The sequence below is a fragment of the Carcharhinus amblyrhynchos genome, chromosome 11 (assembly GCF_965287045.1).
Source record: "Carcharhinus amblyrhynchos chromosome 11, sCarAmb.v2.hapA, whole genome shotgun sequence".
NCBI lineage: Eukaryota > Metazoa > Chordata > Chondrichthyes > Carcharhiniformes > Carcharhinidae > Carcharhinus > Carcharhinus amblyrhynchos.
In genome coordinates this window covers 931,742-1,220,099 of record NC_137334.1, presented here as the reverse complement: position 1 = coordinate 1,220,099, position 288,358 = coordinate 931,742, and the positions used below count along the sequence as shown (strand labels likewise).

Below are 288,358 nucleotides of genomic sequence, written 5' to 3'. Positions count from 1 at the left end.
AGAAAGTAGAGGCGTTGCTGGGTTTTCTTAATTATAGTGTCGGCATTTGGTGGGGAGGAGGGACCAAGACAGTTTGTTGGTGATCTGAACACCTAGAAACGTGAAGCTCTTGGTCATTTCTATTTTGTCCCCATTGATGTAGACAGGGGCATGTTCTCCACTATGATTCCTGAAGTTGATCGCAATATCTTTCATTTTGTCGACATTGAGGGAGAGATTATTGTTGTTGCACCAGTTCACCAGATTCTCTCTCCCATTCCTGTACTCTGTCTCATCATTGTTTGCGATCTGACCCACTGCGGTGGTGTCGTCAGCAAACTTAAATCAAATTGATGCTTTCCGGAAGCTATGTTTGGTGGTCAGGTGATATTGAAAGATTGGTGAAATACTGCAACCAGCAACAGTTACATTAGGAACCATTTGCTAACACCCCATTTGTACCATTGGAAATGGCCAGATCAACCATGGGTGCAAATCCACACAGACCATGTGGGACCATTTTTGGCCACCATGTTTCTACTACTGGTGGAAGCCTACTCCAACTGGATGGAGGTAATTTAGATGAGATCGTCACCCACACATGCCACAGTTAACAAGTTTCCTGAAATATCTGAAGTTTCCGAGAATACCTGAAGTATCTTCTTAGATAACAGAATGGATTTCACCAATGCTGAATTTCAAAGTCTCATGTCTTTTGATGGGGTAAACACAGTAAGAAGTCTCGCAACATCAGGTTGAAGTCCAACAGGTTTATTTGGTAGCACAAAAAATATTTGCTGCCAAATAAATCTGTGGGACTTTAATCTGGTGTTGTGAGACTTCTTACTGTGTTTACCCCAGTCCAACACCAGCATCTCCACATCAATGGAATAAAGCAGATAAGGACTGCACTGTATCATCTTTCATCCAATGGACTGGCTGAGTGAGCAGTCCTGACTTTCAAGGCCAGCGTAAAGAAACAATCAGCTGTATCTTTCAAAACAAAAATAACTCAGTTCCTTTTCGCTTACAGGATCACCCTTCATTCAGCCACTGGTATATCTCCAGCAGAACTACCAATGGCTCACTGCCTAAAGACTAGGCTAAGCCTAGTGTTCCCAAATCTGGTGGGAAGGGTAGAGGCAAAACAATTCAATCAAAAGAGGAAACATGATTCGACAAAAGGTGCAAGATCATTTGAAATCTATTTCATGAGCCTGTCTATGTGAAAAACTTTGAAAGTGGCCCAAACTGAGTTCTAAGGCTGGTTGTGGTCAAGACAGAACCATGGTCTTATGAAGTCTGTGAGCAATATAGGATTTTGAGGAAACATGTGGACTGTGGGTGGTGTGGTGGCACAGTGGTTAGCACTGTTGCCTCACAGCACCAAGGACCCAGGTTCAACTCCTGGCTTAGGTCACTGTCTGTGTGGAGTTTACACATTCTCTCAGTGTCTGTGTTGGTTTCCGCCAGTTTCCTCCCACACTCCAAAGATGTATGGGTTAGGTGGATTGACCATGTTAAGTTAACCCTTAATATCAGGGGTCTAGCCAAGGTAAATGCATGGGGTTATGGGAATAGGACCTGGGTGGGATTGTGGTCAGTGCAGACTCAATGGGCCAGATGGCCTCCATCTGCACTGTAGGGTTACTATGATTCATTTGTGTGTTTGTGAGTCATCCCAAGGGCCAGGGTCACAGCCTGATTTGTTGGTGCCAGCTGGAAGGGTGAAGTGAAACGTCCAATCAGCCCGTGAGAGGTGAGAGTATTGTTCCGACTGAAACAGGAGGTTGAAGAATCAGCACCAGGAGAGAGACCAAGTGTGACCTTCGTGACGGGAATACCTCAGAGACACCCAAATCAGGGGATTGTAAACAGAAGCCACCCGAGGGATTGACTTTTTGATGAACTGATTAAAAGTTTTCATTGTTGTAAATTATGGGAAACTGTATAAGTTAACTATTACTTTGTGTATGAAGGAACTTAGAGGAAAATAGATTTGGTGTCTGGCCCCTTTAAGGGGTGAGAGTCTGAAAGAGTCACATGACCCAGACTAACCAATTGGGAACTGAATTGGGGCTTCACTCCAACTTGTCAGCATGCTGCTGTGCAGAGGGACCTGGGTGTCCTTGTGCAGGAATTTCAAGGAGTTGGTTTGTAGGTGATTAAGAAGGTAAATGGAATTTTGTCCTTTATTGCTAGAGGGATGGAGTTTAAAAACAGTGAGGTTATGTTGCAGCTGTATAAGGTGCTGGTGAGGCCACACCTGGAGTACTGTGTACAGTTTTGGTCTCCTTACTTGAGAAAGGATATCCTGGCACTGGAGGGGGTGCAGAGGAGATTCACTGGGGTGATTCTGGAGTTGAGAGGGTTGGTTTATGAGGAGAGGCTGAGTAGACAGGGGCTATACTCATTGGAATTCAGAAGAATGAAGGGAGATCTTATAGAAACATATAAGATTATGAAGGGAATAGATAAGATAGAAGTAGGGAAGTTGTTTCCACTGGCGGGTGAAACTAGAACTAGGGGGCATAGCCTCAAAATAAAGGGAAGCCGATTTAGGACTGAGTTGAGGAGGAACTTCACCACACAAAGGGTTGTGAATCTGTGGAATTCTCTGCCCAGTGAAGCAGCTGAGGCTCCCTCATTGAATGCGTTTAAAGCAAGGATAATAAGTTTTTGAACAGTAAAGGAATTAAGGATTATGGTGAGTGGGTGGATAAGTGGAGCTGAGTCCACAAAAAGTTCAGCCATGATCTTACTGAATGGTGGAGCAGGCTCGTGGGGCCAGATGGCCGACTCCTGCTCCTAGTTCTTATGTTCTTATTATGCCAGGGCTTGTTCCAGCGGTCAGATCCTAGGATCATCTCTGGAAGCATTGAATCTGCAATGCCCTACAAATATTTGTTAATAAATATCTAAGTTTTTTTTTAACTGGTGAATCTGTGGAACTGTTTGCTGCAGAAGGCTGTGGAGGTCAGCTTATTGAGTATTTTTTAAGACAGAGGTTGATACGTTCTTGATAAAAGAATAGAGGTAATGGGGAAGAGGCAGGAGAATGGGGATAAGAAAAATGCCATGATTGAATGGCAGAGCAGACTTGATGGGCTGAGTGGCCTAATTCTGCTCCTATATCTTATGGTCTTACGTGAGTACAATAAATAGCTCCAAGTACTTGTGAGAAGCCTGAAATCTGGGTGAACCCCAAGGCTCTCGTGTCCTGGATTTGTTGGTCCTAGTTGAAGTTGATGTAGTTGTAGCCCTTGTGAAGAGGGTGTCCGTCACCTCCTTGATGTATTTATGACAGGAGGGGTCTGCGAGATGCTGCAAAGCTCAGCAATGGATACCTGGAAGGAGCCATACATAGTGTGACTTTCAAAGCCACAGGCGATGGATGCTATCCAAGTCCTCCAATCCATGTGGTACCAACTCCTGGAGAAGGTGGCAGAAATAAGCTATGACCCTGGACAAGCAAAGTTTTCTCCAACACTGGCTCTCGTGCATCTCTAAGGTCAGGTGCCAGGTCAGTAGACCTGAGACCCTGGTCTATAGAAAATGCCTCCAAGTGGCTGCTCCCTGAGGCAGGTGAGCAGGCCCTACCAACCCCTTCCTCCTCAGGGTTCTGCTCCTGCCTCTGGGAAGCCAGACACCTCCATTGACACCTTGTCTCTTCTTGAAATGCTAGAAAAATGGAAGCCAGTTCCACTGGCTCCATCTTTCATGCTACTGACTGCAATGGAAGAAAGGAAGAGTACACGTTGAGGAATTTATTGTTTACACACCCGCCTGAGGTAACAGTAACTCAATGGTCACTGCTTTCTATGCTGGCCATCACATTGAGGACTTTTCCCTTACTCTCTCCCAGATCATATAAGACCACACACTACGCTTCCTCCACTCAGCCTGACTGAGTGGCCACTGATCTAGAAACCCATCTGTCTCCTGAACTTTGATGTGAAGTACAAGTGTCTGTCACTTCATTAGTGTAGGGCCCTGTGGAACCCTGTCAAGGAAAGGGAAGGCTCTGTTCAGGCTGTTCCCCCTCCTTTTGGGGAGCTGCCCCTTTATACTTTGTCCCTGAGTTAATTTGAGTTAGTTTATTTGTTTGGCCCTAAAATAGGGAGAGGGAGGGCACACTGAGCACTTACAGCACCCACACCTGATGGGGCTGAGCTTTGTACCCTTGTTTTGGAGAGTGTCTGTACTCACCCTCTCAATGAAGGTTATAGGGAAACTGTGGCACTCAGACAGGGGAGGTCAGTCTGCAAATAGTTAATTGCTGATTGGTAATCAGTCTTACAGACATCAATGTTAAATAAGTGACCATAATTGGCTCAGTGTCAAAGGAATGTTTATAGACCAATGGCTCAATAGTAAGAAAATGATCTGATAGGCGGGTTTCATCATCAACACTGGTAATCATATTTTAATTAAATGTTTTAAGTTTCATTTTGTGATTTGCTCCTCACTTAAGGTACTATCCTTTAAAGTAGCTGCCTCTTTAATATGTCCCTCATCTTATTGGATTTAGTTTAATTGGTTACTTGATTTCTTCAAAATAGACAGATAGATGCTGATTGATCTAATTTATGCCTCTCGATTAGAGTTACCTGCTCAGTCATGAACTCACGGGCACCCCTCCCACATCAGCCCATCTCATTGGAGCCTTCAGACCCCCTCTAATAGATACCCACCACCCAGTCCAGGATCTCCATCCCAACATCAGGCTCTTCCAAGAAGACAGAGGCCCATCAGCTAAAGATTCTGACCTCCGGTGGGTGAGCTTTAAAAGTGGCTTCATCTGGAAACATAGTTTCCCTCCTCCAGAATAGGCTGTTGAAACTCTATCCTGCAGTTCCCCCTCCCTCCCTCCCTCAGAGTACAGTCCTGATGCCTCGGTACCTCCCCCATATCTTTGCTGATGCACTTCTCGCCTCGTGCAGCCCCAGGTGACCCCTACAGCGCTAGTGCACCACCCCAAACCTTGAGTCCTTAGCCAACTCCCACCATTTGCCCAAACAGCAGGGCCTTGTGAAACCTTGAACACATCTGTAACCAAAACAGCTGTCCTTTCTCCTCCTGATAATAGTCATTGTGGTGAAGCTCGTGCTTACCTCGAGGTAACTCTGATGGGTGGGGAGATAATTGCTCCATTAAATCTCACCATGGAGTTTAAAAACAGTGAGATTATGTTGCAGTTGTATAAGGTGCTGGTGAGCCCACACCTGGAGTTACTGTGTACAGTTTTGGTCTCCTTACTTGGGAAAGGATATACTGGCACGGGAGGGGGTGCAGAGGAGATTCACTAGGTTGATTCTGGAGTTGAGAGGATTGGATTATGAGGAGAGACTGAGTAAACTGGGGCGTTACTCATTGGAATTCAGAAGAATGAGGGGAGATCTTATAGAAACATATAAGATTATGAAGGGAATAGATAAGATAGAAACAGGGAAGTTGTTTCCACTGGCGGGTGAAACTAGAACTAGGGGGCATAGCCTCAAAATAAGGGGTTTTCTGTATCTCGGGATATTTTGCCATTTGGAGCAAAAATAGGGGTGCAAAATCCCAGCCTCTTTTTCGTGTCCAGAGCAACAGCGAAATAAAGGGAGTCTCTTTAAGCGTTTGCTGCTGGGATATTTTGAGCTGAATTTCTCACTCCATGTTAAATACAGACACACACGCATGTTGTTCGAGTGACTTTGGGAGACTTTTTATAAAAGCATTTGTGACACTGCCATGAGTTTATCACTTTTGTAATTTTATTGGTCCTCCATTTCATCAGCAAAGGATGAGCTGCCCAGGTTTTTTAACATTGGCACCCAGGAAAATCACAATCACCAGTAAAGTGGTTTTGAGCAAATTGTTGGGTCTGTGGGCTGACAAATCCAAGTATCAGGATGGATTTCACCCTAAGATCTTGAATGAAATGAGTAATGAAAAAAAGATGATGCCTTGGTCTTAATTTTCCAAAAATTAAGAACTCCTTTTGGAATTGATTGGAAGATGTAACTGATTTATTCAGAAATGGAGGGAGACATGGGCCATTTAGCCTCACACCTGTCATAAGGAAAATGTTAGCCATTATTAAAGATGTTATAGCAGCGTACTTGGAAAGGAAAAATTCAAGAAAATCAGGCAGTGGGTTTTGTGAAAGGGAAATCATTCTTAACCAATTATTGGAGTTCTTTTGAAGGATTAACGTGCTGAGAATAAAGGGGGACCAGTGGATGTGCTGTATTTAGATTTCCAAAAGGCATTTGATAAGGTGCCACATTGAACATTATTGTGTAAAATAAAAGCTTATGATGTAGGGCTAACATTGGCATGGACTGAAGATTGGCTAGCAACAAACAGTTGGTATAAATGGGTCTTTTTCTAATTGGATGTGGAGTGCCACAGGGATTGGTGCTGAAGCCTCAACTTTTTATAATTTGTGAATGACTTGAATGAAGGGACTAAAGTTATTGTTACTAAATTTGCTGACAACATAAAGATTGGCGTGAGAGTAAATTATGAAGTGGATGTAAGGAAGCTACAAAGGGACATGGGTTGTGTGTGGGTAAAAATCTGGCAAATGGAGCATAATGTGGGCAAATGTGTAATTATCCATCTTGATTGGAAAATAAAAAGTTTAACTAAATGGTGAGAGGGTGCAGAGCTCTGAAATGCAGAGGAATCTGTGTTTTTGTACATAAATCACAAAAGGCTAGGAGACAGGTACTTCAAGGAAGTAGGAAAGCTAATAGAATGTTTTTTATTATGAAGGGAATTGCTTACAAAAGTAAAGAGCTGTGCTTGCATTGTACAGGGCATTGGTGAGACTGTATCACTGTATCTAACTGTAGTGTTGGCTGCCTTATTTAAGGAAAGATGTAAATGTGTTAGAAACGGCTTAGGGAAAGTTTACTCGACTTGCAACAGGAAGGGACGGTGTACTATTTGAGTGATTGGTGACCACTAATATTAAACAACTACAAGCTATTTCATTAGAACAACTATACTTATACACAGTGTGTTAGAATGTGTTACTGGTTTTTACAGCTCCAGGATCAATCCTGCCTGGGGAAAGTCCACTGTTGAGCCCAATATGCTAATCAGGTCACATGACTCTTCCCAACTTCACCCACTACATCCCTCCCTCTTCACATTCCTTACTGAAATACACCCACAAAAAGTTAAACTAATTACAAGGCAATAGCAATAACACACACCTTAACACAGTTCACCATAAACTGTGTATCTGGGGGCTTTCTCTTCCTCTGTGTTTGAACAGTTGAGGTAGTCTCAATTGGATTCTGACTTTCTTCTTGCAAGGGTGTATCTGTGCTCATTACTACTTCCCACTGGAACAGTTCTTGGCCCTTCAGGCTGATTTGCCTCTTCAATTCCTTGATGAACAGCCACATTACCAGAAAGTACAATCGGAGCAAACTGCTCCGCTGGTTTTCAAACTGACTCCTATCTTCTCAAATGATCCATGTGCTTTTTTTGGAATTTGTCCTGTACCTACATCTCCTCCAATTTGATGACGTGAAGAGTTGGAGCTCAGCACTGGTAAATACCATCCCATTATTGGGCGGCGCAGTGGGTTGGCACTGCTGCCTCACAGCTCCAAAGACCTGGCTTCGATTCCTGGCTTGGGTCACTGACTGCACATTCTCCCCATGTCTGCATGGGTTTCCTCCCACACTCCAAAGATGTCCTGGGATGGGTAGGTTGGAGGGATTAATGGGGCAAATGTGTGGAGTAGTGGGGGCAAGACCTAGGTGGGATTGTTGTTGGTGCAGACATAAGGAACTGAATGGCTCCTTCTGCACTTTAGGGATTCTATGATTTGAGACTAATACCTCTGATAGGCTGTGGAGGGCAAAGTAGTGATATAGCTGCTCCACTGTGAAATTGGCAGTTACAGATTTCATCTCAAGTTTATTTAACCACTCCGAATGCAGGAATGTTGTATCCATGAATGGGCTTACACTTATTAGCCAAGAAATGTATTTTCTAGGAACATTAATGCTGTTGCACACCTTCATCCTCACCCTCTCTCTCAATTTCCATCCAATCATTCTCACAAAATATGAGCAGTGTTGCTGTTTGGGGGGGAACGTAAGATGCAATTTTAAAGTGTAGCCCATAAAACTGTATAGTTCACATCATAGGTCATTTTAATTTGATTTGATTATTGTCAGATGTATTGGTATACAATGAAAAGTGTTTTTTTTTTTGGTGTGCTAGACTGACAAAGCATACCTTTGATAGAAAAGGAGAGGGTGCAGAATGTAGTGCCACAGTCAGAGGGCGTAGAGAAAGATTAACTTTAACGCAAATAAGGTCCATTCAAAAGTCTGGCAGCAGGAAGGAGGCTGTTCTTGAGTCGTTTGGTAAATGTACTCAGACACTTGTATCTTTTATCCCGAAGGAAGAAAATGGAAGAGAGCATATGCGTGGGGTCTTTGATTATTCTAGCTGCTTTTGTGAGGCAGTGGGAAGTGTAGATAATTTCAGTGGATGGGAGGCTGGTTTATATAATGGACTAGGTTTCGTTCACAACCCTTTGTAGTTTCTTGTGGCCTTGGTTAGAGCAGCAGCCATACCATAGCTGTGATACATCCAGAAAGGATGCTTTCTATGGTACCTCTAAAAATTGGTGGGAGTTTTATAGTGGATGTGCTGGATTTCCTTAGTCTCTAGTGTTGGTGGAGGGTTTTCTTAATTACAATGTCAGTGTAGAGGGACCAGGGCAGGTTGTTGGTAGTCTGAATACCTAGAAACTTGGAGCTCTCCATCATTTCCACTTCATCCCTGTTGATGTCGACAGTGGAATGTCCTCCACGATGCTTCCTGAAATCAATGGCTATCTCCTTTGTTTTACTGACATTGAGGGAGAGATTATTGAATCAATGTTTATGGCCAGATCAAAGTTATATTCTGTCAGTGATGAATCTAACCCTGAATCTGTGGTGTAATAATACTGTGTAGCTCACTATGCTGTTCAGACAGTCTGTGAATGATATCCATTGGTTTGTTCAGTTTTTTTGTAAGTAAGGATGTGTATTTGTGCTGTTGTCTCCTCTGTGAATTACCCTAACTTGGGGCAAGATTCAGACTGACACCCAGAGACGCTCAGCTTGATAGGAACATTCAACTTTTTCCATAAGGCTGTATGTGATACACAGCTCAATCCATAACATTATTTTGTTTAATTTCAGCGAGATAGAAAACTATATTTGAAAACTTATTAAGTTTGTTATATTATAGACACTTGCAGAAACCAATGGATTTGAGAAACTATCTATGCACCCCCTGCTGGCAGGACTGGATGTTGACATGCTGAGGCCCTAAACGATATAATATTTGAGAGCATTGCTATAAAAAAAGTATTATTCTAATAGGACAAAAACAATCGAAATATTAAAGCTTTATATTTACATTAACAGCAACAGTACCTTTTAAGCCTTTTTAATTTTTTTATTAGAAAGATCTGCCTAGCACTTTTAAAAATAATTTGAAAGGCCTAAAAGATAGAAATCTGACTAGCGATAGTAATAGTGTTTCCCAAGGCAGATGAGCTCAAAGTGATCAGAGCATTTCTAAAGGCATGGCAGCATCTAAAGATGATCAGGTATGAATTTTTCTAGCAGTAGAAACAGGTTACTTAGAAGACTGCTATAGAAATGGTAATTTCCCCAAGTAGAAGCTGTTTACTTACATGACTGGGTGATTCAGGGCTATAGAAATGGTAAGCTCCACAAAAGGAAATAATCTGAGATGTGTAGCCAGGAGGCCTGAGTTCGCAATAATCAAAAAAGGGGAAACAGTATAGCACCATTTAAATTAACTTTTGACCTTTAAAGATTTCCCAATCCTCTCGTTTCCCACTAATCTTTGCCACTTTGTATGCATTTTTTTTTCCAATTTGATACCCTCCTTTATTTCCTTTGATATCCATGGCTGATTATGTCTCTTCACAGTCCTTTCTTTTCAATGGTATATCCTTTTGCTGAGTAGTGTGAAAGATAATTTTGAAAGTCATCCACTATCCTCATTTGTCCCACCATAAAACTTTTGCTCCCAGTCTACCTTGGCCAACTCTTCCCTCATCCCATTGTAGTCTCCATTGTTTAAGCACAAGACACCCGTATTAGATTTTACCTTCTCACCCTTATTTGTATTTTAAATTCAACCATACTGTGATCGCTTCTTTCAAGAGGATCCCTAACTGTCAGATCATTAATTATTCCCATCTCATTACACTGGACCAGATCTAGAATAGATTACTCCCTCAGGTTCTGTTACATACTGTTTGAGGAAACTATCATGGATATATCCTATGAACTCCTCAGGACTGCCTAGACCAACCTGATTTGATCAATAAATCCCCCATGATAATTACTGTACCATTTTTACACGCATCAGTTATGTCTTTGTTTATTTCCCACCCCACCGTGATGTTATTATTTGGCCTATAGACTATGCATCAACAGCAGAATCATTTATCAGAAAGTTTTACACCTTCACAGCTGTTTTCCAGAGGCATCTAAATCAGCCAAAAATGAAAGTTGTCTGTAGTATTCCGGAATATGATTGCTCATTTGGTTTCAGTGCATCCATCGTAGGAATGAAGGATTTCACCCGAGACTTCTCTCCCTGAGATAACGCTTCTTCAGCATTTATATATCACCATTGTGGACTTACTTTTCTCTCATTCTTTTCCTTTTATTCGCACTTGTAGTTGCTATTGTTTCTTTTGCTTTGAATTCAATTTCATCAAAACTTTCTCGGGCTTTTTTCAGTAAGTGAGAGGGTGATGTGTCAAAACTCTTCATGTGTATGAAGGGACCATCTGTGGATCCTGTCTGGTTTTGCTGAATCAGTCAAACAAACAATTCCAAAGTTCCAACATGAACACAAACTCTAATCCTTCCATTTTCTCCTGCAGAATGCAAGCTTTTCTCCTTTTTTTTCATTGTCATGAGGAAGGCAATTTAGAATATCAATAATTGAATGATAACTAGCAGTTCTAGCTGAAGTAGCCTTTGTTTCTTGATATTTTTGTATCCAGAAAGAATTGGAACGTCCAGTGTTTTGTAGAAGCGGGGAAGAACTTGTATACTTGTTCTACAATAGCAAAAACTTACTACATGTAGGCAGCCACCAGGAATCTTGTGGCACAGTGGCTAGCTTCCCTGTCTTTGAGACAGATGTCCTGGATTTGAGTCAGGCACATTAGCAGCATTTAATAGGCATCTAGATGGGTACATGAATAGAAGGATAAGAACTGAGTATGGGCAGAATGTTTCTTTTTTTTGGTTTAGTTAGGGCATCATGATAGCCATGGGCTTGGAGGGCATGTTCTTGTGCTGTACTGTTCTTTGTTCTGGAATCCCGCCCCACTTCTTGAAAGCCAAGGCAGGTACATTCGTAATGCAGCCAAACAGGTTGAGTCAACCTGCAAACCCTTCCAAGCATACCAGTGACTGATGGTATGAACAAAAGAGGCTCCTGGTCAACCACGCTTGATGTGGAGTGGTGACCTTCAAGCTATGAGCTCCTGGTGACAGACTAGTGACTTGTTCCAGGAATTACTAGCTATGGAAACAGACAAAAATCTGCCTTAGTGCATCATTAAGTGCAAGTAGAGAATTGGAATTGGAAGCAGCAATCAACTGCAACATGGCCAACAATGTCCAGCACATGGAAAATACATTGCATGTTTATTTTTCTCTAGAGGCTTTTGCTGCATGCTATTATACCTTCCTGCCATGTTAAGCTGCATTGTTTCTGTACTTAGTGAAATTAACTTTGTAGTCACTGCCTAGATAATCTATACCATATTGGCCATACTTTCAGCATGACACTTTACTAATTCAAGGAAAATTGGAAGGTGTTCAATGGAAAAATATCATTGGATGATATGCATCTTACAATAACAATTAGCTGATCACCATATGAAAGATCTGGTGTAGTCAGAAGACAAACTAAAGTACTTTGCTTCTTTCAAGTCGTCCAAAATTAACCCTGTTACTACGTCAGCCATAACTGGATGAGGTTATCACAATGTGTATTAGATAAGTATGAAGACTCCCGGATCCTCTGCTTCCATGTTGAGGGTGATTTTATGACCCTGCTATACCTGGCACACATCGCTCTGATCCCGGAAAATAGTGTACAGGCGTAAAAATCTTTTTCATGTCTGGCACCAAACAGTTTGCAATTGTTCCTCGTGGCTGATACAGAAGGTGAATCACAGGATCTCTGATGAGCTGGTAAGATGGATACAAAACTGGTTTGGTTATAGAAGACAGAGTAGTGGCAGAAGGAGCTCTGTGACCAGTGGTATTCCATGGGGATCAGTGCTGTTGTTTGTAATATAAATATATATAATTAAATTGGAGGAGAATGTAGGGGTTTTGATTAGTAAATGTGCAAATGATTGGCAGAGCTGTGAATAGTGAGAAGGATACGGCAGGATATAGACTGGAGACTTGGGTGGAGAAATAGCAGCATGGTGACACAATGGTTAGCATTGCTGCTTCTCAGTACCAGAGATCCGGGTTCAATTCTGGTCTTGGGGCATTGTCTGTGGAGTTTTGCATGTTCTCTCCTTGTCTGTGTGAGTTTCCTCTGGGTGTTCCAGTTTCTTCACTCATTCCAAAGATGTGCAGAATAGGGTGACTGGCCATGCTGAATTGCCTTTTAGTGTCAAGGGGACTAGCTGGGTAAATATGTGATGTTACGGCGATATAGCCTGGGAGGGAACGCGGTCAGTGCAGACTTGATGGGCTGAATGGCCGCCCCCTACATTGTAGGGATTCTATTATCTCTATAGAATCTGGACAAATGCGAGGTGATGTGTTTTAGAAAGTCTAATGCAGGAGGGAACTTATGATTAAATGACAGAACCCATGGAAGCATTAAACTAGAGGGATCTAGGCGTACAGTTACCTGAAGGTGGCAACACAACCTGGATAAGGTGATCAAGAAGACAAATGGCATATTTGCCTTCCTCAGTTGGGGTAAATCATGTTGCAGTTGCATAGAACTTTAGTTAGGTTATGTTTGGAACATTGCATACAGTTCTGGTTGCCACACTACCAGAAGGATGTGGAGATTTTGGAGAGAGTACAGAAAAAGCTTACCAGGATGTTTGGAAGGTATTAGCCATGAGGAGAGATTGGACAAACCTTGGTGCTTTTATTTGAACGCTGGAGGCTGAGGGGGCAATCTGATAGAAGTTTACATCATTATAAGAGGCGTGGATAGTTGGAGCCTTTTTCCAAGGGTCGAAGTACCAATTACTTGGGAATATGGGTTTAAAGTAAAAGGAGGAAAAGATTAAAGGAGATGTGAGAAGCAGGTTTTTTACACAGGGCGGTAAGTGTCTGGACTGCACTGCCAGAGGAGGTGGTAGAAGCCAATCCAATAACATCATAATAGATACATGAATAGGCAGGGAAGAGAGGGATGCAGACTGCCAAGAGGCAAAAGATCTTTAGTTTAGAAAGGGATCATGTGTCAGCACAGGCTTGTTGGGCCAAAGGGCCTCTTCTTTGTCCTGGTCTTTCTCTCTAACGGCACAAACCAGATTGCACCCAGAAAGATCAAGAGGCTGATTAGTATTTTTAAGGTATCATAGCCTGTTCAACACCAGATTCTCCCAACTCCCCAGATCTTCTGAGTTTCAGGCACAGCGCTAAACCAGTGAGAATCACTGCTGGTCTCCACCAGCGGAAACTAGGTGTGATGGCCATGCTGGAGGATTGAGGCCATTTTAGCTTTTGGTTGGCTGGGGCGGGCGGTGGCTGGGCTGTGTTCGCCTGGGGACAATGTGAAACATGAAGGGTGACCCATTTGGAGTGTTCCCTTTGGGGGGGGTGGGGTGTTTCCAGTCAGCCCAGCTGTATTCTCAACCCCAATGTATTCATAAGGTTTTGATTTGAAGTTGCTGAGGCTTTGTTAATTCAAAGCTGGTCAGGGTGGACTGAGATGTGAGAAGTGTAATAGGTAAGGCAGGTGAATTCTGAGCTTGGATTACTTGGAACTATGATGTTGTTGCCATTACAGGGACTTGTTTAAGGAAAGGACAGGATTGGCAGCTTAACATTCCAGGTGGGATAGAGGGGGGTGTAAAAGGGGTGGGGGAGTTACACTACTGGTTAAGGAGAATATCACAGCTGTACTGCGGGAGGACACCTCGGAGGGTTCATACAGCGAGGCAATATGGGTAGAGCTCAGGAATAGGAAGGGTTTTGTCACAGTGTTGGGGGTTTACTATAGGCCACCCAACAGCCAGCCAGAGATAGAACAGATATGTAGGCAGATTTTGGCAATGTGTAACAGTAACAGGGTTGTTGTGGTGGGAGATTTTAACTTCCTCCTGTATTGAACATAGAACATTCCAGCGCAGTACAGGCCCTTCGGCCCTCGATGTTGCACCAACCAGTGGAACCAATCTGATGACCCTCTAACCTAAACTATTCCAATGTTATCCATATGCCTATCCACTGACCGTTTGAACGCCCTTAAAGTTGGCGAGTCCACAACTGCTGCAGGCAGGGCATTCCACACCCTTACTACCCTCTGAGTAAAGAACCTACCTCTGACATCCGTCCTATAATTACAACCCCTTAATTTAAAGCTATGTCCCCTTGTGTTAGCCATCACCATCCGAGGAAAAAGGCTCTCACTGTCCACCCTATCTAACCCTCTGATCATCTTGTATGCCTCAATTAGGTCATCTCGTAACCTTCTTCTCTCCAATGAAAATAACCTCAAGTCCCTCAGCCTTTCCTCATAAGACCTTCCCTCCATACCAGGCAACATCCTGGTAAACCTCCTCTGCATCCTTTCCAATGCCTCCACATCTTTCTTTTAATGTAATGTTTTCAACGTTGGAAGTTGTAAAATGCATCACACTCTTTTCTAAACAAAGAAAGAAGCTCGAATATATACTCTGATGAAAGCTCATAAGACCAAAACTCGGTTTCTCCCTCCACAGATTCAACCTGGGTGTTTTCTAACATTTTCCATCATTATTCCAAAGGGATAATCATAACCCAAGGAAAGATGCACTTTGATATTTTGTGTGAGGACTGGGACTCACTTAGTGCTCGGGGCATGGATGGGGCAGAGTTTGTAAGGAGCATCCAGGAGGGCTTCTTGAAACAGTATGTAGATGGTCCAACTAGGGAAGGGACCGTACTGGACCTGGTATTGGGGAATGAGCCCGGCCAGGTGGTCAATGTTTCAGTAGGGGAGCAGTTCGGGAACAGTGACCACAATTCAGTAAGATTTAAGGTGCTGATGGATAAAGATAAGTGTCGTCCTCAAGTGAAAGTGTTAAATTGGAGGAATGCTAATTACAACAATATTAGGCAGGAACTGAAAAATATAGATTGGGTGCAGATGTTTGAGGACAAATCAACATCTGGCATGTGGGAGGCTATCAAGTGTAAATTGATTGGGATACAGGATCAGCACATTCCTGTGAGATGAAGGATAAGTATGGCAAGTTTTAGAACACTGGACAATGAGTGATATTGTGAGCCTAGTCAGAGGAAAAGGAAGCTTGTGACAAGACAAGCAGGCTGGGAACACATGGAGCAAGTGTGGAATAGAAAAATTAGAAAGAAACTTAAGCAAGGAGTAAGGAGAGCTAAAAGGAGTCAAGAAAAGTCATTGGCCAGCAGGATGAAGGAAAATCCCAAGGCTCTTTATACATATACAAAGAGCAAATGAGTTAGCCCACTCAAGGACCAGGGAGGGAATCTACGCATGGAACCAGAGGAAATGGGTGAGGTATTAAATGAGTACTTTGCGTCAATATTCATTAAAGCGAAGGACTTGGTGGATGATGAGTCTGGGAAAGGATGTGTAGATAGTTTGGGTCATGTTGAGATCAAAATGGAAGAGGTATTGGGGTTCTTGAGAAATATTAAAGTAGACAAGTCCCCAGGGCCTGATGGGATATACCCCAGAATACTGAGAGAGACAAGGGAGGAAATTGCTGGGGCCTTGAGAGAAATCTTTGTATCCTCACTGGCCACAGGGGAGGTCCCAGAGGATTGGAGAATAGCCAACGTTGTTCCTTTTGCTTAAAAAGGGTAGCAAGAATAATCCCGGTGGAAGGGAAATTATTGGAGAGGATCCTTTGAGACAGGACTGACTCCCACTTGGAAATAAGTGGACGTATTAGTGAGAGGCAACATGGTTTTGTGAAGGGGAGGTCGTGTCTCACTAACTTGATCAAGATTTTTGAGGATATGGCAATGGCTGCCGTCTAAGGCCTTTGACAAGGTCCCTCATGACAGAGTGGTGCAGAGGGTGAAGTTGCATGGGATCAGAGGTGAGCTGGCAAGGTGGATACAAAACTAGGCATAGAAGACACAATAGCGATGGAAGGGTGTGTTTCTGAATGGAGGGCTGTGACAAGTGGTATTCCTCAGGGATCAGTGCTGAGACCTCTTGTTGTTTGCAATATACGTGGACTTTAGCAAGGCCTTTGACAAGTACCACAAGGTAGGGTGTTGCATATAGTTAAATCTCGCGGGATCCAGGGTGATGTATTTAAATGGATACAAAATTGGCTTCTTGACAGAAGCCAGAGGGTGGTTGTAGAGGGTTGTTTTTCAAACTGGAGACCTGTGACCAGCCTCAGGGATCAGTGCTGGGTTCACTGTTATTTGTAATTTATATTAATGATTTGGATGAGAATATAGGAGGCAGGGTTAGTAAGTTTGTAGATGACAACAAGATTAGTGACATAGTAGACAGTGAAGAAAATTATCTCCAATTGTAACAGGATCTTGATCAATTGGGCCAGTGGGCTGACGAATGGCAGATGGAGTTTAATTTAGACAAATGCAAGGTGATGCATTTTTGGTAGATTGAACGAGGGCAGGACTTACTCAGTTAATGGTGTGGCGTTGGGGAGAGTTACAGAACAAAGAGATCTAGAGATACATGTTCATAGCTCCTTGAAAATGGAGTCACAGGTGGACAGAGTGGTGAAGAAGGCATTCGGCATGCTTGGTTTCATCGGTCAGGAGTTGGGACTTCTTGTTGAAGTTGTACAAGACATTGGTAAGGCCACACTTGGAATACTGTGTACAGTTCTGGTCACCCTATTATAGAAAGGATGTTGTTGAACTAGAAAGGATGCATGAAAAGATTTACTAGGATGTTACCGGGACTTGATGGATTGAGTTACAAGGAAAGGCTAAATAGACTGGGACTTTTTTCTCTGGAGCGTAGGAGGCTGAGGGGTGAGTTTATAAAGGTCTATAAAATAATGAGGGTCATAGACAAGGTAGATAGTTAATATCTTTTCCCAAAGGTAGGGGAGTCTAAAACTCAAGGGCATAGGTTTAAGGTGAGAGGGGAGAGATACAAAAGTGTCCAGAGGGACAATTTTTTCAGAGGGTGGTGAGTGTCTGGAACAATCTGCCAGAGGTAGTAGTAGAGGCGGGTACAATTTTGTCTTTTAAAAGCATTTAGATAGTTACATGGGTGTGATGGGTATAGAGGGATTTGGGCCAAATGCGGGCAGTTCGGATTAGCTTTAGAGGATTTTTAAAAAAATGACATGGACAACTTGGGCCAAAGGGCCTGTTTCCATGCTGTAAGCCTCAATGACTCTATATAAATGATTTGGGGGGGAAAATGTAACTGGATTGATTAGTAATTTTGCAGATGACACAGACTGGTGGATTTGGGGATAACGATTAGAGGATACAGCAGGATATAAATTGGTTGGAGACTTGGGTGGAGAGATGGTAGATGGAGTTTAATCCAGACAAATGCGAGGTAATGCATTTTGGAAGGTCAAATACAGATAGAAAATGTACAGCAAATGGCAGAACCCTTAAGAGTATTGATAGGCAGAGGGATCTGGGTATACAGATACACTGGTCACTGAAAGTGGCAACACAGGTGGCGAAGGTACTCGAAGGCATACAGCATACTTGCCTTCATTGGCCAGGGCACTGAGTTTAAAAATTGGCAAGTCATGTTGTAACTCTATAGGATCTTAGGCCAGTGTTCAATGATGGTCGCCACACTACCAGAAGGATTTGGAGGCTTTGGTGAGGGTATTGAAAAGATTTACCAGGATGTTGCCTGGTATGGAAGGCATCAGTTATAAGGAGAGGTTGGAGAAACTTGGTTCACTTTCACTGCAGCAACGGAGATTGAAGGGGCAACCTGATAAAAGTCTACAAGGTTGAAGGGCATGGACAGAGTGGATAGTCAGAAGATTTTTCCCAGGGTCAATTACCAGGGGGCATCAGTTTAAGGGGCAAGGTTTAAAGGAGATGTACAAGGTGTTTTTTTTAAACAGAGGGTGGTGGGAGCCTGGAACTCACTGCCAAGGGAGGTAGTGGAAGCAGATACGATAGTGAGTTTTAAGGGGCATCTTGACAAATCCATGAATAGGATGGGAATGGAGTGATATGGTCCCCGGAAAGGTAGGGGTTTTAGTTCAGTCGAGCAGCATGGTCGGTGCAGGCTTGGAGGGGCCAAAGGGCCTGTTACTGTGCTGGAATTTTCTTTGTTCTTTGTTAATTACTTCCCAGCAAGTTGAAATCATTGAAACCCTCTTCCTTGCACTTGAAGGCTTTGATCTGTATCAAGTTCAACATGCAGTGCCTCTTATAAGGTACAACTGTCAGATCAAAGGATTTCTACCATCTTCCCACCACTCCATTTTTTTTTAAATTCCCTTCACAGTTGAATGCACCAAGTACCCCAGGGATCGTGATTGCAATGTTGACAGAGTCTAATTCTGATTGACAGCCTGTGGTTTCACTTCCTCTTTTGCAAACCACTTCATAGAGGTCCACTTCAAAACCACCAAATGTATTTAAGAAGGAAACAGATTGCTGGACTCTAAAGGTAAAGAGAATGGGGAGAGTGCTGGAGTATGGTGTTGAGATAGATGATCAGATATGATCATGTTGAAAAGGGGAATAGCCTCGGGGGGCCAAATGGCTCACCGACTGTGCCCCTATTTTCTACTTTTCGTAAGCCACTAAAGCCAACACTAGATAGTGCTGTTGAGATGACGTTGAGAAGAATTTTCAGACAAAACTGTATTAGCAACAGGTTGTTGAAGAATACGCCAGCCACTCTTTTTGTATTTTTCTGGATTAACATCAGCTGAATGAACTAGACCCTTTAAACAAGATATAATTTGGCTTTTGAAAGACCGCTTTGGTTTCCCAAGTAGGCCATGTCGGAAAGTCTAGGAGACAGTGTCTCAGGGTGGCTTGCAGACTTCCAGGGGCAGGGCTGATCATTTAAAGCGCTCAGTGCTTGATTGAGCAACCCTGCATTGGGAAGGGGCTGTGCAGGAGGGGGAGGTGCTGAGAATCTTGCCCCCGCCATTGATGCCCTTACGCCCTCCCATAATCCCCCTGCTGCCATCACTAAGCTGTGCCAGGTCCCAGAGTGATCCTGGGCTTTGGTGGGTGCTTTATTGGCAGCAGTCACCACCTTCACAGTGGCACTGCTGAACAATGTGCAGATGCCAGCATCTGGCTGGCATCTCTTGGCCTGCCACAGCCCAGTGAAGTGCTTGATTGACAATTAATATAGCAGGCCTGTCCAAAATGAAATGATGTGGGGCTCTCCCCAGTGTTAGTTTTGCTTTATTGCTGCCTAATAGTAGACAGTATTTATTGATGGTGCACCAGAGCTAACTGGTTTAAAAAAATCCAACACTTCAGTAAAGTATGAAAAGATTGTTGCACAGTCAGAGTTTTCAGGCCAGATTATAGATTGTCGGCAGGGTCTGGAATGAATTTAAAAGTTTTATATTTCTGGGAGGAAATGTTTAGAACTGCCAATCAAGTGACTAACTTAGTTGTGGAGCCAATTGAAAGGCCTCACCGCTTCCTTTGGGATTCTCAATCTGCAGGGAACACTTGAGAGTAAATTTTACCATCCCGCCTGCCACGGGAATTGGAGTGGGTGAGGGTTAGGAAATGTCTGGCGGGATTTTCCAGTTTCAGGGTGAGCAAGGCCGCAAAATCCCACCCATAATGCCTGGGGTATGTCAGGATGAACCTGGCAGCACAAATGGTGATCCAATGGAGGCATCGTTCAACCTCTATAAAAGACTGCCAACCCTGCCCAGCTGCTTAACCAGAGGCACAGATTTGCCATTGGTCTAGGTGCTGGCTGGGGGGGTGCATTACTCACTGGTGAGAGGGTGGAGTCCTGACATAGTGTCAGGATGCTTGGTTTACCTGGGTGTTAGATGTTGATACAGAAGCCTAGCTGCACAAAGAATTACAACTTAAGAATTTGCAATGGGAAGAAGCTACTCTGACATTGAGATATATCCTCTCGGTCAAAAGGAGGCCAGAGGAGTACAGAGAGGGGCTGTGAGGAGAAGGTGCTATTTGTAACAGTTGTACCACATACAAATCAGTCTCCTCCAGTGGCAGTGTCTGTGCTGTTGGAGACTCTAGCTGTCAAGGCCAATAGTGTAGGAGATTTTCTCTCAACCTCTGATAAAAGGTCATCCAGACTTAAAACATTAGCACTGTTTTTCTCCACAGGTGCTCTGAGATTTTCCAGCATTTTCTGTTCTTGTTTTAGATTCCAACATCCACAGTATTTTGCTTTTATCTTGGAGATTTTCTCACTGCTCAACACTGACCTACCTTATAGACCCAATGGCAATCCCCAACAGCAGTCATCAATGTTACCTTCACCTTAAACATCTATACATTAAGGTCTTGAGAAGTTAGCTGAGGATCTGGGTGGCATTTTTCAGTTGGCAGCTCATCGTACCCTCAGGCATTGATGGATGTTTTATTCCAGAGGTTGGGCAGAATTCAGCAATGTTGACACAGCTGGCTGATTGCAGGCAGAGGTCAATGGGTTTGACCACCATTGCTGGAATTCCCAATCTCCTTGATTGTACTCACTCAACCTTCAAAGACCAGCCAGATTTCTCAACAGAAACTGGTTCCACTCCTGACCACAGGAAACGTTTCTTGCTTCCTGGGCAGCTGTCATGATGTGCAAAACCTAGGTGGCCTTTTCAGGTCCACCTCCAAGCTCCATGGGTGCTACTGAAGGATAATTCCCTGAATTTGACAAGGTCTCACATGGCAGACTGGTACAAAAACTATAATCTCATGGGATTCAGGATGGGCTGACCGGATGGACACAGAATTGGCTTGATCAGAGAGAGTGGCGGTAAAAGAATGCTCTTCAAAATGGAGATCTGCAGCTCGTGGTGTTCCACAGGGATCAGTGCTGGGACCTGTTTGCAGTATATATAAATAGTGTGGGTGGTCTGATTAGTAAGTTTGTAGTTGATAGTGCTGGGGCTTGTCAGAGGATTCAACAGGATATGGGTAGATTGGAGACTTGGGCACAGAATTGGCAAATGGTGTTTTATTCAGGCAAATGTGAGGTGATGAATTTTGGAGGATCAAATTTAGATGTGAATTTGTTGTAAATGGCAGAAGCCTTAAACATTAATACACAGAGGGATCTGGGTGTACAGGTCCACAGTTCCCTAAAAGTGGCAGCACAGGTGGCCAAGGTGATTAAGAAGACGTATTGCATGCTTGCCTTTACTAGCTGGGGGCATTGAGTGCAAGAGTTGGGAAATTCTGTTGCCGCAATATAAAATCTTGGTTAGCCAGCATTTGGAGTGTTGTGTGCAGTTCTGGTCACTACACCATCAGAAGGGTGTGGAAGCTTTGTCGAGAGTGCAATGAAGGTTCATCAGGATGTTGGCCTAGCCTTGAAGATGCCAGGTATGAGGAAAGGTTGAATAAACTAAATTGTTTTTACTGGAAAGGCCAGTTTGAGGGGATGTCTGATAGAGGTCCACAAAATTGAGAGGCACAGACAGAGTGGATAGTCAGAAGCTTTTTCCCAGGGTGGAAGTGTCAGTTACAGAGGGGCACAGGTTCAAGGTTCAAGGGGAAAGTTTATGAGAACTATGTTGGGGAAGTTTCTCACGCAGAGAGCAATGGGTGCCTGGAACATGCTACCAAAGGAGGTGATGGAAGCAGGCACATTAACAATAGTTTAAAAGGCATTTTAATAAGGAGAGAATAGAAGAATATGGACTGAGTAAGAGCAGATGGTTTTTTAAGTTTAGTTCGGGCATTATGATCGGCGTGGGCTTGGAGGGCTGAAGGGCCTGTTTCTGTGCTGCACTTTGTTCTTTGGGGTGTCTCCTGATTACCATCCAATACCCAGACATGGAAACGGAGGGGTTAGAATGAGAGCCATCAATTTACATAAGGTTATTGCTGAGCAGATCATCTGCATGTTGAAGATGTACATCCCTGAATGATGCCGTCCAATATGAGCTAACCAGGGTACCCAACATTGTGGTTGTCTGTGCACCCTCCACTCATGCCCAGAGGAACTAAAGTTTGAGCGATTTATGGACTTCTCTGTTCCTAAAACCAAAGAAGAAATATTCTGATTTCTTGGAATGTGTAGATTTTATGTGGATTTTGTCCTGAATTTCAGCACAAGGGCATCTTATTGAGGAATAAAGTCAAATATAACTAGACAGAGGCTTATATCATTGTGCCTTTGGTTGTTTAAAGACTAACTTTGTAAGTGAGCCTGTGTTAGCTGTTCTGAATTTCAACAATCCATTCAAGACAGCAATTGGTGCTCATTTTGTGGGTGCGGGAACTATGTTATTACAGGATGGTGAAGTTAACATAAAGCGCCCAGTCAGTTATTTCTTGAGCAAATTTAATCATTGTTAATAAAAGTACTTGACGGTTGAAAGGGAAGGATTAAGCCTTTCTTTAGCCATTTCAGCAGTTTGAAATATACATTTCCAGAAATGCCAGAGAGACTGTGATTTACATGAACCATAATCACGAGTATTAAAAGAGTCTCCGTTTGTTTCTCTGGAGTTTGCTGCTGCTGCAACCATTTAGCTTTAAAAAATGATTCATATTGCAAGAAGGAACAACATTATTGCAGATGATTTGTCTAGAGTTGGGCTATTTATTTAAATGACTCATAACTGCCTAAAACAAATTTTTTTCAAAATTCTAAGTATCAAACAGATGAGAAAATTGTAGGCTTTCTTGTCCTTTTTTAGCGAGGCAAGTAATGATAATTTATTGTACTTTGGTGCTTCTAGCGCTGCTATGTACAGTGTACAGGGAGACCTGTCACCCCCTCTCTCCCAGGGACATTAACCTGCCCCAGCCTATTCACCTTCCTGGCTGATTGTACCCAACCCCCCCACAAATTCTTCCCTTTGTTCCCCTCCTGTGGGCCTCCCACATTAAGCCTTGGCACTGCCAGTGTGCCAGGCTGGCACTACCCCATGGGCACTGCTGAGCCCTGACCACCCAGGAGCTTCATTGGCATCCGATACCACCATGGAGGCCACCATGTCAGGTCCCTGTTTGTGTGGAACGTCTGTAAACCTCGCTGGCGACAATCTCGACCAGCAAGGAGATTAAAGTAAATGAGCCTGGATGATTGAGTTTGGGGCTCGTTAACATGTCATTAATATTTAAATCAGCCCCACGTCCTTCCAGCAAAAGAGGGCCAGCACGATCGTGAAGATGAGAAACCAGGCACAAACCTGAATGCTTTATCTTACCGGCTCGCCACATCGGTAGGTTGGTCAATCTTACTGCCAATAAGATAATGCCCTAAGGCCATATTGATTTACTGTATGATCATCATTGGCATTTAAATGCAGCTCCCCTGCTTAGTGCTGCACAGTTGCAGCCACTTTGGGAGAGTCACGTGCTTGTGGCGGGGTGGATCACAAGGAGGCTCTTTCATTGCATTAAGTGTTGAAAGACTGTAGCGCGCGGTGCACTGAAAAGACAGGCGCAATTAACTCCAGTTTTCACACTGTTCTGTCACTTAGAACTTGTTTGCGAAGATTATCATCGATTCCCTACAGGGCAGGAAAGGCCATTTGGCCCATCAAGTCTGCACCAACTCTGAATTAGTATCTCACCCAGGTTCGCTTTCCCTCCCCTACCCCACCACATCCCTGTAACCCCACAAATTAGCTTGACTAATCCACCTAACCCACACTATGGACTGTGGGGAGCAACCAGAGGAAACCCAAGCAGATGGGAGAATGTGCAAACTCGAGACACTCTCAGAAGGCTGGAATTGAATCTGGGCCCCTGGAACTGAGGCAGCAGTGCTAACCACTAGGCCACTGTGCCTCTCATAAATATTTATATGCCAAAATATTTGGACATAATCCCACCATCTGTTTTCAATGTGCTTTTGATCAAAGGCCTGGGATCGTAAGATGTTGGGCATTTGAATTTTGAGCTATGGGAAGGGATTATACGCAATAAAATAGTTGCTAAAATGTTTATAATAAGATGTGTAGTACTTTAAGGGGTTGTGAAAAATCATTGTTTCAACAAGGCTTTTTTTCTCTTTTGAGAGAGGACGGGTAATGCCAATGTTTATTTATGGAGCTGCTTAATTTAATGTCACAAGTAGGCTTCCATTAACACTTCAATGAAGTTACTGTGAAAATCCCCCAGTTGCCATGCTTGGGTGCACTGAGGGAGAATTCAACACAGCCAATGCATTAACCAGCACGTCTTTCAGACTGTGGGAAGAAGCTGGAACACCCGAAGGAAACCTACACACAAACAGGGAGAACATGCAAACTCCACACGGTGATCCAAGCAAGGAATCGAACCCGTGCTACAGCAGTGTTAACTACACTGCTACTGTGCTACCATGTACTCTTGAAGGGAAAAGTATTACATTTTATGTTGGGGTGATGGTCCCTTGTAGAACTTGATTTCTCTGGATGATTTCTTATAAAAAGCAACTTATTCCAGGAACCTGATCATGTGATCAGCTGCCTGGAAGATAAACCATTGAAAAGCAAAGACCAAACAAGAAATTTATTCCATGGTAAAGCTCTTTCAAGTAGTTTAGATTAGAGCAAGTTGGCTGCATGAAACATGTTTGTCAGCAGAATTCAGCGGCAATTCTTCGTACTGACTAAAATGGTCTAAAAATTTTGAAAACTGAAGGAATCTAAGAGTGAACTAGACTTCTGGGATAACCTATCAAGTCTTATGTTGGAATCTATAAGTGTGGAGTTATTGGAACAGCTTTTGAAGGGAAACCTTGCCAGATATAAGTTTCCTAAGGTTTAAAAATAATACAAATTGAAAGGTTAATATAAACAAAAAAATGATGGCCATAATTAATCAAAACATATTCAAGATGCCATTGTTATCCAGGGTAAACATATCTGCAGTAACTACATGGCTTGAACTTCAGCTCGAGAGTCATTAAGTTGAAGGTTGAGCTGCAGACACTAACAAATCAGGAAGGTACAAGTTCAGTTACTGTGTGCCAGGAGGTAGTCACACCACTTAGGGATAGGGTCTTCCGATTTTCTTATTGTTCAGGATAAATGGATGTGACTGGGGCAGGTAAGGGAACCCAAAGGGTGTCATAGAATCCCCACAAAGCAGAGACAAGCCATTTGGTCTATCCGGTCAAAAGAGCATCTTATCCAGGGCCACACACTCTGACCTATTCCAGTAACTCTGCACGTTTGCCACTAATTCACCTAATCTATGCATCCTTAGACACTAAGGGGCAATTTAGCATGGCCAATCCAGCTAACCTGTACATCTTTGGACTGTGGGGGGAAATCGGAGCACACAGGGAGAATGTGCAAACTCCACACAGACAGTCACTCAAAGGCAGAATCCCTGGCACTGAGGCAGCAGTACTAGCCACTGTGCTGTTACCCCTCTGTCATCTTGTGCTTCATTCTCTTAGTTAAATATCTGGATTTTTGGATTTCAAAATGTTACTGCTGTCTACTGAGATCATAATACTGATTTATCTCTATAAGGTATGTGCCCTCAAACATTTAACATGGTGCTTGAATGTAATAATCTGACATGAGTGGTGAATGGAGAAATGTGATTGAGTTTATTGGTACTATAATTCTGGGCAGCAAACCAGAGTTGGGTTGAGTTGATTGTCTTCTCCTTTCTTCCTCCTCCTGTTCTGTTGTTTGCCATATAACCTGGGCTGTGCCCTCAGGATGTGAGATTGTACAGCCTGCAACACACCACCTCAACTTGATTGAGGCACATTTTGAAACAGCTGCAGTAACTCATTGTGAAGGTTTGGCTCTGGTGTGTCAGCAACAGTTGAGTGCCAATTTATCAAATTTAACCTGTGTAGCTCGAGGTTGATTCCTCTAGAGTCTCATTTTCATTTTGCTAAGTCTGCAATCAAGAAATGTCATGATGTGGAGACCCTGGCATTAGACTGGGGTAAACACAGTAAGAAGTCTCACACCAGGTTAAAGCCCAACCAATTTATTTGATAGTAAAATCTATTTTAGACATGGGTTCATCTGTAAGCCCCATGACTTGCCTGAACTTGCAACATCTCACTTACTGTCCTGTCTGAAGACAATACACGTCTCTTTAACCTATGCTTAGTGCTATCTCCTCTGATCAGAACTTTCCACACACCTGACAAAAGAACAGCGTTTCCAAAAGCTTGTGGGTTTACTATCAAATAAACTGGCTGGACTTTAACCTGGGGTTGTGAGACTTCTTACTGTATGAACCCCACTAGACTGCAAATCAGAAAAAAACTCAGTGATGCCAACTCTTTGCTTTCTATCCATCTCAAGACGTTACCTGCATTCCCATGTGCTTTAGCTTTGTGTAGTAATCTGCCATGTGGTTGTTGAAAATCTGAATAAACCACATCCACATCCAAATGTGAGATGATGCATTCTGGAAGGTCTAATACAGACTGGAACAATCCCCCAGATGTAAGTAAGGAGGATTTTGCAGGGTCAAAAGGGCTGAGTTTGCTATTGTTGTATCTGGGCTGACACTGGCGGAGTGACCAATTCTGTACTTATTGACTTTCTATTAGTTTGATACAACTGAGTGATTTGTCTGAACTTCTTGGATGGCGATCAAGGCTGGCCATCTGGGGGTCAAGACTGTCAAGGAGGGGAGGTAGGGTAACGCGGGGACTTGCCCAGAAACATCTGGGAGGCCGGCAGTTTGCAGCTACTGCGCATGTGCCAAACTTGGCGCTGACTGTGGTGCGTGTGCAGTGGTGCACCCAGCTATGCTGGTGGCCTTTCTGGCGAGAATAGGCACACTACCCTGATTTTTCAATACACAGCATTCAGCGTGGGAGATTCACTTTGAAATTCCTGTTAAAAGAAGCAACAGAGTTACTTCAGTTTTTACATGAATTTGGCACTTTGAATTTCTTCTGGGAGAATCAAACCCCAGCCCCTACTCCCCACCCCACCCCGTTGATGTTTATTGAGAAATGTATATTGATCAAGAATGAAAAGCATATGGACTACAAAATAACTAGAATGGGGAATGGAAATGGTGAAAAGTCAAATGCAGACAAAGGGTATTACAGGAAGAGCAGTGTAAAGACTCCTTTTGCCATCATCCTAAATGGAATTTTGAATTATTGCAAGTGTGGGTGTGGAACGTCAATAGAACACTCTCTCTTGGCACAAGTATGAAGATTTGGTGCCAATTTGTCAAATATAAACAAGGTTGATCTTTTTTGGAATCTCCTGGCTTTTCCTTTGCTGGCTCTTGGATCAAGATGAGGGCTTTTTTGCCACTAAGCAACAGAACTACAGCATTGTTTTCTCAAAAAATGGGTAGGGTATGAATTCAAAGAACTTACTATTATATCCACATAATGTAACACAGTGTCGTATGAACTCAATGATCCCATGTCTGTTATTTAAAACAAGTAATTTTAACAGCAATGATTTCTTTCTTGGTCTGAAAGCAAACAAAACAAGTGTTATCAATATATCAAATAGACAGTTTCTTCAAATATTTAGTTCTGAGCACAAAGCAGATAGTCATCTAAAGATGAGCCAAATTCCTCCTTGCCATTCTCTTTCTGTGATCAGTTCCCTTGCTAAGGTAGTTCTTCCATGATCAGCTGTGTTGCCTCTTTATTGGCTGCGATCCTTCTCAACTGTGGTCAGAACCACTTCCACTTGATAGTAATTACAGTCAAAACTGTCCCACCAGGTTCCTACCCTGTCAACCTCCCCCAACAATGGTGCAGATCTGTTCATTACGTTACCACCAAACTGTGATAGACACTTATTATACTCACAGCTGGATTTGTAAGATTAGAGAATATCCCATTCCATACTTTTGAAATCACACAACCAATCACATACAAACTATTCAGCAATCAGATCACTTTCTCCCTCCTAATAATCTCCTCATGTGGCTTGCTGTTGAATTTTGGTTTAGTGCTGCTATGAAGAACATAGAACATAAGAAATAGGAGCAGGAGTAGGCCATCTGGCCCTTCGAGCCTGCCCCGCCATTCAATAAGATCTGTCGTGGCTCAGTTCCACATTCCCGCCCTCTCCCCATAACCCTTAATCCCCTCTCTTATCAAGAACCCATCACCCCGCGTCTTAAAAATATTTAGCGAGGCAGCCTCCACCACGTCAACGGGCAGAGAATTCCAGAGATTCACCACCCTTTGAGTGAAGAAGTTCTTCCTCAACTCCGTTCTAAACCGCCCCCCCTTTATCTTGAGGCCGTGCCCCCGAGTCCTACTGTCCTTTCTGAGCGGGAAGAGTCTTTCCACCTCTATCCTATCCATCCCATTCATCATCTTATACGTCTCAATGAGATCTCCCCTCATTCTTCTAAACTCTAACGAGTACAAGCCTAGTTTATTCAGCCTCTCCTCATAGCTCAACCCCCTCAACTCCGGCATCAGCCTAGTAAACCTCCTCTGCACTCCCTCCAGGGCCAAAATATCCTTGCGCAGGTACGGCGCCCAAAACTGCACACAGTACTCCAGCTGCGGCCTCACCAATGCCCTATACAGCCGCAACAAGACCTCCCTACTTTTATATTCAATCCCCCTCGCTATGAAGGCCAGCATCCCATTCGCCTTCCTGACCACCTGCTGCACCTGCAGGCTGGGTTTTTGCGACTCATGCACAAGGACCCCGAGGTCCCTCTGCACCGTCGCCTGCTGCAGTTTTTCTCCACGTAAGTAATATAAGAGTGTTGCAATGTTTTGTTCTGTTAAAGGTGTTCTATAAATTATTTTGCTGGTGCTGTGTTTCAATCCACATACTGGACAAAGACAGGTTTATAATGAATCAAATAGCTTGCTTTTAGGTTTCACATCAAGAATGAGAAATACTACTGAGAAGCCAGTACTTTTGGAACTGTACTTCAGCATAAATCTATAAAAAGGTAGCATAATGGTTAGCGCTGCTGCCTGACAGCTCCAGAGACCTGGGTTCAATTCCAGCCTGTGACTGTGGAATTTGCACCTTTTGAATGTGTGTTTGTGTGTGAATGCCTGTGTCTGTTGACCCCAGAAGTAGAGTATAGGCAATCACAGTGATGGGTGACTGCCAGGTGGACTGGTTGGAAGATTGTCTCGATTCCCTGAACTTCATCCCAAATGTTTAGAAGTTGTTAGGCCCTATAACGCTTAACCCTCTCTACCAAGCCTCCATGCCAACTCCATAGCAACTCATCAATTATCAATGGAAACTATGTGGAAATTAAAATAACTTTTTAACATTAACTTCCAATAGCTCTCAACCCTACACACTTGATAATGAAAAGTTCCCATTCATAATGCTCATTCAGAACTTTTAAATCTCCTAGTGATTAATCTTCTAATCCTCTATTCAGACCCCAAATTAAAAGTCAGCTAATCCTTTAGTACACACTTTAAATTGTCAATCAAATCGTGAAGCCCAAACACTCGAGCTGAGCCAATTGTAGCGTTCTTAGAACTTCCTCCTAATTACATAATCATTGAACAGGTCAAAAATGCACTCTGAAGTTGCACAGACATACAACGTTTATCTAAACTGAAATAGATCGTGTCATTCAAAGCAATCCAGCAGTAGGTTTTCTCTAACACTCCACGACAGCTGTATTTTTTAAAATTCTGTCATGAAATGTGGGTGTTACTGACGAGGCAAGTATTTGTTATCAATCCCTAATTGCCCTTGAACGAAGTGACCATTCGGAGGGTCGTTAAGAGTCAAGCACGTTTGTGTCGTTCTGGAATCACATTCGGCAGACGAGGTTAGACTAGCGGGTTTCCTTCCACCAGGGACATTAGTGAACCAGATGGGTTTTTAAGACGATCAATGAGAATTGCCTCAGTTTTACATTCCAGATTTTATTAGTGAATTTAAGTTCCACCAGCTGCCATAGTGGGTTATGAACCCATGTCCCCAGACCATTAGCCTGGGTCTCTGCTCCGTTACCACCATGCTACTGTTCTTTTTAAAGAGCAAAGGATTTAAACACTTCTGATAATTACAGCTGTACTGACATTATCCAGCCTTCAAAATTGTTTACATCTACTCCACCAATTTGTGACTCCCACACCGCAGGTTATGGCTTTTGGTCCAACTGAAGTGATGTCTGTTTGAACTCAGCACTGATTTCAAATAGTCCTGCTGAGCTCAAGTTTCTTCCCTGTGTGAATCATGGCCACCTGTTATCTCACGGATCCAGGGACCTGGATTCGATTCTGGCCTTGGGTGATGGTGTGGACAAAAAAACAAAGAAAATTACGGCACAGGAACAGGCCCTTCAGCCCTCCAAGCCTGCACCGACCATGCTGCCAGACTTAAATAAAACCCCCTACCTTTCTGGGGACGATATTCCCCTTTCCCATCCTATTCACGTTATTTGTTAAGATGCCTCTTAAAAGTACATCTGCCCCATACATCTCCTTTAAACTTTACCCCTCGCACCTTTAAACCTGTGCCCCCTAGTAATTCACTCTTCCACCCTGGGAAAAAGCTTCTGACTATCCACTCTGTCCGTGCCCCTCGTAATCTTGTAGACTTCTATCAGGTCTCCCCTCAACCTCCGTCGCTCCAGTGAGAACAAACCAAGTTTCTCCAACCTCTCCTCATAGCTAATGCCCTCCAAACCAGGCAACATCCTGGTAAATCTTTTTTGTACCCTCTCCGAAGTCGCCACATCCTTCTGGTAGTGTGGTGACCAGAATTGAACTCTATATTCCAAGTGCGGCCTCACTAAGGTTCTGTAAAGCTGCAACATGACTTGTGAATTTATAACCCGGCCAATGAAGGTGAGCAGGCCACGCGCCTTCTTGACTACCTTCTCCACCTGCACTGCCACTTTGTGACCTGTGTACCTGAACACCTAAGTTCCTCTGCCTACCAATACTCTTGAGGATTCTGCCATTTACTATATATTTCCTATCTGTATTAGACCTTCCAAAATGCATTACCTCACATTTGTCCACATTAAACTCCATCTGCCATCTTTCTGCCCAAGTCTCTAACTGATCTTCATCCTGCTGTATCCTCTGATGGTCCTCATCGCTATCCACAAATCCACCAACCTTTGTGTCGTTCGCAAACTTACTAATCAAACCAATTACATTTTCCTCCGAATCGTATATATACAAACAGCAGGGGTTCCAGCACTCAACCCTGAGAAACACTACTTGTCACATCCTCCATTCAGAAACGCACCCTTCCACTGCTACCCTCTGTTTTCGTTGAGCCAGTTCTATATCCACCTTGTCAGCTCACCTCTGATCCCATGCAATTTCACCTTCTGCACCAGTCTGCCATGAGGGACCTTGTCAAAGGCCTTACTGAAGTCTATGTAGACAATATCCACTGCCCTACCCTCATCCATCATCTTCGTAACTTCCTCGAAAAACTCAAGTGCATGAGACACAACCTCCCTTTGTTGTCTCTCACTAATACATCCACTAATTTCCAAGTGGGAGTAAATCCTGTCTTGAAGAATCCTCTCCAATAATTTTCCTACCAATGATGTAAAGCTCACAGGCCTGTAATTACCTGGATTATTCTTGCTACCCTTAACCAACAGAACAACATTGGCTATTCTCCAGTCCTCTGGGACCTTCCCTGTAGGCAGTGGGGATACAAAGATTTCTTTCAAGGCCCCAGCAATTTCCTCCCTTGCCTTTCTCAGTATTCTGGGGTATATCCCAGCAGGCCCTAGGAATTGTCTACCTTTAATAAACCCTAATATCACCTTTTTGATCTCAGCATGACTCAAACTATCTACACACCATTTCCCAGACTCAACATCTACCAAGTCCTTCTCTTTGAACACTGACACAAAGCACTCATTTAATATTGGAGCTTGCACATTCTCCTTGTGTCTGTGTGGGTTTCCTCTGGGTGCTCCAGTTTCTTCCCACAATCCAAAGATGTGCAGGTTAGGTTGATTGGCCATGCTAAAGATGACCCTTATTGAGTCCCAAGATGTATATGTTAGGGGATTAGCAACGTAAATATGTGGGGGTGAGGGTAAGCCTGGGCAAGGATCAGTTCAGACTCGAAGGGCCAAATGGCCTCCTGCGCTGTACGGATTCTATGATTCTACGCACTACGATACGTGAAACAAGTTTTGAGTAAATGTCCTGAAATTGCTCTCCCTCCCTTGTGGGTTGATATGACTCCGACAAGCACTTCAGCCGGAGGAATCTGATACAGAATCATCAAATATGGATGTGTTCCCTTTCCACAAACTCCCAAATACTGCAGAGCAGACATAAGGAATTAATTTTATTACCTTGGGTAAATAACTTTAGTTTCTTTGTTAACTAAAGGAAACTCAATGGTTGTCCTCCACTTACACTGCAGTCTTTTAAAAACAAACACACACGCGTGCACACACAGCCATCTTAAGTTCCTGGTATGGGATTCTTCTAGTTTTCATCATTAGAATTCTTTTCCCCAGAGTGTACTGATTGCAATCTAAAATTCTTAACTTTAAAGAATTAGCATAGAATTCTAGACAATTATTTCAGCAATGTTACTTTTTAATGAGCTTAAAGTTTTGCAATTTATTCCACAAAAATTACAAGTATCAGATTCTATTCAATGACTCATATTATGGGCTGTTCTACATTTATTTTATGGGAACCCTGCCACTGGCTACCCTACTTTAGCCCAATTTCTTTAAAAATTCTACATTCCATAATAAGTCATAAAGTACTTGTAGAATGCCAAACCAATGCTACTGCTCGCTGCTACTGGATTTGACACAAATGGCTCTCTCTTGCATTATTCTGTTCTATTTAATTAATTGATTGAATTTTTGTGACATAGTGGCTGCCTCCAAATTCTCATGGGCAGGATTAGCTTCTTTTCTGGATAAAAACAAATTAGTGCGAATGCTGGAATCTGAAACCAAAAGAGAAAATGCTGGAAAATCTCAGCAGGTCTGTCAGCCTCTCAGGAGAGAAAAGAGCTGACGTTTCAAGTCCAGATGACCATTTGTCAAATTGACAAAGGTGGGGGGCGGGGGGGGGGGGGTGACTCTCAAATCTCTCTGCTTTGTTGCACAGAACACACAGATCTACGCATGAGGCAATGGCACACACAGATGTCAACAGCCAGTTTTGAGTGAGCTTAGGACCCACCCCCTACCTCTACTGGCAGGAAACAGATCTAGCAGTATTTTTTAGCACAGAGTGGCATAAGATTGGACTTGTGGCCTTGCTGAAAAAACATCTGAAACTCTCCTGTTTTCTCTCTCATTTTGGCACAGTGGTTAGCGCTGCAGCCTCACAGCGCCATGGACCAGGGTTCGATTCCCGGCTTGGGTCAATGTCTGTGTGGAGTCTGCGTGTTCTCCTCATGTCTGCGTGGGTTTGCTATGGTTTCCTCCCACAGTGTGAAAGAAATGCTGGTTAGGTGCTTTGCCCATGTTAAATTTTCCCTCTGTACCTGAATAGGTGCTGGAGTGTGGCGACTAGGGAATTTTCACTTCATTGCAGTGTTAATGTAAACCTACTTGTGACACAAATAAATAAAAGAAACTCATTTGGGACTTCAAATTTGTTTTGGTAAGATTACCCTGCCTCCGTCCATTCAAAGTGAATGTCCCAATGTAAATAAATCCAGCAGCAGGTTTAGAAGGAAGGTTATTTATTACCCTACATTTTTCCTGAAGGTTAAAAAGTGTGAAGTCTCGCTCACTTTACTTGGGCACATGTGCACCATCACCCACATAAAGGTGAGATGCAGATGAAGAAAACATGTAGCAACATCTACTAAAAAGTGGGAAGCAGAAGATCTGGTGTCAAGGAGCAGTAAGCCTGAAACACGACATTAATGGTTCCCTCCGTCCCTCTAACTGCTAAGATCAGGTGTAGTATCGACATGCTGTGTTTGGTTGAAGTCATTAGATTACATTTCGGCTTCATTTGAAGCAATTTTTAAAAGCGGCATCTCGGCCTTTTGGCTAAGATACAAATGACATCAAGCCTTGGAGCAGGAGCTACACCTCCTCCAATCAGCTCGGATTATGTAGATCAAGCCCAAGACGGGAGGTGAGAGCCCTGTCTTGTCAGCTTGGATCGGGAATGTCTCAACTTGTTGAGACTCTGAATTGGACTTGATTGGATTGAATTGGAATAAAAAGGCCACTGTGGGAAGGTAAAAGTGAAGGTCAAAGTTTTATAAATGTTCTTAAATAATTTAATTGGTGCTCAAAATGTCAGTCAGTGAGGGTAAATGCTGCACTTGTGAGATGTGGGAGATCTGTGACATTTCCAACATCTGATGACTGTATCTGCTGGGAGTGCACTGAACTGCAGCTCCCTACAGCCCGTGTGGATAGGGTGGAACAGCAGCTGGATGCACTCAGGTACCAGAAAGCATCGTAGGTGATTTAGAGACACGGTCACACCCAAGGTGCAGGCAGATGGGTGACCGCCAGAAGGAGCAGGCAGTCAGTGCAGGAATCTCCTGTGGTCGTCCCCCTCTCTAACAAGTATATCATTTTGGATAGTATTGAGGAGAGGGGTGGGGGCTGATCGGGGATAATGGCAGCAGCGGCACCACAGCTGGCTCTGTTGTTAAGCAGGGAGGGACAAAGAGCAATAGTTATAGGGGACGCTATAGTTAGGGGTACAGATGGGTGCTTCTGTGGACGTGAAAGAGACTCCAGGGTGGTATGTTGCCTCCCTGGTACCAGGATCCAGGATGTCTCTGAACGGGCAGAAAGCATTCTGAAGGGAGAGGGTGAACAGCCAGTGGTTGTGGTACATATTGGTACTAATGACATAGGTAGGAAGAGTGATGAGGTCCTGCAGCAGCAGTTTAGGGAGTTAGGTAGAAAGTTGAAAAGTAGGATCTCTCGGGTTGTAATCTCAGGATTACTCCCTGTGCCACGTGTCAGTGAGGCTAGGAATAGGAAGATACTACAGCTCAACACGTGGCTAAACAACTGGTGTAGGAGGGAGGGTTTCAGATATCTGGATCACTGGGGTCTCTTCCGGGGCAGGTGGGACCTGCACAAGGAGATTGGGTTGCATCTAAACTGGAAAGGCGTAAATATCGTGGCCAGGAGATTTGCTAGTGTCACACGGAAGGATTTAAATAGTTTGGCAGAGGTTGGAAACGAAACCTAAGGCCAATTAACTAAAGAACCTGAGAGTAGAGCTAGTAAGACTCAGGAAGAGCAGATAGGGTGTGGTTGTTAATCAAAGAGGGTCTGGTGGACTGAAGCCCATTTGTTTAAATGGGAGAAGTGTAACAGGTAAGGCAGATGAACTTAAAGCTTGGATTAGTACTAGGAACTACGATGTTGTTGCCGTTACAGAGACTTGGTTAAGGGAAGGACAGGATTGGCAGCTTAACATTCCAAGATACAGATGTTTCAGTCAGGATAACGGGGGATGTAAAAAGCGTGGGGGAATTGCACTACTGGTTAAAGAGAATATTAAGAAATCTCACAACACCGGGTTAAAGTCCAACAGGTTGATTTGGCAGCACGAGCTTTCGGAATCTCCATCATCAGGTGAATGAGGAGTTGTGTTCACAAACAGCTCATATACAGACACCAGCTCAATTTACATGATAATGTTTGGAATACGAGTCTTTACAGGTAATCAAGTCTTATAGGTACAGACAATGTGAGTGGAGAGAGGGTTAAGCACAGGTTAAAGAGATGTGTATTGTCTCCAGACAGGACAGTTAGTGAGATTTTGCAAACCCAGGCAAGTCGTGGGGGTTACAGAAAGTGTGACATGAACCCAAGATCTTGTTTGAGGCCATCCTCATGTGCGGAACTTGGCTATCAGTCTCTGCTCAGTGATTTTTGCATTGTCGTGTGTTGTGAGGGCTGCCTTGGAGAACGCTTACCCGAAGATTAGAGGCTGAATGCCCATGACCGCTGAAGTGTTCTCTGACTGGAAGTGAACATTCCTGATTGTTGAGCGGTGTTCATTCATCCGTTGTCATAGCGTCTGCATGGTCTCCCCAGTGTATCACGCCTTGGGACATCCTTCCCTGCAGCGTATCAGGTAGACAATGTTGGTCGAGTTGCAAGAGTATGTACCGTGTACCTGGTGGATGGTGTTCTCATGTGAGATGATGGCATCCATGTCGATGATCCGGCATGTCTTGCAGAGGTTGCTGTGGCAGGGTTGTGTGGTGTCGTGGTTGCTGTTATCCTAAAGGATGGGATCATGGGAGATCCCAGAGGATTTTCAAGATTGTTGTTCCTTTGTTTGAAAGGATAGCAAGAATGATCCAGGTAATTACAGGACAGTGAGCCTCACATCAGTAGTAGGAATGTTACTGGAGAGGATCCTTCGAGATGGATAGGATTTACTCCCACTTGGAAATAACTGGATGTGTCAGTGAGAGGCAACATAGTTTTGTGAAGGGGAGATCGTGTCTCACTAACTTGTTCAAGTTTTTCGAGGAAGGGGTGAAGATGATTGATGAGGGTAGGGCAGTGAATGTTGTCTACATGGACTTCGGTAAGGCCTTTGGAAGGTCCCTCATGGTAGACTGGTGCAGAAGGTGAAGTCGCCTGGGATCAGAGGTGAGCTGGCAAGGTGGATACAGAACTGGTTCGGTCAAAGAACACAGAGGGTAGCAGTGAAAGGGTGCGTTTCTGAATGGAGGGCTCTGACAAGTGGTGTTCCTCAAGGATCAGTACTGGGACCATTGTTGTTTGTAATAGATATAAATGATTTGGGGGAAAATGTAACTTGATTAGTAAGTTTGTGGATGACACAAAGGTTGGTGGAGTTACGGATAGCGATGAGGACCATCAGAGGATACAGCAGGATATAGATCTGTTGGAGACTTGGGCGGAGAGATGGCAGATGGAGTTTAATCTGGACAAATGTGAGGTGATGCATTTTGGAAGGTCTAATACAGATAGGAAATATACAGTAAATGGCAGAACCCTGAAGAGTATTGATAGGCAGAGGGATCTGGGTGTACAGGTACACAGGTCACAAAGTGGCAACGCAAGTGGAGAAGGTAGTCAGGAAATTTATACTAGCCTTCATCAGCCAGGACATTGAGTTTAAAACTTGATGAGTCATGTTGTAGTTTTATTGAACTTTAATTAGGCTGCGATTGGAATATAGTGTTCAATTCTGGTCACCCACTACCAGAAGGATGTGGAGACTTTGGAGAGGGTACAGAAAAGATTTACCAGGATGTTGCCCTGGTATGGAGGGCATTAACTTTAAGGAGAGGTTGGAGAAACTTGGTTTGTTCTCACTGGAATGACAGAAATTTAGGGGCGACTTGATAGAAGCCTACAAGATTGAGGGGCATGGACAGAGTGAATAGTCAGAAGCTTTTTCCTAGGGTGGAAGAGTCAATTACAAAGGGGCACAGGCTTGAGGGGCAAGGTTTAAAGGAAATGTAAGAGGCAGATTTTTTTTACACGGGGTGGTGGATGCCTGGAACTCACGGCCGGGGTGGGGGGGTGCGGTGGGTATAGTGGAAACAGATACAATAGTGACTATTAAGGGGTATCTTGATAAATACATGAATAGCTTGGGAATGGAGGGATATGGCCCTCAGAAGGGTCGAGGGTTTTAATTCGGTCGGGCAGTATGGTTGGTGCAGGCTTGGTGGGCTGAAGGGCCTGTTCCTGTGCTGTAATTTTCTTTGTTCTTTTTTATTTATTCTGAAAGAATATGATTATAAGATACGTTCGTCTCAATCTCCGTTGTGGTAGGTCTGTAGTTTCTTAGATGTGTTGATGGTTTGGCTGGAGTGAAGGTCCTGAAAATCAAAGGGTTGTGAGTAATCTATGAGGCTTCTTATTGTTGACTTGCCATGAGGTTCATTCTGAGGAGAACCTGAAGTTGTAAAATGTTGGGGGGGGGGGGTCCTTTTCCCCTAAAGCTTTTGCTGTTTTAGACAGACAGAACAACATGGCTGCACTGATGATGCGGCTTGTACAAGTTCAAAAGTTCTTGGTTGAAAGAAAGGTGATATTTTGATTTCACACCCTGTGTTGTCATTCAACATTTCAAAATTCATCCTGTTCAGTTTGGATGAGGGGCCATCTTAAGACAAGGAAAGACTGGAGGGATCCATTCCATGTCCCTCCAATCAACAGGTTCCAATAAACAAAAAATGAAAAGCTGAAATTTTGACTTCCCTCTTCTATGAACTGCCAAACCAACAGCTATTGTCCTTTTTAGTTACTTCTGCCTTCAATCATTTTTATGAAATTATATTGAAAAATATTTTTTAAAGTTCACGTCCTTCATTTCTGAGAATTTCAGTTGAGGAGTATTGGCCAGGTGGAAGGAAACAAATTATTTCCTTCCACCATTCATATCCTGACTTCAATTTCTTCCTCACTCACTTTTAAAAATAAGTTCACTCGTCTCCTCAAACTTTGATTATCCCCTTAAGGATTTAATTAAAACAGAGAAACTGGTTATAATGTTTGCTCCTGCTAATCACATCTGCATGAGGGTACACATCAATCCAGACCCTTATGATTTTAGCCGTGCCCATTCACTGCTTCCGTCTGTCAGTGTAGTTGGTCAATTATAGCACTGTGCATTTAATTATTATGATAAGGATGTATATTAATGTGCCTAGGTCTAATTTTCTCGGATTTCAAGGTGTCACCTGTCATCCAAAGGATCCCCATCAACTTCCTGGGCACCAGGGGGTAAACATCTTTGGGGAGATGCTATGGGGAGGGAGTGGGAATCCAGAGGCCACTGAATCTTCAGTTTCCTTAATAATGAAAGTCCTCCTGCCCAAGACCTAACTCCTGATTTAAGGCCTTCCCCACATGACTTCAATTCTCCCACCAGCCTATAAATTGAGGGTGGGCAAGAGACAGCCCTTTATTGGCCACCTAAGGGCCTCAACTGGGGCAAGGATAGATTTCCTGTCTGAGGCCTTGCTCGTCCTGGTGGTACAATAGTGGGCAATATGGCGTTTAGCACTGTTGCCTTTGCAGCACCAGGGATGTGGGTTTGATTCCACCCTTGGGTGACTGCCTGCCTGTGGGGAGTTTGCACAACTTCCCTGTGTCTGTGCGTGTTTCCTCCGGGTGCTCTGGTTTTCTTCCACAGTCCAAAGTTGTGCAGGTTAGGTGGATTGGCCGTGTTACATTGTTCCTTGGTGCCCAAGGTGTGTAAGTTAGGGGGGATAATGGGGTAAAAGCATGGGGTTGTATAGAGAGAGCCTGGATAAGATGAAGAGATGGGCCTGTGCAGATCTGATGAGCTGAATGGCCACATCTTGCACTGTAAGGATTCTAAGAAATTCAGTGTGGTCAAGGCAGGCAGGAACAGAGGGAATCCCATATCTTCAATTCCACACTAACCACGCCCGGCCAAATCTCAGCATGAAGAAGTGTAAATTCTGACCCTAATCTCCTGCTGACTTTGTTACTTAGTTTGCCACATCGCCTGGAATATAGATCTGATGGGATTAACAAGTCTGTGTGAAGAAGGTGTTTTCTCCTTTAGATAGCAATATCTTTGAAAATCTCGGTGAATCAGTTCTTTGAGGAAAGGAGAGGCGAGAATGGAAGGAAAAATATATATAAAAATGCTCCGCTTGTTTCAATGTCTTTACGTGACACATTAAAACCGATTACTCATAAATCCCAGCACCAGGTTTATGCTCACGCTGCCATTTCCACAGCAACTGCACTCAAAACAGTCATAACCAAGGACTGGGTTAGGTTTCATAATCACAATTGTAAAAGCCACAAACATACACAAAGAACTTAAATTCAACCAATCATTTTCAGACATCTATCCGCAAATAAATGGAGGTTTGCAAGACATCTCTCAGGAATCCTGAGAGGGGCCACTGTTTGTTCAGTATCTTCACACACTACTTTTTTCCCCCTATGGGGATAGAGAGGAAGTGTTGGAAAGATTAGCAGACTGATTAATGGCCTGTTGGACGACATCACGAACCCTGCAGTGCCCAGAGCCTTGAACTCCGAGCTTCCAGCTCAGAGACAGGGGCACGATATACCGAACTTTCCCCTGAAGCCAGTGTACAAATAGCTGAAATAGCTGTGGAATACAGATAACCAGGCCTGAAATAAATAACACACAGAGCAACAGCCCCATGGAGAGCTAGCTGCAGAGTAATCTGCAAATGTGTTACGATATCAGGAGCATTGAAGAATAAACACTCCGACTCGAGCTACACAAAAATCAAGAGCTTCCGTGTAGAATCATGAATAATTCATGTAAAATTTCTTGAAACAGTTTGATCAATCTTTCATGACATAAATGTAATTATTTATTACCTATGCTTTTAAATAAATAACAATAAAGAACGAAGCAGCAACACTTGAGAAACATAAATCACCAGGAATTCCACAAACACAATGCTCGTTATCTGATCTGCATTTTTTCCACTGGAAATGATACAAGCTTTCCCTAATCAAGGGAATAATGATGCAGCTTGACATTAGGGTTGACACTATATAAATCAGTAATTTGATTTATTATCTCAATTACTAGCTGCAAAATACTGTGGCAAATATAAAATTTATAAGATGGCTATGTTTTAGGATGGTCTCTTTAATGAAAGGTGAAGGTTACACTGGAGATTGCTTTTGTACAATACAGGACCACATGTGAACTAAACAGCACAAACAGCAAGTGAGAGAAAGAGCAAAGCAATTCCATAACCAATGCATCAGCTGTAAGTGCCACAGAGCTGCGTTGATCAGTTGTGAATGACTGTGGACAATTAACTGGAAGAGGATGGTCCATAAATAGCCCCATCCGCAACGATGGGGGACCCCAGCACGCCTATGCGATTGATAAAGCTGAAGAATTTACAAGAATCTTCAGCTAGAAGTGCCGTGTGGATGATCCATCTTGGATTTCACCAGTGGTCTCCAACAGCACAGATGTCTCCAACTAATTCGATTCACTCCACACGATATCAGGAAATATCTGAAGGTATTGGATAAAGCAAAGGTTATGGACCCTGACAATATTCCAGCAATAGTACAAAAGACTTGTGTTCCAGCACTAGCTATGCCCTTTGCCAAATTGTCCCAGTACAGCTACAATATTGGTATCTACCCGGCAATGTGGAAAATTGCCCAGGTATGTCCTTACACAAGAAACAGGGCAATTCCAACACCACCAGTTACTGTCCCACCAGTAAATTACTTGACTATCAGTAAAGTTATGGAAGGGATAAGTAACAGCACTATCAAGTGGCATTTACTTAGTAATAACTTGCTCAGTTTGGGTTCCAACAGGACCACTCAGCTTCTAACCTCATTACAAACTTATTCAAACATGTACAACAGAGCTGAACAAGAAGTGAGGTGAGAGTGACTGCCCTTGAGATCAATCCTGCATTTGACCAAATATTGCGTCAAGGATCCTAGTAAAACTGAAATCAGTGGGAATCAGGGAAAACTCTCTATTGGAATCATACCTAGCATAAAGGAAGATGGCTATAGTTATTGGAGGTCAATCAACTTATTCCCAGGACATACTACAGAAGTTACCTAGGCTCAAGTATGTTCAGCTGATTTGTCAATTAGCTTTCTTTCCATCATAAGATCAGAAGTTCACTGATTATTGCACAATGTCCATTGACCATTTACCACTTCTCAGGTACTGATGCAGTCTATGTCCAAATTCAACAAGATATGTACAATATCCAGGCTTGGGCTGACAAGTGGAGAGTTATATTTGCGTGGTACAAGTGCCAGGCAATCTTCAACAAGAAAGAATCCAACCATTGTCTCTTGACATACAATGGCATTGTCATTGCTAAATCCCCCAGTATCAATATCTTGGGGGTGGTTACTATTAACCAGAAACTCAACAGGATCAGCCATATTAATACTGTGGCTACAAGAGCAGGTGAGAATGAGGAGTCTTGCGATGAGTAACTCGCCTCCTAACTCCCAAAGGCTGTCTGCCATTACAAGGCACAAGTCAGGCATGTGATGGGATGCTCTCCACTTGCCTGGATGAGTACAGCTCCAACAACACTCAAAAAGCTCAACACCATCCAAGACAAAGACTTGTGTAAGAGACTAGTTAGGTATCATCTGGAGAAATGCATCCAGTTCTGGGCCATACCTGGAAAGAATGCAAAGGTTCACCATGGTAGGCTTCTGCACAAAATGCAGATGTATGGGATTGGGGATGATCTAGGGAACTGGATTAGGAATTGGCTAGCGGATAGGAGACAGAGGGTAGTGGTTGACGGTAAATATTCATCATGGAGTTCGGTTACAAGTGGTGTGCCTCAGGGATCTGTGTTGGGGCCACTGCTGTTTGTGATTTTTATTAATGTTCTGGATGAGGGTATAGTTGGGTGGATTAGTAAGTTTGCTGATGACACCAAAGTCGGAGGTGTGGTAGATAGTGAGGAAGGGTGTCATAGTTTGCAGGAAGACTTAGACAGGTTGCAGAGCTGGGCCGAGAGGTGGCGGATGGAGTTTAATGCAGAGAAATGTGAGGTAATTCACTTTGGTAGGAATAACAGATGTGTTGAGTATAGGGCTAACGGGAAGACTTTGAATAGTGTGGAGGACCAGAGGGATCTAGGTGTATGTGTACATAGATCCCTGAAAGTTGGGAATCAAGTAGATAAGGTTGTTAAGAAGGCATACAGTGTCTTGGCGTTTATTGGTAGGGGGATTGAATTTAGAAGTCGTAGCGTTATGTTGCAACTGTACACAACTCTGGTGCGGCCGCACTTGGAGTATTGTGTGCAGTTCTGGTCCCCACATTACAGGAAGGATGTGGAGGCTTTGGAGAGGGTGCAGAGGAGGTTTACCAGGATGTTGCCTGGTATGGAGGGGAGATCCTATGAGGAGAGGCTGAGGGATTTGGGGTTGTTTTCGCTGGAAAGAAGGCGGCTAAGAGGGGATCTTATTGAAACATATAAGATGATTAGAGGTTTAGATAGGGTGGATAGTGATAGCCTTTTTCCTCTGATGGAAAAATCTAGCATGAGGGGGCATGGCTTTAAACTAAGGGGGGGTAGTTGTAGGACAGATGTCAGGGGTAGGTTCTTTACCCAGAGGGTGGTGAGGGATTGGAATGCCCTGCCTGCTGCAGTTGTAAATGCGCCTAGTTTGGGGGCGTTTAAGGGGTCTGTGGACAGGTTTATGGACGAAAAGGGATTGGTTTAGGTTAGTGGGTCATTGTTGTTTTTTTTTAACTGGTCGGCGCAACATCGTGGGCCGAAGGGCCTGTTCTGCGCTGTTATGTTCTATGTTCTATGTATTGGAGAGAGTGCAGAGGACAGTCACAAGAATGACTCCAGGAATTTTAAAAAAACTAGTTATGAGGGTAGATTGGAGAAGTTGGGACTACTTTCCTTGGAGAAAAGAAAGCTGAGAGGAGGCTTGATACAGTTATTCAAAATCCTGAGAGGTATAGACAGGATAAATAGTGAGAAACTGTTCCCACACTAGAGCATCAGGAACTAGAGAGCAAAGATTCATAATAATAATGGAGCACTACTTTTGAGTTTAGCAACAACATTCACTACTCACAACCCCTCCTCTTCATCAGGGTGTCTAATGGCAGATTGGAAACAGAGTCCTTCCTTCAGTAAGAATAAACTCGAGTTCCTGATTTTCTGTTTTCTTTTGGTTTTCACTCTCACTCTGTCCTGGGCCTCCTGTCTTGGTCCAATGGAGCTCAGTCTAACCGTGAGGAACAATGGCTCATCTTTCAATTGGTTCCTTGTAGCCTCCTGGAACCAATGCCCGATTCAACAATTTTGGATCACAACCTTAGCTCCTGGTTTGTTTAATTTGATTTTGTCTATTTCCCCATTGTCACCTCCTCCAGACCGTCTTACACACCTATCCCTCTCCAAAATGATGTGAGTGATTTGGAGTTTGGAACAACCTGTGTGGTCAAGTCAGGTTTGATCGAGGTGAAAAGAAAGAATGCACAAGGTTACAGGGATAAGGTGGGAGAATGGGACTGGGTAGAATGCTCTTTCAGAGAGCTAGTGGAGACTCGATGGGCTGAATGGCTTCTTCTACTTTGTAAAGGTTTGGTGATTACCTTCCTTTGAGAGCCTCACATTTATGTGATGTGTAGCTGAGTCGTGATAGTTGACTGTTTTGTTATGTCAGGGAGATGAGTCACCCCTTAATGGATGCATCTGCTAACTCTTTAATCCAAGTGTCTGCTAAATGTATAAGTAATATATAGTCCTCACAAGCCACAGAGAGTGAACTGTAATTGTTTCTCACACTGAGAATGTTGCTGTTATTGGTTGTGTTGAAGCAGAAGCCCCTACGGCTATGATGGTCCTTCCAACCAGCGCTCATCTCAGTGTCCACTAAAAGTTATGTTTAGGTGGCGACGGCAACATCAAGTCCTTTTGATGCAGCATCACTTCCTAAAGTGCATGAATACAGAATACGTCACTGTCCTTTCCAAAGGTTAGCACCTGGTGTAGCAGGAGGCTTGATGGTGCAAGTCTGAATGCTGAACTTGATTCCAATGTTGCTGGTTATAGAACATATAACATTACAGCGCAGAACAGGCCCTTCGGCCCACGATTATAAATATTATAAATTATAAATAAATATTATAAATATAAATAAATAGTTATAAAGGTCTTCAGTGCACTGACATGGCACCAAGGCATGTGGCCACGTCTCAGTGCCTGCACCTTATTCTCCTGAAACCTTGTGGCATTCTGTGTGGTGTGGGCATTTTTTCCTCTTCTGTAACATCCTCACCTGGAAGCAGACTCTCATCTCCTCTTCAGCTTCCTGCCCTCCCTGTTCATCTGAGGAACTCTCAGCCTCTTCCATGCCTCTCTCTGGATACCCCCTTTTGAAGTGCCAGGTTGTGAAGATCACAGTGAGGTGGGACACCCTCTGCTGAGAGTATTGCAGAGCTCCACCTGAACAATTCACACATCGGAAATATCTCCTCAGGGTGCAAATGATCTGCCCAGTGATGGATTGTTTCAAACTTGGAGCCACATTATACCTCTCTAAAGGATGTTATATGGGTGTGATGAGGCATTGTTTGAGGAATTATCCTTCATCCCCAGCAGCTGGCCCTGTGATCGCTGAGCCCTTTGAACATGTGAGGTACCTGAGAGTGACTCAGCATGTACGAATCATGGGCATTCCCCCCAATACCTGGCACAAACATGCATGATGTGCTTCTGGTGATCACACACCAGTTTAATATTCCAGAAATGAACCTTTGCTGTTAATGAACATCAAGCTAAAGACGCGGGTTGATGGGTTTTTGATAAGAGAGGGGATTAAGGGTTATGGGGAGAGGGCGGGAAAGTGGAACTGAGACACGACAGATCAGCCATGATCTTATTGAATGGCGGGGCAGGCTCGAAGGGCTAGATGGCCGACTCCTGCTCCTATTTCTTATGTTCTTATGTTATGTTCTTAAGAGCTGCTGCCACGGAGCTCTCAAAGTCACCATGCTGCAGTTGATTGCTCCCTGTGCTCTAGGGAATCTTGAGATAGCTGCAAACCACAGAAATTTAATTAACTTTAATGAACTTCACATAATGATGAGCATTACTGCCGAGAGCACCTGAGTCCTCCTTGATACATTTATATGGTGAGGACAATGAGATGCCACAAAGGTTTCCTGTGGTCCTCTATAATTCACTGGCATAAAGATTAAGTGCAGTGGTGATGTTCAGGGGCACCGTTCTCCCAGTCCATGGAGCATGAAACCCTCCCGCAAAATGTGGCAGATGTGATCCACCACGTTCCTTGACAAGCACGGACAGGTACGGCATTGTCTGTCGCTCATCTCCAGATAGGAAAGTCTTCTCCAGCAGACACCTGGATGTGTGTGAGTTGCCTCTATGGATGGGTCTAACCTCCTCATTCTCTGGGCATTGTGGGGGCTGCCCTGGACCGTAGACCTCTGGTGGTGCCTCTTCTGGAAGATGGGCTAGACGGTCCCAGGCCTTTCTCCTCCTCCTCAATCAATCATTGCCATCAAGAAGGCAACATTGATCACAGACTACCTTATACAATCCTCCTCCTCCCTGGAGAATGATGGATACAACAGATTAATGGAAATTGGGAAAATATGACCCATTTTCCACTCGCAAACAGAAAGTGAGTGTCACGTCCTATAGCTGTGTCTACTCCACTAGCTATTGGCTGTATCGCCTTGCAGCTGAGGTGCCCATGTATCTAGGTGACCACACTGCCAACCTTGATATTTGACATCTCAATCCCACAGAGCTTGAAAAAGGTTTGGACCCATTCATGAAATGTACCACCTTTCCAAAGGCACTCTTGAAATCTGTGATCCATCTCAATATGCACGTCAGCAGTGATGAGATGCCCTTTGGCCTGTTATCCATGTTAATTTGAGACTTCCATTGCTGATTTGGCAAATGTGCAGCAGCCTTAATGGCTGTCGGCATTCTCCATTCTCACAGACCTCTCTGTTAAAACCCAAATCGAGCAGTCATGTTGAGAAGCCAATGACTCTTACTGTCTCTTGTTACATTGCACCAAAAAGCCAACGGTTCCAGTTGTACTTTCTCAAGGAAGTCATCTCTTTCTTCTCAGCACTGACTCTATTTCAGTGTTGTGACTCTAAGCAGATTGAGGGCACCTCTGGAAAAGGCGAATGAGTCCAGTTCCTGCACCTCCCACACTGCCTCAGACTGTTCCAGATATTTTTTCTAGTTTCTATTTCAAACTGTGCAACAATTTTGAAGATTCAAGATGGTGGTGCTGCCTGTTTAATTTGAGATCAGCTTCAACCACCCCATCCACCTCATTCGGATCCATCCAATCTTCCTATAACCTCACAGGGTGCAGTCTCTCTAGTGAAGTATCAGCCTCCCCAGTAACTGTGGGTCTCATTGTTATTGTGGTATACATTCCAGTCCTCCCACCTGAATTTATCAATGCTGATGTCCCCATGTGGACCACACCCTTCTCTGCCTCGGCTGTGTGTATGGTGCCATGCAGAGGAATATCTCCCCAGGAGAGCTTTGAATATCTGCCTTTATTATATTTTCCCCATTTACAGGCTGCAACGTTTCCCTTAACTATGACCATCTCATCTGTACCCCAGGACAAAGACACACTCCCATAGCCACTGGCAGTAAGACTATGGTCACACACTGCATACAAAGCTCTGCCTTATCCTAGCTTAGCACACAAGCCTTGCCCCTCCCTGGAGTGAGACTGTGACACGTGCCTAGCATGGTCTACAAAGCCCCCGGACGACCTTTAATCTCTCACCCTTGACCCTTGGTTCCAGGGCAGGGACTATGACTATCATTACTGAGCTCTCCCCTTCCTTTCTGACTGCTGGCAACACATTGTCCCCCGTGTCTGTCTTCCTCCCCACCCACTCTCAAATCCCACCATTGCCTGTTACTCCCCCTGTGCCCCCCCCCACCCCCCCACCATCTCTTTGTATTCCTTTCCCACCATCTCCCCAAACTCCATCACAACTCGTCGTTCCCCCGTGTCTCTGTCTCCCATCCTTGCAGCCCAATCCCAATGCTGGTCACTGACAGCCTTGCCTGAGGCCTGCAGAAGAATCCCTGCTGGATTACGGAGGACCCTAAGTGAGGAGGTCAATCCTACATATCCACTACTGAGGCATCTCACTGGCATTGGTCAGAACATGAAGCAGTGCTACTGCAGACGGGCTTAAAGTGTTTCACTCGCCTCAATCATGAAGGAAGAAGTGTGGGTGGACAGCGAAATGCTATTAATTTATAAACCTGATTTAGATCACTCTAATTTCCCACTAGCATGATGCAAGATTCGGAAGGAAAATGTGATTCCAGTGAATCACGTTAATAATGAACATTCACAGCACGGCAATACATGTAAAGTGCCTTCCTGACTCAGATCATAATCCGACTGGCTGTCAGCCCACCATGAAAGTGGCAAGGGGAAAATTCCAAACTTTTTTCCAATTTTTGCCCTCTCTGAATTTTCCACTCCACCCACCACAAAGCCCAATCCTGTGGAATTTTACAATTGTATATAGATTCCTAGCGCAGATTTCAGATTTGTGTGACTGTACATTGAGCAGTAGGATTACTTGATGAAAATTATACTGGGAATGTTTGAAGAAAAAGACATGACTATCTGCAATTTTGTTCTGTCGTTAGTAATTTTGTACGAGTTGAAAACCTTTAAGTTGAAACTTTGCTGAGTTCTGAGTTTTCTGGATCTTGGCATTACTGATGGTAATGCTAACTGAATTTGTACTCTAGAGACGCAACTCCTTCTGGTTAACAATTCTATGTAGAATTATTGCCAACTTTATTGTAAAGATGTTGCTCAAGGAAATTACTTGGCACTATTGACCAGTGGTATTGCCAATTGAAACTATAATTGCAGGTGATGAATTCTAACACCGGCAGGGATTTGTCCCAGTTAAAATTGGCCACTGTGCCAGAGGTCTGCAAAAGACATAGAGGATGAGCAGTTATCAGATGCTAAGATTTTTTTCCTTATTTCCTTACAGGATGTATAACGGAGAGTCAACAGTATCTCATTAATATGGTAGCTGTCTTTGACATACGGTGAGACTTGTTCCCTCTGAAAAGATAAGGGATGGAGTGATTCTCAGTACCTGGCTAAGGCATTGGCGATTCTCTCAGATAGCCAACTTGGAATCCTGGGATGAACCAGCCATTCAGCCCTTTTAGCAAGAAATGCTACCTAGGTAAGGCAAGTGAAGCCTGTACAAGTAAGAACCATCTGGAGATTTATTAAACATTTGTTAAAGTTCTTGTTGGTGCTCAGGGAAAGAGGTTTGCACCGGGCATTTTGGTGGCTCATGCTTGCCCTAATGCCCTCTCCTAACAGCAGCCATCTGTTTGCAAGTAATCATAACATTAATATTGATTTTAACTGCTACTCCAAAAGGTACCAACATTTACTTCTGGACCTGTGAAGAGAATCTGAAATATGTTAGGAGATTTTCTGGGGCAGACTTCACCAACACCCTAGCAATATTTAATAGAACATAGAACACTACAGCGCAAACAGGCCCTTCGGCCCACAAGTTGCACTGATCCTATCCCTACCTACCAGGCCTATCTATAACCCTCAATCCCATTAAATCCCATGTACTCATCTAGAAGTCTCTCAAAAGACCCCAACGAGTTCACCTCTACCACCAACGGCAGCCGATTCCACTCACTCACCACCCTCCGAGTGAAAACCTTACCCCTGACATCTAGCCAGCATTCGAGCATCAAAGAAAACACTGCAAAAGACACTCTGTGAGACTCTGCAGCAGTGACATTAAAGACCAGGGAGTGGTTGCTACAAACCTTTCAAAATGGTGTTGACTTGTCCATCAAACTGCATCACACTTTCAGCCACAACATCCTAATAATGAGGCAGAGCAGCCACTGAGGAAGCAAACCCTGTACTCCAAACCCCACTACCTCTTGGCACATTTTGCCCAGAACTCTGTAGGTTGAGAATCGAACTGGTGAGTCACATGAAGATGGCAGAAAATTGCAACATTGAATAGATGTCATCCTCGGATTGAGGTACAGGAGGACAGTTTCTTTCCTGCAAGTACAGTACACCCTCTCCCTGTCCACCAGGACCTCCAGTGCTATATCTATTAACCAGTGTGTATGCCTCCCTAGCTCCCTGAGACATCCTATAAGTGTGCTGTTACCAGCAAGACAGAACATTCCCGTTTTCAGTGAAAGTTGGTGTGAGCAGTCACATAATCCAGAAAAATCAGGCCTAATCAGCACTTGAGTACTAAACCTGCAGATATCTAATTCAACACTGCACTGCCAAGTGAGGTGGTTGAGGCAGACGTGTTAGCAACATTTAAGACTTTATCTGGATAGACATATGAACAGACGGGGAATCGAGGATACGAGCAGTTGGTTGAGATAGCACAATGTGATTAATGCAGGCTTGGAGGGCCAAAGGGCCTGTTCCTGTGTTGTACTGTTCTTTGTTCTAACAACCTCAGGCAAGTTCAAGTTATGTTAATCAGCAAATAGGAGGTGACTTTCAAATTGGCTTTTCTTACTAACACAGCACCTATAGCCTGCTGTAGTTATTTTAGTCAAAATAACCCAAGAAATCTTGAGGAAAATAGAAATATTTGTCATGAGAAAGATTCTTAAAGGCAGCTTTAGCAAAGATTGGAAATAACAGTCTACTTTCAATTCACGATAAGAAATCAGCATTGGCGGGGGTGGTCATGGGACAAAGGCTTGAGCCAACCTGCTGATGGGACCTGGAATATTTTATCTCCTGTGTCTCATTATCAAGTTACTACCACAGAGTCAGGTAAACAATGAAATTTACAGCACAGGAGGCCATTTGATCTATTGTTCCTCTGCTAGCCCTTTGAAAGTACGGTCATGCAATTCCCACATCTTGTTTCTTGTGTCCAAATTCTCATTCTTGAGTATCTGTTCAATTCCCTTTTCAAGTTATTGATGGAATCCACTCCCACCATATTTTCATGTATAGCATTCCAGACAGATCCTTGAGAAAAGAATTCTCCTTATCTCTCCTCACTTCCTTTTCCAATGGTTTTGATTCCATGACTTCTTGTTATTGACCAGAAGTGATAGACTTTCACTACTTATTCTACAAAGCCTTTCATGAAAATCTCAATTGGATCACATCCTGTGTTCCAAGCAGACAAATCATAACTTGTGCAATGGAGACTGAAATGCTGAAAATGGTCAGTAATTCGAGCAGTATCTGTAGAGAGAAACACAGTCTCAACAAATGGAATTTTCCATTCTTTGAGAAAGGACTGGGAGGTGGAAATTCATGCAAAATGGCAGAGGAAGGTGTTGCTGGGGACTGCATGTACCCTCTTCTATCATGTCATTGGACCAGTAATGGGAAAGTTAGTACAGTCACCCATCAAGAAACCAATTGAACTACTGCATGGATAATTAAGGTCAAATTAGCTGTGTCAGGTGGGGTGGGGCCTGTCAAATGTGGGGAGCCTGCCAGATGAAACTTAAGGGGGCTCCCAGTTGGTTTATTTGATTTGATTTATTATTATCACCTGCATAATAATAAATCAAATCACAATGATATACAGTGAAAAGTATTGTTTCTTGCATACTCTTCAGACAAAACATACCATTCATAGAGTACATAGGGGAGAAGGAAAGGATAGGGTGTAGAATATTGTGTTGAAGAGAAAGGTCAGATTAATATATGGTAGGTCCATTCAAAAGTCTGATGGAAGCATGGAAGAATGTTAATAGTGAAGCTATTTTGAGTCAGTTGGTACATGTTTTCAGACTTTTGTATCTTTTTTCTGATGGAAAAAGGTCCATGGAGTCCTTGATTATGCTGACTGCTTTTCTGAGGCAACGTTGAGTGTAGACAGTGTCAATGGATGGGAGACTGGTTTGCGTGATGGACTGGGCTACATTCACAGCCATTTGTAGTTTCTTGCGGTCTTGGACAGAGCAGGAGCCATACCAAGCTGTGATACATCCAGAAATAGAACATAGAACATTACAGCGCAGAACAGGCCCTTCGGCCCACGATGTTGCGCCAACCAGTTACAAAACAATGACCCACTAACCTAAACCAATCCCTTTTCGTCCATAAACCTATCCACGTATCTCTTAAACGCCCCCAAACTAGGCGCATTTACAACTGCAGCAGGCAGGGCATTCCAATCCCTCACCACCCTCTGGGTAAAGAACCTACCCCTGACATCTGTCCTATAACTACCACCCCTTAATTTAAAGCCATGCCCCCTCGTGCTAGCTTTCTCCATCAGAGGAAAAAGGAAAAAGAAATGGCAAAGGGGAGGCCCTTTAATGACTCTCCATTATCCTTCTGACCATGCTAAAGTGTCTCTTAGTGTCGGGGGACCAGCTGGGGTAAGTGCGTGGGGCCTGGGTGGGATTGTGGTTGGTGCGGCTTGATGGGCCAAATGGCCTCCTTTTGTGCTGTCGAGATTCCACTTGATTCTTCAGTGTAGAGAATGGAAAGCAATGGCAGAGTGGTGTTGTCATGGGACTAGTAATCCAGTGATCCAGGGTAATGCTCCAACATTCCCATCCCCATCGTGGCAGGTGATGAAATTTGAATTCAATAAAAGTCTGGAATTAATGAAATGATCGTTGTGAAAACCCAGGTCTGGCCTACATGTGGTTGACTCTTGGAGAATGGGTAATAAATGCTGACCCAGCCAATGATACCCAAGTCCCTATGAACAAAAGAAAGGGGAGCTATAAAGCTTTAAATGCGACTTGTATAAAATACATGTACAAGCTCCTGAACTCTGTCATATTGTTGGTGTATTTACACCACGCAGACTGAGCAGTTCAAGAACACAGCTACCACCTTCTCAGTTAGAGACGGACACTAAAAGTGCATTGACTTGCCAGCATGCAAAATTGAATAAATGAAGCAGGTAATCATATATATCAAAGGAAATAATAGCGATAAGTAGCTTGGAAGTATTTACTTATTTGAATACACTGTTCTCATAGGTGAATGGGAATTCTGCACACAACAGCAATAGATATATTTCTACTATACTTACATGTTAAGGGTGCTGAACTTTATTTGAATTCTGTGATGTTCAAACTAAAACAAAGTAGCGGCTGGATATTTTTGGAATATGATATAATCCTTGGGGATAACTTCAATCTCCATCTCGGGTCTCTCCCTCTCAGTCTGTCTTTAATCATTCAGGCTCACGGTACCTTCTCTAGATCACACTGCACCTCTTTGTTTCCTCCTACTTTCATTTTGGTCCTTTTCTCCTTCCAATCTCCTTTACTCATTTCCCTCTCTATCATATATTACTTTCTTCTCTCTCTAGCTCTGCATTTCCCTTTCTGGATCTCCTGTCTTTACTGTGTCTCTCATTCACTTTCTGGCTCCACAGTAATGGTATGAATAGCTCCTTTGTCTGATGGTTTGGCATCACACAGGAATGACTAAGGGAGAAAGAAGGGATAGAACACCAAAACTTGGCCCTATTTAAGAATCTGTTACTCATTATTCTAAGAAGTGGGTGTTGGAATGTCAGATTAATTGAATCCCAATGCAGGATTGTCAACATAATGGAGACAGTATCATTTATATTTTTGTAAATGTAATCAGATAATTAGTTTTCATGGATCCAATTTATTGACAGAATAACTGATAACTGTACAATAAGCAGGTGCTTGTACCATTGGATTGAACTGAAATGATGGCAGCATATTTATTTTGTTGCTCTACGTTTCTCCCTTCCTATCTGAAAAAGTATTGGCCGTGATTTTGCGGCCCAATTCATCATGAACACAAACAGCTACGTGGGTGCGAAATACCGCAAGACCCAAAAAATGTTAATCTCACCATGTGCTCATGCTATCCTCGTGTCTCCCAGTCTCTCCGCCCCTGTCTGCCAGGAGCTTTCTACCCAGAAAAGTTGGAAACCTCATTTAAATAAATATCATCTCATTAAAGGGCTTCCCCACTATATCATCCCCCTGGATTGGGATTTCCCCTCTCCGTCCTCCGCCCCCGTGTCCCCACCTGACGTAGCGTCACATTGGCGAGGTTTACAACAGGCTTTAACAATGGGAATAAGGCAAAGAGAACCTGTCAGATGTGTACAGGAGTGCAGGGAGAGGGGAATTGGTGGAAGGGCAGGCCTTAACAGTATCCTAACACTGTCCACTGGCACCCAAGCACTGCCCCTGGCACTGTCCACTGGCACCCAAGCACTGCCCCTGGCACTGTCCACTGGCACCCAAGCACTGCCCCTGGCACTGTCCACTGGCACCCAAGCACTGCCCCTGGCACTGTCCACTGGCACCCAAGCACTGCCCCTGGCACTGTCCACTGGCACCCAAGCACTGCCCCTGGCACTGTCCACTGGCACCCAAGCACTGCCCCTGGCACTGTCCACTGGCACCCAAGCACTGCCCCTGGCACTGTCCACTGGCACCCAAGCACTGCCCACTGGCACTGTCCACTGGCAGTGCTCCATGAATCCTCACTAAACATCCGCTCATCAGTATCTTGTCAGGCTTTTCAATCCAGTGGGGAATCACGTAAGCCTCAAACATCTCCCCCTCACTCTCCGAGCCATCCACTGTCATCTCAGGGCAAAGCCCAACCATTGCTAAGAGAACAAGTCCTGCATTCACACTTGTGTGTTCTGACCTCAGCACTCAGGACAGCATCTCAGCTTTGGTCAATGGTGACCTGCTAATGCCTTCACTTCAAGTTCACTGAGGAACTGCAGCACTGTGAGAGAAGGCTTGAGGCTTTCAATGCCATCTAATAGTGCAAACACTGTCACAAATGAGTTATGAACCAGCCTTGGGCTCTCATCCTAACGTAAGTCTTGGTTTCAGACATTAAAATTGAGGAAACCCAGATGCTGCTACAATGTCACTGCCGATGATCTGCCTCAACCATTGCTGGCTCTTAAGGAATAAGGATTCAAAACTTTCCTGTCATATGTTTCTAATAAATAATGAAACACATCTTCCTGACAACACTTGAGGATCTGGACAATGGTTGCGTTGAGGTAAACACAGTAAGAAGTCTCACAACACCAGGTTAAAGTCCAACAGGTTTATTTGGTAGCAAAAGCCACTAGCTTTCAGAGCGCTGCCCCTTCATCAGGTGAGTGGGAGTTCTGTTCACAAACAGGGCAAATAAAAACACAAACTCAATTTACAGAATAATGGTTGGAATGTGAATCTTTACAGGTAATCAAGTCTTAAAGGTACAGACAATGTGAGCGGAGAGAGGGCTAAATGCAGGTTAAAGAGATGTGAATTGTCTTCAGAGTTAGTGAGATTTTGCAAGTCCAGGCAAGTTGTTGGGGTTACAGATAGTGTGACCTGAACCCAAGATCCCGGTTGAGACCGTCCTCGTGTGTGTGGAACTTGGCTATCAGTCTCTGCTCAGCGACTCTGCGCTGTCGTGTGTTGTGAAGGCCACCATGGAGAACACTTACCTGAAGATCAGAGGCCGAATACCCGTGACCACTGAAGTGTTTGCCAACAGGAAGAGAACAGTCTTGCCTGGTGATTGTTGAGCGATGTTCATTCATCCATTATTGTAGCTTCTGCATGGTCTCCTCAGTGTATCACGCCTTGGGACATCCTTTCCTACAGCATATCAGGTAGACAACATTGGCTGAGTTGCAAGAGTATGTACCGTGTACCTGGTGGATGGTATTCTCACGTATGATGATGGCATCCATGTTGATGATGCAGAATTTCCACTCACCTGAGAAAAGGGCAGCTAGTAGCCTTTGTGACCAAATAAACCTGTTGGACTTTAACCTGGTGTTGTGAGACTTCTTACTGTGTTTACCCCAGTCCAACACCAGCATCTCCATGTCCTGCATTGAGGTTGACGTCACGTGCATGTTCACCTTACATCGGGGCATACACTGAGTGAAAAGGGTGGCTAAACCTCGTGATAAGAGGATTCCAAGTACAAAATCACAAAACCTTCAACTGACCAGAACATTCACGTACCCTTCCAATGATTTTTCATGAAGTGCAGTTTATTGACAGTGATAACACAACCGTGAACCAGAAATGACATCAACATTTTTAACTTTTCCCAACCCACTTACTCCAATCGATACGCTAGGCCTCTGATTTTCCAGGCCCACTATTAGACCTCCTGGCCTTCTCCCACTGGGGCTTCCAATCTACCAGAACGTGTGCAAATTCACACACACACACACACACACACGCCCACACACGCCTTTGGAGGGTGGGGGGAAACCCACACAGACATGGGGAGAATGTGCAAACTGCATGCGTGCAGTCAACTGAGGCTGGAATTGAACCTGGTCACTGGCGCTGTGAGCCACTATGTCACACTATGGGATTTAAATGCCCAGCTAGTGGGGAAACCCTGGCCTTTGTGTCCCCAGGTCTCTGCAGGCTTCCATCTCCTGCTCTCAATATTTCAGAGAAGTTAAACTCCAGCCCACCTAACTCTATTTCTCGCTTTACCTACTTATTCCTGTTTTATTCCTGAAATCCAGTATCCCAAGTAAAGAGAAAAGTAAAGAGAATTAAAAAGATTTAAAGGGAACATTATTAGTAAGTTTAAACAAGTTGGAGTTAAGTTTTAAGAGCGCAGGACAAGAGTTAAAGGTAGAATTACAGGATATATTGGGGAATATCGGCACTATCTTGAATTTGATGTGATGTTGGTGAAATGGAGCAGCATGTGTGTCCAATAATAAATGACACAGAGAACTGGGACTTTTCACAACAACACTTGCATTTATATATTTCTTCACCACTTCAAACATCTCAAGAAACCTCATGAGGAATTACTTTGGTAATGCAGTGAAGGTTTTAATAAAGTTAACTCTGAAATCATCATTTATGATTTCTTCTGGTATGAGATCAGAATAAAACTTAACATCTGGTTTGCATATCAATCAGATTACTATTACGCTGTTTCTGGCTGATAATTCTTTCAATGTGAGAACAATAAAGAAGATTTCAGTAACTGCAGTGTTAATAAGCTTCTCAGAAACTTCTATTGCAGCAGTGACAATGAAAGTCCCTGATATATTACACACATGGCTGAATAAACATTAAAACAAATCTTCCAACAGTTCCACATAGACAGCCTTCTATTTCATCAGCTGTTCACTGGTGGGGGATTTTGAGAGGTTTTTTATAATGGATAAAACCTCATTTCTATAACATGTAAAAACCTAATTTCCCTTCTAGGAAATGTCTGCAATTTGGAATGAATTTATAAAAAATGCTGCAGATTTAGAACTGTATGCATGAAGTTCAGTGAGCAAATAAATAAGTGAATATTGTCTCCGATAACTGGTAGTTTGCTAATATTCTGTTTGGGCTGTGAGTCACTGGACAGCTAAAATAATTGTACAGAATTCATCTCAAAATCAGAACTGGTGCTTGTGCAAGTCTGGCAATATATAAGTCATTTGTGGGACGTGTGTAAGTTTATCTACTAATGATTCTTGAGTCTGGCTAAACCATTCCAGTGTGTTTAAGTCGAAACAGATACACCAAAGGTAAGTGGGTTAACAGTTAAAGTACGCCAGGTCAATGTGATCTTCTGGATTGGTTTTAATAGCCTGAGAGGTTGGTGAGGAATTTTCCAGTTGTCTCTTTGCTCTAGTTTGACTTTGGGATTTTTTTACATCCCTCAGGAGACGAAATGGATGGAGACGTTAAGTTAGTACCCATCATGAAGCTCCTGATATGGAAAGAGTGGAGCAAGCTTGATAGACCTGTTTACCGCCTCCTGCCTTTCCTCTATCTAAACAGCGGGGCAGATTTTAGTGTAGAAAAACCAAGTCAGGAAATTTCCATTAAAAATCTTCTTTATTGCATTCCCATTCTGGGAAGGCTGAGTTCAGGAAGGCATCAGGCCCATCGTCTCCAGAGGCAGGCCTGATGTGCCAACTGAGATAGATGGATGGCGAATCCTGGCAGGTTGAAATGCCCACCTCCATTTACAGGGACATTAGACAACTGTAAATATAGAGACATAGAAAGTAGGAGCAGAATGTAAACCATGCCACTCCTCAAGCCTGCTCTGCCATTCAATATGATCTCAACTGATCATAGTCTGGAAATCTATCTAAGTATATTCAATGATTTGGCCTCTGCAATTTTCTGTGGTAGAGAATTTTGTAGGTTCACCATCTTCTTCATCTCAGCCTGAAATTGTCTACCCCAGGTCATAAAATCAGAGAATCCTACTGCACAGTAGAAGCCCATCGACTCCGCACCAACGTATTAGAAATACCCGAACTCCCACCTAATCCCATCTGCCAGCATTTGGCCCATTGCCCTGAATGCTATGATGTGCCAAGTGCTTATCCAGATACTTTGTAAAGGATGTGAGGCAACCCATCACCACCACCACCCTCCTAGGCAGCGCATTCCAGACCATCACATCCCCCTAACCCTCCTTGCCCCTCACCTTGAACCCTTCATGACTGACCCTTCAACAATGGGGAATAGCTGCTCCTTACTCGTTCTGCCTGTGTGCCTCATAATTTTGTATGCCTCATAATTTTGTACGCCTCATAATTTTGTACGCCTCAATCAGGCCGCCTCATAGTCTTCTCTGCTTCAATAAAACAACCCCAAGCCATCCAACCTCTCTTCGTAACTTAAATGCTCCATCCCAGGCAGCATCCTGGTGAATCTCCTCTGCACCCCCTCCAGTGTAATCACATCCTTCCGATAATGTGGTGACCAGACCTGCAGACACTCTAACCGTGGTCTTACCAAATTTCTAAACAATTCCAGCATGACTTCCCTGCTTTTGTAATCTATGCCCCGATTGATAAAGGTAAGTGTCCCATATGCCTTTTTCACCACCCTACCAACATGTCCTTCTGCTTTCAAAGATCTATGGACAAATGCGCTAAGGTCCCTTTGTTCCATAGAACTTCCTAGTGTCCCACTATCATTGCATGCTTTCTTATCAATTTACTCCTTCCAAAGTGTAACAGCTCACACTTTTCAGGGTTAAATTCCATCTGCCACGTTTCTGCTCATTTAGACAATTCCATCTATTTCTTGTTGTGCAGGACACTCCATCTCACTGTTAACCACCCATCCAATCTTTGTGTCATCCGTAAGCTTACTAATCCTTTCCCCACATAGTCATCAATGTCATCTATATAAATGGTGAATAATAGGGGACCCAGCACAGATCCCTGTGGTACACCACTGGACGCTGGCTTCTAATCACTAAAGCAGATTTCTGTCATTACCTTCTATCTCCTACAACTGAGCCAATTTTAAATCCACTTTACCAAATTATATCAATTTGATTAATTACTTTATCAACAAGTCATCAGACCTTTGAATGGACCTACCTTGCATTAAATTGACCTTTCTTTACACCCTAGCTATGACTAACATTACATTCTGCACTCTCTCCTTTCTGAACGCTTTGCCTGTATAGCCTGCAAGAAACAATGCTTTTTACCGTATACTGATACATAATACATGGGGCAGCACGTTGGCACAGTGGTTAGCACTGCTACCTCACAGTGCCAGGGACCTGGGTTCAATTCCTGGCTTGGGTCACTGTCTGTGTGGAGTTTGCACATTCTTCCCAAGCCTGCATGGATTTCCTCTGGGTGCTCCGGTTTCCCCCCACTGTCCAAAGATGTGCGAAGAACATAAGAATTAGGAGCAGGAGTAGGCCATCTAGCTCTTTGATCCTGCCCCACCCTTCAATAAGATCATGGCTGATCTGAAGCGGATCAGTTCCACTTGCCCGCTTTCTCCCCATAACACTTAATTCCCTTGTCTATCAGAAACCCATCTACCCGTGACTTAAATATATTCAGCGAGGCAGCCTCCACCATTTCAATGGGCAGAGAATTCCAGAGATTCACCACCCTTTGAGTGAAGAAGTTCCTCCTCAACTCTGATCTAAACTGCCCTGCCCCTTGCCCTTATCTTGAGGCTGTGCCCTCTAGTCCTGCTGTCCTTTCTAAGCGATAGCAGGACTACAGGATTAGTCCTCTAGAGGATTAGGTAAATTGGCCTTGCTAAATTCTCCCTCAGTGTATCCGAACAGGTGTTGAAGTGTGGCGACTCGGGGATTTTCACAGTAACTTCATTGCTTTGTGAATATAAGCCCACTTGTGACTAATAAATAAATCAACTTAAAATTATGTGACAATAATAAATCAAATCAAATCTAGCTATAACTGTAACACTACATTCTGCGCTTCTTCTTCCCTTGCCTATGTATGTATACTTTGTCTGTATAGTGGGCAAGAAACGATATTTTTCACTGCATACTAATACATGTGACAATAATGAGTCAAATTAACTACTTTTTGCAGCTTGTATATGTCCTTACCCATAACAAGTTTACATTGTTGTGATCACTGTCACTAAAATGTAAAATGCTCTCTGTCCGGTTTCATTCCCCAGAATTAGATCCAGCACAGTTCCTTCCCTTGTTAGACACTCTACATATTGATTTTAAAAATTCTCCTGGACACATTTCAAGAGATCTACTCCATCCAAGCCCTGAACAATAAATATATCCCAATTAATGTTGGGGAAGTTGAAATCAGCTAATATAACAATCCTATTGTTATTGATTTACACATATCCACAAACTGAGCACATATTTGTTCCTCAATATCCCTCTGACTGTCTGAGAGTCTATAAAGAGGACCTAACAATGTGACTGCCCCAGAGGTCTGAGACTCTAATCCCTTGTATAGATCTCCAGCCAGAAGAAACAATATCCCTGCACCCAGTTTGTCCAGCCAAAAGTTTGTACATTTCGATTAGAACTCCTCTCACTCTTCTAAGTTTTACTGGATAGAATCATAGGATCCTACAGTGCAGAAGAACACCATTCGGCCCATCGAGTCTGCACCGACCACAATCCCACCCAGGCCCTATCCCCATAACCCCATGCACTTACCCTATCTAGTCCCCCTGACACTAAAGGACAATTTACCATAGCCAATCCACCTAATCCACACATCTTTGGACTGTGGGAGGAAACTGGAGCACCCAGATGAAACCTACACAGACATGGGGAGAATATGCAAAATCCATACAAACAGTGAGCCAAGCCAGGAATCAAACCTGGGTCCCTGGTGCTGTGAGGCGGCCTGCCAACCACTGTGCCACCATGCTGCTCCCAATGTGCCACATGCCATCCCAGGCCCAGTTGTTCCAATCTACTCATACGCCAATCTGCCGTTCCAGAAATCAGTCTGGTGCACTTCCCTCTATGGCGAGTATGTCCTTCTTTAGATAAAAGGACCAAAATTGCACACAATACTCCAGGTATGGGTTCATCAAGGTCCTGTACAGCTGGAGGAAGACACCCTTGCTCTTGTACTCAAGTCTTCTTGTAATCAAGGCCAACATACCATTTGCCTTCCTGTATCAGCATAGTTGTTTGCAATGAATGGTATATGAGAACACCCAAGTCCCTTTGTCAGTCAACATTTCCCAATCTATCACCATTTAAATAATACTCTGCCATTCTATCTCACCATCTGAATTGGAGAACTTCACATTAATCCACGTTCTACTGCATGGGCTATGTATAACTCACTCACTCAACTTGTCTAAGATTTCTTAAAACACCTTAACATAGAACATAGAAAAACTACAGCATAAACAGGCCCTTCAGCCCACAAGCTGCGCTGATGATATCCATACCTACTAAGCTTACCTATAATCCTCAATTCTATTAAGTTCCATGTACTCATCCAGAAGTCTCTTGAAAGACCCTATCGAATTTGCTTCCACCACCACTGACGGCAGCCGATTCCACTCACCCACCACCCTCTGAGTGAAAAACTTATCTCTGACATCTCCTCTGTACCTACTCCCCAGCACCTTAATCCTGTGTCCTCTCATAGCGACCATTCCAGCCCTGGGAAATAGCCTCTGAGAATCCACTCGATCAATACCTTTCAACATCTTATACACCTCTATCAGGTCACCTCTCATCCTTCGCTTCTCTAAGGAGAAAAGACCGAGCTCCCTCAACCTATCCTCATAAGGCATGCCACCCAATCCAGGCAACATCCTTGTAAATCTCCTCTGCACCCTTTCAATAGCTTCCATATCCTTCCTGTAATGAGGCGACCAGAACTGAGCAAGTACTCCAAGTGGGGTTGGACCAGGGTCACGTAAAGCTGCAATGTTATCTCCCAACTCCTAAACTTAATTTCTTGATTAATGAAGACCAGTACACCATACACCTTCTTAACCACATCCTCCACCTGCAAGGAATTCTTCATCAAGGAACCAGGGCAGGATGAATGAATTTTTCATCATCCTCACCACTTGCATTCCAATCTAGTTTTACATCATTGGCAAACTTGAAACTATTACTTTTTGTTCCTTCATCCAAATCATTGATGTCACATTGATGTAGTGACTTTTAAGGGGCATCTTGACAAGTACGTGAATGAGATGGGAATAGTGGAATATGGTCCTCGGAAGTGTCGGGGTTTTAGTTAAATCGGGTAACTTAATAATATCCTTTCTATAATAGGGTGACCAGAACTATACACAGTATCCCAAGTGTGGCCTTACCAATGTCTTGCACAACTTCAACAAGACGTCCCAACTCCTGTATTCAATGTTCTGACCGATGAAACCAAGCATGCTGAATGCCTTCTTCACCACTCTGTCCACCTGTAACTCCACTTTCGAGGAGCTATGAACACGTACGCCTAGATCTCTTTGTTCTGTAACTCTCTCCAATGCCCTACCATTAACTGAGTAAGTCCTGCCCTGGTTCAATCTACCAAAACGCATCACCTCACGTTTGTTTAAATTAAACTCCATCTGCCATTCGTCAGCCCACTGGCCCAATTGATTAAGATCCCGGTGCAATCTGAGATAACTTTCTTCATTGTCCACTAATCCACCAAATAACAATGGACCCAGCACTGATCCCCGAGGCACACCGTTTGTCGCAAGCCTCCAGTTTGAAAAACAACCCTCTACGACTTCCCTCTTGTATCCATTTAGATACCTCACCCTGGATCCTGTGAGATTTAATCTTATGCAACAATCTACCATTCGGTACCTTGTCAAAGGTCTTGCTAAAGTCCATGTAGACAACATCAACTGCACTGCCCTCATCTACCTTCTTGGTTACCCCTTCAAAAACTCAATCCAATTTGTGATTTTCCACTCACAAAGCCATGCTGACTGTCCCTAATCAGTCCTTGTGTCTCTAAATGCCTAAATTTCAAATCATGTCAGTGATAAACATTGCTGGGCACAGCTCAGGAGCCCCACTCTGGCAATAGCAGTCTCTCTTGCAGTTGTTGCAAGGAAAACAGTAGGCTGAGAAGGTGGAGGACTTGCTGGTCTCTTCTCTGGGCCTCCGCCTTCATTTCTGCTCACCTCTTCCAATGCTGTTTCCAATTAGTCAGCTTCCAGAGGTCATGGCCATCGGAGATGGTCTCCCAGTTGCCCATGTTAGGTCTGCTGTCTTCATATTTCACTTGCAGGTGTCATTGTACCAGAGTAATGTGGATCTTGCAGATTGTGACTCAATGGTCAATTCACCATTCAATACCACCATTCGGGGTGACATGGTGCCACGGTGGTTAGCACTGCTGCTTCACAGCGTCAAGGACCTGGGTTCAATTCCGGCCTCGGGTCACCCTCTGTGTGGAGTTTGCACATTCTCTCTGTGTCTGCGTGGGTTTCCTCCGGGTGCTCCGGTTTCCTCCCACAGTCCAAAGGTGTGCGGGTTAGGTTGATTGGCCCTTAGTGTAAACAGTGTAGATATTTAGTGTAGTGCAGGGTATAAATGTGGATAGGGTCTGGGGTAATTACTATCGGTGCAGCATCAGTGAACCTCGCAACATAATTACAGCCTTCATCCATCTAATCAATATGGACATGAAGCCAGCACAAATGTCAACAGCTCAGTTCTGGACTGTCAATGGTATTGTACACAGTTCTGCTTTCTTGAGTGACTTACTAAGTCATCCTTAACTATGGTTAATTGAGGGTGAAACATTTGAGCACTAAAATAGAACTCCAAAAGTTACTTGTTTTACATTACCTTAATGTAATTTTTATTAATCTATAAGATCACTGCTTAATAAAGTTTAAACAAACTGAAGTCCGTATAACAGTGTATTTATTTCTGAAAATTGAACAGCCAGTCCATAAATTCAAAACACTGAAATATCTGCTTTTTATTAAGACAACAGAAAATAAGCCCTTTAATTTATAGAATAAGGCAATTCTGCTTTACATCAGTGTTTGGAGAATAATGCCAAACTGTCTAAAACTTCAGATAGATTTAACCTGCAATTGATTAGAGACTGAAACTTAATTGGACTTACCACATATGTGATGCTGCATAAATTCAATGGACCGAGAACATTTTCCAAGCAGATCTATATCCATCATCTTATAAATCGTATATTCAAAATTTAAACTATGATTATATTGAGAAGGATAAACTTGAAATGTCTAATGAAGGCTAATCCTTGGTCATTTCCTGAAAGCTCTGCAGTTAGTAAGTGTTTGAAGTCAAGTCAAACCATTGAAGTAATTTTGAGTTTCTGGCTGCGTAAGATTGAAATCCTGTAAAGTTAGTGCAGAAATTTCCTACAAAATAACTATTAATTTAGTCAGTAATTAGTGCTCTCAAACACAATTATTTATTTATATGATTTTTATTGCCAGCTTTGTGCTTTCTGTACCTGAGTACACAATACAATTCAATGGGACAGAACACTAAGTTAGTTGTGAACTAATTATCAATTTGCTATTGCCCCTTGTCCATGGTCAAGTTCACTCTCAGTAACTGTTGTTAGGTTTCAATTCTTCTTTTGCTGACCACCCAGTCACTAATGTTTCCCCATACAGTCACTGTATAATAATCAGAAGCAGGAAGTATAATTGATTTTTCCTCTCGCTAGCATGGGTTCCAGATGACTCACTACAGACTGGGAATCAAGCCTAGGATTATACAGACCATAGGCACTTCTCAACAGAAGCATGTGGATGATTTTATTTTTCCCAGTATTTTTGGTCTCCCCAGAGAACATTTGTTATATTTGATAGAACAGACATCAGACATTTACGCAACAGTTGGCAATGTTGCTTTGAACCTGGAATGAGCTGTCAGAGAAGTGGGAGAAGCAGATACAATTGCAATGTTTAAGAGACATCTTGACCAAACATGAATAGGGAGGGATAAGGACCGGGTAGAGGTAAATGGTCTTGAGTTAGAAAGGTGTCATGTGTCACAAGCTTGCTAGGATGATGGTCCTGTTCCCGTTTTGTACTGTGCTTCAATCTGTATTTTAAGAATCTGAGAATGTCCAAAAGATGATTCTACTTCCATTTCTCCTTTCTGCTTTGAGGACTCCTTGGTCCATCATGAAGATCATTTTCAAATACAGCACTTGAGTAGCAATCTGATAGAATGAATTGCCCACCATAAACATTATTGGCTGGATTTTTGTTCCACTACAATCGATAGGACAAAAGTCAGATCGGGCCTACAGTGGGTGAGGCAGCAATGGTGAAACTTTCCTCTACTTCGCACAGTCAAAGGCAGCACAGGAAAATTAATCCTAACCCTAACCCTCATCCCATCTATTATAATTCCGTTCTAAATATTGTCAAATATCCATAATCAACAGGGTGATTATCTAATAGTTTAAAAGAAAACTATTTTTCTATCTATAACAATTATTCTGTGCTACCTGACCAGCTGATAGGATGCAAAACATTTTAAATGTAAACAAAAATTTATCTGGAAGAAATTTGTATCTGGAGCCACTTATGTGATTTATTTCCTTACTGCAATAAATCAAAAACATTCTTTCTGTCTTCTATTCCAATTTATTCTTGGTCAGGATTTGGAAACAGCAGCAGCCTGAACTGAAAGTGTCTTTTAACACAATAAAGATATGTCCCAATGTGTCTTGTGGAAGCATTATTCAATGAACTGCAGAAGTTGTTTAAGATGGTATGGAAACAGGTGAGCAGAATTTAACTCAGAAGTATGAACCAATACATTTTGGCAGGAACAATAATTTTAAATGAAGTGCAGGAACAGAGAGACTTGGGAATGAATATGCAAAGCTTTGGAGTTGGCAGTACAAGGTAAAAAGGCTATAAAGAAACTTACAGAATTGTTACAGCATTATTAATAGAGACAGAGATTACAAAAGCAAAGAAGTTATGCTAAACATCTATAAAACAGTGATTCCGCCTTTGCTGTAGTACTGTACTCAATTCTAGGCACCACACTTCAGGAAGGATGATGAGGTCTTGTAGAGGATTTACTAGAATGATATCCAGGATGAGGATCATCTGAATTTTTGAGATACTGGAGAATCTGGCTGGTGTGTGGAGAGACTGGAGAAGATAAACGGTGTGTGGAAGGACTGGAAAAGATGGCTGATGGATGCAGAGCTTAGAAAAGATGGATGTTGTGTGGAGAGACTGGAGAAGATGGCTGGTGATTGAAGATAGTGACAATACTGTGCCTATAAGAAATGTATTTATCTCAAGTTTCTTGGGAGGGGAATGTTTAAAATTCAACTCCGGTTTATCTGGTGCCAATTCAACTGCAAATCAGGCAGCTCCATACTGAGAATGCAGGAGAATAATTCATCCGAGATAATGGGGTGTTTGTTTTAACCTGAGCTAATGAACCTTTGATTATTATTGGTTTTGCCCCTGAGTTTCAGAATAGGTTATAATTAGATTGGTTGACAAGAAAAGCTAACAATGAAAAATGGAAAGTTTCTGATTGATCCTGAAAGAACAAGATGTGTTTTTTCTCTCCCCCTGGAGGGTGCTGTTTCAGAAGACAAAAACCACTCTGTCTTTCTACCTCCAGGAGTGTACAGAGGCTCAAAGACTTGCAGTCCATGTACCCTCATGTAAGCCGTATAGTTTGCAAACTGATTTTTAAAGAGGAGTTTAAATCTACGAGAAATATTGCTTAAATTGGAATGAGTAGAGATAGATTAGCAGTTAAGAATTGTACCTTGTCATGTTTAAGTATTTCAAGTGGTAAAAGTTAAGCTAATTCGTTCATTGTAGTGAATGATTGTAGTATTCATTCAGTATTGTTAAAATAAAGTTTGTTTTGGTAACAGCTTCTTTGTAGTATGTCAGTAGAATCACACTTTATCCTCACACTAATGCCAAAATAAAAAAAATAGTTGGGGTCTAGTTGAACTTCCTAATGTGTCTTAGTATTTCTGACCTGGTCCTGCACAAAACTGGGGGCTCTTGCAGGATTAGGAACTACAATTGCTTGTTTGGTTTAGGATTATTGAACTTAAAGTGTTCAGTACTGGTATTTTCTTTTCAGGTGTTGCATTCAGTTGGTTTAAATAAGGAGTGTCTTGTGGGAAAAATGGCTCTTTCCAGGGCTGTAGTTTCCCCAGATGTGGAAGAAATCACTCAGGTGGTTCCAAACAAGCTGCCATTGACATTACCTGAAGGGGTGAGGAAGGCAGAGATAATTGCAGAGAGAACTCAGCATTTAAAATAGCCAGAAACACTGTTGGAAGCATTGGAGTTGTGCAAAATTTAATTATAAATGTAACAGCTTGGAATCATAGAATCCCATGGTGCAGTAGGAGGCCATTTGGCCCATCAGGTCTGCACCTACCACACTCCCACCGAGGTCCTAGCCCCATAACCCCATGCATTTGCCCTAGCTAGTCTCTCTGACACTAAGGGGCAACTTAGCATGGCCAATCCACTAACCTGCACATCTTTGGACTGTGGGCGGAAACCGGAGCACCCGAGGGAAACCCACGTAGACACAGGGAGAATATGCAAACTCCACACAGACAGTGACCCAAGCTGGGAATTGAACTCGTGTCCCTGGTGCTGTGAGGCAGCAGTGCCAACCACTGTGCCACCGTGCTGCCCTGTAATTCTATAACAAAGAAAGACTAGCAATTGCAGAACACAAAACAAGAGAGGGAAAGGAAAGGGAGAGTTTTAGAACTTCAGAAGCTGGAAAGACAATTTGAATTTGAAATGTTAGAAGTGTAAATGCATAAAACTGCGAGAGTGGCAGCAAAAAAAATGATGATTTTGCATTGGTTTATGAATTAAGGTTTGGTTTTCAACATCAGTTTCAGTCTGCGAGGGTTAGAAACTGGGGAAAAGAGAAATCCTCGGGTGGTAAAGGCAAAGAAGATCTCATTGAAGATAGTAAAGATCATTTGCCTCAGGGTGAAAAAGGAGCCATATGTGGTTGGAAGAGAAATAAAAAGCCTCAGATGTTTTCACTGTAGTAATGTTGGACATGGCATGTCACAAAGTCACAGTTTTTGTGGCTTAAGGAAAGCACTGGGAAATCCGACATGGTAAAAACAGGATAAACACAGTAAGAAGTCTGACAAAACCAGGTTTAAATCCAACCAATTTATTTGATAGTAAACTCACAAGCTTTCGAGGTTTCCCTCTTCGTCAGGTGAATGGAGAGTTCTGGCCTCAGACAGAGCATATAAAGCACAGACAGTTTAGAGATTACTGATTAGAATGCGAATCTTTACGCCTAACCTGCTGTTCAAGTCTTGAAGTGGCTGACAGTGTGAGTGGAAGGAGCACTGATCACAGGTTAAAGAGATGTGTATTGTCTCCAGACAGCACAGTGAGTGAGATTTTACAAACCCAGGCAAGTCACGGGGGTTACAGATAGTGTGACATGAACCCAAGATCCCGGTTTAGACCGTACTCGTGTGCTTCTTACTGTGTTTACCCCAGTCCAACGCCAGCATCTCCATATCAAAACAGGATAAGCCAGTGAAATTTATTAAAGTGATAAAAGAAACCATGGTTGAAGTTAAAGAGATATAAAATAATGTACAGTCTGGTCAGGGTTGGTTGATAAGCAAGTGCCAGAGTTTGTTTATTTGGCTAAGGTTTACTCGTGTATCTGGAGGAGTAGATAAAGAGGTTAAGATTTTTAAGAGCTTAAGTCAATCTTTAATGTTGAGAGATGAGGACATACATAGTTTGGAAAGAGTATTACCAGAAAAGATGATGATCTGTGAAATTAATGGTAAAAAGATTAGTTATCCACTATATAAGGTAAAGTTGGAGAACCCGGTGAAAAATGGTGCAGTGGTGGTTGGAGTAATATGGAAATGATCTTTTCCAGGAATACAGTCTATCCTGGGTAAAGATGTAATGAGATCACAGGTGGGAGTGATGCATTCAGTGGTTGAAAACCTAGTGGTAAATCAAACAACTGGGATGTTGCTGGAAATATATTGTGGGATATTTCCTGACTATGTGGTATCAAGATCATAAAGTTGAGACAGGAGGAGAAATCAAAGACTAAAGATAAAAAGGATGAAGTTCAGTTATCAGAAACATTTTTTGACCAGATGATTGTGAAAGAACAAGAACAGGTGGAGGATGAAGCAGATGTCTTTAGTTCAGGAATGTTGGCAGAATTACAGCAGGAAAATATAGAGATGAGGCATATCAGAATGTAAACACAGAAGAAGAATCTGAGTGTATACCAGAGCGCTATTACATTAAAACTGTTGTCTTAATGAGGAAGTGGAAATCTTTGTTTATTCAGGTGGATGAAAAATGGGCAGATTTTCGTCAAGTTATATTGCCAGTGAATTGTAGAAAGGAGATGTTGTGAGAAGCGCATGAGATACCAGTCGAAGGTCATTTAGGAGTGAGGAAAACTCGAGGGAAAATACAGAAACATTTTTATTGGTCTGGACTGCATAAGGATGTAGTTCAATTTTGCCAGACGTGTCATATGTGTCCGGCAATCAAACTAGCACGCTTAATACCCATTCTGATATTTGAGGAAACTTTTATGAGTATCTTAATTGATTGTGTGGGAACTCTCCCTGAAACAAAAAGTGGGAATCGATATTTATTGATCATAATGGATATCATAGAATCAAAGAGTCCCCACAGTGCACAAGGAGACCATTCAGCCCATCAAGCCTGAACTGACAACAATCCCACCCAGACCCTATCCACATAACCTCGCATATTTGCCCTGCTAATCCCTCTGACATTAAGGGGCAATTTAGCATGGCCAGTCCACCTAACCCGCACATCTTTGGATTGTGGAAGGAAACTGGAACCCCCAGAGGAAAGCTGAGGTGTTAAAATGGCTTTTGAGATAGTTACTTCCATGGAACTGGCTGCAAATGAAGCAACACAATTGGGTGTTGGTGCCCGAATACACAAAGTAGCCAAAGCGGAACAAAATGTAATTTCAACAATAAAATGCTGCCGCTGTGACAGGTCCAACTGCAGAGTCCACATGTTGGAGTCGAGAAACACAAAACCACTGGTGTAAGCAGGTGAGGCATATTACTGAAATTATAGGCACAATCAAAAGAAGAAAAGGGAAGTCGGAGAGAAACAAAACTGAAAACTAGCACAAGGTGCATTCTGTCGAACAGGAAGGGGGCAGGGAGTCTACCGATTCTGCCAAGGAGACAGAAGAACCCAAATCGACAGAATTTTGGTTGATTATTTGATTAGTTGGAAGAGAAGCTGATAAATTCTGGATCCTTCCAAAAGTGGAAGGGAACATAATTAAAATGGAAGTGGATACAGGGGCAGCAGAATCACTGGTCTCAGCCTCAGTAAAATAGACCCTAGAATCCTTATAGTGCAGAAGGAAGCCATACAACCCAGTATACACAGACAAAATGGCTATGACCACCATCCTTGGACCAAAGAGAAGCATGCTTTAACGACTAATGGTGGCCACTCTCACCTCATGAGTTCAATACTTTTGTCGATATATTTGAACCAAGACTGTAACAAGGTCAACAGCTGAGTGACCCTGGTGGAACTGAGGTTCAGACAACAGGTTATTACTGAATAAGTGCAGCTTGACAAATGGCAGATGGAGTTTAATTTAGATAAATGTGGTGATGCATTTTGGTAGATTGAAGCATGGTAGGTAAATCCCTGGGAACTGATGAGGTATATCCCAGGACACTCTGGGAGGCTAGGGAGGAAATTGCGTGTCCCCTAGCCAAGATATTTGAATCATCGATAGTCACAGGTGAAGTGCCTGAAGATTGGAGAGTGGTAAATGTTGTGCCTTTGTTTACAAAGGGCTGCAGGGAAAAGCCTGGGAACTACAGGCCAGTGAGCCTCACATCTGTGGTGGGTAAATTGTTGGAAGGTATTCTGAGAGACAGGATCTACAGGCATTTAGATATGCAAGGACTGATTAGGGACAGTCAGCATGGTTTTGTGAGTGGAAAATCATGTCATACAAATTTGATTGAGCTTTTTGAAGGGGTAACCAAGAAGGTAGGTGAGGGCAGTGCAGTTGATGTCTACATGGACTTTAGCAAGGCCTTTGATAAGGTACCGCATGGTATATTGTTGCATAAAGTTAAATCTCACTGGATCCAGGGTGAGGTATCTAAATGGATACAAAATTGGCTTGATGACAGAAGCCAGAGTGTGGTTGTCGAGAATTGTTTTTCAAACTGGAGGCCTGTGACCAGTGGTGTGCCTCAGGGATCAGTGCTGGGTCCACTGTTGTTTGTCATTTATATTAATGATTTGGATGAGAATATAGGAGGCAGAGTTAGTAAGTTTGCAGATGACACCAAGATTAGTGGCATAGTGGATAGTGAAGGTTATCTCGATTGCAATGGGATCTTAATCAATTAGACCAGTGGGCTGACGAATGGCAGATGGAATTTAATATAGACAATGCGAGGTGATGCATTTTGGTAGATTGAACCAGGGCAGGACTTACTCAGTTAATGGTGGGGCATTGGGGAGAGTTACAGAACAAAGGTACATGTTCATAACTCCTTGAAAGTGGAGTCACAGGCGGACAGAGTGGTGAAGAAGGCAGTCAGCATGCTTGATTCATTGATCAGAACATTGAATACAGGAGGTGGAATGTCTTGTTGAAGTTGTACAAGACATTGGTAAGGCCGCACTTGGAATACTGTGTACAGTTCTGGTCACCCTTTTATAGAAAGGATATTATTAAACTAGAAAGAGCGCAGGAAAGATTTACTAGGATACTATTGGGACCTGATGGTTTGAGTTATAAGGAGAGGCTGGAGAGACTGGAATTTTTTTCTCTGGAGTGTAGAAGGCTGAGGGGTGATCTTATAGAGGTCTGTAAAATAACCAGGGTGCATAGATCAGCTAGATAGTCAATATCTTTTCCCAAAGATAGGGGAGTCTAAAACTAGAGGACATAGGTTTAAGGTGAGAGGGGAGAGATACAAAAGTGTCCAGAGGGGCAATTTTTTTCACACAGAGGGTGGTGATTGTAGCTTCACCAGGTTGACGCCCCATTTTTAGGTATGCCTAAAGGTTACATGAGGTTACAGATTGTGACTTAATATAATGTTGCTGCTGCTGTGGTCACTGAGTCACCTGGATGCCCTGTTTTGGGTTCCTAAGTCTGTTTGAAATCTGTGCCATCTAGCATGCTGGTCGTGTAACACAGAACAATGGAGGGCATCCTTAATATAAAGGTGGGGCTTCTTTCCATCATTACTGTGCAGTGGTCACTTATACAAATACTGCCTTGGACAGGTGAGTCTGTAACTAGTAGATTGGAGAGGATGAGATCAAGTAGGGCAGCAGTGCTTAGCACTGCTGCCTCACAGCACCAGGGACCTAGGTTCGATTCCAGGTTTGGGTCACTGTCTGTGTGGAACATCCACATTCTTCCTGTGTCTGAGTGGGTTTCCTCTGGGTGCTCCAGCTTCCTCCTACAATCCAAAAGATGTGCTGATTAGGTGCATTGGCCATGCTAAATGCATGTACCCGAACAGGTGCCAGAGTATGACAACTTGGGGATTTTCACAGAAACTGATTGTAGTGTTAATGTAAGCCTACTTATGACACTAATAAATAAATATGTTATTTCATGACTGTGAAACTATTGTCAATTGTTATAAAATCCTATCTGGTTTGCTAATGGCCATTAGGAAGGAAATCTGACCTCCTTACATGTGACTCCAGATCAATGGCAATGTGGTTGACTCTTAAAGGCCTCTGGAATTGCCTAGGAAGCCACTCAGTTCAGAGACAATTGGGATTGGGTAATAAATGCTGGCCCAGCAATCCACAGCCATGAATGAAAAAACAAATTGGGCCAAATGGCCTCCTTCTGCACCATAACGATTCTGTCATTCTTTAAAGTAAAAGATAGGTCAGATTCACTCACAAGCTCCATCAATGCTGCCCCAACAATGTACTTCTGATTTCCATATATGTGGCCTCAAATCTATTAGAAACTGGTTTAAGCTTTCCAACCTCATGTACAAACAGCTGACAGATAATGGTGACTTCTAAGATGGGCTGAACTTAAGTGAGGTTCTAAATTGAAACACTATGGCCGGAATGTTACTGTCCTGCCTGCCATGGGAATCAGGGCTGATGACAGGTGGACTGTGGAAAGGTTTGTGTTGACCTCAGGTGGGATTTCACAATTTCAGGAGGAGTGAGAGTATAAAATCCTGCTTTATAGTTTATCTACTGCTGAGAATTTCAAATGCGACATTTTTATCTGATAGAGGCTTAATGACCTGCATATTTAGTGTTCCTCTGTTTATTCCTGTTTGGGATCCAACAATCTAAATGATCATCCCTGAAAGGCAATTCAATCCAAGCATTATGTCCCACATTGTTATCAAACTAACATCTAATCTGCTCAGATCAAACTGCTGACTATTTAAATGGGGACATAATAATTTCCAGGATCCCCTTATTCAATTTAAACTACTTGATCAATGAAGGAATTTGAATCAATCCAATGGACAAAATTGTCCCTTTTTCTAGCATTTTGAAAGCAGAACTCTTACCGATGACACAAAAGTTGGAGGTGTTGTGGATAGTCTGGAGGGATGTCAAAAGTTGCAGAGAGACATTGATAGGATGCAAGACTGGGTGGCGAAGTGGCAGATGGACTTCAACCCAGATAAGTGTGTGGTGGTTCATTTTGGCAGGTCAAATAGGATGGCAGAATATAATATTAAGGGTAAGACTCTTAGCAGTGTGGAAGATCAGAAGGACCTTGGTGTCTGGGTTCATAGGACTCTCAAATCAGCCTCACAGGTAGGAGATGTGGTTAAGAAGGTGTATGGTGTACTGGCCTTCATCAGTCGAATTAAGTTTAGGAGTCGGGAGATAATGCTGCTGCTGTATAGGACCCTGGTCAGACCCCACTTGGAGTACTGTGCGCAGTTCTGGTCGCCTCATTACAGGAAGGATGTGGAAGCCATAGAAACGGTGCAAAGGAGATTTACAAGGATGTTGCCTGGATTGGGTGGCATGCCTTATGAGGATAGGTTGAGAGAGCTCAGTCTTTTCTCCTTGGAAGGACAAAGGATGAGAGGGGACCTGATAGAGGTGTGTAGGATGATGAGAGGTATTGATCGAGTGGATTCTCAGAGGCTTTTTCCCAGGGCTGAAATGGCTGCCACAAAAGGACACAGGTTTAAGGTGCTAGGGAGTAGGGACAGAGGAGATATCAAGGATGAGTTTTTCACTCAGAGGGTGGTGGGTGCGTGGAATCGGCTGGTGGTGGTGGAGGAGGATTCGATAGGGTCTTTCAAGAGACTTCTGGATGAGTACATGGGACTTAGTAAGATTGAGGTTTATAGGTAAGACTAGTAGGTAGAAATGTTCAGCGCAACTTGTGGGCCGAAGGCCTGTTTGTGCTGTAGTTTTTCAATGTTCTATGCATTCTCAATGCTTAACATGGCAGAAGGGAAAATACAATTTGGAAACATTCTGTAATTATTTCCATCCAATGTTGAAAGCCAAAGAAAGCAGTCAGCTCAATGAAAGTGAGTGGGAAAATATATTTAATGATATGGAAACCTTTTGGCTGTACATACCGCAGTACTTTCCATTTTTATCCCTTCTACATTGCCTTGTTCATAAATTAGCCTGTTACCAAACATGACAGATTCCTAATGCCAATAAGTCATTATGTTTGTTCTATTATAAGGTTTACATAGCAACCGCATTCCTGTCCACTTCCAACAATCTGAAGGTATTTCAATTTAAGAATATCCTGCATATTCTGTTATAAAATTTACAAAGTAAGATTTCTTTTGTAGAGAAAAAACTCAAGAAAGTGAGAACTCGTAGAGAAAATTAGCACACACAATGAACAATTGTATAATATTAGACTAACACTGATTGCAGTCCAAGGCTAGATTAAACTATTATCTGAAAGGGTAAATTTTCTTCTTGTCCACTCCAACAAGGAACATACATCTGGAAATTTTGTATTCATTGTTCACGATTTTCCATCTGTTAAACTGAGTGAATGGAAGTTTATAGACTCCATATGTTATTTCCTAACATATGTTACCAGATGATACACCTTGATCAGCTGCAGACGTATTCAAGCATATGTTAAAATCGTGCATGCTTCAAACCAATCTATCAGCCTCCAGCATAAGGGATTACTCTTCGTTTACAACTTTGGGAGTGAATGATTAATACAGTACCTTATAACCTGACAACTGATAAACTTACAGTAACTTGACTTGAATAAGCATTCTTTATAAGTAAGGCTTTAACAAGGATGATAACTGTAATGTCACCCTGGAAACTATGTGAAGATTTTGATCTATGCAAGATCTTTCAAATGTGTGAAGAAACTAGAGAAGGAGCAGAGAAGATGAAGGAAGCAATGTTCAAAATTATGAAGGGATTTGATACAATAATAAGCTGTGGGATGGACAGTAGCCACAGAACACACATTTAAGAGATGAGATCAAGCAGAAATTTATTTATGTAGTTTGTGATTTGGAATACATTATTAAAGGTTGCATTTGCTGTAGCCACAACTGCTGGGGTTCCATTCAGCAGATAAGCAGTCTCTGTTCCTGCAACAACATTGTCAGCCACAGATAGCTGCCTGCATCAAATAATACGACCATTCATACTATTGAACAACGTAAAGGACTGGTTCTGGGGAAGGTGGGAGCAGTACAAACTAAGACAGGTTACACCTGAGCAGGACCAGCGTTGATGTTCTAGGGGAGTATTTGCTAGAGTGCTTTGGGAGAATTTAAACTAATATAGCCAGGGAATGGGAAACTATGCAAGAAATCAGAGGAGGAGGAAATAGACAAGAGGAAAGACAGGAATGGAGATAAGAAAAGTGATGGGCAGAGAAATCAAGGACCAGAATCAAATTGGGCCACAATGAAAAATAATGGGACAGGAATGTTAAAAAGGCAAGCTTTGAGTCTTAATGCACAGAGCGATCAAAATAAAGTCGATGAATTAATTATACAACCAGATCATATCCATTTACAGTTATTTATGGAGACATGGCTGCACAGTGACCAGGGATGAGAGCTGAACCTTCAGCATTCAGGGGTATTCAGTATTCAGGATGGACGAATGAAAAGGAAAAGGCGATGGGGTTTCATTACTGGTTAAAGAAGAAATTAATGCAACAGTGTGGAATGATATTAGGCCCAATGATGTGAAATCTGGATGGAAAGATGAAGGGACAAAAAAAACATTAGTGAGTTTTGTGTATAGACCCCCCAGATGTTGAGAATGGTATTAAATAGGTCATTAGAGATGCATGCAATAAAGGCACATCAATAATTATGGGTGATTTTAATCTGCGTATTGATTTAGCAAATCAAATTAGTCACATTACTGTGGAAGAGGAATTCCTGGAATGTATATGGGATAGTTTTCTGGACCAATACATGAGAAACCAAGACCTCTCGAGGATGAGCAACCATAATATGATAGAATTCTTCATCAAGGTGGAGAGTGACATGAGACTAGAATCATTAATCTAAGTGAAGGAAATATGATGATAGGAGGTCTGAGTTGGCTATGATGATTTGGGGAACGTTACTTAAAAGGATGACTGTGATTAGGCAATGACAAACATTTAAACAGCACATGGGTGAACTGCAACGATTATTTATTCATGTCTGACACAAAAATAAACTGGGAGAGTGGTCAAACCATGACTTTTAAAGGAAATTAGATCCAAGGAAGAAGCAAACCAACTGACCAGAATAAAACCAGTGGACCTGAGAATTGGGAGCACCTTAGAATTGAGCAGAAGAGGTCGAAGAGATTGATTAAGAAGGGAAAATAGAGCATGAGAATAATCTTGAGGGGAATAGAAAAACTGACTAAAAGCTTCAGTAGGTATGTGAGGAGAAAAAGAAGACAAACATCGGTCCCTTATAGTCAGGAACAGGGGAATTTATACTGGGGAATAAAAAAAGGCAAATCAGTTAAAGATGTGGAGATGCTGGCGTTGGACTACGGTAAACACAGTAAGGAGTCTCACAACACCAGGTTAGAGTCCAACAGGTTTATTTGATAGTAAACCCACAAGTTTTTGGAAACGGTGTTCCTGCTTCCGAAAGCTTGTGAGTTTACTATCAAATAAACTGGTTGGACTCTAACCTGAAGTTGTGAGACTTCTTACCATGTTTACCAATTAAATACATACCTCGGCTTTTGTCTCCACAAAGGAGGATAGAAATAACGTACCAGAAATGTCGGGGAAGTCAGAGTTTGGTGAGAGAGAGGAACTGAAGGAGATCTGTATGAGTAAAGAAATGGTGTTGAGGAAATTCATGGAATTGAAGGCAGATAAATCCCCAGGATCTGGTAATCTATATTCCCAAGTACTTAAGGAAGTGATCCCCAAATAATGGATTCACTAGCAGTCACCTTCCAAGATTCTATAAATTCTGGAACAGTTCCCACAGATTGGACGGTAGTTAATGTAACCCTAAAATTTAAAAAGGGAGGTAGAGAGAAAACAGGGACTTATAGACCAGTCAGTCTGATATCGGTAGTGGGGAAAATGAGAGAGTTGATCTAAAAGATTTAATAGCAGAGCACTTAAAAACAGTGGCAAGACTTGACAGAGTCTTCATGGATTTATGAAAGGGAAATCATGCTTGACAAATCTACTGGAATTCTTCAAGGATGTAAGAGTTGATGAGGAGGAGCCACTGGATGTGGTTCATTTGGACTTTCAGAAAGCTTTCAACAAAATCCCATTTAAGAGATTAGTGTATAAAATTAAAGTGCATGGGCCTGGGTGTAATGTATTGAGATGGATAAAAAACTGGTCAGCAGACAGGAAACAAAAAGTAGCAATGAACAGGTCATTTTCTGAATGGCAGGCAGTGACTAGTGGGGTACTCAGGGATCAGTGCTAGGGCCCCAGCTATTCACAAAGTATAATAATGATTTGGAAGAGGGAACTAAATGTAACATCCCCAAATGTGCAGATTACACAAAGCTGGGTGAGAGGGTGAGCTGTGAGGAGAATGCAGAGATATGTCTGTGTGAATTGGACAAATTGAGTGAGGGGCAAATGCACGGTAGATGCAGTAGTATAAGATGGATAAATATAAAACTATCCACTATGGGAGCAAAAACAAGAAGGCAGATTATTCTCTGGATGGCTATAAATTAAGGGAGGGGAATATGCAATGAGACCTGGGTGTCTTTGTACGCCAGTCATTGAAGGTAAACATACAGTTGCAGCAGGCAATAACACAAATGATATGTGGGCTTTCATAGTGAGAGGATTTGAGTACAAGAGCAAGGATATCTTGCTGCAATTATATAGCGCCTTGGTGGGGCCATACCTGGGGTATTCAGTGCAGTTTTGGATCCCTTATGTGAGGAAAGATGTTTTTCCTATGGAGGGAGAGCAGTGAAGGTTTACCAGACTAATTCCTGAGATAGTTGGAACGACATATGAAGAGAGATTGAGTCGGTTAGAACTATATTCAGTAGAGTTTAGAAGAATGAGTGGGGAGCTCATTGAACCTATAGAATTCTAACAGGACTAAACAAGGTGAAAGCAGGAAGGATGCTCCTGATGCCAGGGGAGTCTAGAGCCAGGAATCACAGTCTAAGAATACAGCATAAACCATTTAGGATGGAAATGAGGAGGAATTTCTTCACCCAGAGAGTGGAAGCCTGTGGAATTCATGATCACAGAAAGCAGTTGCAAACAAAACATTGTGGGGGCGATTCTCCCAAAAAATTTCTAAGTGCTGAATGAGAAAAATGGTGTAATCGCGATTGTTTTTCCACTGGGAGTTCAGACTCGAACCTCCTGCACTTTATGCAATGCAGAGGTCGCAATTGTGATGATCAGTAAAAGCTGGGGGCAGGGACTATTCACATCAGAGTTTGATATTTCCAGAATGCACACTGACCTCGAGCTGTCAGCCTGCAGTTTGCTGGCCAGCTCAATCTCTGACCAGCCCGGGACATCTGCAGTGCTGTCCCCCCCCCCCCCATTCCCCCAGAACCCCATGATTGAGGTCCCCATGACCGTTCCCAGGCCAGCCTGACCACCCCCCGCCCTCTCTGTCACAGGGCCCCGATCACCAGCTGCCCTCCTAACAAAGATGATCCCCACCCCACCCGCTCCCCCCCCCCCCTCCCCAAACCCCAGCAGACTCTCTACTAACCAACCCTGATTGTTGCCTCCCTCCAGCCCTGACTGATCCTATCAGCAGAGTGGTAGCAGGCCCCCCACCAATCAACCCTAACCTCTGCCCACAATAAGCCCTGTCTACTTGGCACTGCCTCTTTGGCACTGCCTGATGCCTGGTGGGCTTTGCCAATGTTCCCACTGGGCATGGGCACTTTGCCCCTTGGGCAGTGTTGGAGGCACAGGCTGTCACTTCCAGAGAGCCCATGCGTTCCTCTGCCGTTTTACTTTTATATTATTACCGTCATTACCAGTGCAATTAGATGGGACTTGGGTGAAGTGAGTGCCGGGGGGGGCACCAGGGGCTTGTCCCCTGGCCATGGGGAGCCCTGTGCCCAGTCGTGTTGGAATGTACGTGCGAGCATTGTGTGTATCTGTGTTTGTTTGTTATGTAAAATATAAGAACATTTTCAATAAACGTATCAAAAAAATGCTGAAGAAAGCAATGAGACTGAAATCTGATAAACCCCCAGGGCCCAATAACCTACATCTGAGGATACTAAAGGACGTGGCTATGGAAATAGTGGATGCATTGACTGTCATCTTCCAAAGTCCTGTAGAGTCTGGAAAAATCCCAGCAGACTGGTGGGTGGAAGATATAACGCCACTATTGAAAAAGTTAGCCTGCTACCCAGTCGTAGGGATAATATTAGAGACTATTGTAAAAGATGTGATGACAGGACACTTAGAAAACACTAACAGGATTAGACAAGGTCAACGTTGATTTATGAAAGTGAAATTGTGTTTGAACAGATAAGGATGAACCAATGGATATGGTGTATTTGGATTTTCAAAAAGCTTTTTAAAATGTTCCACATAAGAGGTTAGTATGAAAAATTAAAGAACATGGAACTCGGTGTAATATATTGGCATGGATTGAAAATTCTTTAGCAGACAGGAAACAGAGAGTAGGAATAAATGGGTGTTTTTTGAAGTGGAAGACAGTGACTCGTGTCCCACAGTAATCAGTGCTTAGACTCGAACTATTCACTAAATACATCAATGATTTGGATGAGGGAATCAAATGTAATATTTCCAACTTTGCTGATGACTCAAAACTTGATAGGAGGGTGAGTGGTGAGGAGGATATTAAGGGACTTCAGTGTGATTTGGACAAGTTGAGTGAGTGGGTAAATACTTGGCAGATGCAGTATAACATGGATGAATGTGAAGTTCTCCAATTCAGAGGGAGAAACAGAATGGCAGAGTATTATTGAAATGGTGATAGATTGGGAAACGTTGATGAACTAAGATTGTCCTCGTACATCAATCACTGAAAACAAGCATACAGCTGCACCAGGAATTAGGAAGGCAAGTGGCATGTTGGTCTTCATTGCAAGAGAACTTGAGTACAGAAGCAAAGATGTCTTACTGCAGCTATACATGGCCTTGGTGAGACCATACCTGGAATATTGTGTGTGCAGTTTTGGTCTCTACATAAGAAATAATTCAAGGACGAGCTGTGTAAGTACCAGAGTAGGTCAAAGGTGAGAAATCCTGCAACAAGTAACTTACTTTCTGACACCCCCAGATCCTGTCCAACTTCTACAAGGCACTAGTCAGGACTGTAATAGAATGTTCTCCACTTGCCTAGATGAGTTCACCTCCAAAATACTCGAGAAGTACGATACCTCCCAGGACAAAGTAGCCCCTTGCTTGCTATCCCTTTGACAAACATTCACTCCTTTCAACCACCGATGTACAGTGGTAGCCATCTGTACCATCCACCAGTTGCACTGCAGGAACTCACCTAAGGTTCCTTAGGCAGCACCTTCCAAACCCATGACCACTACCAGCTAGAAGAACGACAGCAGATTCCTGGGAACGCCACCACCTGGAGGTTCCCGTCCAACTCACTCACCATCCTGACTTGGAAATGTATCGCCATTCCTTCACTGTCGCTAGGTCAAAATCCTGGAACTCTCTCCCTAACAGCACTGTGGGTGTACTTACACCTCAGAGACAACAATGGTTCAAAAAGACAGCTTACCGTCAACTTCTGAAGGGCACCAAAGGATAGGCAATAAATGTTGACCTAGCCAACAACACCCAAAAACTGATCTTTTTTAAATTGTCAGAGACAGAGAGAGCACAGCAAAGGTTCACCAGATTGGTTCTGGGATGGCTGGATTTACACCTGAGGAGAAGTGGGATCAATTGGGCCTGTATCCACTGGAATTAATAGATTACACGGGATCTAATTGAAACATAGAATTTTGACAGGGATGAATAGACTGGATGGAGGGATGATGTTTTCTCTGAACGGGAGTGTTTTGAACAAGGGGTCACAGAATCAGCATATGGGAGTGAGCCAAAGCTGTGCAGTTTAGGTGGATTGGCCATGCTAAATTGCCCTTTATTGTCCCGAGATGTGTAAATTAGGGGGATCAATGGGGTAAACATGTAGGGTTACAGGAATAGGACCTGGGTATGATGATCTGTCAGAGAGTTGATCATAGAATCCCTACAGTACAGAAGGAAGCCATTTGGTCCATAGAGTCTATATTTACCACAATCCCATCCAGGCTCTATTCCCGTAATCCCACACAATCATCCTGCTAATTCCCCTGACACCAAGGTCAATTTAACATGGCCAATCAACCTAACCCGCAGATCTTTGGACTGTGGAAGGAAACCAGAGCACCCGGAGAAAACCCAAACAGACCAGAATTGGGGATAAAGCGCACAATCCACACAGACCAGAGCTGGGTCTCTGGCACTGTGAGGTAGCAGTGCTAAACACTGTGACACTGTGCTGACTCGATGGGCTGAATGGCCTCCCTCTGTAGAGATTCTATGATCCTTCTATGATTCTAATTAGGGTTGAGAAAAGGAGAAATTTCTTCACACAGAATGCGGTGAATCTGTGGAATACTTGGGACACTAAGGGGGCAAACTAGCATGGTTACTCAACCTAGTTTACACATCTTTATACAATGGGAGGAAACTGGAGCACCTGGAGGAAACTCGCGTGGATGCAGGGAGAACGGATATACTCCACACAGTGGGTGGAAGTCTGGAATTGAACCTGGGTGCCCGGTGTGTGAGGCAGCAGTGCTAACCACCATGCTATCCTCAGTGAAATTCAGGTAATTGAATGTTCCCTATAGACTCTGGGTGGATGTGGCCTGTGTCAAGAACCTCCTACAGCTTCCTGGCTCTCTTTGTACTCCGAGCCATGTTTAATTCCAAGAGACCTTTCCAAGAGGGGAATCTTGGCTCAGTTGGCTGCAGAGCAACCCCAACAACACAGATTCGATTCCCGTCCTGGCTGAGGTTATTATGAAGGTCTGCCGTTTCAATCTTGTTGGTCACCTAAGGTACGGTGATCCTCAGGTTAAATCACCACTAGTAAGCATACCATTCAAAAGGCTCCTGAGACTATAGATATAAGGTATGGAAATCACATCCATTGCTGGCAAGTAACTGGAGATACCCCCTGCTGAGGCAGGAAATGACCAGAAACGGGTGGTCTTTGCATAGCCAAGGTGGGACTGATAACCCAATCAGATTTGATTTAAAACATTAATTTATATGCGGTGGGATCAGGATCGGAAAAGGGTTGAGAGTCAGAGATCTCATGGATATTGCTGCTGCAGCTAGGACGTGGTCAGTCACAGGAGATCATGGGGAAGAATTCATTTTAGCAGTCTGACATCAAGGGGATGGGCATTCCGATCTTACTACACACTGCCATTATACGTATATACTATTGCTTAGTGAGTTCATAAGAACATAAGAACATAAGAAATAGGAGCAGGAGTAGGCCATCTGGCCCTTCGAGCCTGCCCCGCCATTCAATAAGATCATGGCTGATCTGTCGTGGCTCAGTTCCACTTTCCCGCCCTCTCCCCATAACCCTTAATCCCCTCTCTTATCAAAAACCCATCAACCCGCTTCTTAAAAATATTTAGCGAGGCAGCCTCCACCACTTCAACGGGCAGAGAATTCCAGAGATTCACCACCCTTTGAGTGAAGAAGTTCCTCCTCAACTCCGTTCTGAACCGCCCCCCCTTTATCTTGAGGCTGTGCCCCCTAGTCCTACTGTCTTTTTTGAGCGGGAAGAGTCTTTCCACCTCTATCCTATCCATCCCATTCATCATCTTATACGTCTCAATGAGATCTCCCCTCATTCTTCTAAACTCTAACGAGTACAAGCCTAGTTTATTCAGCCTCTCCTCATAGCTCAACCCCCTCAACTCCGGTATCAGCCTAGTAAACCTCCTCTGCACTCCCTCCAAGGCCAAAATATCCTTGCGCAGGTGCGGCGCCCAAAACTGCACACAGTACTCCAGCTGCGGCCTCACCAATGCCCTATACAGCTGCAGCAAGACCTCCCTACTTTTATATTCAATCCCCCTCGCTATGAAGGCCAGCATCCCATTCGCCTTCCTGACCACCTGCTGCACCTGCAGGCTGGGTTTTTGCGACTCATGCACAAGGACCCCGAGGTCCCTCTGCACCGTCGCCTGCTGCAGTTTTTCGCCACGTAAGTAATAGTCCTTCCTACCATTCTTCCTACCAAAGTGGACCACCTCACACTTGCCAACATTAAATTCCATTTGCCATTTCCTGGCCCATTCGCCCAGCCTATCTAGATCCTTCTGCAGACTCTCCACACCCTCCACACAATTTGCCTTTCCCCCAATCTTGGTGTCATCAGCAAATTTCGACACCCTACACTCGGTTCCCTCCTCCAGATCATCTATATAAATGGTAAATAGCTGAGGCCCCAGCACCGACCCCTGGGGCACCCCACTAGTCACCAACCGCCAATCCGAATAGCACCCATTGACCCCCACTCTCTGCCTCCTATTTGACAACCAATCCTCTATCCACGCTAACACCCTACCCCCAACTCCATGTCCTCTGACCTTCTGCAGTAACCTCTTGTGAGGTACCTTATCAAACGCCTTCTGAAAATCCAGAAAGACCACATCCACCGGCTCTCCTCTATCCACCGCCCTAGACACATCCTCATAGAACTCCAGTAAATTTGTCAGACACGACTTCCCTTTAATGAAACCGTGTTGCGTCTGCCCTATCAAGCAATTCCCTTCAAGATGCCTCGCAATTTCCTCCTTAATGACGGATTCTAACATTTTACCTACCACAGACGTTAAACTAACCGGCCTGTAATTCCCCGCCTTTTGCCTGGCACCCTTCTTAAACAACGGCGTAACATTAGCCGTTTTCCAATCCTCCGGCACTTCCCCGGAATCCAGCGACGTCTGGAAAATAACCACCAAGGCATCCACTATCACCTCCGCCATTTCTTTCAGAACCCTCGGATGCATTCCATCCGGTCCTGGGGACTTGTCCACAATCAGCCCCTCCAGTCTGTCGCGCACCACCTCTCTAGTAACAGTAATGTCATTAAGACCCTCCAGTCCTACCACCTTTCCATAAACGTAAAAGTGAAAGTTGTATTCATAATTTGTTTCATGTTGTTGATACCAAAGTATGTGGTGAAGGAATGAGAAGATGAGAGATTCCTGTTTCAGAGTCTTCTTACAACCTTTGCTTCTGTAAAGGAATTGTGACTGAAATCTACCAACTGTTTACATCTACAATTACAACCTCAAAACAGAACAACAATCACATTGCCCGTCACTATCCAGTTAATCTTTATGCAGCAGATTCTTTGTTCTGAAAATTGCCTCCCAAATTATTGGATTTCTTATTTTGTGAAAAACATTTATTTTCTTCTTCATCAACTACAGATTCCCGACAAAACCCTGTCCAAGACTTAATGCTGTTTCCATGTCGGGGGACGGTTTCCGAGTGCTGCTTTTGCATGTTTAAAAAGGAAAAATGAGAAACCTGATAGTTAAACTCTCTTTCACCTTTAGTTTCCTTCATTTTTCTTTCTCTCGCTCTGTTGGAACTTTCCCCATTTTTCACTCCTTAATAGATATCACTGCAATCTATTTTTTAGCTTCAGTTTCCTTCTCTTCTCATCTCCCTAATTTTGAACTCAAGATTTATTGTGTAATCTCTTGTCTTAACTGGCCTCCACAAATGCAAAGGCGAAATGATTTATATACACCACCAATAGCCAGAAACCCAGCACTCAGTGCTGCAGAATTTCACTGGAAACAGTCTTCTAGGTCCAAAAATCCCCATAAACTTTTGTTTTCTACAACTGAGTCAATTTTGGGTCCAACTTCTCACTTTCCTTGGATTCCATGATATTTTAATATATTTATAATCGATCAAAGGTGACTCATTGTGCTTTGAACAATAAAAGGTTTTATTGCCAACAGAAGGTCTGATGAGATAACAAATGGGATTTCTCTGCTCCGTTCCTTGGCTCCAATTGTGCATCCCTCCTCAATCTGTGGTCCTCGGCCTCCTGCCAATTGCCTCAGCTTCCTGTTGGGGTGATCCATAGGATCCTCGCTGATTATGTGACCCTTGGGAATCGTTCTCCCCCACACAAAAGGGCCACAGTAATCCACTCCTTCCACCTCAAATCTGAAACACACCTATGGAGGATCAAAGAAACAATACAGTAGGCTCTAGATTTAAAAGGGTAAGACAGTGACTTACAGTGACAGGGGCCTGAGTTCCATTCCTGGCTTGGGTCACTGCCTGTGCGGAGTCTGCATGTTCTCCCCATGTCTGCATGGGTTTCTTCCAGGTGCTCAGGTTTCCTCCCACAATCCGAAAGACATACTGCTCAGGTGCATTGGCCATGCTAAATTCTCCCTCAGTGTACCTGAACAGGAGCATGAGGATGGCAACTAGGGAGTTTTTACAGTAACTTAGTTGCAGTGTTAATGTAAGCCTACTTGTGACACAAATAAATATAGTTCTAAAAAACTTAACAGGAAAAGCCATTGGACAACACATCAAAAGTTTAAATGGTCCAGAGACTTTCCAGGCTTTGGTAGAGTGACTCAGTTTGACAGTAGGTCCTTCTACATTTAAAGGGCCAGACTGGACAGATGAAAAAGGCAGACTTAATAATCCAGGATCTAGTGGCTATTCAGCAGCGTCTGGCTTCTCAGTCTCCACAACCGACATTTACTCTAGTCTCACATTCTCAACCAAAATCCCAGTAATCAGACCTGGCATCCTCGAACTATCTGCAGGGATCACTTCAGTAACTCTTGTGTCCATTACTGTTCTCCTCCTTAGGTGGTCCCTGTATTTCCTGAGCCTGCAGCCTTGTACCTTCACGGTGGAGGAGACTGGTCCACAATTTTACCAGCCACCCGTGCAGGGCTGCTGCAAAGTTTCTAACCAAGGTGGCATCCTCCACTTTAAACGCTCTGCTTTTTCACCCTGAATTGTGATTTTCCTCCTGGGAAACTTGCTTAGTCTCCACCCTCCCCACCAAATTTGGGAATATCATGTTCAATCGTGTTCTTAAATGGTGTCCCGTCAGTAACTCAGCTGGTGTGACCCTTGTGGTTGCGTTTGGGGTGGTGTTTTATGAAAATGCGTACAGGAAGGGGCCTGTCCACTTGTTTTTCTTTATTAACAATTTAAATGTTTGTACTTCCTGCTCTGGCAGCCCACTGGGTGCTGTGCGGTAAGGTGCTGACCTCACATGCAATTAGACTTGAGAAATTTTTTGGAACTCTTTTGCCGTGAGTGATGTGCCATCGTCCGACACCACCATTTCTGGGATGCCATAAAATATCTTCCTTAATTTGTAACTGGTGACTGTGGCTATTGTAGACTTCATCAACTGCACAATCTGTGTTCTTCAGACGAGGTACCGGTGATTGGTATGTAAACCAGTACATTAAGAATGCCTTGCAAGAGATCCTCCATCATGCATCAGAAAATGGCACAGGTTGGTGAGACTCCAAAAGAGAACCTTGTGTACCAGTACAAACCCTGATACATGTTGATTGTCACCAACCTTTGCAGGTCACCAGCCAGTTGCTGAGAGATATGGCTGAGGTCCAATTTAGTATACTTTAAACCTTCAGCTAGTTTAGCGTAGAGATCTTCAAATCTGGGTAGAAGGTACCTGTCTATCTGTGCTCCCCTGTAAGGGCTTTATAATACCGGAATCTTCCAGCCTCTTCAGCCTGATTTCCACCATCTGATAAAGGATATAAAGCACCGGTTGGCACTTCCTGATCCAGATAGATTTTAGCTTTGGCTCCCATTAGACATCCAATTTCATCCCGGATAATCTCGGAATATTTACACAGCGGCTCCAGATAACCTGCTTCCCTCAGATTACAACTTCCAGCTTAGCTGTATTTGCTTTGACCAATCACACCATTAAACAAGAGCTGCGTCCTTCAGTTACCAAGAGCAGTAGCTTTGTGCCACATATACTGTCGCTGCATCTAAAATCTGCAGTGTCACACCACTATACGTGGACAAAATGACACCTGACTCACTCTCTGTTAATGGTTGGGGTTCTTACTTTCCTTTTTGAAGATAATAAATTGCCTGTGCCCCAGTGAGTGTGGCCACTGCCCCCGTATCAACCTCTATCTTCAGCGCTTTGCTATTTACCAGCAAATTTGTCTCTATTTGTGGCATTAGCTGGACATTGTTCAGAGTGAATAACTTTTGCTGGGCTCCTCATCCAAATTGTTTGAGGGAGTTAAACTAATAGTTGCTGTGTTTTTTTTTTGTACTGATTACTTCCCTCTGCACCATACTTTTAACGTGACCTTTCTTGTTACACTGGAAGCACACATAATTCTTGCATTGACAAATTTCTCAGGAGTCTTCTCCTCCACGTCGAAAACACACTTCAGCCCTCACTGTTGCACTTTTTATATCTGGCACTGTTGCACCGACTTATGGGCTGTTTTGCACCGCAGCCATTTCCCACCACAAATGATTTACCTCGTTTGTCACACCTTGCAACCCTATTACACCCTGTATTGCACATTCAGTCACCTGGGCCAGCTCCACAGCTTTTTATACAGAACACAGAGTACGAATATGTGCAATTGCTCCCTCTGCTGTTGCCTGCCAGCTTTCAGCAAACCTAGGCCCCTCCTCTCCCCCTGCTGGCGAGAAACAGGTTTGGCTTCATTTTTTGACAGAGGGAGGTAAGATTCAATTTTTAACTTGCCTAAAACAACAGCGCAAATTTCTCCCGTTTTCAAGCTCATTTGGCACTTAGAATTTTTGGTAAGATTGCCCCCTATGTTTGGAATGTCCAATGATCTTAATATTCTCACTAAACTGTAAGTCTGTGGGCTAGCACTAGTGAAATATTCAGAGCTGAGAATAGGCAGCGGCAGGCTTCCACCAATAATAGAATGTAATACATTAGAAACCTGTAACAGTTACACAGGGGAGCAGAGAGTGGGTCAGGGACACTGAGAGGAAGGGCATCATTGTTGGGAAAGACATAACCAGCCAAGATCATACGTCATCCATACATTGGAAGGTATGGTCAGAAAGGACAACCTCCTCAAGGTGAACCTCCTACTATACGTATACTAAGTTCTAATCAGCATATCAGAAGAAGACAACCAGAAGGTTCGAACCAATCAACTTAAGAACAGCTTCTTCCCTGCTGCCTTCAGGCTTCTGAATGGATCCGCCATATATTAAGATGATCTTTTTCTGCCCTATCTTTAGTTGCAACACAGTTAGAGGCTTTTTTCCCAGGGTGGAAATATCAAATACAAGGGAGCACAGATTCAAGCTGAGACAGAAAAAGTTTAAGGGAGATGAACGGGGGAGGTTTTTCACGCAGTGTTGTGGCTGCCTGGAAAGCTGGCATAGGAGGTGGTGGAAGCAGGAAAATTAGCAACTTTTAAGAGGCATCTGGATAGGATGCCTCTTAAATAAGGAGGGAATAGAGGGCTACGGACCGAGTAAGGGCACAAGGTTTTGTTTTTAGTTTAGTTACGACATCATGATCAACACAGGCTTGGAGGGCCAAAGGGCCTGTTCCTGTACTGCACCTTGTTTTATTCTTTATACTATATTCTGCACCCTTTCCTTCTCCCCTGTGTACTCTATGAACGATATGTTTTGTCTGAACAGCACGCAAGAAACAATACTTTCTACCGACGTGACAATAATAAATCAAATCAAAGGAGAATCAAGATGTGAGTAAACACTTCTGCAAATGTGACCAGAATGAGATCTGGAAGAATTGTGAAGTCTGCAGTGTGTTTGAATTTATAACCAGGAGGTGGGGGAGGGAGAAGGTGCACCATGATTGTAATGTAAATACATTGGGTAAAGACTTGGGAGTATGTGTGATATAAGGTTATCTGTGGACTGAGAAATGGCATTGTGCTATGTAAAGTGACGTATGGCTTGAGCCTAGGTTTAACAGTTGCCTGGACAGAAACCTGTGTAAAAGAATGCATGGAGTAGCTCATACATGTACATTGTACACACATGATTGTGTGTTATCAATAAGAAGACACAAGAAATAACATCAAACATTTGAAAAAGGAAGTAGATTTTAAAGAGTGCCTTTAAGGAGGAGAGAGTGATAATGCATCTGAGAGGTTTAGGAAGGGAATTCCAGAGCTGAGCAGTTGGAAAGGCGCTGTCACCAATAATAGGGGGAAACAAAATAGGTGGAGAACAGGGAACTCAACATGTTGTTGGACTGAAGTGCAAACATTAAAGATAGACCACTCACGTGAATAATACAAACCCTTGGCCTTTGTCACCTCGGGGACAAGGGCAGTAGATGGAGGGGAACACCACCATCTGCAAATTCCCTGTAAGTCACTTATCATCCTGACTTGGAAATATATTACTGTTCCATCACTATCATTGGGTCAAAACCCCGGAACTCCCATCCTAACACCACATGGGTTGCAGTGGTTCAAGCAGGCAGCTCACTGTCATTGTCTCAAGGGCAGTTAGGGATAGGAATAAATACTGGCCTAGCCAGTGATACCCACATCCTCTAAAAACATTCTTTAAAAAATCTATCACCGAACCCTGAGTTTCCACACTTTACATGACATGATCAGGAATAGTCAGCATGGATTTGTCAAGGGCAGGTCGTGCCTTACAAGCCTAGTTGAGTTCTTCGATAATGTGACTGCACACATTGACGAAGGAAGTGCCGTGGACGTAGTGTACATGGACTTCAGCAAGGCGTTTGATAAGGTCCCCCATGCAAGACTTCTTGAGAAGGTGAGAGGGCATGGGATCCAAGGGCCTTTGGCCTTGTGGATCCAGAACTGGCTTGCCTGCAGAAGGCAGAGAGTGGTTGTGGATGGGGCTTTTTCTGAATGGAGGTCAGTCACCAGCGGAGTGCCTCAAGGATCTGTTCTGGGACCCTTGTTGTTTGTCATTTTCATAAATGACCTGGATGAGGAAGTGGAGGGATGGGTAAGTAAGTTCGCTGATGACACGAAGGTCGGTGGTGTTGTGGATGATCTGGAAGGATGGCAAAAGTTGCAGCAGGACATAGATAGGATGCAGGACTGGGCGGAGAAGTGGCAGATGGACTTCAACGCGGATAAATGTGTAGTCGTCCATTTTGGCAGAACCAACGGGATGAACGAGTACACTATCAAGGGCAGAAGTCTGAGTAGTGTTGAGGAGCAGAAGGATCTTGGGGTCCGGGTCCACAGGACTCTTAAATCGGCCTCGCAGGTGGAGGATGTGGTCAAGAAGGCGTATGGTGTACTGGCCTTCGTTAATCGAGGGATTGAGTTTAGGAGTCGGGAGGTAATGCTGGAACTTTATAAGACCCTTGTCAGGCCTCATTTGGAGTATTGTGCGCAGTTCTGGTCGCCTCACTATAGGAAAGATGTAGAAGCTATTGAAAGGGTGCAGAGGAGATTTACAAGGATGTTGCCTGGACTGGGAGGCATGCCTTATGAAGTTAGGTTGAGGGAGCTGGGACTCTTTTCCCTGGAGAGACGAAGGTTGAGAGGCGACCTGATAGAAGTTTACAAAATGTTGAAAGGAATGGATAGGGTGGACTCTCAGAGGCTATTTCCCCGGGTTGAAATGGTCGCTACGAGAGGACACAGATTTAAGGTGCGGGGAGGGAGGTTCAGAAGTGATGTTAGGGGTAAGTTTTTCACTCAGAGGGTGGTGAGTGAATGGAATCAGCTGCCGTCAGTGGTGGTGGAGGCGAACTCGCTGGGGTCTTTTAAAAGACTTCTGGATGAGTATATGGGGTTTAATGAGATTGAGGGTTATAGATAGGTCTGTAGGTTGGTAGGTGATGTGGTCGGCGCAACTTGTGGGCTGAAGGGCCTGTTTGTGCTGTAGTGTTCTATGTTCTATGTTCTAAAAACATGAATAGGATAATTTTCACAGTAAGATATCAGTCAGGGTCTAAAATAAGTAGGATCTTTGTGAGATTAATTTTTCCAGTTTATTGTCCAGGTGGTGATATTGCAAATCTCCCCATGTGTGTTTTCTTATCCTGAAAGATGTAACTTAATCTCAGTAAAGTCCCATCTTCCTTTTCTAATGTCTGAGGCTGATCTGTTCAAATTTAGCAGTGTCAAGTCCATAAATTGTGAAGGCTTTTAACTGGATTACACCCAAAAACATTAAAAGTGCTCAGAAATAAAGTTAGCTATCAGGAATACTTTCAGTTACTGCACTAAAATGGCAAATACATTACACTATAAAACCATACAGTTTGCAAATATTTGCATGTTGTGTGGGCTGTTCCAAATGATAGATTTCAAGTCTTTCCTGGATTGGAAAGAAAAGTCTTCAGTGAAATATCTGAATTGTGGAATTGGAATGATAATCAGTTACAGATTAACGACACACATACGTTTTGTCTTTTTCGACTATGTAATATGCAACATGTTTGGCTCTTGAAAATGAAAATTCCCTGCAGATTTTTCAGGAAATTCAATTAAAACTTTTACTAATTGACTTCCTTATGTTTGAAAAACTAGCACTGGGTCAAATTATATTGGAAAATGAAGGCGCTGTTATTTCATAACATATTTGGTGACTAATGGAGTGCTGCAGGGATCGGTGCTGGGGCCCTCAGCTATTTACCATTAATATAGACGATCTGGAGGAGGGGGCTGAGTGTAGGGTGACGAAATTTGCTGATGACACAAAGATGAGTGGAAAAGCAAATTGTGCGGAGGGTGTGGAAAGTCTGCAGAGGGATCTAGATTGGCTGAGCGAGTGGGCGAGGACCTGGCAGATGGAGTATAATGTTGGCAAGTGTGAGGTTATCCACTTTGGCAGAAATAATAGTAGGAGGGATTACTATTTAAAGAGCGAAAAGCTGCAGCATGCTACGGTGCAGAGGGACCTGGGGGTCCTTGTGCGTGAGTCACAAAAACCCAGTCTGCAGGTGCAGCAGGTGATCAAGAAGGCGAATGGGATGCTGGCCTTTATAGCGAGGGGGAATAGAATATAAAAGCAGGGAGGTCTTGCTGCAACTGTACAGGGCACTGGTGAGGCTGCAGCTGGAGTACTGTGTGCAGTTTTGGTCGCTGCACTTGCACAAGGATATTTTGGCCTTGGAGGGAGTGCAGAGGAGGTTCACTAGGCTGATACCAGAGATGAGGGGGTTAGACTATGAAGAGAGACTAAATAGACTGGGTCTGTACTCGTTGGAGTTTAAAAGGATGAGGGGGGATCTTATAGAGACGTATAAGATAATGAAAGGAATGGATAGGGTAGAGGTGGAGAGATTATTCCTGCACAGAAAGGACAGCAGGACTAGAGGGCACAGCCTCAAGATAAGGGGGGGTGCAGTTTAGAACAGAGTTGAAGAGGAACTTCTTCACTCAAAGGGTGGTGAATCTCTGGAATTCTCTGCTCGTTGAAGTGGTGGAGGCTAGCTCGCTAAATATATTTAAGACATGGCTAGATAGGTTTTTGACAGACAAGGGAATTAAGGGTTATGGGGAGAAAGTGGGAAAGTGGAACTGATCCACTTCAGATCAGCCGTGATCTTATTGAATGGCAGGGCAGGCTCGAAGGGCTAGATGGCCTACTCCTGCTCCTATTTCTTATGTTCTTATAAACTGCAAACTTGGTAATCTACAACATAAGTTTAAGGCAAGAGTGACCAGTTACTTTACTTTGGTTTCTAAGCCTTCAACATTACTAACAGCAATGAATAATCTTTATAGAACCTGAATGATACAACATAGAATGTCATTCAACCTGTCTGTGTTTGGAAAGGGTTACCCACTATGTCCCATATCCCTGCTCTTTCCCCATAGGTATGCTATCTTTCCTCTTCAGATAGTTATCCAATTCTTTTAGTAGTTGGTACTGAGTCTGTGTCCACTATTCTTTCAGGTCATACCTTCTAGATCAGCACAGCTCATTCTATTAAAAACCTTCATGTCACCTCTGTTTCTTTTGCCAATTACCTTCAATCTTCATCCTCTGGTTATGAACCCTTCTGCTTTTGGAAAATCTTTCTCCTTGCATATGCTATCAAACTCATCATTTTTAATTATATGCTACGGTGTTTTCAAGTGCTCATCTAAGTTCTTCTTAAATATTGTGTGGGTTCCTGCCTTTACCACCCTTTCAGACAGTGAGTTCCAAATTCCCACCACACTCTATGTGAAAATGTTCTTCCTCAAATCCCCTCTAAATCTTCTGCCTCTGATCTTAAATCTCTGTCCCTTTGCTATTGAACCCTTTACTAAGGAGAAAAGTTTCTTCCTAGCTAGCGTATCTATGGTTAAGTTCTGTCTTAGAAGGTTATTCAATTTGATCGATCTGCTGTTGCTCGTGTCACAGGTCTCCTGTTGAGGGTGTCGCACTAGATAAGATCACAGAATCAGAGAATGGTGAGGGAATAGAAGGAGGCCATTCAGCCCCTCTGTGACCATGCCAGCCCCACTTGTCCTTGTCCATAACCCTGCAAACTTCTGATAATTATTGAATTTCCTTTTGAAAGCCATTGACTCTGCCTCCAGCACACTCTGATATGCAGTGACAGTAGGTTGCCACCTAAGAGCTGTAAAAAGCATCTGGCCAGCTTTTAAATAGTGAATGATGAATAGTGAGCACCCCACCAGCCAGAAAATCAGGAGGGCATTGCTCCTGCTCGACAGCATTGCTCCTGCTCATTCTTGCAGCATCACTTCACATATCTCTGCATTAACGTTCATCTGCCACTTCCCATGTCATTAGTCCATGTCTTCCTGAAGTCTATTATTACCCCCACCCTCATTCTTTACTGTATTTTTCAGTTTAACATAGACCATAGAACAGTACAGCACAGTACAGGCCCTTCAGCCCTTGATGTTGTGCCGAGCTACGTCCGAACTAAGATCAAGCTATCCCACTCCCTATCATTCTGGAGTGCTCCATGTACCTGTCCAATAACCGCTTGAAAGTTCCTAAAGTGTCCGACTCCACTATCACAGCAGGCAGTGCATTCCACACCCCAACCACACTCTGAGTAAAGAATCTGCCTCGGACATCCCTCCTATATCTCCCACCATGAACCTTACAGTTATGCCCCTTAGTAACAGCTACATCCACCTGAGGAAATAGTCACTGCACGTCCACTCGATCTATCCCCCTCATCATCTTATAAACCTCTATTAAGTCGCCTCTCATCCTCCTCCACTCTAAAGAGAAAAGCCCCAGCTCCGTCAACCTTTCCTCATAAGACCTACCCTCCAAACCAGGCAGCATCCTGGTAAATCTCCTCTGCACTCTCTCCAATGCTTCCACATCCTTCTTATAGTGAGGTGACCAGAACTGAACACAATATTCCAAATGTGGTCTCACCAAGGTCCGGTATAGTTGCAGCATAACCCCACGGCTCTTAAACTCAAACCCCCTGTTAATAAATGCTAACACACTATAAGCCTTCTTCACGGCTCTATCCACTTGAGTGGCAACCTTCAGAGATCTGTGAATATGAGCCCCAAGATCTCTCTGTTCCTCCACATTCCTCAGGACCCAGCTGTTGACCTTGTAATCCGCATTCAAGTTTGTCCTACCAAAATGAATCACCTCACACTTATCAGAGTTAAACTCCATCTGCCACTTTTCGGCCCAGCTCTGCATCCTATCAATGTCTCTTTGCAGCCAACAACAGTCCTCCGCCTCATCCGCTACTCCACCAATCTTGGTGTCATCAGCAAACTTACTGATCCAACCTTCAGTTCCCTCCTCCAAGTCATTGATAAAAAATCACAAATAGCAGAGGACCCAGCACTGATCCCTGTGGTACCCCGGCTGGTAACTGGCCCCCAGTCTGAAAATTTTCCCTCCACATATGTCATCTGCAAGTTTTGAAATGATAACCTGTCTATTCAAGTTCTGGTCATTAATACTTATCAATAAGAACAATGTCTCTGACCCTTGGTAACACCTATCAGCTCTGTTCCTTGGCTAACTTTCCATCCACACCCTCCTCTCCTTTTGAATATAGAGGCTTCAACTTTGCTGACAAGTTTGCTCTTTGACACACCGGTGCCTCAATTCCAACCCGAATCGGTTCATTATATTATTCTGAACCCCGCCAGTGAAAAGAAATATTGCAAAACTGGAGATATTTAGCTTCATTTAAGAGAAGGGAACCGTGAGAAGCCCTGACGGAGCTGGTTTTCGGGTCTCTTTCAGTCAAAGAAGTCAAAAGCGAGGGAAGTGAAGGCACTGAGGGGTTTTGGAGCGGCGCCTAGTGAGCTCAGCAGGTTGATATTTTCAGATTCTTCTCGGGTCTGCTTTCAATTTACAGATTTGGTGGAGTGGCGGGCGTGTCCCTCAAAGCAAGAGACTGTCCAGCTCTGAAGGCGATCCCTCCATCGAGTCAGCCCATCGCTGGAGCTCCTCGGGCAGGTCGTCACACTCAGAACTCAACCCTTCACCAGCAGGGTCTCACCGGCAGTAACCAGCAGCAGGCGAGGCAGACACTCAGTGTCCCCAGTGAAATGTCCAGAGAGTGAGCAGTCAGCAAAGCATCCCCCGCCTTGAAGCTGAGGGTAAGAGCCAGCAGTCTTACAAAGTTGGGGTTTTTTTTTTATTGTTGTGCAGGTCTGTTATCTAAATGTAAATTGTTTATTTTTCTACAGTCTACAATCTGGAATTACTAATTGTTTTCTGGGACTTTGCGAAGTTTGAACTGTGGAGAAACCGCTTACATTCCAGCCTGAGACTGCTTTCTTTTGGAGAGATGGGGGGGGGGTTTCCCTCCGTGTTCTGGTTAGCCCCCACTTAGAGTTGGAAGGTTACCTGGGAGGAGGTGGGTTTAGACAGCACTGGATTGATCTTACCGACTGATATGAATTTCAGTGTGTAACGGTGGCTTCATCGCCCGGTGTGCCAGAGTCCCGGAGTGTACAGCACTGTACAAACTCTGTGAGCAGGCAAGGAACTGGGGCAAAGGCGGCGTGGGGGACCCCCGGCTGGGGGATCCGGACATTCTGCCTGGGAATGTAACCGGGGAAAAAAACTAATGAGGAGACAGCAAGAGGCGGAATTGAGCGGTATTGCTATTATAACAAGAAATAGAGAATTCCGAGAGAGGAATCCGTGTCAGCAATATCCAGTTTGGACATGTAAATAACAGACATTCCTGACAAACCCCTCAAACAGCCCGGGTGGAAAATGAATCGCTCTGGGGTATATAGACTACAGCTCAGGCCGATTACCTGGCCTGTACTTAAATAAGTTACAGGTTTATTTGATAGTAAAGCCCTTGGGCAAACCCCGAAAGCTTGTGAGTTTACTATCAAATAAACCTGTTGGACTTTAACCTGGTGTTGTGAGACTTCTTATTGTGTTTACCCCAGTCCAACACCGGCATCTCCACATCATTAATAAGTTACACAGCCACGTTAAATCTTTTATTGTTATTTTGGCAAGATATATTCTTTGATATCTTGAAGTATTTCCTCTTTTGTATTTACACATTCTATTCTGCAGTTGTAACCCATCAGATTAGTACACAGGATTTTCACTTCAATAGGTATTGAAATGTGTGGCTATTGGTTTCTTAGCCTGCCACTGTCTCTCAGCCCCTTTTCACATTGAAGCCCACAGGCTCATCATGCCAGTAATATTCCAAATCTGCCCCTTGATCACACTGGAGTCTTGTAGCAGTCCATTCCACACCGGGGCTGAGATCTCAGAGCTCACAGGCAGATTTTGGCAACTGAACCTGCTAATCTGCTGAGAAACTTTTCTAACTCTTTCGAAGAATAGGGACATGATTATCAGCACTGATGGACATTCACAAGTTGCCTGGCAGCACATTGCACTCTGAGTGGGACATCCCTTCTCTCTGAGCGGTGAGAGCTTGATGTGGGGATGCTGGCGTTGGACTGGGGTAAACACAGCAAGAGGTCTGATAACACCAGGTTAAAGTTAACTGGTTGGTCCCTAACCTGGTGTTGTGAGACTTCCTTACAGTGAGAGCTTGGACATTAACCATGACCATTGACTAACTCACAGATAAGCTTGCAGGACTAGAAGCAAGGTATTAATCCTGAACTTCCTTATCTTAGCAGATAATTAGTGAGCAATACCAATGTAACCAGAAAGATTCGAGGCTTTGCGCCCAGAATCTGTGGACTGTAATTTAACATCTCTTCGATAAAAATCCCTGTTTGTTTTTTTTTACTGAATCATTGTTATGCTTAGTTCAGAAAAATTGAGTGACCTTCCTCCCCGCCCCCCCACAGAGTTTCAGCAAGTTTTGAATAAGAAACCAAGCTTAAATGTGAAGTGGAGACTGCAGGAGAGAAAGTGGGTGAATTAAGAACACTTCTGGTTAGGGGATTGCCTCCGATCTGAGGGACTGGTGCGAGAAGTTTTTTTTTATATTTGAACTCAGCAGGTTTGAGATCCTGTGAAGGAAGATTATCTTCAATATAACTGGAGGCGAATGGGGACAGGAACACAAATTTAAGAGGCTGAAAAAGGTCTGAGAATTGTAAATGAGTGGTTGGAGCGACTGTAAATTGATGCTGGAAAGATGGTGTGCCAATGAGAAGCCAAAATTATTGTGAAGGTCAGCTCTTCATTATCAGATCATGGGCGAGCTGCTAATGAGTTTACCAAGGGGAGAGGCCAGGATATCCAGCTCAATTACAATGTGTCAAAGCAAGATGCACACTTTCTTCCAACCAAGGCCTGGGGTTACTGTCACATATCTCTGAGGCGATTTAGGCTATATTTCACTAATTTCTGTACACTCACATCAAGCAATACGCTGTATGAGTTCCTTCCTCACTACAGTGTATTGTAGACCCGCCCTATACTTACTCCAGATCCTTGTCCTCCAACGCCAGCCAGCTTAAAGTTGCTCCAGTCTGTGAAGCTTAAAGCATTGAAAGAAAAAATCTCTTCAAAACATTCAGCTCTGGAATAACTATTGCTGGCTGACACGTATCATTGAATCCCTACAGTGCAGAAAGAGGCCATTTGGCCCATCGGGTCTGCACCAACTCTTTGACAGGCTCTCCCCCCCACCCTATCCACGTAACCCCATGTATTTACCCTGCTAACCTCCCTAACCTACACATCTTGGGAACTAAGGGCAATTTACCACGGCCAATCCACCTAACTTGCACATCTCTGGAGTGAGGAAACCAGAGCACCCAAAGGAAACCCATACAGACCCGAGGGGGGCATACAAACTCCACGTAGACAGTCACCCAAGGCTGGGATTGAATCCAGGTCCCTGTGAGACAGCTGTGCTTGCCACTGTGCCACTCTAAAGATGTTCATAATGCTGCAGCACTCAGTGATGTCCTTTTTAAATAACGTCTGCTTGCTTTATCTGCCATTCACTTTATTGAGAACCATCTTTCACTAAATTATCGATGGAAACTGTGAGTGGTGAGTCCCTGAAAGAGCTTCTCCTGAACATTGCTGCCTCTGGAGTCACGTGATTAAGGTGAATGTCTGAGCCACGTGGGCTTTTATTGTATTCTGAATGGTGAAGGATCTGTTGGGGGTCTGTACAGGCAATCAGACTGACTGCATTGCCCTCTGCAGTCTCTTACCTCCCCATTCAAGTCTGGTAGACCATCGCTGCACTGCCTCCATAGCAAGATAAGGAGCCCAAAACTGCATACAGTATTCCAGGTGTGGTCTCACTAAAGGACTGTATAATTGCAGCAAGACATCCCCGCTCCTGTTCTTGTGTCCTCTCACTATCAAGGCCAACATAACATTTTCCCTTCTTCACCACCTGTTGCCCCTGCATGCTTACCTTCAGTGACTGGTGTTTGAGGACACCCAGGTCTCATTGCATATTCTCTTCTATTTCTTATGTTCTTATGTTCTATCTATCACCATTCAGGTAATAATCTACCTTCCTGTTTTTGCTACCAAAGTAGATAACCTCACATTTATCCACGTTAAATAACATTTGTTATGCATTATAATGTGGATAAATGTGGGGTTATTAATATAATGAAGAGGAGGTGAGTCAAGGTTGGTGCATTCAAAGAACAAAGTAGAAAAACTCAAGAGATAACCTGTTAAAGGTAGAAAAGTTGTAATTTCTTACAACTTTAGCTTACCAAAGAATCAAAGGCAGATGAAGGAACCAACTTACCCTGCATAAGAAGCAAGTCTAATGTTAAGTATCATCAGCAGCTAAAGATGTTTCTACCTGGGCAGTCATTAGATAGATGGGTATGGTTTAGTTATTAGGGAGCTGCTAGAGAGACAGGCGCCATTTCAAACATTACTGTGGTCTGCAATAATGCCAAGTTGTCCAGTAAGGGAAATGGAACTTCAGTTTGATGGTTTCTGCTGGAAGTTAGTAGATTAATGTTAGACCTAGCAACAGGAATGGGTTATTCAGCCTGTTTCAATTCGATGATGACTGACTATATATGCCATTGCCTTGTTTTTGCTCCCTATCCTTTCCGTGCCTTATTAAAAACAATCTATCAATCTTAGTTTTGAAAATGTGTTTGTCATTTTAAACACTTGAACTAGATCATGCTTTTACATTCAAACTTAGGCGAATATAAGTCAGCTTGATGGATCCTGTCCTTGTCACTCTGATCCCAAGTGATTCCTCACAGTGAGCTGAGTTTTAGAACAACAGAATCCCTACAGTGCAGACTGGCCATTTGGCCCATCGAGTATGTACCAACTCTCCAAAAGAGAATCCCACCCAGGCCCTTCCCTGCCTCCTTATCCCCGTAACCCCGTGCATTTAGCAGGGCTAATCCACCTAACTTACACATCTTTGGACACTAAGGAGAAATTTTCATCCGAGAATCAAGAAATTTTCCTGCTCAGAATGCCAACGGTGTGGAGATGTCGGCATTGGACTGGGGTAAACACAGTGAGAAGTCTCACAACACCAGGTTTGAGACCAAATAAACTGGTTGGATTTAAACCTAGTGTTGTGAGACTTCCTACAGAATGCCAACCTCAGGAGGAAGTTCTCACAGAGGCGGGATTTTCATTCCGGGGGTCAGGTGCATGTTGGAATTGGGCTCACCATCCCCAGCAAAAGTTTGGAGTCAGCCTTGGGCCTGCTAGGTGTGGACTGTTTAAAAGAGCCACCTCACAGCTTGGGTTTTGTCTCAGTTGCAATAAAACGGGTAAGGCCCCACAACTCTCACATCTCTCAACCACCCACACACTCATAGAAATCAGAGAATCGTAGAAACCCTACAGTGCAGAAAGAGGCCATTCAGCCCATAGAGTCTGTACCAACCACAATCTCACCCAGGCCCTACCCCCATATCCCTATATATTTACTCGCTAATCCCTCTAACCTACGTATCTCAGGACACTAAGAGGCAATTTTAGCATGGCCAATCAACCTAACCTGCACATCTTTGGACTCCTCACACCTTTTCCATGCCACTACACGCCCTCCACTCAGGACCCAGTTCTCCATATCCTCCAGCCCAAAATATTACTTGTGCACCTTCCCCTTTGTCCCCTCATTCCTTCCAGGCCAAGATATGTCCATTCACCCTCTACACACTCTGTTTAGAACCTATATTCTCAGCCTTGAATTGAGGCTTGGTTGAGAACCTGTACACGCATTAGATTGCTGAAACAACTGTGAATTCCAAAAACATTGCTTGGTTAACAACTCTTGACAATCTGATCTATTTTGTGAATTTTAGAATGTTTATTTACGTAAGATTAGACAATTTTCATTTGTTTGCAATTTCTGCTGTCGATACTTCAGAAAGTCTGGATGATTAACACTTCTGTTGGGCTGTAGTGAAAGTAGTTTTTATGAAAGAATTAACGTTTTAGAAGTTTTTCTAACACATCGTATTGCCACTATACATTCTTTACAGAGTGTATAGTGGGTGAATGAGCATATGCCTTGAACCATGACTTTTTGAAAAGATAGCTCAAAATTTGTAGAAGACGAGGATATGCTTAACCCCACAATGAAGCCAGGCAGGTCTGGAATGCAGGGCGTGGACTCACAATCTGCACAGTTACACGGCACATCTGAAAGTCAGAAATCTGGGAATGAGGTTGGCATTCCTTGAATCGAGTCTCAGCCATTATTTTCACCCCTGTACGGAGGTTCCCCAATTTCATGAACGTCCAGTGCAACGTGTCTATCTTCTTGTCCCAATATATCTACCTCTTTTACTCAATAATGCTTTGGCTCTTCAAACTTTTCTCTTCAACCAATAATGATATAACATAATTAGAAACTAATATATGCTAGAAAGTATTATCGTGCAAAGGTTTCCTTGTATTAACAAATCCATATTGAACTTGATTTCAAAAAACAAGAATTAATCATCTGCATGGTAAAAATATGAAAAAGATTTTCATCTTAGTTCATTCAACATATGTTGTCGCTGTTGGATTTTGTGAGGATGAGATGGGAATAAAATATTCATTACAAAATGCTGCCTTATGCCAATACCTCTTTCTCTCCCAATTTAAATTTTCTTAGAACTGGAAATGCGTATTTAGTTTTATTGATGATATGAGAATTCCATTAACCATCGATGTAGTGTAGCAGGAAAACCAAGGGAGGGAATGATTGGAAGTATGTAGAGCAAACCTGGCCCCAAATTTGACTCTTTAGTAATATTTTATAGTTTCTATCAAGCCTTGCTTTTCCTTTTATTATTTCCAATAATGTGAAATTTTGTGGTGGGTGTAAAAGTATCCGTTGATTCCTGTATGTAAGTTATTGTGCCTAAACACTAAAGATTAGTGTGTCTTTAAAACAGCCTATTAAAGCTGAAACCTTGGACATGATTAGGCTTCATAATTGTTTCTTTCCTATTGTATTTAAGTATGATATTATCTACATTGTGGGATTTGGCTTGTAACCCAGACTTCTCTGTATCAAAAAAATTATCGTACGTAGACATTAACATTCTTCTTTTACTTTTCCTCTTGTATTTTTCCCTCCCTTCTTTCCCCTATCCCTGAAACATACCATTCAACTCTGGTTAAAGTAAAGTGGCCTTGACAATGCACTGTAAGATCCTAGTGTGGACATGCTCATTGGAGAGATTCCTTTCTACACCATTTCAATGGACGTATCAACCCATTCAAATGGACTGAATCAACAATGTTACTAGAACAGTGTGTGGTTTTGAGTTACTAAATAGTCATACTAAAATGCTGTTTGTCCAGCGCCAGTCTGCAAGAGTTGGGTGAGAATAGCCCAAATATGGCATTGACTAGTGGTTAATTTTGTAGCACCATTTTACTATCTGAGGAAGCCTCCAGACAGCTGGGTTAGACATCTGGTAAATGTCAGTTAGAGCCCCAAGATACTAAGGGGACTGTACTGAATCATTACAATGCCTGACATTCATTCCTTATGAAGCTAAAACATGTCTGTCCATAAAAGATTTACTTTTAATTCACTCACTCCATCAACCATATGCAAAAACAATGACTGAAAAAATGCATATTCATCCTTAAGAGCTGGAATACCACTTACTGAAATATATTAGTTGTATAAATCCACTCTTTGCTGCTGAGATCTGCATGTATTAGCAATAGAAGGAAGGGCTTGTTATTTTTCTTTCAGCTTCCCAACATTTATTTAAAGGGTTTATTTAAACTATACACATATGCACTTGAAGGCACTCATCAATTTTCTTTGCAATGTTTTCCCATTATTTAAATTCAATAGTGTACCTCTAATTATACTCTAGCCACACTTTTTACCAACAGCTGTCACTTTTAATTCATGCCTTTTTCATTCCATTTATAGAGTGACCTGCTACCTGAATAATAGGATTTCTACCTCTGAGTCAAAAATTGCAATCCTCCAACACTCCCTCAGTTACACCTCATAAGTGAAGACCAGATGTTCTGTTCTGAATTATGGGTTCATACCCAGTGGGATAGCCATATCTGACTTTGAATGGTTCTGTCACATCATCTGATTTGCAGGAGTTCAAAATGTCTCTCCACTAAATAGTACAGATTTCTTAGAATCCACACAGTGCAAAAGGAAACCATCTGGCCCATTAAGCCTGCGTCGGCAACTATCCCACCCAGGTCCTATCCCTGTAACCCCACATTTTTGCCTTGCTAAACCCCCTAACACTAAGGGACGTTTTGGCATGGCCAATCCACCTAACCCACACTCCTTTAGACAGTAGGAGGAAACCGGAGCCCAAAGACACAGGATGAATATGCAAACTTGACACAGACAGTGACCCGAGTCACTGAGAAATTGAACCTGAGTCCCTGGCACTGTGAGTTGGCAGTATTAAGCATTGTGCCACCGTGCCACACAGATACCTATTTGTATCCTATTTTCTGGTATAAAGATAGCCAGCTGTTAACTTGCAAGTGTGTCTGCTATTTCGTATTTTCCCCAGGGGAAGAGTATGCCAACATGAAAACAACAATTACAATTAACAGACAAAGAAAAATTTGATTCTTCAGGGGAATTCCCAAAGTTGATGCTTTGGAGCCTGAGTCACAGACCTACTAGATTTTCTGTCAAGTTAATTAGTCTGAGGGCGATATGCCAGTGATTTCTTAATGTATTTCCTTATATAGTAAAATATTCTTCACTAGCCGTATTGTCTTGGGAAATCACTCCTCATATTAAATGTTTCTTTAAAAACACTCATGTGGCTAGCCTCCTCTGATACTATTCCTGCTCGTCATTTTATTTTCATAATTTCGGAAAGGATGGCAAATTCCTGCCCAAAGTCACTGGACATTTCACTGCTCTGTCAGTCTTTCTATGCGGAAAACCCTCCCCACCAGAGGCCGGATAATCTCATCTTTGGTAATGGTGGTATTTCAGAGGTGGCCTCTGGGGGGTGTGCTGGCTGCATGGCCAACAGTGCCAATTTTCCACTCCCCCAGCAATGTTCGAGGCCCAGAAATGTTATTACAAGCTGTTGGAAAACTTCAGAAGGGCTAACTAAATGCTCAGATGCCATTTTCATTCCCCCACTTCCTGCTGTGGACTTGTACACCCAGCAGTTTTGATGTTGGATTGGTGTTATCGTTTTGCAGAAGGTAATTGCACTCCTTCCGATTTGCAGACATTCATGGTGGTGTGGCTACTGCCTGATTGCACAGGTTTAACGTTTGTAGGCTTTGCTACATTTGACACCATTCCCTGTGACCCCTGTGAATGCACGTCATTAAAAGAGAGCCTGCAGCTTGAGAATTCTGCCAAAATTCCCATTTGGAATTGAGAACAGTCTCATTGCTTTGGATCATAGGTATTAATTTAAATTCAGCTGTATTAGTGGCCGAAAATAATATTTGGTACTTGCATATTGTGACTTGTTCTCAACCTTATTTTCTCCTCCCTCCTGTAAAAAAATACAAGATGCAGTTATTACAATGTTGGCAATGGATGCTATTTCACAATTGCCAGGCAGGAACAAGGGAGAAGTCATTTGCATTTCAGAATCACCAGCCAAGCATCCCAAGTAGATTGTAAATTGCAGCCAACATTTGCGTGTTTGAAAAATGTAAATTGAACATATTTAAGTTTTCTACATTAGATACTGCTAGTGCATCATGGTGATAACGTGCTAACTAAATAGATTTAATGTTCGCTAAATAAGTAGGAGATAATTTTCTTGTGTATTCAATAATGCTTGCTTCGTTTGGGGAGTGTTTGTCCTTCCTGTAGCAGTGATCTGTGCAGTGTGCAGAGGTCAGATTTATATCTCGGATTCCATGTCTTGTCAGTTAAGACAATCAGAGTTTTTCAAAACAGAATGAGAAATCAGTGAACAAGTTTACTCCCAGAGGACCCATCGCCCAGAACAAATTTGCAAAGTGTTTCCGACAGTGTTCAAAATGGGACAAGAGTCTGTTTTTATCTGATATTTGTTTTTAATCTGCTCATGTAAATTAATAGATTAAATAATTAATGACCCAGCATCATAGAAGAAATAAATGACTTCAGCTGAAATAGTTTTATGTGTATGTACCCTTCATTTCCAGACCATTAACTCCAACGGAGCCCAAAACTGTAAACATCCTCTTTTGGCTAAGTCAGATCAGGTCAAGCCCAAGATAGGGTTCAATTACTTTTCTTGTCAACTTGGATCTTGTATGTCTCTCCTGTGGGAACCATGAATCAGATTCAATTTGAACTGATTTTTGGAGCAAGCAAGAAGATGGATTCTGTTGTTTGTAATATATATGAATGATCTGGAGGAAAATGTAGGTGGTCTGATTAGTAAATTTGCAAATGATACAAGAATTGGGGGAGTAGCGGATAGCGAGGAGGATTGTCAGAGGACACTGCAGGATATAAATCGATTGAAAGCATGGGCCAAAAGAAGGCAGATGGAATTTAACCTGGACAAATGTGAGGTGATGCGATTTGGAAGGTCTACTGCAGAGGGAAAGTATACAGTAAATGGTAGAGCCCTTGGAGTTGTTGACATACAGAGGGATCTGGGTATGCAAATCCACAGTTCCCTGAAGGCAACAACTCAGGTGGACAAGGTGGTCAGGGAGACATATGGCCTGCTGGCCTTCATTGGTCAGGGCATTGAGTATAAGAATTGGAAAATCATGTTGCAGCTGTATAAGGACTTTGGTTAGGCTGCATTTAGAGTATTGTGTACAATTCTGGTCCCCACCAGAAGGATGTTATGCATTGGAAAGGGTGCAGAAGAGATTTACCAGGATGTTCCCTGGTTTGGACTACGAAGAAAGGATTAAGAGTAGAACACATCCCAGATTCTGGATAAAAAAACCACAAAGGGACAAAATAACTAATCAAAAATGGAGAAAATATCTTTAAGCAATGATAATTGTGTAGTTTTATCATTATTTCTCATTTTTAATAGAGGAAGTGCTGCTATTTGGCTGATTCAGATGCCTTTCAGAAAGTGTTTCTTGTGGCTATGTCACAAGAGAGTTAAGCATTCTGCGACCAAGACGCATTTGGAAGAAATTAAATTGTTTGATATGTAGCAGCTGTGAGCAGAACTTCAATGGAAATGCAAATATTGGCTGATATCTTTCATCTTTTGCACATTTTCAGTCAAATAAACTCACGGAATACTCCATTAAGAATCATGAAATCCAGAAGATTATTTCGTAGTTTGAGGAAGTAACAATGTGGGGAATAAACCTTGGTGATATCAACATTCAGTTCTGCTGTTGGAATTCCGATGCACGTAGGTTATTATTAGATTATTTCAGGTTCAGGTTTCATGAGTCATCTGCTGCCACTGATTGTTGTTTCCCGCAGGCAGACTTACAGACCAAGATGTAACCCAGATTGATGGTATAACAAATATCTCTGTTGGATGTTTGTTCCTGCATGAAATAAGTCAATGCTTCTAATCAGCGAACTTAATAGCTCAGGATAGATGGTGCAGGAGGTGATACTCGCTGATCTGATACAGCGGAAAGTGCCCTTCTGAAATTAAATCAAAGTCAAATTTGGCTGCTTTTTGAAGTTCAACTTTTCAAGACATGTTTACAAAATGGGCATTTTGCACGGTTTACAAGTAGACAATTTTGTCAGGGACAAAGTATAATTTTGCTTATGATAATCACAAGAATGCAGATAATTCGAATGTCTTTGTGATAATGGTCTTTGAACATTTCTGCAACAGCTAGTGAAGCAGAAACATTAGTAAGGAAGTATAGTATGGTAAGATTAAATTGATATCATTTATTATATTATTTTGTCATTAGCACCGTAGTGATGTGGATGCATGTTTCTGCTGTCTGTGTTACTAATGTGAGCTGAATGGGTTTTCAAGTTTAGATCTTTTCCATTAGTGTGTAATTGATTTCCTGGCATTCTCCCACTCTTGTGAAATTTCCCTGTCTGGGGAAGGTCTTTATTCTCAAACACAAAGGGCTGCAGATGGGTTCAGCGTCAACTGTAAAATTGTACTCAGCCTGTTCTTTGCATCCTATAGCGTATGACCTGCATGATGGGAACAGAATCCCCACTGAAAGGTCTCCAAGAGTATTCTGATTTGATTTATTATTGTCATATGTATTAGCATACAGTGAAAAGTATTGTTCCTTGCATGCTTTACAGACAAAGCATACTGTTCATAGAGAAGGAAAGGAGAGAGTGCAGAATGGAGTGTCACTGGTGGGTGTAATGGCGATCTGCTAAAGGGTAGCTCCTCCCTATCTGCGTGTGCTTTCCTCTTCAGTTGTTTGTAAGAGCCTTCCATTTTCAGTTTCAGTAAATAATCTGACTAGGGAAAAGAATACAGGTGATGGTTTCACCCTGCCTTCCCCATGTGTACGTGAAGGATTTGTCACCACCTGTAAGTAGGTTCAAGGTTCTACCTCTTCCATCGTGGTCACAGGAAATCTGCTGCTTCCACAGTTAGCTGTGGTTTGACCCAGTGAGTACGGGGCCTTTACCTGAGCCTGGGGTGACTCACTAAATGATAACTACCCCCTGGGGTCTTAAATAAATCTGTGACCCTATTTTAGTAAGTTGGCCATGGAAAATCTACTGGCAACATCATGATCTCCACATTCCCAATCAGCTAGCATCTTCATCACACTTGCAATATTACTGGAATTCACTGTGTTAGAAAAGAGTACTCCCTGATTGATACATCAGTAATATTGATGAATTTCCCAGTACTTTGTTAGTAATAATCCTTCAGTAACGCTGTCAGTAGTGATGTGATGAACAATGATTTAGTTAGATTTTGTTAATTAACATTCAACCATTCAGTGTCCATTACTGAATCTCTTGTGCTGCCCCAGTAAAATTTCAGCATTAGCTCTGCTAATTGAAACTCAGCAACTCTATCTGTGACAACTTCATGGATAGTATTCTGTAATGAGCACCCGGAGGAAACTCACGCAGGCACGGGGAGAACATGCAAACTCCGCACAGTCACCCGAGGCTGGAATCAAACCCTGGTCCCTGGCGCTGTGAGGCAGCAGTGCTACCCACTGTGCTACTAAATGCTGTTCTCTTCTAAAATCTACACAGTTGTACTTTCCAGGGGGAGTCGATTGACAGCGATCAGAAATGACATTCCAAGTTAATTTTCTTTTTCTCCAGCTTATACGAGCTGAGACCAAATACAATATTGTTACTGATCTGAACTGGGGAAGAGTTAGCCCACCACTTGGATCTCTCTAGTCTGATTAGTTTAATACCACTGGGTTACCAAGAGCATTTCTCGTAAAGCTAATGATCTATAAAGACCAGTGGCACTCTACGCCGCGTGCTATGAAGAAGTAATTCTATTTCTGGCCCACTGCACTCTGCATTTCTCATCAGCTGGGATTAAAAGTCACAACCAGAAATACAGCATGACACAGCAATGTAGGAGTTCTGTGGCAATCCGACAGTGACAGTCATTCCTCAAAAGATTCAGATCATTATAAAATTAAGGTAAATTTCACAAAATCTATTGGCAACTTTGTGATGTTCATGTACCTTTAAGAAAGGTGCTTTTTAAATCATGATCTCTGCAGCTCTGGCAGCTTCAGTGTTTTCTTAGCTCACAGCTTCAGCTTAGAGTCATCGAGGTTTACAGCATGGAAACAGGTCCTTCTGCCCAACTTGTCCATGCTGCCCTTTTTTCTTTTAAACCCCAATTGCCTGCATTTGGCTCAGCTCATATATTTGCGGATGACACTAAAGTGAGTGGAGTCGTGAACAGTGTGGAAAGATGTTGTAGGTTACAGAGTGACATAGATAAGCTGCAGAGCTGGGCTGAGAGGTGGCAGATGGAGTTCAATGTGGAAAAGTGTGAAGTGATTCACTTTGAAAGGAGTTACAGGAATACAGAGTACTGGGCTAATGGTAAGATACTTAGCAGTGTGGTTGAGCAGAGAGATCTCAGTGTCCATGTGCATAGATCTCTGAAAGTTGGCACCCAGGTTGATAGGGTTGTTATGAAGGCGTATGATGTGTCAGCTTTTATCGGTAGAGAGATTGAGTTTCAGAGCCATGAGGTCATGTTGCAGCTGTACAAAACTCTGGTGCGGCTGCACTTGGAGTATTGTGTACAGTTCTAGGAAGGATGTGGAAGCATTGGAAAGAGTGCAGAGGAGATTTAATAGGATGTTGCCTGGGATGGTGGGAAGGTCTTGTGAGGAAAGGCTGAGGGACTTGAGGCTGTTTCTGTTAGAAAGAAGAAGATTGAGAAGTGACTGAATAGAGGCATACAAGATGATCAGAGGGTTGGATAGGCTGGACAGTGAGAGCCTTTTTCCTCGGATGGAGATGGCTAACACGAGGGGACATAGCTTTAAATTGAGGGGTGATAGATATAGGACAAGTGTCAGAGGTAGGTTCTTTACTCAGAGGGTAGTAAGGGTGTGGAATGCCCTGCCTGCAACAGTAGTGGATTTGCCAACATTGAGGGCACTTATATGGTCTTTGGATAAACATATGGATGATATTGGAATAGTTTAGGTTAGATGGGCTTTAGATTGGTTTCACAGATCGGCGCAGCATTGAGTGCCAAAGGGCCTGTACTGTGCTGTAATGTTCTATGTTCTATATTCCTCTGTACCCATCTTACCTATGTAACTATCTAAATGCGTTTTAAATGACAAAATTGCACCCGCCGCTACTACTACCTCTGGCAGCTTGTTCCAGACACTCACCACCCTCTGTGTGGAAAACATTGCCCTTCTGAACATTTTTGTATCTCTCTCCTCTCACCTTAAACCTCTGCCCTCTAGTTTTAGACTGCCCTAACTTTGGGAAATGATATTGACTATCTAGCTGATCTGTGCCCCTCATTATTTTATAGACCTCTATAAGATCACCCCTCAGCCTTCTACGCTCCAGGGAATAAAGTCCCAGTCTATCCAGCCTCTCCTTATAACTCAAACCATCAAATCCCAATAGCATCCTAGTAAATCTTTTCTACACTCTTTCTAGTTTAATATTTTTTCTATAATACGGTGACCAGAATTGCACACAGTATTCCAAGTGTGGCCTTACCAATGTCTTGTACAACTTCAACAAGACGTCCCAACTCTTGTATTCAATGTTCTGACCAATGAAACCAAGCATGCCAAATGCCTTCTTCACCACTCTGTCCACCTCTGACTCCACTTTCAAGGAGCTGTGAATATGTAACAGGCTTGACTGGAGATTGTCCTTTTATTGCTATTTCGATAGCATAAATGGGCTCTGTTTATTTTAACTCTGGGTTGTTTTACAATCCTGCATTGTTAGGAGGATGGTCATGTCTTTTTGGACAGTTTCTTTTCCTTTTCAGTGACTTTGAGGTTTCATTTTCTGTTTGGCTGCAGTTAGAGTTGCATTTTAGAAGGGGCAGCAAGTTGAAAATAAGTCTCTCTCTGTGGTTTGGAAGCTCTGCTGGTTAGCTGAAAGCAGGGCCTTACGGGGGGGGAGGAATCTGCTGTCAGTAGCTGCCTACAGTCCCTGGTGTTTTGGGAAGCTGTTCTAACTTCAAACTATTCTGAGTCTATCCAGAAAACTGCAGACTTCATCCAAAGATCTCAAGTCCAGTAGCGCATGTTTTTGCTGTGTTAAACCTGTGAAAAGGGTCTTCTGTCTAATGGGATTGGTTTGATTGAAACACATTAGATATATTTGTTAAGGGTTCTACATTGTAGTGACTGTCTTGTTTCTTGTTTGTAATTGGTAAGAGCTCTTGTTAATTTTCTTACTACACATGTTAAATATTTTCTTAAATGAACTTGTTTGATATAAGCTCCCCAGTGGATCATTTGAATCATACCTGCGGTGAACCATTTCATGCTTATCTTAGCCAAATTCAAGAGGTAAAACTTATGATACAGGTGGGCTCCATAAAAAACTGTGGCGTTTCTGATTTGAACCAACTTGATGTTACAAACATAAGAAAATAGATACACTAGGAGTCCATTCAGCCCCAAAGTCCTGGCCTATCCTCAAATTTGATCAAGATTATTATATAACTCCAACAATATAATAACAGTTTAATAATCAGCAATTAAAAATTCTGCTCCAAAGTCAAAAAAGTTCCGAAAGTTAGTGAAACATGATTTCCCTGAATAAATCTCTACTGACTTTCCTTAATTATCCTGCACCTGTTTAAATGCCTATTGATTCTGTCCCAACCCATCGTTTACAGAGGCTTCCCCTTTTTGAACAAGGGTGTAACATTCATTGTTCTCCAGTCCTCTGGCACAACCCTGTGCCTAAGCAAGACTGAAAGATTATCACTTGTGCCTCTGCAATTTCCACTCTCACTTCCCTCTGTAGCCTTGGATGCATCTCATCTGATCCAATTTTAATTAAAGAGAACCATTCTAACACCTCCTCCATTTCAATTGTAAATTCTTCTAGTATACCAATTATCTCCTCTCTCACCTCGGTCTGGGTAGCATCTTGTACAGACCGATACAAAGTATTTGTTTAATAACTTTGCTATTCCTTCTGCCTCTTTGCACAAACCCTCTTTTTTTTAATCCCTGATTAGCCTCACTCTTTCTTTTACGGCCATTTTCTTATTTAAATGCTTATAGGAAATCTTGGCATTCTGTTTTATGTTAGCTGCTACTCCCTTTTCCTGCTCTTTCCTTGCTTTTCTTATTTGATTTTTCACTTCACCTCTGGTCCTTCTACACTTAGTATGGTCCTCCATTGTATTCTTACCTGACGTCTATTGTTCACAAACTTCTATCTCTCTCATCTTCCAGGGTGCTCTGGACTTATTTGTCCTATCTTTACCCTTCAAAACAATATATCTTAACATTGTCTGCAATTCTACCTCTTTGAAGGTATCACGTTGTTCAGTCACCATTTGATTTTAACTTACTCCATTCTCACAGTATTTTCATGGTGTTCTCATCCCATTAAAGTTAGCCCTCCCTCAATTCATTATCCCTGCTCCAAATTGCTCCTTGTCCTTTTCCTGGCCTAAACATTACAATACAATGGTCACAGCCCCGAGCGTCCATGTATCAATTACTTGAACTCCTCTCAATATCTTTCCTGCACTATCCATTGATTTCCTTTCAACACCATCCCCTCTTCCACCTGTAATATGAGGTTCAAGCACCCAGAGTGCATGAATGGACTGTCAGTGCTTAAAGCTGGTAAGGAGCCAGGACCAGATGAAATGCGTCCAAGCATATTGAAGGAAGTGAGAGTGGAAATTATAGGAGCGCTGGCCATAATCTTCCAGTTTTAGCCAGATTCAAAGTGGGCGCTAGAGGACTGGAGAATTGCAATGTTACAAATTTGTTTAAAAAGGTCGTAAAGGTAGCGCCAGTAATTACAGGCCTGTCAGTTTAACATCAGTGGTGGGCAGGCTTCTAGAAACAATCTTTCAGGATAGAGTCACATGGAAAAGTGTGGGTTGATCAGGGAGATCAAGCAAGGATTTCTCAATGGGAAATCATGTTTAATTAATTGATGGAGTTTTTTGAAGAGGTAATAGAGAAAAAATAAATAAATATTTTTACTGAGGTACAACAAATCCCCAAGAGCAGCACAATAGCACAGTGGTTAGCACTGCTGCCTCATAACGTTAGGGACCTGACTTGGCTAACTGTCTGAATGGAATCTGTATGCTCTCCCCATGCCTGTGCCACATTCCTCTGGGTATTCCAGTTTCCTCCCACAATCAAAAAGACATGCTGGTTAGTATATTGGCTACGTAAATCCTCCCTCAGTGAATCCAGACAGGCACAAAGTGAGGCAGTGAGGGGACTTTTAGTGTAAGACCTCAAGGTAACAGCACTTGGCACCATGGTGCATGCCCTCCTCCCCAAGATAACAGACACGGCGCTACACAATATACAGATTACCTTATAATGTAAAATACAACCAGTTGGGATCAAAATCCTCACCCCAAGACCTCCAAGCAATGAAAGGATGCCCAGAGAAAGGAGAACTGCCAGATAGCACCTTTGGTACAAGGTGTAGTGTGGCGGTATACATTCTCGTATACAGCAGCCAATAAGCAAAGGATTCTTGCACTGCACCAGGACTCTCAGCGCAACAGATCTCACTCCTGTCCAGCCATATCCGAGGTTTCATTCAGGCTCCATCATTCCTGGAAAATTTCAACCATTTTTCACCAAGGAAACCCTACCAACAAGCAGAAGAAAAATTGTCATTCACAAATCAATGAGATATCTCAAAGAGACATACAATTCTCCTCCCCAACTGAGATAAGGACAGGTTAGGAGAGTGGGCACAGAAGTGGCAGATGGAATACAATGTGGAAAAGTGTGAGGTTTTGCACTTTGGGTGGAGGATTGGAGGCATAGACTATTTTCTAAATGGGGAAATGCTTAAGAAATCAGAAACACAAAGGGACTTGGAGTCCTTGTTCAAGATTCTCTAAAGGTCAATGTGCAGGTTCAGTCGGCAGTTAGGAAGGCAAATGCAGTGTTAGCATTCATGTCGAGAGGGCTAGAATACAAGACAGGGATGTTCCGAGGCTGGATAAAGCTCTGGTCAGACCCCATTTGGAGCATTGTGAGCAGTTTTGGGCCCCGTATCTAAGGAAGGATGTGCTGGCCTTGGAAAGGGTCCAGAGGAGTTTCACAAGAATGAACCTTGGGATGAAAAGCTTATCATATGAGGAACGGTTGAGGAATCTGGGTCTGTGTTCCTTGGAGTTTAGAAAGATAAAGGGGAATCTTATTGATAGGCCCTGGATAGAGTGGACGTGGAGAGGATGTTTCCACTTCTTGGAAAAACTAGAACCAGAGGGGCACAACCTCGAACTGAAGGGACTGTGATGACTTCAACTAGACTAATGAAGTTGGCTTGCTAGAGTATGAACTATACCTGACAAGTCCTAATTGATAGTTAAATTAGGGAGCCTCATGTTCCCTATTTAAAGCAGGTGTGTCAGATTCCATCCATTTCCCTTCAGTAAGGAAACCCTGACAGCAGTCCACTGTACATTCCATGAACCAAGTAATCAACTAACCACTATCAAGACCCATGCAGTCAAATAAATATAGAAAACCAACCTGAGTAAAGCTGGATATCCAAGAATGAGCCAGCCACACCTGGGTGTGCATCAGAACACCTCCTCCCTCCTCCAACAACACCAGAGGTGCCAACAACAGAAAAGAAAGAACCCAGTCTTTTCCAGGATGCCATCTGTCTGTACCTTCATAGGAGACAAACAAGGATTCCTTAATCCCAAAGTACAAAAGTACTAAAAAAAATGCTACGCTAATAGTTCTAATGGGGGTTTTCCTCAACTGTAATGAGGATATAACACTATACCAATCATTTCTATAGCAAACCATCTACCTGCTACCACCCTCATCTGTTCGCACCTCTCATGATTTTGAACATCTCTATCAAATCTTTACTTTCTCCTTTCCAAGGAGAGCAGTCCCAACCATTCCAATCTATCCTCATAACCTAAGTTCCTCACCCCTGGAAACATTCTTGCAAACCTCCCACACTCTCTCCAAAGCAATAAAGTGAAAGGCACCGAAAGGTATACCACCTCTGTGTAAATGCAAGGATTACAACACGTAAGAAGAGAAAGCGTTGACAGGACTGATGCAGTTGATTTGCTGCACTTGGACTTTTAAAAGATTTTGATACAATGCCACATAATAGATTTGTCAGAAAAGTTATAGCTCATGGAATAAAAGGAGCAAAAGCAACATTGGTACAAAACTGGCTGAATAATAGAAAGCAGAGAGTGATGGTCAATGGATATTTTTCAGGCTGGAGGAAGATTTGTAGTGGTGTTCTTCAAGAGTTGGCATTAAAATCCTTATTTTTTCTGATATATATTAATGATCTAGATCCTGGTGTGCAGGGGACAGTTTCAAAGTTTGCAGATGACACAAAATTTGGAAATATTGTAAACTGTGAGGAGAACAGTGCAGAAGTTCAAAAGGACTTAGACAAGTTGGCAGAGTGAGTTAATAAGTGGCAGATGAAGTTCAGTGTGGAGGAGTGTGAGGTGATATGTTTTGGTAGGAGGAACATGGAGAGATAATAAAAAGAGTAAAATTCTTAAAGGAGTACAAGAGCAGAGGGACCTGAGTGTATGCGTATATAGATTATTGAAGGTGGTTGGACAGGTGGAGGGAGCAGTTAATGTATTCTGGGTTTCATTAATAGGGGCATACAGTATAAGAGCAGGAAAGTTATGCTGTGCTTATACAAGACACTTAAACCAACAGAGAGTCAGCTCAGTTGGCTGGATGACTGGTTTGTGATGCAGAGCAACACCAAGAGTGCAGGTTTAATTCCTGTCCCAGTTGAGGTTATTCATGTCTGTGGGTTGTTGTTTTAGCTTAGAACCACAGAGGTCACTAGCCATTGAGAGTCATGTTTAAGTCTTGTAAGTGGTGAAAGTTACGATAATTTTTTTGGTTATATTCTAACTGTATTCTTAACTAAACTTTGTTTGATAAAAGCTTCTGAATGGGTAACCTGAATCATATCTGGAGTGAAACACTTCATGCTCACCCATAGCAAAATCTAGAGTCCAGGCTAACTTTCCAAAACACCTTTCTGGCTTGTGTTGTAACAATAGTTTTAAGATGAAGTGTACGTGGTTTAGAGAGTGTCTGAGGAAAACATTTTTCACCCAGTGGGTAGTAGCAATATAGAACGTACTGCCTGAGAGGGTGGTGGAGGCAGGTACTCTACAACATTTTAAGAAGCATTTGGATGAGCAACAGCATAGTAGGCTATGGCCCAAGTGCTGGTAAATAGGGTTAGTATAGATTGGTATTTAATAATCGGCATAGACATGATGGGCCAAAGAATCTGTTTCTGTGTTAGCTGACTCTATTTAAAGTGTTTTGCAAAAGGAGCAATTGTGATGTGGGAATTTTTTTTCACACAACGAGTGATTTGGATCTGGAACGCACTGCCAGGGAGTGTGGTGGAGGCAGCTTCAAACGAGGCACTCAAGTGAGCATTAGATGATTGTTTCTATTCAAGTAATGTGCAGGGATATGGAGAAAAGACAGAGGGATGGCACTTAGTCATAATGCTGGCACGGACATGATGGGCCAAATGGCTGAATAACAGGAAGTGCCATAACAATTCTGTGATTCTGGTATAAAACAGTGATCCTTTAGTTCACTGGCATCAAATTTTCATAAACATTAATAAAAAGGCTTAATTCTAAGGAAAGAACTATTTACAACAGACATTAATAGCCAATGCTCCAGTTCCACCAGGATATCTGAAAGTGAAACTCCTGATCTTTAATCAGGTGAATAGCAGAGTTCAGTTGGTGAGGCTTTTTACTATCTGTGTCTAAGCACATGAGCCAGATTACCTACTCTCCCACACACAAAGGGAATCTCCCTATGTTTAAACTCGACTGCTGCCTCGGGAGTCCACTCATATCTCCAGCTGTTTTCCAGTTCCCCTTAGTGGCTTCCATAGAAAGATAGGAGCAGGAGGAGACCATTCAGCCTTTCCAGCCTGCTCCACCATTCGTTACGATCATGGCTGATCATCCAATTCAATAGCCTAATGCTGCTTTTTCCCCATAACCTTTGATCCCATTTGCCTCAAGTGTTATATCCAGCTACCTCTTGTACGCATTCAATATTTTGGTAGCAACTCCTTCCTGTGGGAATGAATTCCACAGGCTCATCACTCTTTGGGTGAAGAAATGTCTCCTTATCTCAGTCATAAATGGTCTACCCGGAATCCTCAGACTGTGACCCCTGGTTCTGGACTCCCCCACCATCGGGAACATCCTCCCTGCATCTGTCCTGTCTAGGCCTGGTAGAATTTTATAAGTCTCTTTGAGATTCCCACCTCATTCATCTGAGCTCCAGTGAAAACAATCCTAACCGAGTCAATCTCTCCTCATACATCAGTCCCTCCATCCCCGGAATCAGCCTGGTAAACCTTCACTGCACTCCCTCGAGAGCAAGAACATCCTTCCTCAGAAAAGGAGACCCAAACTGTACACAATACTCTAGGTGTGGCCTCACCAAGGCCCGGTATAATTGTAACAACACATCCCTGCTCCTGTACTCGAAACCTCTCGTAATGAAGGCCAACATACCATTTACCTTCTTTACTGCCTGCTGCACCTGCACGCTTACCTTCAGTGACTGGTGCACAAGGACACCCAGATCCCTCTGCACACTCTCCCTCCCAATTTACAGCCATTCAGGTAGTAATCTGTCTTCTTGTTTTTGCTTCCAAAGTGAATAACTTCACACTTATTCGAATTATGCTACATCTGCCATTGATTAAACCACTCACCCAACCTGTCCAGATCATTCTGAAGGGTCTCTGCATCCTTGTCACAGTTCACCCTCCCATCCAACTATATGTCATCTGCAAATTTTGAGATGTTACAATTTGTTCTCTTATCCAAAAAATTAATATATATTGTGAATAGCTGGAGCCCCAGTACTGATCCCTGTGGCAACCCACTAATTACTGCCTGCCAATTTGAAAAGCACCCATTAATTCCTACTCTGTGTTTCCTCTCTGCCAATCAGTTTTCTATTCATCTCAATACACTTCCTCCAGTCCTTATCCCTACAATCCTTCCTTTCTCCTTATGTCCTCTGGTCCTTCAGTCTCAGCCTGCTGAAGACACAATACCCTGCATGGAGAGACTCACAGGAGTTAACTGTTTCCCTTGCATGCTGCCCTTCCCTACCAGAGCCAAGTGCTAGCAGAGACCCCACTACATACTGTCACCTTATTAGCATTATTCTCCTTCCGTCACATCAGTTGCTCCAAATGGGATTCCTAATCAGAGTTTATTCCTGTTTCTCTTTTGGTGCAGATTTGTTTTTTGTTTGTACTTCCTCAAAATCTAGTGGTAATGAAACCTCTCTTGTCCGTTTCCTTTCCTGGGCAGTTGCTGCCACCATCTCCAGCTGTAAAGGATTAGAGTGGGTACTTTCTGCCACTCTTCATTTGGTGAATCCTTTGGCCCTGTTTTTACATTCTCACTCGAGCTCTCTTTTGGAGTGGGCCTTGAATTTTTGTCTATACTACTGATCCTAGCTTCCAGTTGTAGCTTCAAGGGGTTGCACGTAACAATATTGCCATGGCAAAGAGTCGTCAATCTTCTGAATTAAATGTCCTACATTCTCAGATTGCCAAATCTCGGTTCCATTTGTTGGATCCCATATTTTTTTCTCAGCCTTCCTCAACTAAATACACATGGGGGCCAGTTGGGGCACCTCCAGTCACTTTATCCTGAAATGTTTTTAACCCAAGGGGCACAGATTGTATAATTGGACGTGGTACCATTTGTTAACTACCCATATCCTACCCTGAATGGATATGCGACTGATCTGCATTTATTATTCACCTCCTGCAATAATACAGTAATAAGGATTTTAATGTATGGCCTCTGTTTACAGATAAAATTCATTCATGGGGTCTGCAGATCTCAGCGTTGGTATGGTGTGGAGCTCCTGATCCCTACTCAATCTACCCTTTTCTTTAGTAGACAAAAAAGAGGAGATTCTGGAGCAGTAGAGTGCTCTTTATTTACTTACAGTCCTTAGTCAGACCAAAAATTCAGATCAAGTGGTAAGGGAGTCAGGACCTGGCAATTCTTGGACTGCCTTCCTAATTAATTGCTGTATCTGCATGTTAAAGTTTTGTGATTTGTGTACAAAGAAACCCAGATTCCTCTGCACCACAGCCTTCTACATTCTTTCTCCACCTCTGTACTATTCTGTTTTTCTCTTTCTTCCCACCAGAGGAGACAAACTCATGTTTTTCCCACATTATACTCCATCCGCAAAATTCTTGCCCACCAATATACCCTCTTTATATAAAGCCTTTTAGGTGGCATATTATAGAATAATTCTTGAAAATCCAAATCTACACTTCTATTGGTTCTCTATTATCGACCTTGCTTGTTATATCCTCAAAGAATTCCAATATATTTGATTTCCCTTCCGTTAAACCATACTGATTCTGCTAGATTGTGATTTGAGGAATGGAAACTCAGCTGGTTCATCTTAATACATCTCAAACTTTGAGCTGCTGTGCTCAATTTGGATCTATGGATCTGCTCCAACTGCCTGTATTTGGGACCTTCCTGTCCTGCAGAGCTCAGTTCCACACCCCTGATATGTTTATTTATTGAGGCTGACAGTGGCTCTCAGATAAGCAGCTTTGCACGTTTGTGTTATTGTTGCATGAATTGTACTTTGGATGGTGCGTGTTCTGTATTTCAGAAATGATCGGAGTAGAACAGAGTTTTCCTTCTTGCTAACTAACGGTGATTTATTTTTATTTCAGGCCACTCACCCCCACCACATAGTCGCAGAAATGAGTAAACGGCGTGGTGCGCTGTTGTTCGCACTCTTCAGCCTAATCTATTTCACTCAAGCACAACAGGGTAAGCACTAGGGTAATACAGCTGGGTTTATTGAAGATACTCACCTCCTTTTATAATGATCTGTGTCAGCATTTGTAGAAATAAGGTGATACTTTTTTTTTCAGACAACTTTGAGGTAAGTCATTTTCTTTTTCTCATTAACAGGTCATTTTTCATAGGGAACTACGAGTAAAACATGTATTTCACTTTACTACATACAATGTGGACTATGGTGTCATGAAACAATGTTAACTGGAAATGTTGAAAAGTTTCTTGATGAAGATTGTTTTCTTTAATATTGAAATATTGTAAGAAGATGTTTTGGTGAAAAGAAGTTTGTGTATGACTGAGGATCACCATAGATTTGTGGGATAATTGGGTCCACTTTCCCTGTCCCCCCAACACTTTGCCCCTATTTCAAAGATTAAACCCTCCTTACCTTGTGTAAGTGCAAAGTGGAACTTCTCCACTGAGGGGAGAGAAGCACAGGTCGGGAAAGTTACATTAAGCTGCACTTCCACAGCTCCAAGTGGCTTAGCAGAAAGTAAGGGGGCAGCTTTCCCGTCCGCCCTGTTAGCAGTGCTTACCACCCAGCAGGTTTCGGACCAGAGAAACTGAATTTTGAAGAAGTTGTCTGAAAATTCCTAAAAAGGCTGTTCTTTCTGTTTAAATAATATTTCACATCCTTCATCTACTTCTGCACCTCGTGGTTTGAAGGCGTTGGATTTCAGTGAATGCTCTACAACAGCAAAGGAAGCTTTGGAACTCCTAAAATGACCCGGCTGTCCGCCTCCCCTCAACCCCATCCATTTTGCTTTAGAGTTCAGAGGGGCAGTGAGGGACATAGACTCCCGGGTGAGGGAGGTGGGGAAGGGTGGAGGTGCGGGGTGGGGGGGTGGGGGTCAGTATTTATCCGTACAACAAAATCAATAAATAAATACTAATAACATTCTGCGGTGTTTAGAGAAAAAGAAAATGCCTCGATATTTAAGACAGTCCTAAACAGCTTTTCTTTCTTAAAGATGACAGAACAGTTGCGGCTGACATAGTCTTTCTAGTGGATACATCCTGGAGCATCGGCCAGGAAAATTTCCAAAATGTGCGAGAGTTTCTGTTCAGGGTTATAAAGGCTTTTGATATTGGAGAAAAGAGATTTCGCTTTGGCCTGGTGCAGTACAGCGAGAAGCCACAAACAGAGTTCCATTTAAACACATATTTTACGAAGCAGGACATCCTATTTCATATATGGAACATGTCTTATAAGGGGGGAGGCACAAAAACTGGACTAGCGCTAGAATATCTAATCAAGGATCAGCTCACTAAAGCTACCGGGAGTAGAGCGGAACAAGGAGTGCCACAGATTATTATAGTGTTAACAGATGGACAATCTCAGGATGATGTAATCCCTCCTTCAGCTTCCCTTAAGTCAGCCGAAGCTATAATTTTTGCTATTGGAGTTCAGCAAGCTGTTGAATGGGAATTAAAGGAGATTGCGAGCGCACCTCATGAGAGGTTTGTTTATCACCTCAATGACATTGCCGCACTTAAGGGCATTGTAAACGACTTAGTGGCAAGTGTGCACACGGCAGCAGCACACCTATTATCTGATGGGATAATAAAAGACACCACAGGTAAACAGTTGGCTGGTATCACTGCTACTTTGCTTACACCTCTCAATTTGTGAGACTTTTTAAAATGGGAAATAATGGCTCCCCTGATGGTTCAGTTAGTAAAACACAAATATTGAAAAAAGCTGAACTGTGCAAACCAGGAAGGTCCCAGATTCAGTCTCCTGGTCTGTGCTGAGTTTGCTGATCTCAGCCAGGGAAGCAGTGGGGCGCTGCAATTGGCCTCAGTGCCCTGGGCTTGGGAGGGGAGTAAAATCAGCCAGGGTAACCTGCTCCTGATTGCTGAACTGTAACTCCTGCTGGAGAGTGCACACGTGGACAGAATGGAATTTGGCTAAGATGCCCTCTGTGGATCAACAGCCTACCATTGTTTAACGTCTGCACTCTTGTATGAAGATGTCCGCTTTGGCAAATCATCACAGGATTATCCTCATCATTGGAATGGTTGTCCAGCATGGAGCCTACGCCATCAGGAAAAGGGGGGAGAAAAATTGGACAGGGAGAAAAATGACAAAGAGCTTCGATATGTGTTTAAATATTGAAAGCTCTGTCTCGAGGTGAATTGGGTTCTGAAGCTAAATTAATGAGCAAAGAGCAGATCTACTTTAGAATTTATGTTCTACTAACATCACTGCCCCTCGTATCATTGTATATGTTTTAATTAAGCATCCATATCAGTGCCTTGCAACAATTTAATAACATATCACAACTAAAATGCACTGTCAACAGCAGAATCCAGAGAAATGGAAATAATTTCACAGTTTCTGAGGCACGACTGTGCAAATGGCTTGACCAAGCATCCAAAACGTAACTTACTTTCACAAAGCACATTTGGAATGTAGGTGAAGGGTTCATTAACGGACTTTGTCTAGATTTATAAGATGGTGGTCAGCAGAATTTTGGTTGAGAAGTTTTGGCGGAGCGGTAAGAGAAAGAGTTGTTCAAATCAAGTTGGGAAATTAGAACCAGGTGAAGAAATGTCGGCCAGTGAGGATGGTTTCAGTAAACACATCGGGAAAAACCCTGGCAGTAGAGTAACAGATATTTGGAATAAACTCCCAGAAGCAGTTCTGAATGGAAAAAAATGGGATGTTCCAAGTAAAGATAGATTATAAAATGGAAAGCTAAGGGAGTAGAAGCTTCCAGTGGTACTGACTAATCCTGTCTGCTGTTAGATTCTTAACTTTTTGGCTTTAATTTGCCATATGTGGAAAGACCAATTTAAGGAAGTGGGAAAATTGCATGAAGGTGAAATATTATCAGAGAGACAGAAAGAGAGGGAGACAGAAATAGAGGGAGAGAGACAGAGAGAGAGACAGAGAAAGAGAGCAATGCTGGCAGTTGAGGTCCTTTCCATTTGGTTGGCTCCATCTTCAAAATCTTCACAGCTTTTAATATCAATGGAAATTGTTTTTATTTTGACCTGGCACACCGTAGCAACAGTCATTGCAGCCTGGGGATTGTTTGTGACATCAAATGTTCTGACTGTGACTGAGGGGGTTACTAGAAGTATTTTTTGTGTTGAGTTGTCAGTCACGCTGAGGATTAAGATTTATTGAATGTGCCTAAGATGTCGGAACGGTGTAATGATTGATATCGTCGTACTCTGATGCCAGATAAACACTTCAGAACCCTTGATTTGCTCTTGCTGCCATTCAGGAAGGACAAAGATTCCAAACTTTCCACTGAAGGAACTACCAGAATGAGTTTCTTTGTACTAGTCTTGGAAATGTCTGAGTGTTTGAATCAAAACTGGCACTGAATATAGATTGATTAAAGGTTATCTATTCAGGCGGGTCTGGGAAATATGGGGGAGAAAACATACATAACAGCAATTAAAATTATGTGGAATTGTTGAAAAAAAAGGTCAAGAATGAAGTTGAGGTAATTTAGTTCCAGAATTCACTCTTACGAGAAATAGTAAAGCGAAGGAGCTTTGGAAATGAACCAGACTGTCAGGAAACCCTTTGTCTTCTCAATGCTTGACCTTTCTGTTCACTTGTGTTGCTATTAACATCCAAAAGCTTTGCTTCCACCATATTTCAGCTGTGTGCACACCATGTACTTTTACACACCTGCTTGTGTTGTACGAAAGGCTGTGACACCATGCACAATGTTATTCACAAAAAAAGGTTTTAACTTATTCTGCATTCTTTGATTGAAATCCAGATGAACAAATGGTGAGTGTTGCTATCTTCAGTGGAACGATGTGGGGACTGGACTCGAGTTCATGTCCTGTTTTAGTCCGTTCCTCGTCACATCTGTGTTAGGCAGGGAGAGCCAAAGTGAGATTTTCCAGCAAAGTGGGAAGGAAAAATTGGAGGGAAGAGTCACACCTATGTGGACTGCTGAAGCTAATTACAGAGTGAGTTAGTGGCAGCCAGGATATAGAGAAAAGTAAATATTACCATTTAAAAATAAAGTGGAAAAATGTTCACCATGTACTAAAATAGTCATTACCATTATGTGCAAATGAAGCCACACCTTTATCTTTGTAAAGGGATCTGTCAACATTTTTTTGTAAATCACATGGTGTTGTCACTATCTGAATTTCTGTCGTGGCTGATAGTATCTAATTGTTTAGGTAGTTTGCAATGCTGCTCCTTGCCAAATAGGGTAATCCTGCTAAATTCACAGTTCACTTGAGGCCTGACCAATGCTATTCTCTCAAACAGTACATGCTGTTACCTGGATAACACTGTTGGTTAGCTTAGTATTCTTCCTGCCTGACTGCTCATGCTGATCTCAGCCAGCTCAGCAACTGGGGATCTACACTTGGTTCTCAATGTCCATAGGTTAAGAGAGAAAGTGAAAAAACAAGCAGAGTTTCCACAGCTGATTAGTATTCAGTAATCTGTCCTAAAAAAAGACCATTGCTGTAGATGATAGGTAAAGATGAGATTGGCTCGTTTGTGATACCCCTAATTATTAATCATCTTGTCATAACTGACTGCCTCGGCTCATGGAAGATCATAGAAACCCTACAGTGCAGAAGGAGGCCATTTGGCCCATCGAGTCAGTGGGCAGATTCCATTGACAGTGGCAGGTGGGGAATTTGACTGGGACGGTACACCTGTCACACCGTAACGCAGGTATCCTAGGGTGAGCTCAGGGAGGACGGAAACCTCCTGTGGAGCAGAGTCTGCACTGACAACAATCCCACCACAGGCCCTGTCCCCACAACCCTATACATTTACCCCGCTAATCCCTCGAACCTACACATCCCAGGACACTAAGTGGCAATTTAGTATGATCAACCAATCTAACCCACACATCTTTGGACTGTGGGAGGAAACTGGAGGAAACCCATGCAGACACGGGGAGAATGTGCAAACTCCACGCAGACAGTGACCCAAGTTGAGAATTGAACCCTGGCGCTGTGAAGCAACAGTGCAAACCAAGATGAATGACCATTTGTCTTGCACTGGTTTGAGGAATAACACCACAAAATGAATCAGAGCCTTCAGGAGAGGAGGGGAAAATAAGAATGAAGTGGGACCTTGCAGCTCCAACAGTGATGACATCTGGGCCATAAACAAGCGCATTGACTTAAATGGATAGATAATCCGTGTTTTCCCCTCTTGCAGTATTGTCACTGGGGTTATAGGCATCAATGAACACTAGGAAAATGTTCTTAAATCAACACATTTTCTCAATGTGTTAATATTCTTTCTGTGTGCCTTTAACTATCATGTGAAACCGTTCCCAACCCTGCTACCAACAACGGTAAACATGTAACCACAGATACTGTACAAGTTGGTGCTGGTGTTTGTCCACCTAACAATAACTACATTTCAGCAGTAATTCATTGGCAGTGATTCATTCTGAGAGGTCCTGAGGACGTGAAAGATATTATAAAATTGTAAGTTCAACGTTCTTGTTTCATCCTAAAAATAACTTTCTCCACAAAATATACATTTAGAAAAATATAAGTTGTTCCCCTACAATGCAGTTCCATGAAGTAGCACCATGATTAATATAGGTATTAGTCAATACCTAGTGGCTTGACTGAAAGAGAGAAGTTTGCCTGAGGCAATCTTGTAAGATGCTCATCCCTGAGAATCAGCTCCAGCCAAGTTAGGTGATCAACTCCTTAACAGCAAATACTTTCACAAGTATTGGCCATGTTAATATCAGATCACATTGTTAAATATAGACTCAGGGTTAAAACAGTCACAAAGACCATTTAAAACAAGAATTTTCCTGATGAAAATAAAATATGACAAAGAATCACTATCCACTTAAACATTCTGATATTTTTTGTGTTGACTATTTCCGGAGTATTATCTTTGTTTAAGCAGAGGTGACATCATTGAAGGAAGTCATTATCCAACATTTCGAGGGAGTGGAACCAACAGACTTCAAAGCGATTGAGAGAATCTTAGATATCCGCTTTCTTATTTTCTTTGTCCACCAGTAATACACATTGACTGTGTTATGCAGCATATTCTGAATCACCACAACTTCTCAACATCGCTGTGTGTTACCTCTGCTGTTAGTTCAGCTCACTTGTTCATTAGGGATCAGCAACTTGCTTCCATTTCCTTCAATGATGCCATCGATACGCGTGATCGAAAGAAAATAAGTAGCCCACAGGGGATAAATGTATAAGAAAGAATGATAACCTAGTTAGTTTTTTTGTTAAACATCATGCTTCTTTATTTTTTGAATTGCCACCTAGAGTCAGGTTATTTTTTAAAAGTCAGCCGGACATTTACAGCTTGTTCTTATAGTGAGAAAGAGGCAATGGGATATTGATCATGTATCTAATTTATTCCTTTATATGTAACTTTGGGTAATTCCCCATTTGAGTGCAGTGGCTGTAAATTTCTAAAAGGTAAACTGAAAGATCTTGATAAAAGTTGAGTTTTTAAACTGAATATAGTGAAGAACCAGCCCAAAATGAAAATAAATCAAAAATACTCCAGCCCAGAAGTAATTAAAATGGTCAAAGAATGCAGAATGGAGTGTAAAATCCCAGACTGGCAGACACCGCTTTATGTTTCTGTTCACTGAGATGTGTTTGACACAAGAGTTTTGCACAGTTTAATCTCTCAGCTGTTAATCCTTGCATGCAGGTCACTGTTTTTAACATGTTCACCTTTTGCATTTGTCTTTCTCTTTAAAGCGCAAGAATCGGCTGACCTAATTTTCTTAATTGATGGATCAGTCAACGTTGGAAGTGGCAATTTTCAATATATACGCGATTTTATCGTAAATTTCATCGACAGTCTCGAGATCGGCCCCGACAGAATCCAAATCGGTGTGGTCCAATACAGTGATGAGCCCAGCACCGAGTTCTATTTTAATACATATTCCACGAAAACAGAGGTTCTGGATGCTGTGAAACAACTTCAACAGAAAGGCGGTGATGAGATTAACACTGGCGAAGCCGTGCAGTTTCTATTCGATAATCACTTTGTTGCAGCTGCTGGCAGCAGGGTATCAGAAGGGGTTCCACAGGCAGTAATAATGATCACATCTAGTGAGTCCAGTGATGATATAACTCAGGCAGAACTATTACTTAAGCAAGGTAGTATATACACATTTTCTATCGGAGGTAGAGATGCCAACTCTAATGAACTCGTACAGCTTTCAACCGATCCTTCCTTTACTTCCCTGATCTCGGATTTCCGCAATATTGCTAACTTGCAGCAACAGTTTTTACCATTGGTCTCAGCAGTGGCTCGAAAGGAACTCATTCTTGAGCCTCTGGTTATAAATGAAGGTACGTATAATCTGAATTTCGTCCCAACTGTTTGCAACCTAACAGACATGCGAGAGCCTTATTGTCGCCTTGAAGCTGATTAATAATAACCCAAAATGACCAAACTTAGCCAGAGTTGGAAGAGCAGTCACCCATGCTGGTTTGATCAATTCCCAGCTTCTGTCTGAGTGTTTTAACAGGTGGGTAAATGATGGGGCAAGAGTTTATTCTCATGGGACGTTTGTAACAAGTGTGTGACCAAGGCTGGGGTGTGGAAATAATGATATGGTGAGTTGAAAGAAAATGAGAGCGATAGGCTCTGTGTGGAGCAGAAACACCAGCAGGGACCTTCTGGGCTGAATGGCTTGTTTCTGCAGTGACCTTGAAACAAAAAGACTGCTGGCAATCTGAAATTTAAAAAAAAATACAGAAAATACTGGAAATACTCAGCAGGTCTGGCAACATCTGTGGAGAGAGAAACATTCAGAGTTGTACTTTGTCATCAGAGCCAGTATCTTTCATTCAGGTACAGTATGATTTCTGAAAGATATCAGTGTGAAAATCATGGTCCTTTTGTAACAGTTTTCAAATTCAACAGTGAACAAGTATCCGCCATTCTCTAAGTTTGCTTTTTCACTGGAATTCGCAAGTTCCTTTGTGCATTTTCCCATCTGCCAAAGTCAAATGCAACTAAAGTATGGCTTTCACTGGAAGAATGTATGGCCCAACTAAAACAACCTTTTAAGTTCAGAAAGTGAATAAGCAGAAACTAGGAAACAGGAAGCACTGATGTACAAGAGGAGCATGCAAATTGGTTCTCCTCTGCCACCAGAATGCAACTGGTGTGTTGGAGTCACCAAAGCAGAGTGCCAGCCACTCAGAAGAAGTTCGCCTGGGGAGTTGAACCTGGGTCTCTGCTGCTGTGAGGCAGCATTGCTAACCACTGAGCCATAGATCGCTCGGTAACACTGGATTTTATCTTGGTTATCTCTTTCATTAAATTATTGATTTTCAAACTGTTAAGTGGTCACATTGGAGGTGATGGTTTTCACATAAGTACTATTTTTTTAATATAGGATTATATAAGGATTGTGTGAGTATATTGAGCTAGACGCTACCCTATCTGTGGAATGTGGGTTTGATCCACAATAGCTTACTATCTAATCCTCTTTGAAAATTTGGGCAGATTGAATCCAGTCCCTAGGCCTAAAACTACCCTGAATGCAGCTCAAATAGATATCAAATTACCAGGTCAACAAGAGGCTGTTGTGAGAAGGGAAAATGTCAAACATATGTAAGCAGAGGGTAGTCTTTGGCAGCTGCTTCAATGCTGAGCAAACTTTATTTGATGCTGACGCTCTGCTCTCAAATTAGAAAGTGATCCATTCTCTAGCACTGATATCCTATATTGATGAGAACTAACCTCACGCAAGAATACATTCATTATGACTGTTCTGTTTACAATAGAACCCTATCTGCAGAATATCACAGAGTGGAAAAGGATTGTTTTTATATTAAAATATTAAGTTTGAACGTTCTTGTCAAAAGAAACCATATGTTTATCAGCAAATTTGTTTTTCTTGTTAAAATACTAATAAAAATTCAAAGTCAAACTAACTTACAATTGTTTTCAGTTCAAGACAGGAGGAAAGACATTGTATTTTTGGTCGATGGCAGCTCCAAAGTGGGAAATACAAATTTTTTGCGAATCCGTGAATTTATCATCAAAATAATTAACAAATTTCAGATTGGACCAGATGCTGTGCAAGTTGCAGTGATACAATATAGTGACAATTCAAGTACTGAGTTTTCCTTAAATACCTACTCAACTAAAGCTATGTTGCAACCCGTTGTGAAGGCACTGCGATCAAGAGGTGGAAAAGCACTTAATACTGGAGCTGCATTGAAATATGTCCTTGAAAGGCATTTCATCAAATCAGCAGGAAGTAGGAAAGAGGAAGGTGTTCCTCAGTTTTTGGTGCTTGTCGCTGGTGGACCATCCACCGATAGTATTCGCCTACCTGCATTTAACCTGAAGCAAGCTGCCATAATGACCTTTGGCATTGGAGTTGGTGCGGCAAGTGAAGCAGAGATGCAGGAGATAGCATTTGGTCCGATGTTGGTTTACAAGATTGCCAATTTTCAGGAATTGATCAAAAAACATAAAGATGTACAAGCAAAATTACTCGCGCTAGGCCCTCCAATAGTGATCACTGAGTCTCCAACTGAAGGTACCAAAATCTTATATATTATTTTGTTTCACTATCCTTGCATTTATATAGTCCTATTAATGTCATTGCCAGATTTTTATCGCAGTTCCCAAGTGAATCTCAGCCACACAAATCTGGTTTTAGCGAACTCAGGCTTAGTGTTAGAGGTTGTTACAATTGCTTTATGAAGATGGAAAAAAAAATTCAAAAATTACGGTAAGGTTTCTGATCCTGACTTATATCCAGTCTGGCTTGCTGAAGAATGCTGATCTAAATCAGAATCATTAAGCGATACGGCATAGGAAGCAGGGGCTATTTGGTGTCTGTGCTGACTCTTTGAACGATTAACCTCACTCTCCTGCTCTTTCTCCGTAGTTCTACAAATTATCTCCTTTGCAAGTGCTTATCTAGTTCTTTTGAGCCTGGAGAGAGAGCGCGCGGTGATCCCGGGGAGAGAGAGCGCGCGGTGATCCCGGGGAGAGAGAGCACGGTGATCCCGGGGAGAGAGAGCGCGCGGTGATCCCGGGGAGAGAGAGCGCGCGGTGATCCCGGGGAGAGAGAGCGTGGTGATCCCGGGGAGAGAGAGAGAGCGGTGAGCCCGGGGAGAGAGAGCACGGTGATCCCGGAGAGAGAGAGCGCGGTGAGCCCGGGGAGAGAGAGAGCGCGCGGTGAGCCCGGGGAGAGAGAGCGCGGTGATCCCGGGGAGAGAGAGAGAGCGGTGAGCCCGGGGAGAGAGAGAGAGAGAGCGGTGAGCCCGGGGAGAGAGAGAGAGAGCGGTGAGCCCGGGGAGAGAGAGAGAGCGGTGAGCCCGGGGAGAGAGAGAGAGTGGTGAGCCCGAGGAGAGCACAATAGCTTGGTGGGATTAGAGGGAGCACTGAGATTGGTGAGGGCATAGTGAGATTGGAGAGAGAGTGAGCACAGTGAGGTTGCAGGGAGCAGAAGACTGACCCTGGGGACAGAGTGCGGCGAGACTGGGGAGAGTGCGGCGAGACTGGGGAGAGTGCGGCGAGACTGGGGAGAGTGCGGCGAGACTGGGGAGAGTGCGGCGAGACTGGGGAGAGCTGTAAAGAAGTGAGGATGTTGAAACTGGCATTTGATAGGGTGCCACATCATGATGCAAAGTAAGATCTCGTGATGTGGAGGATAACATAGCACGGATGAAGAATTGATCAGCTATCAGAAAATGGAGAGTGGGGATAAATGGGACATTTTTGGATTGACAAGCTGTAACTGGTGGAGTGCCACAAGGATTAGTCCTGCATCTCCTGGTATTTATGTTCTGAATTAATTACTTAAATGAAGGAACCAAATGTATGGTTGCTAAATTTGCTGATGACACAAACAGAGGTAGGACAATAAAATGTGAAGAGGACATGTGGATTTTGCAGCTGCATCCACAGCAGGAATTGCCAGAGGCAGGACAGAAAATTTGATGAATCAGTGAAAGATCCATTGATTTTGGGTGAGAATTTCTGAGCGCATTACTGGGAGGAATCAGCCAACATGTTTGCAAGGCTTATAGACAGGTTCAGTGAGTGGACAAAAAATTGGCAGAAGGAGCATAAATTGGTAAAATGTAAATTTGTCTTGTATGGCAGGAATGATGGGAAAGCAGTATATTTAAAAGAAAAGAGATTGCAGAACTCTGTGGTACAGAGGGATCTGGATATCCTGGTATATAAATCACAGTTAGTATGCAGGTACAGAAAATGATGAGGAAGACAGATGGAATATTGTCATTTATTGCAAGGGAAATAAACTATAAATGTAGGGAAGTTTTGTTGCAATTGTACCTGGCATTGGTGAGGTTACAACTGCACTACTATATTCAGTTCTAGTCTTCTTATTTATGATAGAATATAATTGCATTAAACACAATTGAGAGAAGGTTCACTTGACAGTGTGATGGGTGTAGTTGGTGATGGGTTAGTAGTCAGGTCTGATTGAGAATCTAGGAGATAGTCAGGTTTGATCTGGGGGCGTTAGTTGGATGGATGGATGGGTGGGGGGGGAATCAATTTTGACTGGGGGTATAGTTAAGTGGTTGGAGGGTGGATGAGAATTTAGGGGTTATTTGGCTGTAAGGGTGGCTGGGTATTTGAGTCAGGTCAGAATTCAGTTGGGGAAGTTAGGAGGGGGTATTTGGGTCATTTTGAAAGGGAAGGTTGAGTCTACGTTAGTCAGTGAATTCAGTGGGGGTAGTTGGGGCTAGTATTGGAGTGGTCAGGGCTGAGGATGGAATCAAGGGGTTTGGGTGTCAGTTACCCCAGAGTTAGCCTTGGAGTTTTCTAACATTTTCTGGGTAACTGTGAAAATAAATACAATGGAATTGTCTGATATCTCTGATTCTAACTATGAGTTGGCGATCTTCATAGAGGGAGCAGAGGAATTAACTGTCACAAATTCACATTTCCTGGGTAATTGCCTGGGAAGTTAGTGTGCAGGGACTTCCACCAGCTCTCAAAGCAACCCAGAAACTGGAAGATCTGAGCTGACGTTAATATTTAAGTATAGAAGCAATTAGGAGGGCAAATGGTATGTTGGCCTTTATTGCAAGGACATTGGAATGTAAGAATAAGAAAGTTTTGTGTTATGAATGGATGTGAGGATGTCTCAATCTGAAACACCATTTGTGGTGATGTGGAGTTGTTTTTGGAACGGTGTGAGGACTCATATGAAATCCAGGTGAGAATAACAACTCAATTGTTGTGTAACAATTACTAGACTATTTATTAAATTAAAGAGAAATACACATGAATAGGTCCATAATCCTCTAAGACAACTAAAAGTTTATATAGAAATTACTCTCCTGTTCCAAGATATATCTGCGATCTCTAAACTCCTTAGGACTTTCCCATTCTCAAACAATATCCAAATTCAATAAATTTACAAGTCAAATCCAGCGTACAGTTAGCGCATAATCCAAGGTGGATATTCAGGTCTGGGAAATGTTTTTTCCAAGTCCAGCAAAGATATTTAAACTGCCTTTGTGAAGGTTCCAGCACTTCCTTGGCGAGGGATTTTCACAGTAACTTCATTGCAGTGTTAAAATAAGTCTACTTGTGACACAAATAAAACAAATTAAACTTAAACAATTAAACAATATAGATGGAAGGGGTGATTCTCCCCACCACCACCCGCTCCCCCCCCCCCCCACCACATTAATTTTCTAGCGCAACGGGGCGGAAGAATCTCGTGGTCAAACACACACCGGATTTCCAGCACTGTCAGGTCTGCGCTGGAAAACCAGCGGGAAATCCAGGTGAGTGATTTTAATATAATTTAAACCTGCTGAGATTGAATTCTCTGGGCCTGCCACCTCTCCCAGCCCACCAGAATACCTCACTGCAGTGGGGTTTACAATAGGTCCCTACTTTCAGGGAACTATAGGGACAACCCTGCGGAATGAAAGTTTTTTTGGGGTGGGGGGGGCAATCAGAGCCCCCCAGGGGATTAGGTGGTGGGGGTGTTGCCCCCTGGGTATGGAGACACCTTGGCAGTGCCAGGCTGTGCCCCTGGCACTGCCCAAAGAGCAAAACGCCCATGCCCAGACAGCATGTTAGCATTGCCCGCTGGGCATGGAGCAGTGACAAGGCAGTTTGGGGGGGCATAAGGGGCGGGGGCCTCTGGGGCAATCGGTGGGGAGTGGGGTTCCTGCTGCCACCCTGCATAGGGATCAGTTGGTGCAGGGGGGGAGGCCAGTGATTGTGGAAGGGTGACTGCACAGCAGAGAGGGGGGGATGGATTGTCACTGGGGTGGGAGGGAAGGTGAGTTGGTGGGGGCGGGAGGTGTTGGAAAGATTGGGATACTTTGTATCGGGGTGATGGGGTAGTTGGGGCTGGCACAGGAATAGTCGGGGTTGGAGGGGTCACAGACTGGCCGGTGATCAAGCTGGCCGGTATACGGGAGGTTGGTAGCTCAGGGGCGCTGTGCATGCACAGAGGCCTGTTGGTTTCAGCCTCCCAGCTGGAATAGGCCCTTCCCCCTGAAATCTATTGATATTCTAATATAAAAGCAAAGAGGTCTTGCTGCAACTGTACAGGGCACTGGTGAGGCCGCAGCTGGAGTACTGTGTGCAGTTTTGGTCGCCGCACTTGCGCAAGGATATTTTGGCCTTGGAGGGAGTGCAGAGGAGGTTCACTAGGCTGAGACCGGAGATGAGGGGGTTGGACTATGAAGAGAGACTGAATAGACTGGGTCTGTACTCGTTGGAGTTTAGAAGGATGAGGGGGGATCTTATAGAGACGTGTAAAATAATGAAGGGGATGGATAGGGTAGAGGTAGAGAGATTCTTCCCGCTCAGAAAGGACAGCAGGACTAGACGGCACAGCCTCAAGATAAGAGGGGGGGGGGGGGTGCAGTTTAGATCAGAGTTGAGGAGGAACTTCTTCACTCAAAGGGCGGTGAATCTCTGGAATTCTCTGCCCATTGAAGTGGTGGAGGCTACCTCGCTAAATATATTTAAGACACGGGTAGATAGGTTTTTGACAGACAAGGGAATTAAGGGTTATGGGGAGAGAGCGGGAATGTGGAACTGATCCACTTCAGATCAGCCATGATCTTATTGAATGGCGGGGCAGGCTCGAAGGGCTAGATGGCCGACTCCTGCTCCTATTTCTTATGTTCTTATTCACATTGGTAGCCTCTGCAGTGCACAGAGGGGGAACTCCCACTGAAAAATCCAGCATGAATTACTCCAATTTTCCCATGAATTCGACACTTTGAATTTTTTTGGGAAAATACAGCCAGGAATCTTCCGTTCTGGAGTCTGATTTTAGGAGTGGAATTGTGGGTGATTTACATTGGGCAGTGGTACAGCTAGCCACATGTTGTCTTGCACTATTTGCACATTACGCGTTTATCCTTGAGGAACACAGAGATTATCATGGTGAGGGGGTGCAGGAAATCACTAACACCAGCACTACCTCAAGTGTTTGAAAGTCTCGGTGCCAAATTTAAAGGGCACACAGACATCCTGCACTTTCCTTCCCCCGACACTGTCCCCCCCACCCCCGGATGCCCTGCACTTTTCTCACTGGTGGGAATATTAATTTTGAGGGTGAACTTAATTCTGTTGAGTTGGCCTTTTATGAAGCATGCAGGACATTCTGGTGTATGCAAAATTTCTTTCCAATGTTACTCATTTGAAGCCTTTAAAATCCTGAGGACAAAAGTGTGAAAATTCATCCGTGTGTCAGGTTACCATCTTGGTTACCATCATGTTTATCTTCATACCAAATTCAGTTTTCCTGTTGGCCGAGCTTCCCACTGCAGATAGGACCTGAGATTCCACTCTGTTTCTAACACAGTTTCTAACACAGCAACCATCAGTATCTCTCCGCCATGGACCAATGAAAGCCTATTCCCCTCTTGGCTAGTGAATCTTTGCAAACCTCCTGCTAAATATGGAATTTCAATTCAGTTAGTGGTCCAATGGCTGTGGCATTTTGTCGAGAATTTACATTCATTACTGCTTTCTCTCTCTTTCTCATATCTTCAACAATTGAAACAAAAACAAGGAAATAAGAACGTAAGAACTGGTAGCGGGAGTTGGCAAATAAACCACTCATGCACGCCCTTCCATTTCATACGATCACGGCTGATCACATCTTAGCCTCATCTCCACTCTCCCGTAATACAGCGGGATTAGCACCAATCCAGATTTCAAATCTTGACTTTACTATGTTATGAATGGTAAACACAAAAAAATCCGCTGGGAAATTCAGCAGGAAAGAACATAGAACATTCCAGCGCAGTACAGGCCCTTCAGCCCTCAATGTTGCGCCGACCAGTGGAACCAATCTAATGACCCTCTAACCTAAACCATTCCAATGTTATCCATATGCCTATCCACTGACCATTTATCTTTATCCTGTGTGTGGTATGAATGTGGAACTCAATACAACGAGGAATACTTGGGGTGAATGAGGGAAATCTTATAAACAAGAAAGGAATCAAATGATATGTTGATAATGTTAGATAGAGAAAACTTGTGTGAAGCAATTAGAACAAATAGCCTATTTGTGTGCTGTATATTCTTTTAAAATCAATATAAATTGAGAATTGCATCTCATTGGTGCTACAATACTAAATGCACAATTGCGGTGGATTTTTAAAAATAGCTAGTGATTGATTTTAATTCTGTGATGATGCCAATGAGTGGAATTCTCTGTTGCCATGTGTCCTACCACCACTGCCAGCAAGAACTGAGAATTTGGCACTTCATTCAGTGCAGCATAACCAAAGACTCCCAGCCACGGTTGAGGTTAGAGAATTCCAGCCCACATCGTTAAAAGGTGTAATCCAGAGAATTCCCACCAAGTGGAAGGGAGCCCATTCAGCCCATCGGGTTTGGACTGAATCTCCAACAGACCATCTTACCCAGGCCCCATCCCACTGCCTTACCCCCAGAATGTGGAGATGCCGGTGTTGGATTGGGGTAAACACAGTAAGAAGTCTCACAACAGGTTTATTTGGTAGCAAACACCACTAGCTTTCGGAGCGCTGCTCCTTCGTCAGACGAGTGGGAGTTCTGTTCACAAACAGGGCGTATAAAGACACAAACTCAATTTATAGAATAATGATTGGAATGCGAGTCTTTACAGGTAGTCAAGTCTTAAAGGTACAGACAATGTGAGTGGAGAGAGGGTTAAGCACAGATTAAACATTTTAAAGATTTTGCAAGTCCAGGCAAGTTGTGGGGGTTACAGATAGTGCGACATGAACCCAAGATCTCGGTTGAGGCCGTCCTCGTGTGCGGAACTTGGCTATCAGATTTTGCTCAGTGACTCTGCGCTGTTGTGTGTTGTGAAGGCCACCTTGGAGAACGTTTACCCAAAGGTCAGAGGCCAAATGCCCATGACCACTGAAGTGTTCGCCAACAGGAAGGGAACAGTCTTGCCTGGTGATTGTCGAGCAATGTTCATTCATTTGTTGTCATGGCGTCTGCATGGTCTCCCCAGTGTACCATGGCTTCGGGACATCCTTTCCTGCAGCGTATCAGGTAGACAATGTTGGCCGAGTTGCAAGAGTATTTACCGTGTACCTGGTGGATGGTATTCTCACGTGTGATGATGGCATCCATGTCGATGATCCAGCACGTTCTTGCAGAGGTTGCTGTGGCAGGGTTGTGTGGTGTTGTGGTCATTGTTCTCCTGAAGGTTGGGTAGTTTGCTGTGGACAATGGTCTGTTTGAGGTTGTGCGGTTGTTTGAAGGCAAGAAGTGGGGGTGTGGGGATGGCCCTGGCGAGATGTTCGTCTTCATCAATGATATGTTGAAGACGCCGGAGAAGATGTTGTAGCTTCTCCGCTCCGGGGAAGTACTGGACGACGAAGGGTACTCTGTCCACCGTGTCCCGTGTTTGCCTTCTGAGGAGGTCGATGTGGTTTTTCGTTGTGGTGCTGTGGAATGCTCCACTTCTCCAGCTTCCACCATAAACTCGTTAAAGAAGCCATCCCCTACGGACAAGCCCTCCGTATACACAGGATCTGCTCAGATGAGGAGGATCAGAACAAACACCTCCAGACACGCTGAAAGATGCCCTCATAAGGACAGGATATGGTGCTCAACTCATCAATCGACAGTTCCGATGCGCCACAGCAAAAAACTGCACCGACCTCCTCAGAAGACAAACACGGGACACTGTGGACAGAGTACCCTTCGTCGTCCAGTATTTCCCTGGAGCGGAGAAACTACGACATCTTCTCTGGAGCCTTCAACATATCATTGATGAAGATGAACATCTCGCCAGGGCCATCCCCACACCCCCACTTCTTGCCTTCAAACAACCGCACAACCTCAAACAGACCATTGTCCGCAGCAAACTACCCAGCCTTCAGGAGAACAGTGACCGCAACACCACACAACCCTGCCACAGCAACCTCTGCAAGACATGCCGGATCATCGACATGGATACCATCATCACACGTGAGAATACCATCCACCAGGTACACGGTAAATACTCTTGCAACTCGGCCAACATTGTCTACCTGATACGCTGCAGGAAAGGATGTCCCGAAGCATGGTACATTGGGGAGACCATACAGACACTACAACAACGGATGAATAAACATCGCTCGACAATCACCAGGCAAGACTGTTCCCTTCCTGTTGGGGAACACTTCAGTGGTCACGGGCATTCAGCCTTTGATCTTCGGGTTCGCGTTCTCCAAGGCGGCCTTCACAACACACGACAGCGCAGAGTCACTGAGCAGAGACTGATAGCCAAGTTCCGCACACATGAGGACGGCCTCAACCGGGATCTTGGGTTCAGGTCACACTATCTGTAACCCCAACAACTTGCTGGAGTTGCAAAATCTCACTAACTGTCCTGTCTGGAGACAATACACATCTCTTTAACCTGTGCTTAATGCTCTCTCCACTCACATTGTCTGTACCTTTAAGGCTTGATTACCTGTAAAGACTCGCATTCCAATCGTTATTTTGTAAATTGAATTTGTGTCTTTTTATGCCCTGTTTGTGGACAAAACTCCCACTTATCTGACGAAGGAGCAGCACTCCAAAAGCTAACAGTGTTTGCTACCAAATAAACCTGTTGGACTTTAACCTGGTGTTGTGAGACTTCTTACTGTGTTTACCCTATAACCCCATGCATTTATCATGGTTAATCCATCTAACCTACACACCCTGGGACACATTGGGGCAGTTTACCATGGACAGTCCACCTAACCTGCCCATCTTTAGACTGTGGGAGGAAACCGGAGCACTTGGAGGAAATGAAAACTCCACACTGACACCCAAGGCCAGAGGTGAACCTGGGTCCCCGGCAGATTGAGGCAGCAGTGCTAACCGCTGTGCCACTATAAAACAACAAATTAATAAAACAGTTCATTTCACAAGTTGCTGACCTACAATGGTTCACCTAGTGAGCGTTTGGAAATCTGCCATGTTCTTTACAGATTTTTGCTTGCTCATTTTAAGTGACAAAAATGATAGATAGTCTGTTTGTGACTTTTCAGTTTGAGCCCCTGATGAATGCAACCACTGGAAACAGTTGTATAAAATCAACCCTGACAACATTTCCCACAATGTAAAACATATTCAGGAGCCAATTAGTTAACGGTTACCTTTCAGTGAGAATTTGTCACTTTCTAACCTTTGTTTAAAATGCTGTGGATTACATTGTGCTTTCATTTCCAGTTGAGCGGAGAGTAGTGAACAAGAGAGATATTGTGTTCCTTATTGATGGATCAGTTAACGTTGGCAATGCATATTTCCCTGCTGTCCGTGACTTCATTGGAAAGATAATTAAAACTCTCTACGTTGGAACTGAGGGAATACAAGTCGCTTTGGTACAGTACAGTGAGGATGCAAAAGCTGAGTTCTATCTAAACAGCTACTCGAAAATGGATGAAATTCTATCCCACCTGAATGGTCTCCGTGTGAAAGGTGGCACGAGACTTACAACTGGTGCAGCATTGGACTATGTTTTGAGAAACATGTTCATCAGATCTACTGGAAGTAGATTAGAGGATGGCGTTCCCCAAATATTGTTGGTTATTACTGCTGGAAAATCTGAAGATGATGTTAGACTAGCTGCAGAAGCCCTGGCAAGACGGGGTATTCTCACCATTGCTATTGGAATCAATAAAGCAGAGGCGGCAGAGCTCCAGAACATTGCATTCAATGAAAACCTGGCTTATCGAATAAATGACTTTAATGCCCTTGAAAGTATCCGGGAACCAGTGACATTATCTGCCAAAAGGCTTGTCTTTGGTGGAATCACTGAAGTACCTACAGGTATTCTCTTTTTCCCTTAAAAAAATGTATTTATTTTTCACATTCTTGAGGATGCTAACTGTTAGCATTGCTCACACGCACCGGGGAACAGTTCTGATGCTTGGCTATAAGTTCAATACTATTTCTCTAATATTCCCTCTGGAGTATGTGATATGCAAGAGAAAAGTAGGTCACCCTTTTGAAATTGCACGTTTTGCTTGCTGATTTCAACCCTGGATATCTTTTTCAAAGACTGTCAGGTAGCAGAAGTGGGGAAATCGGCCAGCCTGCCTCACCCACCTCGGGAGAGAATCAGCTCAATGTCGGCTTCTTCATTGCCAGCAGGGTGGGTGGGTGCATGGTGAAGTGGGGTCCACTGCTCCTCGATACAAATTGGTGGTGGCCACAGGCTGTGCCCAGTGCTGATGCAGGCTGGTGAAAAGATCAGCTTGGGCTCCCTTTGACCCAGTTGCTTTATTTTTGTTAAATATTAGGTTCTTTATACCTCACCTCTCGCACCCCATCAGACCCTCGTGACAGTCCTGTCCCTGCCTTTTGTGAATGAGGTGCCTCTGTCATCTTCTCTCCTGTCTATGAGTGAGAAGAATGATATTGGGTTCACCAGGCTCCATGTTCCTCATGTTCTCTTCACTGCAATATCAATGAGAGAGACTCAATGGTTAGCATTTGTCTCCTAAGGAGCACTCTTCGGCTATTTATCATCTGAAGCTGCCTCTTAAAACCCACTCATTCATGCCGTGGCCACAAGATTGATGCGCAGTCCTTAGATCACACGCTGGTTGAGCAAAACCTCACACCAACCCCACCACATGATTGAATGGTGACTGCATTGGCCCCTCTGCCTGTGAGTCACAGAATCCCTACAGTGCAGAAAGAGGCCATTCAGCCTGAGTCTGCACCAACAACAATCCCATTCAGACTGTATCCCTGTAACCCCACACATTTACCCGCTAATCCCTCTAGCCTACTCATCCCAGGACACTAAGGGGTAATTTAGCATGGCCAATCAATCTAACCCGCACGTCTTTGGACTGGGGGAGGAAACTGGAGCACCCGGAGGAAACCCACACAGACATGGGGAGAACGTGCAAACTCCACACAGACAGTGACCCAAGCCAGGAATAGAACCCAGGTCCCTGGAGCTGTGAGGCAGCAGTGCTAACCCACTGTGCCTGAGATGGGAGTTCAAGATACAGTATTGTCCAAAGCTTCAAAAAGCCATGCACTCAACTTGGTGCATGCTGGGGTGGAAGGAAACTTGTCAATGGGTGTTCAGCACCGAGCAGAGGATTAGGAGCAGGGTCATGGCCACCTTTCTAACGGGATAGAGTTGTTTACCCAGTCAGGAAATGGTAAAGTTATTGATTTTGGAAGTCCGTGCACCAAATCCTGAGCAACAGTCAGTGCCACGCTATCATGCGTGTTCTGCTTGGGTGGACAGAATTGTGAGATTAGTTTAACTCCAAGCGTGTCAATTGAGTTCAAGCTGAATGGCCTCAGCTGCAATGGGATATCTAAAGATAAGCAGGTTAAGTGGATTGGCCATGATCAATGTGAGGGTTATGGGGTTAGGATGGGGAGTTGCACTTGGGGCACTCTTTAGGAGGTTTGGTGCAGACTCAATGAGCTGAATGGCATCTCCTGCACTGTGGAGATTATAGATTCTTTAATTGCGTGACGTGTTTTTCCGTTGGTATTTCCTTTGTCAACATCCGATTTGAAGATGCGTCCCCGCCGCTTGTGGTTGTGCAGAACCTTCAGTCCACGATGTCTCCCCATCCCCTGACTGCAGTGAAGCTTATACCCCAGGCTTCCCTTCCCTCTGTGTAGCTCTTCCCAGAAGCCTTTGGCCCAGCATCGTAAGGCATCCTTGAATACGCTGCTGTACAGACTTGCTGGTGAAGTCCCCGCCTCTGCTCCCCTCAACTCACTTCATTCCCCCTGCCCCCCGATTCACCTCTAACCCCCAACTCACCTCCAGCTGAGTCCCTTTCCTCCCTGCTCAGTCTCCGTTCCCACCGGCTTTGAAGACACAGAGTGCTGTACTCACCTCTGAGCTCCCCTAGGAGTCCTGCTGGCTTGGTGCACGATTTTAGAAACCAATTGTACATCACATCATAAGAACATAAGAAATAGGAGCAGGAGTAGGCCATCTAGCCCTTCGAGCCTGCCCCGCCATTCAATAAGATCATGGCTGATCTGTCGTGGCTCAGTTCCGCATTCCCGCCCTCTCCCCATAACCCTTAATCCCCTCGCTTATCAAAAACCCATCAACCCGCATCTTAAAAATGTTTAGCGAGGCAGCCTCCACCACTTCAACGGGCAGAGAATTCCAGAGATTCACCACCCTTTGAGTGAAGAAGTTCCTCCTCAACTCCGTTCTAAACCGCCCCCCCCCCTTTATCTTGAGGCTGTGCCCCCTAGTCCTACTGTCTTTTTTGAGCGGGAAGAGTCTCTCCACCTCTATCCTATCCATCCCATTCATCATCTTATATGTCTCAATGAGATCTCCCCTCATTCTTCTAAACTCTAACAAGTACAAGCCTAGTTTATTCAGCCTCTCCTCATGGCTCAACCCCCTCAACTCCGGTATCAGCCTAGTAAACCTCCTCTGCACTCCCTCCAAGGCCAAAATATCCTTGCATAAGTACGGCGCCCAAAACTGCACACAGTACTCCAGCTGCGGCCTCACCAATGCCCTATACAGCTGCAGCAAGACCTCCCTACTTTTATATTCAATCCCCCTCGCTATGAAGGCCAGCATCCCATTCGCCTTCCTGACCACCTGCTGCACCTGCAAGCTGGGTTTTTGTGACTCATGCACAAGGACCCCGAGGTCCCTCTGCACCGTCGCCTGCTGCAGTTTTTCGCCACGTAAGTAATAGTCGTTCCTACCATTATTCCTATTGCCAACATTAAATTCCATTTGCCAGTTCCTGGCCCATTCGCCCAGCCCATCTAGATCCTTCTACAGACTCTCCACACCCTCCATGCAATTTGCCGTTCCACCAATCTTGGTGTCATCAGCAAATTTCGACACCATACACTCGGTTCCCTCCTCCAGATCATCTATATAAATGGTAAATAGCTGAGGCCCCAGCACCGACCCCTGAGGCACTCCACTAGTCACCATCCGCCAATCCGAATAGCACCCATTAACCCCCACTCTCTGCCTCCTATTTGACAGCCAATCCTCTATCCACGCTAACACCCTACCCCCAACTCCATGCCCCCTGACCTTCTGCAATAACCTCTTGTGACCATGCTGACCATCATTCTGACCATGCTGCTGTGGATGGATTATACTGCATAGAACATAGAACATTCCAGCGCAGTACAGGCCCTTCGGCCCTCGATGTTGCGCCGACCAGTGGAACCAATCTAATGTCCCTCTAACCTAAACTATCCCAATGTTATCCATATGCCTATCCACTGACCATTTGAACGCCCTTAAAGTTGGTGAGTCCACAACTGCTGCAGGCAGGGCATTCCACGCCCTTACTACCCTCTGAGTAAAGAACCTACCTCTGACATCCGTCCTATAATTACCACCCCTTAATTTAAAACTATGTCCCCTCGTGGGGGTATGATTCCAGCATACGGGCCCAGCAATATGTGAATATACGACAGAGAGGTCCCTGACATTGAATAGCAGGAAACGTAGTCCTGATGGGGCGAGGGGATGATCACAGCCTGCATTTAGGTTGGTTTGCATCATGATCAAGACCTTCTTGGAATATTTGTCGCCAAACCCATCTGATGCAAACGGGAGGGAAAATCCCAACCTAGGGTTTTTTTGTAAACCGTATTTTCATTGTTCTAAACGTTGACTGAATCTTCTTTGTGCTTTTCCACTTGTTACCTTTTTGTGATACTTTCCTCATTTTTAAAATGCTGTAGCCAGGAAAAGAGATATCGTCTTCCTAATTGATGGTTCTCCTGGAATGGGACGATCATTTGCTCAAGTCCGTGAGTTTCTTCTGAAAGTAATCCAGGGGCTCGATATTGGACCCGAGAAAGATCAAGTTGCTGTGGTACAATATGGTTCGAACCCAAGGCTTGAGTTTGGCCTTGAGACTTATTCAAATAAAGATGACATTTTGGAGTTAGTAAAAACCCTCCGACAGAAACTAGGAAAACCCCTCAACACTGGTGCTGCACTGGACTTTGTTGCAAAGAACGTCTTCAGTGAATCTGCAGGAGGCAGAAAACAAGCTGGAGCTTCACAAATCCTGGTGCTCATCACTGCCGGGAAATCCAAAGATGATGTTGGCCAGGCAGCAGATGCAGTGAAACAGGCTGGTATAGTGCCCATTGCTATCGGAGCCAAGAGTGCAGACACATCGGAGCTACAACAGATAGTACATGATCCAACATTCGTTTTAACAATGACAGACTTCCAAGATCTATCAACTATTCAACAGGAGCTGCTATCCAAAATGAAAACAGTGATTATTTTTGAGGGAACACTTGAAGGTAACAATTTTTAATAAACTTTCATTTTATGAATCATAGAACCACAGAATCCCTACAGTGCAGAAGGAGGCCACTCGGCCTGTCAACTCTGCATTGACAACAATCCCACCTCAGGCCTATTCCCACGTAATCACCCCCCTAATCTCTCTAATTTATGCATCCTGAGATACTAAGAAGCAATTTGGCAAGGCCAGCGCACCTAACCTGCGCATCTTCGGATTGTGGGAGCAAACTGGAGCACCAGGAGGAAACCCATGCACACACGGGGAGAACGTGCAAATCCCACACAGGCAATGACCTAAGCCTGGAATTGAATCCGAGTCCTTGGAGCTGTGAGGCAGCAGTACGAACCACTGCACCGTTCAGTTCAGTTACTAAGGAAATTGATTTGAGATGAATCCTTTCCCTTTCACTTCAATTTCTGAGTTCTGAGCTATGGGACTTTTTTTTTTCTAAATTTAAAAAGAAAAACAATTTTATGTTTTAAATTAAAATGCTATTAATGAACAATGTGAAATAATGGGACTTTACTCAATTGCTCAGTTTTAGATTTAACCAAACTGGGGCATAGAACTAGAGAAAAAAAATTAAGGCTAAATTTAGGGGAGTCACGGTGGCTCAATGGTTAGCACTGGTGCCTCACAACACCAGGGCCCAGGTTCATAGAACACTACAGCACAAACAGGCCCTTTGGCCCACAAGTTGCGCCGATCATGTCCCTACCTACCAGGCCTATCTATAACCCTCAATCCCATTAAATCCCATGTACTCATCTAGGAGTCTCCTAAAAATCCCCACTGAGTTCACCTCTACCACCACCGACGGCAGCCGATTCCACTCACTCCCACCTTCTGAGTGAAAAACTTACCCCTGACATCCCCTCTGTATGGAGGCATGTATTGGGGAAAAATGGAATGAAAGCGGGAGAATGGCTGCTCATTGACCCTAAGGCCTGCTTCTAGGTTGTCTCCCCCATTTGGAAACTGAGAGCAGCATTGTAATCTGGAGAGTTGATACAAAGTGGTGGCTCTGCCCCCTTTCCTTTTGTGCTATGCCTGGGAATTTAACATTACCCTGGTACAATAGAGAGCAAAATCCATATAATTGGGACTGCAGAGTGAAGATGAATGAGGTATTGAAACAGTAGAAGTTCTTTATAAAGCATGAAAACAAACTAGGTCCAAGGTGGGATAGACCTGACTGAGTGAGCTCAATGATGGAATAAAAAGGCAGAAGTGGACTTATTAACAAATATTTCCAACTTAATTTTCATTTTTTTTATGAGTAGTCAAAACGCAATGTTTTAATGAGACCCAATATTCTGTTTACAGTTTGGTTCTTTAATTTACAAAATAACATGATTCCTATACTATTTTGTTTATCTTGAAGAGAGGAGAGATGTTGTGTTCCTAATCGATGGATCTGACAAGGTTAAATCTGCCTTTCCTAAAATAAAACAATTCATTTCTAGAATTGTTGACAGCTTTGACATTGGAAGAGATAGAGTCTGTGTAGTGCAGTACAGTGACCAGCCTAGCCCTAACTTCTACTTAAACAGCTATACATCTAAACCTGAAGTGATGCAAGCAATAAATGCCCTTGGCCTTAAAGGAGGAACCCAAGTCAACACAGGGGAAGCACTAGACTATGTCGCACAAAATGTGTTCACTAGGTCTGCTGGAAGCAGAATGGAGGAAGGTGTTGCCCAGTTCTTGATCCTTCTCACTGCTAGCAAGTCCACCGATGACATTATCCAAGCAGCAGTGGCACTGAAAAGCATCGGAGTAGCATCGTTCAGTATCGGATCCAAGGATGCTGATGAAGATGAACTCCGTGAGATTTCACTGTCTCCCCACTTCGTTTTCAGGGTAGATGATTTACAGAATGTTGAAACTATACAACAAAATTTGGAATCACCCTTAAAACAACTAAACCAAGAGAAAATAATCACTATCTACAAAACCTTTGCTCAAGGTTAGGAAGATATTGAGCGTCATTAATTTTTTTCCAAGTATTTGAATAAGTTTAACATTAGTACGAATAACATTAATCACTGTGTAACTTTTTAGCCCGTTGTTATAAACCATGGTTAGACAGTTTGAACAATGTTGATTTAACTTTTCGCTCTGATTCCAAATTTCACTAGTGCATTTTATAAAGCATGTGAATAATAGCAGTGATATTTATAGATTTACTCCTTATAGGATTTGTCTGTATTAAACAAAGAACAAAGAAAATTACAGCACAGGAACAGGCCCTTTGCCCCGCCAAGCCTGCACCGACCATGCTGCCCAACTTAACTAAAACCCCCTCCGCTTCCAGGGACCATAACCCTCTATTCCCATCTCATTCATGTACTTGTCAAGACGCCCCTTAAAAGCACTACCGTATCTGCTTCCACTGCATCCCCCGGCAACGAGTTCCAGGAACCCACCACTCTCTGTGTAAAAACATCTGCCTCGTACATCTCTTTTAAACCTGTGCCCCCCCCAGGTAATTGATTCTTCCACCCTGGGAAAAAGCTTCTGACGTTGCTGCCATGGTTTCCTGCGTGGTCTCATTCAAGATAATGCATGGTGTGTCAAGTACTTTGAAAACATGATACAGCACCAGACAAGGGAAGACTTTCCACATATTCCCATAGATTTGAAAAGTTGAATAGTATGACCAACTCTACCTGTTTGATACAAGGGATATTGATAATGGTCTATATTTTTCTCACTCGTAATTTCGGCATGTGACTAAAGCAAACTACTTTTTTTGGCAGCGCAATGAGGCAAAAGTAATTTATATTTTCCACCTCAAAATCACTCTCCTTGGGGTAGGATTAATAAGTTTACGATGAAAGAAAGATTAGCTGGGTGGTTAACAGTGAAGTTGAGTGTCTTGGATTACAAGAAGATCGTCGAATGGGCAGATAAGTGGCAGATGAAAATTAACCCTTAAAAGTGTAAGATGGTCCACTTTGGAAGGAGTAATTTGACAAGGAGGTTTTCAGTGAATGGCATGACACTGGGAAGTTCTGAGGAACAAAGGAACCTTGACGTGTTTGTCCATAGATCTCTGAAGACAGAAGGGCATATTAGTAGGGTCGTGAAAACCTTTCTCAATCAAGGCATAGATTACAAACGCAGGGAAGTCATGTTGAAGTTGTATAGAACTTTGGTGAGAGTACAGTGTGCAGTTCTAGTAGCCACATTATAAGAAGGATGTGATTGTACTGGGGAAGATGCAGAGGAGATTCACTAGGATGCTGCCTGGGATGGAACATTTAAGTTATGAAGAGTGGTTGGAAAGGCTTGGGGCGTTTTTGTTGGAGCAGAGAAGATGAGGGGGCGACTTGATCGAGGTGTACAAGATTATGAGGAACATGGACAGAGTGGATGAGAAGCAGCTGTGTCCCTTAGTTGAAGGGTCAGTCATGAGGCGGGGGGGGTTCGGTTGACGGACATAGGTTCGAGGCGAGGGGCAGGATGTTTGGGGGGATGTGAGCAAAAACATTACTATCCAGAGGGTGGTGAGGGTCTGGAATGCGCTGCCTGGGAGGGTGATGGAGGTGGGATGCCTCACATCCCTTAAAAGGTACCTGGATGAGCACTTGACATGTCATAACATTCAAGGCTATGAACTAAGTCCTGGTAAGTGGGAGGTCAGGGGTTTTGCACCTGTCAGCGCGATGGGCCGATGGGTCTCTATGATTAGTCCCTGGTTTTTGGCAATTTTTCCATCAAATCCCAATGAATTTATCTCCATATATTGCAGTGAGGGCCCAATTGTGCTGTAGGCTGAACATTCCTCCTTTTAAGCTTGCAATGCTTTGAAATGACATTAGCCCTTTTGAAGAAATAGCTGGACTTGAACCCAGAGCCAACCCCAGGAGGAGGCTAGGAAGTAAAGAGGTGTCAAAAACAAGGCACTGACTGTGCATCGGTACAGTTTAAGTGCTGCCAGTCCACCCCGGTCGTACTCTGGGCCTACAGTACTTTGAGAAACGAGAGAAAATAGCTAATTTCCCTCAGGCCCACTACAGCATCATATCTTCTGACCAGTTTTGCTCAACTTTTCATCAATGTCTAACATGGGAGGAGCGAGGCCAGGCAGTCCAGCAAAAGACTAAGGCGTGGTATAGTAACAGAATGAAAGGTCCACAACGAAAGAGAGCAAAGGAAAAAGTATGCTGGGTCCACGGCACTTAATCATTCATTCCTTATACGCTGGTGCTGAGAGCTAGCAGTCACACCCCCAAAACTGGAAACCATTATTCCAAGGGTAGACAGTGATTTGAATGGATATTGATGTTGGTTTTCAAAGCAGCTCGGACATCAATGATTCCATTCTGAATCGAGGGAAAAAAATCCCAGAAAGCTCAACATTGATTGGCTGTATCTTGATACAACATTGTTGTGGTTTTTAAGTCTCACAAATTCTCCAGACCGTCTGTCAACTTGATGACACGTATTGAATGAGTGCGAGTAACACAGTCTAACTGATGTTACAAAGATACCTTGTGGCTGCCTGAATTGAACACTACCATGAAAATAGAGTGTGCTCATCGCACTTAGAGAGACCATAGGGTTAGCAGATATCTGTGACAGCAGGTTATCATACAAAAGATGGCAAAGTTGCCCTACAGTACACTATTGGTGTAGAACATCCTATTATCACCATCTTAGATCCTCATTTAATATTGTATATTCAGTGGAGAGTGGGGGAGCATGTTGGCGATGGGGGTGAGGGTTGTGTGTACAGTAGCTAGTGGGGGTTCGTCATTATCAAATCCTGTCCAACTCTCCTTTGTCCCAGCTGTCCTGACCTTATTCCTTCTCCATAATAATGGTTTGCAATGAAATCCAGATTCTCCAGAGCTGATTTTGAGCCTGTATTTGGAAGATGGGAGGGACATAGTGCCACCATTCTCACACTCCAGTATGCCCTGGCTGGAGGGCCCTGGGCTGTACTCCTGCCGTTCCTCTTCCCTTCTGGTTCCCAAGGGCCCCTATGCTTCCCTCGTGATAATGGGACGTGAGATCCAGAAGCCCCGTTACCCTCTGGTGCTGCCACCCGTGGATTCCCACCATGCAGTTGAAGCCTTCCACCATGGCATGGACATCCCTCACCATGGTGTTCATGTCCTGCACCAAGATCTCCGCTGCAGACACCAATCTCTCAGAGTTGGCCTCAGTGTGCTGCAGTGACAACATCTCTTCGGATGGAAGGGATTCCTCCAATCGGCCTTGTAGTCCAAGGAGGGCTCCTGTCATCCCTGCCTGATGCATGCGACTCTGCTTCTGTAGCTCCAGCAGCTGTAGGACAAATGGGCCCAGGGGCTCAGCAGAGTCCTGGGCTCTGGCGTCCCTCCCAGTGTCAGTTCCTGTAAAGTGAATTTTCAACTGTGATGTGCTCACCAGTGAGTGACCCAGAAGCCTCCTGCTTAGTGACCCCACCAAGGTGAGAGTATCTGCGCTGATGTCGGGTGAGAGTGACAGCTGGGACACCTCTTCAACGGTGAGTTGGAGAAAGACCCTCTGAGCTGCCGGAGTCTCGTGATTCCACGGGGTGTGAGAATGGCCTGGCCTGTTCCACTGGCTGGCCTGCACGAGAAGGGACATGGCATCACCAGGAGATACATAGGGATCATTGTTTACTCTGTAAGACCATAAGACACAGGAACAGAATTAGGCCACTCGGCCCATCGAGTCTGCTCCACCATTCAATCATGGCTGATATTTTTCCCATCCCCATTCTCCTGCCTTTTCCCCATAACCCCTGATCCCCTTATTAATCAAGAACCTATAAATCTCTGTCTTAAAGACACTCAATGACCTGGCCTCCACAGCCTCCTGTGGCAAAGAGTTCCACAGATTCCCCACTCTCTGGCTGAAGAAATTCCTCCTCATCTCTGTTTTAAAGGATCGTCCCTTTAGCCTGAGTTTGTGCCCTCTGGTTCTAGTTTTTCCTACTAGTGGAAACATCCTCTCCACGTCCACTCTATCCAGGGCCTCGCAGTATCCTGTAAGTTTCAATAAGATCCCCCCCTCATCCTTCTAAACTCCAACGAGTACAGACCCAGAGTCCTCAACCGTTCCTCACACGACAAGCTCTTCATTCCAGGGATCATTCTTGTGAACCTCCTCTGACCCCTTCCCAAGGCCGGCACATCCTTCCTTAGATACAGGGTCCAAAATTGCTCACAATACTCCAAAGGGAGTCTGACCAGAGCCTTATCCAGCCTCAGGAGTACATCCCTGCTCTTGTATTCTAGCCCTCTCGGCATGAATGCTAACATTGCATTTGCCTTCCTAACTGCTGACTGAACCTGCGCATTAAGATTAAGAGAATCTTAAACAATGATTCCCAGGTCCTCTTGTGTGTCTGATTTCCTAAGCATTTTCCCATTAGAAAATAGTCTGTGCCTCCAATCCTCCTTCCAAAGTGCATAACCTCTCACTTGTTCACACTGTATTCCATCTGCTACTTCTTTGCCCGCTCTCCTAACCTGTCCAAGTCCCTCTGCAGCCCCCCTGCTTCCTCAATACTATCTATACCTCTACATATCTTTATATCATCTGCAAACTTAGCAACAGTGCCTTCAGTTCCTTCCTCCAAATCGTTAATGTATATTGTGAAAAGTTGTGGTCCCAGCACCGACCCGTGGGGCACACCGCTAGTCACTGGCTGCCATCCTGAAAAAGACCCCTTTATCCCCACCCTCTGCCTTCTGCCAGTCAGCCAATCATCTACCCACGCCAGAATCTTACCCTTAACCAGGGTACTTAACTTATTTAACAGTCTCCTATGCGACACCTTGTCAAAGGCCTTCTGGAAACCTAAATAAATCATATCCACTGGCTCTCCTTTATCTAACTCCCTTGTTACTTCCTCAAAGAACTCTAACAGATTTGTCAGATATGACCTCCCCTTGACAAAGCCTTGCTGACTCAATCCTATTATGTGCTTCCAGGTACTCAACAATCTCATCTTTAATAAGGGACTCTAAAGTCTTGCCAAAGTTAGGCTAACCGGCCAGAATTTCCCATCTGCTGCCTCCCTTCTTAAACAGCGGTGTTACATTAGCTACTCTCCAATCCTGTGGTAATGAGGAATGACAGTATATGTGTTGAGGATGCTCACATTTCTTTGCTGCTCCCACTTCACCAACAGTGCAGGCATGATCTCCGTCCTCCCCGACCAGCTCGAGGGCTCGCCCCCTCAAACGTGTGAAGGTTCTCAGCTCGCCCACGACCCCAGCTGACTGCAGCTGGTGCGGTTGAGTTTGTCTTGCAATGAACAGAGAAGAAGAGAGTAGATGGAAATGTTGGCGTTTAAGATGATGAGGAGGTGTGGCAAGCATGGGTTTGGATGGGAGCTGGAGTGTGAGGAGAATAGCAGCTCCTGGGGAACATGGTGATTGTGAGAGGGAAACATAGAAGATAGGAGCAGGAGGAGGCCATTTGGCCCTTCAAGCCTGCTCTGCCATTTATTACTATCATGGCTGATCACCCAACTCCAAAACCTAATCCTGCTTTCTCCCCATAACCTTTGATCCCATTCATCCCAAGTGCTATATCCGGCCGCCTCTTGAATACATTCAATGTTTTGGCATCGACTACTTCCTGTGGTAATGAATTCCACAGGCTCACCACTCTCTGCGTGAAGAAATGTCCCCTCACCTCCGCCCTAAACGGTCTCTCCTGAATCCTCAGACTGTGACCCCTGGTCCTGGACTCCCCCACCATTGGGAACATCCTCCCTGCACCTACCCTGTCTAGGCCGGTTAGAATTTTCTAAGTCTCGATGAGATCTCCCCTCATTCATCTGAATTCCAGCAAAAACAATCCTAACCTAGTCGATATCTCCTCAAGCATCAGACCTGGTCAACCTTCACTGCATTCCCTTGAGACCAAGAACATCCTTCCTCAGAAAAGGAGACCAAAACTGCACACAAGGGTTGGGGAGGGGAGGATTGGGGGAGATGGTTGGGGGGGCGGAGAACGGATGGGGTGGGTGGTGGTGCAACCTCATGCCTGGTGTTAGCAAAGACCAAGATGGCTAAGTGAGAGAAGGGGTTGGGGTGCAAGGGGTGTGCGAGGGGCTGCAGAGTGGGACTGGGAGTGGTTCACTTACCCTGGCTGAGCAAAGGTGATCATTCATCTTTTCCGACACTGCTGCCTTGTCCTCTTCTGAAGTGGGCTTGCACTGCCCAGGCTACCACTGCATCCCAGGCGGGTGCGGAAGGCCATCTCCTGGAGTGGGGGTAGAGCATGTTCTGCCTCGGCTCCACTCCATCCAGCCATCTGGTGAGGGCCCCCTCTGAAAAGCGCAGTGTAGACTCCTTGGCTGTCGTCCCCTGCAGTCTTTGTGCTGGGAAGACATTTATATGGAGCTCCCCAGTGCTGGCAGCAGTCAGGTCTTTTCAAGGTGGGACAATCAGAGGGAACGTGTCCTGGTGGGCATAAAAATTATTGCTAATGGGCCATAAGATACAGCCCAAAAACAGACCTGTTCCATCGACAGGAAACACTCCCTTTTTTGTGCCAGAACCAACATTCTGCCATTTTTTGGTAAGATCTTTCCCACTGTTTATAATAGAACTGTTCCAACAAAGTCCTCAGTGTATTTGGAAGGGGGCCATTCATAACCTCTCAATAGCCTCACACTAAAGAAGCCAAACTAGTTCGGCCAACAAAGTAAAAGCATTTTTCCAATTGCCACGAAAATGTCCCATGCTCCTCAGCTTCACAATTCCTCATTTTTACTCATCTCAATCTAAACTTCGGTTCAGGCGTTAAGTAGCGTGGAAAGTAAGTTGTAATGTTGGACAGTACAAAGAGAATTTTCATCTGCATTTGACTGAAAAGTGGGTGGTGTGGAACGGAATCATGCATCAATTGGCATGGAAAATTCCCATTGATCATAACCCCCTATATTGCAGAAAAAGGCCATTCGGCCAATCAAGTCTGCACTAGCCATCTGACAGAACATTTATCCAGGACAACCACCCCTCCCCCCCCACCCCCCACCCTGTCCCATAACCCCTCGCATTTATCCAATAGATTCCCTAACCTACACATCTTGGGGTGCTAAGGGGTAATTTAGCATGGCCAATCCACTGAACGTGCACATCTTTGAACTGTGGGAGGAAACTGGAGCACCCAGAGGATAACCACACTGACTCAGGAAGAACATGCAAACTCCACACAGACAGTCACCCAAGACTGGAATCAAACCCCGGTCTCAGGCTCTGTGAAGCAGCAATGCTAACAATGGTGCCACCATGGAAAAATTAAATGAGAACAGCTAATGAATCAATCAAATACTCCAAAAGCAATTCTTTCATTCTCAGTAACTTATCCAAGTACCCCCACTTCTTCAGGAACCTGCTATAAATTAAATCCTTATTGATTTTTTATGATCACATTAACCTGTTTAGATAAAGAAAAAAGATTGCCAGTGAGATTAATGAGCATTACCCTCATGGAGGTTAAGTTAAATCTCAATTTCTATTCGATTTTTTTTCCAATAACATTGTTAACATCAGGTTCACAATACCTAAGCTTTCATGGTAGATTAAAAGCATTACTTTTAGCCTTGATTAACCAAAAAAAAATTAACTCCTTTGAAACGATCAAAACATAAATAGAGTACATGCATTTTTACACATGACTATGAACAGAGAGTAATCTACTTTCCATTTCTTACAGATGGTGTTAAGAGGGATATTGTGTTCCTCATTGATGGATCAGACAAAGTCCGAGGTGCTTTCCCTTATATTCAAAGATTCATTTCCAGAATGGTCGATAGCCTTGATATTGGAAGTGATAAAGTTCGGGTTGGTGTGGTGCAGTACAGTGATAATCCCAGAGTCAACTTCTACTTAAGCAGCCACAACACAAATCAGGGTGTGAAGGATGCGATAAAAAACCTCAGGCAGATAGGAGGGAGTCGAGCCAACACTGGTGCAGCCTTGGCCTATGTCCAAAATAACATCTTAACTCAGTCTGCTGGAGGCAGAGCAGAGGAAGGTGTACCCCAGTTCCTGATCCTTCTCACTGCCAGCAAGTCATCCGATGATGTTAGTCAGGCAGCACTGGCTCTGAAAGGTGCTGGTGTAGCACCTTTCAGTATTGGATCAGGAGACGCAGACGATAGTGAACTCGGGCAGATTTCACTGTCCCCTAGTTATACGTTCAAGGTAGATGATCTGCGGAATGTGGAAACAATACAGCAACGTCTGGAGTCACCGCTGAGGACACTGGACAAAGAACAGATAATCGAAATCCGGAGAACTGTACCTGAAGGTGAGGAATCTCTGCTCTCTTTAAATACCATAATAATTCCATGATGAATAATTGTTCTGATAATATGGTTTCGAATGAAATTACTATCTGAGGTAACAGTAATGAGGGTGTGAATGTGAGGATGGAAAAACAACATGGGGATAAATCAAATAGACATTATAAAATGTCAGTGAAATGTCACTCGTCTCTGAATATCTCCTTGCTGTTGGTTTGACTGGCCTCCGACTGCCCTGATTATCCCCCCCCCTTTTTATAAACTGGGGCATAACTGTTGCAATCTTCTGGTCTGATCCTTACTTTCCATCAGTAAACTCAGAAACATGCCATCAGACTGGGTGACATTGCCACTCTGCAATACCAGCCACTGAGTTCAATCCACTTTATTCATCTTTTTCCTACCTGACATTGCTACATTGGCAAAAATGATCTTCTCCACTGAAGGCAGATGCAGCACAATGGCACAGTCATTAACACTGCTGCCTCACAACACCAAGGACCCGAGTTTAAATCTGGCCTTGCAAGAGGTGCTTACATTAAAGACATAGTAAAATATTTTACATTTTAAGTTGGCCACAACTGCCAGGCGGTGATGGGGGGGTAATCCTCCCCTGCATGGCCAGAGGCTACAGGATAGGATTTTCAAGTTTATTTATTAGTGTCACAGGCAGGCTTACATTAACACTGCAATGAAGTTACCATGAAAATCCACTCGTCACTACAATCCGCCACCTTTTTGGGTACACGGAAGGAGAATTTAGCATGACCAATGCTCCTAAACAGCAAGCTGGGACTGGGAGGCTTTGGTGGCTGTGGGTGGGGGTTCATCGTTGAACTGAGTACTGTCCCAAAACTCTTCACCCCAAACCCTGTCTGCTACCATGAGATTCTCTTTCTTGTCCTCAAGGGCATTCCTGACTGGAATCTCTTTCGTTGCCTTGAAAGGCCTTCGTAGGGGTTTAGAGTCATTGGGTGGGATTTTTCATCTGCACTCTCCCCGAGACCGGACAATCCCACCCAAGGTTAATGGACCTTTGCGTGGTCCTGTCCCACCTGCTACGATTCCCTTGCTCGGTGGGGAAGGCAAATTCCGCCCTTTGGCCCACCGGATCTGCCACAAAGCGACACTAATCTACCCTAATCCCACTTTCCATAACTTGGCCCATGGCCTTGAATGTTATTACATTTCAAGTGGTTATCCCTGTTCTTTTAAAAGGTTGTAAGGTTTCTCATCTCTACTACCCTCACAGGAGTGCATTCCAGACTCCCCTCTGATGAAAACAATTTCCTCAAATCCCCTCAATTTACAACAATGTTCCTGCTTTTATAATCTAATAAAGGCAGGTGTCGGGTATGACTTTTTAAAGACTGCTGCCTTTAGGGATCTGTGGACAAGATCCCCCCAGATCCCTCTTCCCCTCTGAGCTTCCAAGTTTCTTTCAGTTCATTGAGTTCTCCTTTTGAACTGTAGAATCCCTGCAGTGCAGACAGAGGGTATCCAGCCCATCGAGTCTGCACTGATTCTCCAAAAGAGCATTCCACCAGCCCTTCCCTCCACCCTATCTTGGTAACTCCATATATTTATCATGGCTAATCTTTATAACCTACACATCTTCAGACTGTTGAAGTAAACCGGAGCACCCGGAGGAAATCCTTGCAGACATGAGGAGAAAGTGCAAACTCCACACAGATGGTCACCCAAAGCCAATCACTCAGGTCCCTGGCTCTGTGAAGCAGCAAGGCGAACCATTTTACCACCAACCACCTTTTGTTTTATTCCTTCCAAAGTGTATCACTTGATACACTTTTCAGACCATCTGCCACTGATCTGCTCATCTGACCAACTTTTCTATATCTTCCTGTAACCTCAAACTTTCCTTCTCACTGTTAACTATCCTGTTAATCTTTGTGTCATCCACAGACATATTTATTGTATTCCCACATTTTCATTCACATTGTTTATACACCATGAACAATAATGTTCAGCACTGATCTCTGAGATATGCCACTGACACCAGCCCCCAGTCACACAACCAGCCTATTACCACACTCTCTATCTCCTATCACTGAACTAATTTTGGATCCACCTTGCCAAGTTACCCTGGATCCCTTGTGTATTTAGCTTCTTTATCAGTCTCCAAGTTGGGACCTTCTCAAAGGCTTTGTTGAAATTCATACCAATGACATCAACGGTGCCACCCTCATCGACACACCCCCTTGAAAAATTCCATCAACTGACAAAATTTTAATTTCCTATTCACCACTTGTCGCCGGGTAACTTTCATCCATTCAGCAAACCCCCACCCCACCCCAGCACCAGTCAGGCACTCTGGGAATAACCCTGGGGAAGGACATTGCCACCAAACTGACATCACATTTACAAAGATCAATTTTCCAATGCTCCAATCTCTGAGACTGTTCAAATTCCAAATTCTGTTGCTGCTTTCAGCATCTATCGACGAAACTCGTCAAAATACAGTGAATGAGATTGAACTGCATTCCAGTAACAACCTCAAGTCATTTGGGTGTGAGGCAACAAATCTCCAGCAGAATAAAAAAGCTTCCAATCTGACCAAAACAAAACAGGGGCGATTTTCCCAAAGAGAAACAAAGTTTCCAACGAGCGAGAAGATCTCCCATTTTCCTGCTGATTTTTTTTGGGTGCGCTTAGTCATTAGGTGAATTTTAGGGACAATGGGATCAAAGGCTATAGAGAGAAAGCAGGGTTAGGCTGTTCAATTGGACAATCAGCCATGATCGTAATGAATGGCAAAGCAGGCTCAAAGGGCCAAATGGCCTCCTCTCCTCTCTGTTGGTGCGGGGGGGGAGAGCAGAGGGGGGGAAGGATTCTACTTCCACCCTGAGAGGCCAGCATCAGCATGCTGAGCGGACAACTGTCCATGTGCATGGTCCCCCTATTGCTGGCTATCTGACCGCTGGTGTCGCTGACCACCCTCCTCCCCGAACGCCAGCCTCCCACTGGCTTTCGTAAACCCCCTTTCCCCCCAACCAATACATTCCTAACCCCCCCTATCCCCCCAGGCCAGGCCAATCCCAATCGCCCCCTCCCCATCCCTCTCCCACTGACTGCTATGCAGAGTGCATCGTTGTCCCCCCAACCCCCCGCTGGCACCACTATCACCAGTAATTGGCTCTGCCGCAGCTCAGGTCCTGCCGCAGGAGGCCCTGCTCTTTGGCGGCTGCTAGGTAATGCCAAAGAACCGGACTGACGGTGCCCAAAATCACTGCATGCCCCCCCGAACTTCAGGGAGCGGGTGCCTGAATGACCACTGCCCCCACGAAGGAGGCCATCACACCTGGCCCCCGGGATGTGGACCAGCTTTAGTCCTCGCTGGTGGAGCAGTGGGAAAATTTATTGAGCTCAGGCGATACCCTCCCAGGTTCATTAATGACATTGAAACTTGAATTTAAATATTGTACTGAGCCTCGTGCTGATTTTCGTTGTGAGGCTGACAATGCCGTAAAAAAATGATCCAGGAAAATCCCGATCGGCTGGACGCAGATCACAGGCTCTGTTCCAGTATCCCAACTCCAACTGCTTGAGCAGCGCAGTGGGCTGGTAGAATCGCGCTTAACATATTTCAGTCAATCATCACATTGTGTTTGAGGAGGTTAATCAAGTCGATAAGGTTGTTAAGAAGGCATACGGTGTCTTGGCGTTTATTGGTAGGGGGATTGAATTTAGGAGCCGCAGCGTCATGTTGCAACTGTACACAACTCTGGTGCGGCCGCACTTGGAGTGTTGTGTGCAGTTCTGGTCCCCACATTACAGGAAGGATGTGGAGGCTTTGGAGAGGGTGCAGAGGAGGTTTACCAGGATGTTGCCTGGTATGGAGGGGAGGTCCTATGAGGAGAGACTGAGGGATTTGAGGTTGTTTTCACTAGAAAGAAGGCGGCTAAGAGGGGATCTTATTGAAACATACAAGATGATTAGAGGTTTAGATAGGGTGGACAGTGATAGCCTTTTTCCTCGGATGGAGAAAGTTAGCACGAGGGGGCATAGCTTTAAATTAAGGGGTGGTAGTTAGAGGACGGATGTCAGGGGTAGGTTCTTTACCCAGAGGGTGGTGAGGGATTGGAATGCCCTGCCTGCTGCAGTTGTAAATGCGTCTAGTTTGGGGGCGTTTAAGAGATCCGTGGATAGGTTTATGGATGGAAAGGGATTGGTTTAGGTGAGAGGGTCATTGCTTTTTAACTGGTCGGCGCAACATCGTGGGCCGAAGGGCCTGTTCTGCGCTGTAATGTTCTATGTTCTATGTTTATTACTATTCTTTTATTTGCCCAAAGCTTGAATAGTAAATAAATTTATTTTGCATTTCTTACAGATGGTGTTAAGAGGGATATTGTGTTCCTTGTTGATGGATCAGACAAAGTCCGAGGTGCTTTCCCTTATATTCAAAGATTCATTTCCAGGATGGTCGATACCCTTGATATTGGAAGTGATAAAGTTCGGGTTGGTGTGGTGCAGTACAGTGATAATCCCAGAGTCAACTTCTACTTAAGCAGCCACAACACAAATCAGGGTGTGAAGGATGCGATAAAAAACCTCAGGCAGATAGGAGGGAGTCGAGCCAACACTGGTGCAGCCTTGGCCTATGTCCAAAATAACATCTTTACTCAGTCTGCTGGAGGCAGAGCAGAGGAAGGTGTACCCCAGTTCCTGATCCTTCTCACTGCCAGCAAGTCATCCGATGATGTTAGTCAGGCAGCACTGGCTCTGAAAGGTGCTGGTGTAGCACCTTTCAGTATTGGATCAGGAGACGCAGACGATACTGAACTCGGGCAGATTTCACTGTCCCCTGGTTATACGTTCAAGGTAGATGATCTGCGGAATGTGGAAACAATACAGCAACGTCTGGAGTCACCGCTGAGGACACTGGACAAAGAACAGATAATCCAAATCCGGAGAACTGTACCTGAAGGTGAGGAATCTCTGCTCTCTTTAAATACCATAATAATTCCATGATGAATAATTGTTCTGATAATATGGTTTCGAATGAAATTACTATCTGAGGTAACAGTAATGAGGGTGTGAATGTGAGGATGGAAAAACAACATGGGGATAAATCAAATAGACATTATAAAATGTCAGTGAAATGTCACTCGTCTCTGAATATCTCCTTGCTGTTGGTTTGACTGGCCTCCGACTGCCCTGATTATCCCTCCCCCCTTTTTATAAACTGGGACATAACTGTTGCAATCTTCTGGTCTGATCCTTACTTTCCATCAGTAAACTCAGAAACATGCCATCAGACTGGGTGACATTGCCACTGTGCAATACCAGCCACTGAGTTCAATCCACTTTATTCATCTTTTTCCTACCTGACATTGCTACATTGGCAAAAATGATCTTCTCCACTGAAGGCAGATGCAGCACAATGGCACAGTCATTAACACTGCTGCCTCACAACACCAAGGACCCGAGTTTAAATCTGGCCTTGCAAGAGGTGCTTACATTAAAGACATAGTAAAATATTTTACATTTTAAGTTGGCCACAACTGCCAGGCGGTGATGGGGGGGTAATCCTCCCCTGCATGGCCAGAGGCTACAGGATAGGATTTTCAAGTTTATTTATTAGTGTCACAGGCAGGCTTACATTAACACTGCAATGAAGTTACCATGAAAATCCACTCGTCACTACAATCCGCCACCTGTTTGGGTACAGGGAAGGAGAGTTTAGCATGACCAATGCTCCTAAACAGCAAGCTGGGACTGGGAGGCTTTGGTGGCTGTGGGTGGGAGTTCATCGTTGAACTGTGTATTTCAGTCAATCATCAGACTGTGTTTGAGGAGGTTTATTGCTATTCTTTTATTTGCCCAAAGCTTGAATAATAAATATATTTATTTTGCATTTCTTACAGATGGTGTTAAGAGGGATATTGTGTTCCTTGTTGATGGATCAGACAAAGTCCGAGGTGCTTTCCCTTCTGTTCAAAGATTCATTTCCAGAATGGTCGATACCCTTGATATTGGAAGTGATAAAGTTCGGGTTGGTGTGGTGCAGTACAGTGATAATCCCAGAGTCAACTTCTACTTAAGCAGCCACAACACAAATCAGGGTGTGAAGGATGCGATAAATAACCTCAGGCAGATAGGAGGGAGTCGAGCCAACACTGGTGCAGCCTTGGCCTATGTCCAAAATAACATCTTTACTCAGTCTGCTGGAGGCAGAGCAGAGGAAGGTGTACCCCAGTTCCTGATCCTTCTCACTGCCAGCAAGTCATCCGATGATGTTAGTCAGGCAGCACTGGCTCTGAAAGGTGCTGGTGTAGCACCTTTCAGTATTGGATCAGGAGACGCAGACGATACTGAACTCGGGCAGATTTCACTGTCCCCTAGTTATATTTTCATTGTAGATGATCTGCGGAACGTGGAAACAATACAGCAACGTCTGGAGTCACCGCTGAGGACACTGGACAAAGAACAGATAATCCAAATCCGGAGAACTGTACCTGAAGGTGAGGAATCTCTGCTCTCTTTAAATACCATAATAATTCCATGATGAATAATTGTTCTGATAATATGGTTTCGAATGAAATTACTATCTGAGGTAACAGTAATGAGGGTGTGAATGTGAGGATGGAAAAACAACATGGGGATAAATCAAATAGACATTATAAAATGTCAGTGAAATGTCACTCGTCTCTGAATATCTCCTTGCTGTTGGTTTGACTGGCCTCCGACTGCCCTGATTATCCCTCCCCCCTTTTTATAAACTGGGACATAACTGTTGCAATCTTCTGGTCTGATCCTTACTTTCCATCAGTAAACTCAGAAACATGCCATCAGACTGGGTGACATTGCCACTGTGCAATACCAGCCACTGAGTTCAATCCACTTTATTCATCTTTTTCCTACCTGACATTGCTACATTGGCAAAAATGATCTTCTCCACTGAAGGCAGATGCAGCACAATGGCACAGTCATTAACACTGCTGCGTCACAACACCAAGGACCCGAGTTTAAATCTGGCCTTGCAAGAGGTGCTTACATTAAAGACATAGTAAAATATTTTACATTTAAGTTGGCCACAACTGCCAGGCGGTGATGGGGGGGTAATCCTCCCCTGCATGGCCAGAGGCTACAGGTAAGGATTTTCAAGTTTATTTATTAGCGTCACAGGCAGGCTTACATTAACACTGCAATGAAGTTACCATGAAAATCCACTCGTCACTACAATCCGCCACCTGTTTGGGTACACGGAAGGAGAATTTAGCATGACCAATGCTCCTAAACAGCAAGCTGGGACTGGGAGGCTTTGGTGGCTGTGGGTGGGGGTTCATCGTTGAACTGAGTACTGTCCCAAAACTCTTCACCCCAAACCCTGTCTGCTACCATGAGATTCTCTTTCTTGTCCTCAAGGGCATTCCTGACTGGAATCTCTTTCGTTGCCTTGAAAGGCCTTCGTAGGGGTTTAGAGTCATTGGGTGGGATTTTTCATCTGCACTCTCCCCGAGACCGGACAATCCCACCCAAGGTTAATGGACCTTTGCGTGGTCCTGTCCCACCTGCTACGATTCCCTTGCTCGGTGGGGAAGGCAAATTCCGCCCTTTGGCCCACCGGATCTGCCACAAAGCGACACTAATCTACCCTAATCCCACTTTCCATAACTTGGCCCATGGCCTTGAATGTTATTACATTTCAAATGGTTATCCCTGTTCTTTTAAAAGGTTGTAAGGCTGGTAGAATCGCGCTTAACATATTTCAGTCAATCATCAGATTGTGTTTGAGGAGGTTTATTACTATTCTTTTATTTGCCCAAAGTTTGAATAATAAATATATTTATTTTGCATTTCTTACAGATGGTATTAAGAGGGATATTGTGTTCCTTGTTGATGGATCAGACAAAGTCCGAGGTGCTTTCCCTTCAGTTCAAAGATTCATTTCCAGAATGGTCGATACCCTTGATATTGGAAGTGATAAAGTTCGGGTTGGTGTGGTGCAGTACAGTGATAATCCCAGAGTCAACTTCTACTTAAGCAGCCACAACACAAATCAGGGTGTGAAGGATGCGATAAAAAACCTCAGGCAGATAGGAGGGAGTCGAGCCAACACTGGTGCAGCCTTGGCCTATGTCCAAAATAACATCTTAACTCAGTCTGCTGGAGGCAGAGCAGAGGAAGGTGTACCCCAGTTCCTGATCCTTCTCACTGCCAGCAAGTCATCCGATGATGTTAGTCAGGCAGCACGAGCACTGAAAGGTGCTGGTGTAGCACCTTTCAGTATTGGATCAGGAGACGCAGACGATACTGAACTCGGGCAGATTTCACTGTCCCCTGGTTATATTTTCAAGGTAGATGATCTGCGGAATGTGGAAACAATACAGCAACGTCTGGAGTCACCGCTGAGGATACTGAACAAAGAACAGATAATCGAAATCCGGAGAACTGTACCTGAAGGTGAGGAATCTCAGCTCTCTTTAAATACCATAATAATTCCATGATGAATAATTGTTCTGATTATATGGTTTCTAATGAAATTACTATCTGAGGTAACAGTTAGGAGGGTGTGAATGTGGAAACACAGCTTGATGATAAATCAAATAGATGCTAATGAAATATCACTGAAATGTCCCTGGCCTCTAAATGCTTCTTTGGACTGCCCTCTGGCTGCCTTGATTATCCCTCTCCCCTTTTTATGAATTGGGGTGTAACAGTTGCAATCTTCCCACACTCTTGCCCTTGTAGCTAAAGAGAAGTAGATCTTTAAGATCAGATCCTCCACAACTGACTTACTTCCCTTCCATAAAAGCAACATGATTCCATTGGTCTGAGTGATCTTGCTAATCTCGGCGATGCCAGCTAGTTAGCTCAGTCTCCCTTATCCTTTTTTCCTATCTGATATTGCTAACATCTCTATTTAAATGCTACATTGGCAAATATGCTCTCCTGTATTGAACACCGAGGCAGAGCCCACCTTGAGGCTCACTGTCATTGCCACTGCACAAGCTCGCTTTTATAGTCACTAACCCAGCCTTTCAGCATGTATGTCTCAAAAAGGCTTTTGGGTTCCCCTGAATATTAGCAACAAATCTGTTCTTATACTGAGGCTGGGAATCGCCAGGCCTGCTGGCCACTGGCGGGAATTGTGATGGCATCTTGAAATGGGCATCGAGCCTAAAAGAGTTTTTGGTTTTTGTGACAACAAAGAAAATTCCAGCACAGGAACAGACCCTTCGGCCCCTCCAAGCCTGCACTGACCATGCTGCCCAACTGAACTAAAACCCCCTACCCTTCCAGGGACCGTATCCCTCTATCCTCACCCTATTCATGCACTTGTCAAGATGCCCTTTAAAAGTCACTACCGTATCCACTTCCAATACCTCCCCCAGCAATGAGTTCCAGGCACCCGCTACTCTGTAAAAAAATCTGCACAAATCTGGACTTTGACCTGGTGTTGTGAGACTTCTTTCTAAAAACTCTGCCCCGTACATCTCCTTTAAACCTTGCCCCTCGCACCTTAAACCTGTGCCCCCCCCCAGTAATTGACTCTTCCACCCTGGGAAAAAGCTTCTGACTATCCACTCTGTCCATGCCTCTCATAATCTTGTAGATTTCTATCAGGTCTCCCCTCAACCTCCGTCGCTCCAGTGAGAACAAACCAAGTTTCTCCAACCTCTCCTCATAGCTAATGCCCTCCATACCAGGCAACATCCTGGTAAATCTTTTCTGTCCCCTCTCCAGAGCCTCCACATCCTTCTGGTAGTGTGGAGACCAGAATTGAACACTATATTCCAAGTACTGCCTAACTAAGGTTAAATGGGATTCACACTGGGTGGCAAAACCATTGCCATACTCCCTGCCCAGAGCGCAAGGGATGTCAATAAATATGCAAACCTCCTCACATACATTTAATTAGCGGGCTGTAGGCACAATTCAGATTTACTTATTCTTCATAAGTATGGCTTACATTGCATTGCAATGAAGTTACTGTGAAATTCCCCGAGTTGCCACACTCTGGTACCTTTTTGGGTAAATGTGCCTAATCAGCATGTTTTTCAAACTGTGGGAGAAACTGGAGCACCCAGATAAACCCACACAGACTTGGGGAGATGTGCAAACTCTACACAATGACCCAAGCCTGGAATTGAACCCAGATCTCTGGTGCTGTGAGGCCATGATGCTAACCAATGTGCCACTGTGCTGCCCTCTGGTCCTCAGCATGCTCCAGTGCTTGACCCCCATCTCCCAGCAGGAAGTCCACAGGCGGGCTTTGATACAAGCCCCAACAAACATGAAGTGGCACCTTACACACCGAGGGGAGGGATGTAGATAAGTGCTGTACGTTTGTGCCTCTATGCACTGCCAGCCTACAGAGGGAAGATCCCCTCAGGTGTCTCAAGTTGGTTTGGCTCAGACATGGAGAAAGGGCTTGACCTCGGGACACTTCCCTGGGACGGGGTCTAGTCGCCGCACTTGTCCTTGTTGCCTAGGGAAAAGTGTTGTTCAGCTTCAGGATGGTGAAATCAGACACAATTTTGGGGTAAGATATTCATTATTATCCCTGTCCTACAAAACCTTTGAAGTGCCCTGGTCACTTCAACATTCATGCCACTTGGACACCTGGAAACACTCCATTCCACAATAGGGATTGGCCAGGTGTTAAAAACCCTGTGCCGTTATGGAAACAAATGTCAGGATTACCCAGAAGATCCTTTTGCTTTCTCTCATTATCCACAGCTGCTGTGAAACACCTTTTGAAATGTTTTGATGGTCAATTTCACTGTTGAGCAACTTTTTAGCATTGGCAGTTTAGCATCTGGTGTCTGTACAGTACTTTGATTGATGAGCATGAATTACTTGCCCATTAGCAAAGAGCCTTGTTTGTTTTTCTTTCTCTTTACTCTTGAGTGTTTTGTAATCATTGCAGTTGGAAAAAGAGAAGTTAAAGCATTATGCTGAGGGTTTGGGGGTCACCATATCCACTATGGGAGGGTGAGGCACCTGTCAAACAGCATTCAAATCAGGAGAAGGTGCCCGGGTTTCTGTAAAGCCCGACTGGCTGACGCGATTCCTGGGGTGCATAAATTTCAGTGGTTAATGTGGGAGAATCCAACCTGACAGGTGATGCAAGCACCAGCAGGAAACATTCTCCCAGGGGATAGACCATCATGTGCACCATACCAAGTGAGAGCTGCTGGAGAATATAAGATAGAAAGGGGACCTCACAATAGATGCTTATACTGAAGGCACATAAATAATTTCACATTTAAGGAAGCCATAACTGTCAGGCAGTGATGGAGGGGTAAAGCTTCCCCTGCATGGCGGCCAGTGATTACAGCTGGGACTGGGAGGCTTTGTGGTGGGTATAGATTGGTGTGGGTGGGGGTGTTTATCACTAGACTGATCACGGCCCCAAAACTCCCCAGCCCAAACCCATGAGACCATCTTTCACCCCCTCGTTCATTCTTGTTCTCAAGAGGATTCCCAAATGGAGCCTCTTCAGTTGCCTTGAAGGGCTTTAGTTTCCTATTCACCACTTGTCACTGGGTAACTTTCACCCACTCAGCACATCTCCCCCACCCCACACCCAGTCAGACACTTTGGGAATGCCCCAGGGGAAGGACGTTGCCACCAAACTGACATTACATTCGTTGAAGTCAATTTTCCAATCCTCCAATCTCTGATCCTGCTCAAGTTCCATGATGGTCTGGATGGTTTTATCCGCTCAGCACATCCCACCCACCTCCCCCCCCCCCCCACACCCCCCCCGCCCCCCAGGCCCCGCCACCACCGTGCCAGCTTTGCTGAGGTTCTTGCCCAGAGCACATGGGATGTTAATGAATATGCAAACCTTTTAAAATACATCTAATTAATGTCTGGAAGCACAATTCAGCATCCCTCTCCCAGCAGGAAGCCTATGGGTGGGCTTTGATTCAGGGCGCAGCAAACGTGGACCTGGGACCTAGTACTCCAACAGAGTGGCAAGTCAGTAAGTGCTATAGACGTGTGCCCCTATGGCACTGCCACACTGCAGAGGGAAGGTCACTCCAGCTGTCTGGGAGTTGGTAAAAGCAAATTACTCTGGATGCTGGAATCTGAAACAAAAACAGAAAATGCTGTTAAATCTCAGCAGGACTAACAGCACCTTGTGTTGAGAGAATAGAACCATCGTTTTGAGCCTGGATGACCCTTCAACAGAGCACTGCTTCTGGAGGCGGTGTTGGCTCGGGCTGGGGAAAAGAGCCTGATTTCAGGCCTCCCCCTCTGGGACGATGGTCTGGTGGCTGCACTTTTCCTTGTAAAAGTGTTGGTCAATTTCAATCTGATGAATTCTGACACCATTCTGGAGTGAGATATTCATTATTATCTCTGTCCTTTAAAACATTTGGAGCTCCTCTGGTCACTTTGACATCTCTGTCCCTTGGACACCTGGAAGCACTCCATTCCACAACAGGGATTGGTCAGGTGTTAGAAGCCCTGTGCCGTCAGATAAATGAAGATCAGGATTTCCCAGGAGATCGCTTGCTTTCCCACAGCTGCTGCGAAAGTCCTTTGAAATCCTTTGATGGTCAGTTTGTAAAGTAGACTTGTTAATGTAAGTCAAACATCTGATGTCTGCATCTTTTCATGCGGTTTGATTGACAGGTCTGGATTATTTACCCTCAAGCAAGGAGCCTTGTTTGTTTCTTTTCTTTTTATTCTTGAATGCATCCTGAGTGCCTTGTAACCAACTGCAGTTCAGAAAGTGGAAGTTAAAGCTCTGTGCTGAGGGGTTAAGGGAGATCCTCTTGCCAGCAGGGTTTGCCATGTCCACGGTGGGAGATGTGAGGCACCTGTCTGTCAGCAATGGAAATTGTGGTGATGGACTCCCTAATCTCTGTAAAGCCAACATGATTCCCAGAATACATAAATTTAAATGGTTTATGTGGGACAACCCGACGTGTGCTGTTGACACCAGCAGGAAACATTCCGGTTTTCCTGCTGGCAGAAGCACTTTGAGCACAAATGGGAGAATTGCACTGACTTTCTGAAGAGATTGGTGTTTGATCCGATGTTGGCTGGTAATATATTCTCAATCTTCAGATTGCCCCTGTTCGACTTATTTTTGGATTCCTTCTATCCTTCAATACTTGATTAATTTCTCTGCTGTATGGTCATGATTGGAAAATAGTGCCCTTAAGTTTTTTAAAAAATCATTGAGCCGTTTTCAAAGTTTCATATAGCACTGCCCACCAGCCCACTTCCTGAGCCCCACACTGCAGAACCAGGAAACAATGCCCAGAAAATGCTCGACATGATCCCCTTCCCCACCCCCCACCCCCCACCCCCCAACCCTAACCCTAACCCGTCCCCACCCCCCCCCCCCCAAGCAATGCATTCAGCTGATGTCTGCCCGCTAGGTGTATACTTTGAGAGACTAGTCATAGTTCACTCCCTGAATGGATTTTCTTCCGGGGGATGATTCAGGCTTAGTGTCCTGAGAGTGAGATGTAAGTGTATTAGAATTATATTGTCAGGAATCCCATTACATCACTGGCAGGGAGCGGGGACAGTGCAAAACAAGCTGCAGCTCAGGGCCTCACAATCCGCAGGGGCCTCACAAAATTTCAGAAGCTTTGCGATGAAGAGAACGTTTAAGAGCGGATACCAGAAAAGAAAAAGAAAGCACCAGCTTGAAGAACAACTCAAAAGTTACCAAAAGTTGACAGTTACTTTAGTCCAGAAACAGATTAAGGATCCCAAGGTGATCAGCAAAGCCCAAACAACCACAGCCCGGTGTCTCTGTTATTGAGACAACAAAGGCTGGAATTTCAGCTGAGGAAAAGACTGGGAGTGATGGAAATGTGAGCATCGCAGAGCCGACATCCACAGCTGAAACAACAGAATTCACGAAACTCAGTGGTGTCCGTCAATGGGGTGTCTTAACCGAGGATGAACTCTCACACTGGATCCTTCAGAGTCTCAACACTGGAACGGCCCATGTGAAAACTCATTCAGAAATCAGGATAGACATTGTTCAAATACCTTGCTATTAAATAATTAAAAGGCATAATTATGATTTCAGTTTTTTTTTGGTGGCGACCCAAGCTCCTGTTTTGGTACGCAGCTTTACGAGACCCTTTGATGTAACTTTTTAACAAGGAGCCTCCAAGCTTTATACAGCTTAAGGCCTCACCAAGTCTAAATACAGCACTGGGCGGGGACAATGCCGTCATGTTTTTACATCGGTGTTAAACACAATTTGGACATCTCACAACTATTCCTACTTCGCTGGTCCAGCCCAACATTGATCTGGTGCTGGAAGGGCCCCAATATGGTCTCAGTTCTCTCTCGTATGTTGTTTAACCCATCACCAAACAGACAACACATCCTGGGAGAGTCACCCAATGGGTATATTTTTCTTTTTGGGATTGAGACTCTGATGTTGGGAAAATGTCCATGATCTTCATAGGGAAGGTCTGCCAATAACCAGTGAGCAGAGAATAGGCTCAGCCTCCAAGAAGGATCTCCAGTCGATTCCTTTAGCAATGACAAACCAGCATATGCATCGGACCAGAGGGGAGCTGCCTAGGAATGTAAGATAGAAAGAGGGCCTCGCAATAGTTGCTTACGTTGAATGCATTGTAAAAAAAAGCCTTGAATTTGAGGTAGTCACAACTGCAGGGCAGTGATGGAGGACTAATCCCTCCCCAGCTTGGCCAATGGCTGGAGCTGGGACTGAATGGGGGTTTCAATCGCTGGACTGAGCACTGCCCCAAAACTCCCCACCACAATCCGTCTGTCTCCACGAAACTCTCTTCACCATTTGTCATTGGGTAACTTTCATCCACACAGCGCATCCACTCCGCCACCCCACCCCCAGTTTGGGAATGACCCAGGGGTAGGAAATTGAAGCAGATTGACATCACACTCACTGAAGTTCTGATCCTGCCCAAATTCCAAATTCTGTTGCTGCTTTCAGCATCTGTCAGTAAAACTGTTGAAAATACACTTAATTGGATTGAACTGTGATCCAGTTACAGCCTCAATTCATTTGGGTATGAGGAAACAAATCTCCAAAATACTGAGAAAGCTCCCAATCTGACCAACATTACTGTTCAGAAAAATCAAAAAAAAATTCAGTCCATCATCAGATTCTGTTGAGGAGGTTTATTATGATGTTTTTATTTTCCCAAAGCTTGAATAATAAAATATTTATTTTCCATTTCTTACAGATGGTGTTAAGAGGGATATTGTGTTCCTTGTTGATGGATCAGACAAAGTCCGAGGTGCTTTCCCTTCAGTTCAAAGATTCATTTCCAGAATGGTCGATACCCTTGATATTGGAAGTGATAAAGTTCGGGTTGGTGTGGTGCAGTACAGTGATAATCCCAGACTCAACTTCTACTTAAGCAGCCACAACACAAATCAGGGTGTGAAGGATGCGATAAAAAACCTCAGGCAGATAGGAGGGAGTCGAGCCAACACTGGTGCAGCCTTGGACTATGTCCAAAATAACATCTTTACTCAGTCTGCTGGAGGCAGAGCAGAGGAAGGTGTACCCCAGTTCCTGATCCTTCTCACTGCCAGCAAGTCATCCGATGATGTTAGTCAGGCAGCACGAGCACTGAAAGGTGCTGGTGTAGCACCTTTCAGTATTGGATCAGGAGACGCAGACGATACTGAACTCGGGCAGATTTCACTGTCCCCTGGTTATATTTTCAAGGTAGATGATCTGCGGAATGTGGAAACAATACAGCAACGTCTGGAGTCACCGCTGAGGACACTGAACAAAGAACAGATAATCGAAATCCGGAGAACTGTACCTGAAGGTGAGGAATCTCTGCTCTCTTTAAATACCATAATAATTCCATGATGAATAATTGTTCTGATAAGATGGTTTTGAATGAAATTACTATCTGAAGTAACAGCAGTAATTGTGCAATATGAATGCAAAATCTGACCTCGTGTGACAGATTTTCATGTAATCAGGGAGACTCTCCAGTGTCGGGCTGTACCCAGATATGGAATTCCTGCCCCTATTTCTTGTCAATTCAGTTTTAACTAGTAGGTGGGCAGATGGAATTTAATCCAGATAAATGAGAGGTGATGCATTTTGGAAGAAGTAATGTAGGGGGGAGCTATACAATAAATGGCAGGGCCATCAGGAGTATAGAAACACAGAGGGACCTGGGTGTGCAAGTCCACAAATCCCTGAAGGTGGCAGCACAGGTGGAGAAGGTGGTGAAGAAGGCATATGGTATGCTTGCCTTTATAGGACGGGGTATAGAGTATAAAAGCCGGAGTCTGATGTTGCAGCTGTATAGAACGCTGGTTAGGCCACATTTGGAATACTGCGTCCAGTTCTGGTCGCCACACTACCAGAAGGACGTGGAGGCTTTGGAGAGAGTACAGAAAAGGTTTACCAGGATGTTGCCTGGTATGGAGGGTCTTAGCTCTGAGGAGAGATTGGGTAAACTGGGGTTGTTCTCCCTGGAAAGACGGAGAATGAGGGGAGACCTAATAGAGGTGTATAAAATGATGAAGGGCATAGATAGGGTGAACAGTGGGAAGCTTTTTCCCAGGTCGGAGGTGACAATCATGAGGGGTCACAGGCTCAAGGTGAGGGGGGGATGAGGTTTAACTCAGATATCAGAGGGACGTATTTTACACAGAGGGTGGTGGGGGCCTGGAATGTGCTGCCAAGCAGGGTGGTGGAGGCGGACACGCTGGGATCGTTTAAGATTTACCTGGATAGACACATGAACAGACTGGGAATGGAGGGATACAAATGAATGGTCTAGTTAGACCAATGAGCGGCGTAGGCTTGGAGGGCCGAAGGGCCTGTTTCCTGTGCTGTACTGTTCTCTGTTCTTTGTGATTGGGGGCTGAGGGTGCAGCACACAGCCGGCAAAGTCAAAAGATCATTTGATTTGAGTGTTGATGTCAAAAAGCTCCATTTCCACTGTTCCCAGGTCTTTCATGCCCAGAATGCCAGGAAAACTTCAGAAGACATCAATGTTCTTCAAGCGGGGCAAGATTACTTTTTATTATTTAAATTAGAAGTTATTCTAATCTCCAGATATTAGAAAAGACGAAGACCGGGATTTCCTGGCAGCACTCACCCCAACACCAGAAATTCCTGCCCGACAGACCTTTGCATGGTTTGTCTCCACCGACTACGATTCTGTGGCAAGCAGGACAGGAAAATTCTGCCCAAAACCTGTGATATTCCTGTCAAAGTCAAATGAAGACATAGACTGCTTTTTGCATTGAATGGCAGGCCAAGTAGCAAAACTTAGAAAAAAATTACCACCCTTTCCAGTAGACTTCATTGCTAATATTTCTCAATAGCCTGTTATTACAGCTGGCATCAGCTTATGCTTGTCCGTGTTTCAGTTGGTCCGAAATCACTTATATTATCACAGGGTAATTTCACATTTTCATTGACAGTTTTTAGTGGCTATTAAAGGATTAGCTGGCCTTGATACAGTTACTGAATAGAAGTTTGTTTGTTTTTATAACAGACTGTCCACACGGATTAGAAAATCTTTGATTAGGTTTCCTGGCTGAGCATTTTTTTTCCTGTATCAGTGGTGTACCAGCTCTATTAGAATGTAAAAGTTGTCTTTTTAAATCTCCACATGGCTCCTCAGGTCTGCATTTAGTTGATACTATGTGAACAGCTGTAGAAGTGATCGGGTGGTATCAGTGGCATTGATGTAACATTGGTGTATGAGGCAGCATGCAGTGTGTGGTTGGCTGTGAGGGGTGAGAACCTTTCATAAAATTGGGCAAAGTGTCAGAGAACGATTATTTGCCTATTTCACCTCTGCAGCTGCCTAAGAACTGCCTTCAGATGAGGGAGGCCTTACTCAATCAAAATTCTAATCCCCCATTCTCCTTTCCTCCTCCTCTCTCTCTTCCTCCCTCCCCACCCCCAGCAGCTGACATTAATTCTTCCAAATTAATTGTTCAAAAGACACGCCAATCCGCACATAGGAGTTCCGCCAATTTCTCTGGAAGGTGATGGGATTTTCCCATCTTCTGTGGCATAACATATTTTACCTATCAAATCAGTTGTATTTTAAGTTGGCACCTGCTTTGGTGTTACATTCCAGGGAATATGGTATGATTAGAGTAACTGGTCCTGCCAAAAAATGTAAGAAACGCACTTTCTTTCTTACACTTGGGTTGTAGTCCATAACTTGTTATCTAATTAGTAATCTGATGTAACCTTGTCAACATATAGAATATGACACAGAATATGATATCAACTCATTGATTTCAGTGAAAGAGAGAGTAATCTGATACAGCACTTCAGATACAGATCCAGATAACCTTTAAATGAGATGAGCATTTCAGCCTCAACCACCAACTTAGGCAGTGAATTCCAGTCACCCATCACCTTCTAGGTGAGAAAGATTTTCCTCATGTCCCTTTTAATCCACCTACCTATCACCTTAAATCCTTCCTTGTGGGAACCGACCCCTCATCTCTCCTCTTAGCTGCAATTTTCTACCTCTGGCAACATTCTTGTCAAGCTGTCCTGCAGGCCCTCCAGAGCAAAGTTGTCCTTCTTGTAACGTGGTGACTAGAACTGTTTACAAAGCTCCAGCTGTGGCCTAATCAGCATTTTATACAGTTCCACCATTACATCCCGGCTTTTGTAATCCATACTTTGCACAATAAAGGAAAGCATCCTGTATGGTGACTTTATCACCTTATCCACCTGTCCTGCCACCTTCAGAACCAACATGCACCTTAGGTCACTCCTTCTACCCCCTCAACATTTTCCTGTTTATTGTGCATTCACTTACTTTGTTTGCCCTCCCAAATACTACACCACACTTTTCCCGATTGAATTCCATTTGCCAATTACCTGTCCACTCAATCAAACCATTGAGAACATTCTTCCTCACTATCAACTAACAATCAATTTTTGGACCATCTGCAAGTCATTCCTCTCACATTTATGTTCAAATAATTAATATGCACAACAAATAGCAAGGACCACAACATTGAGCCCCGTGGAAAACCACTGGAAAACATTTTCCATATGCAAAAACATCAATTGACCATTACCCTTTGTTTTCTGTCACTGAATCAATTTTGGATCCAACTCACCATCTTTACCTGTATCCCATGGTATCTCACCTTTCTGATCAGGTTGTCATGTTGTTCCTTTTCAAATGCTTTTCTAAAGTCCATGTAGGCAACATCTACTGTGTTACCCATATCAACCTACCTTGTTACTTCCTCAAAACATTTGATACAATTGGTAAGACACTATCTTCTGCAAACAAAATGGTGTTGACTATCCCTGATCAATCCATGTATTTCCAAGTGACAGTTTAACCTGTTCCACAGTTACATGGACTGGCCATTTCAAAATGATATCTAATTTGACCCATTCCTGACTTCTGTTCCCTTATTCTGAAAACATCTTTCTCTTTATGTATTTATCAAAATCCCATTGAAGGATATTCTCTCATCTATAATCAGTACTCTTTCAGGATATCCTTCCAGATCACAACAATTTGCTGTTCTTAAAAAAATCTCATTATCTCCTACTCTTTGGTGTAACATCTCAAATCTGTGCTGTCTGGTTATCAAACCTTCTGCCAATTGAAAACTTTTCTCATTGATGTTTTTTGAAACCAGTCATGTTTTTGAGTCCATTTGCAACCTTGCCCTTCGCTTGAGGTGTGGTGATCCTTAGGTTAAATCACCACCAAGTCAGCTCGCTCCCCTCAAAATGGAAAGCTATTGAAATGGCTCAGTCAGAATGCAATTCCGGAAAGTACTATGACTTCTTCCCAGACAATGCTTGAATAATAAATATATTTATTTTGCATTTCTTACAGATGGTATTAAGAGGGATATTGTGTTCCTTGTTGATGGATCAGACAAAGTCCGAGGTGCTTTCCCTTCAGTTCAAAGATTCATTTCCAGAATGGTCGATACCCTTGATATTGGAAGTGATAAAGTTCGGGTTGGTGTGGTGCAGTACAGTGATAATCCCAGAGTCAACTTCTACTTAAGCAGCCACAACACAAATCAGGGTGTGAAGGATGCGATAAAAAACCTCAGGCAGATAGGAGGGAGTCGAGCCAACACTGGTGCAGCCTTGGCCTATGTTGAAAAGAATGTATTTTCTCGGTCTGCTGGAGGCAGAGCAGAGGAAGGTGTACCCCAGTTCCTGATCCTTCTCACTGCCAGCAAGTCATCCGATGATGTTAGTCAGGCAGCACGAGCACTGAAAGGTGCTGGTGTAGCACCTTTCAGTATTGGATCACGAGATGCAGACGATACTGAACTCGGGCAGATTTCACTGTCCCCTGGTTATATTTTCAAGGTAGATGATCTGCGGAATGTGGAAACAATACAGCAACGTCTGGAGTCACCGCTGAGGACACTGAACAAAGAACAGATAATCCAAATCCGGAGAACTGTACCTGAAGGTGAGGAATCTCTGCTCTCTTTAAATACCATAATAATTCCATGATGAATAATTGTTCTGATAAGATGCTTTCTAATGAAATTACTATCTGAGGTAACAGTAATGAGGGTGTGTGATGTGTATGTGGAAACACAGCATGATGATAAATCAATTATAGAACATAGAACATTCCAGCGCAGTACAGGCCCTTCGGCCCTCGATGTTGCGCCGACCAGTGGAACCAATCTAATGACCCTCTAACCTAAACTATTCCAGTGTTATCCATATGCCTATTCACTGACCATTTGAACACCCTTAAAGTTGGCGAGTCCACAACTGCTGCAGGCAGGGCATTCCACGCCCTTACTACCCTCTGGGTAAAGAACCTGCCTCTGACATCCGTCCTATAATTACCACCCCTCAATTTAAAGCTATGTCCACAATTATACACACATAAAATGTCAGTGAAATCATAGAATCCCCATAGCTTAGAAAGAGAGTGTTCAACCCATCAAGCCTGTACCAGTTTCTGAGGGTGCTGGAGATTATAACTTTTTCCTTTTTGATTCATCATTCTGTGTATTTGGATTCTGCATCTCTCGAATTTCTTGATCCTAGAAATTAGCGCATGTATAGCTGCACTCAATCATCTAGGTAAGCTGTTCCTGACTATGAAGGTGATTTACACCTACTTCTATCTAGATGCCTGCTTATCTCATTACTGGGAAAATCGTACCTTTTGAATGCTGGGTACTGCTATCATTTGACAAATTGCATCCTATCATGCCTTGTGAAATTCTTGTTACTGCTGTTACTAGACAGATTCATGACAGGATGATGAGTGATTTAGAATCATAGAGGTTTACAGCATGGAAAGCAGTCCCTTGGCCCAACCTGTCCATTCCGCCCAGTTTTTAACCACTAAGCTCGTCCCAATTGCCCGCATTTGGCCCAGATCCTTCTATAAGACCATAAGATTTTGAAGCAGAATTAGGCCATTTGACCCATCCAGTCTGCTCCACCATTCAATCATGGCTGATATGATTCTCATCCCCATTCTCCTGCCTTCTCTCGGTAACCCTTGATCTCCTTACTGCTCAACTACCTATCTGTCTTAAAGACACTCAATGACCTGGCCTCCACAGCCCTCTATGGTAATGAGTTCCACAGATTGACTACCCTCTGGTTGAAGAAATTCCTCCTCATATCAGTTTTAAAGAGCGTCCCTTCACTCTGAAGTTGTACTGTCGAATTCTCGTCTCTCCCGCTCATGGAAACATCCTCTCCATGTCCACTCTATCTAGGCCTCTCAGTATTCTGTAAGTTTCAATTAAATCCCCCCTCATCTTCCTAAATTCCATTGAGTACAGACCCAGACTCCTCAACTGCTCCTCATAATACGTACCCTTCGTTCCTGGGATCATTCTTGTGAACGTCCTCTGGACTCTGTCCAAGGCTAGCGCATCCTTCCTTGGGTATGAAGCCCAAAACTGCTCACTTATAGACCTCTATAAGATTTTATAGACCTCTATAAGATCACCCCTAAGCCTCCTACGCTAGTACATCTTTTCTGCACTCTTTCTAGTTTAATAATATCCTTAGTAGGGGGACCAGAATTGTACACAGTATTCCAAGCATGGCCCTGCCAATGTTTTGTACAATTTCAAAAAGACACCTCAACTCCTGTATTCAGTGTTCTGACCGATGAAACCAAGCATGCCGAACAGCTTCTTCAACCCTTGTCCACCTGTGATTCCACTTTCAAGGAGCTATGAACTGTATTGCTAGATCTCTTCGTTCTATAACTCTCCCCAACTCCCTACCATTAACTGAGCAGATCCTTCCCTGATCTACCAAAATGCATCACCTCACATTTATCTAAATTAACCTCCCTCTACCATCTAGCCCAACTGATCAAGATCCCATTGCAATCCTCCATAGTTCCCAAAAAAAATTAGAAGAAACAAATCCTCTTCTAACCTCTGTCTAGATATTGTACAGTCTCAGAGTGACGCCCCCAACACTCCAGTAGACACCTCCACCTCCAACTATCCTCCATACAGGATCACCCCTACCTCACTGACTAACCTGTCCCCTGTCCCTGTGATATTCCCCACCTCACTGACCACCACACCTCCTCCCGCCCCATCCCCCATCCTCGTGCTCCCACTGCCCACCACAGTGAGCCAATACATTCCCAGACAAACCCAACTTGACCCTCCCCACAGCTGACCAGACCCAACATACCTCCCCCTTCGTCCCCAGCCCTCCTCACCTGATAACCCCTCCTCTATATGCAATTGGCCATCTTCCACATCCCGTCCCAACCCATCCAGATCCCAACAACATAAACCCCCCGACTCATTCAGCCCTTCAAGCTTGACATTGCTGCCTGACCCATCCTCGTACCCAATCCATCCCACCACCTTCAAGGCCCAACCCTCAATCTCTCTAATGCCCCACCTTCATCTCCCTTCTGCAAATCCTATCCATCCACTTACCTTCTCTCTGGCCTGTCGAGGACCTTTAAATTTCAGTGGGACCTTGAACTTAGCTGCTTTATGGGAGTGAGTGTTGTTAAAAAAGGACATGTTCTCCTTCACTTTGACAGTGTTGGACTGAGACACTGGGCTCACGACAAGCTGTACTGCCTGGACCTTGTCTGGCCTGAGTCAGAAGGTTGGGTGAGACTGGCTCAGATGAAAATTAACATAAGTAATTGGGCACAGAGTGGAAATCCTACTTTGATTGCCACTCTGAGCAAGTTATAACCATTTTTTCACAAAACAGGTCTTGCAAGAGGCCTGTATGGAGCAGCTGCAATAGCATCCAAGAAGCTGAACACTCCTAAGACAACCGTCCATTAAAATATCCATTCAGTCCACACCGGATATCTGCAGGAACTTGCCAAAGTTTCTTTGACATTACCTCCTAAACCCATGCAAGTGCACGGGAACACCATCATTGCTAAGTCTTGTTCCAATTGACATCTCATCCCTGACTAGGAAATTTATCGCCATTCTTTCATTGTTACTGAGTCAAATTCCTGGACTCGCCTGCCTAATAATACAGTGGTTGCACCTACATCACCTGGATTGCAGCAGTTCAAGGAGTGTTTCTCATTAGTAATTATTAGCTGAAGTTGAGCTCATAAAATTCAGGACAAATGACTGACTTGGTTAGGTTAGTGGCTGAGTGGCAGGAGTCTGAGAGTAGGGTTATTGGACAGGATGTGAGTACTCGTGTTTACCACGGTCTGTGTTACAGTCTATTCACTGTGTTTAACTGTTTGAATGATGAAATAGAAAGCACATATCCAAGTTTGCTTATGATGCAAACCTTGGGTGACATTGTAGATAGTTATAGACCAAATGGCTAAACAGCACCTCAAGCACATGCAGTGAGATGGGAGCATAAAATTATATAAAATTACAATGAAATAGTAACCAATATAGGCAATGTTGTGGCAAATAACTTTCATAATAGACCAGTGTCAGGTTTGGACCTAACATGGTAGACCAGTGTGCTTTTCTAACAATGAAAAACTAGAAGCAGTGGTGGTCCAATAAGACATGGGGCTTACAGAATATAGAACCCATGAAAAAGCCATGTACAAGTAGAAAAAAATAAGTAGAGGACTGGAATACACAGGGTTACATGGCTATAGCTGTACACAGTAATGTTTAAGACTGAGCAGCTCTGGGCAGGATGGTGAAATTACAGCATTGGAACAAAACTTGTGGGATTTAGCATTTCTTCACTTTTGAACAGCCAACACAAGCACTACAGGATGAAGAGATTCCTTGTCTAGGATCTTCTCAGCCCCTTGGGGGTAAACTAGGAGGAAAAATGTGAGGAAATGCTGACAGAGAAATGCCAGGCTGGCTCCCTGCAGGATGGAATGCTGAGATGATTTAGAAGCCTGCCCGGTGTTCCAGGTGGCATGGAGATTAAAGTGACAGAGTCACTTCAAAGTTTTCACAGTCCACAGACCAGAAGGACAATTTTGATCAGAAAGGTGTCTGAAGTCACCATGGCAAGAATGATATTCACATTTCCCAGGGCTAGAGTCTGACCACAAGCCTCCCATCCGAGGGTGAGTGTTGAGGTCAATACCTAGCCCCCAGTCCAAGCCCACCCAACCCCAGGACCCTTGAGGGATGCTCCATCTGCAGCCTAGCAGTGTCAGAGGAGTGTATCGGCACTCTCAGGGTCCAATGCACCAGGTTCATGATGCTCATAACCAGCACCACCAGCACTGTTTGGTGTGGATTCCACAGGGTGGGTGAATGGCAGCGGGGCTTTGAATCAGGCTTCAAGTCCACTAACTGCAATCAAATTACAACACTTAAATAATGATTGGGTTCCTGCCGGTCCGGATGGGAACGTGATTGGGGACAGCAGGGGGGGCTGTGTGAATGATGACACCTAGCCTGGATGGACACCTTATTGGAGCCCGTGGAGAGGGCTGAGTGAACGGCGATGGGTTCCCGTTTGGTCTGGTTGGGAACCTGATCGGGGCTGCTGGGGAAAGCTGGGTGAACAGCAACAGATTTGCCAGCCAGCGGGAATCCCAACTTAGCCCTGACACTCCATTCAGCAGGCCAGCGAGATTCCTGACTGTGGCTGGTGGCCCTGGAGAATTCAGACCCCTCTTTGTCTTTTTTAATTGGACAAGAAAAACGTGCTATTCAAAGTTAACTTTACTAGACAGAGTTCTTGCTGCCATTTAACCATCAAACCAAAAAGATTAACTGGTCATTTATTTCATTCACTATTAATGAGACCTTACTTTGTGCACATTTGAGATTACATTTGTCTGGAGGACTGGTGCATCAACAGGCATCTATTAGCTATCAGATCCTCTGGGCAGTCAAAAGACATAAAATATGTTCTCAAAATACCAAAATTTTCATTATACATCCATCTAATGTAACAACATTAAATAGAAAATCAGAGGAAATTGAGCCATGTCCCATATGAGGTCACAATTCTCTTAATTGTGCGCAACTGATAAAAGTTCAATCATGAGACAAGACTGGAAAATACAGAGAAAGATCCCAATTTGAAGAAATCTTGCTGTCTGCGTCAGATTGTGATTTAGTGGCATGACATGCATTTATTTGGATTTGCAAAACTCCCATTGAATAATAAATTTATTTTGCATTTCTTACAGATGGTATTAAGAGGGATATTGTGTTCCTTGTTGATGGATCAGACAAAGTCCGAGGTGCTTTCCCTTCTGTTCAAAGATTCATTTCCAGAATGGTCGATACCCTTGATATTGGAAATGATAAAGTTCGGGTTGGTGTGGTGCAGTACAGTGATAATCCCAGAGTCAACTTCCGATTAAACAGCTATACCACAAAGCGCGATGTGAATCGAGAAGTCAATAATCTTAGACAAATAGGAGGGAGTCGAGCCAACACTGGCGCAGCCTTGGACTATGTTGAAAAGAATGTATTTTCTCGGTCTGCTGGAGGCAGAGCAGAGGAAGGTGTACCCCAGTTCCTGATCCTTCTCACTGCCAGCAAGTCATCCGATGATGTTAGTCAGGCAGCACTGGCTCTGAAAGGTGCTGGTGTAGCACCTTTCAGTATTGGATCAGGAGACGCAGACGATACTGAACTCGGGCAGATTTCACTGTCCCCTGGTTATATTTTCAAGGTAGATGATCTGCGGAATGTGGAAACAATACAGCAACGTCTGGAGTCACCGCTGAGGACACTGAACAAAGATGAGATAGTCCGAATCCAGAAAAAAGCTCAGGAAGGTGAGGACAATACTTTACAGAATCAGTGCTTAAAAAGGACAATTGGTGCTTATGTTTCTAAAATCAGGAAGGATTGTTTTGCTTTTAAAAAGCAATGCATGAGATGAAGTAAAATATAAATGGATTTTTTCAATTAATCAGCTAATGGGATTGGTCTTCAAAACATCTTCACTCTTCAGGTGACCCAATCACAGCTTCTGCTCCTTTAGAACATAGAAAACCACAACACAAACAGGCCCTTTGGCCCACAAGTTGTGCCGATGATATCCATACCTACTAGGCTTACCTATAATCCTCAATTCTATTAAGTCCCATGTACTCATCCAGAAGTCTCTTGAAAGACCCTATCAAATTTGCCTCCACCACCTCCAACAGCAGCCGATTCCACTCACCCACCACCCTCTGAGTGAAAAACTTACCCCTAACATCTCCTCTGTACCTACTCCCCAGCACCTTAAACCTGTGTCCTCTCGTAGCAACCATTTCAGCCCTCAGAAAAAGCCTCTGAGAATCCACCCGATCTATTGCTCTCAACATCTTATACACGCCTATCAGGTCACCTCTCTTCCTTTGTCTCTCTAACGAGAAAAGACCGAGCTCCCTCAACCTATCCTCATAAGGCACGCCACCCAATCCAGGCAACATCCTTGTAAATCTCCTCTGCACCCTTTCTATGGCTTCCACATCCTTCCTGTAATGAGGCGACCAGAACGGAGCACAGTATCCAAATGGGGTCTGACAAGGGTCCTATAAAGCTGCAGCATTACCTCCCAACTCCTAAACTCAATCCCTTGATTAATGAAGGCCAGTACACCATCTTAACGCCTTCTTAACCACATCTTCCACCTGTGAGGAGGATTTAAGAGTCCTATGGACCCAGACCCCAAGGTCCTTCTGATCTTCTACACTGCTAAGAGTCCTACCCCTGATATTGTACTCCTTCATCCCATTGGTCCTGCCAAAATGGACCACTACACATTTATCCAGGTTGAAGTCCATCTGCCACTTCTCCGCCCAGTCTTGCATCCTATCTATGTCCCGCTGCAACTTCTGACATCCCTCAAACTATCCACAACACCACCAACCTCCGTGTCGTCAGCAAACTTACCAACCCATCCCTCCACTTCCTCATCCAGGTCATTTATGAAAATTATAAACAGCAAGGGTCTCAGAACAGATCCCTAGGGCACTCTACTGGTGACCGACCTCCATGCAGAAAAAGACCCATCCACAACCACTCTCTGCCTTCTGCAGGCAAGTCAGTTCTGGATCCACAAGGCCAAAGCCCCTTGGATCCCATGCCCTCTCACCCTCTCACGAAGTCTTGCATGGGGGGCCTTATCAGATGCCTTGCTGAAGTCCATATAAACCACATCCACTGCTCTTCCTTCGTCAATGTGTTTAGTCACATTTTCAAAAGACTCAACCAGGCTCGTAAGGCACGACCTGCCCTTGACGAAGTCGTGCTGACTACTATTCATCATATTAAACTTCTCTAAATGTTTATAAATCCTGTCCCTCAGAATCCTCTCCATCAGCTTATCAACCACTGAGGTCAGACTCACCGCTCGGTAATTTCCCGGGCTATCCCTGTTCCCTTTCTTGAAAATAGGAACCACATCCGCAATCCTCCAATCCTCTGGAACCTCTCCTGTCTCCATCGATGACACAAAGATCATCACCAGAGGTTCTGCAGTCTCTTTCCTGGCCTCCCACATTAACCAGGGATACAGCCCATCCAGTCCTGGCGATTTATCTATCTTGATGCTATTCAAAACTTCCAACACATCCTCTTTCTTAATGTCCACGTACTCAATCTTTTCAGTCTGCCGCAAGCCTGCAGTACAACAACCCAGATCTTTTTCCACCGTGAATACCGAGGTAAAGTATTCATTAAGCACCTCTGCTATTTCTACCGGTCCTGTACAAACTTTCCCACCATCACATTTTATAGTTCCTATTCCTTCACATCTCACCCTTTTACTCTCCACATATTTGTAGAACGCCTTAGGGTTCTCCTTGGCCGGTAAGATTAAGGCCCTCTCATGACCCCTTCTGGCTCTTCCAATTTCCTTCTTAAGTTCCTTCCTACAAGCCGTATACTCCTCTAGATCCCTAACATCTCCTAGCTCTCTCAACCTTTTGGACGCTTTACTTTTCTAGGTTCATTACAACTTTTGTGCACCTACCAAACCTCCCTGTCTCACTGGAACGTTGTTGTACAGAACTCTAGACAAACATTCCATGAAAATCTGCCACCTTACTTCGGTACTTTTTCCTGAGAATACCTCTTCCAATTTACTCGTCTAATTTCCTGCCAGATGGCTTCATATTTCCCTTTTCTCCAGATAAACACTTTCCTAGCCTGCCTGATCCTATCTCTATCCAATGCTAGCGTGAGGGAAATAGAGTTATGATCACTATTCCCAAGATGTTGTCCCACTGAGAGATCCGACACCTGTCCAGGTTCATTAGCCAGTACCAGATTGAGTACAGCTTCTCCTGTTGTAGGCTTATCCACATACTGTGTCAGGAAACCGTCCTGAACACATCGAACAAACTCCTCCCCGTCCAAACCCCTTACCCGAGGGATATTCCAATCGATGTTTGGGAAATGAACGTCTCCCATCACGACATCTCAGTTATTACTACATCTCTCCAGGGCCTGTTTCCCTATCTGCTCTGCAGTATCCCTGTTACTATTGCTTTACTATTGTGAGCTGGATAATCTGCTCCCAGAGAGTGATTCCTGCAATGCAGAATGTAATATCAGACTTTCCAACATCATCACACTAGTTTTATTTCAGATTTACAAATATTATTTTTTTCAGATTTACAAACTTAATTGTGCGCCGCTGATAAAAGTTCAATCATGAGACAAGACTGGAAAATACAGAGAAAGATCCCAATTTGAAGAAATCTTGCTGTCTGCGTCAGATTGTGATTTAGTAGCATGACATGCATTTATTTGGATTTGCAAAACTCCCATTGAATAATAAATTTATTTTGCATTTCTTACAGATGGTGTTAAGAGGGATATTGTGTTCCTTGTTGATGGATCAGACAAAGTCCGAGGTGCTTTCCCTTCAGTTCAAAGATTCATTTCCAGAATGGTCGATACCCTTGATATTGGAAATGATAAAGTTCGGGTTGGTGTGGTGCAGTACAGTGATAATCCCAGAATCAACTTTCGATTAAACAGCTATACCACAAAGCGCGATGTGAATCGAGAAGTCAATAACCTTAGACAAATAGGAGGGAGTCGAGCCAACACTGGCGCAGCCTTGGACTATGTTGAAAAGAATGTATTTTCTCGGTCTGCTGGAGGCAGAGCAGAGGAAGGTGTACCCCAGTTCCTGATCCTTCTCACTGCCAGCAAGTCATCCGATGATGTTAGTCAGGCAGCACGAGCACTGAAAGGTGCTGGTGTAGCACCTTTCAGTATTGGATCACGAGACGCAGACGATATTGAACTCAGGCAGATTTCACTGTCCCCTGGTTATATTTTCAAGGTAGATGATCTGCGGAATGTGGAAACAATACAGCAACGTCTGGAGTCACCGCTGAGGACACTGAACAAAGATGAGATAGTCCGAATCCAGAAAAAAGCTCAGGAAGGTGAGGACAATACTTTACAGAATCAGTGTTTAAATGTGGACAATTGGTGCTTGTGTTTCTAAAATCAGGAAGGATTGTTTTGCTTTTAAAAAGCAATGCATGAGATGAAGTAAAATATAAATGGATTTTTTCAATTAATCAGCTAATGGGATTGGTCTTCAAAACATCTTCAGTCTTCAGGTGACCCAATCACAGCTTCTGCTCCTTTAGAACATAGAAAAACTACAACACAAACAGGCCCTTCGGCCCACAAGTTGTGCCGATGATATCCATACCTACTAGGCTTACCTATAATCCTCAATTCTATTAAGTCCCATGTACTCATCCAGAAGTCTCTTGAAAGACCCTATTGAATTTGCCTCCACCACCTCCAACGGCAGCCGATTCCACTCACCCACCGCCCTCTGAGTGAAAAACTTACCCCTAACATCTCCTCTGTACCTACTCCCCAGCACCTTAAACCTGTGTCCTCTCGTAGTGACCATTTCAGCCCTCGGAAAAAGCCTCTGAGAATCCACCCGATCTATTCCTCTCAACATCTTATACACGCCTATCAGGTCACCTCTCATCCTTCGTCTCTCTAACGAGAAAAGACCGAGCTCCCTCAACCTATCCTCATAAGGCATGCCACCCAATCCAGGCAACGTCCTTGTAAATCTCCTCTGCACCCTTTCAATAGCTTCCACATCCTTCCTGTAGTGAGGCGACCAGAACTGAGCACAGTATCCAAGTCGGGCCTGACAAGGGTCTTAAACAGCTGCAGCATTACCTCCCAACTCCTAAACTCAATCCCTCGATTAATGAAGGCCAGTACACCATACGCCTTCTTGACCACATCCTCCACCTGCGAGGCCGATTTAAGAGTCCTATGGACCCGGACCCCAAGATCCTTCTGCTCTTCAACACTGCTAAGAGTCTTACCCTTGATATTATACTCTTTCATCCCATTTGACCTACCAAAATGGACCAGTACACATTTATCCAGGTTGAAGTCTATCTGCCACTTCTCCGCCCAGTCTTGCATCCTATCTGTGTCACGCTGCAACTTTTGACATCCCTCAAACTATCCACAACACCACCAACCTTCGTATCGTCAGCAAACTTACCAACCCATCCTTCCACTTCCTCATCCAGGTCATTTATGAGAATGACAAACAGCAAGGGTCCTAGAACAGATCCCTGAGGCACTCCACTGGTGACTGACCTCCATGCAGATAAAGACCCATCCACAACCACTCTCTGCCTTCTGTAGGCAAGCCAGTTCTGGATCCAAAGCCCCTTGGATCCCATGCCCTCTCACTTTCTCAAGAAGTTTTGCATGGGGGACCTTATCAAATGCCTTGCTGAAGTCCATATAAACCACATCCACCGCTCTTCCTTCGTCAATGTGTTTAGTCACATTTTCAAAGAACTCAACCAGGCTCGTAAGGCACGACCTGCCCTTGACGAAGTCGTGCTGACTACTATTCATCATACTAAACTTCTCTAAATGTTCATAAATCCTGTCCCTCAGAATCCTCTCCATCAGCTTACCAACCACTGAGGTCAGACTCACCGGTCGGTAATTTCCCGGGCTATCCCTGTTCCCTTTCTTGAAAATAGGAACCACGTCCGCAATCCTCCAATCCTCCGGAACCTCTCCCGTCTTCATCGATGACACAAAGATCATCACCAGAAGTTCTGCAGGCTCTTTCCTGGCCTACCACATTAACCAGGGATACAGCCCATCCAGTCCCGGTGACTTATCTATCTTGATGCTATTCAAAACTTCCAACACATCCTCTTTCTTAATGTCCACGTACTCAATCTTTTTAGTCCGCCGCAAGCCTGCAGTACAACCACCCAGATCTTTTTCCACCGTGAATACCGAGGTAAAGTATTCATTAAGCACCTCTGCTATTTCTACCGGTCCTGTACAAACTTTCCCACCATCACATTTTATAGTTCCTATTCCTTCACATCTCACCCTTTTACTCTCCACATATTTGTAGAACGCCTTAGGGTTCTCCTTGGCCGGTAAGATTAAGGCCTTCTCATGACCCCTTCTGGCTCTTCTCATTTCTTTAAGTTCCTTCCTACAAGCTGTATACTCCTTTAGATCTCTAACATCTCCCAGCTCTCTGATCCTTTTGGACACTTTACTTTTCTAGGTTCATTACAACTTTTGTGCACCTACCAAACCTCCCTGTCTCACTGGGACGTTGTTGTACAGAACTCTAGACAAACATTCCTTGAAAATCTGCCACCTTACTTCGGTACTTTTTCATGAGAATGCCTCTTCCAATTTACTCGTCTAATTTCCTGCCTGATGGCTTCATATTTCCCCTTTCTCCAGATAAACACTTTCCTAGCCTGCCTGATCCTATCTCTATCCAATGCTAGCGTGAGGGAAATAGTTATGATCACAATTCCCAAGATGTTCTCCCACGAAAGATCCGACACCTGTCCAGGTTCATTAGCCAGTACCAGATTGAGTACAGCTTCTCCTGTTGTAGGCTTATCCACATACTGTGTCAGGAAACCGTCCTGAACACATCGAACAAACTCCTCCCCGTCCAAACCCCTTACCCGAAGGATATTCCAAATCGATGTTTGGGAAATTAAAGTCTCCATCACGACAACTCAGTTATTACTACATCTCTCCAGGACCAGTTTCCCTATCTGCTCTGCAGTAGCCCTGTTACTATTGCTTTGCTATTGTGAGCTGGATAATCTGCTCCCAGACCATGATTCCTGCAATACAGAATGTAATATTACAAATAATATTTTTTTTTAGATTTACAAACTTAATTGTGCGCCGCTGATAAAAGTTCAATCATGAGACAAAAATACAGAGAAAGATCCCAATTTGAACAAATCTTGCTGTCTGCGTCAGATTGTGATTTAGTGGCATGACATGCATTTATTTGGATTTGCAAAACTCCCATTGAATAATAAATTTATTTTGCATTTCTTACAGATGGTGTTAAGAGGGATATTGTGTTCCTTGTTGATGGATCAGACAAAGTCCGAGGTGCTTTCCCTTCTGTTCAAAGATTCATTTCCAGAATGGTCGATACCCTTGATATTGGAAGTGATAAAGTTCGGGTTGGTGTGGTGCAGTACAGTGATAATCCCAGAATCAACTTTCGATTAAACAGCTATACCACAAAGCGCGATGTGAATCGAGAAGTCAATAACCTTAGACAAATAGGAGGGAGTCGAGCCAACACTGGCGCAGCCTTGGACTATGTTGAAAAGAATGTATTTTCTCGGTCTGCTGGAGGCAGAGCAGAGGAAGGTGTACCCCAGTTCCTGATCCTTCTCACTGCCAGCAAGTCATCCGATGATGTTAGTCAGGCAGCACTGGCTCTGAAAGGTGCTGGTGTAGCACCTTTCAGTATTGGATCACGAGACGCAGACGATATTGAACTCGGGCAGATTTCACTGTCCCCTGGTTATATTTTCAAGGTAGATGATCTGCGGAATGTGGAAACAATACGGCAACGTCTGGAGTCACCGCTGAGGACACTGAACAAAGATGAGATATTCCGAATCCAGAAAAAAGCTCAGGAAGGTGAGGACAATACTTTACAGAATCAGTGCTTAAATGTGGACAATTGGTGCTTGTGTTTCTAAAATCAGGAAGGATTGTTTTGCTTTTAAAAAGCAATGCATGAGATGAAGTAAAATATAAATGGATTTTTTCAGGTAATCAGCCAATGGGATTGGTCTTCAAAACATCTTCAGTCTTCAGGTGACCCAATCACACCTTCTGCTCCTTTAGAACATAGAAAACCACAGCACAAACAGGCCCTTCGGCCCACAAGTTGTGCCGATATCCATACCTACTAGGCTTACCTATAATCCTCAATTCTATTAAGTCCCATGTACTCATCCAGAAGTCTCTTGAAAGACCCTATCGAATTTGCCTCCACCACCTCCAACGGCAGCCGATTCCACTCACCCACCACCCTCTGAGTGAAAAACTTACCCCTAACATCTCCTCTGTACCTACTCCCCAGCACCTTAAACCTGTGTCCTCTCGTAGCGACCATTTCAGCCCTCAGAAAAAGCCTCTGAGAATCCACCCAATCAATACTTCTCAATATCTTATAAACCTCTATCAGGTCACCTCTCATCCTTCGTCTCTCTAACGAGAAAAGACCGAGCTCTCTCAACCTATCCTCATAAGGCATGCCACCCAATCCAGGCAACATCCTTGTAAATCTCCTCTGCACCCTCTCAATAGCTTCCACATCTTTCCTGTAGTGAGGCGACCAGAACTGAGCACAGTACTCCAAGTCGGGCCTGACAAGGGTCTTAAACAGCTGCAGCATTACCTCCCAACTCCTAAACTCAATCCCTTGATTACTGAAGGCCAGTACACCATACGCCTTCTTGACCACATCCTCCACCTGCGAGGAGTCCTATGGACCCGGACCCCAAGGTCCTTCTGCTCCTCAACACTGCTAAGAGTCCTACCCTTGATATTGTACTCCTTCATCCCATTGGACCTGCCAAAATGGACCACTACACGTTTATCCAGGTTGAAGTCCGTCTGCCACTCCTCCGCCCAGTCTTGCATCCTATCTATGTCCCGCTGCAACTTCTGACATCCCTCAAACTATCCACAACACCACCAACCTTCGTATCGTCAGCAAACTTACCAACCCATCCCTCCACTTCCTCATCCAGGTCATTTATGAAAATTATAAACAGCAAGGGTCTTAGAACAGATCCCTGGGGCACTCTACTGGTGACTGACCTCCATGCAGATAAAGACCCATCCACAACCACTCTCTGCCTTCTGTAGGCAAGCCAGTTCTAGATCCAAAGCCCCTTGGATCCCATGCCCTCTCACTTTCTCAAGAAGTTTTGCATGGGGGACCTTATCAAATGCCTTGCTGAAGTCCATATAAACCACATCCACTGCTCTTCCTTCGTCAATGTGTTTAGTCACATTTTCAAAGAACTCAACCAGGCTCGTAAGGCACGACCTGCCCTTGACGAAGTCGTGCTGACTACTATTCATCATATTAAACTTCTCTAAATGTTCATAAATCCTGTCCCTCGGAATCCTCTCCATCAGCTTACCAACCACTGAGGTCAGGCTCACCGGTCGGTAATTTCCCGGGCTATCCCTGTTCCCTTTCTTGAAAATAGGAACCACATCCGCAATCCTCCAATCCTCCGGAACCTCTCCCATCTCCATCGATGACACAAAGATCATCACCAGAGGTTCTGCAGTCTCTTTCCTGGCCTCCCACATTAACCAGGGATACAGCCCATCCAGTCCTGGCGATTTATCTATCTTGATGCTATTCAAAACTTCCAACACATCCTCATTCTTAATGTCCACGTACTCAATCTTTTCAGTCCGCCGCAAGCCTGCAGTACAACCACCCAGATCTTTTTCCACCGTGAATACCGAGGTAAAGTATTCATTAAGCACCTCTGCTATTTCTACCGGTCCTGTACAAACTTTCCCACCATCACATTTTATAGTTCCTATTCCTTCACATCTCACCCTTTTACTCTCCACATATTTGTAGAACGCCTTAGGGTTCTCCTTGGCCGGTAAGATTAAGGCCCTCTCATGACCCCTTCTGGCTCTTCCAATTTCCTTCTTAAGTTCCTTCCTACAAGCCGTATACTCCTCTAGATCCCTAACATCTCCTAGCTCTCTCAACCTTTTGGATGCTTTACTTTTCTAGGTTCATTACAACTTTTGTGCACCTACCAAACCTCCCTGTCTCACTGGAACGTTGTTGTACAGAACTCTAGACAAACATTCCATGAAAATCTGCCACCTTACTTCGGTACTTTTTCCTGAGAATACCTCTTCCAATTTACTCGTCTAATTTCCTGCCAGATGGCTTCATATTTCCCCTTCTCCAGATAAACACTTTCCTAGCCTGCCTGATCCTATCTCTATCCAATGCTAGCGTGAGGGAAATAGAGTTATGATCACTATTCCCAAGATGTTGTCCCACTGAGAGATCCAACACCTGTCCAGGTTCATTAGCCAGTACCAGATTGAGTACAGCTTCTCCTGTTGTAGGCTTATCCACATACTGTGTCAGGAAACCGTCCTGAACACATCGAACAAACTCCTCCCTGTCCAAACCCATTACGCTAGGGAGATTCCAATCGATGTTTGGGAAATGAAAGTCTCCCATCACAACAAATCAGTTATTACTACATCTCTCCAGGACCTGTTTCCCTATCTGCTCTGCAGTATCCCTGTTACTATTGCTTTACTATTGTGAGCTGGATAATCTGCTCCCAGAGAGTGATTCCTGCAATGCAGAATGTAATATCAGGCTTGATAATGCCAGGCAGACTTTCCAACATCATCACACTAGTTTTATTTCAGATTTACAAATAATTTCTTTTCAGATTTACAAACTTAATTGTGCGCCGCTGATAAAAGTTCAATCATGAGACAAGACTGGAAAATACAGAGAAAGATCCCAATTTGAACAAATCTTGCTGTCTGTGTCAGATTGTGATTTAGTGGCATGTTATGCATTTATTTGGATTTGCAAAACTCCCATTGAATAATAAATTTATTTTGCATTTCTTACAGATGGTGTTAAGAGGGATATTGTGTTCCTTGTTGATGGATCAGACAAAGTCCGAGGTGCTTTCCCTTATGTTCAAAGATTCATTTCCAGAATGGTCGATACCCTAGATATTGGAAGTGATAAAGTTCGGGTTGGTGTGGTGCAGTACAGTGATAATCCCAGAGTCAACTTTCGATTAAACAGCTATACCACAAAGCGCGATGTGAATCGAGAAGTCAATAATCTTAGACAAATAGGAGGGAGTCGAGCCAACACTGGCGCAGCCTTGGACTATGTTGAAAAGAATGTATTTTCTCGGTCTGCTGGAGGCAGAGCAGAGGAAGGTGTACCCCAGTTCCTGATCCTTCTCACTGCCAGCAAGTCATCCGATGATGTTAGTCAGGCAGCACGAGCACTGAAAGGTGCTGGTGTAGCACCTTTCAGTATTGGATCACGAGACGCAGACAATACTGAACTCGGGCAGATTTCACTGTCCCCTGGTTATATTTTCAAGGTAGATGATCTGCGGAATGTGGAAACAATACAGCAACGTCTGGAGTCACCGCTGAGGACACTGAACAAATATGACATAATCCGAATCCGGAAAAAAGCTCAGGAAGGTGAGGACAATACTTTACAGAATCAGTGCTTAAATGTGGACAATTGGTGCTTGTGTTTCTAAAAATCAGGAAGGATTGTTTTGCTTTTAAAAAGCAATGCATGAGATGAAGTAAAATATAAATGGATTTTTTCAATTAATCAGCTAATGGGATTGGTCTTCAAAACATCTTCACTCTTCAGGTGACCCAATCACAGCTTCTGCTCCTTTGCTACTATCAGCTGGATAATCTGCTCCCAGACAGTGATTCTTGCAATGTAGAATGTAATATCAGGCTTCGTAATGCCAGGCAGACTTTCCAACATCATCACACTAGTTTGTAATAATAAAAATGGGTGTTGCTGAGGTTTACAGGCCTCACAGTGTCAGGGACCCATGTTCAACTCCAGCTTGGGTGACTGTTTATGCGGAGTTTGCATGGTCTCCCTGTGTCTGTGTGGGTTTCCTCCGGTTGCTCTAGTTTCCTCTTACAGTCCGAAAGATGTACTGCTTAGGTGGATTGGCCATGGTAAATGTACAAATGTTACAGGGGGTAGGATCCGGGCAAGATGCCCTTTTGGAAAGTCAGTACAGACTTGATGGGTTGAATAGGCTCGCTCTGCATTGTTCTATGATTCTAAAAAAAATGCTAAATATGAAGCACGAACAGATTTGCAGAATGTATCTAAAAATTAATTACTCTTACATTACATCCCGACAACTGAGCTGGCCCTAGCTGATTAATTTGATCAGCTGGGTCACCTTGACATTGTCCTGTCCAAGGAAAGCCTTTAAAGTGCTGGCTGTGAACTTGGGCTCACGGCTTTCATCCTCGGAGACTGGACCCTCGGGCATTCATTGGGTGGGATAAAGGAGTCTAACCGACCCTTGATGTTAAAGAGTGTCAAATTGCATATTTTTGGGCACATATTGATGCTGGGCTCAGGATTCAGAACCCCTCTGACATCTGCGTGTACAACGCACATTCATCGCATCATATTTTTCAGCTGTGTGTGAAATGGTGGGTGGCTAGAATGGGAAATGAATCTCAATTTTGAACAAATGCTTGAAATTAATCTTGTACCTTGGTCTGATTTCATTTGTGGATATTACACTTGTCACATTTAATCGCTCTGAAGTGTTCACAGACATTTGCTATTTGTCATTTTGTTCTGATCCCACTAAATTCGACTGGATAAAAGATGTGTCAAATGCAGACACGTGCTTTCCATTCTGTTTTGGCATCCTTTGTGCTAGATTAATAAAACGTTACACTGAAAGTAGGAATTGGCCACATAACTGATCGTGCTTCAAAAGAGAATTGATCACCATTGAGAGTTTTGGTCAAACATGCCTGCTTGCCAGCCTTCCAAGAGGCTTCTAAACTGAAGCTAAAATCAGTTTTGGGAGTTCACAGGTACTAATAGCACATTTGTAAAGTTTTTGAGTGGAACTTTGATTTTTGTTTTTACGAAGAAACTACCTACTCCAACTCTGTGCAACTAACATATAGTCTCATATTGTAAAGTCATTTTCTATATTTAAAAATAGGTTACTCCAAGCTGCTGGTTTCAACACAATGATTGAAAATGTTAACCCTTGACAACTCTTAAATACATATATTTTTGAAGCAAAAAACTTTTACCATTTGGCTCAGATCTTTCATTTCCCAGGAGTGTCATACCCAGTGTTAGGGTCCTGGATCAGAACCCCAAATTACATTCCGATGCCAGACTGGACCCCAACGCTTTTTCTATTTTGGCATAAATGTGAGAATAGAATGATTCATTCCAGGAATAATACTACAGAAAAATTAGGGGTCTTTTATAGTAAAACAAATGTTATTTAATAACACAGTTTAACTATTACTCTAACAATTGAAGGAGCATAATAGTTGAACAATATTTAAAAATGAAAGGAGACAACTTTAATTTCCAATTTATCACTCTTTCAGTTCCAAGTAAGCAACATTCCTCTTACAGACTTGCAATGCCACTTTAAATACAGTTAGCAACCAGACATATTCTTGTCATGAGTCTAGACTGTCTTGGAGCTTTCAGAGAGAGAGAAAGAGTTCCAGCAGCTTGTAGAAATTTTATAAGCAAGAGGTGATAGGGAGAGATGAATGCAAGACAATCAACTTCACCAGAGAAAAGGTGCTTGAAAAACCATTAGACCCAAAAGGCTGACAAATCCTCAGGACCAGATGAACTGCATCCCAAGGTTTTAAAAGAATGGCAGCGCAGAGAGTAAATGCATTGGGTATAATCTCACAAAATTTCATAGATTCTGGAACACACCCAGCAGATTGGAAAACATTGAAATTTTACAGCGGGATTCTCAGTCCCGCTGCAGTGAACAGAAAATTGGTTGAATGCCGAATTCTCCATCAGTGCTTGCAGGGGAAGAGGTGGGGCATGGACAGTCAGGAAACTCTGACCAACATCGTTATTCAAGAAAAGCAGGAAGCAGAAATCCGGAAACTATAAGCCAGTTAGCCTTAATCTGTCACTGGGAAAACGCTTGAATCTATTATTAAGGTTATAGCAGGATATGTAGAAAATCAAGGTTTACAGGCAGAGCCATCAGGGCTTTATGAATGGGAAATTGTGTCTAACTAATATGTTAGATTTTCTGACACAGTAACTTTCAAAGTGGATAAAGGGAAACTGCTAGATGTGGTGTACTTGGATTTCCAAAAAGCATTTGATAACATAGCACATCTAAGGTTACTGCACAAGTTAAGAGCACATGGTGTAGGAGAAATTATATTAACTTGGATAACAGATTGGTTACCTGACAGGAAACAGGCAATAGGGATAATTTTTTTCAGATTTACAAACTGTATCTAGCAGAGAGACTAAGTCAGTTAGGATTATATTCACTGGAGTTTAGAAGAGAAATGTGACTCAACACATTGACGAAGGAAGGGCGGTGAATGTGGTGTATATGGATTTCAGCAAGGCGTTTGATAAGGTCCCCCATGCAAGACTTCTTGAGAAAGTGAAAGGACATGGGATCCAAGGGGCTTTGGCCTTGTGGATCCAGAACTGGCTTGCCCACAGAAGGCAGAGAGTGGTTATGGATGGGTCTTTTTCTGCATGGAGGTCGGTCACCAGTGGAGTGCCCCAGGGATCTGTTCTAGGACCCTTGCTGTTTGTAATTGTCATAAATGACCTGTATGAGGAAGTGGAGGGATGGGTTGGTAAGTTTGCCGTTGACACAAAGGTTGGTGGTGTTGTGGATAGTTTGAGGGATGTCAGAAGTTGCAGCGGGACATAGATAGGATGCAAGACTGAGCGGAGAAGTGTCAGATGGACTTCAACCTGGATAAATGTGTAGTGGTCCATTTTGGCAGGACCAATGGGATGAAGGAGTACAATATCAAGGGTAAGACTCTTAGCAGTGTAGAGGATCAGAAGGACCTTGGGATCCGGGTCCATAGGACTCTTAAATCGGCCTCGCAGGTGGGGGATGTGGTCAAGAAGGCGTATGGTGTACTGGCCTTCATTAATCAAGGGATTGAGTTTAGGAGTCGGGAGATAATGCTGCAGTTTTATAGGACCCTGGTCAGACTCCACTTAGAGTACTGTGCGCAGTTCTGGTCGCCTCATTACAGGAAGGATGTGGAAGCTATTGAAAGGGTGCAGAGGAGATTTACAAGGATGTTGCCTGGATTGGGAGGCATGCCTTAAGAAGATAGGTTGAGGGAGCTAGGTCTCTTCTCCCTGGAGAGATGAAGGATGAGAGGTGACCTGATAGAGGTTTATAAGATGTTGAGAAGTATAGATTGGGTGGATTCTCAGAGGCTATTTCCCAGGGCTGAAATGGTCGCTACGAGAAGACACAGGTTTAAGGTGCTGGGGAGTAGGTACAGAGGAGATGTCAGGGATAAGTTTTTCACTCAGAGGGTGGTGAGTGAGTGGAATCAGCTGCTGTCAGTGGTGGTGGAGGCGAACTCGTTGGGGTCTTTTAAGAGACTTCTGGATGAGTACATGGGATTTAATGGGATTGAGGATTATAGATAGGCCTGGTAGGTAGGGATATGATCAGTGCAACTAGTGGACCGAAGGGCCTGTTTGTGCTGTAGTGTTCTATGTAAATGGTTTTGGGGAAATTGATGGGATTGAAGGTGGATAAATTTCCAGGTATTGATAATCTTCATCCCAGAGAACTTAAGGAAATGGTTTTAGAAATGATAGATTCATAAGTCCTTATTTTCCAATATTCTTTGGACTCCAGAATTGTTCCTACAGATTGGAGAGTAGCTAATGTAAGCCCGCTATTCAAAAAGAGAGGTAGAGAGAAAACAGGGAACTATAGACCAGCGAGCCTAACATTGGTACTAGGGAAGTTGTTAGATTCCATTAACAAGGATTTTATAATTTAGCATTTGGAAGGCAGTTGGATAATCAGACAAAGTCAGCATGGATTTACAAGGAAATCATGCTTGATGAATCTATTGGAATTCTTTGAGGATATAATTAGTTGAGTTGACCAAGGATATGGTTTATTTAGTCTTTCAGAAGGCTTTTGACAAGGTCTTATGTAACAGACTATGATGTAAAATTAAAGCGTATGGGATTGCAGGAAATGTCTTGAGATGGATTGGACATGATTAGCAGATAGGAAGCAAAGATTTGGCATAAGTAGGATTTTTTTGATTGGCAGTCCACAGGGATCAGCACTAGGACCCCAGCTATTCACATTATATATTAATGGTTTGGAAGCGGGAACTGAATGTATTATCTCCAAATTTGTAAATGATACAAAGTTGGGTGGGAGGGTGAGCTGTGAGGAGGATACAGAGATGTTTCAGTGTGATTTGGACAGGCTGAGTGGGTGGGCATATCCGTGGCAGATACTTTATAATGTGGATAAATGTGAGGTTATCCACTTTGGTATCAAGGTAGGAAAACAGATTATTACTTGAATGGGTATAGATTGAGAGAGGTGGATACTTAGACCTTGGAGTCCTTATGTGTCAGTCACTGAAAGTGAGCGCGCAGGTACAGCAGGCAGTAAAGAAGGCAAATGGGATATTGCCCTTCATAGCAAGAGGATTTGAGTATAGGGATAGGGATGTTTTGCTGCAATTGTACAAGGTGTTGGTGAGGCCACACCTGGAGTAATGTGTACAGTTTTGGTTTCCTTATCTGAGGAAGGATGTCCTTGCTATAGAGGGAGTGCGGGGAAGGTTTATCAAGCTGACTCCTGGGATGGCAGGTCTGTCATATGAGGAGAGACTAAGTTGGTTACAATTATACCATAGAATCATAGAAACCCCACAGTGCAGAAAGAGGCCCTTCGGCCCATCGAGTCTGCACCAATCACAATCCCACCCAGGCCCTACCCCCCATATCCCTGCATAGTTTACCTGCTAATCCCTCTAACCTAAGCATCTCAGGACACTAAGGGGCAATTTTAGCCAATCAGCCTAACCCGCACATCTTTGGACTGTGGAAGGAAACCGGAGCACCCGGAGGAGACCCACACAGACACGAGGAGAATGTGCAAACTCCACACAGACAGTGACCTGAGCCGGGAATCAAACCCAGGTCCCTGGAGCTGTGAAGCAGCAGTGCTAACCACTGTGCTACCGTGCCGCCCTATTTAGTCACTGGAGTTAAGAAGAATGAGAGGGAATATCATAAAAACTTATAAAATTCCAACAGGATTAAACAGAGTAGATTCAGAAAGAATGTTCCTGGTGTTGGGGGAGTCCAGAACTAGGGGTCATAGTTTGAGGATAAGGGGTAAATCTTTTAGAACTGAGGTGAGGGGAAATTTCTTCACCCAGAGGGGGGTGAATGTGTGGGATTCACTCCCACAGAAAGTAGTTGAGGCCAAAACATTGTGTGATCTCAATGTATAATCTTGGGGCAAAAGAGATCGTGGGGTGGGGTGGGGTGGGGTGGGGTTGGGGGGAAATCAGGATATTGAATTTCATCATCATCCACAATCAAAATGAATGGTGGAGCAGGCTTGAAGGGCCAAATGGCCTGGTCCTACTTCTAGTTTCTATGAGTGCCATAGGGATTCGTGTTTAGTGGGATTCGCAATCGATATTCATAACTTGGGTGAAGGGATCAAATGTACGGTAGCTAAATGTGCTTCTCACACTAAAATAAGGAGGAAACAGTTGGTTTAAAAGGAGGTAGAGAGTCACAGGTTAAGTGAATAAGCAGCAATTTGGCAGATGGAGCATAGCATTGATAAATGTGGACAATTCCCCTTTAGCTGGAAGAATAGTAAAGCAGTATACTATTTAAATGAAGAGAGATTACAGAACTTGGTGCTGTTAAATGTACAGTGTAGCTACACCTGGAGTCCTTTCTATACAGTGCAGCAGCACCAGGAGTGCTAGCTGCATTAGCATATTGGTTAGCTGATAGAAAACAGGCAATAGGGATAAATGAATCCTTGTAAATAAATCGCATAAAATTGGTATGCAGATAATTAGGAAGGCAAATGGAATGTTGGCATTTATTGCAAGAGGAATAGACTATAAAAATAGGGGTGTATTGCTGCAACTGCATAATACCTTGGTGAAGCCATGACTGAATACTGCGTACAATGTTTCCTGATTCCTGGGATGAAAGACTTACCTTAAGAAAAAAGGTTAAACATGTTGAACCTGTGGAGTCTGAGACAGGTGAGGAGAATTTGTTTCTCCCAGAAGATCATTGGTCTTGTGCAATTCTCTTCAGAAAATAATAAGGGTAGCGTCATTTAATTAATTCAAGGCTCAGTAAGATAGATTTTTGATAGGTAATTAAGTCAAGAGTCATTGGGAGCAGGTAGGAAAATGGCCATGATCTTACTGAATGACATGATTGAATGTAACCAGTGACAAATTTGTATTAGATGTAATGTGACCAATGGGAACAAGATATAAGGGTCAGCTGACCCAGTAAAACATGGAACCAATCACAGAGTGATGTAATAGTCAACTGACCACTATAAATAAGGAGCTATGTAGAATTGTGGAGAGCGTGGAGTAATGATTCTTTTTATTATTAAACCCTTTTTTTGATTTATAAGTTGGAGTAAATTTTGTTGTTGTTTCATTAGCTGCATTTTGAAGAGTTCCTTCTGAAGAAATATGGCAAAGTTTGAAGAGCAAAGTGGCCTATCCCTACTCCTAGCTCAAATGTTTCCCTACTACCAAAATTAAACTGACTGGCCTGTAGTTGCTGGGCTTATCTTCACCCCCCAATTCTGAACAAAGGCATAACATTTGTCTTTCTGCAGCCTAAAGAAGACTGAAAAATTGTTCCCAGTGCCTCTGCAATTTCCAGTCTTATTTCCTTTAATAGCCTTGGATCTGGTCTTAGTGTTTTACCAACTTTAAGTGCAGGTAGCCTATCCAATATGTCTTCCTTAGTAATTGTCAATCCCTCAAGAATGACCTCTCTATGCCCTCTGCCTCCATCTGCAAATCCCCTTTTTGATTTCTAATCAGGTGTGCTCCTACTGTTACTACCCTTTTCTTGTATATATGTCTATTGAAGAATTTAGGGTTGGAATTTCCTGGTCCAAGACTGGTAATTCTGATCCCAGATCAATGGACCTTTGACTATTCCATCAAATTTCCCATCCTGCTCACAATGATTGCCACCTTAGGTGGGACTGAAAAGTTTTTGCCAGGGATTCCCTGTTAACTAACACCTTGGACGAGTGCATTAAATTTGGATCCATCCCACCTTGACTTGGAAAATGGTATTCTATTCCTGGATTGTCGCTGGATCAATATCCTGGAACTCCTTATCTAACACTTCCAGGCAGATTTGCCTTCTCTAGGGCAATGGGAGAAGGGTAGCAATGCCAGAACTTCTCGTATTCTGACATGTTGCTTTTAAAGAAGTTTTAGAAGATGCTGGTAATTTTCAAATGATCTATGACTGTCGAAGTCCTGACTTAATTCACGTTTGACAACATTATATTAGCCACTTGGTAGACCAGGCGAGAGGGACCATTGGCTCCCAATACGTATGTTTATATTTACTTCACAAATAGTCTTGTGCCTGTATTATCTGGATCTCAAATGAAAGTTCCACAACTCATCATCAAATATGCCACGGCAAAATCTTATTTCATTCCAAGTGTATTTATATAAAACAAAAATTTGTTTTCTGTGTCTTACAGATGGTGTTAAGAGGGATATTGTGTTCCTTGTTGATGAATCAGACAAAGTCCGAGGTGCTTTCCCTTCAGTTCAAACATTCATTTCTAAAGTTGTAGACAAGCTTGAAGTTGACAGCGACAAAGTCCGAGTTGGTGTTGCACAGTACAGTGAAGATCCCAGAACAAACTTCCTCTTAAACAACTTTTCAACAAAAGATGAAGTGAAGAAAGCTGTAAAAAACCTCAGGCCTAAAGGAGGGAGACGAGCCAACACTGGTAAAGCTCTGGATCATGTCAGAAAGAATGTATTTAATATTTCAGCTGGAAGCAGAATACACGAAGATGTGCCCCAGTTCTTGATCCTAATCACTGCCAGCAAGTCCTCCGATGATGTTAGTCAGGCAGCACTGGCTCTGAAACAGGCTGGTGTAGCACCTTTCAGTATTGGATCAGGAAGCGCAGATATTAAGGAGCTCCGAAAGATTTCACTCTCCCCAAGTTATGTTTTCAAACTAGATAATTTGCGCGATGTGGAAACAGTTCAACAGCAAATTCAATCACCATTGACAACACTGAATAAAACTGAAATCAGAGCGATCATATCAAATCCTCCTTCAGGTGAGAAACAACATTCTATTTAAAATAAAGACTACAAATATAGATGAAGATATGCAATATATTGCCAGATTCTGGGATACTTTGCACTTAACATTGCTTTGTCATACAATTAGAAAAAAGGTCTATTTCCCTGCCTGTTCCATTGCTTCTCTGACCAGTCGGAGTTATGTGAGATATTTTTGTATTCTTGCATATTTAGTCATTGTTTTTTTTTAAATGCATTTCTCTGCAGCTTTGATTATGTGTTTTTGCACACTAATACTCTGAGATCAGGCCTTGATATTGTCTTTCCTATTTTCCTAGGGTTTAAACATGCTATTGCTTGTGTCTTGTCAACTCTGGCAGGATGCAGGTCGCTTGAGGAGTCTAGTGCAGGCTATTAAAACCATAATGCAGGGTTAAAATGAAACTCTTGCCTATTTGAATATTCTAATTCCTTTCCACACAACTGCACAAGGGCTCCCGCCTCATCTCCAAACCCAACTGGGTCAAACTCAGAAGTGGGTCCTATCATGTTGGGTTCACATCTCAGTGTCACCTTTTGGGAATTCAACTCTGCACCTGGTAATGGTTTTCCATTTGTCTTTGAACAAAGAAGAGTACAGCACAGGAAGAGGCTCTTTGGCCTTCCAAGCCTGCGCTGATCACCTTTACCTATCTAGACTCACCACTTATGAATAAACAGGGAATAGAGAGAAATATGCCTATCAAGATAAGTCTTAAATGTGGCTAATGTAACTGCCTCAACCACCTCACTTGGCTGTGCATTCCAGGCCCCCATCACCTTCTGTGTAAAAAAAAAACTTCCCCCACACATCTCCACTGAACCATTCCCCCCTCCCTTCCCCCTCCGCCTTATCTTCAACTTGTGCCCCCTTGTATTTGTCATTTTTGTCCTGGGAAAAACTTCCAACTATTCACCCTATCCATACCTGTCATAATTTTATAAACTTCTATCAAGTCGTCCCTTAGCTTTGTCTTTCCAGGAAGAACAATCTCAGTTTATTCAATCCCTCCTCATAGCTAATACTCTCCATACCAGGCAACATCCTGGTAAACCTTTCCTGCACTCTCTGCAAAGCCTCCACGTCCTTCTGGCATTGTGGTGACCAGAACTGGACACAGTATTCCAGATGTGACCTCACCAACATTTTATATAACCGTAACATCATTTGCCAACTTTTAGACTTGATGTCCCATCCGATGAAGGCAAGCATGCTTTCTTCACCTCTTCCACCTGTGCTGCCACTTTTAAGGATCTGTGGACCTGAATTCCCAGATGTGTGTCTATGATCCTGATGGTACTGCCATTTATTCTGTAGCTCCCACCTGAATTGGATCTACCATAATGTGTCACTTGGTCCCTATTATGAATTCTATTCCATAATCCATTCCTATGATTGCTGCAGCCTTGGGAATCCATGCCCAGTTTCTCCATTCTGGTCCATTCAATTAGAAATTCTTACTTTGGCTTAATATGCTAATTCTGTCAATCAGCTTGTCTGATCAGTTAGGAAACCCAGAGATAGCATGCGGAGACAAAACCTACTGCAGATTCCAACAGGTTTGCAGAACCTCCCATGGGTTCTGTCAACTTCGCTGGGATAGTCATGTCAGACGTTTTTCTTCCCAATATTTAATTGGAGAAAATTTCCACTTGTCCAATTTGGAATGTTGGACAAACATGTAACAAATCAGGGGCAATGAAAGAGTTAAGAGAGATGGTTGTAAGATGGAACTAATTGTCACCATTGTATACATGGAAACAAAAACAGTTTTGGATGATGCCAGCAAGAGGTATCAGATGAGAAGTAGGAAGTGACCAAGGTTAGATCCTTTGGAACTTCCAGAGATAGCATTGTGGGAATAGAAAACATTGCAAGTGATTCGCAGGCTGCAGTTTGTTGGGCAAGAATGGATTCTAGTGAGAGTGACTCAATCCAGTTGGACTATAGAGAAGATGGACAAGGATAATGATACACTATCAATTGTGTCAAAGGTTGCAGCCAGGTTCAGAGGATGAGGAAAAATACTTTATCAAGGCCACAAATTTGTAGAATATCATTTTGTAACTTTGCTGTATTGTTGTTGACCTTTTTATCGAGCTGTCCTTGCAGTAATAATATATCAGCATTCTGAGAGCTCTCTGTTTTTCCATGTTTCCATGCAGTTTATACTTCCATTCCCTACTTCTTTTAGAATTAATGATTCATATCTGTAGACACTAACTTATATCTGGCACTTAATGGTCTGTTCCATTAATCTGTTTGTCATCCTGAGGTCTTTTACAGTCTTCTTCACTGTGTAAAGTATTCTAACTTTTGTGCTTTGATGTCATGTTCCTTCAAGTATAATTCATGATAAGGAATGTTAATCAAATATTAACTCCTAGATCGCTATAGTAAAGCACTGCCAAGGTAATGAATGATCAAATGCTGTTCATTTCCATTCCCTATTTGAATTGAGCAATATCAATGAACCCTAATATTGTGTTTCCTGCCTATCTTTCTATCCATGTTGTTATATTTCCTCCTATAACAGATGTTGTGTTTTTTGTAGCCAACTCCTCTGGAATCTCACAAGATCCTCGTACCCTATAAAACTACTGCTTTATTTTTCTAAAGACCTATTGCTACATTGACAATTCTCAAATCTAAGAAGTATTGAACCGATTATGGTCAGAGCATTTACTATCAACCTTTCTGACTGTCTTCAACACCTGAAGATATAAAAATCTTAATGACTTATCTGCAGAGATCTCCCTATTCCTTCAGAACCAATTCATTTTCTAAAGTTCTCTCGAGTGGTCTTCCCTCTAATAATACTATTACCATAAGTCCCCTAATGATCCACTTTTATGTCCTTCTTAGCCCATTCCAAATATTGCTCCTTAATGGCATTGTCTGCAGACATCAGATCGGTTTCAACATACCTGAAAAGACCGGTTCTAGGGGAAAATATTCTCATCCTGCCAGCCACGGAATCGTAGCAGGCAGGGGGTGGACTATGCAAAGGTCTTTGACTTTGGGTGGGATTCTCTGGTTTTGGGGTGAGTGTGGCCGGAAAGCCCCCACCACATGTCTCTGTCACCAGCTCTCTGTCCTCCACTGACATAATGCTGCCAGATTAATTACCTGGCATCCAGTCTTAGATGAGTCCTTTCAAACTCAAGTCTCCCACTTCCCTTTTACCATTGAATTCATGTCCTTCACTAGCCACCGACTTAATCCGATAGTGATATACCCCAGTGAGGAAGAGTGATCCCAAGAAGGGGATAAATCAACCATGGGGTTAACCAAGAAAGTAAAGAATAGTATTGAGCTGAAAGAAAAACATGCAATGTGGCAAAGGTTAGTGGGAAAGTTTTAAAAACCAACCAAAGCTGACCAAAATATTAAAAAAAGGGAGAAAATAAACTAGGAAGGTAAACTAGCAAGTAATATAAAAATAGCCAGTGAGAGCTAATTTAAATACTTAAAAAGGAAGAGAGGGACCAAGGTGAACATAAACCCCTCAGAAAATGAGACTGGGGAAATAATGAGGAACCAAGAAATGGCAGAGGAATTAAGTAAATACTTTGCATCAGTCTTCATAATGGAAGACACTTATAGCATTCCAAAAATACTAATGTATTTGGATTTCCAAAAGTGTTCGATAAGGTACCACACAAAAGGCTACTGAATAAGAGAAGACCCCGTGATATTGCATATTCGCGTGGATAGAAGATTGACTAACTGAGGGAAGATGGAGCGTTGGGATAAAAGGGGCATTTTCAGGATGGCAACTTGTGATCAGTGGAGTGCTGCAGGAGCCACATTTACAACATATATTAGTGACTTGGATGAGGGAAGTGAATTAACCATTGCCAAGTTTGCAGATGGCAAAAATAAATGGGAAGACAAGTGGCGAGGATGACACAAAGGGTCTGCAGAGGGATATAGACAGATTGAGAGAGTGGACAGAAGCTTGGCAGATAAAAAGCAATGTAGTAAAGTGTGAAATTATGTACTTTAGTAGGAAGAATAAAGAAGCTGAGTGTTATTTAAATGGAGAAAGACTGTAGAAAGCTGCAGCTAAGAGGGATCTGAAGATCTTTGTGTATAAATCGCAAAATGCTAGCATGCAGGTTTTGCATGTAGTAGGGACGGGAGATGGAATGGTGGATTTTATTCAAAGAGAATAAAGTATAAAAATAGGGATGTCCTGCTAAAACTATACAAGGCACTAATTAGATGATACCCGTTAACAGTTTTGATTCCCTTATCTAGGTAAAGATATACTGGCATTGGAGACGTTACAGAGAGAGTTTATAATGTTGATCCTGGGTATGGAGGGATTTTCTTAGGAGGAGAGATTGGGTAGGTTGGGCCTGTACTCACTAGAATTTAGAAGAATTACAGGCGACCTTTTTGAGACGTATAGGATTCTCAGGGGCTTGATAGGGTAGGTTCTGAGAGGTTGTTTCCTTTTGTGGGAGAGTCTAGCACCAATGGACATAATCTCAAAGTAAGGGGTCACCCATTTAGCACAACAATAAAGAGGAATTTCATCTCTCAGGGTAGTCAATCTATGGGGAATTCTTTACTGTAGAGGGCTGTCAAGGCTGGGTCATTAAGTATGTTCAAAGAGATAGACAGATTTTTAATCATTAAGGAAATCAAAAGTTATGGGGCCAAGGTGGGAAAATGGAGTTGAGGATTATCACATTAGATCAGTCATTGAATTGTGGAGCAGGCTCAATGAGCCAACCTACCTGGATTAAACAGAATAGATGCAAACAGAATGCTCCCTGTCGTGGGATGTGTCCACAACTAGGAGTCATAGTTTGAGGATAAGGGGTAAATATTTTAGAACTGAGGTGAGAAGAAATTTCTTCACCCAGAGAGTGGCGAATGTGTGGAATTCACTCCCACAGAAAATAGTTGAGACCAAAATATTGTCTGATTTCAAGAATAAATTAGATATAGCTGTCGGGGCTAAAAGGATCAAGAGGTATGGGGTGAAGGGGGTGGGGGGATCAGGATATTGAATTTGATGATCAGCCATGATCATAATGAATGGCAAAGAAGGCTCGAAGGACCTCCTAACTTCATGTCACCCAGTCTTATGATTAGTGCCTCAAACAGAGCTTCCAATCCCAAATCCTATCCATGGGATTACTGTAATGTCGCTTGCTCCTGGCTCGGTGCCTTTTCTATTTCAGGGCACTGCTGTTGACAGTTCCATTATTCATCTGCAGCTCCTTCTCTGCCCCCACCATAAACTTGAATAGATCTGAAATTCTGCCTCCAATATCTATCCTGCACCAAGTCATGCACTCTGATCACTCAACTAGACTGATCAACATTGGTTCCTTGTCACCCAGCTCCTTCGTTTATAATCACTGTCAACTCAGGCCAACATAAAGGTGCCTTTGGGATTTTTGTGCTGTTTTCTTCCTTGGTATGATTTAGTATTGAAGAGAGTTCAGCTCTCCTTGAAGCTTATTTTAGAGCTTTTAATCAGCACCAGGTGGAATGCTGAGCCAGATTTGATCAATTATTATGGATTAATCAATTGCAGAACAAGTCACTCAGAATGCCCCATTGTATAGCAGGATACGGGTTCGTACTAACCTACACCAGGAACTGGGCCCTCTGCAATTGTGGTGTCACCATATACAGCCAATTAAATGTTCCGCCAAATCTTCCAGTCTCTGGATCTTGGGAGAAATGGGCTGGAATTTCCAGCTGTTCGTGCCATTGGGATTTTCCAGTTCCATTGTCAGTGCGCCATGCGAGGGAAATGGGAAATCTCTTTCACCATGGCAGGACCAGTAGATCCCAGCCTGCTTTTGGTGAAAACCGAAGTGATGCAAAGTTCAAAATTCCCAAGAAATATTTGCTTAGGCCCAGTCGCCCAGTTTCTGGGTAGTGAAGAGACATTGGGAGTGGCTGGGGGCAGTGGGACGGGGTGGGGGGGGTTGCTTGATTGGAATATTTGGGGTGTGGCGAGTGTTTGGAGGGTGAAAGGGGTGTGAGAAGTGAGGTGTGGAGAGTTTTAGTGTTTTTCTTTCACAGGGACTATGTCTCATGACACTGACATCTGCTGTGGCTGCCTCTGGCCTTGTTCCAGCTGTGATGTGGATGTGCCAGTGTTGGACTGGGGTAAACACAGTAAAAAGTCTGACAACACCAGGTTTAAGTCCAACTGATTTATTTGATAGTAAACTCACTAGCTTTCGGGTTAGCCCCTTCGTCAGGTGAATGGAGAGTTCTGGCCTCAGACAGAGCATATAAAGCACAGACAGTTTACAGATTACTGATTAGAATGCGAATCTTTACACCTAACCTGCTGTTCAAGTCTTAAAGTGGCTGATAATGTGAGTGGAAGGAGCACTGATCACAGGTTAAAGAGATGTGTATTGTCTCCAGACAGCACAGTGAGTGAGGTTTTGCAAACCCAGGCAAGTCACGGGGGTTACAGATAGTGCGACATGAACCCAAGATCCCTGTTGAGACCGTCCTCATGTGTGTGGAACTTGGCTATCAGTCTCTGCTCAGCGACTCTGCGCTGTCGTGTGTCGTGAAGGCCGCCTTAGAGAACGCTTACCCGAAGGTCAGAGGCTGAATGCCCGTGACTTGAACAGCAGGTTAGGTGTAAAGATTCGCATTCTAATCAGTAATCTGTAAACTGTCTGTGCTTTATATGCTCTGTCTGAGGCCAGAACTCTCCATTCACCTGAAGAAGAGGGAAACCTTGAAAGCTTGTGAGTTTACTATCAAATAAATCAGTTGGACTTAAACCTGGTGTTGTCAGACGTTTTACCTTGTTCCAGTTCATAGTCACCCTCAACACTGAAAATCCTGTCATGGCAGGCACTCCGTCCTGAGGCGGGTAGGCCAGTTTGGGAATTTTCTGGGCTCCCCTGCCTGCCTCAAGAGTAAAATTCCAGGCCAGATTCGGAAAGATGGAGAAAAGAAATGAGATGGCAATACAGACCTGGGGAGAGTTGGATCAAGGGCAGAATCTATTTGGTTCAAGGAAAGAAACAGTCAAGGTGCCACAACATTACCGAATGGTTTCTACGGGCCACCAACTAACAGGAAAGATGTAGAGGAACAGATTTGCGTAGAAATTACAGATAGCTGCAGTAACCATCATGATAATGAGGTCTTTCATTCTACTTATTTCAGATAGCAATAGTGTAAAGGACAGAGAGTTTCCAAAGTGGACTCAAGAAAATTTTCTTGATCCCTTCCAAGACACTCACCATCCTGACATGGAAATATGTTGCCGTTCCTTCACTGACACTGGGTTAAAATCCTGGAAATTCCCCCCTATGTCCTGTGAGTGTGCGTACATCTCAGGAACAGCAGTGCTTCTAGAAGGCAGCTCACCACCACCTTTCCAGAGAAACTTGGAACGGGCAAAAAATGTTGGCCCAGCCAGCGATGCCCACATCCTGTAAATGAATATATTAAAACAGTTATGTTTCCAACCCAATGAGGAAGGCAGCATTGTTAGATCTAGTTCTGGGGAATGAGATCGATCAAGTGGATCAATTGTCAACAAGGTGGTTAATGTCATAAGGTTTAGATTAGCTCTGGAAAAGAACAAAGACCAATCTAATGTAATTCGAAAGGGCTAATTTCTCTGGCTTGAGGATAGATCAAGCCCAAGTGGTGTTAAAGGCCCCAAATGTCTTTCCATCACATGATGTCTCGGAATAGCTCCCATTTTTACCACCTACTTTGGCCCCACAATGCCTCCTAGTTTTTAAGTTCTCCGCCTCAAATCTATGTGAATTTTGTGAAAATTATGAGTAAACCGTATGTAATTTTCAGATGTTGTATGGTATGAACTAATTGAAAAATAGAATTGTTTTACATCTCCAGATCCTCCCAAGAAAGACATTGTGTTCCTGATCGATGGATCCAGCAATGTTGGACCTCAACATTTTGCCCACATTCGTGATTTTATCTTGAATATAATTAGTCAACTTGATATTAGCCCCAACGATGTTCGGATTGGTCTGGCACAGTACAGCAATGACGGAAAAACAGAGTTTCTTTTGAGGCAGCATTCGAACAAAGGCAGCCTTCAAGATGCTGTCAGACGAATTAGACCGAGAGGTGGGGCCCCGCTCAACACCGGCAGAGGTTTGGACTTTGTCTTGAAAAATCACTTCACAAGACAAGCCGGAAGCAGGCAGAATCAAGGAGTTCCCCAGTATCTGGTGGTCATTAATGGAGACAAGTCCAGAGATGATATCAGTCCTTATTTAGGCTCCTTGAAAAATTTGGGAATTAATGTTTTCAGTTTAGGAGCAAAGAACGCAGACAGAGATGAACTTAAACGAATCACAACTGTTCCTTATGCTTTTTACAAAGTGAATAACTTCCAAGACCTTAAAAGTGTGCAACAGAAATTAATAACCCGTTTGCTGATGGAAGATCCTACAACCTATGAACCTGAACCAGAGCCCCCGACTCCAGGTGTGTATCTACAGTTAAGAGTCATTATTTTCAGTATCAGTGGATGAGGCTGAATGCATATCCATGACTTGCTGTTGTTGTCTGCTTTTTAGCAATTCTGGCATTAACCATTCCAATGGGATAACCGTCAACAAGGAATCAAGAGAAGAATGTTATGCGTTGTTTGTCATATAATGTATCGAAATGTGAAATTGAGGCTCCAGTTTTCATGGTTCTGCTGTTTTATTAAAAGGATCAATATTTCCTTTTTTATAAACAGCAGTTTTGTTTGACACAGGAGGGGAAAGAGTAAGATTTTATGTCATGACAACTTAATACTTACACCTCTAACAATAAATTTTATACAGCTGAAGTTATGGAACTATTTTTGATCAGTCTTTTCATTACGGTTTTAGATTTTATTAAAAGGTAAAATTTTTTGCCCAATTTGTGTGGAGGAGAGGAAGGGTGGAATTTTCCCATTCTGCCACCATCGTTGTAGCAGACGGGACACAGACCAAGCGAATGTCCGTTGACCTCAGGCGGGATTTTGAGATTGGCCAGAAAATCCTAACCAAAGAGTTGAATGAAATAATTTTGGGGTTTTGAAAAAGAACAAGCCAGATCAAGAAATGGTGTGATAGGAGTGGTATAGTGGTTAGCACTGCTGCCTCACAGCACCTGGGACCCAGGTTCAATTCCTGGTTTGGGTCACTGTCAATATGAAGTTTGCACATTCTTCCCGTGTCTGCGTGGGTTTCCTCAGGATGCTCCGGTTTCCTCCCACAGTCCAAAGAAGTGCGGGTTAGGTGGATTGGCCGCGCTATATTGTCCCTTGGTGTCAGGGGGACTGGCTGGGTAAATGCATGAAGTTATGGGGATAGGGCCTGTGTGGGATTGTGGTCGGTGCAGACCCAATGGGCCAAATGGCCGCCTCCTTCGCTGTAGGATTCTATGATTCAGTCTGAATTTCATGATAGCTAGGATGAGGACAAAGGAAGAAAAATTTAAGTTAGTAGGTTTGGAAGAATAGAATAGGAAAACTGCAACGAATATTAAACATTAAGCATTTTCATTTGTGGATCCTGATCCTGGTACGTTGAATCCTTCATAGCAAAAGGATTCGAATACAGGAGTAAGGATGTCTTAATGCAATTATACAGGGCCTTGGTGAGACCACATCTGAAATATTGTGTGCAGTTTTGGTCTCCTTATCTGAGGAAGGATGTCCTTGCTCCAGAGGGAGTGCAGAGAAGGTTTACCAGACTGATTTCTGAGTTGGCAGGAGTGATGTATGACGAAAGATTGAGTAGGTTAGGATTATATTCGCTGGAGTTCAAAAGAATGAAGGAGGAATTCATAGAAAGCTATAAGTTCAAACGACTCGATGAAGTAGATGCAGGAAGGATGCTCTTGATGGTGGGGGTGCCCAGAACCAGAGGTTACATTCTGAGGATATAGGGTAGATCATTTAAGATAGAGGTGAGATACTTCGTCACCAAGAGAGGGGTCAGCCTGTAGAATTTGCTGCCATAGAAAGTAAACATTGAAAATAGATGCAGAAGTAGCCCTTTGAGCCTGCACCACCATTCAGAGAGTCATAGAGGTTTCCTGCGTGAAAACAGGCCCTTCGGCCCAACTTGTCCATACCATCCTTTTTTAACCCCCTAAGCTAATCCCAGTTGCTCACATCTGGCCCATATCCCTCTAAACTCATCTTACCCATATAACTTTGTAAAAGACAAAATTGTACTGGCCTGTACTACTAACTCTGGCAGCTCACTCCAGACACTCACCACCATCTGGGTGAAATAATTGCCCCTTTGGACACTTTTGTATCTCTCCCCTCTCACCTTAAACCTATGCCCTCTAGTTTTAGACTCCCCTACCTTTGGGAAAGGATGTTGACTATCTTGCTGGTCTGTGCCCCTCATTATTTTATAGACCTCTATAAGATCATCCCTCAGCCTCCTATGCTCCAGAGAAAAAAGTCGCAGTCTATCCAGCCTTTCCTATAACCCAAACCAGCAAGTCGCAGTAGAATCCTAGTAAATCTTTTCTGCACTCTTTCTCGTATGTCCTTATAATATCCTTTCTATAATAGGGTGACCAGAATTGCACACAGTATCCCAAGTGTGGCCTTACCAATGTCTTGTACAACTTCAGCAAGGTGTCCCAACTCCTGTATTCAATGTTCTGACCAATGAAACCAAGCATGCTGAATGCCTTCTTCACCACTCTGTCCACCTGTGACTCCACTTTCAAGGAGCTATGAAAATGTACCCCGAGTTCTCTTTATTCTGTAACTCTCCTCAGTGCCCTATCAGTAAGTCCTGCCCTGGTTCAATCTATCAAAATGCATCACCTCACATTTATCTAAATTAAACTCCGTCTGCCTTTCATCAGCCACTGGCCCAATTGATCAAGATCCCGTTGCAATCGGAGATAATTTTCTTCACTGACCACTGGCCAATCTCGATGTCATCTGCAAACTTACTAACCATGCCTCCAATATTATCATCCAAATCATTAATATAAATGACAAATAACAGTGGTCCCAGCACTGATCTCTAAGGCACACCGCTGGTCACTGGTCTCCAGTTTGAAAAACAACCCTCCCCAACTACCCTCTGGCTTCTGTTAAGAAGCCAATTTTGTATCCGTTTAGATACCTCACCATGGATCCCATGAGATTTAATCTTATGAAACAACATACCATGCCGTACCTTGTCAAAGGCCTTGCTAAAGTCCATTTGACAACATCGACTGATCAAAAGCTTCAATATGATCATGGCTGATCATGCATTTTCAATGTCCCATTCCCACTTTCTCTCCATAGCTCTTGATCGCTTTAGCCACAAGGGCCACGTCCAAGACCCTCTTAAACATACCTAATGAACCGGCCCCAACGGCTTTCTGTGGGAGAGAGTTCCACAGGTTCACGACTCTGAGTGAAGAAGTTCTTCCTCATCTCAGCTCTGAATGGCTTTCCCCTTACTCTTAGACTGTGACCTCAGTTCTGGCTCAAGGGAGTTGAGGCCAAAACATAATGGGTGGGATTTTACAGCCTCACTTTTTGTCTGAAACCATAAAATTCCGCCCAAGGTCAACAGACCTTCCCACCCCTCACTGTCTCTGCCCACCCCTCACTGTCTCTGCCCACCCCTCACTGTCTCTGCCCACCCCTCACTGTCTCTGCCCACCCCTCACTGTCTCTGCCCACCCCTCACTGTCTCTGCCCACCCCTCACTGTCTCTGCCCACCCCTCACTGTCTCTGCCCACCCCTCACTGTCTCTGATTCCTGTGACGGGCAGGGTGTTAAATTCACAGTATATGTTTTCAAGGAGCAGTTAGATATAGCTCTTGAGGTGAAGGGGATCGAAGGATATGGGGGAAGGCAGAGTCAGGCTATTGAGTTGGATGATCAGACACAATCGTAATGAATGGCAGAGCAGGACTGAAGTGATAAACAGCCTCCTCGTGCCCATCAAAGTATAAAATCATCAACTTCAGGCAATAGGAGAGTAACTTAGTTGGCAGGGGAGGAGGTGAATTTAATGTTTGATGATTTAAAATTGCCTATAGCACATTATGAATAGTCTGAAATTGCATCATATTAAACATTAATCATGTTTCTAATGTACTATATTTTAATTCTTTTGATCTGTTTCTCCAGTTGCATCCCAGGCTAAAGCTGATATCGTATTTCTCCTCGATGGCTCCATAAACATTGGACGGCAGAACTTTCCGTATCTTACACGGTTTGTTTCCAGCGTAGTTGATCCCATCTTTGTTGGCGACGGAGCGATCCAGGTGGGAGTTGTCCAGTACAATTCCGATGTGACGGATGAATTTTTCTTCAATACGCATCGAACGAGAGATGAGGTCTTTGATGCCATACAGAATATCCAATACAAGGGAGGCAGAGCGTTAAACACCGGAGCAGCCTTGAGGCATGTTAAAAACAGGCATTTTGTTAAATCAGCCGGGAGCAGAGTCGCAGAAGGGGTCCCGCAAATTGCTTTCCTCATAATTGGCGGCAAGTCAGGCGATGATGCGTTAGCGGCTGCGCAGGAACTGAAGAGTTCTGGATTTAAAATCTTCACTCTGGCAGTGCAGGATGCAGATCTGCAGGAGAGCAGCAAACTGGCAAGCGAATCAGCTGGAGCTTTCAGAGAACTTGACATAAGCAAACTTTCTGAGCTGACCGAGCAAGTGTTATTAGTCACAACTGATGTCATTAAAGGTGAACTGTGCCCGAAAGCACCAGAAACAATAAAAGGTAACAACTTCAGATTAAAATTTAAAACATAAAAGTCAAGCACTGGGTGTGGGTTTGTGTTGTGAGTATCGTTGATTCTTATCCCTACTCTGTGCTAAGTTAGATAATGGGCAGAATTCCATCATCTAAGATTAAGTTCCACATTGGGTATGGGGATGGGGATTGGGAAACCTTTAAAGACCAACAGAGGACAACTAAATAAGAAATAATTATTCCCCCTACATAAGGTAAGCTAGCCAGAAATATAAACGAAGATTGTAAGGGTTTTTTAGATATTTCAAAGGTAAGAGAGCAGCAAGAGTGGACATTGGACCACTGAATAATGACACTGGAGGAGTAGTAATGAGGAACAAATAAATGGCGGAGGAACTGAATTGATACTTTGGTCAGTCTACATAGTGGAAGACATCAGTAGCCTATCAAACATACAAGAGAATCAGGGCCAGTGGCCATTACTAAAGAGAAGATGAAAGGGAAGCTGAAAGATCTGAAGATGGATAAATAACCTGGGCCAGATGGACTACACGCCGGAGTTTTGAAGGTGATAGCAGAGGCATTAGTGGTGATCTTTTGAGAATCATTGGAGTCAGGGAGAGTCCCAGAGCTGGGCTTTATTAATAGGATACAAGAACAAGGAGGTTGAGCTGAATTTAAAGAAGGCAGTAGTTATACCTCAGCTGGAATATTGCATATCATTCTGGGCACCATACTATTGGAAGGATGTGAATACATTGGAGAAAGTGCAGAGTGCATAACATTGGTTCCAGAGATGAGAAACTTAAGTTATGAAGACAAATTGGAGAGGTTGGGGCTGTTCTTCTTGGAGGGAAAAAGGCTGAGAAGAGATTTTCAAAACCATGAGGGGGCTGGACAGAGTAGATATGGAGAAACTTCCCACCTGTAAAAGGACCATCAATGAGAGGGCGCAGATTTAAGTTGATTTGGAAAAGAGGCAAATATGATGCAAGAAAAAAACCTTTTCACACAACTAGTAGTTTGGGTCTGGGATGCTGCCTGGAAGTGTGGTGGAGGCAGGTTCAATTTATGCATTCATGCAGACATTTAGATGTTTATTTGAATAAAAACAACATCAAGTATATGAGGAAAAGGCAGTGGAATGTCACTAATCATAACAGCCATTTGGAGAACCAGTGCAGGCACAAATGGGCCAAATGGCCTCCTTCCACACCGTAACAATTCTGTGATTTTATTGCTTCAGGTTCTGGGTCTAATATGTCATAATTTCCCAAAGTTTCAACTCCAAACTGTACTTCAACTCATCTGTGCTTCAGTTTCCTAGCTAGCCTGAGCTCATGTATCTTTCAAAGACAGTTCATGGAGCCTATGTCAACTCTTGACAATCTAGTTGTCCACCTTCTACTGCCTTAACATCTATTGTGATCTATCAAACTTGGTATCACGGGAGCAGCGGGAACGCCCCAGTCAGGGACTTGGCTGACGAAACATAAAATTGGCACAAGCATGGTGAAACAAATTGTCTCCATCTGTGTAGTAAAATATCATATTTCTATAATCAGAAGATAGAATGGATAAGTGGAATAATGTTGGGTGTATTTGTTAATTAATATTGGCTGTTTATTATAGTAATGCTTTGTTTTGAAAAATGTAACAGAATAAGCAAGAATCAGAATACTACCCACAGAGGTGGTCTTGGGAAGCAGGGTGGCACGGAAATTTGAAACCCTCGGATATCAGGACAGCTCCCACTAACAGGAGATGGCTGGCTGGTTTCCTTTTTCAGCAGCTGTTCACCTGTTTGCAGTGGGTTTCCAGTCAAGGCATTTAAGAGGGCAATTAGCCTCCGGCTTTGGACACAATTGGAATTTTGCAAACAATACATGTATCACCACTTCTTCCCACCACATTTTCCCCACCAATCCCCACATGCAGATAAACCTTGCAAATGCCTCAGAGCTGCTTATAGCAGCTGTAATTCTTCTCTATCTCTCCAGCAATCTGGCCTTCCATTAGTCTCCATTTGAGTGGGCCTCAATAACCTGTGCTCTCACCTTGGCAAACCATCTGCTGTCCTTTACTCACCTTCTGGAAGTCTATCCTTTTTGGCACCTGCAGCTCTGTGAAGAGGAATATATTCTGCCTGCTAATTTTGTGGTAAACACTAATTGCTCAATGATTGACTTTTCATTAATAGCAAGCTGGTCAATAGCCAACATAGGATACAATTTCACAACCAACAGTCAGTTCCAGTCACAAAACTCAAACTATATAGACTGAAAATGCAGGAGATTTTTATGTGCAATTACATTATAGCTAACCTCAACAGATGGGTATTTTATTTCTGTTGCTGTTAAAACTAATATATAGTCAAAAGTATTTTTCACCATGGTGGACGATGCATAAGATTTGGGGTGACAGTGTGCACATATGCTCCATGATGTAGTCAGATTCTTAATGATATCTGTCAACCCTCTATGTGTTCTTTCTGTTTTTGTTCCCTACAGGATGCAATGTTGATGTTTTACTTGGCTTTGATATCAGTAGAGTTGGATCAGGAAATGATGTCTTTGCAACTCAGAGAGGTTTCCTGCCCAAGGCAGGAGATGTTTTACAGAGAATTTCGCAGATGCAACCAATAAGCTGTACAGGCTCAGACTCACCTACTGTAAGAATTGGGGTCACTGTTTTCGATCGAAGTGGTCAGAGCCGTGTCATTGATTTGGCGGACTATCAACCCGAAATGATGACTGAATTCAACAATCTAAGGAACCAAGGGCCATATGACTTGAATGTAGGAACTTTAGATGCATACGAGAAGTCTTTCACAGCTGATGGCTCTGAGCGTGTGAAGGTATGGTTTTCATTCTAGGCTGTTTCTCTTTTAAATTAACAAATCATCCTTGATTGGTGGTGAAAGAGCACTGTTATCTTGCTTTTAAAACAATGTGTTTTTAATTTAGATTTTTGGAGGTTCAGTATGAATGGTCCCTCCATTAAGAGGACCTGTGTGCTCATGATTTAGAGTCAATCTCTTCTGTCTAATATCTGAGTAAATGATAATGTGATTTAGAGCACTCTTACTCAACGCAATAACAGCTGAAATGTACAGAGTATTGCCGTATGAACCTGATTCTCTTTCCAGATCGTAGAGTGGATGTAGCGCTCTTACCAACTCAAGGCACAAGCTTCAAACTAATGAATACGCACATAAATCATTGAAATAAAGCCAGCCTTCACACGAAGACATAGGGTGGGATTTTCCAGCTGCACTCACTCCAAGATCGGAAATTCTTGCCTGAGGTCAATGGACCTTTGCACAGTTCACCAAATTCCTTCTACAATTCCCATGGCGGTCAGGACAAGAAAATTCTGCTCATAATTCCCCGCATGTTTGAGAAAATAAAAATAATAAAAGTGCAACTTACTCTCTTAAATAAGATGCTAGCACAAAACAAAAGATCACTTTTCTCTTAACTGTTACTGCTTCAACCAGATTAGCATTGTTTAAGGTGACACTGCATTCACATTTACAGCGTGCAGTGTCACCCTATGGACTAATGAGACCACCTCTGTCACATCGGCCAAAACAAGCTTACGCGATGACGAGACCTTTCCTTATACAAGCTCCATAGCTTCTGCTGACAGGTTGCTTTGTGTGACTAAGGACTATACTTCCATGCACATTAGTTCAGTAGAGAAATACACATTAAGACAATTATAACATGGGCAAAATTTGATATTTCCATAACAACATTCAATTTTTATTTATGGCAATTTTGTTTTCCTTCTGTTGTAAAGGTCGTTATCCATTTCACTGATGGCATCGATGATAACTATGCTCTATTAAAAAATCGGGCTGAAAAGTTACGGAGAGAAGGTAAACCGAGATATTTTCATCTTTGCAACCGCTTTTAGCATTTTACCATCTGTTAAAGAGTTACAATTTTGTTTGGTACAAAATAAAACTAGACACCATCAACTTTCATCCACTTTAGTTAAAACTGCGTGTTTTGCAGCATATATTTGTTTTTAGCTGTTGACTGCACAATCATCATCCAGAATCAGCTAGAATATATGATTGTGTACCGAACCAAATACGGCATTAATTGCCTATGCCACTGGAGGAACCAATGAAAGGAGACTCTGAAGTGAGAATGTCAGATTTTAATCAGTTCCATATCTCTGGAATTATCAACCTATCAATAAAATCACTGAAAAATTTCTGTTAACCAAGACTGCAAATTGCGTAATGGCCGCTAAATCTTGCGAGCAGCCAAAAATGGGATTTATACTGAGCGATCTCAGTTTGAGATCTTCCCCATTCCCCTCTGCATTGGTTTAACCTGATTCAAGTACGTGAACCTGATTTCCATATACTTCTATACACTCAAATGTGATTGCACCATAGCACCCACCCATGTCGCAAGGGGCAGTGCAAAGAGGCACGAGAAGGGCAGTGCCAAGGGGTCACAGGTGGGGGGGTTTACCCTCCTCCTTTTGGGTGGGGGGGGTCCATTTATTTGATTTGATTTGATTTATTGCCAGATGTATTAATGTACAGGAAAAAGTATTGTTTTCTTGCATGCCATTCATAAATCAAATCAACAAAAGGAGAGTGCGGAATGTAGTGTTACAGTCATAGCAAGGGTGTAGAGAAAGATCAACTTAGTGCGAGGTAGGGCCATTCAAAAGTCCGATGGCAGCAGGGAAGAAGCTTTTCTTAAGTTGGTTTTACGTGACCTCAGATTTTTGTATCTTTTTCCCGACAGAAGAAGGTGGAAGAGAGAATGTCCAGGGAGCGCGGGGTCCTTAATTATGTTGGCCGCTTTTTCAAGGCAGCGGGAAGTGTAGACAGAGTCAATGGATGGGAGGCTGGTTTGCGTGATGGATTGGGCTTCATTCACTTTGTAGTTTCTTGTGGTCTTGGGCAAAGCAGGAGCCCATACCAAGCTGTGATACAACCAGAAAGGTTGCCTTCTTTTGTACTTACTATGTAAAAATTTGTGGGAGCCATAGTGGACATGCCAAATTTCCCGAGGCTTCTGAGAAAGTAGAGGTATTAGTGGGCTTTCTTAACTATAGTGTTGACGTGAGAGGACTAGGACAGGTGTTGGTGATTTGGACACCTAAAAACTTCAAACTCTTGACCATTTCTACTTTGTTCCCATTGATTCTCCACTGTGCTTTCTGAAGTTGATGATTATCTCCTTCATTTTGTTGACGTTGAGGGAGAAATTATTGTCATTGCACCAATTCACCAGATTCTCTATCTCATTCCTGTGCTCTGTCTCGCTGTTGTTTGAGATCTGACCCACGGTGGTGTCGTCAGCAAACGTGAAAATGGAGTTGGAGGGGAATTTGGCCGCACAGTCAGAGGTGGATAAGGAGTATAGTAGGGGGCTGAGAACGCAGCCGTGTGGGGCACTGGTGTTGAGGATGACCATGGAGAAGGAGTTGTTGCCTGTCCTTACTGATTGATTTCTGTGGGATTTCAGAGGAAAGGAGAGAGCCCCAGTGCCTGCTAAGGTGAGGGGGGCAGAGGAGGGGAGAGCCCTATTGCCTGCAAAGTTGGTGGGTGGGGGAGAAGGCAGATCTCCAGTGGCTGTTAGGGGGACATAAACCTCTGGTGTGAGAGGAGGGGAGGGTGTCCTGATGCCTGGGAAGGGGGAGGTCCCGACCTCTGTTAAATGAGAGGAGCCCCGATTTCCATGGGATAAGTGGGGGGGGAGTGGGGAAGTGGGTGAGGGCTTTGGACTCGATCAGGGCCCCGATCTCAGGTTCCCAGCATTGCTGGCAGGATTAGGCCCCAGAATCCCAGCTGGCTGTGTGATCTCTGCTGTTACTGCAGGGAGTGCTGTTAAAACAGGCGAGAAAAGATTTGTGAAGCCAAAAAATCTGATGCAACGCTCTGCAATTCTGGGAAAATTGTCAGAGAACGTAATGTTGTTCATAAACTGTTAGCTAATTAGAGCGAAAAAGAAGCATTTCTCCATTATCTCTGAAAGGTGAAATTTCATTCACCAATAATTATCCTTGCCAAGGATCATACAGGACTGCATTTAAATATTGTCTTCTACTTAATGATTACAACATACACATTTTACATGTCACAAGATAGTCATGCTTTTCTTTATATATATCTTTGAATTTGAATTCAGCAGTTGCTAAAAAGATTGGAAAAAATTATATTAAGATTACTTTTAAGTATTAATTCAGTTTTATTTACCAGAAAATCGCTTCACCTGTACTTTAATCAGATGCAGTTACCCGAGGTGTTAAGCGTGTGAGATTACCAGTTTACATTTTACAAAATGATCTTTTGTATCTGTTGCTCCCAATGTCTACCAGGTAGTATAGATGCACTGATCATTGTGTCTTTGGGAAAACTAACGGCCCCTGAAGAAGTTTCTTTGTTGGAATTTGGGCGCGGATATAGATACAGGAGACCTCTTTCAATCAACCAACTGGATTTAGAATATGAACTGGCAGAAGAACTTGTAAGATCAGATTTTTAGTTCTGAATATCTTTATTTTTCAAAGTGCTTTTGCAGTTTCAGAATTGACTACTAAAACCCTGATACCTTGACAGGACAACATTGCGGAAAGGGTGTGCTGTGGCGTTCCGTGTAAGTGTGCTGGTCAAGTAGGTGACCGAGGCCCTCAGGGACCTCGTGGAGAGCAGGTAAGCTTTACCAAGTGCTATCGCGAATTGGTTTAAACAGTAAACTCTGTGGGCCTATCCACATAGTCTATTAGCTTGTTTTTTATAGAATTGAAAAGCAGTGAAATGATGCCAAAACTGAAGTGAATCTTTGTGTGTTGACAGTTGTGCACTGTGTGCAGTCCTACTCACCATGTTATACAAGGGATATACAGGCACCAGAGAGAACTGAATTATAACCCTTAATGCCCAAGATGTGCAGGTTAGGTGGATTAGCCATTAAATGTCTGGGGTTACGGGGATACGACAAGGGGTAGGCCTGGGTAAGATAGTCTGTCAGAGAAACAGTGGACAGTTAATGGGCCAAATGGCCTCCTTCTGCACTGTAGGGATTCTATGAATCAAGGTCCACTGAGAGCCAGCAAATAGGAGAAGAGATCAGTCAACAAGTAGTTGGATCTCACTAAGTATGGGTTTTCAAAACAGGTGGACTATATAGACATGTTTGGTGATGCACCTCGTCTGATGGCTGATATTAGAGTAGGAATTCATTCAATGCAAGTATACTTTACTGCATTCCATTACACTTTTCCACCAACAGCTGCATAAGTTCTGAACTTGCAGGCCTGATGTATGACTGACACCGTGGATCAGCTCTCACTGACTGAGCAACGTTTATTGCCCAATCCTAACTGTTCTCGAGAAAGTGGTGGTGGTGAGATGCCTTCCTGATCCGTTGCAGTCCATGTCATCTAGGTAGATCCACAGTGCTGTGAGGGAAGGAGTTCCAGGATTTTGACCCAGCACCAGTGAAGGAATGGTGATATATTTCCAAATTAGGATGCTGAATGTCTTGGAGGGGAACTTCCAGGTTGTGGTGTTCCTGTGTGCCGGATCCCCTTGTTCTTTGAGGAGATAGCAATCCTGAGTTTAGAAGGTGTTGTCTAAGGAGTCTTGCTGAGTTTGTACAATGTATCTTGGACATGGAACACTCAGCTGCCAGAGTGTGTCGGTGGTGGAGGGAGTGAATGTTTATATGAAGGGATTCCAATCAAGTCCTGGATGGTGTCAATCCTCTTGAGTCTTGCTGGAACCAAATTCATCCAGGGAATGGGATTGTGTGCATTCCGTTACACTCCTTTGGCTCGATTTTACAATCATGGTAAGTTCGGGCATCAGGCCTTTAACACGATCTGTACCCGAATCCGAGCAGATCGCGACTTTCCCGACACCCGATTTGGGTCCGTGCCTGAATCAAGTAGCCCGACAATTTAAATGCATTAGCATACATTTAAATCAATTTAATGAACCCAACTCTCCCACCAAATCCCACTTTACCTTCTTCTGGTGCGTTCCGGATTCACGCTGTAAGCGACCTGCTAAATAAAAATCCGAAGCCAATTTTTATTTTGCAGGGGAACCTCCGAAGCAGTTTCAGAGCCTGTAACTGCTCTCTGACCCAGATCATCCATCGTCCTCAGCGGGGGAGAGGGGGGGTTCACTCACTGATTGTGGGGTGGGGGGGGAGCGGGGGATGATTCTCTGATGGAGGGGCAGGGGGATCCGCTGCCCCCCTGCAGGCAACCTCTCCTCCCCATTGGAGGAATGAATCCCAAGTGTGCTTGTGCAGTTCGGAGCTCTGATCGTTGCTAAGCCCCACTCACAGTGTGAATCGGACTGGAGCTGGCTGGAAGCGTATGAGCATCCTGCAGAGAGGATTTCGAGGTCAAATCCGTACTACACCCAGATTCAATACTTAGAATCAAAGTGGTAAAATCGGGCCCCTTGTATCTTGTAGATGGTGACAAGTTACTCACCTCAGCATTCCTGGACTCTGGCCTGCTCTTGTGGTCACAATATTTTATATGGCTGGTTTAGTTCAGTTTCCAACCAAGGCAGTTGATAGTGAGGCTCATTAAAGAAACATGTTAGTTTGAATTTGCACTGGAACCACTGGAAAACAATATCAGGCAGTTTGTATAATGAGCATATAATCTTGATCTCGCTTTGCTCTTTGTAACACCAGGCAGCAAATTGAAAACCTGCCGTATAAGTCATCAGCGTGAAATAATTACAGAGATGACGTTCTAGAACATGAAATAATTACAGAGATGACGTTCTAGAACGCGAAATAATTATACAGATGTTCTAGAACATGAAATAATCCGAGATGATGATCTAGAACATGAACTGGATTTTATTCCTTCTCATGAAATCTTTTTTTTTAGGGATCGCCAGGACCTAAAGGCATCATTGGTCATCCAGGTGATGAAGGTGGACCAGTAAGTGGAATGATTGCATTTTATAAAACAGCATGGTAAACACATACATACTTGTTTTAAAACAATCATGTTCTAATATCTAATGCCTCAACTACAAGCCAGTGTTTTATACTTTTTTATATAAATCATTGATCTAATTTCTTTCCCCACATCACAATTTTCATTTCACCTCAAAAGACTAACTCTCACTAACAGTTGCAAAGCACTGGTTATCTATCCTCCCGTACCCTTATCCAAATACTCAGTTTTAATTTGTGGCCTTGACAATAAATACTGATGAGCTTTTGGTATCAGGAGTATTACGTCTGCACGTATATATGCATTTCCTTTGTTCAGGAGCAGTTACCTGATCATCATTTCCTGACCCAGGATTAACTGGAGTCCTCCTCTGAGGCATGCTAACTGAGCCAGAGACTTTTCTTGTCTGCAAGGCCAACTTTCTTAGCGAACTTTCAAGATGTGTACCACTTATTAACAAGACTACATGCCTGAAATGATAGGGGTTTTACATTACACAGCTGCACGCCAAAATTTTCCAAGGTGCAAGACACCTGGCAGCTGAAAAATACAAGAATAGACAAATCCAGAATGTAAATGCCTTTCCAGCACAGCTTGTGGGCCAAGAGGAACAGGAGTGTTTCCCCTTGGTCCCTCAGAGGAACTTTCCCTACCCAAAGCCTTCGCCACCCAAAGTTCAACCATCCCTCCACACATTGTCCCTCCACACGCCCGTTTCGGGCACAAAAATTTAGTAAAGTCAGGCGTGAGGTGAGTAGCACGATCCATGCCCGCATCCGCGCTGGTTCCTGCTTCACCAAGGTCCGAAAATGGCCAGGATCAGGACTGTGCCCAATATGGGTGCGGTGGCCATTTAAATATATTTGCATGCATTTAAATTGATTTAATGGGTGAACCACCATGTTTACCCATTCAGAATCGACGCGGAACTGACACGCTCCAGAAAAGTCCAACTCGGGCGCTCCAGTTAATGAGGAAGTAGGTGCCAAGCATCCACCATCTCTCTGCTTGTGGTGGGGGGGGGGGGGGGGGAGGTGGTGGAAAGAAGGTGGATCCAACAGAACAAAGAAAATTACAGCACAGGAACAGGCCCTTCGGCCCTCCAAGCCTGCACCGACCAGGCTGCCTGACTTCCAGGGACCATATCCCTCTATTCCCATCTCGTTCATGAACTTGTCAAGACGCCCCTTAGAAGTATCTACTTTCACTACCTCTCCCGGCAATGAGTTCCAGGCACCCGCCACTCTATGTGTAAAATATCCGCCCCGTAAATCTCTTTTAAAACATGCCCCTCACACCTTAAACCTGTGCCCCCGAGTAATTGAGATTGGTTGTGGGGGGGCGGTTGGGATCCGCTGCTACTCTGCCTGAGATCAATGTGGGGGAAGGGGGCAGGAGCGCATGATCGGTCTGGGTGGCGTTGGGGGGGATAAGGGGGTCAGTAATGTTGGGGGAGGGGGAGAGGATGGGACAATGTCTGTGGAGGCCAACGGGAGTTATTATCCAGCCCAGGAGCGATGTGGCGAGGGAGCAGCATTCGATCATTTTTTTTCTGTGCGTGTGCAGTTGGAGGCACCGATTGGAGCTGCAGGCTTTCAGGCAGAGACAGACTTTAGCAGCTTAATTCGGAACTGCTGATATTTTTGGGGCAGATTGCGTATGGGGACACCTGAGAACAGGTCTGAAAGTCACATCTAAAACACTGCGTTTCAAGTCCGCCCAGTGCTTAGAATAAAAATGGTGAAATAGGGCCCGCCACCCTGTCCCACGCACTGCCTCCACGTGCAATCTCTTCTGCGTCTGTTCCATTGTTGCAGCAATTTGACATGAACTTTCTCACCTGATACTCAACACCATTCCCAAAAGCTCAGCCTAATACAAACCGAACAACAACTTTTTCTTTATACGGCAGCTTGAATTTTACATAATGTCACAAGGCACTTCACAGGAACAATGATCAAACAGGAAATGGAAATCACTTGTAGAACACATCAAAGTGATAATGCCAAGGAATAGACCATGGACCAGCAGACAACCGCACTGGGTCCAAAACCTGTACAGGTTCTGCAGGAAGCCCATTGAGACCCTGATCATAACTAACCCCATGTCCCAGAATCTGGTTAATGCAGCACTTTCCTTCAGGAAAACACTCTTCCACTCACTTTGGCCGATCAAGCCAGGTGCCAGCTATAAGAGTGTGACAAATGAGGCCCTGCTATTTATTATATTGAGAATTTACAGAATCCTGACCGAATTTCCTCCACATATCCCCGTAGACATCTGGACTGTTAATGCTGAAAGACTTGAATTATTTTATTCTTTTTGTTTGTGACAGGGTGATAGAGGTCCACCAGGTATTAATGGAACTCAAGGGTTCCAAGGATGTCGAGGACAGAATGGAATTAAGGTAAGGAGTGAGAAACATTCTAATTAAATTAAATTTTATCAAAATGGAAAAAGGGGAAATTATGTGACTAATATATTTTTACAAATATCTTTACAGGGTAGTCGTGGATATCCAGGAGATAAGGTATGTACTCAGCTATATGATGAGAAATATGAAATCATTAAACTGTCCGCATTAACAAAACAGTCTTAACTGCTTAACTCAAAAAGCCACGGATGTCCCTCTCAAAAAATAACCACAATGATGGCCCCATCCATCAGATTATGCAACCTGAATTAATCTATAATTTTAAGAAAAAAAAGCCTACGTTTATATGGTACATTTAGCACAGAAAAACATCCACAGATGTTTCACAGTAATGTAATTAACATAATTGATAACAAACCAAAATAAGAGATATTAAAAGGTATAAAAGAAATATTAAATGAGAGCTTGGTCCAAGAGTTAAGATATAAGCAGGAGTAGTGGAGAAGCTAAGATTTTAGGGAAGGAATTCTAGAGCATAATACCGAGCAGCCAAAGACTTAACCAGATGTTCACCAAAAATCAAAAACTCAGCAAGAAAGATCCGTCCATCCCCACCCTGGGGATGTTAAGGATATTACTAGATTAAAAGCAGAGGCGTATAATGTCGCAATAAATAATGTTAAACCTGAGCATTTTAGAAAACAACAAATGGTGGACAACACATTGAGAAAAAGGGGGAAAAGAGAACATGAGAGTAAACCATCCATAAATATTTTAAAAAAATAAATTGCAAGACTTCAAACAAGTATTTACAAAGGAGAGCAACTTAAACCAATATCTAATATTTCAAGGCAGAGATAGGAGAAATGATCATGGAAAATGAGGACTTTCGATTTGATTTGATTTATTATTGTCACATGTATTAGTATACAGTGAAAAGTATTGTTTTTTGTGCACTATACAGGCAAAGTATACCGTCCATAGAGAAGGAAACAAGAGAGTGCAGAATGTAGTGTTGCAGACATAGCTAGGGTGTAGAGAAAGATCAACTTAATGCAAGGTAGGTCCATTCAAAAGTCTAATGGCAGCAGGGAAGAAGCTGTTTTTGAGTCGGTTGGTATGTGACCTCAGACTTTTGTATCTTTTTCCCGATGGAAGAGAGAACGTCTGGGGTGTGTGAGGTCCTTAATTATGCTGGCTGATTTGCTGAGGCAGTGGGAAGCGTAGACAGAGTCAGCTGATGGGAGGCTGGTTTGTGTGATGGATTGGGCTACTTTCATGACCTTCTGTAGATTGTTGTGGTCTTGGGCAGAGCAGGAGCCCAGACCAAGCTGTGGTACAACAAGAAAGAATGCTTTCTATGGGGCATCTGTAAAAGTTGGTGAGAGTCGTACTGAATTTCCTTAGTTTTCTCAAAGTAGAGGCTTTAGTGGGCTTCCTTAACTATAGTGTCAACATGGGGGGACCAGGACAGGTTGTTGGTGATCTGGACACCTAAAAACTTGAAGCTTGCAACCATTTCTACTTTGTCCCTGTTGATATAGACAGGGGCATGTTCTCCAGTATGCTTCCTGAAGTCGATGACAATCTCCTTTGCTTTGTTGACATTGAGGGAGAAATTATTGTTGTCACACCAGTTATCAGGTCCTCAGAGGACATGGCAGAGACACAGAACAATTTCAGTTCCTGAAATTAAAGTCAAATGTGGTCACGATTCCACACTAATTGAGGAAGCAGTTATCTGGCAGTGAACGGGGCCCTCAGCAGCATGCAGTCTATCTCCTGTGCCATGACCCTCACCCCCTCCTCTCCCTCCCAGAATAAGGATAAAACAAAGAACAACGAGTCCCCCTTGTTCTCACATTTCACTCCGCCAGCCTCTGCATGCAAAGCATAATCCTGCACTATTTTTGCCAACTCCAATGTGATGCCACCACCAAACACATCTTTTCATCACTCCCTCTGTCAGCATTCTGCAGAAACCATTCCCTCCGGGATAACCTCCTCCACTATACCCAACACCTCTCCCATCACTCATGGCACCTTCCCATGCAATGGTAGAAGGTATAACACCTGTCCCTTTACCTCTTCCATGCTCACCATCCAAGGTCCAAAACATTCATTCCAGGTTAAGTAGCGTTTCACTTGCACCTCTTTCAATTTGGTCTATTGCATTACTGCTCCCAATGTGGTCTCCTCTACATCGGAGAGACCAAGCGCAGACTGGGTGATTGCTTTACTGAGCACCTTCAGTCTGTGCACAATCAGGACCCTGACCTTCCGGTTTCTTGCCATTTTAACACACGATCCTGCTCCCATGCCCACATGTCTGTCCTTGGTTTGCTGCAATGTTCCAGTGAAGCTCAACACAAACTGGAGGAGCAGCATCTCATCTTCCGGTTCGGCACTTTACAGCCTTCCAGACTCAACATCGAATTCAACAACTTCAGAGGATTTGTTCTACCCCACCTCAGCCCCCTTTGTTTTCATTTCTTTTAATTTAATATTTTACTATTCTCTACCTTTGATTGTCTTTCTTCATTGCCCCTCCCCAACTCTTTCCCCCACTTCATCACCTTTCCCTTAGCTTTTCTCCCCCTGCTTCCCCTTTTCTACATTTTACCTCTGTCCTATCACCGCCCTCGCCCGCCGCCCCAACCCAACATCTCCATCTGTCACAGCTTACAGCTTCTCTGCCATTTGGCCATTCACACCCTTTATTCTCTCTGTGGGTAGCTATTAGCAGTCTTTTCCCCTGGTTTCTGTGGCTATGACTCATCTTTCATTCCCTCTCCCTAGTATAAATATCTCCCACTTTCTCTGCCTTTTAGCTTTGACAAAGAGTCATCTGGACTCAAAATGTCAGCTCTTTTCTCCCCTTACAGACGCTGCCAGACCTGCTGAGATTTTCTAGCACTTTCTCTGCTGGTTTCAGATTCCAACATCCGCAGTAATTTGCTTTTATTCAATTAAACATATTGGATAGTCTCAAAACTGAAAGGTCAGCAGCCGTCCCCCCAGCTCAGACAGAGTGGTAAATGGCCATGGGGGTCACCTTGTTGAGCATAATGGTCTTTTCCTATTTTTGTTTTATGTTCTTCTACCTTTTCCTAGGGTCAATTTGGAGAACTTGGCCTGGATGGAATAGATGGGGAGCAGGTATGTAACTGTTGTGCTTTGGCTATTACTTTAAGTCACAACACTCCTTTGACATGTTCCTATTTTACCTATATTATCAAAATGAGACCAAATTTTTCATGTCTGATTAGGGAATAAATGGAGCAGCAGGACCACCAGGAGAGAGTGGCAACTCAGGAGAATGGGTAAGTCTGCTAACCTTCCATGCAATAATTACACCATATAAAGGAAACCTTTGAAGTAGTGCTATTGAGATAGCAATGCATCAGAAAGTGTTACTGAACTTTGAAATAAATATTCCTTCCTACTATTAGTTAGACACTACTCAACATTTCAAACGGAAGTACACAGAACTAAGAAACCTACGTTGAGCTAATATATCCATTAATTCATCATTAATGTTAATTATGGAAATCACCTATTTCTACTTTTGCATAGTCCATCTATATATCTTAATATAGGCTAGCAGCGTCACTTGAAACAAAGGGTTGGGTCATACTGTCCTTACAGGAGTCACCCCAGGCCCAGCTAAGGGTCCCATGTGTAGGGTTCTGAGCCAAAGCCAATGGTGGGACCAGCAACTATTTGTTGATGATGTCAGAAGAGTGAGAGCTTTGAAGGACAACACTGCTCACAAGCAAAGAGGATGCTTCAGGAAGAGAGCTTGTACTTCCTTTAAGCACACATGAGGAAGTTAGATCAGAAACCTCCAAATCCTCTCTCCAGTCAGATTGCCCATTTCTTACTAAAGTGGAAAATGGAAGATTCTTAGGAGCGACTGAAGAGGAAATTGCAAGACTATGAGGCATGGAGGAATGAGCAGAACACCAGTCCTTGGGCAGGTCACCACTGTAAATATCTTAATGCCTCTTTGTTTAAAATTAAAATCGGTAGAAAAAAAAGAGACAGACCAAAAGCAGCAGGAGTGACAGATAGAAACAGTGATGGATATAAATACATGATGGCTGAATGAAAAAAAGTAGGTAGAGATTTTCACCTACTGTTAGAAATGGATGGATAAGAGAGAAAACTGATTACAAAATAAACCACGGACCCTATTTTTCTCTCCAGGGAGTGAAAGGAGCAAAAGGAGTGAAAGGAGAAAGGGGTGATCTTGGTCATCGAGGAGATGCTGTAAGTTATTTAAATGTTTCCAAAATGTTTTCCATCTGTTATATTTTAACCAAATTATTGTGGTATTGAATAATCATAGCAAGACAAATAGGAGTGGCCATTGTAAAGTAAGTCAAATTTATTTGATAGCTAATGGTCTTCACCAATCCACAATCATACCACAAATAGTTAACTGTAAAACTCAAAACAATTTCCTCTCACTTGTATTGTAACACACTTGGAGATTATCTTTGTTCATTCTCTGGGGGGGGTGGGTGAGGGGAGGCAGGTAAGATGTATCTGTGATGTGGGGTGGGGAGGGGAGGGAGGCCCGATCGCTCACTGGGGGGGTGGAGTGCGGGAGCAGATGGATCTCTGGGGTGAGGGGGGAGGGCAGGGGGTCTGCTGCCACTCTGTGGGCGATCAGTGGAGGAGGGGGGGGGGTGTCATGATCGGTCTGGGTAGTGGGGTGATGGGTGGACAAGGGGGACAGTGATGTGCGTGTGCGCCACATCGCCCCCGCTGTTTGCTCCCGGACTGCTCACTCCACTTTCTGTGGCCTGGGAGCGATCTGACGCAGACGCGCTTTTTCAAATTTTTTCCCAACTGCGCTTGCACAGTTCAGAGCTCTGATGGTTTTGGCTGCAGTAAGCCCTGCCCACAACGCGAATGGGACCCCCGATTTTATTTTTCCAGGCTAAGTGCGTATGGGGGCACCTGAAAGCAGATTTCTAAGCCGGATCTGAATTATGCCCAGATTCAGCACTTAGAATGAAAATGTCTCCATTGTACATTGTAAACATGACACAAAACTACAAATGAGCAGTATCAGCAAATATTAATGCATGTGTATGGAATTCCTCTGTTTGCTATTTTAACAAATTTTCTTTAAAATAAGGAGGTGGACATATCTTGTGAGAGTAGACGTATAATTTTAGAAGTTAAATGTTTGTCTCCTGTTAATCTGATGTGATAGTAATACATTATACTTCTGATAACTTAAAAATAAGATACAGTTTAATTCTGCAGATTTTGAGATAATTTTCTGTGATCTTACAGGGTGAACCAGGAGTCACAAATGCTCAGATAGGAGCCAAAGGGCAGAGGGGCGACATGGGTTTAGTGGTAATGTATATATTGTCTAAATAAATCGGCTTTCTTACAAAAATGGCAGTTGGAAGCATAATTGCAATACTTTTGACTATTACTAATTAATTAATCTAATGTATGCAATAAACCATAGTTATCTCTTTTGAATACTCAGATAAAGGTGGGAAATCATTTGTATCTCTGTAATTTAATTTTGATTTAGGGAGATTCAGGTGGAAGTGGTCGCCCAGGAGTAGCTGGACAAGCTGGACGCAGGGTAAGTCAGCTTTCGGGCATCCACAGAAATGTTTCAGACTCCAGTATCCTGAAGGAGTCACTGGGTGGGATTCTCCCATCCTGCAGGTTTTGTGGTGGGTGGAAGCGGAGAATCCAGCAGGAGCCAAAAAGTCAGAAACCCGCTGATGTGAAATTATTTTGCAGTTCTATCTATGACGGGTAAATGGTGGGTCAGATATTCTTCTGCCCAGTGACTTGAACGCCATCTGCATTCATTACCATCTGGCGAATGTTGATTGATACAGCCAGAATCATGTGCCACCTTCCATTCTTTCCAGTGGGAAGTTACACTGGTTTGAAACAATTGTGAAAGGAGTGGTGTGCACAGACTGTACCTCACTTCATTGGCAACTTTGAGGTGAGAGTGACATACCTGCCACAAAGCTGAGCTCCTTCTCGTTACAGTGAAGGACACACTGCTGACAGAGTAGGGTTGGTCTCCTCCCCATGGGTGTCTCCGTAGTCACAAGGACACCACTGTGCAGTGGTCCTCATACAAGGCTCAACATTCAGAAACTTGCGTTTCTATCAGGGAGCATTTGGGACCGGGTGGTGGAGAATGGGGAACACACGTGGGACAATGGGGAAGGAAGGCTTTGCAATGGCATGAAGGAGGAGGGGGAATCGGTAGAGGGAGGGGTGGGAAGCTGCAGTCCAACAAGAACAAATGAAATGCTAACAAAGAATAGACAAAAAGGGGTTACATGTATATGAATAGGAGGGGATGCAGACAAACTCTGGAATCAGAAACAGGGATGAGTCGCATGGAGACTCATAATGGGGGGTTTGGGGGGCTGGGAAGGGATACAATGTAGCCTTCGATCATGAGGGTACTGGGGAACTCTGTGAAAGTCAAAATCCTTAGTCTGGAGCTTGCAGTCATGAGGCAGAGAGTAGAGACACTATTGTGGCTATGTGCAAATGAGTCAGAGAGTAGAGACACTATTGTGGCTATGTGCAAATGAGTCAGAGAGTAGAGATTACTGCAGCTATGTACAAAGGAGTCAGAGTACAGATATTACTGTGGCTATGTGGAAAGGGACCAGAGAGTAGAGACACCACTATGACTATGTGGAAAGGGCAGCACGGTGACACAATGGTTAGCACAGCTGCCTCACAGCACTATGGATACAGATTCAAGTCCAGCCTCAGGTCACTGTCTGTGTGGAGTCTGCACGTTCTCCCCATGTCTGCGTGGGTTTTCTCTGTGTGCTCTGGTTTCCTCCCACACTCCAAAGATATGCAGATTAAGTTGATTGGCCATGCTCAGTGTCAGGAGGTAAAAATGTGGGGTTATGAGTGGGATTATTGCAGGTGCAGGCTTGATGAACAGAATAGTCTCCTTCTGTACTGTAGGGATTCTGTGAAAGGGGTCAGAGTGCAGATACAGTCTGGGGGTTTTCGAGACCTCAGTAAGAAGTCAGAAATTTGAACCAGTCGTGGAGTGAGGTGGGAATATTGCTGGAGTATCCATTGGGAGCACAATGTTCTCCAACTGCAGAGTGGGAAGGGCTGAGTGCTCAAGACGGACAATGTACAACAGCCTCACTGTTATATCTATGGGCTTTTCTGTCACTGTACAAGGTTACAGGTGGAAAGGTGATGGTAATGGGAGTCATCTGCTGCCTGTAGTTGGGAAACATAATAAAGAGAAGGGTGTGTGACGCTTTCATGGGGGGGGTGGTGAGGGAAATGGGGGCATGTCACCTCAGTAAGTAATGATGCACCCAGCCTCTTGGTGGGGAGGATGGAGGTCCCTGTTGGCTACGGGTACGTCACAAGTGACAAACCCAGTGGGGTGGGGTGGGGGGGGGGAGAGGTACAATAACATCACTGAAATAATTCTAGAAGAATCTCCTCCCTCTCCCAGTAAGTATGTTGAACTTAACCAGTCTTTTTTGTCACAAATGGTGTATTCTAATATAAATAAAGAAAATGCATGTGAGCTATAAATTTTATTAACACTTCTTTTCCTGATTTTTCTCTCTGGTGTTTTTGGCTAGAGTATATAAATAAATGTAACAATTTACATTTTGAATAGTAACTACACTGTTTTATATTCAGCATTTACAAACTCTGTTTTTTACACTCAGTGACAGGTCACATCAGTAACACAGTCCTGGGTTTTATCATTACAGGGATCGCAAGGCCGCAGAGGATCACCTGGAGCAAGAGTACAGTTTACATTTTTATTAATAATTTTATTTAAAAACATTTTTAGCTGTGTTACGTATTAATCTGTATATTCCACCAAAGGTCTGCAGTGGTTTTAAACACATAACTCATGAGGGAGAGTTGTGTAATGGTGCAATAAGGTTGCAGTAAATATTTAACTGATGCACAAGCAAAAGAAAATGGAGAACGTACACAGGCCAAATGTGTAGTTAAACATCGCTGAAACATAATGAAGGGGTCCATAAAAAAAACCATGTAACCATGACTACATTAAGTACATTGTAATTACATTGTACAGAAACATAAATTTCACAATATAGAATGAATTGTAAAATTTAAGACAGTAAGGAAGCAAAAGATTAGTAAAATTGAAACAGAAATACATAGCTGTGTCATACACAACCTCATCAATTGTGATTACATGTCTCTTCCAATTTTGAAGTGGAATGCATTCACCAGGATTAAGAACCCCTTTGATGACTAATCTGGTTCTTCCAGTGCTTAGATGAACTAGAAGATTCCAGGCTCATTTTCTGGCCTGTGTTGAGTTGGCTGGCCTTAACAAAACCAGCGATCCAGTCAGCGTCAATACCCTGAAGTTAAGATGGAGAAAGCAATTAGAGTTCTTGTTTCTGATTTCACAGTAAGAAGTCTCACAACACCAGGTTAAAGTCTAACAGGTTTATTTGGTAGCACAAACCACTAGCTTTTGGAGCGCTGCCCCTTCATCAGGTAAGTGGGAGTTCTGTTCACAAACAGGGCATATAAAGACACACTCAATTTACAAAATAATGGCTGGAATGTGAGTCTTTACAGGTAATAAAGTCTTAAAAGGTACAGACAATGTGGGGGTTAAGCACAGGTTAAAGAGATGTGTATTGTCTCCAGACAGGACAGTTAGTGAGATTTTGCAAGCCCAGGCAAGTCATGGGGGTTACAGATAGTGTGACATGAACCCACAATCCTGTTTGGGGTCATCCTCATGTGTGCAGAACTTGACTGTCAGTCTCTGCTCAGTGACTCTGTGTTGTCGTGTGTCGTGAATGTGACCACAACACCACATAACCCTGCCACAGCAACCTCTGCAAGACATGCCGGATCATCGACACAGATTCCATCATCTCATGTGGGAACACCATCCATCAGGTACACGGTACATACTCTTGCAACTCAGCCAACATTGTCTACCTGATACGCTGTAGGAAAGGATGTCCCAAGGCATGATACATTGGGGAGACCATGCAGATGTTACAACAATGAATGAATGAACATCACTCAACAATCTCCAGGCAAGACTGTTCCCTTCCTGTTGGCGAACACTTCAGTGTTCACGGGCATTCAGCCTCTGACCTTCGGGTAAGCATTCTCCAAGGCGGCCTTCACAACACACGACAGCGCAGAGTCGCTGAGCAGAGACTGATAGCCAAGTTCCACGCACGAGGACGGCCTCAACCGGGATCTTGGGTTCATGTCGCACTATCTGTAACCCCCATGACTTGCCTGGGTTTGCAAAATCTCACTAACTGTCCTGTCTGGAGACAATACACATCTCTTTAACCTGTGCTTAACCCTCTCTCCACTCACATTGTCTGTACCTTTAAGACTTGATTACCTTTAAAGACTCGCAGTCCAACCATTATTCTGTAAATTGAGTTTGTGTCTTTATATGCCCTGTTTGTGAACAGAACTCCCACCCACCTGACAAAGGGGCAGTGCTCCAAAGACAAGTGGCATTTACTACCAAATAAACCTGTTGGACTTTAACCTGGTGTTGTGAGACATTTTACTGTGTTTAGCCCAGTCCAATGCTGACATCTCCACTTTCTGATTTCATAGCCATTGTTATGAATTGATTGAACTTGGCCCCAGTGTTCCATAATTGAAGAGCTTTCTGACAATAATATTTTATGCACATGGGTGAGGTACCCAAAGGCAGACTGGCATCTGGGAAACTACAACCTAGCATGGAGTCAGAGCTTCCATCAAAGTAAGGCAAGTTAGAAATTGATGTGAGTACAGAGAATATAATGAGTGCAATCTGACTGAACTAGAATACCACAAACCTCTGAAACCTGCAGAGTTCAATCAAGCTGTAAGGGGGCCCCTTGATTTCTTTTTCACAACACTTCAGGAAAGTAGTTCAGCTGCCTCGACCACAACCTCTTTCAATTAATATCACAGAACAGACTTTCTGATCATCATGGCAGTGCTGTTTGTGGGAGCTTTCTGTGTGGAGATTGGCTGCTGTGTTTCCTACGCTACAACAGTGATTCTATTTCTAAAGTACTTCACTGATAGTAAAGTATGTTGAAATGTCTGGGGGTTATGAAATGCGCTATATAAATGCAAGTTTATTTTTTTCTATTTTGAAATGAAAGGGAAGTTGAAGATGGAATAACTAAAATTTTTGACTGTGTTCTCCCTTCTAAAATCCTGACTACTTATCTGAATCTCTATGATCAGGTTTCTATTTCTGTTGTAACATTAAAATGGCCCTAATCAAATTCATAAATTACATCCTCATTTGTGAGGATTATGACTGACTAGTGTATAATTCCTTTCCATCTTCACTGACTTTGACACAGCCAAGTGCACAGGAACTCCATCAATATCTTGTTTCTATTATTTAGCTCATTCCTGTCTTTTCTAATCCACTCATACCTATTTAACATAGCCAGTGCATTTATGGCAATATTTTCTCTTTTTAGGATGTACCTGTTGCTCCCGTCTCTTCCTCATCTATTTCCTGTCCTTTGACATGGGGTGGCACGGTAGCGCAATGGGTTAGCACTGCTGCTTCACAGCTCCAGGCTCCTGGGTTCGATTCCCGGCTCAGGTCACTGTCTGTGTGGAGTTTGCACATTCTCCTCATGTCTGTGTGGGTTTCCTCCGGGTGCTCCGGTTTCCTCCCACAGTCCAAAGATGTGCGGGTTAGGTTGATTGGCCATGTTAAGAAATTGCCCCTTAGTGTCCAGGGATGTGTAGGTTAGAGGGATTAATGGGTATAATATGTAGGGATATGGGGTAGGGCCTGGGTGGATTGTGTTTGGTACAGACTCGATGGGCCGAAGAGCCTCTTTCTGCACTGTAGGGTTCTATGATTCTATGATCACCATCTGAAAAGTAGAGTCAACTATCACATGGTTGATAAAACCCTTTTCCTGTTCATTTGTGGGACATGGGCATCGCTGGCTGGCCGGCATTTGTTGCCTGAGTGCAGTTGAGAACCAACCACATTGCTGTGGCTCTGGAGTGATACGTAGGCCAGACCGGGTAAGGACAGCGGATTTCCTTCCCTAGACGATATTAGTGAACCAGATGGGTTTTTTCTGACAATCAACGATGGGTTTCATGATCATCAGTCGATTCTTAATTCCAGATTTCTTATTAAGTTGAATTCGAATTCCACTATCTGTTGTGGCTGGATTTGAACCCGGGTCCCCAGAACATTAGCAGAGTTTCTGTAATAATAGTCTAGTGATAATACCACTAGGCTGTCGCCTCCCCAGCTCTACTTTTACAGAACGAGTGAGATTCTGGGGCTTTCCAGCTGTGTGTTTCTGGCTGTTTGCTAACCCTCTGGTCCCACCGCCGTGAGTGGTCATTCCCACTGCCGTGAGAAACCTGCGGGTGGAAGGTGCACTGCTGGTGAGGCCAGAGAATCCCACTGGCACAAATGGCTGGAGAATTCCGGCCAACTTCTCTCAACCCCTCCCTATTCTTTTTGCTTCTTCACACTTTGATGAGTTGCATTTGCTCTCGTTCAACATTGGAATTAGAGATGCTTCATCTATGACCTCAGACCAAACCCCCCTTGCCTGCCTTGCGTATTGTCATATTGTAGAAGTTTACAGCATGGAATCAGGCCCTTCAGCCCAACTTGTATATACTGTCCTTTCTTTTAACCGTTAAGCTAGTCCCAGTTGCCCCTATTTAGCTCATATTCCTCTATTGCCATCTTATCCATGTGGGATTGAAAGATCCTGCCAGTGGGAAGGGCCAGAAAATTTAGCCTGTTGTTTCTCACCTTCTTTCCCCTGCCGATCGTTGTGCCCCTGCCTAATCTCTGTTATAGAGACAGAAGTTTACAGCATGGAAATAAAGGCCCTTCGGCCCAACTTGTCTGTGCCACCGAGATTTTACCATTAAGCTGGTTACAATTGCCCATATCCCTCTGTGCCAATCTTACCCATGTAACTGTCTAAATGCTTTTTAAAAGATAAAATTGTACCCACCTCTATGACTACCTCTGGCAGCTCATTCCAGACACTCACCTCCCTCTGTGTGAAAGAATTGCCCCCGGACCCTTTTGTATCTCTCCCCCCTCATCTTAAATCCATGCCCTCTAGACTCCCCTATTTTTGTGAAAATGTATTGACTATCTAACTGATCTATGCCCCTCATAATTTTATACACCTGCATAATATCACCCCCTAAGTCTCCTACACTCTAGGGAAAAAAGTCCCAGTCTATCCAGCCTCTCCTTATAACTCAAACCGTCAAGATCCAGTAGCATCTTGGTAAATCTTTTCTCACTCTTTCTAGTTTAATAATATCCTTTCTATAATAGGGTGACCATGACTGTACACAGTATTCCAAGTGCGGCCTTACCAATGTCTTGTACAACTTCAATAAGACGTCCCAACTCCTGTATTTAATGTCCTGACCGATGAAACCAAGCATGCCAAGTGCCTTCTTCACCACTCTGTCCACCTGTGACTCCACTTTCAAGGAGCTATGAACATGTACCCCTAGATCTCCTCCCTATCTATGTAATCCTCCCCCATTTATCTTTCTGGACAAAATCTGCATTCCTTCAACTCTGTTGATCAGATAGTTTGTAATTTCAGTGTTCTATTTGAACTAGAGGTGAGTTTTCAACCCTGTGTCATCTCCAACATAAAGTCTGCCCACTCCAACCTTCCGAACAGTACTGGTCTCTGCCTCTTCCTCTGTTTTTCAGCAACTGAAATCCTCATCCACAGCTTTACCATCTCAGACTTGTACTTTAATGTTCTCCTGGTATATTGTGCACCAAATCACATTCAGTAATTGTAATTGGCTACTGTTCACTCAACACCTCAAATTTAAAACTTGCGTAGTTCCTTAATGACTTCACTCCTCCCTCTCCCATTTCTATTATTCTTGGAGAAATCTGCATTCCTTCAACTCTGGCCTCATGGTGGAGTGGATGGACAATGAGTTTCATGAAGACATTTTATAAAGTTCCATTCATTGGCTATGAGAGCTTCTGGGAGAAATACTGGAATTAATTCAGAATTGCTTGAAATTTCGGAAGTATATGCAAGAATTGTGCCTGAACTTGCACTATCTAGTGGATAAGCTCTGGTGATGGTTCTGGTTGTCTCCTGCTACACTTCTCATGTGTACATTAATTAGATATTTGGACAAATTAAGTTACAGAATATCCCTAATGCACACTGCCAAAGAATTTAGCATTTAGAGGTGGGGGCATGGGGCTGGTGTCATTACCTGTTTGGCACTCTTGCCTCCTTACTTTGATGTGTACATGAATCTACTTACATTTCAGTAACCAGGATAAATCCAATTGTGGTGCAATCAGACCCTTAATAAGAAAAAGATTTCTTCATTTAAGGTTCTCGAACAAATATAACATTTATTTCATCTGACATCTTTAGGGTACGAACGGCAATGCGGGAACTGATGGACCTCCAGGGCTGCCAGGGTTTAGAGGTTTACAAGTAAGTGATGCATTAAAAAAATTAGTTGCTGATTTCTGCTGGATCTCAAAACATCAGAGATATATGGAACTTACTGCAAGAACTTTCTGTTTGTACATTAAGGGTCCACCTGGATCTTCCGGAGTTCCGGGTCGAGAAGGTGGAACCGGCATCCGAGGACCGAGGGTAAATGCTTTATTTTGTCAGCTTAGCACAAGTAGAGAAAAAAAACCTTCTGCCTGTTTTACTGTCAACTAATCGAGAGACTCAAACTGAAAGATGGAAACCTATATAAGCTGACAGTAAGGATCTAAATGAAATCAGTTTGGGACAGTCTCGACTTCAATCTAACTGATCTCAAATCCACAATGTCAAATCCACCATATAATTTAATCTTAAATTGGTAAACATCCTTATTCATATCACGAGATGAGCAGCGAGAAATAGAAATTCCAAATGGTCTAATCTTGCTCCTATTTCTTATGATCTTATGAAACGCAGAAAGAAATCCCACAACACCAGTTTAAAGTCCAGACAGGATCTGTTTAGACTTTAAACGGGCATTGTGGGATTTCTTTCTGTTTTACCCCAGTCCAACACCAGCATCTCCATCTTATGAAATGTTACACAGGGTCAATTTTCAACATAAGGTGGGATATTCAACCCTCATGTCAGGATTCAAGTATAATAATCTAGGCTGGCATTGGAAGAGTGACAAGAACGATAACATTATATCAGAATTTATAGACTGGGAAAGAGCATTTTGATGCATCTGGTCTATCTCTGTGCATTGTTGGAAGTGTTCTCTGTCAGGTGAGACATCTAACCAAAGTCATATACAGCTATTCTGGTGAATGTAATAGGTTTCCAGTGCATCAGTGCCCTGGCGTCTATCCCTCAACAACACTGGTGTCCACTTATATCATTTTCTGCTTGTGGGGAGAGTGGGCACAAATTGATTGCATTGAGGTACGTGATAAAGTTGGCTGTGAAGTCCATTGAGTTATATAGGCACACTTGTTCAGCTGGATTGCAGTATGAAGTGTAGCGTTAAGGTATTTGTGTCATGTAGATGCAACCTGTCCACTTCCTGTGTTTGGTAAGATAAAGTAGAGGGAACTTTATTTAACCTTAATTACATTTCCCTAACGTTACCTTTACGAATCCACAATTGTATCCATGATTTGAAAAAGAGGAAAACGTATATCAATATTTCTATAGCGATGTGAAGTTCCATTTCACGTATTTTGTTTTGTTCCAGGGACCTGCTGGTCCTGCAGCAGCTTCAGGTGCGAGAGGGAACCAAGGACATCAAGGAAGAAAGGCAAGGACCAACCTAAAATATTTAATTATGAACGCTGATAAAAGTTGTAGATTTGTGAATGTTAGTATTTTATCTTCATTGATCTATTTCTCCACAGGGTGAACCTGGAAATCCTGGTGAAAAGGGTGAAATTGGACCCACAGGTCCACGGGGAGAGATGGTAAGAGCTTTACTTTTCAAATATAAAACTTTATTGAATGTTACACAATAGGTTTGGGGTGAAAGCATGAACGTGCAATGGTTGAATTTTAGGGGACCATCTTACTGCTAGACCTCTGTGTCATGGAAGAAGCTGATTGACTTTGAAAAGGGCTGCCCCATGGTGATAATAGTGTGTGTGTGTGTGTGTGTGTGTGTGTGTGTGCGCGCGCGCGTGCGTGTGTGTGTGTGTGCGTGTGTGTGTGTGTGTGCGCGCGCGTGTGTGTGTGTGCGTGTGTGCATGCGTGAACAGCCCACAGAGGAATCTGACCAGCCAATAACACTCGCTGCCCCAGCAGTGCTACAAGAAAGCAGTGGCCCTTGGTGGAACTGCAGGAAGGGCCAGGGAGAAATGGCATGGATGTTGGAGATAAGCATGTCAAGGAGTCAGGAGGGATCACACGCCCTACAGAATTGGGTGAGGTGGATGGGCAGTAGGTTTTGGATATCAGGTGGGGGTGGGGGGGATACAGAATGGAGGACAAACTTAATGAGGGGTTGGGGGTGGGTGGAACGCCTCTGATACACACAGGGAACCTCAGCAGTTTCAGATTCCAACACCTGCACTAATTTGTTTTTGTCCCACTTTTAAATAAAAATAATAGAACAAGAGTTTTGAAAATATGAAAAGGGCCATTAAATATGTTGCTTAACTAAATTAATATTGCTTAGTCCCTTCTCTTTTCAGCAACACATCACCAAACCCATTTACACTGTCAAATTCAACAACTTTTCTTGGTAATTTATTCCAGAAATGTTGTATCTTTCATTCCTTACATGCTCCTATGTAATTTGTGTCTCTTGCTATTCAAAGTCTTTCCTTTTGGTCAATTTAGGAAGTTCCAACCAAACCTTAAAAACTTCAGTGTTGTCCTGGACACACAGTTGATGCATGGTTCACACTGGTTAGCGCTGCTGCCTTGTAGCGCCAGGGACCGGGTTTGATTCCCAGTTAGGGTCACTGTCTGTGCAGAGTTTCACAACAACACAAGACTTCTTGCTGTGTTTACCCCAGTTCAATGCCGGCATCTCCACATCATGTGTAGAGTTTGCACATTCTCCTCTTGCCTGCATGGGTTTCCTCCAGGTGCTCCAGTTTCCTCCCACATGCTGGTTAGGTGGATTGGCCACGCTAAATTTTCCTTCAATGTCTCCAAACAGGGGTGGAGTGTGGCGACTAGGGGATTTTCACAGTAACTTAATTACAGTGTTAATGTAAGCCTACTTGTAACTAATAAATGAACTTTAACTTTAAAACTAGTTCATTAGATGCAAACAGATACATACCACAGGCTATTCAAAGTCAACAAACACACAAGGTTGCATTTAGCAGGTTCCATGACTGTATAACAGAGGAAAGCTCCTGCCTTTCATTTATAGATTGTTAGTGCAGATGGCTTAGCTAATAAGTGAACTTGTTGATGGGGTAGTGAGCCAGAAGGATCGGAAAAATCTGGTTTTGATTTCTGACTTCTGTCATTAATTGATGTGAGTTGCAATAACAATGGGCCCTCCAGCTGGTTTTAGTATCTGTACACAAGGATTTCAGCTCCTAACCTTCAGTAAGTAACTGTTGCTAAGCAGTAAGCACTAGGAATTTCCCTTTGTCTGCATTGATTTCCTTCAGGTGATCCGGTTGCACCAATATTCCAAAAAAGTGTAGGTTAGGTGGATTGGCCATACCAAATTGCCCCTTAGTGCCCCAAAATATGTAGATTGGGGGATTGGCAAGGTAAATATGTGGAGTCATGGGGATAGGACAGACAGCGGGCCTGGGTAGCTCCGGTTTGCTCCCACATTGCAAAGAAGTATAGGTTAGGTGGGTCGGTTGTGCTAAATTGCCCTTTAGTGTCCAAAGATGTGTAGGATTAGTGGAATAAATGTGTGAGATTATGGGGATAGGGAAGGGGTGGGCCTGATAAGATATTCTGTTGGAGAGTTGGTGCAGACTCAATGGGCTGAATGGCCTCCTTCTGCATCATAGGGATTCTATGATTTAGTGTGAAAAAGTTAAGAGGATTAGCCTTAGCTGCATTATTCATGATCGCCAGGGGAAGCTACTTGGGTGCACGTGGAACCTTTTGTCACATGAATTAGCACGTTCAGATTGGAAATAAACTGAAGAGATGTATAGGAGAACATCCTCTGACAAACACAATCAAACTTTATGAGCTGAATTTTAAGACTTGGGCCTGCTCACAGTTGGGGGAAGCCAGAAGTGAGTTGGGAATTTTTGAAATGGTTTTGAAACAAATTTTTGATGAAGCATTAGCCTGCAGGTTTCCTGACCAGCTGAGCAACAAGGCACGATCACAACCTGCATTTAACTATAGAAGTCTCAGTATTTAAGGCATAATGGATAGGGGTTAATTGATGAGACAATAGCAGGAAATTTGACAGGATTCCCAAAGATACTGTTCACCTTCCTGGAGAGATTGGGGGAAATCTATGTCTGTCATGAGTATACAATGTCTTAGAGCTTTGCATGGATATCCACCTGTAGATACGTGCTAATCCTGACCATTGGGTGGTAGTCTCAGTTTGCCAGCTTAAGTCAGCTACAAACATCTTAGCAACCAAAGGAAGAAAACAGTCAGCTTGCATTCAGCTCTGTTGAAATCAGAGATAGTACAACATAGAAATAATAGAAGGAAGAGGAAGACTCTGTAGTTTCACAAGAAAAATCATTTGGGCGTTTAAAAGTTAATTAAATTGCCACTTTTATGGTCCATATGTATGTAGCATAATCTTTAATCCAAGTTTCCGTTGTCCAGTCATCTCCACTTTTTCCTGTGAAGTGGTCTTCAGCCTTGAGTAAAACAAGATGACAATGAGTAGAAGATAAACAATGTGTCTCAGTGAGGGGGTGGATTGTTGACTGTGGGAATGCTTTGTGCTGGGGGCTGGGAGCAGCCACAGTGGATTCAGTGCACTGTGTGGTTATACTGACTCAGATTGGTATGTCGCCAAATGAGCCTGTCTAGGGCATCCCTGCCCACTCAGCTGTGATCACATCAAGTTCCACCTTCTTTTCAATTGGTTGTTCCTCTTCCTTCTCCTCCTCAAAAGGTGCAGGATAATTATCACTTTCTTCCTGATATTCTCTCTGTTGTACTATATTGAGTAAGACTCAACAGGGCACAGAACTACTCTTGCATCCTGAAAGATGTCACAAGATCTGTTCAGGAACTTTAATCCTATCTTCAGCATTCCAACAAATTGCTCAAAGATTTGTGGTATTGGTTGTACAGTTCCTGGGTGTCAATGGTAGGTTTCCTCACAGATGCCATTAGCCATGCCCTTCAGGGGGTAATGCTTGTCTCCAAGGAGCCATTCACTGACTCTGCTAAGAGGCGCAAATCTCTGTTCAAGTCTTAACTAATACAGAAAGAATACACCATAGTAGCTCATTCTTGCAGGTTATTTACCACTAGTGACTTTACCACCAGTCGCTCATTGATGGAGTGCAGTCTGTTTGGATTGAATACTGCGAATAGAGCTGAGGCTGCCTTCACTGCCATATGTGTGCAATTTATAACTCCATGTACCTGTGGGAATCCAGCTAAAGCAGTGAATCTCACAGCCCCTCTCATTCTGACTGGTAACGAGGTGGTTGAAAGTGATGGCCCTGTTACTCCTCATCTGGGAGGTAGGCTTATGCTCACCAGAGTGTAAACCTCTACAGATGTCACAGCAGATTCCTGGAAGAAGCCGGAAGTGAAGAAACTCGGAGCTGTTGTGACTGACCACCACGGGCAACACACATTCAGCTGGCCCACTTAGCAGGAGCTTCTATTTCAGAAGGCTGAAAATGCCAGCATTGATCTGATGCCAGGGTCTGAGCCTCCTGAGGTACTGACACTCCAGAAAACTCAAGGAGAAGCTGGAACTCCTGCGTGCCGCTGTTTCTTCTGCTGCTTGTGGTGTTGCTGGTACTGTTCTCGTCAGAGATACAAGATAAAGCTGCATAACTCCCTTCCACGTTGCTGACAAGGCTAAGAGCTGGGAAGTACAGTTCAAAGGCAAATCATAGAATCAGAGAAAGGCCACTCGGCCCATCAAGCCTCCACCGACAGCAATCTCACCCAGGCATTATTTCTGTGACCCCATGTATTTACCCTGCTAATCCCCTTGACACTAAGGGTCAATTTAGCATGGCCAATCAATCTAACCAGCGCACGTTTGGACTGTGCGAGGAAACTGGAGCATCCGGAGGAAATCCACGTAGACATGGGGAGAATGTGCAAACTCTGCACAGACAGAGACCAGAGACTTGGCTCAGTGGTTTCTCATATCTGAGTCGGGAGGTTGTAGGTTCAAATCCACATCCAGAAAATTGAACAGAAATTCCAGGCTGACGTTCCAATGCAGTACTGAGGGAGCCCAGCACTGTCCGAGACCCTGCATTCAAAGTTAGCAAGGAGCCCTAATCTAGATGAATACAAATATTTAACTTGGTTTGCTTATCTGTGGACATACTGTGCAAAAGTAAAAATGTTCAAAATTAACCGTCACTTTAAAGGTTTTGCATGGCTGTCTAACCAATAGTTACGTGGTGTCTTGTTGACTCCTGCAGGGTGAAGATGGAAAAAATGGAATTGGCATTGCTGGACTTAAAGGCAGAAAGGTCAGTCATTATTAAAGAGCTAAAAGCACTTCTGTAAAAATATAGCAAACCGATATATTTGCAGAATGTAAAAACCTTTTTTAGCACAAGGGATGAAAACAGAATGGAACTTTAAATTTGTACATGGATGCGGAATTTTAAAATTAAAGTTCAAAATCATGCAAATTGTTGCAAAAATTGAATCACAACTAAGGTATCACAACATTAGATGGTGTAAAGTTTGCAACATGTAGGAATTTTTAATTAATGCTCAACGGCATCAGTTGGAGTAATGATCGAGTGCTGTGCTGATTGCACTGTTAACCTGCAGGGTTTTCCTAAGGAAAGGAAACAGTTAGAAGAACAAAAAAAATGGATATATCAATGCATTGTTAATGCTGTTCTTTGTATTTAGGGTGAGCGAGGCCCTGTAGGACCCCTAGGCCCAAAGGTAAAGCAAATAATTAAATTACTATTTAACATTTTTTAGTGATTCATTTCCCATGGTTTTTGACTATGTGCCATATTCTTGAAACAGGGTGAATTTGGAGTTGCTGGTGAACCAGGAAAAGATGGTGTTAAAGGAAATAGAGGTCGAAGAGTAAGTCCAGACAGAAACTAAAATGGTGCAGTTTCTTACATGACTCGTTTTATATGACTGTTCTACCAAATATACCTCTGCCTACATATCTGTTCCTCTATCTCCCTCTGGCTGTTGGGTGACCTATAGTAAACCCCCAACATTGTGACTACACCCTTCCTATTCCTGAGCTCTACCCAAATTTCTCACTGTCTGAGCCCTCCGAGGTGTCCTCCTGGAGTACAGCTGTGATATTCTCCTTAACCAGTAGTGTAACTCCCCCACCCCTTTTACACCCCCCTCTATCCCACCTGAAACATCTGTATCCTGGAATGTTAAGCTGCCAATCCTGTCCTTCCCTTAAACAAGTCTCTGTAATGGCAACAACATCATAGTTCCAAGTACTAATCCAAGCTTTAAGTTCATCTGTTGTACCTGTTACACTTCTTGCATTGAAATAAATGCACTTCAGTCCATCAGACCCTCTTAGATTAGCATCTGCATCCTGCTTGCTCTTTCTCTCAGTTTCACTGCTCCTAATCTCTAGTTCCCCTTCAGTTAATTCACCTGTGCTTTGGTTCCCACCTCCCTGTCAAACTCATTTAAATTCTCCCATGAGATACGAGCAAACCTTCCGGCCAGAATATTTATGCCCCGTTCTTCTTGTAGAAGTTGCGCCTGCCCCGGCAGAGACCCCAGTGGTCCAGATATCTGAAACCCTCCCTCCTACACCAGCTGTTTAGCCAGTGTTGAGCTGCACTATCTTCCTATTCCTAGCCCCACTGGCAATTGGCACAGGGAGTAATCCTGAGATTACAACCTGAGAGATCCTGCTTTTCAACTTTCTACCTAACTCCCTAAACTGCTGTTTCACTCTTTCTACTTATATCATTAGTACCAATGTGCATCACGACCTCTGGCTGTTCACCCTCTCACTTCAGAAAGCTTTCTGCCCAGTCAGAGACATCCTGGACCCTGGCACTAGGGAGGCAACATACCATCCTGGAGTCTCTTTCACGTCCACAGAAGCGCCTATCCGCATCCCTAACTATAGAGTCCCCTATAACTATTGCTCTGGTGTTCTTTGTTCCTCCCTGCTTAACAAGAGAGCCAGCCCCCGTGGTGCCATTGTCCTGGCAGCTGCTGCTGTTATCCCCTGATAGGCCATCCCCCCTCAACATTACCCAAAACAGTATACTTGTTAGATCAGAGTGGATTCCTGCACTGCCTGCCCCTTCTAGCAGTTACCCATCCAACTGCCTGCACCTTGGGTGTGACCATGTCTCTAAAGCTCCTACCTACCTAAAACTTCCCACTTCTTAGTGAATGTTGCTGGAATAACTTCTCCCAGAATGTACCAGTGAAGTCCTTCAGCTGCCTTACCGGATGCTCTAATTCCTGTTTATCACTGGAGGGTCCTTCCCTTAGTAGACGTTGCTGGGCCGACTTCTCCCAAAACACACCAGTGAATCCCTTAGCCACCTCTACCGGTTTGCATGTGTTGGAATAGTTACAAATTATATAGATTCTCCAGTGGAGTCTTCAATGACATCAATGTGTGAGTCTCACATTGCTTGCAAAGACAGGCTTGAATAACAATATAAATGGAGCAATATGCATGGCTCCAGAGACACAAACCGACATCTATGAAATTCTTTTGTTCTCTATCCCTGGGGACAAAGTACTAATGATTTGACACAATCAAATGGAGATGATTGCCAGTGGTGGCTGCTGTTTTGTTTTGATAACAGCAAGTTTAGAGAGCTCCTGATGCACATCCATCTGTACAGTCCCTGGAATGTTGTTTGAGCTGGTTATCAATCAGAATCGTAAAACCTCCTGAGCAACGTTACTGCAACAGAAAGTGTTAACACTCAGTGTACACGGTTCACTTTTGCCTCGGCAAATTTTGAAAACTGCCCATTTGAACGAGTGCTATTGTGTGAATATTGCCACCTTACAATGTCAACTGGAAGGTATCAGCCACATCATCTCAGCAATATTCCTGAAGCACAAGTGGAACGTGAGATTTTAAGGACAGAGGTTTTTTTACGTCATTATTTGTCATTCACAGCATGTCCCTGTGAACATATTTCTCCAGTATATTGTGCCTTCGTGGGGGAACATTTAAGATCACTGATTGGAGACTGTGGGGTGCAAGGGGTTAGTATGGTCCCTGGTTTGAAACTGATGGATGTGTTCTCTTCAACTGGCTCTAGAACTCTTGTTTGATATTTATCAGCCCAATTCCTACAGTTGATCCACAACATTAAATTGGTTCTTATTCACCATAAAATTCACTAAAGTCCATGCCAATGGCTGCAATGAGAAGTTGAGAGGGAGGCATTTGTATGCTGAGGTTGGCACTGAAGCATAATGTAGTGCACAAGCACTTTAATCTGTGCCTACACACACTATAGCTGAGTTGAGGATGCTTAACATTAACTCAAGATGAGAAAGTTGGACAAAGTATTCTATTTCCAACATTGATGACTATCCTGGAGAGGTGGTGGCATGGTAGTATTGTCTGCGTGGGTTCTCTCCAGATGCTCTGGTTTCCTCCCACAGTTTAGGGGGTTGGCTATGCTAAAAAATTGCCCATTAGGGCAGTGTCCTTGGGGAAATTAGCAGGGTAAATATGTGGGGTTCTGGGGATAGGGCTTTGTGGGATCATTGTTGGTGCAGGTTCGTGCATCGAATAGCCCCCCTCTGTACTGCAGGGATTCTATGACTACTAATCCAGAGATGTGGAGATACCGGCGTTGGACTGGGGTAAACACAGTAAGAAGTCTGACAACACCAGGTTTAAAGCTTGTGAGTTTACTATCAAATAAATCAGTTGGACTTAAATCTGGTGTTGTCAGACTTCTTACTGTACTAATCCAGAGACCCAGGATTATGCTTTGGGGACAAGAATTTGAATGCCACCACAGCAGATGGTAAAGTTTGAATCAGTAAAAATCTGGTCCAGACCCACAGCAATGTGGTTGACTTTTAACTGCCCTCTGAAATCCCAGGCAAGTCATTCAGTTTAAGGGCAATTAGAGATGGGTAACAAATGCTGGCCCAGCCAGGGATGCCCACATCCCATTAAAGAATAAAGAAGAAAATTGTAATGAAAGTGAATTTCATTTATGGTAAGTAACTGATCTTTCTTGATTGCAGGGTTACCCAGGAGTTTCTGGTGAAGCTGGATTTAAAGGAGAAGCTGGCCACTCAGGCTCACAGGTAGTCATTGTCTTCACAATTGAAACTTTCTCTTTGAATTTAATCATGTGACAGAGCATGTTATCACCAAATGTTACAGGCAATGAAGCTCAACAAAAACTGACTAGTGAAGTAAAGCGGACTCTAGAATCATTGACTAAGTTTGCAGAATGAATTATCTTTGATGTTTAAATCTCAGTACGTATTAGCTTGAAATGCACTAACTCCATTCTGTTTACCCATTTATTACATACAAAATAAACCAAAACAGATCTCTCATTGGAACTTCCTAACCCTAATTCCTACCTTGAATAGGGGAGTGCAGGAGAGAAAGTGAGGTGCAACACCAGGCATACCTAAAAATTAGATACCAACCTGTAAAGGCACAACTAAATACATTTCAAACAGTGGAAGAGACACAACTTAGTGACCCTCCAGCCATTGAATCAGATCAAAGCTGTGAAGTTTTGTTGCATTTAGTCACAAGTGGTGGTGGACTGTTAAAAAATGCCCACTTTGAGGAGATTCCGTAAATCAACACATCCTCAGTGAGGGAACCAGCATTTGCAACCATTTTCAGTCAAGAAATATCAAACAATGATCTAGCTTGACTTCCTCCTGATGAGGCCCTCACCAGCACAGAAGCCAGTCTTCAGTTAATTCAGCCACAGAACTGGACAAAAAAACTCTAGAGAATTACAGCTCGATCAGTTTGCTCTCAATCATCAGATGGAAGATATTGTTGACAGTGTTATAAAGTGACATTACTCAACCTACTTACTAATGCACAGTTTAGGTTCTGCCAAGATCATTTAACTCCAGGCTTCATTACAACTTTGGTTCAAACATGGTGAAACAAGCAAAATTTCCCTTGACATCTAGAAGAATTTGAACTGATGTGGCATCATGGAGCCCTAGTAAAATTGAAGGCAATGTGAGCTGGAAGAATATTGGCTAGAACTTTTAACACGAAGGAAGATGGTTGTGGTTGTTTGGGGGTCAATCATCTCAGCCCCAGGACATCACTGCAGCATTTCCCTAAGGTATTATCCTTGGCCAGCCACCTTCTTTTGCTTCTGCTACTTCTGATGTTCTCTCCATCATAAGGTTAGAACTAGAGATTTTCTCCAATTATTAGATAATGAAGCAGCTTGTTATTGTATGAAGTCAGACCTGAATAACATTCAGATTTGAGCTGATAATGGCTGGAACACTTTAGTCACACAATTACTATACAATGATCACCTCCAATAAGAGAAAAAATTAACTAAGTCCCCTTCACATTCAACAGCATTATCATTATTAAATTCTATTATTACCATCATCCTTGGGGGATCACCCATATCTCGATCAGCCACATAAATACAGTGGCTACAAGAGCAGATCAGAGGCAGGAACCCACTATCTACAGGGCACAAGGAAGGAGTGTGATGGAATACTCCCACATATAATGGCTTTGAGTGGAAAATCATGTTTCACAAATTTGATTGAGATTTTTGAAGGGGTAACCAAGAAGGTAGATGAGGGCAATGCAGTTGATGTCTACGTGAACTTTAGCAAGGCCTTTGACAAGGTACAGGGTTGTTGCATAATATTAAATTTCACAGGATCCAAGGTGAGGTATCTAAATAGATACATAATTGCCTTCTTGACAGAAGCCAGAGTGTGGTTGTAGAGGGTTGTTTTTCAAATTGGAGGCCTGTGACCAGTGGTGTGCCTCAGGGATCAGTGCTGGGCCCACTGTTATTTGTCATTTATATTAATGATTTGGATGTGAATAAAGAAGGCATCGTTACTGCAGATGACACCAAGATTGGTGGCACAGTGGACATGGTTATCTCCGATTGCAGCAGGATCTTGATCAATTGGGCCAGTGGGGTGATGAATGACAGATGGAATTTCATTTAGATAAATGCGAGGTGATGCATTTTGGTGGATTGAACCAGGGCAGGGCTTACTCAGTTAATGGTAGGACACTGGGGAGAGTTACAGAACAAAGAGACCTAGGGGTACAGGTTCATAGCTCCTTGAAAGTGGAGTCACAGGTGGACAGAGTGGTGAAGAAGGCATTCAGCATGCTTGGTTTCATCGGTCAGAATATTGATTCCGATCATGGATCTGGTCTCTGCTTATTATTTTTGCATTGTACCTATTGGGTACTGTTTTATGAGCATCCTTGGATTAATTTGTATTATTTTACACATTATAGGGTCCAAAAGGAGAGAGAGGGAGATCCGTAGAGGTAAATAAAATGTTGTTGATCTCAAGATATGATTTGAATTCTGTTGTTGATTAATAGCTAATCTCCTTTTGTTTCTCCAATGTTCCAGACATGCAGCCTTGTAAGACAGATCAAAGACTCATGTCGTAAGTATAATATTTAATTGCATATTTGACTCTTTAAAACCTTTATTTGAGGTAAAACTTTTAAAAATTGTTTTTTTTGTTCTCTTGCAGCATGTTGTTACGGTAAGTTATTTTCATTGATAAATATTTGTATTAACAGATCATTTACCGAACAATGGAAATAAAATTAATTCATGTTTATTCTTTACATTAGGTGCAAGGCAATGCCCTGTCTATCCAACCGAACTGGCCTTTGTGATAGATACTTCCAACACTAAAACTGCTAACCAGTTGAACAACAATAAAAATGCTATCCTCAACATAGTTAGCAATCTGACCATCGTGGAAAGCAACTGTCCAAAGGGAGCACGGGTAGCTATTGTGACGTACAACAGTGGCATAATCACTGAGCTGCGTTTCAGCAGTGCCAGGAATAAGCGAGACCTTATTAAACAGATTGAAAATCTACAATTTGTGCCATCACGGAAAGACTCCAGTATTGCTGAGGCAATGAGCTTTGTGGCCAGGAACACATTCAAGCGAGTGCGAAGTGGGTTCTTGATAAGAAAGGTGGCTATATTCTTCAGTGACGGGCAGACAAAACTCAAAGAACTCAACGATGGCATAACAAAACTGGCTGATGAGAATATCATCTCCGTCTACCTGTCTCCTAAAGCTGATAATGTACTCACCAGGGCATTGCAGGTCAGATTCCACTCTTGATTTTTCAGTGTACTTGATAGATGGTAACATATGTTATGACTGGTCAACATCTCCAAATGCAAGAACACAAAGACATCAGTCTTTCTCAATGTTTTGCATGGTATATTCTGTTATACAAAGTTTGAAGTACCCAAGAAAGGAATACTTTGCCATATTGAACGCACATATTTTTGAGACAATTCTTTTCTCCAATCCTTTTCAATCTTGGTGGTATCCTACACAATAGTATTGCTGTTTTCCTAGAGATCTGAATGCTGTGATGTGTACCATGATTTACATCTAAAGTTTTTCCTATTATTCCCAACTGTGGTTTATTAGTGAGACATGTAATTACCATAACAATCATTTTTTGGATTGATTCAATTAGAGTTAAATTACACCTTAAATCCACCCCCCCTCCCCATGCCGACACTACAGCTACGAAAGCCCACCAACACCTCTACTTTCTCAGAAGACTAAGGAAATTTAGCATGTCAGCTATAACTCACCAACTTTTACAGATGCCCCATAGAAAGCGTTCTTTCTAGTTGTATCACAACTTGGTATGAGCTCCTGCTCTGCCCAAGACCGCAAGGAACTACAAAAAATCATGAAAGTAGCCCAATCCATCACACAAACCAGCCTCCCATCCATTGACTCTGTCTACACTTCCCGCTGCCTCTGCAAAGCAGCCAGCGTAATTAAGGACATCACACAGCCCGGGCATTCTTTCTTCCACCTTCTTCCAAGGGAAAAAGATACAAAAGTCTGAGGTCATGTACCAACCAACTCGAGAACAGCTTCTTCCCTGCTGCTGTCAGACTTTTGAATGGATCTACCTTGCATTAAGTTGATCTTTCTCTACACCCTCGCTGTGACTGTAACACTACATTCTGCACTCTCTCATTTCCTTCTCTATAAACGGTATGCTTTGTCTGTATAGCACGCAAGAAACAATACTTTTCAATGCATGTTAATACATGTGACAATAATAAATCAAAACAAAATCAAACCAAATCTTATAGGATTATTTGGCCAACAATGCACTGTCATCCATCACTTAGTGTCACCTTTCGACAAGCTGAATTGAGACTACCTAAACTTTTTTCTAGTTATTACTAAAGTTTGCTCCGTTACATTTCTTACAACTCTACTGATTGATATTATTGAGTTTGTCTACTCCACACTTCAGCCTAAACATTCTTACTATTTCTCATGACTCTATTCAAACTCCTTATTCCTTCTGCTGCTCAAATCTCTTTGCAATGATCTTTACATTCTAAATCACTAAACATTCTAAAATAATACAACTGTCTCCTTTTTGATATTTTCACATATCAGAAGTAAATTACTGCAGCAGATAGTTTGAGTGCAACATTTGATAGTTCATCTCCTATGAAATCTGTTTCATGTCTTTACAGTTCTTGAAAACCTGCTCTGAGTATTTAATATTTCAAGAACTTGTTAGATCTGCTGCAGCAGAATGGGCAGTTAAAACTGGCATAATGAGGGGAAGAGAGAAGGGTGAAACTTCCCAGTGCTTTGAACAGTGCTGAAAGGTCATCCAAACTGCCTGCTTTTTTAAGTTGCCACACTGAATAATGCATGGACCTGTTTGTTTTGGTCTGAATCTGAATATTTCCTTACTGGTTAGAATTCTCTGAACCTACGGTGGCACAGCGGTTAGCACTGCTGCTTCACAGCTCCAGGGTCCTGGGTTCGATTCTGGCTCGAGTCACTGTCTGTGTGGAGTTTGCACATTCTCCCCGTCTCTGCATGGGTTTCCTCCCACAGTCCAAAGATGTGCGGGTTAGGTTAATTGGCCATGCTAAGAAATTGCCCCTTATTGTCCAGGGTAGCAAAGGTTAGCGGGATTAGTGGGTATAATATGTAGGGAAATGGGGGTAGGGCCTTGGGTGGGATTGTGTTCGGTGCAGACTCGATGGGCTGAAGGGCCTCTTTCTGCACTGTAGGGTTCTATGGTTCTACCATTTCTGAGGCCCATCTGTACCTACAGCATTGCTGAGTCCAAAAGAGTTGGCTGCAAATGATCTAATTCTGTTCAGTGAGTACAGAAGTGTGCTGAACTCCGACGCTGAGGAAAGGAAACAGACCACATTTAATAGAAACATGTCATACTGGCAGCATGGATTTCAGACAGGCTTCACAGGGACACCACTGCTTAATTCAATCATTAATGAGGTTGGCGTTATTCCAAGCTTTTATTGCCTGATGGAATCAGCTTATCACTACAAGTACTTTTCGTCTGTGCTCAGTTAAACATGAATTAAGTGTATGTTGGCTTTTGCAGTCAGGCCACCACTGTGGGTGTTGGGGAGGCAGGGAAATCTCCTCCTCTAGGTCGACTGTGGCTGTTCTTGCACCCAGGCAGGTAGCCCTGAGCGCTGTCTACCTGGTTTCTAACTGGGAGGTTGCCTGCAGGCAGCTGTTGGCTGGAGGCTGAGTGGAAAATCCCATTTAATCATCATAGGTTGTTACGAGTCAGATTGGCTATCAACCAATCATCTCCCCATTCCATCTCCGTGGAGTTAGCTCAGGGGTGGGATAGAGCCATGGAACTGGTGCTATTTTTAACCAATCCACCTCCCCATCCCTATAACTTAAATCTGGAGAAACGGGATTGACATTTATAGATTGAGGTAATCAAATACTCTTTGGGTTATAACGGTTCTTGTGCTGCAGGCATTGAAGATGCTCTCGGTAAGACGGTGAGCTAGGATTGAGTCATAACAATGAGAAGATTGATGAATGTTGTGAAAGCTTTCTACTGCTAATCTCTGAGATCAGATTTGTACATTTGGGGAAAGCTTGAGTTTAATGGGTTGAGTGTTGCTTCTTATTCTTCATTTTTGTTTTGTTTTTACCAGAGAAATGATGCTGGACTTTCGGAATTCTTCATTTTCCGTAATGATGATGAAACACTGAATAAGGTGATGGAATGTCATGTTTGTTTAGGTATGTAAGCATTTTTACTGCAATCTCAACTATGGATTCATATTTTAAAATCTGTTCAAAATATCTTGGCAGCGTCACAGCATCATTGTGTTCTAGTGAAAACTATCACCCAAAGCTGGGGATTTACTGCACACTCCCGCACCCCCAGCACTGTGATTCCCCTCAGAGATGGGGGTGCGCTGGCAGAATCTTCCAGTCCCACTGAAGTCACTGGTCCTTTGTGTTGCTTACTGGCCACTCCATCGGACAGCCACCATTGGGGGGGGGGGGGGGGGGGGGAGGTGCGGGGGTTACATTTAACAGGACCAGAAGATCCCACTAGCAGAAAGGGCTGGAAAAACCCAGCCAAATTTTTTTGTGTTAAGTGCTGACTCCATCATTCCAGGACCGCTGAGGAACAGTTTCTTATAGATGTCAGGATGTTGCAATGATGGAATGTATTGGCCAGGGTTCAATGTTGGAGCAAACAGCACATGGATAAAGGATACAATATTTAATTGCTCATTACCAGAGTGGCCATCATCCTTGCATGGGCACATGTGTTACACAAGTGTGTTCACATTATCCATTCAAATATATAGCTCCAAAAGAGCACAATGCTAAAACAGAAATGATTAGAACAGATTTGTTTTTTTTTATTCATGGGGGGGCATTTATTGCCCATTCCTAGCTGCCCAAGGGCAGTTGAGAGTCAACCCCACTGCTGTGACTCTGGGGTCACGTGTAGGCCAGACTGGGTAAGGACGGCAGATTTCCTTCCCTAAAGGACGTCAGTGAACCAGGTGAGTTTTTCCAACAATTGACAGTGGTTTCGTGGTCATGATTCTTAACTTCAGATTTTTTTAAATTGAATTCAAGTTCCATCATCTGCCATGGAGGGATTCGAACCCGGGTCCCCGGAACATTAGCTGAGTTGCTGGGTTAATAGTCTAGCGATAAGCCATTGTCTTCCCTCAGATAATGAGTACCCATCCCTGCCAATAAGAAATATGAATCATTGTTCTTTACTGTGGTGAACTTTTATGTTCATTATTGTCAGTCAGTGCTGAGTACTCTGAGAAAACTCCCATATCTCATGTTGGGAATGAGCATTTCCATGTTGGAGTAAAATGTAAAGCTGACCCCATTCAGTCACATCAGAAAAACCAGATTTAATTCCCCATCCCGATTTCTGAAATTAGCTGTCTGATTTGATCGTAAACTAGTAATCATTCTGCACTGCGGATCCAAGTGCGGTAAGAAATTGTGGGTCAGGAAACTGTTGTTTTAATTGCTTTTGAAATGCTTAAAGATTGAAAGAAAACTCATACCTGTAAGGAATTACAAATGTAGATGTTTGACAGGCTATTGTTTTCTGTGCAGATTTTTGTGAAAGGACCGCAATCTGTGATGCAAAATTTTTCCGAAGCAAGAGATCAGCAACACCCAGTGATGTAAACCTAGATATGGCATTCATCATTGAAAGCTCTGAAACCATCAGTCCTAACGAGTTTATCGAAATTAAAAGATACATTTCTTATGTGACGGAACAGTTGAAGATTAGCAAGGAACCTTTAATATCAAACCATCAGGCCAGGGTTGCTGTGGTTCAGCACGCACTGTATAATTCACAGACAAATAATAGCCAGGCGCGAGTGAAAACTGAATTCTCTCTCACTGACTACAACTCCAGTAGAGATATCAGAGAATACATCCAAGATAAGATGACTCAGCTGGAAGGGACGAGAGCAACAGCACACGCAATTGAATGGACCATCGAAAACATTTTTGAAAAAGCACCTCAGCCAAGACGATACAAACTCATTGCTCTGATAACCACAGGAAACCTCCCAGAAGCTGAGAGAGAAAAATTAGAGATTGCCATCACGGACGCCAAGTGCAAAGGCTTTTTCATTGTTATATTTAACATTGTCAAGAAAGCTAATGAAAATAATCTGATTTACCTGGCAAGCTCCCCCCAGGATGTGTATTTCAAGCTGATTAATCACGTCTCAGAGCTCCACAGCGAAGAGTTACTCAGGTTTGGACGACAACTACCCAAGTACATCAATGGTAACTTTATAGACACTCCCTCACTTCTATTGTTTGTTCTGTGAATCAAATTGAAAAGAAATCCGGTGGGAGAATCTGTGCCCTGCCCTGTGGCCAATTTGGTGGTTGTGGGGGTGGCATTTAACCTGGTGGCAGGGTGCTGAGTCGGGGACCACCCTACATTCCTGCCTTCACTCCGATTTAAGTCCTTGCCAAGAACGCCCATGTTCAGCCTTCCCACCCAATGCCAATTGGGCACGGCAGCACAGTGGTTAGCATTGCTGCTTCACAGCTCCAGGGTCCTCAGTTCGATTCCTGGCTCGGATCACTGTCTGTGTGGAATTTGCACATTCTCCTCGTGTCTGTGTGGGTTTCCTCCGGGTGCTCCGGTTTCCTCCCACCGTTCAAAGATGTGTGGGTTAGGTTGATTGGCCATGAGATTGCCCCTTAGTGTCCAGGGATTCGTAGATTAATGGGTATAATATGTAGGGATATGGGATAGGGCCTGAGTGGGACTATGTTCGCTGCAGACTCGATGGGCCGAAGGGCCTCTTTCTGCACTGTAGGTTCTTTGATCTATGATCAATCAAAGCCCATAGCAGGCAATTAAAAACCTTGTCCTTATCATCGTCAAAGAGATGGCATGGTAACACAGTGGTTAGCATTGCTACCTCTCAGCGCCAGGGATCTGGGTTCAATTCCGGCCTTGGGTGACTGACTGTGTGGAATTTGCACATTCTCTCCATCTCTGTGTGGGTTTCCTCCGGGTGCTCCCGTTTTCTTCCACAGTCCAAAGATGTGCGAGTTAGGTTCATTGGCCATGCTAAATTGCATGTTAATGTCAGGGGATTAGCAGGGTAAATACGTGGGGATTGATGTCAGTGCAGGCTCGATGGGCCAAATGGCTTCCTTCTGCACTGTAGGGACTCTCTGATTTGATGATCCTGCTGCCACTGGTGTTAACTGAGTCCTGGGTAGAGGAATCACCATACAGCATGACAAACAAACTCTAGTGTTTGCTTACTGTGTCTGATAAAGAAGCCCAGCAGCAGGAAAGTTGTGGGGGGTGCAGTTCCCTGCTGGTAGCCAAACTCCTGCTGACTCGCCAACACCACCACCCACATGGCCTCCACCACAGACTCCCTCCCACCATCACTCCTGGGTCCTGGGGAACTGGCACTGCTGTTCAGTAGAGCTGTGGGTGGAATTTCCACCCTGGGATCCTGAGCCTGGACATTGTGCCACTGCTGGCTTGCCAAGTGTCTGATTGCCATGTAGTACTGGCAGCCTTTCCTGGAATGGAATGACATGGGGCCCTCGCTGGGTTTCCTAATCTGAACCAAGACCAGCTGAAGATCTTGCTTCTCATTAAACTCTTCATATCAAAAAAACTTCTTTTATTAATTAAGTTAAATTTGTGCCCCTTCACTCTATCTTTTTGTGAGTGGGAACAGTTTCTCACTATCTACTCTGTCCAGATGATTTTGAACAACCCTATTAAATCTCCTCTCAGCTTTCTCTAGCTACACTTCAGGGACTGTAGCAGTTTAAAAAGGCAGCTCATCACCACCTTCTGATGGGCAATAAATGCTGGACTAGCAACGCACACATCCCATAATTGAATGAAAAAAAAAACAGCCTGAACTTCTCTAATCTATCTTCATAGTTGACCTTCCTTATCCATGGAAACACGTTTGTGGACCTTTTCTGCATTATCTCTAACGTCTTCACATTTTCCTAAAGTGTGATGTCCAGAAATGGACATAATGTTCCAGCTGAGGCCAAACTAATGTCTTATATAAATTCAATGTATCTTCCCTGCTCTTGATCTATATCAAACCCTTCATACAGTTTGGGGAGAAAAAATTCATTTGAATATTCTAATATCCTTAAACAAAACATTAAATAAATACACAAAAATCTAAAATAAAAATGTGACACTAGAGATTATTGGTAATCCAAGTTGTCTTTATTAATGTGTTTTGCAGAAAAAATATTTAAAGCTCTATGCAAGTTTGGTAGTTGATGTGATTTTGGTGCCACATTGTTGTCGAATGTTAGGAAATCAGAAAAAATAGAAAGCAATGTAACCCAAGAGTGTTGCAAATTTTAACAATCCAGATAGACCTTTTAAAATGCACCAGTATTAACCAAGATCTAGTTTTAGAGGTGGCAAGCGATCCTTCGCCCTCTTCAGTGTAAAGTAAAAAAGGTACTGAGTAGTTGCAACAAAGCAGCAGAGTAGGAGAAATGTGATGACTGAAGTAGTTAATAAAGACCTTACTGTTTCCATGATCCATCTCCTCAAATATGGTGTCCATTAGCTCACCACAGATTTAATGCATACCTCGTGCTACTCACTTTTTTGTTTTATTCATTCATGGGATGTGACCATGGCCTACATTTAGTGCCAATATCTAATTTCCCACGAGAAAGCAGTGGGGAACCATATTTTCAAACCACTCATGTGGTGCACTTAGCTAGGGAATTCCAGGATTTTCAACCAGGATTATTTCCAACAGTGGAATATTCCCAAGTCAGGATTGGAAAGGAATTTGGAGGCGCTGGTGTTCTGTGCTTTTTCTGCCCTTGTCTGTCTAGGTCAGAAGCTTCCAACTTTTTGTTAGAGGTCCCCCTCTGTGTTACGAAAAAATCCATGGATCCTCTGTAACACAAGTATTGTTTCACAGAACTGTTAGAACACAGGAGGCCGTTCAGTCCATCATGTTTATGCCAGCTCTCTGAATGAGCAATTTACCTAATGCCACCGCCACCCCCGCCTTCTCCACATTATTGTGCTCAGTCTTCCTTTCCAGATAACATTCCCTCCTGAATGCCTCCACCACACTCTCCAGTTGAGTGCCAAATTCTGTGTTCTCGTTGGCAACAGTATTGGGGTATGCAAAACCAGAGAATTCCAGCCTTAAGTACTAAACTATCTTCACATTTCATAATGTTTTGAAGTTTTGCAAATTTTGAAATAGTGTTTTGTATACCAAAATCTAAGTTATCAATATTATCAGGAACAATCAGGGTCTCAACATTGATTCCTGCGGGAACGCCATTACATACCTGCCAATTTGAATGAAATCCATTTAGCGTTACTCCCTGTTTCCATCACTTAGCCAGCTTCTAAATTGCTATTGTCCCTTTAATTCCATGAGCTGTAAATTTGTTCACATGTGTTGTGGCTCTGAGCAAACAGTTTTGGAAATTCCCATCCCAGGACCAGAAATTCCCAGCCAAAGATAATGGACCTTTCAGTTGTCTATAAAATTGTCCATCTTACCCATGACGATTCTCGTAGTGGGAGAGCCCAGAAAATTTACACCATGAACACTACATAAGCAGCATTATTCTAACCAACATTCTTTGTTAACCTATCAAAAAACTCCACATTTTCCTTTGACAAATCTATGCTGACATTTCTTTCTTAATCTGCATTTGTTCATATGACTATTGATTTTTGTCCTAAAGTATTGTTTCTAGAGGTTTCTACATCACTTAAATTAAAATGAGCATATAGTTGCTAAGCTTATTTTATGTCCTTTTTGAACAAGGATGTAACATTTGTAATTCTCCGGTCTTCTGGAACCATCCCTGAGTCTAAGGAGGACTGAAACATTTTGGGCAATGCCTTTGTAATATCCACTCTGACTTCCCTCAATATCCTTGGATAGATCTCATCTGGTCCTGGTACTTTATCTATTTTAATTAAAAACAGTCTACCTAACATAAATGTACTATGAATTTCTATTTCTTCTAGGGGCAGCATGGTTACACAGTGGTTAGCATTGTTGCCTCAAAGTGTCAGCAACCTGGGTTCAATTCCAGCCTTGGGTGACTGACTGTTTGGTGTCTGTACATTTCTGCAAGGATTTCCCCTGGGTGCTCCACTTTCCTCCCACAGTCCATCAATGTGCAGGTTAGATGGATTGGCCAAGCTAAATTGTCCATTACTGTTCCAAGATGTGCAGGTTGGGGGGATTAGTAGAGTAAATGCATGAAGTTATGGGGATAGAGCTTTGGGTAAGATCCTCTGTCGAAGAGTGAGTGCAAACTTGATGGGCCTCCTTCTAGACTGCAGGGATTGTATGATTCTAAAACAAATGCAGGCTAAATAAATGAATTGTAGTTGATAAGTAAAGTAAAATTATACCAGAAAGATGATTAAAATATAAATTGTGAATTCTCAGATAGTTATTATAGAGCTGTAGGGTTAATTTTATTGTAACACAGTTCCCAATAACATTGAATATCTCTAATACTGTAATATTAGAGTTGTTTCTGCACTGCCTTGAAAACTATAACGGCAGTGATGGACTGAAATTTTCTCATACCTGCTGTGAGCCTATGATTGCTACAGTTTTTATTGGTGCTAATTCAGGTATTTGTTTCTTCTCATTAACCCTACAGTTCTTCTGAAGCTGCAGCCTTGAGGTGGGACATGGTGCCTTGGATTTGTAACATACTCTGTAATTTCATACAAAACAGTCTTAACTTCACATAAAAGCCCAGCCTGTGACTGGCTGATTCTTTGACTGTGATAAGCGTCATGCTGGGTTCACTCAGGAGTAAACGTGTATCGTTTTCTGTAAGGATCCTCGTACAGCTATAAGCAGTAGAAGCCATGTCTGATTTTTTTCCCCTCTTACTAATTGAGGGATTCCGGCCAACTGCAGAGACCGTTTAACCACTTGGGTGAGATCAGCCAACTTAACCCAGTCAGAAAACAAACAGCATTTCCTGTTCGTTATGTCTAAGTATTAGATGAATAAGAAGTCTCACAACACCAGGTTAAAGTCCAACAGGTTTATTTGGTAGTAATCCCACAAGCTTTCAGAAACAGTGTCCCTTCGTCAGGTGTGTGGAACCTCCCACACACCTGACAAAGGAACTCCGTTTCCAAAAGCTTGTGGGATTACTACCAAATAAACCTGTTGGACTTTAACCTGGTGTTGTGAGACTTCTTACTGTGTCTACCCCAGTCCAACGCCGGCATCTCCACATCATAGGTATCACATGAGCTAGTATAGTTCCACAAAGTCACTGAGAAAATTGGGAAGGTTTTGTTTACTCCAGTGGCATAAAAGGACCTAAACAAATATCTTTTATTTCCCAGCTGAGGACGTGCTTCAGTTGCCTCTTGAGCTACAGAAACAATGCATATTGTTCCAAAGTGACCAGCCCAGCAGTGAGGCCTTCAGAAACATTCACATGCAAGAGTAAGTAGGCCCCACTACAGGACATGTTTGTATTTTATATTTAATCCAATTTTAGCCAAACTAATTTTTTCTTTTCATTTTGTGTGTTTAGCATAAAAGATGTTCCTGTAGATTCAGAGAAACTTGTGGGTAAGTTATTGCAGTTATTTGGATCCCGATGGTTTATGGGTGAGATGGGTTTGATAATTTGATTGAAAAAAGCAAGCTACACCTTACGGTTTTTTTGATGCAAACTCAGATTTTCCAGGGCTGCAAACCTATCGATTCCCTCACCTTCTTTTGTCAATCAGCCAACGCTCTACGTGCTCTGAAAACCCAAACTTGATGTCTTTTCATCATATTATCATTTCTTATCTCATCTCCTCTAGTTGTCTTTTTAACCCCACATTTAACCCTTCCCTTGAGTTTCTCAGTGGTCTGTGGATCTTATTAAATAGTTCATGTTCATGGTTTAATATTTGTAACTGATCTCTGTTCAGTTCTACCTTGAAATTAAAGTTGTCATTTATATTGAAGTTTCCGATGCTCAGTAATTTGTGAGAATCCAGTATTTTTCACTTTGCTTTCTGCAAAGGATTTTTGGAAAGTATATTTTTCTCACTTGCCCTCTCCCAAGGCCTAACTGCTCTGGTCTTCCTCACTCTTTCCCTCACAGGCCACACAACTCCCCCTCGCAGAGACATTCTCCCTGCCAGTTATTCCTGCTCCCCCACCACCCCCTCTCCCCTGCGGGCCCCCGCTCTCGCCCGTATCACCCCTTGTCTTCGCTAACCCTGATCGATACAACTTCATTTTACGCTATTTCCAGCTCATCAGATCAGAAGCTTCCGAGGAAGTGCGTTTGGGAAGCCCTGTTGCAATCTATCCAATCATTCCTCTCTCCTCTTTCTGTCTGATACAAACCGAAGGCAAATCAATCCAACAGTGAGGGTGAATGACGGGACCATGGAATCAAATTGCTTCAAATAGGAATGAAAAATTCAGTAGATAGTAAGGAGTTACCTTGATTTCTCTTTGCTACAGAGACTTTCTACGGATAACACATTCACCTGGTATAGTTTGTCATCTAGAAAATGATATACAAGCTGTGGAGTGAATGAGTTTAATGGACTGAAACTGTCCTTGTGTTCTGTGTTTTTTCTTATGATTCACGAGGGGAACTGTCACATTGGCCAGAATTCTCCAATCTTACACACCCTGCCGCTACTGCCAGCGGGAATGGAGAATTTGGAACTCAGCCAAAACTCCATTCAGTGCAGCAGGACTGGAGAATCCCAGTGCTGGCGAGATCGGAGAATTCAGCCATTACTCATTATATTTGACCTCTCTGCTCTTTTATCTCTGCTTTATTGGTACAGGCTTGGAATTATTGAGCTTCAATGTTACAGAAGATAGTATCATCCTCCGCTTTGCTCAGACTGAACGTCAGCACATTAGTAACTATGAGGTTACCGTGGTCGAAGCGAGCCAGAACCGCCTTGTTTTGAAGCTGAATGTCAGTGATGCTGAAATTGTAGTAAAAGATCTGGAAAACGGGCAGCAATATAATATCATTGTGATCGGATTCCATCAGTCCCAAGCAAAATCTGTTTACAATGGAATATTTACAACCAGTGAGTAGTATATTCTATCTGTGACCATCAAGACTCTCTTTATGCAAACTAATTAAATAGCTTCTATTCAATTCTGCACAAATCCACAATATTAACACACCAATGAAACATCATCCTCTTTTTAGCACCCAGTGCCAATTATTTTTTTAAAATTTAAAGTTTATTTATTTATGTCACAAGTAGGTTTACATTAACATTGCTATGAAGTTACTCTGAAAATGCACTAATTAGCACACTCCTGTTTGGGTATACTGAGGGAGAATTGTAGCATTGCCAAATGTACCTAACCAACAGTTGTTTCAGACTGAGAGGAGAAACCGGAGCACCCAGAGGAAACCCAAGCAGACAAGAGAAAATTGGGCACATTCTGCAAAGACAGTGACTCAAGCTGGGAATCGAACCCAGGCTTCTAGCGCTGTGAGGCAGCAATGTACCAACAATGTCCCATTTATTTCAACTAAAATACATGACCGGTTCGGTGCAAAATAAACCCCCCTTTTTCTGTTCCTTTGAGGAGCTGTAACTCAACCACAGAAAGATACATTTAGGAAGATATCATTTGGGCCCATTGTGCCCACACTAGCTTGTTAAAAGAGCCATCTGATGAGCCCCATTCTGCTACTCCTCTCCTGGAGCATCTGCTTTTTTTGCCTGCCCAGGTTATTGAACAATTTCCCTTTTGAAAGTTACTGCTTTCAATCCATTTTCAGATAATGTATGAAAATCATAATAACTTGCTGCATTAAAATGTTCTTCTTTTACATCATCCCTGTTTTTCTGCCAATTACCCTGAAGTATAACATAAACAAGTATTCATATATGTAATATGTGATAAAGATGGAGTGGAAAGCTCGCTCAATGTTATCCCTACCAAAGATCCTGAGGCAGTGTCAAATTAAGAACATTTAGCCTAAGAAATGAATTCAGTCCGGACCCTGCCCCCCCAGTAGAAAGTTTCATCCCTTCCACAGCAATATTCAGACAGGAATACCATATATTCTGAGCTCAATTTGTGCCAACATCACATCACACTTTATATTGTCAGTTAAATTACTTTAATAATTAGGCGAATAGTAAGAGAATCAATACATTTTAAGATTGTTTTCCCATTAATTAAGTGTGAGACATTTATATGCTTCCTTTCCATACCTAGAAAAATCACCAGAAAAAAGCACATCCAGCCAGGATATTATGGAACCATTACAATATCCAGAAATAGGTAAGTGGTGCTGAATATTTTTCCGTATTATGCATTGTTACTGTGAAATGGAAACCCATGTGAACATCAAGTTTATTTTGGGTCCTGCGTTATTATTTCCTGAGAGAAACCTTGCTTTCACATTGCAAAAGAATACTGCAGCGTCCTTGTATAATTTAATATAAGGTATGTTGTAAATAGCTTCTTCCATCAGCCCTGTGAATTGTAATGGTGTGTTTATTATTGAGGATTGCACATTGTAACAGCGTTCTGTGATGTAGATTGTTTGTTGTGATAGGCCTTTGCACTGTGACTGTAATGGTAATAGATACTGTAAAAGATTGGCATATCATAAGGAGAATGTGTACTATAATCTGTTAACCGGTCATCAAACTAGACTAGTCTCCAATATCAGACCTTACCATCACACTTTCCATTTATGTCAACTTGAGCACTTTTTTACATAGTGCCACTCTTTCATTTAACTCTTCCTATTGCATTCCCACCATCTGTGATATGAGAAAAATCATTTTCACACAATGATGGTTTAGACCTGCAATGTTCTGCCTGGAAGTGTGGTGAAGGCAAGTTCAAACGAGGCATTCAAGAGAGCATTATTATGATTATTTGAATAGAATGGGCAGGGGTACAGGAAAAAGACAGGAGAATGGCACAGAGCCATAATGCTCATTTGGAGAGCCAGTGTAGACATGACAGGCCAAATGGCCTCCTCCTGTGTCCTAACAATTTTGTGATCTCTACCTTTCCTGGCTGGAACCTATTATCTCACCGTCCATGGTTGAGCTGCATGGTACATGTCCAGTGTAGCATAATCATCCCATAATAACTCCCTCAGGTTACACTCTCTCACTTTCTCAGTGTTTTTCATTCCATCCTCCAAGTTACGTAGCATTACAAAATCTCCAAGCCAGCGTTGCTCTGCCTTTGCCAAGAATCCTAGTTTACACCAAAGGTAAGTATTAGCTAGTCACTAGCAACACGTACTTTCCTTTTCTGGAGAGGATAGAGAGTGAAATCCCTGCTCAGTTTTGAAATGTCAATCACCAAACTTGTTAGTTATTGCACAAGGAAAGAGTCCCCAAACTCTCGCTGTAATGATAGCACAGAAATGCAGCTTGCATTTGTATACCTCTTTTAACATAGTCAAACCCTTCACAGAAACAAAAGGAGATATTAGGGCAGGTAAGCAAAAGCCTGATCAAACAAACTGATTTTAAAAACCGTCGCAACAGGAGGAAAGTTAGAGAAAGATGTTTGGGAAGGAAATGCCAGATTGTTACAATCTTGGCAGCTTATTTTTTTGTCCACGGATGTGAGTGTTAGTAACAACGCCAGCATTATTGCTTAATCCTAATTGCCCTTTAGAAGGTGATGGTAAACCACTTGAACCAGTGAAATCCAGGTGGGGCAGGTACATCCATAGTGCTGCTGGGAAGGGAATGCCAGGAGTTCCTGCAAAAACAAAGTTACAGCCAGTTCTAAGTCAGGATGATGTATGGATTGGAGGGGAAGCTGCAGGTTGTGAACTTCCCGCGCATCTGCTGCTCGTATCTTTCTAGTTGGCAGAGGTTGTCTGTTTGAAAGTTGCTGTCAAAGGAGCCTTGCTGAGTTGCTGCAGTGCATCTTGTATATATACACACACACTGCGTCGATGGTGGAGGGAGTGAATGTAGAAACCAAAATCTGGAAACCAAACATATAATAATGAATAGTCAGCATGGATTACAAAAGGCAAATACCTGTTTGACCAAACTTATTGAATTCTTCAGAAGAATCAGAGAGTCTAGACAAACTAATGCAGTAAATAAAGTTTAATCAAAATTTCCAAAAGGTCTTGATAAGGTAACAAACAGTAAACTAATGTATCAGGTCAGAGTATGCAGAGTCACAGATCCAGTGGAGTAGATAGCTGGCTGCAGGCAAAGGGCAGCTTTTCAAAAGTTGGAAAGTTTGCTCCAACTGGGATCAGTCCAGGAACCGCTGTTGTTCACAATGTCCATTAATTACTTCAACTTTGAACGAGACAACCTAATTCCTAAACTGGGGGAGGGTGACAGAGCATGTCAGTAATAAGGAGGAATGCAACAAATGACATGGCAGTATTAATAAACTCACAGAATAGGCATATAATTAGCAAAGGAATTCTAACACTGTTCAGTATGAGAAATTTAGATCATTTATTACTTGGAAAGTAAAAACATGAATGGGGCAGAGAGACCTTAAGAGTAGAAATACACAGATCAGTAAAATTAGCGACACAGATCACTAAGACCATTTAAAAATAGTAAACCAAATGACAGGGTTTATTAGAATTAAAAGTAGAGAAGTTATTCTGAACTTGTATCTGGACACTTACAATATCAAATATAATTCTGGTCATCATTTGTAAAAAGAAAAAGAGGCAGAAACTGGCAGACCAGGATTATACTTAACTGAAGAAAATCCTGATTTGTTGAAAAGATTGAAGGGTATTTTACCAGAGATTTTGAAACTATTGAAAGGTTTTGATCGGGTGTGATTTTCCAGTCACACCGGCAACCGGCAGTGGGATCTTCCAGTCATGCTGAAGGAGGGACCATGACGGGGCTGGAAAATCCTGTCCAGAGTATGTATCTTCACTTGTGAGGAAGAGTAAAAGTAAAGATGAAAAATACAAGAAGTCAAATGGGAACTGACAAGTCATTTATTTATTCAGAGAGATGTTGGGGGTCATGCTCCTTGCCCGCTGTGCTGCTCCAGCAACAAACTGGCAGCTATAAGCGGAGGCCATTTAACAGGCTTTCCGCTTAGTGTCATGGCCACTGAGCATGCCAGATTTCCAGCATCATCAGCTACACCTGAAATTAGCACAGAGCTGGTTAAAGTATGCTAAGTGGTCTTTGAATTTGATTAGTGAGCCTGGGATTAAGGTCTCCAGGCCCGTTAACCTCTCTCCCCCCACAAGGAGTAGTTCACTCCAGCAGGGTTTACAACGACTCCCCACTGGAGTGAAGGGAGGCCGTGGAGGTTAGGAGGGGTGCCCCCTGGGCATTGCCCAGGTGGCATCTTATCACTGCCCACTGGGAGTGGGACCAGAGGGGGCAGAGCCTATTGGGGGGTGAGGCCCCTCACGGGGAGATTGTGGAGGTGGGCAGTCCTGCTGCCACTCTGCATTGGGATCAGTGACAGAGGGCGGGTGGGCAGTGATCAGGGCTGGCCATCGGGGTGAGTAGATGGGGCGGTCAGGCTGTTGGGGAGGTTGTGGCTGTGGGGATGGAGGGTGCGGGGTTTGGGAAATCCTGACTGCCAGAGGGGAGGGGAAGGTGGTGTCAGTGTTAGCTGGAGCGGTCCGGGAGCCCAGTGAACAGGAGGTGGAGGAGGTCAGAGGGGCAGTGTTGCAGGGTCATGGGGCTGGCCAGCAGTGCAGGGCTACTGTACATGCACCAATCTCCACTCTGACAGATCGTGCATGAGGCAATGATCCGGCCAATGCTACACTGCTGGCCTTTCCAGAGGGTGTAGGTCCCACCCACTGATTTTTATTGAGATTCGCTCAAATGCACTCTGCAATGCAGTGTGCGTGATTCATTTCGAAACTCCCATTGGGAAAAACAGTGGGAGTTGGTCCAATTTTTACACAAATTCGGCAGCTGGAATTTTTTTGGGAGAATCCTGGCTGTTACTGTAAAAATTACTACAAAATGGAGCCGTTCGGACAAACAGTTTTGATGCATTTAAGAGAAAGATAAACGTGAGGGAAAAAGGAATAGGTGATGATGCAGAATGGGAGGAGAGTGTTGTGGAGCAGATATTACTGAATGACCCATTTCTGTGCTGTAAAAGTGTAGTCCCTGGTGGAAGGGACTTGACCTGGCAATGCCCCCTTGGCACAACCAGATTGGAACCATGCTAATCTGGCAGTGCCAACCTGTTCCAAGGGGCTAGCCCCTTGGGTAGCTGGGAGCGCCGGGATTGCCATTGTGAAGAGATAGCGGGTGCCAGCTGTGATTGTCAGGAGTGGGGGCAGGGAGAAGAGGGGCCAATGACCGTGATGATGGGAGAAGGAGCCAGTTAACAAATTGGGGAAAGGGGCCAGTGATCAGGGGGAAGGAAGGAATGAGTCGATGCTCAAGGACGGGGGGGCGCAGGAAGGGGCTGACGAACAGGTGGAGAATGGGCCAATCATCGGGGGTGGGCTGGTGGAAGGGGTCGATAATCGGGTGGTGGGTAGTGGGAGAGGGGTGGGATTGAAGGGAAAGAGCTGATGATCATGGGAGGGTAGGGGAGAGAAACGCTGACTCCGATAAGGGATGGGAAAGGCTGGGGAAATCACCCTTTAAAGATGGCACCCCCATCTCTGTGCGGTCAGGTTTTGCCAGCAGGTTGAAGCCCCACCTTTTTGCATGACAGTGTGAAACACGCCCCCTTTGAATTTTTTTTGGCTGAGTGGTGTAAGATGTGGAAGGAAACGTGCCAGTATTCCCGCTGGAAAGAACTAACATTAGCCCCCCCACCCCCCTGCATCCCCATCGAATCTTGAAAGCCAGAATTCTTTTAGCAAAGTTCTTACCCTGGCAGCAAAAACTCTTTCATTTCATTTCATTTCACTTCTTAAGTTTTTGTGTTGTTGTGACTATGAAAATATAATTTATTTTGGCTGAGGGATGGATTACGGGGTTGATTAGAGTAACAATATAACATTGTAAAATATATTTCCTGCTGTGAGTGAAGGAAATCTCAAGGGTTGTATGAATAAATTACATGGCCTGTTTATATTCAGTAAAATGTTTGACTGGAATTGGTTCTGCAATCTGTTACAATGACTGGTGCTCTCAATTTCTCCCCCTTACAGCTGGATTCTGTACAGCTTGAAGGTTTTAGGTGCATGAAAGAAAAGTAATGCATGTGACTGTGGGCCTTTCCAAACTCTGGAAATGGTCCATACGTACCCATGTTACATGAAACTGTTTTTGTTACCTTGTATGGATAAGCCCAGGGGGTGACTCCTACACAGGTAAAGAGAAATAACATCATTATTTTAAGTACTATTGCTGTCAGCCTCCTGAGTAGGGACCCTTTGTCATTAAAAGAACTAAACTGCACTGCTGGTAGTGCATTGTTGTTGCAATGGAACATGGCTCCTGTAACAGTACACACCAAGGATTACCCAGCACGATTACACCAACTACCAATCAAGATGTTAATAATAACTTTTCAACTTGCATTAGCATTGCACTATCCCATTTCTTTCAAATAGTCTGTGTTAACAACTCGTATTTTACACATAAATTTCACAGATCGGTGCATGCTGGACTTTGACGCTGGATCGCAGTGCTCAGAGTATAGTGCAAAATGGTTCTTTGACAGCAAAAACAACATCTGCACTCAGTTCTGGTATGGCGGCTGTGACGGTAATGGTAATAGGTTTGACACAGAAGCTGAGTGCATTGCAGAATGCACAAAAACAAGTAAGTAACGTAGCAGGGGAGGGAATACACACATTGCCGACAATAAGAATACTGACCATTGCTCAGTGGTTTTTTTTCTTGCAGATGTTAAAACTATAGAAATCAACAGGAAAAAAAGCAAATTACATTCCCTATTGTTTTCTCCCACAGTACTGGAAGAAAACACATCCGAACCCAAACCTGAGGGAATCACATTGTCAGGTAAAAAGTGCACTAATATTAAACTTCCCAGGGCATAAAGCTGACAGCACTTTGAACATGGTGCAATCTGAGTACCTCTTTCCATAGAGTCATAGAGGTTTACAGTATGGAAACAGGCCCTTCAGCCCAACCTGTCCATGCTGCCTTTTTTTGAAAACCCCTAAGCCAGTCCTAATTGCCCTCATTTGGCCCATATTCCCCTATACCAATCATACCCATAAAACTATCTAAATGCTTTTTAAAAGACAAAATTGTACCCACCTCTATTACTACCTCTGGCAGCTTGTTCCAGACGCTGACCACCCTCTGTGTGAAAAAATTGTCCCTCTGGCCACTTTTGTATCTCTTCCGTCTCACCTCTAGTTTTAGACTCCCCTACCTTTAGGAGAAGATATTGACTATCTAGCTGATCTGTGGCCCTCATTATTTTATAGACCTCTATAAGATCATCCCTCAACCTTCTACACTCCAGAGAAAAAAGTCCCAGTCTATCCAGCCTCTCCTTATAACTCAATCCATCAAGTCCTGGTAGCATCCCAGTAAATCTTTTCTGCACTCTTTCTAGTTTAATAATATCCTTTCTATAATAGGGTGACCAGAACTGTACACAGTATTCCAAGTGTGGCCTTAATGTCTTATACAATTTCAACAAGACATTTTACTTCCTATATCCAGTGTTCTGACCGATGAAACCAAGCATGCCAAATGCCACCTTCACCACTCTATACCCCTGTGGCTCCACTTTCAAGGAGCTATGAACATGTACCCCTAGATCTTTTTGATCTATAAGTCTCCCCAACACCACACCATTAACTGAGTAAGTCTTGCCCAGCTTCAATCTACCAAAATGCATCACCTCGCATTTATCTAAATTAATTGTCAGTCCACTGACCCAATTGATCAAGATCCCATTACAATTGGAGATAATTTTCTTCACTGTCCACTATGCCACCAATCCTAGTGTCTTCTGCAAACTTACTAACCATGCCCCCATATTCTCATCCAAATCATTAATAGAAATGACTAATAACAGTGGGCCCAGCACTGATCCCTGAGGCACACCGCTAGTCACAGGCCTCCAGTTTGAAAAACAACCATCTACAACCACCCTCTGGCTTCTGTCAAGAATGTCCAATGTCGGCATCTCCACATTCTGTCAAGAAGCCAATTTTGTATCCATTTAGATACCTCACCCTGGATCCCGTGAGATTTAACCTTATGCAATAACCTACAATGCGGTACTTTGTCAAAGGCCTTGCTAAAGTCCATGTAGACAACATCAACTGCACTGCCCTCATCTACCTTCTTGGTTACCCCTTCAAAAAACTCAATCAAATTTGTGAGACATGATTTTCCACTCACAAAGCCATGCTGACTGTCCCTAATCAGTCTTTGCGTCTCTAAATGCCTGTAGATCCTGTCTCTCAAAATACCTTCCAACAATTTACCCACCACAGATGTGAGGCTCACTGGCCTGTAGTTCCCAGGCCTTTCCTTAAAGAGGGCTGCAGGGAAAAGCTTGGGAACTACAGGCCAGTGAGCCTCACATCTGTGGTGGGTAAATTGTTGGAAGGTATTTTGAGAGACAGGATCTACAGGCATTTAGAGACGCAAAGACTGATTAGGGACAGTCAGCATGGCTTTGTGAGTGGAAAATCATGTCTCACAAATTTGATTGAGTTTTTTGAAGGACAGATGAGGGCAGTGCAGTTGATGTCCACATGGACTTTAGCAAGGCTTTTGACAAGGTACCACATGGTAGGTTGTTGTATAAGGAGCAGGAGTAGGCCATCTGGCCCCTCGAGCCTGCTCCGCCATTCAATAAGATCATTACTGATCTTTTCATGGACTCAGCTCCACTTACCCACCTGCTCACCATAATCCTTAATTCCTCTACTGTTCAAAATTGTGTCTATCCTTGTCTTTAAAACATTCAATGAGGGAGCCTCAACTGCTTCACTGGGCTGAGAATTCCACACATTCACAACCTGGAACATGGGAGGGAACCAGAGGACCCTGAGGGAAACCCATGCAGGCATGAGGAGAAGATGCAAGCTCCATTCCGGTAGAAATAGAACTTGGGTCCCTGGGAGGCAGTGCTAACCACTGTGCCATTGTAGCAATTGGCTCTCTCTGCCTATGTAATATAAATTCAAACACAAGTAACCTGAAATGGATTTCCACACATTATTGATCTTTTTGTGTGGCCCATAGTGTCTCCTCTGGGTACTCCGGTTTCCTTCCACACTCCAGAGATGTGTGGGTTATGTGCATTGGCCATGCTAAATTGCCCCTTAGTGTCAGGGGGACTAACTAGGTTAAATGTATGGGGTCATGGGGGATAGGGCCTGGGTGGGATTATGGTTGGTGCAGACTCGATGGGCTGAGTGGTCTCTTTCTGCACTGTAGGGATTCTATGAATCTGCCTAAGTTATCCAAAATACTAAGTACCGTTCATTTATCCTGATCTACTCAATTGTTTAACAATCTATCATATTGTTCTCACAGTTAAAGACATCTGTGAATTACAACGGGATGAAGGAAATTGCCGAAACTTTTCCCTCAAATGGTACTATGATGTAAAGACGAAATTGTGCACACGGTTCTGGTATGGTGGCTGCAACGGAAATAAAAACAGATTCAATACACAAGATGAATGCAGCAAGACTTGTGTTGAAGGTAAATAATTTGTAACAAACACGTCTCTTATTTTGTGCAAAGCTTGTCGTGTTATAAAGGCAAGAGGAAAAAAAACTCAAGAATCAGTCCCTGAGACCCACGGAAGAGCCGGTGAGCTGGAAAATTTGTTTCCATTGAAATGCTATAAATAGAAGAGCATGGGAAAGTGAAAACATGGAGTTTATAGAATCCCTGCAGAGCAGAAAGAGGCCTATTGAGCCTGACCAACAACAATCCCACCCAGACCTTATCCCCGTAACCCCACTAAGCCCCCGACACTAAAGGACAATTTAGCACAGCCAATCCACCTCACCTGCACATCTTTGGAGTGTGCGAGGAAACCCACGCAGACACGGGGAGAATGTGCAAACTCCACACAGTCGCCTGATTCATCCCATTTTCATTAGTTTCGAATGAAAAGTAGTCAGGATGCCAGTACTACCAAAACGTTCACATCTTGCCTCCTGGCATTACTTTGTTTGGGAACAGTTATTATGTTCTTCCCTGCAAATTAAGCCTGAAATGGTGTGTTAAAGAATGTGTTTTCATTAAATCAAAGCGTTCTGTTTTCTCTTAAACAACAACAGTAGCGTAGGTTAACTATTTACAGATTAAACATCCCTCTATTCTGCCTCAGCAATATTTCTCAGTCCCTACATCAGGACAACACCACACAACTGTTGAAGAATTAATAATTGAATTAACCTATAGTTATACAGGCCATAGAGACAAAGGCTTCCTATGGGAAGCAAGGAAATAGTAGGATGCCTCAACAAGGAAATAACTGATTGGAACAGCCTCAACTATGTTAATGTATAATGTTAGTGCCTGATGTTTTAAAAAAAACATAGTGAGAGGGATCAAATCAAACCATGATATGAGAAAACATTTAGAAAAATAACTGCTCTTCAAACAGTTCAAGAACAAAAAGATGGCCAAGCCTTGATAATGGAACCAATCTGAGATAATGGTCTAAACTGTTTATGTAAACAGACTTCTGAAAAAGTTTAGAGGCCAGATAAATCATGAAAACTGATCTGAGAAAGGGATCTCTGAAATAGGCAAGGAGCACAATTTTCCAGAATTAGTTGGACAGCTCAAAAGATAGATTTGGGGTGGCACTGTGGTTAGTGCCTCACAGCACCAGGGACCTGGGTTCAATTCCAGGCTTGAGTCACTGTCTGTGTGGAGTTTGCACATTCTCTCTGTGTCTGCGTGGGTTTCCTCCCACAGTCCAAAGATGTGCAGGTTAGGTGGCTTGGCCGTGGTAAATTGCCCCTTACTGTCAGGGGACCAGTACGGGGTTGTGGGGGTGGGTGCAGACTCGATGGGCCAAATGGTCTCTTTCTGCACTGTGGGATTCTGTTCTATAGAGATAAAGGCATGGTACTGCGGATACCAGAATCTGAAGTAAAAACAGAGTCTTTTTGCTTCAGAAAGGAAACGCTGGAGAAACTCAGCAGGTCTGACAGCATCTGTGGAGAGAGAGTTTCAAATCTGGATGACCCTTCGTAGGAGCTCCACAGATGCAGTCAGACTGCTGAGTTTTTCCATCATTTTCTGTTCTTGTTTCAGATTCCAGCTCAGCTCTGACAAAAGGTAATCCAGACTCAAAGCGTTGGTTCTATTCTCTCTGCACAGATACTGTCAGACCTGCTCAGATTTTGACATTTTCTGCCAAAAGCTACACTTTGTACATGATAAACTGTTGGCCTAAGCCGCAACACTCCTGCTGGAGTGAATATGGCAACATGTTAAATTTCCCTTCACTGCAGCAGTAAGGGAAAATCCTGCTGGCATGAATGGTCAGAAAATTTGGCTCAATATCTATCAATACTTCTCCATCTCCTTGGCTTTCAAATTGCCTATTAGTTTCCACTTATGTTGCTTTTCTATAAAGAATCTGAGTTCATTAATAGAACAATTGACTAAACACAAGATACTCTTTGTTTTTAAGGACGGATTCAGACCAGAATGGTAACTACAATGGGAACGTAAATGAAATAAAGACTATGCCTTACATATACCTCTGATAAGAGCCAGCGTCTCCAGGCAACCATCAATCCCAATATGCTAAAGATTCAACAGATACCTTGCACTGTACTTCTAATAGCTTTCAATAATCAAATGTTGAAGAGTTTGAGAATTTTTAAAAGCTGCATGTTTTAATGGTGCTAACCTTGAGTCTGGGTGCTAACTTTGTGTGGATGTAAACTGTCCACCGTTGCATACATAGACAGCTTGTTTCTCTTGTCTGTTTGTTCTACATTTTTTCATACTTAATATGAACATTTCTATCTTTTTCACATCACTTTATTGTAAAAAAAGTTAGTGACTAAGTAACACTACGATGCATTTTCTAAAAAAAATGACTTACACAGAACAAATCCTATACAAATCACTTTGGGATAAAATTATATGAAAAAAAGCTTCAATTGTATGTATATGCTTTGAACATTTTTTAAATGAGGGTGAATTATTAGTGTAAGCTCACTAGTTGGAATGAGATATCCACCCGCAAGACGTAAAAATTCAACATGTGGATACTCAATCACAAAAATAATCTTTTTTTAAAATTAGCTTTTTCTTGTCCAAGAAAGTTTTTCAGTGATACTTCAAACAGTTGCTCTATTTTGTTAAAAGTTTCTCCCCATATGGCTCTCCTGAAGGAGCATTGTAATTTTAGCAGATTATGTACAGATATGTAAGTTTCTGGTCATGCAGACTATTTGGCACCTTGACAAGACAACACAAGAACCCTTTTAGGAATACTACTGGGATTATTGTTTGAAATAGATGATTTTCAAATCCTAGGCTTGAACGTATGGGTCATTTGTAATGTTGTATTTTTATGACATTGTTAAATTGTTTAACTTTAATGAAGATACATATGAGAAACTTTCTAATAAAATTGTTCTTAAATTTGAAGTGTTTTGTCTAATTTGTGTTGTTCTCAAAGAGTTCTTTGTGTTGAATATAATCAATGGGACGTAGGTTCAAGGTGCAGGAGGTTTAGGGGGATATGAGGAAAAACCTTTTTACCCAGAGAGTGATCACGGTCTGGAATGCACTGCCTGGGAGGGTGGGAGAGGTGGGATGCCTCACATCCTTTAAAAAGTACCTGGATCAGCACTTGACCCATAGGCCTGAGTGTTACAATGTGCCAAGTGCTGGTAAATGGGATGAGGTGGGAGGTCAGGTGTTTCTCCCATGTCAATGCAGACTTAATGGACCTCTTTTACACTATATAATTCTATGAATGTAAGCATTGAGAAATGCACCTGCTGTCAATACAATTTACATCCAAGTAACAGGATTTGCAGCACAGAAACGGGCCAATCGTACTGGTCATTCTGTTCCTCTTCAGTCATTTCCCATTATCTTTCATCAAAATCTACCAGTGTAACTATATTCCCATCCCTAGTTTCCTCTTAATTGCATTTACACTATTTGCTTCAACCACTCCCTGCAGTAACAAGTTCTACATTCTTAAAACTCTTTGAACTGTTTAAAAAAGGAGGTAGACAAAAGGCAGGTAACTATAGGCTGGTTAGCTTAACTTCTGCAGTAGGGAAAATGCTTGAATCTATCAAGGAAGAAATAGCGAGACATCTGGATATAAATTGTCCCATTGGGAGGACGCAGCATGGGTTCATGAAGGGAAGGTCATGTTTGACTAATTTGGTGGAATTCTTTGTGAACATTACATGTGCAATGGAAAATGGGGAACCTGTGGATGTGGTGTATCTGGATTTCCAGAAGACATTTGACAAGGTGCCGCACCAAAGACTGTTCCATAAGCTGAAGGTACACGGTGTTACAGGTAATGTATTAGCATGGCTAGAGGATTGGTTAACTTACAGAAAACAAAGAGTGGGGGTAAATGAGTATTTTTCTGGTTAGCGATCAGTGACTAGTGGTGTGCCTCAGGGATCAGTGTTGGGACCGCAATTGTTTACAATTTACACAGATGATCTGGACTTGGAGACAAAGTGTAATGTGTCAAAATTCACAGATGATATTAAGATGGGTGGCAAAGCAAAGTCTGCAAAGGGATATAGATAGTCTAAGTGGGTGAGGGTGTGGCAGATGGTCATCCATTTGGTAGGAATAACAGCAAAACAGACTATTATTTAAATTGTAAAAATTGCACATTTTTACTACATAATCACTCTGAGTCTTTGACTTAGATCTTTCATTCTGTTCTACTTTTAACAGCATCAAACCCATTGCATTTCTATCTCCCTTCAGTTCCAGAAATGAAATATTGGACTCAAAACTTTAACTGTTTTTCTTTCTCTACAGATGCTACCAGAACCATTGACTCTTTCCGGTACTTTATTTTTATTTCGCGTTCCCAGGATCTGCAGCACTTTGTTTTATTACACCAGTTTAGTGAATCTTCACTAACTGCCTCCTAAACAAGTAGCCTCTTCCTTGACTAAAATTGCACACAGTATTCCAGATGTGGTCTTTGTATAATTGCAGCAAGTTTTCTTTATTCCTCTATTACAAACCCTTTGCAATAAAGGCCAGCACGTTATTCACCTTCCTAATTGCTTGCTGCACCAGTATGGTAACTTTTTGTGTCCCTTGTATACCCAAATCCCTTTGAACAACATTTACAAGTCTCACACCTTTTAAAAAAAAATGTTGCTTTTCTATTGTTTTGACTAACATGAATAACTTCACATTCTCCACATTATGCTCTAATCTGTCATCTTGTTGCCGCTCACTTAATTGGACATTTTTTTGCATCCTCTGTGTCCTTCCCATAGCTTACCTTTCCACCCAGTTTTGTATCATCAGCAAATTTAGATCCCTTACTCTCTGTCTCTTCATTCTAAGTCATTAATATAGATTGTAAATAGTAGAGGCTCAAACATTGATCCTTGCGTCACATCACCAATCTGCCAACTTGAAAATACCTGTTTATACCCACTCTCTGTTTCCTGTCCATTATCTAATTCTCGATCCATGCTAATATATTACCTCCAACTCCATGATCCCTTGCATGTGACACTCTTTGGAAATCCAGGTACAAAACATCTGCTGGTTCTTCTTTATCTAACCTACTTGTCACACCCTCAAAAATTCTAAAACATCTGTCAAGCAGGAAAACCATGTTGACTTGTAATCGTTACACTTTTCAAAGTACGTTAAGGTTTCTTTAGTAATATTTTCTCAATGGCTGATGCTAGGCTAACTGGTAGGTAGCTCCCTGCTTTCTATCACTTCCTTTCTTGAAAGGTGGTGTTACATTTGTCAACTTCCAAACTAAAGGGATTTTGGAACAACATAGCCAGCTATCTCCTTTAAGAGCAGGAGTAGACCATCTAGCCCTTCAAGCCTTCCAAAATAAGCATGGCATGGGGCTCTTGCTGACTCTCCTATGGGCACAGTAAGAAGTCTCACAACACCAGGTTAAAGTCCAACAAGTTTATTTCACAGTAAACCCACAAGTTTTCGGGGTTTGCCCCTTTGTGAAAACTCCAGGGATCTGGGTTCGATTCCTGGCTTGGGTCATGTCTGTGTGGAGTTTGCACATTCTCCTCGTGTCTGAATGGGTTTCCTCCCACAGTCCAAAGATGTGCAGGTTAGGCTGATTGGCCATGCTAAAAAATTGCCCCTTAGTGTCCTGAGATGCTTAGATTAGAGGGATTAGTGGGTAAATGTGTAGAGATATGGGGGTGGGGCCAGGGTGGGATTATGGTCGGTGGGCTGAAGGGCCTCTTTCTGCGCTGTAGGGTTTCTATGATTCTATAAACTGCCACTGACAGTGCATTGCAGTCTCCACAACTCACAATATACAGCAATGATTTGGATGAGGGAACCAAAAATAATATTTCCAAGTTTGCAGACAACACATTGGTGGAAATGTGAATGGTCAGGAGGATGTTAAAGGCTTCAAGGGGATTTAGACAAGTTGACTGAGTGGGAAAATACATGGCAGATGGAGAGCCAGAATGCAGAGTATTATTTAAATGGTAACAGATCAGGAAATATTGACTTACAAAGGAACTTGGGTGGTCTAGTATACCAGTCACTTAGTGCAAGCATGGAGCTACACCAAGCAGTTAGAAAGGTAAATGGAGTGTTGGCTTTCATTGCAAGAGAGCTTGAGTACAGAAGCAAGGACGTCTTACTGACACTGTGCAGGATGAGACCACACCTGAAGTATTGCAGTTTTACTCTCCTTATCTAAGAAAAGATATCATTGTCATCAAGGGAGTGCAGCAAAAGTTCGACAGCTTGATTCTTGGGATGGCAGGATTATTGTACGAGTGGAGATTGAATCAACTGGGCCTGTATTCACTGGAATTTAGAAGGTTTAGATGGTTCATAGAATTCTACAAGGCCATTTGGCCCACAATCCCACCCAGGCCCTATCCCCATAACCCCGTGCACTTATCCTAGCCAGTCCCCCTGACACTAAGGGGCAATTTAGCATGGCCAATCCACCTAACCCACACATCTTTGGACTGTGGAATGAAATTGGAGCATTTGGAGGAAACCCATGCAGACACAGGGAAAATGTGCAAACTCCACACAGTGACCCAAGCCAGGAATCACACCCGGGTCCCTGGTGTAGCAGTGCTAACCACTGAGCCACCATGCTGCCCAAATTGAAATGATCTTATTGAACCATATAAAATCCTGAGTGGACAGACTGGATGCAGAGATGTTGTTTCCTCTGGCTGTGAGTCAAGAAGGGGTCAGAGTCTCAGGATATGGGATTGGCCGTTTAGGACTGAGATGAGGAGAAACACCTTCACTTAGAGGGCAGTGAGTCTGTGGAATTCTCTAACACGTAGGCTCTGTAGGGCAAGTCTCTGAATATATTTAAGGAGGAAATAGATTTCTGGACTCTAAAAGGGACTTGGGGTAAGCACGGGCGTATGGTGTTCAGATAAAGGGTCAGTTATTATCATGTTGAATGGCAGACCAGGTGCAAAGGGTTGGATAACCCACTCCTGCTCATCGTTTCTATGTTTCTAACCAATATTCATGTTTGAAGCTGTACAGGAGGAGAGGAAGAAGATAGGGATAGTGCTGCGGGATCCTATAGTAGGGAGATCAGACAGATGTGGTTGTAGACATGAATGTAGGATGATATGCTGCTTCCTCGGAGCTGGAATCAAGCTGTCATTAAGCAGTTGCAGAGGGAGGAGGGTGAATAGCCAGAGGTTGGTCCATGTTGGTACCAATGCCAAAGGTAGAACAGGGACATGATACCGCAGGAAGATTTAGGAAGCAAGCAAACAAACTAGCAAGCATGACATGTCATCTCCCAATTAGTCCTATTTCCACCTGCAAGTTAATGTAAAAGTAGAAGGCTAGAGCAGTTGAATAGTGCAGGTGCAGATGGAGCAGCAGTGGGACAGTGAGACTTGTTCTAAGGAGGAAGGGATCTGTCCAAGTTGGACAGATTGAACCTCATCAGAACTAGGAAGAGTTTTCTCACAGAGCATTTTGCTAATCCTTTTGGGGAGGTTTAAAGAATCAGGTGAGGGGATGGGAACAAACATTACATCATGAATTTTGATGGTTTTATGCTGGGAACTTAACTTTGTATTTATATCCATGACTTAACTGATGGGAGCAAGGAATCTTCGATAAATTTGCAGATGATACAACGATAGATCGGAGAATATGTTGTGAAGACAACATAAGGAATTTGTAAATGAATATAAATAGATTGAGAGTGGATAAAAATCTGACAGATCGAGTGAAATGTGGGATAAATGCGAAGTCTCTCACTTTGACAGAAAGAATAAAAAGCTGAGATTAGCCAGTTAGTGAGGGTGGCATTCATGACACACGACACAGAATCGCTGAGCAGAGACTGATAATGAGGATGGCCTCAACTGGGATCTTGGGTTCATGTCGCACTATCTGTAACCCCCGTGACTTGCCTGGGTTTGCAAAATCTCATGAACTGTCCTGGCTGGAGACAATACACATCTCTTTAACCTGTGCTTAACCCTCTCTCCACTCACATTGTCTTTAAGACTTGATTACCCGTAAAGATTTGCATTCCAACCTTTATTGTGTAAATTGAGTTTGTATCTTTATATGCCCTGTTTATGAACCCAACTCCCACTCACCTGATGAAGGGGTAGTGCTCTGAAAGCTTATGGCTTGTGCTATCAAATAAACCTGTTACACTTTAACCTAGAACTGAACTTTAACCTGGTGTTGTGATGCTTCAGTTGTACAGGGTATTGGTGAGACAACATCTTAAATACTGTGCGCAGGTTTGCCCTTGTAGAAAAGGTTAATTTTGATAATTATTTTCAATTAATTTGTAGTTTAGTTATGGACATTAGTCACATAATCGAAATATGTCAACCCAATATGATTTATGCTGAATTCTGGGACATTAGCTCAACAGATGTCTTGGTCTGAGCATCACACCCATATTTGAGAAGGTGATGTCATCATGAGAAAAACATATGACCCTAAAGCCAGTAATGTAAGATATTAAGGTCGAAGAGTAATAGTGTGGAACGGTATGACTCCCTAGCAACTAAAATCATCAGCTGCATTTTCAAATTCAAAATCCTCTTGTGTAAAAACATGTTAAAATATTGATCAGTGATCACAATTCTATAAGTTACAAAATACTTGTAGAAAAGGATAGAAATAGTCCCAGAGTGAAATTACTAAACTGGGGGAAGGCTAACTCTGACAGTATTAGGCAAGAGCTCAGGAATGTAGACTGGGGGGAGGCTGTTTGAGGGTAAACCCACATCCAGTATGTGGGAGCCTTTTAAGAGTCAGTTGTTAACAATTCACAGCAAGAATGTCCCTGTAAAAATGAAGGATAAAGATGGCAAGATTCGGGAACCCTGGACAACAAGAGAGAGAGACTGTGAGTTTAGTGAAAAAAAAGGAGGCATATAAACATTTCAGGAAATTGAAAACAGATAAGGCTCTTGAGGAACACAAAGAGAGCAGGAACAAGCTTAAAGAGGGACCTCGGAGGGCTAAAAGTGGCCACGAAATGACCTTGGCAGTCAGGATTGAGGGGAATCCTGGGGTTTTTGATGTGTATATAAGGAGGAAGAAGGCAGCTGAGGAAAGGATGGTCCAGTCAAGGACAGTGAAGGGAATTGTGTGTGGAGCCAGATGAGGTGGATGAGGTCTTTAACAAGTACTTTGCATCACTTACAAACGCGAGGTAATGCATTTTGGAAGGTCTAATACAGATAGGAAATAGACAGTAAATGGCAGAACCCTTAACCCTTCCTTGACAGGCAAAGGGGTCTGGGTGTACAGGTAGACAAGTCACTGAAAGTGGCAACACAAGTGGAGAATGTAGTCAAGAAGGCATACGGCATGCTTGCCTTGTTTTTTTTTCTCTTTCATTCACAGGTTTTAAGTCAGTCCACCTCGTGTCCAATGAGGGGCATACACGCGATGGGTCGTACTGGGGCTGCTCTTGGTTGTTCAAGATTGGCCTAGTGTTTCATGTCGTTAGTGTGTGCCTAAACTGGACCAGATACTGGGCAAGACGACAGCTCAGTTACTATCGCTGATTGCTGTGCAGACGCATGGATTTGGGTCGGTGTCTGTGGGAGTTTGCGCATTCTCCCCGTGCTTGCGTGGGTTTTCTCCAGGTGCTCTGGTTTCCTCCCACACCCCAAAGATGTGCTGTTAGGCTGATTGGCAGGAATAAATTGTCCCTAAATCAGTTTCCCTCAATCTGGATGGCCGTAAAACATTAGATTGGGCAGAAGTCTGAGTAGTGTTGAGGAGCAGAGGGATCTTGGGGTCCGGGTCCACAGGACTCTTAAATCGGCCTCGCAGGTGGAGGATGTGGTCAAGAAGGCGTATGGTGTACTGGCCTTCATTAATCGAGGGATTGAGTTTAGGAGTCGGGAGGTAATGCTGGAACTTTATAAGACCCTTGTAAGGCCTCATTTGGAGTATTGTGCGCAGTTCTGGTCGCCTCACTATAGGAAAGATGTAGAAGCTATTGAAAGGGTGCAGAGGAGATTTACAAGGATGTTGCCTGGACTGGGAGGCATGCCTTATGAAGTTAGGTTGAGGGAGCTGGGACTCTTTTCCCTGGAGAGACAAAGGTTGAGAGGCGACCTGATAGAAGTTTACAAAATGTTGAGAGGAATAGATAGGGTGGATTCTCAGAGGCTATTTCCCCGGATTGAAATGGTCGCTATGAGAGGACACAGATTTAAGGTGCGGGGAGGGAGGTTCAGAAGTGATGTTAGGGGTAAGTTTTTCACTCAGAGGGTGGTGAGTGAATGGAATCGGCTGCCGTCAGTGGTGGTGGAGGCGAACTCGCTGGGGTCTTTTAAAAGACTTCTGGATGAGTATATGGGGTTTAATGAGATTGAGGGTTATAGATAGGTCTGTAGGTTGGTAGGTGATGTGATCGGCGCAACTTGTGGGCCGAAGGGCCTGTTTGTGCTGTAGTGTTCTATGTTCTATGTTCATGGGTAGAGAGGTGGGCTGGTGGTGTTGAGATGGCGGCGCGGGCTCGTTGGGCTGAAGGGCCTGTTTCCCGGGCTGATTTTGTTCTTTGTTTTTTTTTGTTCATCAACTGGTGCATTAAGTTTAAAAATTGACAAGCCATGTTGCAGCTTTATAGAACCTTAGTTAGGCCGCCCTTGGAATATAGTGTTCAATTCTGGTCACCACACTACCAGAAGGATGTGGAGGCTTTGGAGAGGGTACAGGAAAGATTTACCAGGATGTTGCCTGGTATGGAGGGCATTAACTATGAGGAAAGATTGGATGAACTTGGTTTGTTCTCACTGGAATGATGGAGATTGAGGGGAGACCTGATAGAAGTCTACAAGATTATGAGAGGCATGGACAGAGTGGATAGTCAGAAGCTTTTTCCCAGGGTGGAAGAGTCAATTACAAGGGGGCACAGGTTTAAGGTGTGAGGGGCAAGGTTTAAAGGAGATGTACGAGGCAAGTTTTTTTACGCAGCGTGGATGTCTGGAACTGTCTGCTGGGGGTGGGGGTAGTGGAAGCAGATAAAATGGTGACTTTTAAGGGACGTCTTGACAAATCCATGAATAAGATGGGAATAGAGGGATATGGTCCCCGGAAGGGAAGGGGGTTTTAGTTCAGTCGGGCAGGATAGGCGGTGTAGGCTTGGAGGGCCGAAGGGCCTGTTCCTGTGCTGTAAATTTCTTTGTTCTTATTCACAAAGGAGAATGATGTGGTGGATGGTGAGTTTAGGAAGGAGGATGTTGACATTCTAGGACATGTCGAGATTAAAAGGGAGGAGGTATTGGAGGTTTTGAAAGATATTAAGTTGGACAAGTCCCTAGGGCCAGATAGAGTCTATCCCAGAATATTGAGAAAGGCGAGGGAAGAAATTGCTGAGACCTTGACCAAAATCTTTGTATCCTCTTTAGCCACAGACAAGGTATCAGAGGATTGGAGAGTGGCTAACATCGTTCCTCTGTTTGAGAAGGGCAGAAATTACAGACCTGTGAGCCTTACATCAGGGGTAGAGAAATTATTGGAGAAGATTCTTAGAGACAGGATGTACTCACATCTGGAAGGCGCATTAACGACAAGCAACATTATTTTGTGAAGGGGAGGCCGTGTCTCACAAACTTGGCTGAGTTCTTTGAGGAAGTGACAAGAAAAGTTGACCAGGGCAGTGGATGTTGTCTCCATGGACTTTAGTAAAGTCTTCGATAAGGTTCCTCATGGCAGGCTGATACAGAAGGTGAAGTCATATGGGATCCAAGGTGAACTAGTAAGTTGGATACAAAACTGGCCTGGCCATAGAAAGCAGAGACTAACAGCGGAAGGGTACTTTTCACTGGAAGTCTGTGACAAGCGATCTTCCACAAGGATCAGTGCTGGGACCTCTTGTTTGTAAAATATATGAATGATTTGGAGAAAAGTGTAGGTGGTCTGATTAGTAAATTTGCAGATGATACAAAGATTGGGAGAGTAGCAGATAGTGAGGAGGATTGTCAGATGATACAGCAGGATATAAATCAGCTGGAGACCTGGGCTCAAAGATGGCAAATGGAATTTAACCTGGACAAATGTGAGGTGATACAATTTGGAAGGTCTACTGCAGAAGTATAAGTAAATGATAGAGCCCTTAGAAATATTAGCATGCAGAGGGATCTAGGCGTGCAGATCCACAGTTTCCTTGTTCAGGTGGACAAGGTGGTCAAGAAGGCATGTTGCACACTGGCCTTCATCGGTCATAGCATTGAGTATAGGAATTAGAAAACCATGTTGGAGCTCTGTAAGACTTTGGTTAGGCCACGTTTAGAATGTTATGTACAATTCTGGTCACCACACTACCAGAAGGATATTGATGCATTGGAAAGGGTGCAAAAGAGATTTACCAGGATGTTGCCTGATTTGGAGCATATGGACTATGAAGAAAGCTTGAACAAACTTGAATTGTTTTCACTGGAGCATCAACAGACGAGGGGGAACCTGATAGAGGTTGACAAGATTATGTCAGGCTTGGATAGAGTGGATAGTCAGGGTCTTTTTCCCAGAGTCAAAGGGTCAGTTACTTGGGGGCATAGGTTGAAAGTGAGGGGGGAAGTTTAAAAGAGATGTAAGGGGCAAGTTTTTCACACAAAGGGTGCTGAATACCTGGAATGCGCTACCAGAGGAGGTGGTGGAAGCAGTTTCTAAAGCAACATTCAAGAGACATCTGGATAGATACATAAATAGGCAGAGAATAGAGGGATATGGACCATGTAGAAGAAAGAGAATATTAGATTAGAGGGGCATCTGCATTGGCACAGACTTGTTTGTCCGAAAGGCTTGTTCCTGTGCTAACTTTCTTTGTTCTTTGTATTCAGCCCTAAATCGAGAGGTCACGCAACACCTGGTTATCGTCCAATAGGTTTATCTGAAATCCAAAGCTTTCAGAGTGCTGCATCGCTCCGAAAGCTTGTGATATTAAATAAACCTGTTGGACTGTAACCCGGTGTTGTGTGACCTCTAGCTCGTCCACTCCAGTCCAGCATCTCCAAAAGAAAAAGAAGTCACTTTCTTTCACGGTGTGTAACCCTCTTTGACTTCATAAGTTTAGAATCAAATTCTGTGTTTAGCTTTTGTAATCTATAGTTCTTTCAAATTTTAATGTGTGTTAGTTGAATGTGTTGTGTTTTATTTAACACACCAATCACTTTCAAGCAATTGATTCTGTATGTCGTTTATATAAACACTGTGTCATTACTGTAACTTTGCAAGTGTTGCATTTTTTTTGCTGTTTTTATAATGGACTTACACCAAGTACCAAGAATATAGAGAGTTAGGCAGAAGACTGAAGTACAGGGCCTCGAAGGTAGTCATTTCTGGACTACTGTTGGTGCCACACTCTGGTGAGAGTAGGAATAGAAAGATTACACAGATGAATGCGTAGTTTGAGAGAACAAAGAACAATACAGCACAGGAACAGGCCCTCAGCCTCCAAGCCTGCACCAATCATGTGTTCCTCTCTAGGCCATCTGTTTGTATCCCTATATTCCCGGTCTGTTCATGTGGCTATCTAGATAAGTCTTAAATGATCCTAGTGTGTCTGCCTCGACTACCTTGCTTGGTAGTGCATTCCAGGCCCCCACCACCCTCTCTGTAAAATACGTCCCCCTCATATCTATATTGAACCTTGCATGCGCCCCCCCCTTACCTTGAACTTGTGACCCCTCGTATTTGTCATTTCTGACCTGGGAAAAAGCTTCCAATTGTTTACCCTGTCTATGCCCTTCATAATTTTATAAACTTCTGTAAGGTCACCCCTCAACCTCCCTTTTTCCAAGGAGAACAACCCCAGTTTACCCAGTCTCTCCTCACAGCTAAGACCCTCCAAACCAGGCAACATCCTGGTAAACCTTTTCTGTACTCTTTCCAAAGCCTCCACATCCTTCTGGTAATGTGGTGACCAGAACTGGATGCAGTATTCCAGATGTGGCCTAACCAACATTCTATATAGCTGCATCATCATATGCCAACTTTTATACTCTATGCCTCATCCTATAAAGGCATGCATGCCACGTGCCTTCTTCACCACCTTTTTCACCTGTGCTGCCACCTTTAAGGATCTGTGGACTTGCACACCCAGGTCCCTCTGTGTGTCTATACTCCTGATGGTTCTGCCATTTATTGTATAGCTCCTCGTGCATTAAATCTCCCAAAATGCATCACTTTGCATTTATCTGGATTAAATTCCATCTTCCATTTCTCCGCCCAATTTTCCAGCCAATCTATATCCTGTTGTAATCTCTGACAATGTTCATCACTATCCACAAATCCAGCAATCTTTGTGTCATCCGCAAACTTACTGATCACACCAGCTGTGTCTTCTTCCAAATCATTTATATAGATCACAAACAGCAGAGGTCTCAGTACAGAGTCCTGCAGAACACCACTAGTCACAGACCTCCAGCTGGAAAAAGACCCCTCTACTGCTACCCTCTGCCTTCTATGGCCAAGCCAGTTCTGTATCCATCTAGCTAGTTCACCTTTGATCCCGTGAGATTTAACCTTTTGCACCAGCCTGCCACGAGGGACCTTGTCAAATACTTTACTAAAATCCATGTAGACAATATCCACGAATACAGGAGTTGGGATGTCTTGTTGAAGACATTGGTAAGGCCACACTTGGAATACTGTGTACAGTTCTGGACATCCTATTACAGAAAGGATATTATTAAACTAGAAAGAGTGCAGAAAAGAATTACCAGAGAAGGGAGAGATACAAAACATCCAGAGGGGCAATTTTTTTTCACACAGAGGGTGGTGAGCATCTGGACCAAACTGCCAGAGGTAGTAGTAGAGGTGGGTAACATACTGTCTTTTAAAAAGCGTTTAGGTAGATGGGTAAAGAGGGATATGGGCCAAACGCGAGCAATTGGGACTAGCTTAGGGATTAATAAAGGGGTGGCATGGAGAAGTTCCATGGTGTAAACCTCTATAACTGTACTGACTGATACAACAAAAACATTCAATTAGCAGATCATAGCAAAAAAGAAAATGAAGTTCTACAGGATATGCTGATATCTATAGATCAATTAGACATCCAGTCTGATAGATTTATATTTCCAGACATCGCCTGCTGTTTTATCTCAAATAAAAGCAGATATTGAAACCATTCTCATTTATTATATTCTAGAAATACCCCACATAACCTCTAAGTACCACTCACTTTGTAATCTTCTTTATTACTTTTAAGATTACAAGCAACATTAGAACTTTGCTTTAAAAGTAAATTTACCAGCAAAATATCCTCTGAAAACTGATAGGGGTCTGAATTAATACCAATTAAACAAAGTCTGAGATGATAAACTCAAAGTATTAATCATGGGGGCATAATGGCACATTTCTCCTATCCTGAACAAATGGGCAAGGAATATATCATAAAATACCCTTTTATCTTAACAGGAAGTAAGTAAAATAACAGAAACAAACTTAAATGAGGAGATGGTCCCACAAGTAATTGACAGCTTAGAGAACCAGCCAGGGGCAACGGAAAATGAAATTAACCGATAACCATCCCTCTCAGGAAACCAATTGCAGATTGATCACACACAACTTAAGCCAAATAGGAAATAGCCTCAACTCATTCAGGCGAATCAGGTTACAATAACATCATTTGTCACATTGTGGGTTGTGGTTTGGAAAGAGGCAACTTCACTGAGCAAGTTGTGTGGCAAGTATGAAACTGAAGAGCCTTCTGTCCAGAGGGAAGGTACAAAGGGGAAACAGAGACCATAGAAACGGAAACTCGAAGCAGGAGTTAGTATTCAGCCTTTCGAGCCTGCACCACTATTCATTCTGATCATGACTGATCATCAGGTTTAATATCCTGATCCTGCCTTCCCCCGTATCCTTTGAGCCCCAAGGGTTATATCTAATTTATATCCAATTTATATCTCATTTCTTCTTGAAATCACACAATGTTTTGACCTCAACCACTTCCTGTGGTAGTGAATTTTATAGGTTCACCACTCTCTGGGTGAAGAAATTTCTCCTCACCTCATTTCTAAATCTGCAAGTTAGATGATTTGGCCATGCTGAATAATCCCCGAGTGTCCCAAGGTGTGTGGATGAGGGTGATTAGTGGGATAAATATGTGAGCTTCTGGGGATTGGGCCTGGTTGAGATCTCTATGGGAGGGTTGGTGCAGATTTGATGGGTGAATGGCCTCCTTCGACGCTGGAGGGGTTTGATGAATTTTCCTCTGAAGATTGTGTGATTTTGGAGCTCTCTGTCTCAGAAGGATTGATGTGGACGTGCCGGCGTTGGACTGGGGTAAACACAGTTGTCAAACTTCTTACTCAGAAGGATTGCACATTTCACACACTTGATCAAAGTGTAATGGAAGAACAAACCCAGCAAATCAGTTTTATCTCAATGGAGGGAATATTTTCTGGACAAAAATCCAGGACAATATTAACAGCACTTGGACAAACCAGCATGGATTTGTGAAAAGAAGATTGTTGTTACTAACCTTTTAAGTTTTTTGATGAAATAACACAAAGGATTGATGAGAGTAATGTGATCGATCTGGTATACATGAAGTCCAAAAGGTATTTGATAAACTGCCTTGTAATTGGTTTGCTAGGAAAGTTAAAATCCCATGGAATAAAAGGGACATCCACAGCATGAGACTCTGAGCAGTTTGAAGAAGTGAGGAGGTATTGGAGGCTTTGACAAGTTTAAAAATGGATTAATCCCCAGGCGTGGATGAATTGCATCCCAGATTGCTGTGGGAGATGAGGCAGGAAATTGCAGGGACTCTGACAAA

At 43.3% G+C, this 288,358-nt stretch overlaps 1 protein-coding gene across 5 annotated transcripts; it reads left to right on the top strand.

Annotated features, from left to right (window-relative positions):
- The first annotated feature begins 119,848 nt into the window (after positions 1 to 119,848).
- LOC145349814 (collagen alpha-3(VI) chain-like) lies at positions 119,849 to 274,512 on the top strand. Of its 5 annotated transcripts, XM_080198360.1 has the most exons (53): positions 119,849 to 119,938; positions 126,674 to 127,273; positions 128,887 to 129,483; positions 138,624 to 139,223; positions 143,124 to 143,699; positions 153,401 to 153,997; positions 158,341 to 158,937; positions 159,878 to 160,474; positions 161,820 to 162,416; positions 169,175 to 169,771; positions 173,807 to 174,403; positions 179,558 to 180,154; positions 183,176 to 183,772; positions 186,732 to 187,328; positions 190,344 to 190,940; positions 199,067 to 199,663; positions 207,541 to 208,140; positions 211,797 to 212,402; positions 214,886 to 215,232; positions 216,180 to 216,258; positions 218,730 to 218,878; positions 218,971 to 219,063; positions 221,271 to 221,324; positions 223,678 to 223,749; positions 223,846 to 223,872; positions 226,831 to 226,875; positions 226,986 to 227,039; positions 227,926 to 227,988; positions 229,027 to 229,092; positions 229,280 to 229,333; positions 231,492 to 231,527; positions 237,189 to 237,251; positions 237,354 to 237,416; positions 238,492 to 238,554; positions 238,652 to 238,714; positions 243,329 to 243,379; positions 243,774 to 243,809; positions 243,897 to 243,959; positions 247,104 to 247,166; positions 249,355 to 249,387; positions 249,476 to 249,512; positions 249,603 to 249,614; positions 249,706 to 250,196; positions 253,082 to 253,169; positions 254,532 to 255,221; positions 260,323 to 260,425; positions 260,517 to 260,554; positions 261,784 to 262,038; positions 263,192 to 263,257; positions 268,534 to 268,704; positions 268,855 to 268,905; positions 271,414 to 271,584; positions 273,542 to 274,512. In XM_080198360.1, exons 1-53 carry the CDS (start codon positions 119,869 to 119,871, stop codon positions 273,580 to 273,582), a joined length of 14,067 nt encoding a protein of 4,688 aa, XP_080054486.1. In that variant the 5' UTR covers positions 119,849 to 119,868; the 3' UTR covers positions 273,583 to 274,512. The 5 variants fall into 5 exon arrangements, with proteins under 5 accessions (XP_080054486.1, XP_080054488.1, XP_080054487.1 ...); XM_080198362.1 differs by lacking the exon at positions 126,674 to 127,273; XM_080198361.1 differs by lacking the exon at positions 268,534 to 268,704.
- The last annotated feature ends 13,846 nt before the right edge of the window (positions 274,513 to 288,358 follow it).

Excerpts from the sequence above, each read along its gene's own strand:
- LOC145349814 (XM_080198360.1), top strand. The coding sequence starts at position 119,869 with ATGAGTAAACGGCGTGGTGCGCTGTTGTTCGCACTCTTCAGCCTAATC. Across the intron at positions 237,252-237,353 it reads CAGGGTTTAGAGGTTTACAA|GGTCCACCTGGATCTTCCGG; the intron begins GTAAGTGATGCA and ends TTGTACATTAAG. Across the intron at positions 268,705-268,854 it reads TGCAGAATGCACAAAAACAA|TACTGGAAGAAAACACATCC; the intron begins GTAAGTAACGTA and ends TTTCTCCCACAG.